The sequence below is a fragment of the Mixophyes fleayi genome, chromosome 6, assembly GCF_038048845.1.
Source record: "Mixophyes fleayi isolate aMixFle1 chromosome 6, aMixFle1.hap1, whole genome shotgun sequence".
NCBI classification, from domain to species: Eukaryota; Metazoa; Chordata; class Amphibia; order Anura; family Limnodynastidae; genus Mixophyes; species Mixophyes fleayi.
Window position 1 is genome coordinate 84,391,934 of NC_134407.1, and position 288,358 is coordinate 84,680,291.

At 40.4% G+C, this 288,358-nt stretch overlaps 4 protein-coding genes across 6 annotated transcripts; 2 read left to right on the forward strand and 2 right to left on the reverse strand.

Moving 5' to 3' along the window:
- The first annotated feature begins 27,131 nt into the window (after positions 1–27,131).
- CDHR1 (cadherin related family member 1) lies at positions 27,132–178,210 on the forward strand. Of its 3 annotated transcripts, none has more exons than XM_075216989.1 (17): positions 27,132–27,286; positions 28,777–28,872; positions 48,036–48,181; positions 49,446–49,496; positions 61,398–61,487; positions 61,706–61,792; positions 86,122–86,238; positions 87,537–87,680; positions 88,244–88,322; positions 106,703–106,803; positions 109,690–109,893; positions 110,021–110,173; positions 112,205–112,369; positions 121,523–121,590; positions 169,693–169,921; positions 171,653–171,907; positions 176,833–178,210. In XM_075216989.1, exons 1-17 carry the CDS (start codon positions 27,223–27,225, stop codon positions 177,385–177,387), a joined length of 2,604 nt encoding a protein of 867 aa, XP_075073090.1. In that variant the 5' UTR covers positions 27,132–27,222; the 3' UTR covers positions 177,388–178,210. The 3 variants fall into 3 exon arrangements, with proteins under 3 accessions (XP_075073090.1, XP_075073093.1, XP_075073091.1); XM_075216992.1 differs by lacking the exon at positions 176,833–178,210 and adding an exon at positions 176,039–176,379; XM_075216990.1 differs by lacking the exon at positions 171,653–171,907.
- A 4,247-nt stretch (positions 178,211–182,457) lies between these two features.
- Positions 182,458–188,091, reverse strand: LRIT2 (leucine rich repeat, Ig-like and transmembrane domains 2). Its single transcript, XM_075216993.1, has 3 exons — positions 187,976–188,091; positions 185,022–185,803; positions 182,458–184,003 (listed from the first exon to the last, which is right to left on the reverse strand). The coding sequence occupies exons 1-3, from the start codon at positions 188,083–188,085 to the stop codon at positions 183,183–183,185; spliced, it is 1,713 nt and encodes a 570-aa protein (XP_075073094.1). The 5' UTR covers positions 188,086–188,091; the 3' UTR covers positions 182,458–183,182.
- Positions 188,092–188,171: 80 nt separating this feature from the next.
- Positions 188,172–230,721, forward strand: LOC142160315 (meteorin-like protein). The gene is made up of 6 exons (XM_075215242.1): positions 188,172–188,202; positions 188,356–188,408; positions 223,188–223,312; positions 224,554–224,954; positions 226,862–226,921; positions 229,430–230,721. The coding sequence occupies exons 3-6, from the start codon at positions 223,212–223,214 to the stop codon at positions 229,741–229,743; spliced, it is 876 nt and encodes a 291-aa protein (XP_075071343.1). The 5' UTR covers positions 188,172–188,202; positions 188,356–188,408; positions 223,188–223,211; the 3' UTR covers positions 229,744–230,721.
- A 15,672-nt stretch (positions 230,722–246,393) lies between these two features.
- LRIT1 (leucine rich repeat, Ig-like and transmembrane domains 1) lies at positions 246,394–270,906 on the reverse strand. Its single transcript, XM_075216994.1, has 5 exons — positions 270,663–270,906; positions 253,554–254,020; positions 250,397–250,702; positions 249,901–250,077; positions 246,394–247,477 (listed from the first exon to the last, which is right to left on the reverse strand). The coding sequence occupies exons 1-5, from the start codon at positions 270,782–270,784 to the stop codon at positions 246,708–246,710; spliced, it is 1,842 nt and encodes a 613-aa protein (XP_075073095.1). The 5' UTR covers positions 270,785–270,906; the 3' UTR covers positions 246,394–246,707.
- Positions 270,907–288,358: the final 17,452 nt, after the last annotated feature.

Here is a 288,358-nt window from a genome sequence, read left to right on the forward strand (position 1 = left end):
TTTCCCAAAAATGTGGAAAAAATGATGTTTATATAAATGTACTACCTCTTCCACGAGGAAGGCCTTTACCATCCAAGACATCCAAACACTGACTGTTCTCTAATGGCGGATTCAAGTGCCGATGAATTGATAGTCTGTGATGATGACGTACACACTGATGAGGGTGAGGATGAAGCTGAAGATGATGATGATAACATCTTTTTAAAACTTTCTATGTAAGTGTAGGGTGCAATCTACCCCCAAAGAGGAAAGGGACTTGTGGCATTTCCATATCACATACCGTCTTGAAAGGCTGCTGCTGCAATTTATCCTAAAGGGTAGGGTGTCATAGACAGAGTGACCCCAATCTTGCTTTGTCCATTTCTCTTAATATTGTACAGTCTATAACGGCTGAATTTTTTTGTGTTTTCGACAAGTGGAGGGGGGCCTAGAGAGACAGAAACCAAACTGGCTTTGTCCATTTAAATTAATATTGTACAGTCTATAACGGCTGAATTTATTTGTATTTTCGACAAGTGGAGGGGGGCCTAGAGAGTCAGAAACCAAACTGGCTTTGTCCATTTCAATTAATATTGTACAGTCTATAACGGCTGAATTTTTTGGTTTTTTCAACAAGTGGAGGGGGGCCTATAGAGACAGAAAGCAAACTGCCTTTTTCCATTTCTTTACATATTTAACTATAAGTGTAGTGTGTAATATACATCCAAAGACGATGGCTGCATTGCCAATATGCATAGATGGAGAGGAAGACAATCTGTTTTGTGTGTAGAATAAATGAAGGCCTACCTACCAGGAATTAAACTGTTTTTTGGAAGATTTATTACCTCTACAATTAGATTACTTATCTATGAAACAGTTGGAGCACTAAATTTGGTTATTTTAGGCCCAAAAACATTGATTTTCCAACAAAATAGCAAAACAAAACCAAACCAAACCAAAACCAAAACCAAAACACGCAATGGCGGTTTTGCAAAACCAAAACCAAAACACGACGGTAATCCAGATCCAAAACCGAATACAAAACCAAAACACGGGGGTCAGTGACCATCTCTAATTCCTTCCCACTTAGATAAAAATGTAGCTTGAAATGTGATGAAAATAATGTTTTTTATCCCAGATTTATATTGATTTTCTGAGCTGAGATATTGCATTTACCCCAAACATCAGCAACAGTGAAAAATGTCATACGTCATAATACAAAATTGGCCGCCATCTTGGTACAATATATTTTTGAATGAACACATCTATTTTTAAATGTATTTTGTTTGAATATACTGTTTTATGGTGATAATATTGTTTGCAGCTCGTTTTCTGGCATCTGTGTTTAATGTATTTAATTATAACTGTTAGGCTTTAGAACGCTGTTTAGTTTTTGTTTAATTATCCTCTTTATTTGAAAGGCACTTCTGGCAGTCTCTTTTTAACAGCAGCCTGAGTCTTTTCTTTTTGTGTATTTACATTTTTAGTATTTTTATATATATATTTTGTATTTTAATTTCTTATCTAGCTCCACTGCGACTGAAAATAATTGTTTTTGTCCGTATTTAATATACCATAGATGTCTTACAAGTAATGAAAAAAAAAAAAAAAAAGCTGAGCATGTCATTCCAGTAAATGAACTATAGAGGGTGCTGAAGTCAAGTATATAAGAAGATCATGTTTCAATGCTTGGGAAGCCTGCCTTACAAGCACAGACTTGTTCTTTAATTTATTTTAGCTGATCTAGTTACATTATGCAGTACAGATAAGCATGCCCACACAGCTCAGACCCTCTGATATGACCTGACCTCCGCTTCTCTTTGCTGACTTTGGTCCTCCTTCACCATGTGGCACAAAATGTTTTGCTGCCAACTTCCCACTTAATTTGGTATTGTCCTTGAGCAACAGAAATTAATTGATCAGGTTATGTTAACCATCAGATAGCAGAGTATTTTGTACGTGACATAAGTGGATCTGGTTGGAGGGTCCTGTAGTTCCTGCATCTTTATTTTTAAGATTGTAAGCATACCAGGGCAATGATTTTTTTTTTTACAGTGATTACTTTAGAATGCAGTGTATGTAGCTAATAAATATGTAAGAATAGCGGCTATGTGAACTTAACTTAACCTTGCCAAAACTGAGCTCATTGTTTTTCCTCCCTCTCATACCTCATCCCCTTCTGACCTCTCCATCACTGTCGGCAACACCTCTATCTCCCCTGTCCCCCAACTTCGCTGCCTTGGTGTCATCCTCGACTCCTCTCTCTCCTTTGGCCCCCACATCCTCTCTCTTGCTAAATCCTGCCGCTTCCAGCTGCGTAACATCGCTCGCATCCGGCCCTTTCTCTCCCAAGATGCCACCAAATGCCTTATCCCCTCTCTGATCATCTCCCGCCTGGACTACTGCAACCTCCTCCTCACTGGCCTCCCCCACTCTCATCTCAATACCCTTTGATCTGTTCTTAACGATGCCGCTAGGCTTATTTTCCTTTCTCGCCGCTCCTCTTCTGTCTCCCCCCTCTACCTAGCCCTTCACTGGCTCCCATTCCCCTTCAGAATCCTCTTTAAGCTTCTCACACTCACCTACAAGGCCCTCGCCAACTCCACTGCGCCCTACATCTCCACCCTCCTCTCTATTCATGCTCCATCCCGCCCTCTCCGTTCTGCCTCTGACCATCGCCTCTTTTCCCCCCCTTATAACCTCCTCCCACGCGCGTATCCAAGACTTCGCCTGCGCTGCCCCCCTCCACTGGAACAAGCTCCCTCCCTCCATCAGAACTTCCCCTAATCTGTCCAGTTTCAAACGGGCCCTAAAAACCCACTTTTTGCTTAAAGCCTTTCTGTCTCCCACTTAACTTCCTACCTTATCTTCTGCCTCCATCTCCCTACTCTCCCTCTCTCCCCTGCGTCTCTCTGTCTGTCCACCCCTCCCCTTAGATTGTACGCTTCTCTGAGCAGGGCCATCTCTCCTCCTGTTTCCACCACTTCTAACTCTGCTCTCCAGCTACTTAGCCCTCCTCCTCGAGGGTCCTCCACCCCACATCCACTCTCGCTCCCTCCTCCCCCGTAGGGGTCTCTCTGTCTTCCACGCCCTCCTTCTTGGGCCTCGTCGTTTGCGGATCCTCCCTCCCCCTTCCCCGCCCTCTCTAGCTGTGCATTGAGCTTACTGAGTTACTGTGCTTACTGTTTACTATACTGTGCTGTCTCCCATTGTATTGTAATTTGTTTGTCTCTGTACGGCGCTGCGGACGCCTTGTGGTGCCTTATAAATAAAAATTAATAATAATAATAATAATATGTGTGCATATTGTTATTTCATGTACTACATTTTATGTGCATATAGTTTATTTCATGTACTACATTTCATGTGCATATAGTTTATTTCATGTACTACATTTCATGTGCATATAGTTTATTTCATGTACTACATAATACTATAGTATTATGGTTCATTGAAATCTACATTTGTTGTCATGATATAATGTGCTTGTAAAAGGTGTTGTTTATGTTCGCGTTTTAAGTCATTATGCAGTTAACAATATTAAATACTGGTTTTCATGACAATGAGCCCTATTTATGCAAGTTTAAATCTTTAATGCCACAAGAGGACACTACAAAAGTGCACTTTTTTGCTTTCTATCCAATCTTTCACACTTTCCAGAAATGAATAAATTAACAGTTTTGTAGACATCTAATTAAATTGGTATAAAGAGCAATTATAAATGACTGCTGAGTAATCTACTTCATTGCTTAATAAATGCACATTCTGTCACTTTGTGACTCTGTCATGCTAGCATTAAATAAGTCTATTTCTTAAAATATTAAAGTCAGGTTTTTCTAGCAAAAACATAAGAAACATAAATGAGTTATTGGTATTCTAAAAGTGCAGTGTTTTAGCTTAGCAATGCAAATATTGCGCATCACTTGGTCTCAAGACTGTTCAGTTGTCTCCACATTAATAAGTGCTTTGTGGATCTCCTCATGAGAGCAAAGGTAGAATTCTTAGTGTGTCAGTAATCGGACTATAGGGTTGTGAGCATGGCAGAGTTTCGGGACAGCTCAGAAATGTTGCTGTTGCCTCATTTGCATATTCAGAATGCAAGAGGCAACAGCAAAACCGCAGCCATTCTTGTTGCCTCTACTACTCACAGCAATTTCCTCTATTTCTGTAGAGGCAGCATTTGACACTGCTTAACTAAGGAGTGTATCCTAATGTGCAGAGTGTACATACACGACACCTGACCTCTGCTTCTCCTTGCTGACTTTGCTCCTCCTTCACCTGTTGCTTGGCTCCTGAGCACCTCTGTTCCTCCCTGTTTTTCACATTGGTCTACATTCCTCACCACCCAGTATGGGTATATCTCTATCACTCCCATGTCTTTTCCTCCCCTGTGTGTTTTCCTCTCTGTCTTCATATTTTTATGTGTACCTATCCCGCCCCCTCCCTTACCCCTTTGGTCGTAGTGGGGACAAAGAATGAGGTCCGCTGCCATCAAAAAACCTACCAAGGCTAATCAATGCAGGGCACCTTGCTGATATACTCATAATAAAAACTTGGCATATCCCCGCAAATCACTTATGACAGGTCAAAAGTGTGTGTGTATCTGATGTGGATGGGAGAGTATGTGCGCATGCCACCTCTACAGGTCAATTGGCCACCCATAAATATATCCCACTAGCAGGCAGAGGAGGAGATTGCAGCTTTCCTGACCTTTTTACACCAAACAGGGATAAGACATGGTCGCATCCGTGTGCTTTAAAGTGGGAATAGTGGAGAATGACACAGCCCATAGATGGCTCCAACTATAGCCCGGAGAGCAGTGGAGATGAGTATGCCACTGACACATCGGATGAGAGTGGTTTAGACACCAGTGGTGATGGCCCATTGCCCGGCAGTGTAACAAAGTGCAGGTATCCAGAGATGTACTCTATGCACGACCATTCTTGACCTGATAGCAGCTGTGTATTAAACTAGTGATGCTCACTGACCCCCGTGTTTTGGTTTTGGTTTTGGATCTGGATTACCGTCGTGTTTTGGTTTTGGTTTTGTTTGTTTTTGTTTTGCTGTTTTGTTTAAAAATCAATGTTTTTGGGCATACAATAACCAAATTTAGTGTTCCACCTGTTTCTTGGATAAGTAATGTAATTGTAAAGCTAATAAATTATCAAAAAAACTGTTTAATTCCTGGTAGGCCTTCATTAATTCTACACACAAACCAGATTGTCTTCCTCTCCATCTATGCATATTGGCAATGCAGCATTCGTCTTTGCATGTATATTACACCCTATACTTATACTTAAATATGTAAAGAAATGGACAAAGGCAGTTTGGTTTCTGTCTCTATAGGCCCCCCTCCACTTGTAGAAAATACCCAAAAATTCAGCCGTCATAGACTGTACAATATTAATTGAAATGGACAAAGGCAGTTTGGTTTCTGTCTCTATAGGCCCCCCTCCACTTCTAGAAAATACAAAAAAATTCAGCCGTTATAGACTGTACAATATTAATTGAAATGGACAAAAGCAGTTTGGTTTCTGTCTCTCTAGGCCCCCCTCCACTTGTCGACAATACCAAAAAATTCAGCCGTTATAGACTGTACAATATTAATTGAAAAAGACAGTTTGGGGTCAGTCTGTGTATGACACCTCACCCTTAATGAGAAATTGCCCAAACAGCAGATTTTCAAGACGGTACGTGATATAGAAATGCCCCAAGTCCCTTTCCTCTTTGGGGGTAGATTGCACCCTACACTTACATAGAAAGTTTTAAAAAGATGTTATCATCATCATCTTCAGCTTCATCCTCACCCTCATCTGTGTGTACGTCATCATCACAGACTATCAATTCATCACCGCTTGAATCCGCCATTAGAGAACAGTCAGTGCTTGGATGTCTTGGATGGTGAAGGCCTTCCTCGTGGAAGATGTAGTTCATTTTTATAAACATCATTTTCTCCACATTTTTGGGAAGTAACCTTCTACGGCGATCACTGACTAAGTTCCCGGCTGTGCTGAACACTCTTTCAGAGTACACACTGGAGGGTGGGCAGCTTAGGTATTGCAAAGCAAGTTTGTACATGGGTTTCCAAATGACCTGCTTTTCTTCCCAGTAACGAAAGGGACTGTCTGACATTTCCATATCAATTACCTCTTGAAAATAATCCGCCACCATCCTTTGCATGTTAATACTCATATTGGATGGAGTTATGGGCAAGGTCACACATTTTTTTGAAAAATCCTTCAAACCAGCCCAGATGTTAAACTGTTCTGGTCTGCCCCCTGCGTCTTCCCTGCTTCTTTTTTGAAAATTTAATTTTTTACAAGCAGCAGCTGCTTGAGAAACTAAAGGAGGACACGTCGTCAAGCCAAGGCCCAGTTCAGCAGACAACTTGCTGAGCAATAGCTCCTTGCAAAAGTTCACATCTCGTTCATTTTTTTTTTTTTTAACTCAAAATTTTATTGTATAATAAAGTATGAATGACATAGACTTTAGATAACAAGCATATTGATTGGAATAGTCATAAAGCATAGTGGATATCCAGCAATGTCACTCATAAAACAGTAAAGTATATTGCACTATAACAGAATGGTAATGGGTGAGGGGCGGGAGGGAGAGGGAATGGGTATTGGAGGAGGAGGAGGAGGTGTATGGTGGGTAAGGGGGGGGGGGGAGATGGTCGAATCATGGGATATACTTGAGAGGAGCATGTTCACCTTCAGAAGGGGGTGCTGTCATATCTGCATGGGAGTGTTTTTTAAAGGAGTAAAGGGGTCAATGTTCTCTGGAGTTGTGGAGGGAGAGACTATTTGGAGGAAGATAAAGCTACGGGGATCTTAGGCATAAAGCCAGGGGGCCCAGATTTGATGAAATTTGTCTTCTTTGTCTCGCAGCAGCGACGTGATTTTTTCCATGTTGGCAATAAACCATATATAAGATTTAAGAGAAGAGATGCGGGGGGGGTTCGCCTGCTTCCAGAGCTTAGCAATCAAACATCTGGCGGCTGCCAGAACATGCGAGGCAAGTTTTGCGGAATGGGTGTCTAGGTCTTGTATAGGGTAACAGAGGAGGAAGGACCATGGATCCTTTCTGATAGGGCATTGGAGGAGGGAGGAAAGAAGTCTCGAGACCCTGTCCCAGAAGGAGGAGATAACCGGGCATGACCACCAAATATGCACGAAGGTGCCTCGATGGCCACAATTCCTCCAGCAATCGGGAGAGGCTGACTGGTACATTTTTGCGAGCTTGTCAGGTGTGAGATACCACCTGTAGTAGACTTTGTACGCATTTTCCTTAATTAATGTGGAGATGGAACTAGAAGCCACGTTTAGCCTGATGGTCTCCCAGCAGTCCTCCTCCGGGGGAGGGCCCAGATCCCTCTCCCACTCCCTCTCATGTGGGTTCCCGGAGGGAATCAGTTTTCCTAGTAGTAGACTATACAAGGATGAGATCATACCCCTTCGCAGAGGGGAAGAGAGGCAGAGAGATTCAAATTGGGAGGGGGAGTGAGGTGAGTTGTCCGACAGGAGTGACAGGAGGAAGTGCCGAACCTGCAGGTATTGGTAGAACGGCGGGTGAAAGTTAGGGACCCTGGAGCAGAGGGCGTCATAGGATATGGGCCTTCCTCGCTCAAGAAGGCTCCCGGCAAAACGGAATCCTGCCCTAGTCCATAGCCGAGAGAAAGATCGGGACTTTCCCGGAGGGAAGGTGGGGTTATGCCACAGGGGTATGATGTGCAGAGGGTTAGGAAAGATAGAGAGATGACCCTTGCAGGTCTCCCAGATCCGAGCTGCAAATTCCAGAGTTGGAAAACGTTTGGTTAGGACCTTCCGAATATCAGAAGGGACTCCCCAAAGGCCTGACAAGTCGGGTACGGAGAGGTAGGCAGCCTCCAGGTCTGCCCATGCATGAGATGCCGGTGGAGCAAATGAGGAGGCTATTGAGCTAAGCTGAGCTGCCCAGTAGTAGGCCTTGAGGTCGGGGAAGCCCCTGCCTCCGCAGCCCTTAGGTTTTTTAAGTAGTGCCAATCGGAGCCTGGGAGACCTGCCTCGCCAAACAAATTTAGAAAGGTGTTGTTGCATAGAGTAAATTTCAGTTAGGGGTATTCTCACAGGCAGTGTCTGGAAAAGGTAAAGAAGTTGAGGGAGAACAGTCATTTTTACCGCAATGATCCTGCCCAGCCACGAGATGATTAGGGTTCGCCAGGAGAAGATGTCTGACTTGAGTTTGTGGAAGAGGGCTGGATAGTTCTCCTGGTATAGGGTTTCATATGAGGTGGTTATATATACTCCCAGGTATTTTAATTTTTTCTTCTGCCATCTAAAGTGAAAATGGGAGGTGAGATCATAGCAGTCCTGTGAGGGCACATTAAGAAATAGGGCTTCGGATTTTGTTATGTTGATTTTATACCCGGATAGGTCACCATATCTCGAGAGGAGGCAGAACAGGTTGGGCAGAGATATTCTTGGTTGCTGGAGCGTGAGGAGTATATCGTCAGCAAAGAGTGAGAGCTTACTCTCCAGGGACCCTGTCTCCACTCCTCTGATATCTGGGGAGGCTCGGATAGTGGCTGCCAGAGGCTCAATGACCAAGGCAAAAATTAGAGGGGAGAGTGGGCATCCTTGGCGGGTGCCATTACTTATTGGGACGGGATCAGAAGGAGAACCATTGACCATAACCTTAGCAGAGGGGTGAGAATACAGGGCCTGGACCCCCGACAAGAAATCCCCAGACAGACCGAAATGCTTGAGGGTATGAGTCATGAACTGCCAGGAGATCCTGTCGAAGGCCTTTTCGGCATCCAAGGATAAAATGATGGATGGAGTTTTCCTAGTGTTAATTATATGAATGAGATCGATAGTTCTCCTTGTGTTATCCCTGGCCTGCCTACCAGGGACAAACCCCACCTGATCATAGTGAACTAGCCCGGGGAGTACAGTGTTTAGGCGATTGGCCAGGATCTTAGCGTAAAGTTTCAAGTCATTATTAAGGAGGGATATTGGGCGATAACTAGCACAATTATGAACTTCTTTGCCTTCCTTGTGGATCAGGGTTATCCGAGCCTCCAGAGATTCTTTAGGCCAGGGTTTGCCCTTTAGGATAGAGTTAAAAAGAGTGGAGAGTTGGGGGGCCAGAAGAGCAGCGAATTTCTTATAGTAGGCTGCTGAAAACCCATCAGGACCAGGTGCCTTTCCTGTTTTCTGAGCCTTAATAACCTGCACTACCTCCTCCAAGGAGATGGGTTCACTAAGGCGGTCTGCAGCCTGGGGAGTAAGCTTCGGAAGGCGAGCGTCCTCCAGGAACTTATCTATACGCTCTGACTGTTCCCTGTGGGCCGAAGTGTTGGGGGGCTGAGGGAGGTTGTACAATTTTAAATAGTAATTTTGGAATTCTGAGCGGATTAATTTTGGGTCATAGACCAGAGTCCCGGAGGGATCCCTAATAGCCATAAGATTACGGGCCGAGACTTTGGTCCGCAGCCGAGTGGCCAAGAGCTTGTCCGCCTTATCACCTTTTTCGTAAAAGCGCTGGTTCAGCCATTTCAGCTTGTTGGCCACTCGGTGGGAGAGAAGTAGGTTAAGTTCACCTCTCACGGAGGCCATTTGTTCAAATAAAGCAGGGTCAGGGTTAGATTTATGTTGTTCTTCCAACTGGTGGAGGGTCGTGGAGAGACGCATGGTCTCGGCCACCCTAATCCTCTTAGCATTTGCTGCCGAAGCCATTAGATGGCCTCTAATGACCGCCTTATGAGCATTCCAGAGAGTAGAAGGGGAAATATCAGGAGATTCATTTGTTTCAAAATATTCGGATATTAGGGATTTAATATGAGCTACTGTGTTTTTGTCGTGGAGAAGGGACTCGTTGAGTCTCCAGGAGAATGTGGAGGAGCGAGATACTAGGGAGGAGAGGTCCGCCGAAATTGGGGCATGGTCAGACCATGTAATTGAATGGATAGTGGAATTAGTGAGTTTGAAGGTCAGGTCGTGGCTGAGCAGGATCATGTCGATTCGGGAATAAGTGTTATGGACTGAGGAGTAGAAAGAATAATCCCGGGCCAAGGGGTCAGAGATTCTCCAAGTATCATACAGATTGTGCAGTTTCATGAAATCCTGCAGGGCTCTAGAGTTCCTCCTGTCCCTCCCGTCGGAAGGAGCAGTTGAAGGGGCAGACCTATCCAAATGGGGGGTGAGGACCGCGTTAAAGTCTCCTCCCACTATCAATTCTCCCTTGCGAACCTGAGAGAGTGTAGCTCCCAGGCGCCTAAAGAATTTGTGCTGGTCTTGGTTTGGGGCATAGATGTTCACTAGTGTGCACGGGAGGTTGTTCAATTTACCTACTAGGATAATGTATCTACCTTCTTTATCCCTGTGTGAGTCTGCGAGATCAAAGACAAGATTACGTGAGAAGAGGATTGCCACCCCGCATCTCTTCTTGGCAGAGTCACAAGCATGATAAGAAAGGGGGAATCTCTTGGATTTAAGTTCCGGGTGCAAGTGTTTGATAAAGTGGGTCTCCTGTAGGAATACTAGGTCGCCTTTAAGGGCCTGTAAAGAAGCGTAGAGTTTGCCTCTTTTTTGGGGAGAGTTAAGACCTTTAACATTGAAAGAAATCAGACGGAGTGTCATGAGAAAGTCAAAGTGGGAGAGTCAGGAGGTGAAAATATATGTAGTGAATTGTAGTTTTGTCTTGCTGAAGGGATAGATGCCAGAGACGACCATGGTTGGGGAGACATTGTAGGTGTGGTGGGAGAGTGGGGAAAGGAGGACGGGAGTGGTGCAGGGAACCCGTCCAGGATGCTGGTGGGGCAGAAGGAACGGTACTTTAGGTACCCGGGGACCAGCTGAGAGCAGTCAAGCTCTATGGGGGAGGTGGCTAGGGCTTACCAATCGGGAAGGCGAAAGGTAGATGGCTGACAGGGGTGGGGGGGGGGAGGCGGGTATCTGCTACCCAGTGGGCCCATGTGTGTGGGTGTGGGGGAAGAGGGGATGACAGAGAGGGCTGTATCAGTAAGGTGGGGCCACATCATGTAAACATATAAACATATGGATTAACTATGTAACATTGTCGAACCAGAGGGTACAGAGATAACAAACATATGTTTACAAATGCCAATTTGAACCACTGTGAGCGTATAGAGAATTTCAACAGTTAAACAAAAAGCAATTACATAACGGGACCAAATGGACCCCAAAAAAACAGATAAACATGCCTGCCGATGGTCATGGGGGAGATGCCGCTTTTCCGAGGGAGGTCCATAGCGGCATTCCGCTGTAGCTCCTAGAAGGCCATGGGTATGGAAATCCACCTGTATACGAAGCAAAACAAACAACAAGCAAAAAACAAGGCAGGGCAAACAGGAACCCCAGACCTCAGGCGTGTGAACAATATATTGAGAAGTTAGGTAACATATGGACATTTCGGAGGGCACGTCTCCGGGTAAGTATAGTTCCTCAAATGTCCTTCGGTAGAATTGGCCATTAGGCGGTCAGGAACGGCTTACAATAGCCCTGGATCGGATCGGATTGACCTTCCCTGGGTGGGGAGTTTCTGATCCCTAAAAGACAGTCAGGGATATAAATTACTAGGTCTTGCGAGGAGTGGAGGACTTTTGTACTGTAGACCATTCGCCTCGCGGAGCTCTTTGGGGCCGCGGGTTTAGATCCTGGTTGCTCGAGGTAGATGAATGAGAGGCGCCCGTGGGGGGCTCAGGAGCAAGACCTAAGCGGTGTAGGAGGGCCTGGGCCTCCGGTAGTGTGCGGGCGGAAATCTGTCTCTCCTGGTGCCAGAGGAACAGGCGGAAGGGGAAGCCCCAGCGATAACGGACATTATGATCTCGTAGAACTTGCGTTACCGGGGCAAGCTCCCGACGTCTGGCCAGGGTGGTTGGTGACAAGTCCTGGAAGATCTGTATGTTGTGACCCTCGAATGTTAAGGTATGTAATTTTCTGGCTCCGCGCAAGACCATCTCTTTGGTAGTATAAAAGTGAAGTCGTAAGATGACATCTCTAGGCTGGTTCTGGTCGGTAGATCTGGGCTTTAGGGCCCTATGGGCTCTGTCCAGCAATAAGTGGTCCTCCGGGACCTCAGGGGCCAATTGGGAGAAAAGCTTCTTCAAGTATTGGTCCAGATGCGAAGGTTCGACCGTTTCTGGAATGCCTTTCAGGCGCAGATTGTTCCGCCTCGCCCGATTGTCCATATCCTCTTGATGTTCCTGGACAGATGTCAAGTCACTTCGTAGGCGTACAATGTCTTCCTCCATGCCTGTCTGAGAGGACACCACCGTCTCTAATCTTTGTTCAACTTGGTCAGTGCGGGTTCCTATTGAAGTCACCTCTGTCCGCAGTGAGTGGAGGGCAGCTTGTACTTCTGAGTGCACGGAAGATTTCAGTTCTTTCATTTCTTTAATTAACGTTAGGAAGTCCCGTCTGGTTATCGGGGACGTATCATCTTCCTCTGAGTCAGATTCAGCAGAAGTGTGGGGGGAGCCCGTCCTCGACCGATGCGGGGTTGAGGTTGATTGCTTCGAGAAATATTGAGGGAGGCTTTTGGGGTGGGATTTCTTACTGCCTTTAGGCATTGTGAAGGATCCTCAAAGGCAGGGCTGTCAGGCAGTAAGAGGGGCTGTGTGAGCAAACCGGATAGTAGAATAAATTACAATGGGAGGGCCCACATAGGGAAGAGAATTCACATGGGTCTGAGTGTAAATAGCATGGAAAAGACTTCCCGCCCCTGTCAGCACTTTAGGGGGTTACAGGGTCATTGCGCACCCCTGGAGCTCTGGGGTCGGCTCCAATAATAGGTAAAATACAATATGGGTTAGGACTATAGTGATTCAGGAGGTGTGAAGCCTGAAGTCTTAGAAGAATCTCAGAATACTTGAAGGAGGCAGGCAGAATGGGCAGCGGTAGTGTAATTGCCCCGTGTGTAGCAGGTTTTTTTTTTTTTTTTTTTTGGGTTTTTTCACACTGACCTGGCTCCTGTGGTTGGGCGCTGGCAGTGGGTGGTTTCTCCAGTCTCCTCGCCAGTCCAGGTGCTTTTTCAGCTTCAGGCTTGGCCCGTGTCCTCTGGTCCAGCGCTGCTGGGGGATATATCTGCGCCACTAATTGTCAGGCCGAGAGTGCGCCTGGTGGTTAGCTGCTGGCGGACCCCTAATGGTGGGAACCTCCGAGCCCAGTCCTGAGCTCTAAGCTGAGCTGAAGGCCCAGCGCAGGAATCCCTGGGACGAGTCGCCCGACCGGAAGTCCCCGCGGTAAAACCGGAAGTGGAGATGTCCGCCGGGTAGGTCTGAAATTGAGCCCCAGGCCTTCTCCGGAAGTAGGCCTCCGGGTCCCGCTCACCTATTCCCGTCAGATGGCGGCGTCTGTGGCTCCGAGCGCCGTGGGGGCTCTATAGGAAGCGGAGCTCCGCTTGAAGAAGCCCCAGGGAGTTGTATGGGCGGTCAGGAGCTGAGAGCTGAGAGGCCCAGCGTGGCGGGGACCAGTTGCGGTGCCGTCGGGAGGAGGAGGTGAGTGACCAGCTGCAGCTGGGGTATCCAGGGCAGTGCCCCAATCCTCTGGTGCCAGATTCAGGGAGAATGGGCCACGAGTTTGCAGGTAATTCCCCAAGTACCTGATTTGAGTGCAGGAGCTGATGTGAAAAGCGACCACCTGAAATGGCTGCCTAGCCACGCCCCCATCTCGTTCATTTTGAAGCAAAGACTTAATGTAGGTCTTAAACCTTGGATCAAGCACAGTGGCCAAAACGTACTGATCCGAGTTCAAGATCTTAATAACTCGAGGATTATTGTGAAGCAAATTAAGTACTTGATCTACAAGGCCAACATACTTTGCGGAATTGCTTGCTTTCATCTCCTCCTTCAGTTTCTCAAGCTGCTTTTCCAATAGTCTAATTAAAGGAATGACTTGGCTCAAACTAGCAGAATCTGCACTCACTTCATACGTCACAACTTCAAATGGTTTCAGCACCTTGCACAGCACTGAAAGGATTCCCCACTGTGCAAGAGTGAAATACATCCCCCCTCCTTTCCCAATGTCATGGCTTGTGCAATATGCTTGGATGGCTTTGCGCTGTTCCTCCATCCTCTGAATCATGTACAGGGTGGAATTCCACCTAGTTACCACCTCTTGCTTAAGTTGGTGGCAGGGCAAGTTAAACTACTCTTGGAGCTGCTGCAATCCCCTACATGCTGTGGCAGAATGCCTGAAATGGCCTGAAATTTTACGGGCCACCGAAAGCATCTCCTGCACCTCACGGTTATTTTGTAGGAAGCTCTGCACCACTAAGTTGATGGTGTGAGCAAAACACGAAATGTGATAGAATTCACCCAGCTGTAATGCTTGCACTATATTGTTGGCGTTATCAGAAATGACATATCCTGGGGAGAGTCCAAGTGGTATAAGCCATGTATCAATCACATCTCTTAGTTTGCGTAAGAAATTGTCAGCTGTATGCCTGTTAGTGAAGCCAGTGATACAAAGAGTGGCCTGCCTGTGACAAATGTTACGTAGTGGTGTACATGCTGCTCCTCTTCCTGCTGGTGAATGTGAATGACCAACCCAGTGGGCTGTCACAGTCATATAGTCTTTGGTTTAACCACTTCCACTTGTCCACATATCTGTGGTTAAGGGGACAGTGGGCAGAATGGCATTTTTCAGCGCAATCTCTACATTTGTACACACTTTTTGGTATAGTTGTGAAATAGCTTTACGGGAAAAATGGTGTCGTAATGGAATTCTGTAATGCGGACACAAAACCTCAATTAATTGTGAAAAACCAGCTGTGTTTATTGTGGATATTGGTCGCAGATCTAACACTAACATGGCAGTCATGCCGTCTTTGATTCGCTTGGCGACTGGGTGACTGCTGTCATATTTGCTTCCCCTAGCAAATGATTAATTGTTGAAATGTAGGACTGCTCTTTTTCTTGGCCTTCCTCTGGGCTGACGATTCACCCCCAGCAGCAGCAACAGCAGCAGCAGCAGTGGGACTAGCGCTTTCTTCAGAGGAATCAATAATAGTGCAGGAGTCATCCAGCCTTAATAAGTTGGATGCAGGGCTAACTCTGAGCGCTACTGAGGATATTGATGAGGATGGTGTGGTTGTGTATTTTTTAGCCGTCGGGATGTCAGTGACCAGAGGGTCCTAGCTGATGATGGAGTGTTTGTAATTTTTTTGGAAGAACTTTCAGCTTTTCCCAACACTTTGCCATGAACTCTCGTTAAATGGTGTAACATAGACAAGGTTCCAAGATGGTTAAGGTCCCTCCCTCGACTGACTGTGGCTTGACATACACTAGAAATGGCTATATAGTTGTTGTCTGGATTTGGATATAAATAATTCCACACATAAGAAGTGGATTTTTTTTGTTTTATGCCCAGACAGGACAATGGCCTTTTTCTTGTCACATGCCAGAACTGCTGCCACTGGTGCAGGACTTACACAAGCAACCTCATCCTCATCAACATCCTCATTAGTGCCCTCGTCGCCTACACAAATCTCCCCCTCATCCTCTTCTAATTCCAAAGTGGCATCCTCAATTTGTGTATCACCGGCTACACTCGGGCTGTTAAGGCACACATCAGCAGAACTGCTGAATGGGTCCTTCTTTATGGGTACATTAACAGAATGCTCACGATTAGACATACCACTGTTGGATGGACTCTCCACAGGGATTGTTGTCATTTCTGATTCAGAGCATACATTATTCTGTAATGCCTTACTGTTTTCTTGCAGATCGGCTTTGACGCGTAACAGCAGTTGTGCACCACTTTTAGACTCCAAATTACTTGGTCACGAGTGACCTTACAAGAAGAAGGCTCGGTAACATTTTTTGATCTGCCACTAATAGAGAAAAGTGAAGGCCTCATTCTTTCTTTGCCACTGCGTGTGTAGAATGGCATGTTGGAATTTTTTTTTTTATCGGCAGTTAACTTTTCCTCAGTTACACTTCTTTTTCGCTTCAACACTGTAAATTATTTTTGGTGTGTGTTTTTTTCCCTGATTTAAAAAGACTATGTACTTTTACATCGCCTTTCCCAGATGACGTACTGGGAAAACTACCATCAGGACTGGTGACAGAACCTGGTTGCTGATTCTGCTCATATGTGGAGTGCTTTGAATCCATTTTAATGAGCCCAAAGCACTTGTAGTGCCAAAAATTGTATTAGATAGATACTGCTGACAAATATGACTTTTTTTGGACAGCCATAAAAATTAGTGTAAAATACTGGGGAATATGGGAGATCTCAAAGCACTTGTAGTGCAAACAAATTTTAGAAATACTGCTAACAAATATCACTTTTGACAGCCAGAAAAATTATTGTTTCTAACTGGGGAATATGGGAGACCCCAGAGCACTTGTAGTGCAAACAAATTTTAGAAATACTGCTGACAAATATCACTTTTGACAGCCAGAAAAATTATTGTTTCACACTGGGGAATATGGGAGACCCCAAAGCACTTGTAGTGCAAACAAATTTTAGAAATACTGGTGACAAATATCACTTATGACTGCCAGAAAAATTAGTGTAAAACACTGGGGAATATTGGACACCCCAAATCACTTGTGGTGCAAAATATTGTCTTATGTAGATACTGCTGACAAATATGACTTTTTTTGAAAATTTGTGTTAAACACTGGGGAATATGGGAGTGTCAGGCCCCGTCCACGCTGTTCTTCCACTCGGCGGGGACGGACGTCTGTCTCTTCCGCTCAGCCCGGTCTGTTGCTTGGCAACAGGAATGCCGCGCCCCCCAGCTCCGCCGGGCGCATGCGCCCAGCTCAGTCGACGCTAGTAACGGCACACGAGGGCCTGATTCCCCCAATCAATGCCACTTCCTGCCTCCTATTTAAACCTGGCTCTGGCGCCATTAGGGTGCCAGAGTAACAGGTTATCTGCCTCTAGCTCCCCTGTGTTTTGCTCCTCCATTTGTGACCCGGCTTCCTCGACCATTCCTCGGATTCTGCCTCCCTGTTGTGACCCGGCTTGCTGACCATCCTCCTTTCTGTGTGCCCCACTGTGTTCCTGTGACCTTGACTAGCTTTGACGATTCTCCTGGATTTTCCCTTTGTACCACGCATACCGATTGGCTTGACCCGGACCGTCTGACCCTTCTTTCACTACAACGGCAACTGACTAATAGGAACGCGACCGGCGTACCCATTGCAGCGAAGTCCAAACCTCCTTGCGGGGGTCCCTGGTGAAAACCAGGGGTACTTTAGACTCCGCACCTATTAGCTCAGTAGCGCTAATTCCGGTTAGTGTTCCTCACTATTCGGGCCTGACAGGGAGACCCCAAAGCACTTGTAGTGCAAAAAAAATTGAAAAATAAGCCTCCTCTATCCTCCTGTCTTGCTGCTCAAACAATTGCAAATAGAATTTGATTTAATAATAGAATTGAATAGATTGCAAATAAAAGAATAATAGAAAGAATAAGGTGTACAATTATTGCTCTGTCCCTGCGCTAATACAGCCTGTGACCTAACCCTGCTCTCTCCCTCTGTCAAATGGCGATGGATTGCTGTGGAGGCAGGTATATATGCTTCTCAGATCTCGCGAGAACCAAGCTCAGAAATACGAATACTTCACGATGACGTTTTGCCTCGATTTCGATTCCAAATGGGCGGGAAAGTACCGAGCCTGCTGAGCTCGATACTCGGATAGGCGAAATTCGGATGGATTCGGATCTCGGGGAACCGAGCCCGCCCATCTCTATATTAAACACAGAAGTTTGGAAAGTCGGCACAGTTTCCGTCCAAATGCTGTCGGCACAGTGTCTGTCCAAATGTCATCCAAAAACAGTGATGGCTCCAGGGCGTATAACAAAAAGCAGTACTGCCTGTAATGTTAGAAGACCCTCTCAAAAATAGCCCGGCACATGCAGCATGTTCACAGTAAAGAGACTGTAGTAGCATCGGCCATGAAGTTCCCCAAGCGCTCGTAAGAAAGGTGCATGCAATTGGTACATCTTCGCAATAGAGGGTACATTGCGAACAACACCGAGACAATAAGGACAAGACGCAGCCTTCTGGTCCCATGTAAACTTTCAGACAAAGAGATGGATGTCAAAGGCTTCAATGACTGTGTAGCCTGCCAAGGCTTGATTGCAAGAAAATACCTGTGGTGACACATGAAGAGATGTAAGCTAAACCAGAACAGAGTCCAGTCTCTGTGCGCCTTTGCTCAGCCTGTTCCACCTGATATCAGTGGTGGTTCATAGAAGCTCTTGAGTGACATTACCCCAGATGAAATCTTACTCACAGTCAAAAATAACCAATGTATCATGCAGATGAGGCAACATCTCTTCAACTGGGTTGGTTCAGATGCTGGCAGGCACGAGTATATCTGTCAGAAGCTTAGAAAAATGGGCAGGCTATTGCTACAGGCTAGAAAAGCTACCCCTTTGGAGAGGACGGAAGTCTTTACCACCCCAAACTTTCTGCATGTAGTACACACTGTGAAGCTGGTAGCTCGCTATGATGAGGAGACAGGTACATTTAAGACACCCTCGCTGGCACTTAAGGTCGGGCATAGCATGCAAAAGACTTCCTGGGGCACAACATATTGAGCATGGTGGAGTGCTCTGTACTGCTGCAGTTGAAAATTCACGCTATGTCAGGAAGACCTATGAGGTAAGATGGAATAAGTTGATCTCATTGGTGGCCTTGAAAACTCTTAAAGAGTCCAAGTGGAACATGTCTCAGCTTTTACCTTCCACTAAAAATGTGAAAAAGCAATTGTATCTCGATGAAAAGCAGCAAGCCTACCAAAGCGGTTTATTCACCGAGCCTATGTTTAACAACTGGGCACTACTTGCAAAAGTGACGCTGGTACAAGTGATCTTGGTCAATCGAAGAAGGGAAGCAGACGTTTCCAAAATGTCGCTCAATACCTTCTTCTCAAGAGATTCTTCGGATCTCCATGATAATGTGACCCTAGTGCATTCTGAGGTTGAGAGGAAGTTCTGTCGGCACTTTACTCTGATTGAAATTTGGGAAAAACGAGGGAGAAAATTCCCCATCCTGCTGACACAAGCCATACAAAATCATGAAAATGTGGAGTGTCTACCCAAAATCTCTATATGTTTTTCAGACCAGCTGCCTTGTCACACTTAAGGGGCTCTGATTGCATACACTTGTTTGCCTAAGAGTGTGGGGCCAAAAGCACTTTGTCACTCTTTCAAAGGTCCTCAACCCAAACATCATGGAACTGGATCAGTTGGCAGACTTCCTGGGGCACAACATCAGGGTGCACCAACAGTATTACCGCCTCCCAGAAGGTACCTTCCAACTTGCCAAGATCAGCAAACTTTTAATGGCTCTTAAAAGAGTGGCAGACTGTTGGAATTATTGTGTCATTTACATATCTGTTTCTTTTCAGAACCTGTGCAGCTACAGAATGACAGGTCATATGATGAGCTATCATCTGTGACAGAAGGGACAAGTGGTCAATGTCACGATCTGCCTCCTGCAGCTCCTGTTTGCCAGGAGCTATGTTGGTCTTTCGGGATATAAATAGCCTGCAGTACCACCATGCCACCAAAGGGGCCACTGTGGTGCTTGAACTGTTTTCCTTCCTGCTGAGCTAAGCTCGATTTCTTAGCATGATTTACACCTGCTACTACTCCTTAAAAGACAGCCTCGCCCAACAGTCTGGGTCAGATCATCAGGTCACTCTACCTGATAGGAAGCAATCCTTTGACTCCTGTTCCTGGTTATTCTTACCTGTGTACCTGACTTGTGATTGCTGTTCAACTTCAGTGCTGCAGACACAGCTCATCATCCATCCAGTTCCTGAGTTATAAACCTGTGTGGATCTCTGTGCTTCTGCTCTCTGCAGCTCATTGCTTCTCAGTGTAACCTGTTCAGCTTACTTCCACCTTTACTTGCTTTCTGCTCTCAAGTGTTTCAGCATTATCAGGCTACTTATCTCACCACCTTTCCAGAGGTATCCAATGCTGCAACCCACAGGCTACTCATCTCACCACCTTTCCAGAGGTATCCATCCTGCAACCCGCTGGCTACTGCATCTCACCATCACTTTACAGTATTGCCTATTCCGCTGGTAAGATCTGTGGTTATATTACTGCCTTACCAGTTATTGCATCCTGAACCTTTATTACCTGTGTTTCTAATAAACCCACTTTGTTCACCTACTTTCTCTCCGTGGTCTTACCATGGGAAACCTGATAGTCAAGCATTTGGTCGACACATGATCAAATTTTTCAAACCATGCCAGGTGCCCAAAATGCGTGACTGCACTGCATGCCTCATGGTTGAACCATCAGCACTGAAAGATCGGAACTGGTCGTGGGTGAAATTCTACATAAAGAATATAAACATAATTCTACATAACAGCTATAAACAGAGATCATCTACTTGAAATTATATTAACTGGCAAGAACACGGCTAACAGGGGGGTCTCATGGGGGGGAATGGAGGCCCCCTTAGCCCAGGGGCCTCCATTCCCTTAATCCGGCCCTGCGTCTCCTGTTTCTGTGTGAGCTATATCTCTGTAGAATGTTACTGGAAACTTTGAAAAACACTGCCAACCCTTCTCTTTAACTTTCATTAATGACACTGCCCAACTGCACTGGAGACTGCCAAGAACCCTACTACCCCTTCTAGGTCTCTCTGTGAAATGGTGCAAGATCTCAGTGGAGGGCGGTACTTATAGAATCCAAATCATGTGAAATCAGATGCGACAATGGCGTTTTCAGTTTCGAGAGCGCGCGAAAGTACTGAGCCGAGCCGGCACAGTACTTTCATGCGCCCTAGGATCGCCAATTTTTTGCACGCCCTCGGATCGGTGATGTTTGCGTGGGCTTGGTTTTAAAAAAATCGAGCCCAGGCATCTCTAGTAAGGATGGTATTGGAATAGTCAATGCGGGAGATGACGAGTTCATGAATTAAAGTTTTTGCAGCTTCTTGTGTGAGATATGTGTGTATTCTATAAATGTTTCATACTTTTATGTAACATTATTTTGATATTGATTGGATGTGGGGAACAAAAATTAGTAAAGGATTACATCTAGGCAGCGAGCTTGTAGGGTAGTATTTATTGTCATGTTGTCAACAAAAATAGAAATGTCAGGTAGGTGACTTCTGTTGACTAGTGGTAATATTATTAGCTCTGTTTTTGAAAGTTTGAATTTGAGGTGGTGAGAGGACATCCAACATGAAATTGCAGAAATTCACTCTGTAATAAATTGTAAGAGATATGGAAGCTTATGAGTTTTCAAAGAGAAATGGCTTAGATAGAGAAGCACAGAGGACCTATGACTGAGCCTTGTGGTAATCCAACTGATAACAGAAGCGGAGAGGAGGTGGATGAGGGAAACCAACACTGAAAAAGCGATTAGATAGGTAGGATGAGATCCAGGATAGGAAATGTACAGAAAACCGGGGGATTGTAGCATTTGTGTGAGAAGACAGTAGTCAGCAGTGTCAAGTGTAGCAAAGAGAACCAGGAGAATTAGAATAGAGTATTGTCCTTTAGATTTACCAGTGATCAAAGCATTGACAAAATTAATTAGTGCAGTCTCTGTGGAGTGTTGGGACGAAAGTCTGAGTTAAGAGGGCCCAAAAGGTTGTGTGAGGAAATAATGTCTGTGAGGCGAGGGTATGCAATTCTCTCACTAAGCTTGGAGGGTCATGCTGAGAGATGAGGAGCTGAGAGATGGGACAGTCATTTGAGAGAAAGCTTCATTCATCTAGGAACACAATTTAATTTTTTTAAATGCTCGTAACCCATGCATACATACGTATTTATAGACAAATGTACATAAGGAATATGTTCGTAGATAAATACTGTAGTTTCTCACTTATTCTCACAAATTTCATTGTGGTTTTTTTGCTCTTCTATGTGATTTGATAGCAATTGCACCTTATATTACTTTATGCTTCTTTACTCCTAATTCACTTATGAATGCACATGTGTGCATTGCCTTAATTACCATAACTACCATATTCACCTTAATACTCCTAAACACTCATGTTTCATGACAATTATTGCATTTGAACACTTTATATGCATTTACTCATCAACCTGCACTGTTCCATGATAACAAACCCCCCTTTATAAGATACTTTACTAACAAATATGTCTCATTATTTCAGATTTACTTAAAAAAAATAAAATGCACACAGATTTTTTCTTAAATAGCAAACTTTTTTTTATCAGTCATCAGCTAAGAAATAAACATTTCAAACATGTTAATAAATAATAAAAATGAATTAGTTCTAAATATTTTGTAGGTGCAAACCTTACTTCTGAAAACAAGCGTACTTCTATATGCGGCTGAGCTTGAATTTCCTCAATATGTTTGGGAACACCTTTACTGTGCCTGGGCTACGCTCAACCGTCCCTTCTCTCCCTCGTTGCGCCCTTCAACACATAGGAAGTGGTAAGTGTGATTTCATAAATTATCTGTATGAACCTCATTAATTGTTGAGTTCAGAGATCATCATTTGATTAGAAATACTTCTGTATCGTAAGGAGTAATGCCCACTGAATAAAGACCCACTGGTAGCTTAAACCTATTAGAAAAACCTCACTAAACAAAAAATACAAAAAGTAAAAAAACAAATAAAACACAAACGCAACTTTTCCTTTTCAGGAACCCCACATTAAAGGCTTAATCCTTAGTCAGCTAAGTAGAGACAGAAAAAAAATCAACCACCAAAAGGTATATAGTGTGAATCCTACTTTCCTTCCTTGTCTCTTTCTTGTCTCTTCAGCTCTAACACTTTGTTCTTGGGGAGGATTCGGAAGATCCAGATGTCGCTTCCAGATGGATTGACCCACTGAGACAAGGGTTGGGCAGCTCTCTACTACTTAAGGTAGCAGATGCACTAAGGTTGGCATTTAACTTTATAAAGCATGCACCAAAACGTGTAAGTAGAGAGTGTTGACGTCATATCCAGATCAGTGCTCAAGGAGGAAGGAATCTGCATGCTGCATCGCTGAGCCCTGCACGCAACCAGCACTATGCAACCAGAACCTGCCCCCCAAAATATTCGAAAGACAGGCTTCTGGGTAAGCCCTAATTAAGGGTGTTTGAGTATTTTAGATTTTGCAAGCCCCCAGAACAGTATAAGGAATTAATTAGTTTACTGATGATATAGTTTGTGTAATTTTATTAAAGGCAAAACTCAACAAAAATCAGTGATTTGGACAAAACCACAGTTTATTACATTTACCACTAGATGTCATGACTTCTGGGGATACCCCATTTGGAAAAGAAATATCTTCAAGCTGTTAGTGCATGAATCGATTAGTGATTGATGAATTTCTTTCTGCATGACCACCCCCATATTTAAATGCTTGGCTACATCCCATTCATGTGGACTGCCATGGAGTCTAAAAAGGAAATAAGCAAATTATATTACCAGATACTTTAATTTCCTTGAGGAACTCACTGGCCAATATTTCCCTCCTATGTTTCTGTTAATTTATTTTTCAGACAGCTTGAGAACTCAAAGAAAAAGGAAAGGAGCAGTCACACTATATACCTTATAAGGGTGTCAACTTTTTTTCATCTCTACTCCACTAATTTAGAATTAACTCATTTGTGTGAGCTACCATGGAGTTCCTTAAAGAAAATGTAAACCTAATTTGCTTATTTAGTCTTGATCCTTTGTACTCCAATGTGTCATGGATATACACAGAAATATAAGATTCTAGCAATCTGCCTGATTTGAGGAGTCCAGTGTAGAGTAGATCTTGCCAGGGAACCACGCAAAGAGATTTGGTCTTAGCTGCGAGCACCATGCAGGTCCTGGTTCTCTGGGTGGGTACCAGGCGTGACTGGCATGTGTAAGTAGCGTTCACAGGAAAAGCATATACATTGAATAAACTGAAGAACACTGGGCGCTGGTCACCAGAATTAGCTGAGAAGCACAAGACACAGAATAGCAGGATTTGCAGAGAAGCACAAGATGCTGGATACCAGGATTACCTGAGAAGCACAGGGCGCTAGATACCAGGATTTGCAGAGAAGCACTGGATACTGGATACCAGGAATAGATGTGAAGCACAGGGCGCTAGATACCAGGATTTGCAGAGAAGCACTGGACAATAGACACAAGGACTAGCTAAGAAGCACAGGATATAGGACACTAGGATTCACTGAGAAGCACAGGAAACAGGAGACCAGGATAGCAGTTAGAGTTACCTGCACATTAGTTCAGCTTTATGCCCTATCTCCAACTTTTCTTATTCTCACAAATATAAATAATTGAATAATTGTGGATACTGTTGGTAAATGACAGAGTAGTGCTGATGGCTGATGATTGATACCATACCAAAAACAAGGCAGGTAGACCCACAGTTCTCAACTGTCATTGCTGTTACCATATCTGTTTATCTGCTTGTCCCACTGAGCCCAACTGTCAGCATCCTGGAACATAAGTGCAAGTTGCTGAGAATGCCTACTTTATTAATCCCAGCCAAGGGGTGTTAAAGTAGCCTCCGCATTGTCCATTGCCCTGCACAACTTGGATCAATTGGTCCTCCACACTTTCTCATTAACTACCATAGTTGATCCACATCTCACATCACTCTACCATTACTCAGCTTACCTTCTCAGTTTACTTCCTCTCTCCTACTCACTTTTACCACACTTCTCTCTTCAGCATCCTATTTCTCCCTCCCCTAATATTATTTTCCTATCAATACTGCTAGCTTTTGCCTTCACAAACTGTTTTGATTTCTGCACCCACCACATTCAGCAGTCTACCTCAGCAGACACAAACCTCACACCCATAAATCAACCACCCATTTTCTCTTTCTCGCCCTGCTCCTTCTCACGGCTGTTGGAGACATCTCACCCAACCCTAGGCCCCATGCAATCATCACTATTTGCTCACGCTTCTTGTTCCACCCCAAAACTATCCATCAACCTTGTACATCCAATCCCCTTCTCCTGGCACTTTAGAATGAGAGATCTGTTTGTACCAAACTACCATCCATCCATGATCTATTCATTTAAAAATCCCTCAACCTTTTTACCATTGCAGAAACATGGCTTACCTCCTCTGATGCTGCATCCCCTCCAACTCTCTCCTATGCACTCTCCCTCAACCACACTCTCAGACCTGGAAACACTACCTTTAAAGTCCACTCAATCCATCTATTCTCTTCAGCTTAATTTTGCCCCCCCTTCTCCAGATCCAGTTTCCCAAATTCCTTGACTTAATTCCTGTCCTTTGATATGCCTCCTCTTGCACGAGATGATTAATGCTGACAAACCCACTGCCACTAAACTTTTTTCACTTAGTTCCTCTTTTCCTTCCCATTCTCTCACCACAACCTTCATTCCTTCAGGCTCATCTGACGTCATACTTCTTGCCCACTGTGCCAAAACCACACTCACACAGAGACACCTAAATACTCTTGACCAAATCCACTTCTTTTTTCACTAACACAACTCCAATTACTACCCTGTCCTGCCTTTATCAGGATGCCTATTTCTACAGGAAAACACTCACATAGGCCTAGACAATTCATTTCAAGCCAGCACATATCGTATCAGACAATCCAAACCTCAACCATGACACTCCACACAGACTCAATACCTGCAAAAGTGCTCTCACCATTTGCATCTTTGCCACCTTGCATGTCTGAATAAAGAAACTTACATTTGGATCTTTGGCTTATGAATTTCAACTTCATACTGATTGGTAATGTCGAAGTCGTATAATTGGATGAAAGAAAGTATTCTGATTAATATTGTTTTACCGTGCGATTGCATTTCATGACGCAATCGCACGATAAATAACGCACGCATACACTCGCACGTACACATTCACTTATATATATATTTCATATTTATTAAGGTTCTAATCCACATTCATTTATTAGTAAAATGTATTAGATTGTATATTTATGCATATATAATACTGTAGAAAATGTATTTATGGTTCAGGTGTTTTAAAAGATAAAGAGTTTGATCTCATATTAAAGCTTATTTCACCAGCATTAACCCGGTGTGGACGGAATAGCGATCGCAAGATACAAGCAATATGAGATTAGTACTCAAAAATACTTTTGTGTGGGTCAGTTTGAACTGGTCATTCAGCGTCAAATCATGGGAATAATAGGATGGGGGAAGTTTCCCCTCACCCTTTGTAAGGATCAAATGAACTGACCTATAACTTGCAAGGAACTGGAATACCATTAACCCTGGACCAATGAAGACCTCACTAAGTGTTATCTGGACAAGTATGTACAAGCATGCTGGCTTTTGTTCTAGCTTTCTTTGATGCTGGAAACGTGAGGGCATGGCTGCATTCATTGAACCTGGGTGAACCCTATAAGGAAGATGTAATGTATTCCGTGTTTTTGTACTTTCCTGCTTTAATGTAACATCTTTAATAGGTATCATGTATCGGCTATATTGTACTGTATTGTACTTATTTATTGAACTGCTAAACAAATTGCTTTAGCTAAATAAATTGCTTGTGCTTCGGAACCACACAAATCGCTTAGACAATGCTTATTGGAAAATGATTAAATTACTTTAATAGGTAATATCCTAGCTATAACACCAATTTGTAGTCTGAAACAATAAGACATTGTATCAAGGTTCAACCTTGATGAGAGCTTGCGCTCAAGTTTGAATCTTTGTTTTACTTAACTCTTACACACATTAATGTACCACAAGTTGTATATCAAGGATAATGTTCGTAGTGTTTGTATTTAAATAATTGAAGGATATTCTCAAACATAGCAGGATGTTAAAGTAGCATTTTTTGCCATAAGCCTATTTACGCCTTATTTAAAAATATAAGCGTGTTTTGTCTGGAAAATTGCATTTAAAACATTACATTCTATAAAATGCACCATTTTTTTAAAACAGGATAAAAAAAATAAATGACCTTTCTTGATTCTCAATATACATAAAACATAAATGACTGCTTGGCTTACAATTACCATAGGTATTAATTTTAAAGCAGGTTATAAAAGTTGTCATGTCTAAATAGGCAAACTTTGAATAGGGCAGTTTGCTTATTAGAAGGAAAAAAAAATTCCCTCAGCTCCTCGCAAGTTAATTGGTCTAATTAGATAGTAGGAAGGAGAAAATAAGATGTGTCATCGGATTAGCATCTCAACATCTGTTACCTCCCCTAGCATAGAGAGTCCTTACATTATCCTGAATGGCACCAGCCATCACAGATCTTTAAAGTAAAATTATACCACAGCTCAAGGAAAAAAAAACAAAAGAGTGACCATTCTGAACTTTGCGATGAAGTATGTCTGGCACTTTATTCAATCAATCCTCTTGTCTCTGCTTCATATTTGCCTTGCAGGTAAGTGAAATTAATTTATTTCTAGCATGTGAATGAGAGGCAAAGAAGCTTACAGAACAGGAAAGCTAATCCATCTTTAGTGACCCTGCACATTGTAAGGGATTTTAAAAAGGGGCCTATTCTACAGTCTAGTATATAGGCAACTATTGCCGTGAGATTGCCCTATACTGCAGGGCAACAAACATTTGTGGGAGATCTGGTGTTTACAAATTATTTTGTACCAATGTATACATTTAGCTATTGTTTATACAATATTAAAAACTTAAATTTGTGACCAAACCATTAGCAGAAAGCAAAGTCTATCCTGGCTATACATGCTGATGCATGTATGCTATTGAAAATCAACTATATTTTCGGTCAGTCTATTTTACGCTGCTTTTAGTCATTTTGGTACTGGCTGTGCCTTCTTATTAAGGAACTATTTCAGCATGGCATGCAAGAGGTTAAACCAGTGTATATACAGATTCAGAAGACAACGATATTTGTGATCAATACGAATATTCAAATGTGGCACAGAATGAGTTTTCACAAATGTATTTCTGGTAGACAGATATGTGCAGCTTGACCTAATGATGGAGAAAAGTCAAATTAGACAGTGTCATTGCACTATATTTTAAACAAAAAAACATGTCATACACAGCTTTTTGTCACAGCATTTATTTGGTCATGTTTTTGAACCAGTTAGGTAATGCTATTTAATTCCGTTTCTGCATTGTATTGTCCCTAGTCTGATAAATACCCCACCTTAAAATAAAAAAATAAAATAAAAAAGCTATGCTAACAAACCTCTTTATAATTTATTATTTATATTTAGTAATAATTACAAAGCTAGATACAGTAACACAACCATAATCTCACAAATGACACAGTGTTGAAGAATGCAATTATTTTCCAAGTGTTAAATATGCGGTTACTATTCTCCGTTTTTTTTTTTTTTTGCTTAAGCCACAATACGATGTGGTTTAAGCAAAAAGCCACTATACAATTTATTTTACATTTTATGATCATTATATAATAAATAATGGTGGTAACATTATAATAAAAATACTAGAAACAGCCAATACATTTTAGTCGTACAGCCTTTTTTGTGGGTAGAGGTATGTGCAGAGGTGGAGATGCAAATGCAAAATGATGGCAACTATTAATATACAAGCAAAACCCTTTTATCATTGACGCATACACACTGGGTACTAGTTGTGACTTAGTCCCTTTTCTTAATTCATTAAAAGGAGTTTGACATATGTATTACTCTATCCATAATTGCACTATTTAAAAGTTTTTCATAATAGAAGGTGGCACAGGATTGTCAACACACACATTACCATGGAACTCTTTGGTAAGCAGTATTTTGCCATTAGCAATTGCACACTTTTATTACTACTACCTTAAAATTAAGCCGTTGCTAAGCTTTCTTATTCTTGTACAGTATTTTCTGTACAGCAGTTTTGTGATTTAAAAGATACAAACTTTACCTTTCCTACGTTTTGCAGTGCAAACCAATTATGCTCCATATTTTTTTGACAATGGATCTGGAAGCACCAATGGGAACATGGCCCTTTTGAGCCTGTCTGAAGACACTCCAATAGGTTAGTGCAATAGTCGAGATTTTTCTTGTTCTCTGCAATTAATCAGCCAAGGTGAAACTAGTTATGAATGGTATAGAACTGTAACTGTCATTGCTATGTATCGTTTTAGAATCTGAATCATCCTTAAGATGTGTGGAACATATTGATATTTGTGGTTATTGACAAGCATAAAACTAATTTTCAAGGATCTGCTGCAAATAGTTTTCAAAGACATATCTATTGTGGTCTGATGTTTAAAGCCATTTATTAATATAAACATTATTCTGATTTACTATAGACATTCATTATAAATATGCTTTCTTTACATAACATTAAGGCAGGTTTTCAAGCTTTGATCAGTGATGAAACTTTATGCACAGTCCATTTGTGCCCCAAGGATGTGACCCAGGGCAAACATTTTCCATTTTTAATATTTTTCCAAAAGTGAAGAATCTCATTTTCTGCAAGACAAGTACTATTTTTTTTCTTTTTACAAATATGCTATAAGGATCTCTTTTATATTTGTTTTTTATTTAAGGAGTTTCACTGGTTAAACTTATGCTATGAGTAGACTTGAGCGAATTGAATGTTAAAGTTTTGGTATAGGTTGAGAATTATGGCTTTACCAAATATTAGAGCTATGTATTTGGTTGGAATAAAGACGTAAGACTCAGGTACGTATGCACGTATATGTGTGAGGGGGCTACCAGAAAATGTGAGAATTCCGTACTTGAAACAAGTGGTGTCCTCTCTTATCTAGACTCCATTACTGGTCCACTGGTAGGCCCAGGGCCACTTCCCTTTTTGCCCCTTTTATTAAAATCGCACTTCTCAACTAGCTTACATGCAATGATGATGCATGCAACTTCTAGAAATATTTGCAGTATTTTTTTTATATGGTTTGTGGCCGGTTTTACCAAATAAATGTAACACCCATTACTCTGTGTGTTGGGGTGCATGGGTTATACAGTGTATATCTTTCTCTACCCCTGACTAGCACTTGGGTAAGTGTGCAAATAACCAGAGGGTACTTGTACATGCAGGTTTTTCAACATTGGGGTAGATTTGCTACAAATTGTGTTTAGTGGTTGTTTTAATTCGCTGCTCACCACCAGTTGTTTACTGCTCCAAACCATCACATTTACTGTAGGGCAGTTAAATGGCTGGCGATGTGTGGTGGATTGAAAACAGTTAAACCATATGAGGTTTAGTAAAAGTCACCATAAGAAAATAGACAGGTATTTTTCATTCCTGCTTCTGATTGACTTGATAGCTCAAACATACTGACATGAATTATGGGGGCAATCATTAATTATTAATTGAGGAACAAAATTAATCTATAATTTATGGGTGAAATTTTATTTTTCAATATTGTAAACGACCAATATTATTGTGTTACGTTATGAGGGCAATATGAATATATCAATTATATGAAGAGGGCAATACTATTTGATTGCTAATTTGGGCAATAATTATTTATGATGTACACATGTCACACTACATATTGCCCCCTTAATATAAGTAAAAATAAATTATTTGCCCACATAAGTTAATTATAAATGAATATTGTTCCTTACTAAATAATAATTGGCTCCATAATTCATAAGTCAATTGTGCTTCCTCTTATGTGCAACATAACTTAAAGAGCATACATCCGGTAGTTTAAGCAAACCGCCCTTTAGTAGATATACCCCAAAGTCTCATTTAAGGTGTTGGGACACAGATGTGGTAACTTTGGGTGCAATACAAACAGAGGCCTCAATAATTTGGGCACCAGACCATCTTCTCTCTACAGCACAATTCTTGATTGCAAAGAAAAAGGAAAATATATAACTCCTTTCTCACTTTAGCACAGTTGTTAATCGATTAGCAAAAATATAGTTGCATCACATACATTTCTCCATTATCTCCACTGAAACATTTTTCCAGATGTTATTAGGACAGTTTACATATGTTTACAACATTAGCACTGTCAAGCTGGGTATCCACCGATGCAATCTTCCTTGAGATGCATTTTCTGTAACGATATCACCAATGTTTGCAACTCCCTATGAGCATGCTGTTTCATGTGTACAAACTTACACAACTTACTTTCAGATGTGTGATCTTCAGCTCTTATAACCATTTGCTGAAAATATCGAGACTCTGTACACACTCTACCAATATCTGCCTACGCTGTTGGTCTCGAGTGCTTCCACACTTCCACATCTTTCCATTGTTAATCGTAATTTTTAGGAAAAATAAAAAACCAAATCAAATGATGCAATGATTTGGTACGATAGAACATGATCATAGGAGCTCACACACCCTTGCAATATCTGACCAAATGGTTGTGAATTATGTGATCTGCACAATAATTGAATAGGTGTGTACCCATCTTTGCTCCATTTCTGACAGTTAAACATTTCCTATATCTGGGGACAGCTACTGCCACATATGCTGTGTTCTCTCACTTCCAACACAGGCAAGCTCACGTTGGCTCTAAGGACCACCATTACTCCTCCACTGGAGGGACATTATCCCTTGGACTATAGCACATGCTTGTTTCCCCTTTCTGCAATGTGTCCACCCTGCCTGCATGCAGTGACCCCCTGCTTTCTTTTGGGTCTCTCTTCTAATATGGTGTCACTCAAATTCTTTATTGGGGTCTTGTTCTCTTGGGGGGTGGCTTCTTCTCTCCCTCATTCCGGCCATACATAGAATTTTGGCCTCAAGGCATGAGTGGTTCAAACCCCTTGCTGGCAATGCCTAGGGAGCCCACTGTCCCAGGTCCCCAGCTATTACATCACTTCCCCAGCCACAGGAAATCAGAGTCTTTTATAGACTTGGGTCCCACGTGATGCTGCAAGAGTAGCGCTGGGTGCTTTCATGCCCTTGCAACACCCCTTTAGCGAAGCTTATGCCTTGAAACCTGACTTGCCCTCCTGTTGACTGAAGGTGGGGGTGGATGGGATACATGGACTAGCATAACGGTACATGGGGCTGCCTTAAAAACAAAAACAAGCAAACATTTATTTAAGCTATAAAAGGTTGTATAGATTTACATAGGGAGCCTGAGAAATATATCTATAAATGTGTTTGTTCATTTAGAAAACTATAAAACTCAAGATTTTGAAATGTTGAGGTATTGTAGTAAGTTTAAGTAAGTTATGTTAAATTTTAGCAAGTTCTGTATTAGAATGTTGCATCCACTCAACTCTTATAGTTCTTTCTTTTTCTTTTTTATAAGTACATTGTCCTTTTATATTGTACATTGTTGTGAGTGGACAGGTTCTCTGCTAAACTAGTTTCTTAGTACTAGATATACAAGTGAAGTGTTTTTTGATCTGGTGTTTCATGACTGTTTGAGGTAACCAACTCTCCATTAGCTAGCACTAAAAGAGTTAAATGTACAATACTTTTAAATATAATCTGTGTTGTATATCACATTTGCTTCTGGCTCAGCAACAACAAGCAGCCAATTCATGGTATAAACAGGAAATGATAAGCTTACACACTGCTTGAATATCTGAATCACTTTCCTTCAATGCTTACTAACCGTCTATCACAGATCATCTTTACACCTCCTGACTCAGAATGGAAATGTAAGACATGTATACAGCTGTTAGATTAGCATTTACATTGTGAGGAGGTAGCTTCAATTTTATTCTTGCCAGCTAGTTCTGGAGTAGAAGCCAAAATATTGCATTGCAAATTCTGATTTAGCTAGCAAAGTTATTTGAATGATGTGAAGGTTCTAATCTGCATCACTACCAGAGGGAGGGGGGGAGGATTTCCCCGGGCCTCCAACTGGTTTTTGTTTTTCATTTTTTTTAAAACATGTTAATTGGTTAAACTGCTATAATGGGTAGCGGCGCATGCGCTTATTGCTCTCTCTCTGCATGATGCATCTATAGACAAAGACATATGAGAACGTCACTTGTCCTTGAAATTTGCCGGGGTGAGTAACTCGCACGTTCGCAAGGGAAAAGTTTGTTTATAATTTGGAAACTGGACTGGACTGTTTGATGTTCAACGTTTACGAGAGGAATTGCAGAATCGGAGTGTTAGGTCATTTAATTCCATCAATTTTTATTAAAGCAATGCTCATGCTAGTATACATTTGAGAGGTTTTGTTTTTATTAACACAGTTTAAAATATCACCTTTTTACGTGAACAACTGAACACTTTTAAAGGTAAATAGCATAAATTTGGTAACAGGGCCATAACTAGGGCGGTGCAGCAATGTCCATTTGCCGGCCACCCACCACAATGTTTTTATTAGAGATGCTCACTGACCCCTGTGTTTTGTTTTTGCTTTTGGTTTTGGATCTGGATTACCTTCGTGTTTTGGTTTTGCAAAACCGCCCTTGCGTGTTTTGGTTTTGGTTTTGTTTGGATTTGTTTTGCTATTTTCATTAAAAATCAATGTTTTTGGCCCTAAAATAACCAAATTTAGTGCTCCACCTGTTTCTAGGATAAGTAATGTAATTGTAAAGCTAATAAATTATCCAAAAAACAGTTTAATTCCTGGTAGGCCTTCATTAATTCTACACACAAACCAGATTGTCTTCCTCTCCATCTATGTATATTGGCAATGCAGCCATCGTCTTTGGATGTATATTACATCCTACACTTATACTTAAATATGTAAAGAAATGGACAAAGCCAGTTTGGTTTTGGTCTCTCTAGGCCCCCCTCCACTTGTATAAAATACCAAAAAATTCAGCCGTTATAGACTGTACAATATTAATTGAATTGGAGAAAGACAGTTTGGTTTCGGTCTCTCTAGGACCCCCTCCACTTGTATAAAATACAAAAAAATTCAGCCGTTATAGACTGTACAATATTAATTGAAATGGGCAAAGCCAGTTTGGGGTCACTCTGTCTATGACACCCTACCCTTAAGGAGAAATTGCCCAAACAGCAGCCTTTCAAGACGGTATGTGATATGGAAATGCCCCAAGTCCCTTTCCTCTTTGGGGGTAGATTGCACCCTACACTTACATAGAAAGTTTTAAAAAGATGTTATCTTCATCATCTCACCCTCATCAGTGTGTACGTCATCATCACAGACTATCAATTCATTGCCGCTTGAATCCGCCATTAGAGAACAGTCAGTGCTTGGATGGTGAAGGCCTTCCTCGTGGAAGATGTAGTTCATTTTTATAAACATCATTTTCTCCACATTTTTGGGAAGTAACCTTCTACGGCGATCACTGGCTAAATTCCCTGCTGTGCTGAACACTCGTTCAGAGTACACACTGGAGGGTGGGCAGCTTAAGTATTGCAAAGCAAATTTGTACATGGGTTTCCAAATGGCCTGCTTTTCTTCCCAGTAAGGAAAGGGACTGTCTGACATTTCCATATCAACTACCTCTTGAAAGTAATCCTCCACCATCCTTTGCATGTTAATACTCATATTGAATGGAGTTATGGGCAAGGTCACACATTTTTTAGAAAAATCCTTCAAACCAGCCCAGATGTTAAACTGTTCTGGTCTGCCCTCTGCGTCTTCCCTGCTTCTTTTTTGAAAATTCAATTTTTTACGAGCAGCGGCTGCTTGAGAAACTGAAGGAGGACACGTCGGCATGCCAAGGCCCAGTTCAGCGGACAACTTTCTGAGCAATAGCTCCTTGCAAAAGTTCACATCTCGTTCATTTTGAAGCAAAGACTCAATGTAGGTCTTTAACCTTGGATCAAGCACAGTGGCCAAAACGTACTGATCCAAGCTCAAGATCTTAATAACTCGAGGATCATTGTGAAGCGAATTAAGTACTTGATCGACAAGGCCAACATACTTTGCAGAATTGCTTGCTTTCATCTCCTCCCTCAGTTTCTCAAGCTGCTTTTCCAATAGTCTAATTAAAGGAATGACTTGGCTCAAACTAGCAGAATCTGAACTCACTTCACACGTCACAACTTCAAATGGTTTCAGCACCTTGCACAGCACTGAAAGGATTCCCCACTGTGCAAGACTGAAATACAATTCCCCTCCTTTCCCAATGTCATGGCTTGTGCAATATGCTTGGATGGCTTTGCGCTGTTCCTCCATCCTCTGCAGCATGTACAGGGTGGAATTCCACCTAGTTACCACCTCCTGCCTAAGTTGGTGGCAGGGCAAGTTAAACTGCTCTTGGAACTGCTACAATCTCCTACATGCTGTGGCCGAATGCCTGAAATGGCCTGAAATCTTACGGGCCACCGAAAGCATCTCCTGCACCTCACGGTTACTTCGTAGGAAGCTCTGCACCACCAAGTTGATGGTGTGAGCAAAACAGGGAATGTGCTGGAAATCACCCAGCTGTAATGCTCGCACTATATTGTTGGCGTTATCAGAAATGACATATCCTGAGGAGAGTCCAAGTGGTATAAGCCATGTATCAATCACATCTCTTAGTTTGCGTAACAAATTGTCAGCTGTATGCCTGTTAGTGAAGCCGGTGATACAAATAATGCCTGTGACAAATGTTACGTAGTGGTGTACATGCTGCTGCTGTTCCTGCTGGTGAAGGTGAATGACCAACCCAGTGGGCTGTCACAGTCATATAGTCTTTGGTTTGACCACTTCCACTTGTCCACATATCTGTGGTTAAGTGGACAGTGGGCAGAATGGCATTTTTCAGCGCTATCTCTACATTTGTACACACTTTTTGGTATAGTTGTGGAATAGCTTTATGGGAAAAATGGTGTCGCGATGGAATTTTGTAACGCGAACGCAAAACCTCAATTAACTGTGAAAAACCAGCTGAGTTTATTGGGAAGATTGGACGCAGATCTAACACTAACATGGCAGTCATGGCGTCTGTGATTCGCTTGGCGACTGGGTGACTGCTGTCATATATGATTCCCCTAGCAAATGATTGTTTCACAGTTAATTGTTGAAATGTAGGACTGCTCTTTTTCTTGGCCTTCCTTTGGGCTGACGATTCACCCGCAACAGCAGCAGCAGTGTGACTAACGCTTTCTTCAGAGGAATCGATAATAGTGTGGGAGTCATCCAGCCTTAATAATTGGGATGCAGGGCTAACTCCGAGCACTACTGAGGATATTGATGAGGATGGTGTGGTGGGTGTATTTTGTAGCTATTGGGATGTCGGTGAGCGGAGGGTCCTAGCTGATGATGGAGTGCTTGTAATTTTTTTGGAAGAACTTTCAGCTTTTCCCAACACTTTGCCATGAACTCTCGTCAAATGGCGTAACATAGGCGAGGTTCCAAGATGGTTAAGGTCCCTCCCTCGACTGACTGTGGCTTGACATACACTACACTAGAAATGGCTATACAGTTGTTGTCTGGATTGGGGTAGAAATAATTCCACACATAAGAAGTGGATTTTTTTGTTTTATGCCCAGGCATGACAATGGCCTTTTTCTTGTCACGTGCCAGAACTGCTGCCACTGGTGCAGGACTGACAGAAACAACCTCATCCTCATCAACATCCTCATTAGCACCCTCGTCACCTCCACAAGTCTCCCCCTCATCCTCTTCTATTTCCAAAATGGCATCCTCAATTTGTGTATCACCGGCTACACTCGGGCTGTTCAGGCACACATCAGCAGAACTGCTGAAAGGGTCCCTCTTTATGGGTACACTAACAGAATGCTCACGATTAGACATCCTACTGTTGGATGGACTCTCCACAGGGATTGGTGTCATTTGTGATTCAGAGCAAACATTATCCTCTAATGCCTTACTGTTATCTTGCAGCTCGGCTTTGACCCGTAACAGTAGTTTTGCACCACTTGTAGGCTCGGTAACATTTTTTGATCTGCCACTAATAGACAAAGGTGAAGGCCTCATTCTCTCTTTGCCACTACGTGTATAGAATGGCAATTTTTTTTTATCGGCACTTAACTTTTCCTCAGTTACACTTTATTTGCGCTTCAACACGGTAAATTTTTTTTTGGTGTGTGCTTTTTTGACTGATTTCAAAAGACTGTGTAGTTTGACATCGCCTTTCCCAGATGATGTACTGGGAACACTACCATCAGGAATGGTGACAGTACCTGGTTGCTGATTCTGCTCATATGTGGACTGCTTAGAATCCATTATGAGACCAACGCACTTGTAATGCTACAAAATGTTTTAGATACTGCTGACAAATATGACTTTTGACAGCCAGAAATATTAATTTAGAAGAATGGGGGACACCCCAAAAGAACTTGGGAGTGCAGAAAAATTATTTTTTAAATCTGTTGACAGATTGTACTTTTGACAGCCAGAAATATTAATGCAAAAGAATGGGGGACACCTCAAAAGCACTTGGGATTGCTAAAAATTATTTTTTAAATCTGCTGACAGATAGTACTTTTGACAGCCAGAAATATTAATGCAAAAGAATGGGGGACACCCCAAAAGCACTTGAGAGTGCTAAAAATAATTTTTTTAATCTGCTGACAGATAGTACTTTTGACAGCCAGAAATATTAATGCAAATCCTCTATCCTCCTCTCTTCTCTATCGATTGTTAGCAGAATTGGAATCAGAATTGTATTGTCTGTCCCTGCTCTAATCAGCCTGTGACTACACCCTGCTCTCTCCCTCTGTCAAATGGCGATGGATTGCTGTGGAGGCAGGTATTTATAATTTTCAAGTATCGCGAGAACCGAGCCCCGAGATCCGACGACATCACAATGACGTTCGGCCTCGTTTTGGAATCCAAGCGGGCGGGAGAGTACCGAGCCTGCTCGGCTCGGTATTCGGATAGCCTAAGTTCGGGTGGGTTCGCTTCTCGGGGAACCGAGCCCGCCCATCTCTAGTTATAATAAGCGGTGCGCACAGCTTATTCTCGGCAGTCTCCATATGGCTCAAGCAGGGCTGTCAGAACTTCAGGTTAGGAGAGGAAGGGAGGAAAGGGATGGAAAATGGTTGGAAAATACAATGCAGTACTAGCATGAGCAAAGCTCATACTGTATCTTCTCCAGCTGTAGAAACCAAACACTAAACCTTGTGAGTGAGTAGGTTAATTGGCTACTATCAAAATTGACCCTAGTCTCTACCTGTCTGTCTGTGTGTGTGTGTGTCTATATTAGGGAATTTAGACTGTGAGCTCCAGTGGGGCAGGGACAGATGTGAATGAGTTCTCTGTACAGTGCTGCGGAATCAGTGGCGCTATATAAATAAATGGTGATGATGATGATGATGAGTGTTGACTGTACGGAATCATGTAACAAGACAATTACTTACTTTGGAACTCTGCAACAAATGTACAATATCTTCAGTTACTCTCCACAAAGGTGGGAAATCTGAAAGAGCATCTCCCTGCTTCACTTCATAATACTAGATGGTATGCACCTATTGATTCTGTTAAACCAGTTGCACATCATTTGCATTCTTGGGGAATGGCTTTATCATATATTGAAATTCTCAATCTCACTGCTCACACTCAATCAGAAATTCAGTCCATTAAGAAGATGAAATTTAAATTAGTTCTAATGTCATCTTTGTGGATAAAGCTATTTACAGTGATCGACCAAATTACCCTCCTTTTCCAGTGTAGCATGCATGCTACACTGGACGTTGAGCTGGACAACATCGAAATGTCTTATCAAAGGTATTCAACAGATGTGCAAAATAATGGGATGAGATAGTCATAGAGGCCAAATTGTAGCAAAAAACGTTGAGATTCTAACAAAGTTCTCCACCAGGCACCACCTACCTACTGAATTCGATGTTGAAAAGCACTATAGGGTCAACGTTTTCTATGTAGTTGCAGGCTCCATTCTGTCTGTCTTCATCGTCGATTTATTTCACTTGATGTAATTTGTAACTTAAGTTTCTTTGGGAGTTCAACAAAATAAGTAATGAAGACCTCTGCTCCGCAGATGAAAACTTTCAGCAACAATACAAGGAAGATATTACCTAAGATTTTAGTGACAAACTAATTTTCCTAAAGAGAATTTATAGCAATTCTTTAAGTTGGAAAGCAAGCCAAAGCAATTTTTTACAGAAATCCTTGAACTAGGATTTTCTGGTGTGTTTCCCAACATCACAATTGCTTTGAGCATTTTTCTCACTTTGCCAGCATCTGTTGCTTCTGGTGAATAAACGTTCAATTTGCTGAAAAACGTAAAAAACTATTATCGTTTTATCCCGCAAGAGTGATTGAATGGGCTGGCCATGCTCAATTTTAACTGTGACGTGGCACGAAAATTAGATTTTTCCAAACTGATTGATGTATTTGCTGAAAAGAAGCTAGAAAAGCACTTCTACTTTGAAATCTCCAATAATCTCCAATAATCATCAGTATATGTATACAGTATTTTGTTTGTAAATTTTAATAAAGTTAAGTATTAAAATCAATTTAAAATACATTTTTAATGAATTTTTAATGGGGGGGGGGGTTTAAAGAAAGAGGGGCTGGAGGCCTCTTAATTTGGGTTTCCTTGGCTTCTATGAACCTCTGAAAGGGCCTGAGTGCAATCTTAAGGTTTAAATTAATTGAAGTTAAAATGTAATATTTACACTTAATGGGAAATGTATCAAGTTGCGTTTTCTGAAAATCGCATGTTTTCAGCAATTTTTTTGTGCAATTTGAAAACCGCAGATGTATGAAAGGGTAAACTGATAGAACCAACGGAATTGCATAGTTTTCAAAAGCAGCACATTACAAATTGCCTTCCCGACTTTTATCCTTGTTAAGAATACAAATCGTGACATGTTTCATGCACACGCAGCAGTTTTTCAAAACACCATCTGTTTAGGATGCAAGTGTCCATGGTAGTTTCAGAGCATCTATTTCAGTTGTCGAAGTGGGGATATATACATTGGTATGCCATATCATTGCTTATCTTGCTGCCTTCATTGTAAAACTATAAACTTCCATTCACTTACATTCCAAATACATTTTTCATACCACCACTTTTAACTTTTCACTTCGACCACTGATCTATTCCTTCTATCCCTGTGCTCTGTACCAAGAGAAGACTCCAGGAATTGTGGCGTTTCTACTTGTCGCTATGATGTCCCTTTGAGGAAGCCTGAATCTTATTAACAGTAACTGGAACACCTCATGGAGAAGACCATTACCCTGGATAAATCTGTTCTCGGCTGATGTAATCAGTTTTTCCATTCACTTCGCTACATGCAATGTTGAGACACCCTTCAGGTGTTACTCAGGGCATGATTTTTTAGGTCTGTTTGGATGTAGTAGGCATATCTGCCTGATGTACTATCTCCCTGGCTTATAGCTTTTCATCTCGTGGAGTGCTGACAGGCCAAAGAAGAGTACTTAGGCCTTCTAGCTTGTCACAAGCAGTTAGTTTTTCCCATCCCCACAAAGTTTCTGTATGACGGTGTCCAATTTGTTTCTAAAGAGCAGGGACCCTTGAAATGGGAGTTTGGCTAGACTGTTCTTTGACTCTGCATCTACTGCCCAAACGACGTTGCTAAAGCCATTTTCCTTGCTGAGAAAGAAAGAGTGCATTAAGATTCTTCACAAAGAATTTATATGCCACTCTGCATAACTGCAACGCTTTTTAACATGTATTGTCTGCTCACTTTCTTTTGGACATCTGTATAAAGAGTTTCTTTCCCCAATCACAATGCCCTGGCCACAGCCACACCAGATTTCAAGGTGGTTCAACAGTTCTAGATGAAAGGTGAAACTTTTGTTTTTTTAAAAATACCCCATCTTCCTATCCATGGAATATTTTACAGGACCCCTCCCTTTCATCTTCAATATGTATATTTGCTCTTTATGACATACTTGTTACAAGTGCATACACTTTTGGGATCCAGCCCCACTTCTGAATCTCTTCATCACTGAGTGGATACATATGTTGCAATAGTTTCAATTAGACTGACTCTTCCACTGATCTCCATAAACAAGCTCTTTCAATACTTGATGAACAATGAAAACTCTGCCCTTTCTATCGTGATCTTATAACAGATATTTAGGAGTTTCAGTTGTAGTTTGTTTCTCATCCATACCCACAGAACTGTATATATCCTTATATAAAATATCCACATTGTACCTTCTTTGAAAGGGATATTAAAGCAGATACACTACTGGCAAATAGACTCAGAGTGAAAATGGGCTGCCAGGTAATCTCCTTCCTCAGAGACACCACAGGAAATTTGTCCTATGACCCCAGGGGCATTAACACTACGTTCCGCTCTTATTACGAGAAACTGTACAATTTACGTAAGGAACAACAAACCCAGAAACAGACTCTGAGGCTATTCACACCTACTTAGATAAATGTTCGTTGGCCAAACTGTCCACCCCTCTTCTTTGAACCCTGACATCACTGATGAAGAAGTCACTTTAGCTCTTAAATATCAGAAAAGTTCTAAAGCCCCTGGCCCAGACGGTTTCATGATGTCATATTACAAGACCTTCTCAGACGTACTGGTGCCCCACTTGACCCATATATACAATACTATATTACAAGGGGGTAAGTTCCATGACTAATCCACCCGTTCTACTGTAGTGGTCATCCCCAAACCAAATAAAGACCTGACCTGCTGTTCCAGCTGCCACCCCATCTCATTAATCAACGCAGATGTTAAACTATTTGCCAAAATCCTAGCAACCCGCTCAACACGCCTATATGACGACTCTTAATTTTCACAAACAAGTAGGCTTCGTCCTCACCAGACAGTCCCTAGACAATACGCAGTGGACGTTCCTGGCTAGTCTACAGTCAATCTACGGTAAATTTATCTGGCAAGGGAAGAAATCGCGTCTTAAACGCTCTTGCTTAGTCAAGTCTACTCAATCTAGAGGATACGGACTCCTGCTCTTTGAACACTATTATCAGGCGGTCAACCTTAGCCACATCATTTCCTGGCAATCCACCCTGGGAACAAAAAGATGGGTTGACCTGGAAAACACACTCACACCAGCCAATACACTAAAATTCCTTGCCTGGCTCCCCCGAAATCAAAGACTAGCCTTGGTCTACTCTTTTCCTACTATACAATTCACACTTGACATGTGGGACAGACTCCTAAAGCTTTGAAAGCTTACAACATTCCCTCCCACACCACTATGGCTCCACCCATACTTCCCAGCAGGGAACTCTACCTCATATGCCTCACCATGGTAGAAAGCCGGCATCACTAAGTTCACCCATATTCTAGGTGAATTTGCCCCATGAATCTTCTCCGACTTGAGAGAGAAAATGGGTCTCTCCTCATCACTACACTTTGCCTACATCCAAATTCGAGGCTTTATCCAAGCACAATGTTGAACGATTAAGTTACGCAAACCCACAGCCTTTGAGGGGAGTTGTATGTACCGAGTAGGATCCTCAGGATTGGTTTCCTTCCATTACCACTCTACTCTGTCACCTGAACCTGTTTCCAAGGAGCCGGTTGATACTCAGAAATCACTGGATTTGGAGGGATGGTCCTGGCTCAGGCTTCGGATTTCCAAGATCTCCATCAACACCTCTATTAGAGAGAATGCATATAAAGTGTACACCAGGTGGTACATGGTTCCCACAAAACTAATTTATCCGGGCACGTCGGAACTCTGCTGGTTATGGGGCTATGCTCCAACATCTCAAATTTATGGCTCCGGGTGTCTGGCTCCTGTTGAAGTATCCCCAGACCCATTGACTATGCTGTTATGTTCACCAGTGAAATCTTTCACCAATATAGTGACAATTTGGTTCAACATGGATGCGCGTCAGCACGCATGCAGATAGCAAAGGAGTGGAAGTTCCCCCCCATCCCCCGGGTCTCCAGGAAGTGATTTTACGAGTCTGGTATGTGGATTTCATGGAGTACCTTACAAGCCTACTCCATGACAAGGTCTCCAATTTCCATAGAGTATGGCTTCCATCACTCCCCAGCACCTGCTTCTCAGTAAAACACCTTGCTTATTCCTATCATGAGACTCCACCCTCTACTGCTTACTGATGACCCCACGGGGCTGCCCAACCCTCCTCTTTTCCCTGGTGGGACCCACTTATCTTTTCTATCCTCCAGCGACCCCGATTAGCAGATGCGCAGGACGCGGCACCAGCCGGAGTCATTCACAACTTTTTCTCTTCCCCCTCCTCCCCCCTATCATCATCATCATCATCTATTTACATAGCGCCACTGATTCCGAAGCGCTGTACAGAGATCTCATTCACATCAGAACTTACAGTGTAAATTCCCTAACATACACAGACAGACAGAGATACTAGGGTCAATTTTGATAGCAATTAACCTACCAATATGTTTTTGGAGTGTGGGAGGAAACCGGAGCACCAGGAGGAAGCCCTCGCAAACACGGGGAGAACATACAAACTCCACACAGATAAGGCCATGGTCGGGAATTGAACTCATGACTTCAGCGCTGTGAGGCAGAAGTGCTAACCACTTAGCCACCGTGCTGTCCTATCCCCCCTCCCTCTTCCACCCTACCCTCAGCCTGTATCTTACCCCCCCATAAACAAAAAAAGCCCAATAACATGTAACCCTGTATAATGGTCTCTCCATGATGCACCATTAGCCACAGAACATGGGAAAATCAGGAAGTTCATAATGTTTGTATTTTGACTGTTTTGGAAGACCTGGATTACCCCGCCTCAGTTTAGACCTAAGGTTTTGTATCCCATCTTTCGGAGAACCACAACACATTTGTATTGCTTATCGATTGCCTTATTCTCCTATTTTTGTCTGTATCCAAACTATTGTACATGTTGTTGTTGAAAATAAAGAGATTAAAAAAAAAATATTCACATTGTATAAACATCCTCTAACCTCATTCTAATTAAGAATATCTTTCACCTAAATCCATGCTTGTCTGATGCCTTGGTCTCTTAAACCCTAGCACACAACTTTTCCTTAGTCACAAAGACTCCCTTGGGATTAGTCCTGACAAAAGTTCAAATGATAAAGCATATCATGCCAGCTATGTTTGTTATTATATAAGCATTCACATATTATATAAGCATTCACATATACTCTGGTTATTACCTTGCTACCATGTGATAGAGGTAACTACTGTTTGATCAAGGAGTTCTCTTTACTCCTTGATAGAGCTCCTTTTTATAAATCGGAGGCTATTATATTATGTTGTCCATTTTACTGTATGTGGTGGAAATGGGAAAGTGCTGTATATGATGGCCAGTGGTGCACAATCTTTAGTTGTTCGCCACACTCTTTTACCGCAGAGCACATGCTAAACATTCATTTTTAAAGTGCAAGTAACTTTTATTAACAGCAAAAACATCCTTTTTCTTATAATAATACACATATTAAATTAATTAATTATTCACCCTACCATTTACTATGTCATGAGTTTTACACTAAACTAGGTTGGATTTTCTTGCTATGCTGCATCAGGGCTGCCATCAACTGTGGAGCCCAGTACTTATTAATCTGGCAGGGCCCCCCACCCCGTACATGTGTCCCCCTCCCTCTTTGCCATAGATGCGCCCCCTATCCTTCATCACAGTACATTGCCCCTATCCCTCATCACAGTACATGCCTCCCCCCACTCCCTCACCACAGTAAATGTTCCCCTTCCCCACCCCCAATCACAGCAAATGTACACCTCTTCCCTCCCCCCAAAGTGAATGTTCCCCACTCCCAAACCCACAATTACAGCAAATGTTCCCCTCTAAACTCCCCCCAAAGTAAATGCACCCCTCCCGCCAAAGTAAATGTTCCCCTCTCCCCCCCAATCACAGAAATTTACCCATCCCCTCTCCCCCCTCACAATCACAGTAAATGTGCCACTCTCCCCCTTAATCACAGTTAATGTTCCCCTTTCTCCCTCCCCGATCACAGTGAATGTGCTCCTCTCTCCCCTCCCCAATCACAGTTAATGTGTCCCTCTCCCCCACTCACCACCAATCACAGTTAATGTGCCCCTCTCACCCACCCCCCCAGCACAGGGCCACCATCTGGGGGTACAGCCAGTACAGCTGTGAGGGGCCCAGACAGACTAGGGGTCCTAGACAGACCTCTCCGTCTGTATGGGCTCCCTGGACTGTCCGGGACCCCTAGTCTGTCCGGGCCCCTCACAGCTGTACTGGCTGTACCCCCTGATGGCGGCCCTGTGCTGCATGAACACCCGCAGGCAAAACCATACTTGCCATAGCACTGGTCTATAATGACTAGAGATGCTCACTGACCCCCGTGTTTTGGTTTTGGTTTTGGATCTGGATTACCATTGTGTTTTGGTTTTGCCAAACCCCCCTTGCATGTTTCGGTTTTGGTTTTATTTGGTTTTGTTTTGCAATTTTGTTTAAACAATCAATGTTTTTGGGCATAAAATAACCTAATTTAGTGCTCCACCTGTTTCTTGAATAAGTAAGGTAATTCTAAAGCTAATAAATTAGGAAGAAAACAGTTTAATCCCTGGTAGGCCGTCCTTAATTCCGCACACAAACCTGATTGTCTTCCTCTCCATCTTAGCCTATTGGCAATGCAGCCATTGTCTTTGGGTGTATATTACACCCTACACTTTTAGTTAAATATATAAAGAAATGGACAAAGGCAGTTTGGTTTCTGTCTCTCTAGGCCCCCCTCCACTTGTAGAAAATACTAAAAAATTCAGCCGTTATAGACTGTACAATATAAATAGAAATGGACAAAGGCAGTTTGGTTTCAGTCTCTATAGCCCCCCTCCACTTGTAGTTAAATAGAAAAAAAGAAGCCTGTATAGACTGAACAATATAAAAAAAAATGGACCAAGGTAGTTTGGTGGCTGTCCATGGGCGCCCCCTCCCCCGCCCTCCACTTGTAGTTGAATAGAAAGAAAGCAGCCTGCATAGACTGTAGAATTAAAATATAAAAAGAAATGGACAAAGGCAGTTTGGTATCTGTCTGCATCAGACCCCCTCTCCACTAGGAGTAAAATAGAAAACTATTCAGCCGTTATAGAGTCTAGAATATAAATAGAAATTGAGAAAGGCAATTTGGTATCTGGCTGCATCATCCTCATCAACATCATCATTAGCGCCCTAGTCACCTACTCAAATCTCCCCCTCATCCTCTTCTAATTCCAAAGTGGCATCCTCAATTGGTGTATTACCGGCTACACTCGGGCTGTTAAGGCACACATCAGCAGAACTGCTGAAAGGACCCTTCTTTATGGGTATACTAACAGAATGCTCACGATTACACATACCACTGGTGGATGGACTCTCCACAGGGATTGGTGTCATTTCTGATTCTGAGCATACATTATCCTCTAATGCCTTACTGTTTTCTTGCAGCTCGGCTTTCACGCGTAACAGTAGTTGTGCACCACTTTTAGACTTCAAATTACTTGGTCTTGCTTGCTCATGAGTGACCTTACAAGAAGAAGGCTCAGAAACATTTTTAGATCTGGCAGTAATAGAGAAAGGCGAAGGCATCATTCTTTCTTTGCCACTGCGTGTGTAGAATGGCATGTTGGCAATTTTGTTTTTATCGGCAGTTAGCTTTTCCTCAGTTACACTTCTTTTTCGCTTCAATACGGTAACTTTTTTTTTGGTGTGTGTTTTTTTCCCTGATTTCAAAAGACTATGTACATTTACATAGGCTTTACCAGATGACGTACTGGGAACAATACCATCAGGACTGGTGCCAGCACCTGCTTGCTGATTCTGCTCATATGTGGACTGCTTTGAATCCATTTTAATGAGCCCAAAGCACTTGTAGTGCAAAGTATTGTATTAGATAGGTACTGCTGACAAATATGACTTTTGACAGCCAGAAAAATTTATCTAAAACACTGGGGAATATGGGAGACCCCAAAGCACTTGTAGTGCAAAAAATTGAAAAATAATCCTCCTCTCTTCCTGCTCTAACAATTGCTAATAGAATTTGAATTAATAATTGAATTGAATAGATTCGAAATGAAAGAATAATAGAAAGAATAAGGTGTACAATCATTGCTCTGTCCCTGCGCTAATACAGCCTGTGACCTAACCCTGCTCTCTCCCTCTGTCAAATGGCGATGGATTGCTGTGGAGGTGGGTGTATATGCTTTTCAAATCTCACGAGAACCGAGCTCAAAAATACGAATACGTCACAATGACGTTTTGCCTCAATTTCGATTCCGAATGGGCGGGAGAGGATAGGCGAAATTCGGATCTTGGGGAACCGAACCCGCCCATCTCTAATAATGACACAGGCTTGCAGAACACCACAAAACAATTTTGGCGCTCTGTTCTCAGCCCACAGTTACTAAACAACATTTCCCAGATCAGGAGTATTTTTGCCATGATGCCTCCAGTGGCAGAATTCAAGGGGACATTTTAGTATATCTTAACTTTACACAAACATTAATAATTATTCTGCTAGGTCACTTCTTTTTGAAAAATACTTACCATGGAAGCTGCAGTCTTAGGGCTACATTTACTAAACTGCGGGTTTGAAAAAGTGGAGATGTTGCCTATAGCAACCAATCAGATTTTATCTGTCATTTTGTAGAATGTACTAAATATATAATAACTACAGTCTGATTGATTGCTTAGGATTCCTTAGGTATTTGTTAAGGAGGAAACTAAGAGGTATATTTACTAAATTGTGGGTTTGAAAAAGTAGAGATGTTGCCTATAGCAATCAATCAGATTGTAATTATTATTTATTTAGTACATTCTACAAAATGACAGCTAGAATGTGATTGGTTGCTATAAGCAATATCTCCACTTTTTCAAACCCACAGTTTAGTAAATATCCCCCATAGTCTCCTCCTTAACAAATACCTACTCTACTGCCCATAGACTGCCGGAGCACAGAAAGGAGACCACACTAATCACTATGTTTGTGACATGACACAGTCTGTGTATGAGGAGCGTGGTGTCTGCCTGCATACTTCTCATCTTCTGCTGACTGTCAGCAAACAAGAAAAGTTTTGGTTGCATATACTCAAAACACAATAATTATTGTTGTTTATGTTAAAATATTTTTGAAATAAATTGTAGGATAGACGCTATATGTGAAGGATGCACAGGATTCCAGGTAAGTTGGGGCTACAGAGAGTTAGGAATACCCCAGACTAGTATCATGTGCTGCTCCCAGAACAGATACTTACAAGTAATAAGTAATAATACTATTCCATTCTCATTTCTGCTTGTGTGAACTTTCCGGTGTTAGACACCTGTCTGACCATACCAATTTGGTTTATTCCTTTATTTCATGTCAACAGCTAGTATGTTTATCAATTATAGCTGTACAGTGTTCTCTCTCTCTTCCTTTTTGCTTGCATGATATCTTAATGGTTTTTCTGGTGATACAGTGTATTTTTTTGTTCTATTGCTCCACTAAAGGTACCTATATCTATACATTAAATGGCAGCGATCCAGAAGGACTTCCAGTAACTTATGGCCTGACCTTTGAACCTGGATCAAAGTCTTATTTTTCTGTTGACTCGGTACATGGAAATGTTACATTAATTGAGGAGCTGGACAGAGAGGTAATTTTCTAAGATAGAAGATATCTCAATGAATGAATGTGGTCTTACACAGTAACCAACCTAGAATATAAGTTCCTAGGACCCATTACAGCAGGGCAGGTGTATTTTAACACACAATACAATATAATAGGAGGCCCTCGGGGCCAGAGCTGGATTTTGGCTACATAGTGGTTCAGGCAGGGTAAATGTTTTCGGACCCCATTTCCAATCTCATCAGTCCACTGAACGGTTGTATAAGCAGCAGTGTGCCCTAAAATCCACTAACAGCCACTTTACACAGACGCCTCAATGCACAGAACCCACACTGCCAGGACATTTGATCATAGCAAGTTGTACAGATACCCCCACCTTGTCCAAATAAGTGAAATAAACCTCCTCTTTGTCCTTCTAAAAAAGAGTAGCATTGTCAGCCTTTGATGTGGATCTCACTGCTACGGTTAATGACAAGATAAAATTATAATTTTTCCTGGCACATCCACTGATCACAATTTGGGTCGTAGTAAGGCAACTGGTGCACCCTAGGTCCTCTCAGACCTTAGGTGGACTACTATGTTCCTTTGCTGTTAAAATGGCTCACTTTGACCACTACAACCCCCAGTATCATTACAGAACATGGTCATAATCCTTTTAAATTTTAAATACAAGTAGTACGTATTAACTTATACAAAGCCTGCAGTTAAAATGGTTAACAATTATCAAATCCAATAAGCAGAACAATGTTTGCCTTTCAAGTACATAATTAGCAGTTGAAAAATATTAACCTTGTGTTGCTTCCTTAAACCTAAATTGAGTTGCAGCATTGTATTGGCACACTGAACATTGAGATACGAGGTAGAATCTACAAGCAAAATAGTAATATATGTATATAAACGCTATGTTCACTCCTTACTAAACACTATTATTACAATACAAATATGCAGAATTTTGTCTTTTGTTTTTTATTTTTGGACAACCCTGCTACAAATACTTCTCTGATGAATTAATTGGTGTAATGGACTGACTACTTCAGTGATGTGTAAATATACACAAATATCATTTGGGGGGAGTTAAGGACAGTGGATACCCTTGTTGGGTGCACATTTGCTTATTTTTTTCCCCTTATTTTACTTTCCTACTTATTTTCCTCTGTGTTTTTGTTTTTATACAATTATTCACAAAATCAGTGAATATCAACCCATTCAATTCAAAATTTTCTTGATTTCATTTGCTATGGTTTTGTATTTAATCATCTATATAAATATTTTACATTTTGTTTCATTTACAGAAACAGGATGAGATTGAGGCAATTGTCAGTATATCGGATGGATTAAACAAGGTAAATGTGGAATATAATAAATTCATTTAGGTTAGTGGACACAGGAATGTCACCAGAAAAAGCAAGACATGATGCACATCTGTGCATATTAGCCACAAAATGCTTCTTATGTAAACCATAGTAAGTGCACCTGACGTAAAGCATCCTTTGCAACACAGTCCTTATAAAAAAGAAGGGAAAAAAACTCCAAAAACTCCCCCACATTTCAATTACAAAGCACTTATTGGTTGCAGGGTGTAGCTCTGTGTGATACCTGCAGTTGGAGCAAGAGCAGACAGGGTGGAGATTGATTTAAGCACATAGGGCTTGATTTTGAGTTAAGAGCAAAGCAAAAAAAAAAGGAGCACATTTTCACCTTGGTAAAACAATGTTATATTAGAGGGGGAGGTAAATTTAAAATGTAGGGACAGATTTATAGTTGGTGTATGGAATGTCAAAGATCAACTTTAATTTCAATGTAAAAATAAAGCTATCAAGTATTTGTGTGCTATAGCCAGTATTTTCCTTGTGTGCAAAAAAATAAGCCAATTTGTAGCCCTTGCATTGTAACATGATTTGTCCAAGTGCAAATTTGCTCCTTTTCTTTGCTTTGCTCCTAACTCAAAATTAGGCCCATAGCAGTTATCTGCAGCACAACCTCCCAGAAGTATAACATGGAGACAACAAACTTGGTAATAAAAAGTCACTCACAATTAGTTATCCAAAGGTCAAAGAAGCAATGGTGTTGCCAGGGGTTGAAGTCAGTAAACCAGGTCCAAATACCATATTAACAGTGGAGCAGCAAGCACATAGTGTGATCAATCCAAATATCATGTTCAGTAAATTGGCATGCATGTAACATTGTCTTAGTCCAAACTCAGTGTTAAGTAAAGCAACTGGCATAAATATCGTGGATAAGTCCAAACTCAGTGTTAAGTAAAGCAAGTGGCATATAGTATGCTTAAGGCCAAACAGAGTGTTGTCATACTTGCCAACCTATTTTTTCTCCTATGAGATCCAGGAGGGAAGTTGAAGTACAAGTACAAAGGGGGGCAGGACATGGCAAATTGCGTCATTTCTCCAGTGGGGTGGGGCAAAATGACACAATTCATGTCACGGAGGCTCCCATCCTGCCCACTTCACTAGGTCGTGGGAAGGATGCAGGAGAAAGTCCTGCTCTGCCGGGTCTGGGAGACCTACCCGGAATTCTGTATTCTCATGAAAATTCTAGAAGAGTGGGCAAGTATGTGTTAAGTATGCAGTGGGCATATAGCATGGTTAAGTCTAAACACAAAGTTAAATTTCAAAGGCTAAACTTATCATATCAGGAACAAAACCTATAACAAGCAGTGCTGATTGTGAGAAGCAGACTTGTAAGCTCAGGTGCACTGTTACTGCTGGAGAATTATGTTAACGTTGGCATTACTGGAATGGCAACAGAACACAGCCGCAAATCAGAGGCCAGGATTCTGACAAATATATTGGACATTGTGATATGAGCATTTGGAATTGGAGCAGACAATTATTGTTATGATTGCACTTGTTTTACAAATAAAGGCTGCTCAGAGAATGGAGAGGTGAACATAGGAGTACACAGATATAGTATTTAGCATATCATATTTTTTCTATGGATTACAGAGTTCAATCTATCGAAAAAGGAAATAGTTAACTGTGCTGTGGCAACTAAGTATTGGTTCCAGTAGAAACATAAATATAGTAATACTTAATATTTTTAGGATGATGATGATGCTGAACTGCGGGTCACTTACCTGCCTCCTCTGCTAGGTCAGGATAATCTCTAAAAAAAAGCCATTAGAGAATTGCATTAACTTGTATTCATTATCCTAGGTTCAAGTCAAATCAATTGAGACCTGTAATAGTATACTTTCAAGGAGTTGAGTGTAGTGCTTCAAAAGCTCATGTGGATTTGAAATGTTTTTTTTAAGGATCTTTTGAATTGCTTTTCAGGACTCCATTAATGTTTTACTGCTTTGAATCTTTCACATAGAATTTAAATCAGGATTTATGTAATAAATCTTATCAAGTCAATTGCCCATTTTTAAATACTCTAGATTATGACCTCTAATGATGGCCAGCAATGTTCTAGGAATATTTCAGAATGGACATCTCCTTCTTGGGTCTCTTGATTGTGGTGAGCACATGCTAAAGCTGAAGATAAAGGCTGCACTAGGCATCTTTGAGCTTCTGGATCTGACTACAGGTTGTAGCAGCTGTTAAAAGAAATAAAGCACATCACAATTCTAAATGTTTTACTGTACAATTATGTGTTAGATGTAGAGTCCTCAGATTACCTTAAACACAATGATATGTAAAACCAGGTGACAGCAATCAGTTGTAATTGTACTCCAAAAAGGGCACATAATAGTAACTATTGCTGAGAAATTTATTCTAGTTTAAGCAAAGGATGATCATTAAAGCAGTCTCAAAGCTAGTGTGGATGATGACCTGACTCTCACCATGAAGCACCACACTTAACAGGTTACAGAGAAAAGAGAACTATGAGCTCTGCACACAAGACTTTATATTCAGTCTAGCTAAATCAAATCCCTAACACTAAAGGGCTGGATGAAATAAGCAAACCAGCTTACATAAACATAAATAAACCTCACACCCACAAATCATCCTTGCATGTCCTCTTTCTCACCCTGCTTCTTCTCATGGCTGCTGGTGATATCTTACCTAATCCTGGGCCCCGCACAATCTCCATTATCTGCTCACGCGCCTTACTGCACCCCAAACTTTTTCAACCATCCCATACTTCCAATCCCGCCAACCTTATCCACATATCTCCACTACCCTCTCTTCCCTTCTCCTGTGCATTATGAAACGAAAGATCTGTTTGTTACAAACTTACATCTATCCATTATCTAATTATTTAGAAATCCCTCAACCTCCTTGCGATTACAGAATCTTGGCTCACCTCCTCTGACACTACATCCCCTGCAGCTCTCTCCTATGGGGGACTCTCCCTCAGCCATACTCCCAGCCCCGGAAACAGACAAGGTGGTGGAGTAGGCATTCTGCTCTCTCCAAGCTGCACCTTCCAAGTCATACTCTCTGAACCCTCCCTCTCATTCTCTTCCTTTGAAGTCCACACTATCCGTATATTTTATCCTCTCCACCTTCGTGTTGCTTTCATTTATCGCTCCAAGGTCTAGCTTCCTAATCCCTTGACAACTTTGCGGCCTGGCTAATTTATTTCAAATCCTTTGACCTGCCTACACTCATACTAAGTGATTTCAATATTCCTATTGATAATCCCACTGTCTCTTCTGCCACTAAACCTCTTTCACTTACTTCCTCCTTTGGTCTCTCCCAATGGACCTCATCTCCCACCCACTGTGATGGGCACTCCCTTGACCTTGTCTTCTCCTGATACTGTTCCATCTCTAATTTCTCCAATTTAACCTTCCTACTCTGCAACCACAACCTCCTTTTCTGCAGCCTCCCCTTACCTCATGCCCTTCCCCCTGCACCCAAATACACACGTACACAGCGAAACCTAAGTACTCCTAACCCAATCCACTTCTCATTTTCACTAAAACAACTATTTTCTCCAATGACTGCATTGTCCTGTCCTAATCAGGCTGTCTCCTTCTATAACAAAACACTCACTTCAGCCGTAGACAATGCAGCTCCAGCTACTACATATAGTCTCCGACAATCCAAACCCGCTACCCTAAAAGTGTTTCCACACTGTAAAGTGGCACTGGAGGAAATCTTGTTCCTATCCCAATTTCTTTGACTATAAATGTATCCTTTTATCTTACAGCACTGCCCTTTCAATTGCCAAATATTCTTCATGTAACACCCTCTTCGGTATTATGCGTTGTGAGGCTGTATATACATTGAGTGATATAGGTGCTTCTCAGCTCTGTACATGGTTTTCAGTGCCTCCACCCGAATCACCACTTTCTTCTTCTCGGGGGTGTTCATGAAATACACCAGGGGGAAATTCGGGAAACCCCCTGTCCAGTACTAACACACTGTGACACACTGTGTGTTGCAGAAACCAATCCGGCACATTTATTGAACTGAAACCACTAAATGCAGATTTTGTGATTTTATAGAAAAATATACTTTGGTATAATTTTAAATAAAAGTGTGAGTAATACAATACAATACAGTACAATAAAGTGTGGATGAAAGTAGAGCACCAACTCTTACTATGAACAGCAGGTTAACACAATAACTTTCAATAAAGCAAAATTTATCAACAGTATAAGACATAAACATTAATTGTCGCAACCTTATATATCAGATCAATATATCATATATTAACCTCACTGGTTCTTGATACTGGAATTATTTCAAAGGGTAAATGCATATATATTTACTTATATTTTTACCATATACTGCCAAACACACACACTGGCAGCACTCCAACACACCACACAGATGGAGCAGTGCACTACAAGTGCAAGTTGGGGCCCTTTTGTATTGATGCTAGCATGGCATGGAAGCAACATGTGTCCAGTTTGCAGTTTTTAGAGGTCTTTAGGTCACTTGCAGTAAAGTACAGCAGTCACAGTATGTAAACCCTCCTGTAGCAACAACTGTAAAATCCTCAACTTTTATCCTTTCTTATTTGTATTCTGGGACTTGTAGTTCCACAAATGCTGATTAGACAAACACTTGGTGCACATTTACCTGCCCACCCATCTATCCCTGACTCTTCAGCCCTTGTGGCTAGATATAGTCCAAACCCCACTTGAATTATAACAGATAGGTAAATTAACCAGTTACTTATCTGCACCAGTGTGTGTCACAGGTCTGAACTTATCTCCAAAATGGCTGACTTGCAAAATGTCCTTCTTTAGAGGTGCATGCAAACCTTCTCCTATAGCTTCAAACTGACTTCCCAGAAGGTTCTGTTCACCAATCCACTCTGCTCTGATATCTCTCAAGACTGTCTGTTCTCTCTGCTCAGACCACCAATCCAGTGCCCTTCTGCCTAGGGTCACCTATCTGAGCTTGTCACACAGCTCAGTCTCTTTCATGGTGCTCTTCTCTCCCCCACCTCCCCGCTCTCTGTTTTCTCAGTCTTGTAAGGTTCCGTCCCCATTTCACAGTAGCTTGCAGGAGATGTAGTTTCTCTTCCTGGACTGGTAAATGTCAATATCCATCTCTTTTCTTACTGATGCAATTGTGATTAGTAGCTCCTGGGTGCTCAAGTCCAACTGCAGCATCCTCAGGTGTTACATTCAAATCTCTAATATCCACCCAGTCTTCTAACCCATATCGTCTCTTTGCCACCTCTAACTCACTTCTTTGTCCACCTGCACCTCCTCCTTCCTCCCTTACTGTACATGATTTTGCCATCTATTTAAAATACAAAATTGACACCATTCGACAAGATATTTCCTCATGCCAAATTCCACTCACTCCACTCAGTCTACTCACATTTACCTACACTCCCAATCCACCCTTATTTCATTCTCTCCAGTAACTGAAGACATCTTATCATCTCACCCTAAAACCTGTCCACTTGACCCTATTCCATCCCAACTACTCCGCTCCTTCTCCTCCACTGCATGCCCACCTCTAATTCACCTCACCAACCTGTCTCTCTCCACTGGCACATTTACATCCTCCTTTAAACATGCACTCATCTCACTTATTCTAAAGAAACCATCTGTCGATACAGCCTCTCTCTCCAACTACCGCCCTATTTCTCTTCTCCCCTTTCCCTCCAAACTACTTGAGCAATTAGTGTACAAACACCTGTCTCACTTTCTCTCCTCTCATTCCATTCTCAACTTTCTGCAATTAGGCTTCCAGCCCCAACATTCCACTGAAACTGCTCTCACAAAAGTGACCAATGATTTACTTTCATCCCTGCAATCTGTGTTTAAGTATGTTATAGGAAACTGTTATCTGTTTAAACTTAGGTTGGCACAGTCTTTTATTGCTGCCTAATTTATGATAGGTATCTGGCCTCTATCCTTTCCCACAAATGTTTTCTTTTCCTTTGATTAGCTGACCAATTAGCACATCTGTAGTGTATTCCTAAATTAGACTGACTACATCTTAGCTTCATTCTATGGGGAGACGTATGTGGGGTTAGACGTGTGTGATTTCTGCACTAAGTGGGATTTTCTCACAAAGTGGACGAAAATGCACAGTTAGACAACACAGTTGGCCAAACATTGGACTACATTTGACTTGCTTTTACTCCCATCAATAAGCAACATCTGCCACAGCCTATTTCAGCACTACTTGTCTATTTATATGGAATACTCCTAAGAGGTAATTCTTAAAATACCCTTGCTTTTTGCTTTTACCCCTTTTATCACAATGTTTCACAAATTGCTTTTCTTAGTCTCTTTTCATGGCATGATCTTTAGGACTGTGTCATCTTTCACCCCTCCACCAACACACAAATTTGTTCATATTGCACCTGCATTACTCCACTCACCTCTATTTAACACCCATGAACTGTTGTCCTATTTATTATCTCTAACAAGTACAGCCTCCACCTGTCGCCAGAAAATAAAAGGCCACACATCTTACAATCCCCTTGCCTATCTTTCGCTCACTCTGCTTCTATTAGCTGGTGATATATCACCTAATCCAGGTCCCCCACACTCCTCACACACACATACATCAGAACACTACCGTTCTATAGCAAACCTCAAACACATCACCTGTCTCCTCTCTCTTCCCAAGTCCTTTAAATGTGCCCTTTGGAATGCACGCTCTGTTTGTAACAAACTTACCTCCGTTCATGATCTCTTCCTCTCAAAAAACCTCAACCTTCTGGCAATAACAGAAACATGGCTTATGCAATCAGACACTGCCTCACCTGCAGCACTTTCACATGGTGGCCTCCATCTCACCCACACCTCCAGACCTGAAGGCAGACAAGGAGGTGGGGTTGGACTACTTCTCTCCCCACAGTGCACATACACAGTTCTACCAAATGTCCCATCACTCACGTTCACATCTTTTGAAGTACATGCTATTCGCATTTTTAATCCATTCTCCCTACGTGTTGCGGTGATCTATCGTCCCCCTGGAGCACACCAACAATTTATTGAGGATTTCTCTGCATGGCTCCCTCACTTCTTATCTTCAGACATCCCCACCATCATCATGGGTGACTTCAACATCCCCATTGATAACCCACCTTCCAAAGCTGCTTCCAAACTACTCTCTCTAACATCCTCACTTGACCTCTCCCAGTGGATTGAATCATCTACTCATAAGGATGGCCACTGCCTTGATCTTGTTTTCTCTAGACTATGCTCAGTTTCTAATTTTATTAATACACCCTTCCCCCTCTCGGATCATCACCTTATCAGCTACACTCTCACCCCCACTGCTCTAACCTCTCTACTGTCTGACTCAACCAAGCCTCCTCATACTCTTAGAAATCTGAATTCTATTAATCTTCAACAATTTTCCACCTCTCTCCAACACCTTCTCTCCCCTATCTCTACATTCTCATCCCCTGAGATGGCAGTACCTCATTTTCACCTAACCTTAGCAACGGCCCTTGATCAAGTGGCTCCAGCGACACTTCATACTACACGTCGACTTCGATGTCAACCGTGGCACACCAAAGCAACACGAAATCTTCAAAAACTGTCCCGTAAAGCAGAACGTCACTGGCGTAAATCTCGAAGCTCTAATGACTTCTTCACATATACTTCTGTCTACCACTCCTATCGAAATGCTCTGGACACTGCAAAACAAACATACTTTCAATCTCTTATCTATGCTCAGGCTTCTAACCCCAAACGCCTTTTCAATACATTTAATCATCTTCTCAATCCTCCCACCCCGAACCCTCCATCTACTATCAGTGCTCAGGATCTTGCTTCCTACTTCAAGGACAAGATTGACAAGATCAGACTAGAAATGGTATCCTCTTCCTCAACAAGCCATCAGCTCATTTCCTTCCCACTACCCTCTGACACCCTTTCTTCATTTGACCCCACAAATGAAGAGGAAATTTCTACGCTCTTCTTATCTTCCTACTCTACCTCCTGTCCTCTTGATCCTATTCCCTCGCAAATTGGTAGATCCCTGTCTTCTGTGCTCATTTAACCTCTAACTCAAATCTGTAATCTCTCACTCTCTACTGGCATCTTTCCATCACTATACAAGCATGCAGTGATTACTCCTATTCTAAAAAAACAAAACTCCGACCCAAACTCTCTCTCAAATTACCGTCCCATCTCTCAGCTCCCTTGCCCCTCCAAGCTTCTAGAGAGACTTGCCTACACTCGCCTCACACGCTTTCTTTCCGCAAACAACCTGTTGGATCCTCTTCAGTCTGGCTTTCGTTCTCAACACTCCACAGAGACTGCGCTGACCAAGGTTGTTAATGATCTGATCACTGCTAAGACTGAACGCCATTACTCTCTCCTAATTCTCCTTGATCTCTCGGCTGCATTTGACACCGTTGACCACTCTCTTCTCATACAAACACTGCAATCCCTAGGTCTTCAAGACACAGTTCTATCCTGGTTCTCATCTTACCTCTCTAATCGCTCTTTCACTGTTAATTTCTCTGGAGCCACCTCTGCTCCGCTTCCCCTATCAGTTGGAGTACCACAAGGCTCGGTGCTAGGTCCTCTGCTGTTCTCTATCTATACCGCTTCTCTTGGAAATCTAATAAGTTCCTTTGGCTTTCAGTATCATCTCTATGCGGATGATACCCAAATCTATCTATCCTCTCCTGATATCTCGACATCTGTGTTGTCCCGTGTAACTGACTGTCTTTCTGCCATTTCATCTTGGATGGCCTCTCGTCAACTCAAACTTAATCTTTCTAAAACAGAGTTAATAATATTCCCACCCGCCAACAAGAGCATACCTGACATTTCTATCTCTGTTGATAACATGACCATAAATCCCACCCCACAAGCTCGCTGCCTAGGTGTAATCCTTGATTCACGCCTATCCTTTGTTCCCCACATTGACTCTATATCTAAATCATGTTACATACATCTAAAGAACATTTCCAGAATCCGCACATATCTCACACAAGACACTGCTAAAACCTTAATTCATGCACTAATCATCTCCCGCATTGACTATTGCAATTCCCTCCTTACTGGTCTTCCCAAAAACAGACTCAAACCCCTAAAATCTATTTTACATGCTTCGGCAAGACTGATTTTCCTTGCAAATAGCTATTCCTCTGTTGAATCACTCTGTATGTCTCTACACTGGCTGCCTGTCTTCTACTGAATCCAATATAAAATACTTTTACTAACCTACAAGGCCATCAACAAAGCTGCACCAACATACATCTCCTCTCTTGTCTCAAAATATCTCCCAACTCGGCAACTCCGTTCTGCAAAGATCTGCGTCTCTCATCCACCCTCATTACATCCTCCCATTCCCGGTTACAGGACTTTTTTCGGGCTGCACCCACTCTATGGAACTCTCTCCCTCGCACAATAAGACTCTCCTCTGTTCTACAAACTTTCAAGCGTTCTCTGAAAACCTACCTATTCAGACAAGCTTATAATATTCCTCAACCACCATCTTAACCTCACTACCTTTAGCCTGTTACACAATTTCACACAAGACCACTACCCCCGGAATAACATTGTTGTGTGACAGGATCATTTAGCTTATGAGTCACCCTACCTTTGCAGTCTGGCTGGGCCAAGATGCAAAATGTATACTTAACCTCATGTGTCAATCTCCCATTGTCCCATAGATTGTAAGCTTGCGAGCAGGGCCTTCTCACCTCTTTGTCTGTTTTACCCAGTTTGTTTATTAGTTTATTACGTTTGTCCCCAATTGTAAAGCGCTACGGAATATGTTGGCGCTATATAAATAAATGATGATGATGATGATGATGATACTTTGGTAATTTCTCCATACTCATTCTCCTAGACCTCTCTGCTGCTTTTGATACTGTTGATCACCATCTTCTCCTACACACCCTTCGCTCCATTGGCTTTCGTGACACAGTCCTGGTTCACTTCCTACCTATCGAACCATTCCTTTAGTGTATCTACCACTAGAACATCCTCCCCTCCACTCCCACTATCTGTTGGGGTCCCACAAGGCTCTGTTCTTGGCCCTTTACTTTTTTCATTGTACACCTCTTCTCTTGAGGCACTAATTCGCTCATTCGGCTTCCAGTACAACCTCTACGCTGATGACACCCAAATCTATATCTCTTCCCCTGACCTCTCTCCTTCTATACTATGTTGTGTAACCAACTGTCTTTCTGCTATCTCCACATGCATGTCCCAACTCTATCTAAAGCTCAACATGTCCAAAACATAACTTATTGTTTTCCCTCCTGCCAGAGTCACCACCTGCCCTCAAATCTCCCTCACTTTCAATATCATCACAATTTCATCAGTCTCCCAAGCACGCTGTCTTGGTGTCACACTTGACTCGCACCCTCTGCTTTATTCCTCACATCCAGACTCTTTCCCAGTCCTGTCCACTCCACCTTAAAAACATTGCCAGAATATCCCCTTTTCTTACTCAACTTGCTACCCTAACTCTTATCATCTCCTGACACCTATATATCCACACTTCAATCCATCCTAAATGCTGCTGCAAGACTGATCTTCCTCTCTCACCGCTCCACATCTGCTGCACCACATTCCAAATCCCTACACTGGCTCCCTGTGTCCTCCAGAATCAAATTCAAATTATTCACCTTTACCTACAAAGCCCTAAACACCTACACCCCTGCATACATCTCAAATCTCATATCAAAATACTCTCCCTCCCCAATAAATCTACCTCAGACCTGCGCCTTGTCTCGTCTCTGATAACCACCTCTCACTCCCGCCTACAAGACTTCTCCAGTACGGCTCCCCACTTATGGAATTCCCTACCACGCTCAATCAGACTTTCCCACAGCCTTCAAATCTTTATAAGCTCTTTGAAAACCCATTTCTTTTTTAGAGGTGACCTTATCCTCGATAACACTATTTACACTAATGCACCCTCACAACTATTCCAATCTCCACTCTGAGCCACACTCGCTCCTCTTGTTTCAGCTGTGCCCTCTTCCCTTTAGAATGTAAGCTCTCTAATGAGCAGGGTCCTCCATACCCTTTGTATCCATGTCTCCATTCATTTTGTCTGCCTTATCTGTTCTTGTTTTATGTATGTCCTTGTCTTTCCTACTGTGGCGCCTTACTTAAACTTAAATCTACGATAATAATAATAATAATAATAATAATAATAATAATAATAATAAACTATCACTGAAAACCAGGATCAAGCATGCTATAACCAACTCACTTCCATAAGAACCCTGGATGTAAAGGTATCAACCTGCGAGTTTCTGGCAGGTTTGAAAGTGGAGATGTTGCCTATAGCAACCAATCAGATTCTAGCTATCATCTTGTACTAAATATTTGATAACTAGAATATGATTGGTTGCTATAGGCAACATATCCACTTTTCAAACCTGCTAGGAACTCGAAGCTCGATACATTTATCCCTAGACATTCTTATGTGGTTGTAGTACAAAAGTTAATTTCTCCTGTGCTCGAATGCTGTGCTGGACTGTTTGAGCAATTCTAACCATTCATAATGGCTGCTGACCAAGTCTTTGGAGTCACTGACAACCTGTCTGCATTTCTTTGTGCCATGTTTTTACACAGAGTAAGTTTAAGGCCCATGTCTGTCCAATGTAATAAAGCGTTGAGTAGGCATTATTGGGTTAAGGAAGTGTCTGTACACAAAAACACTGTAAGACATGTTCACCTGGTAGGGTGATTTAGAATAATACAAAAAGGTTCATCTTATGTTAACTTTTAGCCCCTCAAACAAAACCTTTGGATGGAGATTCCTGCAAAAAGTGTCCTCCAATCCAGTATCTTCAAACTTTAAAACAAATATATAACCCTAACAACAAGATTTCTATGTTTGTAAACAATTAACATGCTCCCATACCAATTACAGGTTTCCGAGAGAGTCCGAGTTCTGGTAACAGATGCCAATGATGAGAGCCCGGAGTTCCTGAATACGCCTTATGTTGTGAACGTGCCCGAGGTATATTTATAAACTATCTCCAATGCTTTTCTTGCTTCGGGACAACTTTTCTCTTCACATAATATAGAACATGCCACAGAAGGGTAAAGTTGCGATATGAGGCCCCTTTCTGCTTTTATACCACTCCATTACCCTATAATTCAGTTAAGAACCATAAGAATGAATACATAGATTACATATGAAAGGTTTGGTAAACAGTAATGTTTTGTATTTTTCAGAACACTCCTCCTGGAAGCAGTATTTTTCAGGTAGAGGCAGTAGACAGAGACACGGGTTCCGGTGGAAGCATCACATTTTTAATACAGGTAAATCTGACTTAATGTTTCCCATTTATAGCTTGACCTAAGGCTGATGTCCAGGAAGTGTTTTTATTCTTATTTTGCATCCCTCTTTTTCTAGCAAAATAATAATAAACATCAAAAATAGGCTAGGACTACACTAGTGACTCTGCCGTTTATGGTGTCTCATATAACAAGACACTAATTTCATATAACATTTACATCTGACATTCATATTAATATCAGTTAGTTGGAGCTGCAGCACAAATGTTGTGAGAACAGCACCTGATTGGATGGTGCCTCAGCAGTCTTGCAGGCAACAATTGTCACAACTGTGAAAAGCTTCAAACACCATCACTGGATAACACAATTTTACTGTTGTATTTGTATACCTATGCTTGACTAAGCCAATAAAGTGTTCTAATCACTTTATTTATGTAACCCATGATAGCATGCCAATAATGTACCAAACCTTGTAAATAATGCTTAATTTAGATAAATATCTAATGACTGTCATAATACGTCTTATAGATACTAGTTAATATTAAATCCTGCCCATTCATCCATGGTAAATGTTTTACTTTTATACGTGTTTCTCAAAAACCAGAAAGGTTCTTTTTAGTCTGTCCAAATTTTTCAGTTGCACATCAGAAGGCCTAATACAGTGTTTAATGACCTGTGACACTCCAGGTGTTGTGAAACTACAAGTCCCAGCATACCACTCCAGCAATAAGCTGCTATATATTGGCGAAGCATGCTGGGACTTGTAGTTTCACAACACCTGAAGTGTCACAGGTTAGCCAACACTGGCCTAATACATATCTGTTCATCAACCCAATGCGAGTAAAAACGATGTCACCAAGCAGTCAATTTACACCTGTCGAATCTGTGAAGTTTTAAGCCTTATTGTTATTTTATAGCTAGATCAAGATCTATGAACGTGTTGATAGTACAGATAAATTGGGCTCTTGCTATTAAATAAATATAACTCTTTTCTCTTCTAGATATTAGCATGCTTGTAGTTTACTAGCAAAACCATCAAAAGCATAGTACCTTTCTTGTGGGAACTATCCTGGGTGTAAGACTGTGGAGCTCTCAATCCTGCAGGGTTCTCCAATTGGAATCCAAACAATATATACCGCATCGGGTAAACATTATATCCATTACAGTATCTTCCTTCTTTATTTTAATTTTGATTCCAGTAATCAATATAATTGATCATAACTCGATTTGTCAAAGAGAAGGTGCACCCACACATGTAAATACCATAATCCAATGAGAGAGAAGACAGCCTTCTGAAGCCTCTGAAAAGCTATAAACTACAGACTGCTGATTCCCTCAGCATTACACTATACCATAACAATGTTAATCTTATCACTATACATTCTTATCTACAAATAAAGACACAGACAACTTTGTAGTGGCAAATAACGTAAACTTTTTATTTATTTATTGTTTTATTTATTTATTTGTTTACTACTATTAACCTATGAAAGGGTGGCGGCGAGAGCAATACAATCAGCTAACAACTAATAGCGAAACCGAACAGTGTATGGCCCACAGGCACTAACCACTGGTCCCAGGCACCACAGTCCTTTACGATCGGCCGGTGCTAAATCTGGCGTCATCATGATCACTCCCCTCTGGGCTCCCCAAAACGTACGCGCACAGTGCAGGTCAAGGGGTCCTCGCACAGAGGTACCAAGAGCCAGGGTGCTTCGAAAGGAGCAGTGACGTGCGGCCAATCAGCGATAGCACCGTATGAATTAGTCGCTGATTGTAAAATCTCTCCTGCCTGCCAACCTTTCCCATTTCTTCTTCTACTAAGCCCTAACTTAATGCAAACAGGGGGGGGGGGGGGGCGGGAAATCCCGATGCAAGAGGAAGTAGCTCTGCCTAGCCAGTGGTATATATCAAAAGTCTCCTCCTACCTTCTCCCTAACATCCGGGAACCAAACACCTCCCACATTTAACCCTGTAATGTTCTTGCTTGCTTCGTGACAAGCAGCTGTGTTTATCGGCTTCATTTTTAATAAACTACAGACTGCTGAGCACCGTATGAATTAGTCGCTGATTGTAAAAGCTCTCCTGCCACGCTGGAGTCCTTTAACGGACACCCAGCCCGCCACCCAAAGCCCTCACTAACTTGCCTACTCTCCAAAAAAGCTGCTCTACAAAAAGCCAATTACCCTTTTCAGACAGGTGAACCCCATCGTTCCTATATAGGTGTCTATGCTCAGATCTTATCAATGGGTGATCGACCACTATTCCCCCAATTTCCAATATTATTTTCCTAGTTGCTCTGTTTAACTCGGAAACAATGGCTTTTATTTTATTGAAAGCTATCTCTGGTCGCCAGTTAATTCGGGGTATTATATTGGACCAGCATACTGATATTGAAGGCCATCTATTTTTAATCCTTCTGAGATCCTCTCGGATGGCAATAATTAAGTCCAAAGACTTTCCTATGCCCACATCATTTCCCCCTAAATGTATCACCAACACATCTGGTGGGCCTGCTTTAGCAATCTCAGCAGTCAAAAGTGGCATCAAACCTTGCCATCTCAAACCTCTTACACCAATCTACCGAATATCCACAGGCCTACCAAAGGCTTCTTTGTTGTTGGCAAATTTAAGTCTGGATGCCCAGAACACGAATGAATGCCCAACAAACCATATTTTTAGACAACGAGTTGAACCACCTGCAACACAGATAATAGGAGTCATCACCAACAGGTTGCTCACATACACCTCCACCGATACACCTTGACCCATTCTTGATATTCATATCACAGCTCCATGTATCGTAGAACAGTTAGTTAATTTCTAAGTGGCTTCAGGTGACTTTAATTGATTTTACTTTACTTTACAAATATTAACAAGGGGGTAGTGTTAACCCAGATGAAGGTAAAAACCATAACCCCGGAGGCACACCACTAATCAGGCCTTATTCAAGGAAAAAATGGCAAAATCCCTTCATGCCCCCGTATAAAATCAATGGCGAGCAGCAAAACCCAAGGTTAACACGGGAGGGGAATGACCTACTGCGTACTGACTATTTGTTCGGTCTAATATACGTTTTGTACGCATCTGATCTCCAACGACCCAAAGATTTAATGGCGCTAACTGAAGAGCCCTCCTTAGCCGCAGCTGTAGCTGCTCCAATTCTGAAGGAGTGAGTACCAAAGCGCGACGGGTCTAAACCCACGTGCATTAACGCACGTTTAAATATGGCTGTGAACTGAAACTTTGACAGTGGAGATTTGTCAGCATGAATCAACCAGGGCTCAGCCCCACGTGGTCTAATTTTCTCAAACTTATTGCACCAGGACACGGGACAGATCTCACTATCCTCCTGAGCAGAGATGGAAATCCACTGACCACGAGCCGATTGATCTGTTTTGGATCTAAGGACTTGACATCCAAAAACATTTGCCTGGCCGACAGAGCATTCCCCAAGTCATGCTTAGATTGCGCCACTAACTCACTCACCCTGAATACGCAAAAGAAAGCCAGCGAGAAAGCTGAGCGAAACAGCAGCACTTCATAAGCATTATCAGCTATGTATGCCAGCGCAGACATAATTTTCCTTAGAATACTCTTATCAACAGGCCTCCTCACATCCTCCTTCCCTGGCTGAAGCTTTGACCAGCCTTTCAGAGCTTCGGATATTAAAAACCCCTTTGTAAAATCCGTCCACCCATGAAGTTTAGCCATAAATGAAATGCCCGCCAGCATGGCTGCCATTAAATTTTTAGTAATTCCTTCCTGATATTTAGCCCAAATGAAATCCAGCATGTCAGCGCTCTGACCTGAGTCGCACCGACCGCGCGACTGTAAAAACTTCCGCCACTGCAGCCACGAAGCCCGATATGCCCTCCTGGTGGAAGGAGCCAGCGTAGTTTCCGCCAGTGTTATAATGCCTGTTCGACTACCTGCCAAACCAAAGAGGGACATGGCTGTGTGTCAGCCTGTGGAGCCAATTCTCTAAAGCGTCCCCACTGCCCTCGAGATAAAGCGTCAGCCACCTCGTTCTCAGCACCAGGGACATGTCTCGCCTTGAATGTAATGTCATGTTCCAAACAGCGCAGAACTAAGTGTCTTAACAATTCTATGGCTGGAATAGAAGACGCGCTCTGTTTGTTAATGCACTGTACTACACCAAGGTTGTCACACCAGAATATCACCTGCTGGCCCTTTAACACCGACGCCCAAAGTTCTACTGCCACTACTATGGGGAACAATTCAAGCACCAGCAGGTTGCTTAGCAACCCTTTAGAACGCCATGACTCCGGCCATCGATCCGCGCACCACCTACCCTTAAAATAGGCTCCAAAACCCACGGACCCCCAAGCGTCCGTTACTAGTTCAAGCTGGCTACTGGCAACCGGTGGAGCCGGCCAAATACGAATGCCATTAAAGTTCTCTAAGAACTTCAACCACATACGCAAATCTCACTTTACCTCCTTAGACAGGGTAATCCGTGCGTGTGGCCGCGACACTCCTGCTGTAGCTAACTGCATCTTTCTACAGAACACTTTTCCCATTGGAATAATTCTGCACGAAAAATTAAAGGAGCCTAACAATGACTGTGCCTGGCGCAGCGAAATAGACCTAGAAGCAAAGGTAAGTCCAATAGCTCTCACCAGCTCCGTAACCTTTTCCTGGGGCAATCTACAACACCCTTCCACCGTGTCAATCTTGATTCCCAAGAATGACAAACAATGCAAGGGGCCCTCTGTCTTGTCATGTGCCACCGGCACTCCCAAGACAGCAAATAAAGCCTGAGCCGAAAACAGAATGTCTGCACATTCTGATAATTCGGCCTTTCCTATGATCAAGAAGTCGTCCAAATAGTGAGCTATTCCCACGTGACCCGTTCCTGCCTGTATACACCAGTGCAGGAAGGAACTGAATGCTTCAAAATACGCACAGGACACTGCACAACCCATCGGCAGACACTTGTCTACGTAGTAACCGTCTGGCAGACGAAAACCCATGAACCTAAATGACTCCGGATGCAAGGGAAGCAAGCGAAAAGCCGATTCAATATCCAGCTTTGCCAACAATGCCCCTGTCCCGAAGGTTCTAACTAGATCTAAGGCTTCCTCAAATGACTGGTAACTCACTGAGCTGTCCTCTATGGCTATGGCATCGTTAACCGATCGCCCGTGGGGATGTGACAGGTGCTGTATAAGCCTAAACTTCCCCGCTGCTTTTTTGGGTACTACTCCCACTGGGGATATCACCAAATCTTGCATTGGCGGGGATCGAAAAGGGCCTGCCATGCGACCCAAATCCACTTCTTTCCTAACTTTCTCGGCTACAATCTCCGGATAAACATAGGCTGACTGCAAATTATTTTTGGCTACAGCCTTGACTGTACCAAATATGGGAAGGGGAAAACCATAAGTAAAACCTGAACCCAAAAACTCCGCGAGTTTCCTGTCCGGAAACCAGCGAAGCCACCTGTCCAGCTGCTGCGTCTGGACCGGCGAAACTGCCTTATTGATTGGGCAGTAGCTCCCCCCTGCCTCTACCTGCCCCCGGCACGGCTCTCGTGCAATCTCTGGCTGGATGAGGTCCCCTACATTTGGCACATGAGTGCCGGTATCTACATGCATTCCCTCGGGCGCATGTGCCACTGTTAAAGGCGAAACACCTGTTTCTATTTTGCGCAGGGGGAGAGCTACGTCTCCCCTGCATCCGAAACCTCTGCGGCCTGACCTCCTGCCCCTCACTTTCCTTAGGTCGCATCATCTCCATCCATGTCTCTACGTCCTTGCAGTCAAAAGGGATTATGTGTTTCCCTTTGACCTTCTCCCGAAAGCTCTCATCATACCTACGCCAGATGGACCCCCCATCTTTTTTATAAATTCCCGTAATTAAATGTAGGTATCGCCATACGTCCACCGATGCCTCCGGCCTAGTTTCCAGGTACACCGAGGCAAAGACACTAAACGCCGTTACCCAATTAGGGAATGACTTATATGCCCCTTCACCTATCCCCCCTTTTTCCCTTGCCTTCGCCAAATCCTTCTTCCCTACCTACGTAATGCTAAAAACATCCACATACGCACCTTTCCTAATCCTCTCCCTCGAGCTCTTCCTAATTCCTGCCGTCAGGGCTGTATAAGAACAATGTACAACTGGCCCTCTGCCTGCGTTATCACTGTCAGCTGCACGCGCTATCTTCCTGCGGCTCTTTGACCCACTAAAATGATCATTCAATATTTTCAGTATCTTACGAGAACCGCTTTCACGGTCTGTTGAAGAACCACTGCTAGCATATGAGGACATTGCACTACTTGAACATGTATCAGACAAACTTTGGTGACCCTCACCTTGAGATCGTCCTCCCGGACTTGCCGCTCCTTCCCTGCTAGACGCCTCACGACCCGATGGTGCCATCCTCATATCCGATAGACCACGTCTCTGTGATGTCCTCGGGGCTTTAGACAAAACACCAACCTCCTCTCCTCTGGTCCTCTGTTGTACTGGGAGACAAGGAACATTAGTATGCGCCTCACCCCTCCTGAGTCCCGCATCCGCGTACTCAAGTGAACCAGCTCTAGGAGTCTGTCCCATATTGTCCCTTTGCCCCTCATTGCCTGTGTGAGCGCGCCTGCGTTGATGACCCAAGTTCCTTGGATGGGGATACCCCTGTGGTACCGACTCACCTGCCGGCCTATACTGATGTGACCACTCTACATCTTGCGGGTAACCTGACCCTTCATAAAGGCAACACGTATGCGCTGTACCTTGACCACCCCACCTACTCTGCTGGTGGCTCCTTTTCCATCCACCTCTTTGCCTGCGCTGCCCCCGAAATCCTCCGGAGGGAAAGGGAAGGCTACCTCCGTATACGCCGCATGCCCTAATTGTGGATGAAACGCCGGCCATCCCCTGCCCCGTCCTTGCTCTAATACCGGGGGAGGGTAAACTCGCTGATAACCCGCTGCTGCGCCCGGACCGTGTACATCGCTCTTTTCATAAGCACAAAACCTACTTCTGTTCTGTTCATAGCCAGCTTGCCTATTCAAGAAATCACAAAACTGCTGGCTATCATCCACCAGATGGCGCTCCTCACCTGCCAGATCCTCACTGTCCTGAGTATCTGGGTCATGGCAAGCATCCATGCCGTACTCCTGCCTTGCCTCTTCCTGATACCCATAGTCTCTCTCCCGCGGGCTGGGGGAGGAATGCAGACCCCTTACGGCACGCATGTCCTTTCTGTAGCCTGCGCAATCCCGAATTGCGGGACATCTGGTGCCCCCCCCTCCACCCCTATTGCTCCCCGCCCTGGCCCTGACTTGCTGCCCCGCTGACCCGGGAGACCCAGACCTAGCCCCGACTAGGCTATCGCCGCCTGCTGGGATGTCCAACTTAGAAGGGGAAGGAGTCTCTCTCCTAGGCCGAGCGCTCCTGACCTTGCCCCTAGAGCTTTTTTCCGCATGCTTCCGTCCCCTGGATCTGCTTGGTGCCCGCCCGCACGAGCGCACAGCCCGCGTGGAAGGGATAGATGACCCCACCACTGCCTCCGGCCATCCCCGCTTCACAGCCTCCTGCTCACTAACCAGGCCCTCTACTCCCGCGGCTTCTCGCTCGCTAGCGGGGCCCTGCCCCACAGACCCCTCCGCTTGCTTGGCGGCCGCCATTACCCGGGGACTGAGGGAAACATACATTTCAGCGGGGAGTTCAGCAAGGTCGCTGAAACGTGCCGGGTGACCCGCACTACGCCTGGGGCGAGACATATTACCAGCAAAGATGAATATTAATAGCCCCAACAGAGGTAAATTAAAGTACAAATCACACCCTACTACTTAAGCAATACAGTCAGCGATAAAACTATCTGAAAGATAATAAACTATTGCAGACTAATGAAAGCACACAGATATCGAAATTAAGCTAAAAAACTTAAGATAAACAAATATGTTTCACTCAGCCTGACAGTGATCCGATCAGCAGAAATCCCGATGCAAGAGGAAGTAGCTCTGCCTAGCCAGTGGTATATATCAAAAGTCTCCTCCTACCTTCCCCCTAACATCCGGGAACCAAACACCTCCCACATTTAACCCTGTAATGTTCGTGCTTGCTTCGTAACAAGCAGCTGTGTTTATCGGCATTCAGCTTAAGGGCTTCATTTTTAATTAGCGAAACGCGCGTCGGTGTTCAGCCATGCAAACTGCTTGCTTTCTCTAAGATTAGAGATATTCTCCACAGAGTGGTTTTTAGGTTGCAAAATGGAAAATAGATTTTCAGGGCCAGTGTAGCTTTCAGTGAACTACCGCTTGGTGCATCCAGCAGTATTGAAGCCTGTAGGAGTTTATCAAAGTCTACAGCAAGGATATAGCAAACGCTGGCAACACATCAGAGACTTACAGGGCAGTCCAAGCAGTGTTTAAAGTAGCTGCTGCCAGATGTATGTAATATATTAAAGCAGCTCAAAGAATTGTAGGAGTACACAGAGGTTAAAGGCAACCACCGGGTTAAAGCTTTATTTGTTGCATATGGTTATACTCCGTTATTAGCGTTACTAGCGTTAGATCACAGGAGAATTAGAAGGACGCTATAATACAGGGCTTATTTTAGCTCTAATAAAGCATTATCAGGCCTTAACACTGTTTAAAGAAACAACTAGATCCTGCTACTGTGTGCCCTAATGAATAAGTTATAAGATGGGAGGATAAGGTAGTAATTCCTCCAGCTACATGAAATTAGAAGCTGGGATGGGTACTTATTAAAGCATGAAATATGAATAGTTTATATTACTAACTCGGACCAACACTGATTGGAGCAAAAAGATACCATCACTGTAGGAACATTATATTCATGAAAGTCAAGAGATATATAATATACAGCAGTTGCGTGGAACATCAGTGTCACTGATTGTTTTAACAGTGAAATTATTTTTCTCTCTCATTCATTTTACATCTGTTTTTAAATATTTCGCTAATAAAAGTAAGAAAATTTAAAATATGCAATTTTTACTCCTTAGTTCCATATAGATAATACACAATGGGCCTGATTGATTAAGGATCATAACTTCAGAAACTTCTTATTTCAGTCTCCTGGACAAAACCATGTTACAATGCAAGGGGTGCAAATTAGTATTCTGTTTTGCACATAAGTTAAATACGTACTGTTGTTTCATGTAGCACACAAATACTTGATAGCTTATTTGTACACTGAAATTTAAAGTTGATATTTGTGTGCTACATGAAAAAACAGTCAGTATTTAACTTATGTGCAAAACAGAATACTAATTTGCACCCCTTGCATTGTACCATGGTTTTGTCCAGGAGACTGAAATAAGAAGTTTCTGAAGTTAAGATCCTTAATGAATCAGGCCCAATGTTTTTAAAGTCTTTTAATAAAGTTTTTCAATGAAAGTCTTCTAATTAAGTTTTCAATTAAGTTTATGAACAGAAATTAACTAATGGCCATTTGAGTGCCCTAATACACACATTTCTGTCTGTCTTCTGTCTCATTGGATTAGGGTTGTCCAATTCTCAGATGCAGGAAGCAGAAGTCTTCATATGCTGCTGTGTTTGGATGAATGCTGTCCAGTAGCGATTGTGCTGCCAGAACAGTTGTTAGGGTTGGGAAACTTAAGTATTAGTACCAATAATTAAATAGACCCCTGGAAATAATACAGAGGGAGAACAATATCAAATCTTTATTTTGACTAGTTAGAAGTTGCAGATGTCAGATTAAATTATTATGGTGTAGGGATGAGCAAAGTTGCTGTAAATTTTTACAGACCATTTCATAGGGGCGCAAAGCTGTGTCAATATACTCTTTGCATTCAACTTTTGTTTCGCTATTCTGCCAAAAACCTTTTGTAAATGTATGTTTACATTTCATATTCTATGAATAAAGCTAAGGTGGTGTGAGGTGTGTTTGGGGTATGATTTGGAATGCTTAAGGCTAAATTCAGCCAGTTAAACATGCAAAATTTTGTGGGTGAGGTGAATATTTGACGAAACAATTATGATAATTATGATCATCTCAACATTTCAAACATTAACTATATCCCCACTATTATTATTTTGAACAGGGCCGCCAAGAGGATTTTAGGGCTCCGGTAAAGTAACTTTGTGGGCCCCTTATTGGTTATACCTTTGACGTTGTGAAAGGTGTCAGCGGTGTTAAGTGGATGTAAAGCCACAAACTCTTTTAACTTAAACAGGTTACTGTTTATTGAACTTGGTAACAACACTTTATGCAGTTGTAGATGCAGCAGCAGGTTCATATACAGTATATACAGTGTTATATTTATGCAAGTATCTCATACACTTTTATATAGCAGTATATAATAATGCAGGCAGGTTGTCACACTGCACGTCCGTGCAGGTTAATATTGTGGTGGTCAGACTCCCTAAATTATCATGGGAGCCTTCGGTCACTGTAGTTAAATCTTTGGGGACTTATACTAGTATTTGGAACGCAGCTATCTGAGCTGTGACTACTCCGTGCTAAGCCGAACTTCTGGTTTGTGTATTTCGCACATACTCAGTAGCGAATTCAGGACCTGAAGCGTCCTGCCCCTTTTGACCGCCTGTTACCACTAGACCACTGGGGCAACTGGCTGACAGGTAAATAAGGAGACAGAGCGTAGTGCTCCACTTCTAACACCCCCTTAAACAGATGGCCAGGAAAAAGGGTTGTGTGCTGCTGCTCAGAAGGAGCTGTGGTCATGTGATGTTGGGGGGTGGCCTCTTTAGATATGAAATATTATGTATTAAAACTGTTGAGCAATAAGTGAGCAAAGTACATAACACACATCACGCATTATATAATACATGCATTATAATACATTACATTTATCACGCCATTCCCCAGACACATCACGCCATCCCCCAGACACATCATGCCACCCCCTAGACACATTACGACACATCACAACATCCTCAGGAGCATCACAACACATTATGCTACCCCCCAGACACATCTCGGCCCCCCAGCCACATCATGCTGCCCCCAGTCACATTACAACACCCCTTAGACACATAATGCCCCACACAGATCATGCCACTCCCAGCCAAATCATGCCACATCACACCACCCCCCAGCCAGATCACGCCACTCCCTTAGCCACATAATGCCACATCAAGTCACCCCCAGCCACATCATGCAACATGAGGCAACCCCCCAGTCAAATGACGTCCCCCCTAGACATATTATGCTACCACCCATACATATTCTGACACCCTCCCAGAAACTTTATGACACCCCCAGTCCACTTGCATATACTGTGCTGGTGCTGCTGACATCAGAGTGGAAACATCCTGCAAAGTGAGCAGGGAAGCTCTTAGTCTCGTGAGATTATCAAACCTCTCGAGATTTAGAGCTCCTCAGTTTGCTCTGCAGGCTGTCGAACATTGTGGTGTCACACTGTCCGGAGACTGGAAGCAGCTATGGGCTCCCTCTATCTCCCTCCACCCCCAACTGCACGAGTGCGCACATGCACACGTCACCCACTGGAAGAAAATAATAATTACCTGACTCCTTGCTTTCAGTGGTGGCTGGGCCCCCCAGGGCAAACACGGGCCCCGGTACTTTGTACTCAGCCCCCCCTCTCGGTGCCCCTGCTTTTGAGTAATCCCCAAAACTTAATGTCATTTTTAGGAGATAAAACTCTAAAATGCTGATTTTCCCTAGCAAACTAAGGGAATGCTCAGGGACCAGACTGAATACACAGACCAACTTATAAGTTGCCTTGAGATGGAGCTTTAGATGTATATTTCAAGAGATATAAATGTTGCAATATGATATTCCACCCTCAGTCACCTTTTAAATCTAATGTAACAGGTAAGCATGTAACCTGTCACAAACTGGACTTGCCAGGGTCCAGAGCGTATCCTCTTTTCCCCTTTGTGGCACCGCCAGGGCTTCTTCTCCCTTGTGGCGAGTGCTCCAGGCTTCCATGTTGGACATGCACGCATAGGCACTCTTGGATGCTGTCCTCATACATGACGTGCCTCCTCCCCGCCCCCTGCACATCCAGGCGTAGTATTTAAACTCACTTTGTGCACCTTAAGGTGCCAGAGCATACATCTCTGTCAGTGTATTCTTAAGTGATTTTATGGGTCCCCTGTGGTGCATATTCCCTATGAATCCTCTGCTCCTGATTATTCCATTTGGCTCTCCTGTGCTGTATATTCATTCCACTGTGCCTGCATTTTTGTCTTGATTTGTCTTTCCTGTACTCAGCACCTCCAGTCTCCATTGCGCTACATATTGCTCTGTGCTGGTATACACCAATCAGCCACAACATTTAAACCACTGACAAGTAAAGTGAATAACGTTGGTGATTTTGTTACAATGGCACCTGTCAAGGTGTGGTATATATTAGGCAGCAAGTGAACAGTCAATTCTAGAAGTTGATGTGTTAGTAGCAGGAATAATGGGCAAGCATAAGGATCTGATCGACTTTGACAAGTGTGAAATTGTGATGGCTAGACAGCTGGGTCAGAGCCTCTCCAAAACAGCAGGTCTTGTGGGGTGTCTCGTTATCCACTGGTTAGTACCTACCAGAAGTTGTCCAAAAAATATCAAATGGTGAACCGGTGACAGGGTCATGGGCACCCAAGGCTCATTGATGCATATGGAAAGAGAAAGCTAGCTGTCTGGTCCCATACCACAGAAGAGCTGCTGTAGTATAAATTGTTTAAAAAGTCAATGCTGTCTATGATAGAAAGGTGTCAGAACACACAGTACATGGCAGCTTACTGTGTATCGGACTGCATATCCGCAGACATGTCACAGTGCCCATGCTGACCATTGTCCACCACCGAAAACACCTGCAATGGGCACATGAGTGTCAGAACTGGACCATAAAGCAATGGAAGAAAGTGGTCTCGTCTGATGAATCACGTTTTCTTTTACATAATGTGGATGGCCATGTGCGGGTGCGTCATTTACCGTGGGAAGGGATGGCACCAGGATGCACTATGGGAAGAAGGCAAGCCGGCAGTGTGATATTCTAGGCCAGTGTTGGCTAATCTGTGGCACTCCAGATGTTGTGAAACTGCAAGTCCCAGCATACCCTTCCAGCAATAAGCTGCTATATATTGGCAAAGCATGCCCGGGCTTGCAGTTTCACAACACCTGGAGTGCCACAGGTTAGTCAACACTGCTCTAGGCAATGTTCTGCTGGGAAACCTTAAGTCCTGGCATTTATGTGGATGTTATTTTGACACGTACCACCAACCTAAACATTGTTGCAGACCAAATAAACCCCTTCATGGCAACAGTGTTCCCAGATGGCAGTGGCCTCTTCAGCAGCTCCATCTTTTCCATTGGGCACGATGGGCAGCTGCCCAGGGGCCCCACAGGCAAGGGGGCCCTATAGGCACAGCTCTTAATGAGAATAAATAATCCTGCAAAAGAAAAAAACCTGCAAAAAAAACCTTCAAGGGTCACTGAGCAAGTACATCTATCTATCTCTATCTCTATATATCTATATCTATATCTGTATCTGTATATATCTATATATTTATATCTATATATATATCTATATCTAGGGGTCCCGGTGCACTGCTTTGCCAGGGGGCCCATAATGTTGTTAAGATTGCCCTGCTCTTCAGCAGGATAATGCACCCCGCCACAATGCAAAAATTGTTCAGGAATGATTTGAGGAACATGACAAAGAGTTAAAGGTGTTGACTTGGTCTCCAAATTCCCCACATCTCAATCCATCAAGCATCTGTGGAATGTGCTGGAAAAACAATTCAGAGCCATTGAGGCCCCACCTTGCAAGTTACAGGACTTAAAGGATCTGCTGCTAATGTCCTGGTGACAGATCGAAAGTAATTTAAAAAAAATGTACTTACATCGGGTATACGCATGTATGTATTCAGCGAGAAGCTATCTGAACATACACCTGTGGATTAACATGGATCTAGGTCTGCTATGCTGTAAAAGACAGAATTCACTTCCTGGTGAAGTGGGCAGAATTAAATCCAAAATGCTGCGATTCCCTGAGAATTGTGGCATTTGGCCCGCCCCCTGCTGTAAAATGACGTATTACATCACGGGAGCGGGGCCACCATGACAGAATTTTCTGAGCCACGCCCCCTGCACACCCACCTCCCACCGCACCTCCCGGACGCCGACTGCCACAAGTTGGCAAGTATGAAATAAACACCGGCTGCAAAAAGAACTCAGTTCCATCCTGTGTAAAAACATGATGGGAAGGGGTTAAGAGTAGAGATGAGCGCACTCGGATTTCCTGAATCCGAGCCCACCCGAACGTTTCCGATCCGAGTCGGATCCGAGACAGATCCGGGTATTGGCGCCAAATGAAAACCTGAAACCGAGGCTCGGAGTCATAATCCCGATGTCGGATCTCGCGATACTCGGATCCTATAAATTCCCCGCTAGTCGCCGCCATCTTCACTCGGGCATTGATCAGGGTAGAGGGAGGGTGTGTTAGGTGGTCCTCTGTTCTGGTAGATCTCGTGCTGTGCTGTTTAGTTCTGTGCTGTGCTGTGCTGTGTTCTGCAGTATCAGTCCACTGGTGCTGTGTGCTGTGCTCTGTCAATTTTGAGTTCAGTGGTGCTGCTGGGTCCTGTGCTGTGTCCTGTTCAGTCCAGTGGTGCTGTGTCCTGTGCTCTGTGCTTCTAAGGGCATAGTTCTTTATTTCCCCATTATTCCCAAGTGTTTAAAAAATAAAAAAAAAGTTATAAAAAAAAAATACAAAAAAATAATGTAAAAAAAAATTAATTACAACAAAATTTGCAAAACCAATCCTGCAGTATAAGCCCATTGGTACTGCAATATTACCAAGTTCACTGATTCAGCAGTATAAGTCCAGTGGTACTGATATATTACAAAGTTCACTGATTCAGCAGTATAAGTCCAGTGGTACTGATATATTACAAAGTTCACTGATTCAGCAGTATAAGTCCAGTGGTACTGCTATTACAAAGTTCACTGATTCAGCAGTATAAGTCCAGTGGTACTGATATATTACAAAGTTCACTGATTCAGCAGTATAAGTCCAGTGGTACTGATATACAAAGTTCACTGATTCAGCAGTATAAGTCCAGTGGTACTCTCCTGTGCCGCATATAATTTTTAAAGGCTTTGCCGAGTGTGTGTGGCTTAGGGGTACGCTCTCTTGTGCTACATATAATGGAAAACCAAAATTTGGAGGATAAAGTAGGGAAAGATCAAGACCCACTTCCTCCTAATGCTAAAGCTGCTGCCACTAGTCATGACATAGACGATGAAATGCCATCAACGTCGTCTGGCAAGCCCGATGCCCAATCTCCTAGTACAGGGCATGTAAAATCCAAAAAGCCCAAGTTCTCAAAAAATAGCAAAAAGAGAAACTTAAAATCATCTGAGGAGAAACATAAAGTTTGCAATATGCCATTTACGACACGTAGTGGCAAGGAACGGCTTAGGCCCTGGCCCGTGTTCATGAATAGTGGTCCAGCTTCACCCAATGATCTAAGCCCTCCTCCTCCCCCCCCCCTACAAAAAATTTAAGAGAGTTATGCTGTCAGCAACAACAACAAAACAGCAAAGAACTCTGCCTTCTAAACAGATGACATCACAAATCCTCAAGGCGAGTCCAAGGGTGTTGGTGGTTATGAAGCCTGACCTTCCCATCACTGTACGGGAAGAGGTGACTCCATCCAGCATTTGCAGCACGCCCTCTGCATATGCTGGAAGGATCACCCACAGTCCAGTTACATATTTGGCTAATGAAGGTGTGAATGTTGTACACCGGGAGGAGGATATTGATGTAGCTGGCGCTGAGGAGGATGTTGATGATTATGATGCAGACAGATACCAAATTGCCTTTCTCAATTTCTATTTATATTCTAGATTATATAACGGCTGAATAGTTTTCTATTTTACTCCTAGTGGAGAGGGGATCTGATGCAGACAGATACCAAACTGCCTTTGTCCATTTCTTTGTATATTTGAATTTTTAGTTCTACAGTCTATGCAGGCTGCTTTTTTTATTTTCAACTACAAGTGTAGGGTGGGGGGGGGGGGGGGGGGGGCATAGATAGCCACCAAAGTAACGTGGTCCATTTAATTTCACTTTCTAGCTCCACAGTCTGTGCAGACTGCTTTTTTTATCTTCAAAGTATTTACAAGCCTTGCAATCTAAATTAACTAGAGGTAGTGACGTGCTAGAACTCCACCTTCTATATGCTGCAGAGGATGGAGGAGCATCAAAAGGCCATTCAAGCCTACACAGCCACCTACAACATAGGCAAAGGAGTGGGGATGCGCCTGGGTCAAGCGCACTGGAGAATGATTTCCATGTTGTGCAAGGTTCTGCAGCCATTTGAACTTGCCACACGAGAAGTCAGTTCCGACACTGCCAGCTTGAGTCAGGTGATTCCCCTGATCAGGCTTTTGCAGAAGCAGCTGGAGAAAGTGAGGGAGGAGCTGGTACACCATTGCGATTCCACCAATCATGTAGCTCTTGTGGATGAAGCCCTTCGTACGCTTTGCCAGGATCCGAGTGTGGTCAGTCTTTTAAAGTCAGAGGAATACATTCTGCCCACCGTTCTCGATCCTCGGTTTAAAGCGTATGTTGTGTCTCTGTTTCCGGCAGACACAAGTCTACAGCGGTGCAAAGACCTGCTGGTCAGGAGATTGTCCTCTGAAGAGGACCGTGACATGCCAACAGCTCCACCCTCATTTTCTTCCACATCTATGGCTGCGAGGAAAAAGCTCAGTTTTCCTAAAAGAGCCGCTGGCGGGGATGCTGATAACATCTGGTCCGGACTGAAGGACCTGCCAACCATTGCAGACATGTCTACTGTCGCTGCATTGGATGCTGTCACAATTGAAAAAATGGTGGAGGATTATTTTGCTGACACCATCCAAATAGACATGTCAGACAGTCCATATTGTTACTGGCAGGAAAAAAAGGCAGTTTGGAAGCCCCTGTACAAACTGGCTCTATTTTACCTGAGTTGTCCCCCCTCCAGTGTGTACTCGGAAAGAGTTTTTAGTGCAGCGGGGAACCTGGTCAGTGAGCGATGAAGGAGGTTGCTTCCTCACAAAGTTGAAAAAATGATGTTTATAAAAATGAATAATCAATTCCTCAATGAAGTACAGCACTGCCCTCCAGATAGTACAGAGGGACCTGTGGTTGTGGAGTCCAGCGGGGACGAATTGATAATGTGTGAGGAGGAGGAAGTACACACTGTAGGGGGAGAGGAATCAGAGGTTGAGGATGAGGACGACATCTTGCCTCAGTAGAGCCTGTTTATTTTGTACAGGGAGAGATGAATAGCTTTTTTGGTGTGGGGGCCCAAACAAACCAATCATTTCAGCCACAGTTGTTTGGTAGGCCCTGTCGCTGAAATGATTGGTTTGTTAAAGTGTGCATGTCCTATTTCAACAACATAAGAGTGGGTGGGAGGGCCCAAGGACAATTCCATCTTGCAACTCTTTTTTTGGCATTATGTGACCATTCAACAGTCGTTTGCCATGTTCAAAAAGTAAAACAAAATGTCAACAAATTTAAAAAATTAAACCAAAAGTAAAATGCCCTGTCATTATTTAAAACAAGAGGTATTGAAATGCTAGAATTACTGTAGTGTTATATGTTATAAACAGTACACTTGGAAATGGGGGAGGTATTGTGGCCCCGGTACCAAATTTAGTACCGGGGCCACTCCACTATGCAGTCCAGATAGAGGTGTATCAGATATTAAACAACGTTGACTGTTGCTGCAAAATTTTTAAATAATATTGTGGGGAACACTACACTATGCAGTCCATAAACTTTTTTGGTGGAATTCAGACCCGTGGAGGGTTTTTTAATTATATTGTGGCCCCGTTAAAAAATTGTCTACCGGGGCCACCCCACTACGCAGTCAAGAAACTTTTTTTTTGGAATTCAGACCCGTGGAGGGTTTTTTAATTATATTGTAGGGACCACTCCTCTACGCAGTCCAGGTACATTTTTTGGTGCGATTCAGACCAGTTCAGGGTTTTTAAATTATATTGTGGTGACCACTCCTCTACGCAGTCCAGGTACATTTTATGTTGCGATTCAGACCAGTTGAGGGTTGTTAAATTATATTGTGGTGACCACTCCTCTACGCATTCCAGGTACATTTTTTGGTACGATTCAGACCAGTTCAGGGTTTTTAAATTATATTGTGGTGACCACTCCTTTACGCAGTCCAGGTACATTTTTTGGTGCGATTCAGACCAGTTGATAGTTTTCTTATTATATTGTGGGGACCACTCCACTACGCAGTCCAGAAAGATACCTCGTTGCAACATTTTGGACTAATAACAATATTGTGAGGTGTTCAGAATACACTGTAAATTAGTGGAAATGATTGTTATTGAATGTTATTGAGGTTAATAATAGCGTAGGAGTGAAAATAAGCCCAAACACTTGATTTTTGAACTTTTTATGCTTTTTTCAAAAAAAATCCGAATCCAAAACCTTAAATCCGAACCAAAACCTTTCGGCAGGTGTTTTGCGAAACAAATCCGAACCCAAAACCTCAAGAAAATCCGAATCCAAAACACAAAACACGAGACACCAAAAGTCGCCGGTGCACATCCCTAGTTAAAAGCAGATCTCAAGAAATGCTTCCATTTGAATATGGGTATAAGTACGCTCTGGCTGTACTTAACTTGCTGTATGCAGACAGACAAAACACACTGCAGGATATGCACAATGCATATGTGCAATATAGTCCTAATAGAATGCACGAATTTAAAAACCATTGAATACATTTATACCTGTTAATAATATAATCATTAATAATAATTTGTTTGTACATATTTTACATAAAATACATTTATCAGGATGTTATTAATGCCTACTCTAGATGTACATAAAATGCATTTTTACAGTTGCTCTTAGTTGTAAACACAGGTTCTGGCATGCATACGTGTCCGTCATCACTATCACTCGGCGCACACACCTGCCCTGTAGCTGGTGCAAGTTCTATGGCTAAAAGACACATACCTCAGAGATGCCCAGAGCTTGAATAGGATGAATGTGCATGCACGTGACCTTGGCACACCCATACTGTACATTGCCTATGTGCAGGGCTGCCAAGAGGAATTCAGGGCCCGGGTACAACAAACTCATGGGGCCCCCCCATAGTTGAGTAAGCCCTAAAAATTTTTTGCACCGCCTAACGGCGGCGCAAAAAACACGACGCGGGTTTGGTCATACATTCAGGGGCGTGTCAATGCGCCATTGGGGCGTGGCTAGCCTAACGACGGTGCAAAAATTTTCGGGAATGTGGTCATACATTTGGGGCCGTGGCAATGCACCGTTGGGCGCATAGCTAGCACATCAAAATCACTAGGTCCTGAATTCACCACAGCGTCACATATGTCCAAGCACTCCTGACTTTTAAGACATCCAGCACCACAGTGTAGTATACAAAGAATGCAGTGTGTACACAAACAGTTCAGTCTTGGCCTGCGCCCACTGGGCTCACCAAACATTGGCATTGTCCCTACTAGAATCACAACATTTCACACACTATGCTGCTCTGTCCTACCTGTTCTTCTCACTTTCTCCACCCGAGGATGCTGGTTTCTTTAGTTGTGGCTTGCCTGGATCTTGGAATGTAGAAGGACCTATTTGGGAAAAAAATGGCTACATTTAGAAAATTTCAGTCAGACGCAGCGTTAAATCAATAGCACCCACGATTAATAATTAGGCCTTCCTCCAGCCCCAACATTAAAATAATAGAATTCACATGTAATAAATAAACCTATTTCCCGTCATGCAAACAGCCTAGCAATACCTATTTCCCGCAACCATCACTGCCATTAAATAATTCATAGTCACATTTAATAAATAGACCTCATCCTCCCCAAACTCACCTCCACATTCAATAGGCCCCAAATCACCCCATCTTAAATTAATAATCCCCACTATTAAATTGCCTCACCATCACCCTACAAACAAAATAGCGCCCATTAATTAGCCACCACCTACCGCACACAAACTACATTGCAACAAGCCCCATCACAACTACACTGCGCCCTCCATGCTGCTTTCCCCCCTTTTTATTCACTCTGTGCCTCTTTGCCCCTTTTTTTTATAACTCTGTGCCTCTCTGCCGCTGTTTTCCTCCTCTGTGCCTCTCTGCCCCTGTTTTCCTCCTCTGTGCCTCTCTGCCCCTCTTTTCCTCCTCTGTGCCTCTCTGCCCCTCTTTTCCTCCTCTGTGCCTCTCTGCCCCTCTTTTCCTCCTCTGTGCCCCTCTTTTCCTCCTCTGTGCCTCTCTTTTCCTCCTCTGTGCCTCTCTTTTCCTCCTCTGTGCCTCTCTTTTCCTCCTCTGTGCCCCCTTTTCCTCCTCTGTGCCTCTCTTTTCCTCCTCTGTGCCCCTCTTTTCCTCCTCTGTGCCCCTCTTTTCCTCCTCTGTGCCCCTCTTTTCCTCCTCTGTGCCTCTCTTTTCCTCCTCTGTGCCCCTCTTTTCCTCCTCTGTGCCTCTCTTTTCCTCCTCTGTGCCTCTCTTTTCCTCCCCTGTGCCTCTCTTTTCCTCCTCTGTGCCTCTCTTTTCCTCCTCTGTGCCTCTCTTTTCCTCCTCTGTGCCTCTCTTTTCCTCCTCTGTCCCTCTCTTTTCCTCCTCTGTGCCTCTCAGTTTCTTTCCTTACCTTTTGTCAGCTTCTTTCTTTTCTTCTCTTCTCTTCTGTCTTCTCTTCTTTCTTCTTCTTTGGTCTTGTCAGGCTGCGGCGCTCCTCACTGACTGACTGCCGGGCGTGACTTGATGACGTCACGCCCGACAGTCAGTGTGAATGGAGAAGACAGGAGAGGAGGGACGCGGCGCCGCGGTCACGTGAGTATTGATTTTTTTTTTTTTTTTTTATTTCTTATAGCTCCCCCCACCAACGCCCCCCCCCCCTCCCCCTACCCCGCGGGAATTTTTTTTTTAAAAAAATAAAAATACGCAAAATACAAAAAAAAAAAATAAAAAAAAAAAATGACAAAAAATAGCAGCAAGGGCCCGGCCCGGGCCCCCTGGCATGGCCGGGCCCGGGTAAAATGTACCCGCTCCCCCCCCCTCTCGGCGGCCCTGCCTATGTGTATACGCCCCATCCCTCCCATGTTTCGCCCATACTTGCCAACTCTCCCGGAATGTCCGGGAGACTCCCGCATTTTGCGAGAGTCTCCCGGACTCCCTGGCAAGTGTGGCAATCTCCCGAATTCTGTGATGCACTTCCTAGTGAAGTGGGCAGAATTAGATCCCAAACGCCACGATTCCCGGTGAATCGCGGCATTTGGCCCCGCCCCTGCTGTCAAATGACGCGTTTGTGTCATGACGTCACAGGGGGTGGGGCCAAAATGCCGCGATTTTGGCCATCCTGCCCCCTTCACGCCCTCTCCACTGGCTGGCTCCCGGAAGGGAGCTGAAGAAAGTCGGCAAGTATCGTTTCGCCCTTCAAATCGTAAGCAGTCGGAAGTGTAAGTTGTGTTTAAACTTCAATTACATGCACTTGCGTTCACTGGCGCAATTTCTGAGCAATTTCATGCAAAATACGGCACACAACAGGACTTATGTTCCTTGACGAATCAGGCCAACAGAGTTCTTTTAACCTCAGTAGCAATCAAAACTGTTTGATAGTGAATAACTCAATAAGATAGGCTGCAGCAAATTATTTTACACACAACTTAAACGTACTGTGTAACTGGCTGAAATTAATATTACCTGTGTCTCTTTTCTTCTTTTTTTTCAACCATGCAAAATATATATGTTGTCATTTTATTTGTAATACATGGCACTGCTTGAGATGTTGAAGCATAATTTGCCTGGTACATTTATTATTTCAAAGATGGGGTAAAAGCATGCAATAATACAATAAATAACTCCTAACCTTTTCATTCTCCTTTTCATTTTATTCTATAGTGAGCTGGTAATAAAATATTCAGCTTTCTCTGGTCCAGAGAATAGCATCTGTCTCTGTGGTACTTCCTTAGTGAGTGTTTAGGCCCTGGGGTTTTATCAGCCGATATAAGCTCACACCATTTTTTCACACTTAACATTACACTGTAGCCGCATCGTATGTTGTCATAGCAACAACACCCATCCTTGGAATAAAATATGAACGATGCATTACTGTGACTAACAAGAGGTTTTGAACTGCACTGCATTTAAAACATTTCCATATGAGCTGGTGAAATGAAAAGTAGTTTTCTACAGCTTATCAGGGGCAAGCACACTCAGAATAAAAGTAAAGATCTTGCAGCGGCAAACAGACATTTATTTACAGAAAAACACGCATGGTTGAGTCACAAAGTGTTGCATATTAATAACATAAGACATTTTTAACATCAAAATTGAGACTAATGTATAAATACCAATTGTCTTGACTTAGGTGGGACAGTGCCAACTTGAGAGGTCCTTTTAGGACAGGGTAGGGAAGAGGGGTTCAGTAGCACTAGGAATGTCCCCACACTACTCTGTCATGTTTGTCCTGATTTACACCAGGACAATGTTGGGACATGTATAACAATATATTTATTTTAAGGAAATGTTAAAAACCTTTTCAGGGAATTTCAAGTGATTAACATTACTTTGAAAAAACGAGACTCCAATGTTACCCGACGTTTGCTCAGGCAATAAAATCCAGTCCATATTTCCTTTCAGCTCCCCTTATACTGTTAATACTAGTGCATTAGCAGTCTGAATTATGTGAAACTGCCCTGTTAAATCCTGAATATATAGGAGCCCCACCAAATACCCATCATGACACATTTAAAGAATTTTTTAAAATTGAACAAAAAATCATATTGTAACCATTTCTCTTCAATAAAGATTTATTTCTAAATCCCAGAAAAAAGGTATAGATGGTGATAACTGTAACCAAAATTATAGAATAATAGGAATCTGTGCATATATAGTGTTATGCAGTAATACTGATCATTACTGCACAATGGGCATAATTATAATTTATATGTTAATATTCTTTGTGTATTAACAGCTGAACAGTATTCCTTCTGTTGTGCTTTATGTCTGGTACTTACAAAAATCTGCATTTATTCTGCAGACTTTCTAAATTGGGCCATTTGACAGTATGTGGTTATCAGCCAATTGCAGATTGGTGCACCTAAAATTAAAATTAAATACAGAGGATAACCATGTGTGATGTTGTATAACCAACCAACCTATTTTTTAATCTTTTTTAATTAATCACCAGTTAACTAACACAACTGATAGGTCCATTAAGAGAACTTTTGTGTGCCTTGCAACACTATGCTAGGCCTTAATACTGCTCATAACCAGGCAAATCCGGCTGCTCAATTGGAGTAACAAGTGCCCAAATATATGCCAATTTTGGCTATTCTGCATTGAATGCTCAGTACACCCAACATTGTCCTGGGTCTTACACCAGCAGAAGTTAGGTGAAGAAGGAGGCGGGGTTTATCAACTGAATGTGGGAGATACACAGATAAAGCAGATATAATTTAATCATTGTGATGAGACTTTCTCACACTGATATATTGGTTTTACCTATCTGTCTAGCAAATTAATCAGATATTTCATAGCTGCTACCCTTTAAAATAGATTTAGGGAAACTGCCGCTGAGCTGTTACCGCCTATCAAACATGATGGTGTTTGTTTCACATGCGATATGTAACCAAAACTTATTCCTGCGGTGCAGCTGGTGGAGTGTCAGTGGAGGACACTCTATTGACACCCTTAATTTCACTTCAGTGAATGCCGAAAAATATAGCCTAGAATCTTGAAGACATTGCAGTGCTGCTTCTACTGACCAGGCCAAAGTGGGTATGGGCTCATTGAAATCAATAGGTTCCACCCCATACTTATTTTACTAATGTTAAAAAAGCACCAGCTACAGTATACTTTTTAACATCAGTGGATAACTGACCTAATACTGTCTGGGTGGACTTTTGAGCAATAGAGACCCCAGGATGTCACAATAATATCATAATTGTTTTGCCTTTCAAATACTACTTTTTAATATATAAAAACTTAGTAAGTCCCGTCAAATAAGAATTGTATAATTATATTCTTATTACCAAATAAGAATATATGGTAATAATTTCTTGGCAATTGAAAAATAAGTTGAAAATAAGTACATTTCCTGGAACAACTGATGTCCCTGGAAATGAGAAGCATTTGACAGCTGTGGATATTTTGATGTAGGGCCAAGCCACGGGAGCCTTTTTGTTTTTTTGTTTTTTCAAATTGCATATATTTGCTTTGAAATATAGAACTTCAGTTATTGTGGTTGCAACAAGGAAATTAGAAGTATTTCAGCAAAGCAGTGAGGAATGTTGGCTTATTTTGAGCACTGGTGTCCTAAGCAAATAGAACATACTAAAAAAAGATTCCTTATGACACTTCTGACACCTTTATTTTCAGAACTCACATAGCGCCAAATTCACAGTAGATCGTCACAGTGGAGTTTTTCGTATAAAAGCTGGGATGTCATTAGACTTTGAAAAATCAAGAACTCATTTTGTCACAGTACTAGCCAAGGTATGTACTTTTACCATTACTTTAAGAAACAAAATTGTGTTCCATCGTGCTTGAAAGCTGGAGCTGTCATAGGTTATCATGTACAGATGCATTTTCTGCCTATGTATAGTATTTACTGGCTGCAAACAGACATAAGCCAGAGCATTATTGTCGTAGCAAAGAAGGACTTTTATAGGGTAAGCAAAACAAAAAAACACAAGTGAGGTATCCTCCAAACACATACAGCAGTCTGATTGGTTCTTCAAGGTTACTCATGAGAGAAAATGTCAGAAGATGGCGAGGGCCACTGGACCAATGGCAGATATAAAGTTTAAGTACTATGTAGCAGAATTGGGATGAGTGAGAGCCATGGCTTCATAATGTCATAGAAGTGATTAGGTTCAATGAACTTAAGGCTTCTGCAGAGGTGGATGAACTTTAGAGCTGGATACATGGTAACAAGTGTTCTAATGAGAGAAAATAATAAAGACAATATCAAGCCAATGACCATGTATGTGGGCATTAATCCACTTGTTTTGTCCTATGCTCTACTGCATTGTTAGTTTAATGCACTTTGTTCATGTAATGCCCTGTAGGCCTTGTCTTGTTTTTGTTATTGTTTGTTTTTCCCCATGCTCAATGTACAGCACTGCAGAGACTTTGTGATGCCTTATAAATAAATGACAATAATAATAATTAAATGTTAAAGTCACCTATTAGAAGATTGGGTATTTCTCAAGATAAAAGATGTAGAAGCCAAGTATCCAAATGGCCAAGGTAAAAGCGTAATTCAACTATTGTATCACCAGAAATTTACACCTCTGCTAAACAGCCAGTCCCGTCATGAAACTCAATTTGTATTCCAAGCTTTGCTCGTCTTTAAGACATTGTGTTGTGCTGAGCAGGAGGATGGTAGATGATTATAACAGATATAGAAAAAGGGTGTCTGACTGTTAACTTGAAAGAATGGAAGTAAGAGGTGGTTGGCATATAGCCAGTCATGAATGCACAGTACAGTGAGATGACAGAAGGATGCATGCGCCAGCTCCCTACCTATTCCCAGATCTAGGAGTATGACTAAAATGTAAACCACCATAGTACAAGGTAGGTAGATAGTCAGTTATTATATTCAATTTAGGATAAAGACAGACAGCTTTGAGCACCAGTGTTTATATCAATAAAGTTAAGATGAGGGACTTTAGATCCAAAGGAGTAGATTTTCCAAAAGAGGGATCTTTTTGTAATGTCATGGTGAACATGTAATGGAATTGAAATGATTATACGTGAGCATGTATTAGTTTTTTCTTTGTGGTTTAAAGGATGGAGGAGGAAAACTTGGTGGGAAATATCAGGTATTTACCTCATCTACCACAGTGACCATTAATGTTGAGGATGTGCAAGACTCCCCTCCTGTGTTTGTAGGAACACCTTACTATGGCTACGTCTATGAGGACAACATACTGGTAAGCTGTTTGTGTTTTGTAATGTGATCAGGGCCGGATTAACCCTAGGGCTAACTGGGCTACAGCCCAGGGGCCCCGGGCATCCAGGGGGCCCTTGAAAGTGCTCAGCAGCAGTATTGATCGGTCGGGGGCGCCCGCGCCGCGATCAATGCTGCTGAGCACTTTAAATGCGGTCCTTCCCCGGCACGCTGTAGACTCCTTACTGAGGAGAGCTCGTGAGTCTCACTCTCATGAGATCTCCTCAGTAAAGAGCGTACAGTGCGCCGGGGAAGGACTGCAATGCCAGGAGAAGGAGGTAAGTGCCTTGGGGGCGGCACAGCTCACCGGGGGGGGGGCTCAGATAACGGGGAGGGGGGCCCTCACGGGGGAATGGAGGTCCCCTTAACCCAGGGGCCTCCATTCCCTTAATCCGGCCCTGAACGTGATGTGTTAGTTTATATAACCTTAGCTTTAGATCCTCATGTATTCTGAATATTCTAAAGTCCTGTATACCCCATGAAAATGGAAAATGGCAATTTCTGCACAAACTCATGTAACTGAACCAATATTCATTATTATACCAGGGATCTGAAATACTTACTGTGGTGGCATTTGATGGAGACAGAGGTAATCCTAACACTATATGGTATTCTCTTTTGGATGGTGAGTAGACAATTGCTGAGCTGATCCAACACCTTTTCAGTGCTTTATTTTCTACAGGAAAAGCATAGTTTTCTTTTTAAAGGGACTAAATAACACCGCACTTCATTTATTTAGGAGTAAATCCAGCTAGAAAAGTGATGGGCAACAGATAGCCCTCCGAGCCTTTGCCTAAGGCCCACAGCTCCTTCCTGCTTTATTGGCAGATTTGTTTGTTATAGCTTGTAAAACTTGTTTAAAAGGTCTGCTTATCCATTGGTGTTTATTTCATAATTAAATGTATTGTTTTAACTTATTACTGAGGATAATGATAATATGTGGCCCTTTTGAAGGGTTTTTATGTTGCAGTGTGGGGGGGGGGCAAAATTATAATGTATGGACAGATTTACAGTTGAGAAGGTGGCATGACCTATCTACATTGTAAAACACGGTGTAAAATAAAGCTGCCCAGTTTGTACTGTCCCCCTACAGTTATGTCTCTAGCTTTTTTAACTTAATTAACTAATTCTTGAATTGTTACTGTTCTGTAATGTAATTACCGTATATACTCGTGTATAAGCCGAGTTTTTCAGCATACTTTTGTATGCTGAAAAAACTCGGCTTATACACGGGTGAACTTACCTGGTGTCCGGTCCCTCGGCTTCAACTTCTGCATATACGTTCCAACACAGGAAGTTCGGCATTTGGAATGCAAACTTGCGTTCCAAATGCCAAACTTCCTGTTGTTGGAACGCATATGCGTTCCACTGCCGGATAAGTGAAAAATATCTCTCTCTCTCTCTCTCTCTCTCTCCTTTTTTTTTAATTTACAGTGCAATTACATAATGAACAAACAATACAGCCACCATGTTCATACATTTATATCCCTACCCCTTATATACCCCTTTATTTAGGTTAGGTTGTACCCAATGCCAATGATTTTATAATTATTTATGAATGTTCCTTGTCATCTACTGTTATTTATGGTTTAGCTAAAAATGATTTCATAGATTGAACCTATCATTTTTATTTAGGTTTTTAAATTAGCGCTCTTTTCCACCCTAGGCTTATACTCGAGTCAATAAGTTTTCCCAGTTTTATGTAGTAAAATTAGGTGCCTCGGCTTATATTCGGGTCCACTTATACTCGAGTATTGTTACGAGCCGCGGCGGTGCCCAGCCGCCGCGACTCACTCACCTGCGTCCCGGCCGTCGCTATGGCGACCAGGACGTCACTTCCTCTCATGTCCCGGCTGTTGCCGGGGCAACGACTAGACGCTCCAGCGCTGCGTCCCGGCATTGAGAAGCCGGGCGCATGCGCTCTACGAAATTACTAACCTGCAGGTTAATGAAGTCAGGGGGCTGGTTCCTATCTGAGCCAGACCCTGATTGGCTGTTTCAAGTATTTAAGGCAATGAGGTCTGCCACCTCATTGCCGGTTATAGCTCTGTGCTCCAGTCTGCTTACCTGCTTGTTCCAGTTCCTGTTCCTGTTCCTGTATCTACGTTTGACTTCCCGTGTATGACCCTTGGCTTCGTATTTGACTTCGCTTGTGTTTCCTGTGACCCTGATCCTTGGCTCGTTTACCCGGTCTGCTACTTTGCCTGTGACCTCTGACCTCAGCTTGTTCATCGTTACTGTTACCTGCTGCCGACCTTCTGACCTCTGCGTGGACCTGACTCTTCTTGCCTGGGTTCTCCCCAGCCGGTACACACTTCACGACCCTCTGTCAGTCTGCAGCCCAGTCTGTCCCCACCATCAGGGGCTCCAGTGAACACCTGACTGGCAGAGTAGACTCCGGGTTGTGTTGTGCCGGCTGGAGGGGTTCCTAACATTATAACCCGCCCACTCACGGAGACAAGATTAGGATGGATGCAAGTGGATCCACACCGTCTCCGGCACAAACCCTAGCAGGCCACGTTGAGTCCTTGTATCAGATGATGCAGGGATTGGCTGAGCGTATGTCCATTCAAGAAGAAGCCACAAAAGCTTCACAACCAACTCCAGGTCCCATCTGTGAACCCAAAATGAACTTACCAGATCGGTTCTCCGGAAATAGAACATTGTTTCGGAACTTCAGGGAGAGCTGCAAGCTCTATTTTCGGATGAGACCCCGCTCCTCCGGTTCAGAGCAGCAAAGAGTTGGGATTATTATTTCCCTTCTACAGGGTGACCCCCAGTCCTGAGCGTTTTCTTTGCCGCAGACCAGTCCGGCCATGCAGTCCGTAGACTCCTTCTTCGAGGCACTGGGTCTACTGTATGATGACCCGGATCGAGTGGCCTCTGCGGAAGCTCATCTACGGTCCTTGAAACAAGGCCGACGGTCGGCAGAAGAATACTGCGCTGAATTCCGTAGATGGTCACCTGATAGTGGATGGAACGACCCTGCCTTACGAAGTCAGTTCCGTCTCGGCCTATCTGAACAGATTAAAGATTCTTTGGTGCAATACCCGTCTCCTAGTTCTCTGGAGGATCTGATGCACCTCTCCATTAAAATTGACAGGAGATATAAGGAGCGGAAAGCTGAAAAGGAAACATCATCACCTCCATCCGCCTTCGTTCCTGTTTCCCAGGATGGTGAGGAGCCTATGCAATTAGGAGCATATCGTCTCTCTTCTGAAGAGAGAGACAGGAGACGTTCGCAGGGTCTATGTCTATACTGTGGCATAAAAGGCCACTTCTCCCGTTCTTGCCCAAATAAGTCGGGAAAAGACCATGCCTAGGGAATGAGGGGAAAGTTCACCTAGGTCTGCAAATTATCTCCCCGAAAAATGCTGTATTAATCCCTGCACAGCTCACCTTCCGGGCTCGCTCTGTGGACCTGTCGGCCTTCATTGATAGCGGAGCTGCAGGCAACTTCCTTGATATTGGGTTTGCCCGCTCTGCCGGAATTCCGATGGTAAAACTCAACTCTGCCATTACTGTCTGTGGCTTAGACGGAGGTCCGTTGCCTGGTGGCAAGATTTCCTGGGAGACCCCGCCACTACAGTTGAAGATCGGAGCTCTCCATTCTGAGTCAATCACCTTCTTCCTGATCGATTGTTCGTCGGTTCCTATGATCTTGGGCCACCCATGGCTTTCCTGTCATAACCCTGTCATAGACTGGGTAAAAGGAGAGATTGTCAAGTGGAGTACTTATTGTACACAGTCTTGTTTGTCACTGTCTCTGCGTATGATTCAGCCTATTCCGGAGCGGCTTCCCTCACAGTATCATGAATTCTGGGACGTGTTCTCCAAGAAGGCTGCTGATACCTTACCGCCACATCGTGACTTTGACTGTGCCATTGAACTTATTCCTGGTTCCAAGTTACCTAAGGGGCGTTTGTATTCCCTTTCTGCTCCAGAAACAAAATCCATGCAGGAGTATATCGACGAAAACCTGGAGAGAGGCTTCATCAGGCCATCTAAGTCTCCCGTAGGAGCAGGATGCTTCTTTGTATCAAAAAAAGACGGAGGCTTGAGACCTTGTATTGACTACCGGGGATTGAATCATATCACAGTCAAGAACACCTATCCCCTTCCGCTTATCTCGGTATTGTTTGATCAGCTAAGAGGGGCCACTGTCTTCACTAAAATTGACCTTCGCGGAGCATATAATCTCATCCGTATCAAAGAAGGAGATGAGTGGAAGACGGCATTCAATTCGCACTCTGGCCACTACGAGTATCTGGTCATGCCGTTTGGCCTTAGTAATGCACCTGCAGTGTTCCAGGACTTGATCAATGAAGTTCTTCGGGAATTCCTTGGTTGTTTCGTGGTCGTCTATTTAGATGATATCCTCATCTATTCCAGATCTTTGCCCGCCCATCAGACTCACGTCAAACAAGTTCTACAGAAATTACGAGAGAACCACCTGTACGCTAAGCTGGAAAAGTGTGAGTTCGAGGTACAGAGAGTATCCTTTTTAGGCTATGTAATCTCTTCTGAGGGATTCTCCATGGACCCAGCTAAGGTCCAGGCTATTCTGGATTGGGTGCAACCCAACAATCTTAAGGCGGTGCAGAGGTTCCTGGGCTTCTCCAATTATTATAGGAGATTCATTCACAACTTTGCCGACATTGTGGCTCCCATTGTCGCTCTGACCCGTAAAGGAATGGATCTAACTAATTGGTCGTCTCAAGCAGTAGCCTCATTCGAAAGCCTGAAAAAGGCCTTTGTCTCCGCTCAGGTCCTCAGACATCCGGATCCAGCTAGGACATTTATTCTTGAGGTCGACGCCTCTGACATCGGTGCCGGTGCCATCCTATCACAGAAGGATCCTCATACTAATCGTCTGCACCCATGTGCTTATTTCTCCCGTCAGTTCTCTTCAGCGGAGGCCAACTATGATGTCGGTAATAGAGAACTATTGGCAATCAAATGGGCCTTCGAGGAGTGGCGGCATTGGTTGGAGGGTGCTTCACATCAGATCTCTGTCATTACCGATCACAAGAATTTACAATATATACAGTCAGCCAAACGTTTAAATCCCAGACAGGCCCGGTGGGCGTTATTCTTTACCCGGTTTAACTTCCTGATCACTGTCACTCACCGGACTGTGAGTGCTTCTTCCCGGACATTTAGGAACCGTGGCCGTCCTCCATCCTGAGGGACTGCGCATGCGCAGCCCTTTCTAAACCTTCAGTGTATGTTCCTTTAACTTAATTGGCAGATCAGGCAACCTCCCTATATTAAGCACCTGTGGTCAACACCACGTTGCCTGATCTTGGAGTCTCATTCCCCATGAGTCTCTGAAGGTGTTCCTGTGTTTCCTCGTTTATTCAGCCCAGCTGATTCCTGTGGTTTCCAAACCACTTCTACCTCTGTGGTTTCCAAACCACTTCTACTACTGTGGTTCCCATACCACTTCTACCATCTACTGTATCATCGTGACTGTGAGCTGATTCCTATCCGCTGCCTCCGTGCACTACAGTCTTCTAACCACTTCAACTCTACCATGTATCATTGGGACTGTTAGCTGATGCCTATCCGCTGCCTCCGTGCACTACAGTCTTTCATTCACATCCACTCACCTGTTCATGATTGTGACTGCCAGCTGATTCCTATCCGCTGCCTCCGTGCACTACAGTCTTCAACCTGCAACTCGTCTGTGTTTCATCATCGTGACTGCTAGCTGATCCCTATCCGCTGCCTCCGTGCACTACAGTCTTCAACCTGCAACCCGTCTGTGTTTCATCGTGACTGTTTAGCTGATTCCTATCCGCTGCCTCTGTGCGCTTCAGTCTTCAGTCCTTGTCAACTCTCCCGTGTTTCCTTGAGTCTGCTGCCACTATTGCTACCCGCTACTCTCCGTGATCAACTGTTCCAGTTCAACTCTGATCCGGTGTCCCATCGTTACTGCACCTGCTGGTTGCTATTGGCTACCTCCGTGTTCCCGCAGAGACCCGCTGCTGTTACTTCTCAGCGCTACTCATCCATCTACTGCTGATCCGCTCTCCACGCCTTCCTGTGTTCCCTGCTGGTCTACCTACCTGTGCGCTGCACCTGCTAGACCACCGCTTCACCCATCCAGGGACTTTGCATCCTGCCGGCCTCCTGCCGTTCAGGTATCTCTGCACTCCTGTCTGACTGCCTTCTCCTGAACCACGGTATGCATACTTCCCATTGACTGTGCTGTGTATTGCATACCTTGCTGGACTGTGTTGGTTCTCCTCTGGAGTGTACTATCCGCTGAGTCTATTGCCATCATTGACTGTGTTATCTCATGCTGGATTACTTCAAGAGACTTTCTATATTGGCAGTGTTGTTCAGTCATTTATACATTTATATTGTGCATATTACTGTGGATCAAAGTCAAGGTGCCCGTGTATATATTGTGTTGCAGTCTCTCCCCGTGCACCTCCTCACATATATATTCAGTGGTACAACTTGCTAGTGACAGACCACTGACCCCTGTTTACAGTTTCACCTGTTCCAGTATCCTCTCACATAGCAGTGGTACAACTTGCTAACGCAGACCACTGACTCCCCGGATACCTCCACTTGGATTCCATTCCTTCACTTAGACAGCGGTACAACTTGCTATCCGCAGACCGCTGACTCTCATCACCTCCTCGTTTCTGTTGGACATTCCTCCTCACTATAGCAGTGGTACAACTTGCTACCGCAGACCACTGACTACCTTCACGTGTCCTTTGTCCATACAGTTCCTCGTGTATTACTACCTCCATATTGCCAGTGCTGCTAGTCATAGACTTTCCTGAGCATCTCATCATCTGCTATTTCCTGTTCCGTGATCACCCTGCTACCAGAGTACCATATTACCACCTATACTGCTCTGGTAAGCCTATCACCTGGTGATCCCTGGGTAAAGACTCCTAGTGCCCGTGACAGTAAGATCAGGCCATGACAGACCCAGATACGGAACCTACCGCTAAAGAGATGCTGCAGCATCTGGTCAGCCGTGTGGAGCAACAGGATGCTCGCCAACAGCTGTTACTTCAATGTTACCAATCATTAACCTCCCAAGGAACATCTGGACAGACTGTTACAGCTAATATTGAAGCTCCTGTGCTTTCCTCCGTTTCCCCAGTGCCATCCCAGGTGTCTACAGTTCCTACGCTTCACCTGCCTACTCCGTCAAAATATGACGGGGACCCCAAAACTTGTAGAGGTTTCCTTAACCAATGTTCAGTCCATTTTGAACTTCAACCTCAAAATTTTTCTACCCATCGTTCCAGAGTGGCCTATCTTATCTCATTGTTTTCTGGACAAGCCCTGGCTTGGGCCTCCCCTCTGTGGGAGAGAAACGATCCAATTCTACAAGATAGTGCCAAATTCATTTCCACGTTCCGAAGTGTGTTCGATGAACCAGGTCGTGTGACCTCCGCTGCTTCCAGCATTCTTCGTTTGCGACAAGGCTCCCATACAGTAGGACAGTATGTCATTCAATTTAGGATCTTAGCCTCTGAACTTCAGTGGAACTCTGAAGCATTAGTTGCCGCCTTCTGGCAGGGGCTCTCCGATAAAATTAAGGATGCACTGACTACCCAAGAGCTTCCTTCGTCACTAGAAGATTTGATCTCTCTTTGCCATCGTGTAGATATGAGGTTTCGTGAAAGAGAGTCTGAGAAAACAACGGCTGTCAAAGCACCTCTTCGTTCAAACCCTCAATTTCGTCCAGCTCCATCCTCTGCGATTCCCATGGAGATAGGACGTTCCAAATTATCTTCAGAGGAGAGGAAACGAAGAGTAAAGAATAGACTCTGTATCTATTGTGCTGATTCCACGCATATGCTCAGCTCTTGCCCTAAGAGATCGGGAAATGCCAGGCCCTAACTAGTTCTGGAGAGGTGAAGTTAGGGTCCCTGGAGTCCTCTCCATTGTTTATGAAATCTAAAGTCTGCGCTTTCGATGTTACGATTTCCTTTGCTACCAAATCCTTTGAGTCACAGGCATTGATTGATTCCGGAGCAGCAGGAAATTTCATTTCTAAATCACTAGTGAATCAATGGTCCCTACCAGTGATCACTTTAAAAACACCCATTACTGTGACGGCTATAGATGGATCACGTCTCATCAATGGTCTCATCACCCAGAGTACGTCTCCAGTAACCCTTCAGATTGGTGTACTACACCATGAAGAAATTTCGTTTTTAATTCTTCCAGTTACGACAAGTCCGATTGTCTTAGGCCTTCCATGGCTTCAGTGTCACTCTCCCCAGATTGACTGGCGCACCCCTCAAGTTACGTCTTGGGGGTCTGAATGTCACCATCGTTGTCTCTCTCAAGTTATTCCTCTTAAAGTACAGCAATCTTCCATCTCATCTTCCTCCCCGGGACTCCCTCCTCAGTATGCTTCATTTGCCGATGTGTTTGATAAAGCTCAGTCTGAACGTCTTCCTCCTCATCGTTCTTGGGATTGTCCGATCGACCTTCTACCTGGCAAGACTCCTCCCAGGGGTCGGGTCTATCCTCTCTCGTTACCTGAAACTCAAGCCACATCTGAGTACATACAGGAGAATCTCCAGCGTGGGTTCATTCGACCTTCCACCTCTCCCGCTGGAGCTGGATTCTTCTTCGTCAAAAAGAAGGATGGATCATTACGCCCTTGTATAGATTTTCGTGGCCTCAACGCCATTACTATCAAGAATCGGTATCCCATTCCGCTGATCACTGAGCTATTTGATCGCATCAAGGGAGCTCGGATATTTACTAAGTTGGATCTTCGTGGTGCCTACAATTTAATTAGAATCCGTTCCGGTGACGAATGGAAGACCGCGTTTAACACCAGAGATGGGCATTACGAATATTTAGTAATGCCCTTTGGGCTGTGTAATGCCCCCGCTGTTTTCCAGGGTTTCATCAATGAGATCTTTCGGGACTTATTATATGTATGTGTCGTTGTCTACCTGGACGACATATTGATCTTCTCACAGGTCCTGCCTTCTCATCACCAACATGTGGCAGAGGTCCTCTCCAGACTACGGAAAAACTCGTTGTTCTGTAAATTGGAGAAATGTTCATTCGAGTTACCCCAGATTCCATTCTTGGGGTATATAGTTTCCGGAGTTGGCCTGAAGATGGATCCAGACAAAGTAAATGCTGTACTACATTGGCCTCAGCCAACTACTCTTCGTGCCATCCAGCGTTTTTTAGGTTTTGCCAATTACTATAGACGCTTCATTCAAGACTTTTCATCCATTGCATCTCCCATTGTGGCCCTAACTCGGAAAGGGGCTAATACTAAGCAATGGTCATCTGAGGCTCTCCAAGCCTTTCAAATCCTCAAAGAGTCCTTCTCGTCGGCTCCCATTCTGCGACAGCCTGATGTGACACTCCCCTTCTTCCTAGAAGTAGATGCCTCTAATGTGGGCTTAGGAGCTATTCTCTCCCAACGCTCGGAACAACAAAAATTACATCCTTGTGCCTTCTACTCTCGGGGTCTTCTGCTCGCAGAGAAAAATTATACTATCGGGGACAAGGAGTTGCTGGCCATCAAAGCTGAATTAGAGGAATGGAGATACTTGTTGGAAGGAGCTCGCCATCCGGTGACGATCTTCACGGATCATAAGAACTTGTCATATTTACAATCTGCTCAATGCTTGAACCCTCGTCAAGCAAGATGGTCTCTTTTCTTTTCCCGTTTTGAATTAATTATAACCTTCAAACCAGCCGCTAAGAACAAGAAAGCTGACGCTCTATCTCGAGCTTTTGTGACGTCCTCTGATGTAGAAGAGGTTCCCAACCATGCTATTCTAGACCCCAAATGTATTTCTCTGGCTGCTTCATCCACCAAAATGCTACCATTTGGGAAGACCCTTGTGCCTCCTACTCTGAGGAGGAAAATCCTTTCGTGGTTCCATGCCTCTCGTTTTTCTGGACACGCCGGTGAACACAAGACCTTTGAGATTCTCTCTCGTAGTTACTGGTGGCCTTCAATGAGGAGAGACGTCAAAGAGTTTATTGCTTCCTGTGATTTATGTTCTCAGTTCAAATCCTCCCGCAGAACTCCAGCAGGGTTGCTGCGACCACTACCCATTCCGTCCAAGCCTTGGACCCATATTAGTATGGATTTCGTTACTGATTTGCCACCAAGTAAGAATCACAATACTATTTGGGTAGTGGTAGACAGATTTTCGAAGATGGCCCATTTCGTCCCTCTGTCCGGTTTACCTTCCTCGTCTACTCTGGCTGAACATTTCATTAAAGAAATCTTCCGCATCCATGGATGTCCGTCTGAGATTGTGTCGGATAGAGGAGTACAATTCGTTTCCAGATTCTGGCGGGCCCTTTGTAAAACCTTGGGCATACGATTAGCACTCTCATCGTCTTACCATCCGCAATCTAACGGACAAACGGAACGAGTCAATCAAGATCTTGAGACTTTTATTAGGATGTTCTCTTCAGCCAACCAAGACAACTGGGTAGAATTGCTCCCTTGGGCTGAATTCGCCCATAACAACATGTACCATGAGTCATCATCCAAAACTCCATTCTTTGTGGTCTACGGTCACCATCCGTCTTTTCCGGAATTTCCTGCCCTCCCGCCCACCCAAGTTCCTGCTGTGGAGACTGCTTGTCAGACCTTCAAAAATATCTGGTCTCAGGTCAAAACCTGTTTAAAGAAGACATCTAACAAATATAAGTCTTTCGCAGATAAGAAGAGGCGGGCTATTCCACCACTAAAAATTGGAGATCGTGTCTGGTTATCTACCAAAAATATTCGTTTGAAGGTTCCATCTATGAAATTCGCCCCTCGTTTTATTGGTCCATATAGGATCATTCAAGTTATCAATCCAGTATGTGTTAAACTTCTTCTTCCTAAGAATCTTCGGATTTCCAATGCCTTCCATGTGTCCTTGCTCAAACCTCTCATCATCAACCGTTTCTCGACTCCTCCCTCAGCACCGCAGCCAGTTCAAGTTCATCAGGAGGAGGATTTCGAGATTACTGAGTTATTGGATGCAAAAATTTCGCGAGGAGTCCTCCGTTTCCTCGTTCATTGGAAGGGCTTTGGTCCTGAAGAGCGTTCATGGATCAAAGCTGAAGATCTTAATGCTCCTGCCCTTCTGAAGAAGTTTTATTCCAAAAATCCGGACAAGCCCGGTTCCAGGCGTTCTGTGCCCACCTTTAAAAGGGGGGGTACTGTCACTCACCAGACTGTGAGTGCTTCTTCCCGGACATTTAGGAACCGTGGCCGTCCTCCATCCTGAGGGACTGCGCATGCGCAGCCCTTTCTAAACCTTCAGTGTATGTTCCTTTAACTTAATTGGCAGATCAGGCAACCTCCCTATATTAAGCACCTGTGGTCAACACCACGTTGCCTGATCTTGGAGTCTCATTCCCCATGAGTCTCTGAAGGTGTTCCTGTGTTTCCTCGTTTATTCAGCCCAGCTGATTCCTGTGGTTTCCAAACCACTTCTACCTCTGTGGTTTCCAAACCACTTCTACTACTGTGGTTCCCATACCACTTCTACCATCTACTGTATCATCGTGACTGTGAGCTGATTCCTATCCGCTGCCTCCGTGCACTACAGTCTTCTAACCACTTCAACTCTACCATGTATCATTGGGACTGTTAGCTGATGCCTATCCGCTGCCTCCGTGCACTACAGTCTTTCATTCACATCCACTCACCTGTTCATGATTGTGACTGCCAGCTGATTCCTATCCGCTGCCTCCGTGCACTACAGTCTTCAACCTGCAACTCGTCTGTGTTTCATCATCGTGACTGCTAGCTGATCCCTATCCGCTGCCTCCGTGCACTACAGTCTTCAACCTGCAACCCGTCTGTGTTTCATCGTGACTGTTTAGCTGATTCCTATCCGCTGCCTCTGTGCGCTTCAGTCTTCAGTCCTTGTCAACTCTCCCGTGTTTCCTTGAGTCTGCTGCCACTATTGCTACCCGCTACTCTCCGTGATCAACTGTTCCAGTTCAACTCTGCTCCGGTGTCCCATCGTTACTGCACCTGCTGGTTGCTATTGGCTACCTCCGTGTTCCCGCAGAGACCCGCTGCTGTTACTTCTCAGCGCTACTCATCCATCTACTGCTGATCCGCTCTCCACGCCTTCCTGTGTTCCCTGCTGGTCTACCTACCTGTGCGCTGCACCTGCTAGACCACCGCTTCACCCATCCAGGGACTTTGCATCCTGCCGGCCTCCTGCCGTTCAGGTATCTCTGCACTCCTGTCTGACTGCCTTCTCCTGAACCACGGTATGCATACTTCCCATTGACTGTGCTGTGTATTGCATACCTTGCTGGACTGTGTTGGTTCTCCTCTGGAGTGTACTATCCGCTGAGTCTATTGCCATCATTGACTGTGTTATCTCATGCTGGATTACTTCAAGAGACTTTCTATATTGGCAGTGTTGTTCAGTCATTTATACATTTATATTGTGCATATTACTGTGGATCAAAGTCAAGGTGCCCGTGTATATATTGTGTTGCAGTCTCTCCCCGTGCACCTCCTCACATATATATTCAGTGGTACAACTTGCTAGTGACAGACCACTGACCCCTGTTTACAGTTTCACCTGTTCCAGTATCCTCTCACATAGCAGTGGTACAACTTGCTAACGCAGACCACTGACTCCCCGGATACCTCCACTTGGATTCCATTCCTTCACTTAGACAGCGGTACAACTTGCTATCCGCAGACCGCTGACTCTCATCACCTCCTCGTTTCTGTTGGACATTCCTCCTCACTATAGCAGTGGTACAACTTGCTACCGCAGACCACTGACTACCTTCACGTGTCCTTTGTCCATACAGTTCCTCGTGTATTACTACCTCCATATTGCCAGTGCTGCTAGTCATAGACTTTCCTGAGCATCTCATCATCTGCTATTTCCTGTTCCGTGATCACCCTGCTACCAGAGTACCATATTACCACCTATACTGCTCTGGTAAGCCTATCACCTGGTGATCCCTGGGTAAAGACTCCTAGTGCCCGTGACAATCACCTACCGACCAGGCTCCAAAAATGTCCGGGCAGATGCCCTTTCCAGAAGTTTCTCGGCACACCACATTCCAGTCACTATCCCAGAGCCGATTATTCCCCCTTCTGTAATCCATGCCGGGTTGACCCAAGATCTGAGTATCACACTTCAGAGATTCCAGAAATTAGCCCCTGATACTACTCCAGAGCGACGTCTCTTTGTTCCAGTCCATCTAAGGAAGGCGGTTATTGCAGAGGCGCATAACAGTAGGGTTGCAGGGCATCCTGGAATTTTCAAGACGTTAGAAATCCTTTCCCGTACAGTCTGGTGGCCATCTATGTCTGCTGACGTCAGGAGTCATATCCACTCATGTGAGGTTTGTGCCAGAAACAAAGTTCCTAGGATCCGCCCAATAGGCCAGTTAGTTCCTTTGGCACCACCGGCAAAACCATGGACCCACTTGTCCATGGACTTTATAGTGGATCTACCACCTTCTGCAGGACACAATACCATTTGGGTCGTGGTAGACCGGTTCAGTAAGATGTCCCATTTCGTTCCCTTACCCAGACTGCCTACAGCTCGGGATTTGGCCGTCTTATTCATTCAACATATTTTCCGGCTCCATGGACTCCCTACTGACATAGTTTCCGATCGGGGTTCCCAGTTCATAGCGCAATTCTGGAGATCTTTCTGTACCCTCCTCGGAATCAAGGTTAGTTTATCATCCGCATATCACCCTCAGTCCAATGGACAGACCGAAAGAGTTAACCAGTCCTTGGAAAAAATTTTGCGATGCTACACGTCAGAGTTCCATGATAATTGGTCTTCCTTGTTACCCTGGGCAGAATTCGCCTGTAACAATTCCTGTCATTCATCTACTAAAACTTCTCCGTTTTTCTGCAATTATGGTTTTCACCCCAGATCTAACTCCCTGTATTCGCTTAACCCAGTTGGTATCCAGGAGATCCGTTCCACTGCAAGAGATCTCAGAGTTATCTGGAGGAAAGTACAGGCATCTCTGAAACAGGCTTCAGTTATCGCAAATTTTTTTTCGGATCGCCACCGTACCATCTGCTCCTTCAAGGTGGGCCAGAGAGTGTGGCTGTCTACAAAAAACATTAAACTCAGACAGCCTTGCAAAAAGTTGGGTCCCAAGTTCATCGGCCCGTTCCTTATCATCAAGCAGGTTAATTCTGTTGCATTTAGGTTAAGAATTCCGGGCTCGTTGAGGATTCCCAACACATTTCACTGTTCTCTGTTGAAGCCGGTATTATATCCTACTCAAAACCAGTCTTCAAATTTGCCTGAGAGAAAATCAAACAGATCACCAAGATACGTTGTTCAGAAGATCTTGGATTCCAAAAAAGTGCAAGGTCAGGTGCACTTCCTAGTGCAGTGGAGGAATCGTGGGTTAGAAGAACGGTCTTGGATCCCACGGAGACAACTCGATGCTCCTAAACAGTTGAAGGAGTTCTTTAAAAAATTTCCAAGAAAACCTGGATGTCGGGGTCCTTCGACCCCTCCTCAAGGGGGGGGTACTGTTACGAGCCGCGGCGGTGCCCAGCCGCCGCGACTCACTCACCTGCGTCCCGGCCGTCGCTATGGCGACCGGGACGTCACTTCCTCTCATGTCCCGGCTGTTGCCGGGGCAACGACTAGACGCTCCAGCGCGGCATCCCGGCATTGAGAAGCCGGGCGCATGCGCTCTACGAAATTACTAACCTGCAGGTTAATGAAGTCAGGGGGCTGGTTCCTATCTGAGCCAGACCCTGATTGGCTGTTTCAAGTATTTAAGGCAATGAGGTCTGCCACCTCATTGCCGGTTATAGCTCTGTGCTCCAGTCTGCTTACCTGCTTGTTCCAGTTCCTGTTCCTGTTCCTGTATCTACGTTTGACTTCCCGTGTATGACCCTTGGCTTCGTATTTGACTTCGCTTGTGTTTCCTGTGACCCTGATCCTTGGCTCGTTTACCCGGTCTGCTACTTTGCCTGTGACCTCTGACCTCAGCTTGTTCATCGTTACTGTTACCTGCTGCCGACCTTCTGACCTCTGCGTGGACCTGACTCTTCTTGCCTGGGTTCTCCCCAGCCGGTACACACTTCACGACCCTCTGTCAGTCTGCAGCCCAGTCTGTCCCCACCATCAGGGGCTCCAGTGAACACCTGACTGGCAGAGTAGACTCCGGGTTGTGTTGTGCCGGCTGGAGGGGTTCCTAACAAGTATATACGGTAATAGCTGCATTGTTTAAAATTTTGTCTATAGCATTTGCTGCATGAACACTTACTGTGAGCCAAATTGTTCTGATCTGGTTGTTCTATGATCTAGATGCATAATCAGATCACTAGGGACCCAAGCATTTTTGTTAAACAGATGTCCATATGCACATTGTTCATTAGCCTATTTGGATTTTGTTCAGATTAACTGGTGTTTTAGGCCCTAAAAAAAATTACAAAAATGTCTCACCTGAGCTCATCAGCTTAGATGCTCTGGGTAAGTATAACTGAGGGAATGCATACAAGGTGGTTCCAAATAAAAAATGTTATTCGTAATTGTCAGAAACTTAAGAAAGTTTCACTATAATTCCAACAGGTCCTTGACAAAAACAGCAAATACCTTGAAGCAGTAAACTTCAGGTAATATATAGTGAGGAGTTTCAATATCACCAGTGGTCACTGCAGAGAGCTCAGCCACATCTAAAAAATAGTTTCTGCAATTTAATAATGAATTTTTCTTTGCCACAAACCAAGTACAAAGCAATCTGTGCCATGTGTATACTTTTGGAAAGGACTGAGAGAATTACAGTACACTCACATTCAGAGGTTAACACCAGGTTGCATGTACAAAGGAAATATTAAACAAGCAAGTCAAGATGGAAAAACTCAGAGGATTGGAATGAGGTGACCACAAGGGGTGACAATCACAAAATCTTATTAGAGCAAGATGCACTCTGGTTACACAGACTTCAAACCATGGTGTCTCCAGGACACATTTGTCACTTTTTCTTTTTTATTAAGGATACTGCTGAGTAGAAGGGTGGTAGCAGTGTTTTGGGGCAAAGCAGTGTCTTAAAGTTGCCTAGATGGGCTGATATATTCAGTATTGGTACTCTACGCTCCATAATGGACTTTCATCCTGGCCACATCTTTTTCTTTTACTTTCTACTTCTTATCTGAGGTTCCACTGTATTTGTTGTTTGAAAAATAAATCTGTTTCCCACCTATATGCTATGACTTTGCTGGGTTTCCCTTAGTCCAAAATCCAGGTTCCTTGTGGCCATTCTTTAACTTTCCCATGGGACCCTTTAATAGACATCCATCTGCACCTTACCTCCTCCTCCCTTGTTCTGTTTCCCTTCCTCATAGCATTTTGTTACGTCTTATTTCAGCAGTGTTATGTCTGTTGGTCACATGTCATCTGCCTTTTATTGTAATGTTCCTTCTATAACATGATCATGACACAGTTATAATTGACACCTTAGGATGCTAGGCAATAGTTTGGCACTTTTTTTTAAATGCTGGACAATTATAAATAGAATGTGTGTGTGTGCTATATTGTACAGTTAGTTTGACAAAGGTAATTAAATTCTGTTAATCACAAATTTCTAATTTCACCTCCTCCAAGTCCTTTGGGAGTTCAATAATGAATTTTAGTCTATATAAAAAAATGGTATGGCAGGTTATACTTATGTATGCAGGGCTGCGATCAGGGGGGGACATGGAGTACTAACTTAAAGGGCCCGAACTCACCAGGGGGCTCATCGTTGAGCTTCTTTTCACCATCCCGGAGGGAAAAGCCACTCTAGCCACGACAATGGCAGTCACCCCACCCACACCACAGTGAGTGACAGTTGCAGCCAAGTGATGGTGTCACAGGCATCTTCCCATGGCTGCTGTACAGAGGAAGGCAAGGAGCGGTCTGGCTGCATTGCATCTGAACTCTTATTTTCACCAGAGATAGTGTGAAGAAATCTCAATCTGTAAATTTAAAGGGGCATGCAGAGAGGACTGATGACATATGGGGAGGTCTGTGGGTCATTTTGGGAGGTCTGAGGGGCATGTGAAGGGTCTGAGGGCATGTGAGGCAGGTTTGTGGGGCATGTGGGGAGATCTGAATGGTATGTAAGGGGCATATGGAAAGGTCTGACATGCATTTGGGGAGATCTGATGGGCATGTAAAGGGCATGTGGGGAGATCTAATGGGCATTTAGGAGGCATGAGGATAGGTCTGATAATGTTATGTCAGAAGGTGTGATGCGGGTATAAGGGGCATGTTGAGAGGTCTGAGAAGCATGAGAGGTCATATGCAAGTAAGGGGTAATGTGATTGTTCTGGGTATGGCTCCATGGTACACTTCTGTTTCCATCGTGCCCGGGGAAAGGGAGATGGGTCAAGAGTGCGGGGGCCCAGATGGTTTAATTTGCAGTGGGCCCTACAATTTCTGATGGCAGCTCTGTATGTATGGTCCCAAAAAGATCTCTTTTAGTAAGCAAGATTATAAGAGGTGGGACACAAAAATGTGCTTGCTTGTTGTGATGGAGACATCAATATTTTTATGAACCCCTGCTAACACGTTTAGTAGTGGGATTATGCAGTTAATCCAGGGATCTTTAAATACATTTCTTAAATTGAGTATGTTTGCAGTAACTCTCATTTAAAACAAATGTAGACATGTTATTAAAAGATGGCTTTTTATGGACACACAAATTTTTAATTCAAATTATTTTGACTACTGTCTGGTGACCTATTTAACTAGTGATATATAATGCAGCAAATATGATATGGCATTATACCACTGATTATAAAAGTGTTGGTCTTTACATGTTTTCCTGTTTTTTACTGTTACCCTCAATGTAGTTTTGTTATAAACTTAATTATCATGCAACTGTCAACATATATTGGATTAAGTACGGAATCTTTTTCCTTTTTGATTTTTGGTTGCATATAAGTGTATTGTGATGACAGTCACTACAGGTGTTTCAGTGTTACTAATAATTTTGACAGTTGAAAGACGAGTTTCATTTGGCATAGTTAAGTGTTTAATGGCTGTGTGTATGCTTATAGGCATTAAAAAGAATTAGTTGTCAAATAATAAAATAGGCATGCTTTGTGTCAAAACAATGGCAGTCCCAAGATAAAGGTGAAGGATGAGTCAGCAAACATTAGCCGACTCATGTCAAAATACTAGATACAGAAATTCTATATAAAAACACTGTATTCTATTTTGCTATTTTACATGGTTCTTTTACACATAGTTAGAACTAGATATCGCAAATCGTTTTATAAGATTAAGATGGCTCAGGGTAGCACAAACTCTTTTGGGATAAGCAGTACTCTATCTGCACTTGCAAAAGAGAAAAATCCTACTAGGATACAGACGTTGTTTCTCTTCAGGATGTGTACTATAGGTAGACCAGGCCTGGCCATCCTGTGGCTCTCCAGATGTTGTGAAACTACAAGTCCCAGCATGCCCTGCCAGCTATTGACTGGCTATCTACTGACAAATCATGCTGGGTCTTGTAGTTTCACAACACCTGAAGAGCCACAGGTTGGCCAGGCCTGTTCTAGACAATCAGTGGGCTTTCCCACAGGTAATGACAGCTAGCTATGGAAGGCATATTATACACTATAATATAGGGTTGCCAAAGTTAATGACAGTCTGCTACCTGTATAAAAATAACATTATGTGTTTTGATCATCGGAAAAGCGTAGCCCTCAAATCTGACATGGTAACTTGTCATTTAATCATGGTTACTTGTCATGTCACATAATCTACCATACATCATAATGAGAGTTAACCAAAATAATGTTAGAGTTATGCATTTGTTTTTGTTCCAAACAAATAAATTGAAATAGTGCTCTCTTCGATTAACACTATTCTGACTACATTAACTGTTTATGTCATGGAAACTGGAATCCTATATTGTACACTGTGAATTTGGACAACAATTTGCATTTACATTGATTGAATGCTTGTTTTAAACTTAATCCTACTATGCAGTGATCAGATTTTCTCCCATTAATGGCAGGAGGTGATGGAGCTTTTGATATAAACAATGTTACTGGTGCTGTTACAGTCATTAAAAATCCCAATGAACTCAAGAAAGAGGTTTACGAGCTGAAGATCCAGGTACAGTATTTCTTAAAACTACTAAACAAAATGTAATTATCAGAACAATTCTTTAGTCATGCAGTGTCAGTCATTGACCTAAAATTGTCTGATTTTTATGGTATATGGTAGGGCATGTCCAACTTTCACATTCAGAAAAACACTATTAGAACTGAATGCGTAAACCTCTGGAAACCACTAGAATTAATTAATATGGGATAAAAAAAAAGACTGTTTACAGAGTATTATTATCAGTGGTGGAAGTAGGGGTGTAAACAGTGGTATGCCATACTGCCACTTCTCCTACAGCTTTCAATGTAAAACAATCAAATTCCATTCACTTACATTCCTATTATATTTTTCATACTGCCACTTCTAAATGTCCACTTCGACCACTGATTATTGTTAATAACATTTATGTTGCACCCACATAATCTGTAGCACTTTACAATTGGGAACAAATACAGTAACACAAGACTGGGTATTAACAGACAAATAAAGAGGTAAGATGATCTGCTAGCAAGCTTAGAAACTATAGAACAATATTGGAGTTTAATACATCAGGATAAGTGCCACACCTTGTATATTAGTCCAGCCAGGTAGCAATGGTAAAGTACTTTGTGGGGCTACGTGATAAAACCACACAGCAGTGATGGTCTGAAAGTCAGAGGGCTGTTTGAGCATAGTAAGAGAACAGATGTTAGTTTTGCGTGACCTATGTAGAGGGGTGGTATTTGGGCAGAGTAGCCAAAGGAGGGTAGGGGAGAAGTTTGGGAATTTGATAAGATTGTCTTTAGAAGTACATTTTCAGGGAACACTTAAAGGTTTGGAGGCTAGAGGAAAGTCTTGTTGTGTAAGGGAGTGTATCCCACTGAGTGGTTGCAGCCCTAAAGAGTCCTGTAATTGGGAATGGGAGCAGGTGATGAGTTTGGGTAAAATACACAGATCTTGAACAGAGTAGAGGGGTTGAGTTTGGAAATATTTTGAAGCAAGTGAAGAGATGCATGTTGGTGCAGTTTTGTTTATGGCCTTGTATGTTAGTATAAGTATTTTATATATAGGGAGTGAAAGTGTGAAGCTGCAGTAGAAGAATGCTTAATGAGGTAAACTAGTCTAGTTGCAGCAGTCAAAAGAGATTATAGGGGTGACAGTCTGGCAAGATGGAGACCAGCAAGGAGGGAATTGCAGTAGTCAAGTTGGAGATAATCAGTGCATGAAATAAAGTTTTTGCAGTGTCTTGTGGCAGATCCATGCATATTCTTGAAATGTATGTAACTCAGTTTTGGGACAGATTGGAAATGAGGTACAAAGGACAGTTCTGCGATGAGTAGGGTTTATCGTAGTGTTGTCGTCAGAAATAGAGATGTCAGGTAGTAGTTTCTGTTGGCTGGCGGGACTATTATTAGTTGTTGGGTAACATTGACAGTACAATTCTCGTTTGATTCTGCAACACACTTTAAATCTACCTATACATTTTATTTCGCTAGAGAATGTAAATAAGGAAAAACATGATATGTGATCTTATTATGGAGCACATAAAAATATAAAATTAATATTACAGTAAAATTATTGAAATCTGAGTCTAAATTAAGTATATTGGCAATAAACATAAATAGCATAATGTTTTTTAGTTTTATGCTAAGATGTGCTCATATCTATTGCCACTATTTACATCATTAATATGAAGCACCCAGAGGAAACCCACACAAACATAGGAATAACATACAAACTCAGTACGGGTATCTGTGCTTGAATATAAGTGATTTAATTAGTATCTCAATCAGTTTGATCTAACCAGATGTTCTACAAGCATGGATGTTCCATGGATGTCCTCAAAACCTTAAATGTTACGGGGGCTTGAGGACTGGATTTGGGAACTCCTGTTATAAAGAATCTGCAACACCTGAATGAGTGTACTCTACAGTTATTGAGTTCTTCAGTTTGTTGTATAGTTATACATTGGTTTTTGACTTATACAACACTATGAAGACATGCAGTAAATGTATGCTTTCTCTTCTGTTCTTTAAATCATATATTTTTAGTCCATATTTTTATGCTGACAAATATATTTGCAAATTTTACTTTTTTGCATATGTTTGTAGAAATTTAAAAAGGACTGCAAAATGCTTAAACCCGTTGATAATTTATTAAACAGTGTTTGTTGTTACGTATATTTTACTCAGAAATGTGTTCCATGAAAATATCAGACTCAACAGTACAATTTATGTGCCTCCCCCAGATATTAGTCAGTATACCTTCAATACATGTAAATACCTTAAAAATGTATTTTTCTTAAAGATGGACATCATAATGTGCAATATTAATGTTCTATACTATAGAGTGTTCCTTACGCACCTCCAGTAGAATTTGCATCTCACTTTTATCAATATCTCTTTTCCCAGATTCTGTCCTTTGCATGGTTGCTTAGTACATTAGTTATATTATGCTCCACAATTATGAGCTAGACCACACTCATTGTTTCAAAGCTTATGTGTTTATTAAATAAACAGACAGATATAACATGAGCAATTTACTGCTTTATGCCCTCTCACGTCCCCATCTATAAGGTATTTCTATTGCATAAACAATATGTGTGTTGTTTTATGCAATAGTGTGTTCATATTGAAAAGAAATGCCTACACAAGTGTTGACATAATTATTAATTCCCAAGACAGTGTATTCATCACATTATAACAAATACAAGCTTATTTGCCTTCTTCTCTCAATGGATACCAATTTGCTGCAAGACACCCACAATGATGTAATTAAATTGTGTACCAATTAAGTTGTTGAATTATTTTTTGAATATGCATTACATGCTCAGAAAAAAATAGATATTTTTTGTTTAAATTTCAGCCCCATAGAACACTGCATCTCTATTACAACACTTATATTTTTCTTTGGCAGGTATCAGAACTAACCCCTGAGGGGCAGGTGGCAGGTCATGCATTAACAGTGGTGACCATAAGAGTCGTTGACCTAAATAACCATCCGCCTACCTTCTATGGGGAAAGTGGACCCCAGAACAGGTTTGAACTTACCATGTATGAGCATCCCCCAGAGGGAGAAATACTACGAGGACTTAAAATCACTGTCAATGATTCAGACCAGGTCAGTTAACTTATGACAATACTGTATCCTTTCCATGAATTTTGTTTTATATTGCACACAATTCTATATAGTGGTGTGCAAATATTTCAAAATATAACAGTAATACTGTTGCCTATTAACTTTACAGGGAGCAAATGCCAAATTCAACCTGCGTTTGGTTGGACATGGTGGAATGTTTCGTGTAGTGCCACAAACAGTATTAAATGAGGCTCAAGTGACAATAATTGTGGAGAACTCTGCAGGAATAGACTATGAAAAATTTCATTTGCTAACTTTTAAGGTATGTATAATTGTTGATATTATTAATAATTATCATTTATTTATATAGCACCAGTGATATTACACAGTGCTCTACACAGTATATGTAGTCATTCACATCAGTCCCTGCCCCACTGGAGCTTACAATCTAAATGTCCTAATACACACATATGGGCGGATTGGGAACTTAAAGTGTCCCTGAAAAAAATTCTTAAAGTGACACAAAAGTAGGAAGGTTGTTGCTAGACACATTGACTAATGCAAAACACAATGGTTTGAGTAGTCACAATAGCACAGCAAGTACAACTTCAAAAACATAAATAAAACAACTGTTATGATATAGACAGACTGTGCTGTTTTCTCTTGACTGTTCTTGCAGCTTTGACTACTTGCTCCTGGTTTTTTGTCTGGACCCTGTAATGTTGGGATTGTTTGGGAAATATATATGTACATGAAATATGTGCATATATAATAAAGGCTAACCACTGTGCCACCATGATGTCCAGTTAGTCAGTATTTATAAATTGCCAACAAATTCCATAGCACTATACAATAAATGATATTTTAATTGCAACAAATTACAAGCTATAAACATCCACAGAAACCTGAGAATAGATGTTTTCACCCTAGTATTTCAAGCTTACACACTAAAGATGAAAGTAAAATTCCAGTGCTGCTAAGCCTTGATGTGGTTTTTTCTTACGTATAAGATTGTTGTGAGTCTTTTAGGTGCTGTTGTTGAGTTTTTTTTTAAACTCTGCTGGTCCCTCTTTAGTACATTTACACATTATATATCAAACGGAGACATTTTTATAATATTTAAAGTCTTAATCCACCATATTACAATATTTGTAAATCCCTCACCCTTCTACTTACTTGAATTGTGTGGGCACCTCCCCTAAGACCTGCATTAATACTCTGTTGCGGTCATTGATTAAGTCAGGCATCCATATAGAATGGCGAGTAGGCTGCAGTAGAGCACTGGTAGCTCCATTTCCTACCGTGTCATTACGCCAGCGTTCAAAGGGACCCCACAACTTGGGGCTGCGGGATTATGTTGTAAATAGGTGGAATAATCCTTAATCTACTATATAAATGCCTAGTGACGTGTGTGAAAAAAAAACAAAAAACAAGCTGCAGCGCCACCTGCTGGGCAGAGTTATATACTGACTTATATATTTCTTGAAGGAGAAGTGACAGTTGGGAGTAGTTGGTGGTTGCCGGGGGTGACAGTGGGGAGTTTTTAACACACTAAGTAGCTTGATGAAGGATGTGGCGATGAAGATGAAGGATGAGGTAATGGAGAAAAATGATGAGGTGGTGACATGTGGACAAAACCACGTTAAAAAAGGGCGCTTGCGTCGGGAAGTAACGCTCTTCCCCTGAGGAGGCCTGGGCTAGGCCCAAATGCATGACAAGAACCTTTTTAACACCTTAAGTAGCTTGATTTGACTAGAATGCATGAGTATCATGCACGTGTTAACTTGTAATTAATAAATGTGGATTAAACAGATTCATAATGTATAAAGGTATAAACGTTGTCCATAGACATGTAATATTATGATTAAAGTGTTATTAAAATTCCCCTTAATCCACCCTGTCTCAATAGGTTCCAATTGTAAAGATCATATCTGATTTCTCCATTCTAGATCCTAATTTTCAAAACTCAGTAACTTATTATTCCCTTTATATAATCTAAACATTAAAAGAGGATAAGAAGAGCAGATCATATTTATGTTATAGCTGACCATTAGTATTATAACTTCCAATGTTGGCTGCTGTGTACTTTGTTGTGGATGCTGACAACAAACAATAAGACTGTAGATTGACATAAATTGGTGTTCAGTACCCCTTTATCACATTTTCTTTTGTATTTAGTTGTATAATGTAGTGCTCTCACCATTTAAATCTTTAAATTGAACAACTCATTACATGCTTATATACATATATAACTGAAATCTAGGCATATTGTTAATATTTTATACTCATATTATCTTAAAAAATGTTTTTCATTCTGTAAATTAATTTATTAAGTCTATTCACCTGTCTTTAGCTTCTTGCTATTGAGGTCAACACACCTGAAAAATTCAGCTCCACGGCCGATATAACCATACACCTTCTGGATATCAATGACAATGTCCCAAAGTTCTCTTCTGAGTATTATGTTGCCAGAATCCCAGAAAACTCACCTGGTGGATCCAATGTCGTGGCTGCAACTGTAAGTTCTCTTTAATAATTCTCCTAAATGTATGCCTGTTTCACCATACTAATCCTACTATGAAGTCACCATTTACTGAATTATTTTATTAAACATATCTGAATCATATTTAGATCCCAAACAAATTGATGTGCCACCTTCAGTACATTTTGATATTTACTTCAAACACCAGGGGCGCATGCAGGGGGGGTTTCTGGGTCTCCAGAAATCTCTCCCCTCCGCTAAAGACGTGCCCCTACATAGCGGCACTGTACTATATAGCAGCTGTCAAAGAAGCATTTGCGGCGGTGCTGTATTGTATACAGCACCGCCGCGGACTCTTCTTTGACAGTGCCGCGGCTGCTGTATAGTACAGTGCTGCCGAAACGGAGCTGCTGCGCCCCTGAAACGCAAATATGTCTCTGTCATAAGCTGTGATTATTTTAACTTTATTTCTCTGTTAAAAGGGAAGGCACACATTTACTTATGTATTTCTGTGTGTGTGTTTGTTTAAATACTACCAAAGAAAAGTATGTGATACAGCGCACAACTGAGATAAATATTTGTGAATGTACCAACATTTTTATTTAATCAAACACAAGTCAGATATAAATATACAGTAATATAACATAATAAAATGGGGGAGGGAGGGACATACAAACACACACCAGCATTTGAATTGCAATTGGTTATGCTGGCCATAAGCTTTGTGATATTGCCATGTCTGTAACTCCACAGCGAGTGTGATAGGCATTCAAGCAGCCCTGATACTGAAGGTGAATGACTTCAGAGGGTCATGTAATAAAATGTTGGCGCAAAACGTGTCTTCCCTATTTCAGTTGGGAGGTATGCTATGGAACCTGGTGGAATAACTCCACAAGTACTAGATAAACTAAGCCATAGTTGAGGCATTGTACCCCCCTAATAAACTATTTTTGTATAGTAGCATGGCTTAGATTTTCGTAGCATTATTTATTGAATTTATTGTTGCACTGTCAGTGACATAAAGCTAATACGTTTATTAGATATGTCTGCAAAACCTCTGATGTATTTCCTAAAATCCCATTTTTATCCAAAAGAAAAAAATGATGCACTATTGTATTCCATCAAACCTGCTGTTAGGTTTAATAATCAGCTAAAATGCAGTTCTATAATAACTCAGCATTTCAGCTTACTTACCATACGACCTACTTTCCATTCACTCCTGTCACCTGACGACAACAAGCTGTACATGTTCTGTTAAATTACACAATTTAAATGCATTACACACTGGTAACAGCGTCTCTGCTGTGGTCTGTGTGCATCTGTTCTGCCTCAGCTATTTCTATTCTTCAACCTGGTTTATTGAACAAGCATGCTGGAAAAGAAATGTTCATCTTCTAATTTTAAAATAACTATGTTTACATTGGGCGATAATTATTTAAGCTTGAATGAGCTGCAGGCAATGTTTTTATCTGAGATTAGAGGATATACTGCTTGATCCTTGAAGCATAAGGCAATAATCCTTTTAGTGCCAATGTCTGGAGAAGGGAGCTAGCTCTGACAGTGTACTACTAGTCAAGCACTACTTGGTAGATTGCTCTTTCAGTCTGTTTCCATTGAATCATTCTACTAAGTATTTAAAATATCTACTGTACTTGTCACTCCTCCAAACTGACCTGGTCAAGAACCCCCTAAAGTAAAGTTTATTTGAAAATTGTGTGCTTTTAATATTTTTTTAGTATAATCTGCAGATGCTTTTTGGATCCCTGTCAATTATACCCCAAGGAGGGCAAATATGCTAATATTTGTAATTACCCTGCCTTCTGTCTGAGTTGGGGGTTGTAAAGAATCATAGCACATTTCAGTGCTGATAGCTTCTGTTTTTTGTGCCTCCTCTCCCCATAGAGGCACCAAACCTATTTTGAACCAATCCCATATCAGTGAGATCCCATGCTCCATGTTACAGTGTAAGTCGGCCCAAGCTGTGTAACACTAGGACTGTTTGAGAATTGGGGAGAGGCGTACTTTATGTTTGTTTTTAATGTTTTCTTTATCACACAATACACTGCGTATGGAATATGTTTTGTGTCATTAGAAGTATAGGACCAGATCTAATCCTTACCAGCTCTAAACCACACTTTTGGACCTCCTCCCAATGAGATTTGCATTATCATTGTTCACTCCCAGCTGCACAATTCTGCAAATCACGTTATTGCGCAGCAGGTAGAGTGGTCATGATTCACATTAGGCCCCGCCTATCACTGCACGATGACGCAAATTGCGTCTTTGCACAGCAGAGATGAGGCATGATTCCACAAATCGCATTATCAAGGACAAACGTCATAAGAAAGAGAAGCAGGATATGGAAGGGATGAAGCATTCTGCAGTGCTTGGCCACCATTAACTTCCATCCCCTTCCCAAAAACACCCTTGTATTGCCATGGGGTGTGGAGACATACTTCTCAACCATGCTGGCTTGTGGGAAGGTGGGATAGACCCTTCATATTCAGACAGTTGGGAGCTAAGCACTTTTTACAAAATGCATACAGTAAACACACATTTATGTCATTACAACATACACAATGTCTTCGTGTAATTATCGATATTTACTATTTACCATATTTACTGGGTTTATTTCTTGTATTAGTTAATTGTATGCTTCCTTCTATAAACTATTTGTTAAGAAATTGTTGGTGTCTTTGCAGTGAGGGTTAGGGGGGTTAACTCCAGATACTGATCACTTGACCTTGTTAAACTTAATGATTAAATCTGTATAGGCTACTTAAGACTTGTTACGCCAGTTAGTTAGTATTTTTGTGTAGGTTTCTTCTAAATGTGGGTTTATTACAAGTATGTATACAGATTTATAATTTATAGAAAGAGTTACACAAGACTTAAACAGTAGGTAAACAAGATATAGGAATATGATATGTTACCTGAAAAGACTGCCACAGGACACAACATCTAACAATCTCCTGTGAGTTCCTGGTACCTGCTCTGATCACAGCCTGGACACTCCTTGCTGAGTTGTTTGGAGCCCATGCTTCTTACAACTGTATTCTTACTATATATTTTTAGACCTCTTACTTTTGCTGCTGTCTGTTTTCTCACTTTTGGCAGTCATCTACCATTCCCCTGGTCCTGTCTCTCAATTCTTCTATAATTCTGCCTCTTGGCTCCCTCACTTCCTCTTCTCCCCTTAGGAGACTTTAACATTTTTATTGATAATACTTTTGACCCCAACACCTTCAAGCTTCTCTCCCTATCCTCCTGCCTTGGTCTCTCTAAATGAACTTCTTCTCCCTCAGACAACAGGGACTTCCCTTGATTTGGTCTTTTCCTAACTCTGTGCTGTCTTCAACTTCAACAACTCCACTTTCTCTATATCTGACCAGTATCTCATATGCTTTAGCATCTCCAAACCACTCTCACCTCCCTCCTGCTCAAAGCTACTATCACCTGGCACAACCTTGATGCCATTGAACCTACCACATTCTCCTCCTCTGTTGACTAAGTTATTTACCCCATTATCCCCCTTTCTTGCCTTGAACAGGCTGCCTTGATCTACAATCGCACCCTTACCTCTCCCCTTGACTCTACCCCAGCCATTGACTCTCCCCACCTTAACCTTGGCTCTCCAGACTTACCCATTACCTACAAAAATACGCCTGAATCATTGACCATCTCTGGAGGAAGTTGCTCTCTCGTGCTGATTTCCTCCACTTTAAGTTCATTCTCTCATCTTACAGTTCTGCACTATCACTCTCTAAATGGTCCTACTTTAAGGTTCTCATTTCCCTCCAGTCCTCCAATGTCTGTTGCCCTTTTACCACCTTCAACTTCTTCTTCTACAATCTCCCCTCACATTCTGTGCTTGCCATCCATTTTATCTCCAAAATCTAGACCATACGATGTGACATCAGTCCACTCTTGCATCACCCTCTCCCTCCACTGTACCCATCTTGTTCCCCCTCTTTCTACCACTGCAAAAAATGTCTTCACACTCCTTCACTGACCTACTCACCCTCTCCTTCACCCTGATATTTGCGGACAAATTTTGCACCGTTCACTTCTCTCTCCCTACTCAAAAAACTCTCCCTAGACCCTTCTACTCTCTCAAAACTACATCCCTAGCTCTCTCCATACCTTTGTTTCCAAATGTCTTGAGTGTGTTGTTTATAATCACCTTACCCTTTTCTTCTCCTTTCACTGCCCACTTGACCCACTTCTTCTTTTCACTTCCTCCAGCCCTCGTCAAAGTAACTAATGATCTTCTCACTGCTAACTCTAAGGGTCACTTCTCACTGCTTATCCTTCTTGACCTCTCTTCAATACTGTGGACCACCCTCTGCTCTTTCCCTTTCACACCATGGAAGTCACCAAAACACTCATTCACTTGCCTAGATTACTGTTACATCCTCCTCTCTGGCCTACCTTACTCCCACCTTGCCTCTCTTCAGTCAATCCTCAACGTCGCTGAAGCCTGACACTACCAGTCATTTCAAAGGCTCCCCGCCACTTACAGAAACCAATTCACTCCTCATCCTCACTATTAAAGTAATTCTATCATTTTCAAATAAGCAATGCATAGGCGATTGTATTGTGTTTCCAACGCACAAAGTGATTTATTTTAGCAGATGTAAAAAGTTAACAGTTCAATACAAGATTATAATATAATACATTACAGTACAGTCAATACCAAAAGATACATACATACCGCTGAAAATGACTGACAGTTACCTCTGCTCAGTCCACAGATGCTGTTAATATAATTAATGTAAAATTAGATAAAGTTTTTTTTCTTATTTATTATCTGCATCATCTATAATTTAGTGAAAATTGTGTACTGCAACCATCATGCAGTTAGCCATGATATTGCAAGTACAAGTAAAAATCCTGTGAAAAATGAGGTGTATTGTTTTAACAGAAATAGCTGTGTTGAGCTATAAGAAGAATGTTGGTATTTGCCATTTTCCTTGGGCTCATTTTAATGATTTATAATTCTGCACAGTGGCATGAATTACCATGGCAACCACAGTCACATGATGTAGTGATCAGAGTGACTGTTGAACTCTCCCCAGAGCTATGTCTTTTCTGTTTACTGTAAAATCCTCCCCTTCCTCTTACCCCCTCTGCCTTCACATGTCATGCTGATAGTCTGTGTGTATGGCAGTCATTTTGGATGCTGCTCTAGAGAAATTTTGAAAAGGAAATAATGATTTGTAGAATGACAGCCAAGAAAAATACATGTTTAAAAGGTACCTCACTTGCTATTTAAAGAAAGAAATAAACCTATGGGGGATTGCTGCTTTAACATTATGCTTTGAGAAATCATACTGTACTTGTTATGCGATGGCAGCAGATAAGGTAAATTCCATAGTGCACAACACCAGCTACTCTACAATTTAATAATAAGTTGTCATTCGGTACTGATAATAAGCAATAGAAGAGGAAAATAGAGAATAAAGTAAAAAGTTACATGGAAGCAAATTCCTTGTGGTTCATGGGCAATGCCACAATACACACATTGCTTTATATATATGTATATATATATATATATATATATATATATATATATATATATATAAAGCTATTATTAATAAAGATGCATGAGTAGGGAAGTTTGATGGTACATAACTGAATGTGAGTCCACAACTATAGAAAGCTTTGTTGTATTCATTCCCGGGAAATACATTTGTTCAGGATAGGGCATATGTCACTTAATTGTAATTTGATTGAAAGTGTTAGCTAATGACCACCTGGTGCATAAGGGGAGAGTCACTAATTTATTGCCTATATTGATACCTTATGGATTAAGCTAGGTAAAGTTTGTTTGTTGCATATCTGAAGATGTGGTCTGCAGAGATTCCAGGAAATACCATATGCCCACAGTGGTGTACACTGTTATTGCACATAACCAATCATAGGTCAGTTTGCTAAACAATGGAAAGCTCCGATGAACTCAGTTGTTAAGGAAAATATAGCCCCTGTAGTAATTACTGCAGCATGCCCCTCATATTATGTTAAACAGTTAAAAGGCCTGTCTGGTCAGTAGAGAACTTTTATCAATTGGCCTTATAAAAGGCAGTTTGTCTATGTTTACCTTTAATTATTCAGTTATATGGAATATTTTCCTTGGCGTAGATTGGTGTTATTTTGGGGCCATCCTAAAAACTATTGATTACATTTTTCCCATATCGCATGTCAACAGATATGTATGTGACAGAGGTTTCCATGATTATTTGCAATACTGTGGGCCAGGTGTGGCTCTCTAAGGGTTATATTTACTACACTACAGGTGTGAAAAAGTGGAGATGTTGCCTATAGCAACCAATCAGATTCTAGTTATTATTTGTTTAGTACATTCTACAAAATGACAGCTAGAATCTGACTGGTTGCTATAGGCAACATCTCCACGTGTTCAAACCCGCAGTCTAGTAAATATACCCTATAATCTTTCCAAATGTTCCTTACATTCTCCAAATAGTAGAATGGAGAATCTTACAGAATTCAGGAACAGTAAATAGACTATCCATTATAAAATAAAAAAAAAATAAAAAAAAGTGAAGACATTTATCTTTACCTCCATAAGAAGGATTTGCTAGATGACAAACAAGGAGTTGATTTGTTGTGGAGGCTAATATAACTATATTTTAAAAGTACTTTATTTGTTTTTCTAAAACAATGAATGAAACCACTTCAAAAGAGCACAGTTGGGCCTAAAATGATCACAACACATAAAAGCAACAGGTAAAGAAAATGTAGGGCAGTAACCAATAGTAAAAATATATCAACATTTACTTTATGGTATTATAAGTAGTGTAGTTATGAATGCCAAATCTATTTTTCTTGTCTGGATAACCCCAGTATAGGCATGCACATATAATAAAGATTTCACTTTTATACCATCGGTATATCAAGGCATTTTCAGATCAACTGTGGACTTTTCAGCATAATGCGGTAGTTGTAGTATAACTAATGTATGGGACATAGTATGAGATATTTGAACAACATGGTGTAGTACAGGTACATCTGCTCCCCTACTATAGAGAAGATGTTTCTAATTTGCTTAGCTCCATAGTAAGCCCATATAGCTGGTAACTGTGATAGGTAGGCTCCACAAGCTCAGAGTTTTCCCATAGGATGGCATAATTTGGCAGAGTAGAGATATATTATAAATATATATCAGATGTTAGGTGATAACAATTAACTGATTAGGCACTATTTACCATTTACCATTGATCATTGGTACATTATTATTGTGGATTCCAGGTTCATAGTTAGGTTGACAAAACTTGAATCAAGAGGTCTCAGTTTTATCATTATATGTGTACCTAAATTAGAAAAAACTAGAGATGCTCACTGACCCCCATGTTTTGTTTTTGTTTTTGGATCTGGATTACCATCGGGTTTTGGTTTTGCCAAAACCGCACCTGTGTGTTTTGGTTTTGTTTTGCTATTTTTTTCAAAATTCTATTTTTTTGCCTAAAATCACATAATTTAGGTATTATGTTGTACCTACATTATTATTAACCTCACTAACACTAATTTCCAGTCATTTCCATTAAATTTTTAACATCTCACAGGTTACAATATGCTTTTCATACACTCTCAGCCAAATACTACAGCGATCTGGCTGGATGTTAAGCGACAGAGGAACGACACAAACATACTGCAGTTTATATCACATCTAGAAAACATTGCCACACACCACTGTCACAACTCACCGGTACAGGACTTACACAAAGAACATCATCGTCATCAACATCCTCATTAGCGCCGTCATCAGCTACAGAAATATCCCCCTCATGCTCTTGCAATTCCAAAATAGCATCCTCAATTTGGGTATCACCGACTACACTTGGCCTGCTCATGCACACATCAGAACATATGCTGCCAGGGAGCTTCTTTGTGAGTACTGTATCAAAAAGGTCAAGATTCTCCTCAGGTATTTGTGTAATATCTGGATCAGAAACAACATTTTATTGTAAGGCCTTGCTACTTTCTTCCAGCTCTGCTTTGACACTTACAAGTATTTGGGCACCACTTTTGTAGTCAGGATGACAAGGTCTTCCATTGTCATCACTGACCTTACAAGAAGATGTTTCAAGTACATTTGCAGATCTAACACTCCTAAAGTAAGGTGAAGGCCTGAATCTTTCCTTGCCACTGCGTGTGTAGAATGGCAGGTTGGCAATTTTTTTTTTTTGGCACTTAACTTGGCCTTGAGTAAAGGTGATTTTTTCTTTAGTGAGGTAATAGGTGTTTTCTTATATTTTTGTTTCCCTGACTTACAAACACTATGCACTTTAAGAAAGGCTTTAGCAGATGATGTATTGATAGAGGGATTATTATTATCATAGTCATGACTGGTGCCAGCAGCTGCTTGGTGCTCCAGGTCTTCTGGGGACTGATGGGAATCCATAGCTCTGGCACAATGCAATTTGAGTGTATAGAACAATAGTCGGCTATTAAATTTTTATAAAAAAAATGCAAAATGCCACCTATCCGAATTGTGGGTGAATTGTGGCACAATACAATTTGAGTGTAAAGAACAATAGTCGGCTATTACATTTTTATAAAGAAAATGCAAAATGCCAACTCTCCTAATTGTAAGCGAACTCTGGCATGTGAATGGAGACTGGAAAGAACAATAAAAGCCTATTGAACAAAGCCCACTAACACCTCTCCTAATTGTTGGTGAGCTTTGGCACTGACAATGTGACTTGAGACTATCACTATACTAACCCTGCCTAACTACACTAGACCCTATCAAAGACGCTGCTATCCCTTCTTTGTCTCTCTGTGAAATGGCGACGGAGCTCTGTTTCGGGCATTATTTAAAGAATCAACATCTCGCGAAATCCGACGAGACAATGATGACGTTTTTCCCTAAGTTCGGGTGGGCCCGGTTTTTGGGAAACGGAGTGCCCCATCTCTAAAAAAACATCTATTAAATTCATAAGACTGATATGAAGAATGCAACAATGTGAGGCTTAAAGATACTTAATTTTAAATGGTGTGTGTGTCAGCTATAGAAGAATAACATATTGTTTTATCATAGCCTTTCTTATGTATTGTTTTATAGAGGAAACATTAATAATTCAGTAATGTCAGATTTTGGCGACATGGCTGTTATATATGTGATTAAAATAAGAATGCCACTTGATTCCGATAAATTATTTATTATAGGCAACTGATCTGGATTCAGGACTTTGGGGTGAAATCAAGTATTCTATATATGGAGCTGGATCTGATCCGTAAGTAAAAACATCAATTCATGCACACAATTTGTGTAATAATGTGAGACATCAGCGTATAAAGTTTATCCAATTATGTGTTATCTACCTCTTTTTTTCATAATGGTTATTTTGTAGCATTCGTACACATGCCTTTTGCTAAGATCATGAATAAACCTTGTACTTTGCCCTTGCTTCAACAGTGTTAGAAGATCTTTTATTACCATGTCTCCCTGCAGCATAATGTTAATATATACCTAATAAACGTTCCCATAGAGTGCCATTGTATTTTACTTAGTGTTTAAGTCCTAAGTAACGAAGGCAACATTGGAATGAATGAAATGCAAACATGTTTTGTGTTTATACAACTTGCAATTCATTTTTGTGCATATCCATTCACTTACATAAATTTTTGGACTGTCAGAGTTACATGTGAAATGCTTATAATTAACGTCTGTGGGGTTGATGCAGAGTGGGATGTATGCCAGTTTGCCATTGTATCTTGGTTTAAATTGCTCTGCACATGAATGAAAATTGGGTGCACGCATATGCGCCTATAGAAACCTGCAAAATTCTAGCACATACAGCTGTCTGGGCATGGAGAGATGGAATGGGGGAGGTATGGTGCATTCTAACATAAAGCGATTTATGCAAATGCAGCTCATGCAGCCCTATAGAAACACACATATATGCTACAAGGTAGGTGCAAATACAATCCGATGATGGTGACTTCTCCTAATCCAAATGCATATGCTGCATGTGTGTACACATCTTGAGATGTGTACAGCTCTGCATATGGGAAAAAATGCTCTATTTCTCTGTACTCTTCTTTTCAGAGAAATTTATACCCATTTTGCCAACAACTCTGCACCAGCCAAATTTGTAGCTATTGTGAATGGTTCTGGGAGTTGTCAATTGTCGTACAAGCTTCTTAATTCAGTAGATAAGGTAGATTTAATTTAGCACCCAGTGAAAAGGGGCCAAGCTCCACCACTTTTATCTAGTGACTTACTAGATTCCACTAGTACCCAGGGCTGAACTCTAACTCTGGCCTCTGTTCAACGTTCTACGCATGTTTTCTACTGCCATCACTGACACACAACTAACACATCTATTCAATCACATAGGAGTAGGCAGCTGTAGTAATTCTTGCAGTTTATTCTGTAAGATCACACCCAGGGTGAAATGACAATGATCTGGTTCTCTTGGGAAGTTTGTTGAATTTAGAAGCCTTGTTTGCCACAGTGTTGCAGGTGCCACTGTTATTTGCAGACTTACTGTTGTGGGGCATATATTTGTGTGATTTGGCAGTCTGGGCTTGGGTTATTTTTCATTTTAGTCCAATTATTATTATTATTATCATTTATTTGTTAGGCGCCACAAGGTTTCCGCAGCGCCGTACATAATACAAACAGGAGACCATACAGGGTGACATAGTACACAGCAATAAACACAAAGTACCAATACTTCAGGGCAGACATATGAGTGAAGATGGAGTAGAAGAACAGGTATGGAGACAGGAGGGGAGAGGGGCCCTGCTGTCTCCATACCTTGCTCTTTTCATTCTCTACATAATGCAAAGTAATATGAACTCAATAATATTGCACTGCTTTGTTTTCATGTGATCCTGAATGCATAAAACAAATTGGAGGTTAAATACTATGTACAATACATCACAATGGAAAATGTATATATTTATTTATTTATTTATTTATTTTAGCAGAGCTATTAAAGAATAGTAGAAGTAGGCTGAAAAATTAAAAAAGTAGGTTCTGACCATCTGAAGAGGTGTGCATAAAGAAAACAATATATAAACAGTGAAGAATTTTTAATAATTTGGGTGTACACTTTCCTTTTATCTTCCATTTATAATTGAAGACAATGGAAAAATATTAATAAAATAAACTAATATTAATTTCTCTTTAGACTGTTTAGAGTTACTGAGATTGGAGAACATATTTTGTTCTTTAATGTTTCTTTTGATATCTAATTTTATTAATATATAAACATTTTTGCATAGTAAGATCATATAAATGTATATAATATTTGTGTGTATACATGTACATTGTGAACATGGTCCCATATCTTTAATGACTCTTTGATCTCATAACCAATTCCTCTGTTACATTGTTATTTGAATTTCTCTGTTTTATGATTGAATGCAACAATATTATCCACTCACCTACAGGAGATGCCTTGACATTGGCAGATGAACTTAATCCCAACATAGATACATTGTGCACAAAATTCTCCTTTATGTATATGCTGACACATAGTGATTTTTATATATTGTTTGTTTCTGAGCGCCGGAAAACATTTTTCTTTTGTTTGCACAAGCAATATTTTCAAACCACTTTGAACAAATTCAATGTTTTCTTTATGCCCTGATAACCACATTATGAGCATAATCTCATATTTTATTACCACATGTAACCACTATTAGACATTTATGCTAACAATAAAATATCTGGCATTCATTGCATCTTCTTTTTCCGATTTAGTTCTTTATTTTCCTGAAGGATTATCATTTATTGTTGTTGCTGTAATCATGACCATGAACAGTAACAAGTGGTCAAACTTTAAATCAATTTGCTTCGTTTAGGCATGTCAATCAAAATTTATCTCCTTTATAATAACGTATCAATGAAATAAAGCTTTCTACTTCTGATTATTAAGTTTTCTTTGAAAAACAGATCAGGGGGTAAATGTATCATGGTCCGATTTTTTCAACTCGCCGGAAATCGGCGAGTTTACAGCTGAAATTGAAAGTGGCGCTGGCTTGTAAAGGCAAACTTGCCTTTACAAGCCAGCGCCGCTTTAAATTTGGCTATAAACTCGCAGATTTCCGGCGAGTTGAAAAAACCGGAACATGATACATTTACCCCCAGGTGTGTCTTGAAACGCATCATAGCACAAACACAAGATTATAAGCACCTCAGATTTAAACAATACTATCTATTCTAAATGCACTGTGCTATTTGCTAGTGGTAACAGGAGCTCACTTCACTTTTCCACCAACTGACATCAGGAAGAGAAGAGCACCAGCATGTGCATTCATCTAGCTATGTCAAGAACTGCATGTATAACCAACTTCCATCCTCCAGTGCCGTAGCATACAGTCGTTTACTAAGATTTATCGCAGAAACAATCTGCTTTAATTGCACCACAGTGTGCTTCAACCTCTCTACAGTTTTTCTTGAAACAGCCTTGTATGCATAACAGTATTACAATTAAGTGCATGAGTGGTTTAACGCAAACTTATTACAAGCAATGGTGTGTTAAAGTATTGATAAGGTATGGGTGAAGAAAAAGTTTTGAGGGGAAAATTAAGCCTCTCCACAGACATAGAGGCATTTTGAAACTGGAACACACTCTTATTATGCACAATAAAGCTCCATTTGCGTGCTAGACTCTTACATGCTCGAGAGAGACCCCCACTCTGCTCTTTAAAGCGGTCTCAGGAGGGTGGACTGGCATTAATTTGCCCCGTAGCAGCCATGTACAAATGTGGCTGCTCTAATATACCAGTTCTATAAGTAATATTAAATATATATCAATGGTAGTCACATTCCATTATCTATAAAAACACAATATGTATTACAATTTATACAAAAGTATCCACATAAATGAATTGCAATCACAATAAACAGATAATATAGTAATTGAGTATATGCACGTAGCAGCCATATCCACTGCAGTTCTACAACTGAACATAAACCTTTGCTGTTGGAAACAAGCAGTTATGGCTGTAGTCTTTTTTTTAATTTGGCACCATTTCATCTGTTTGTCAAGCAAATAGTAAAGAATAATTCATCTGGGCATATTCCTTTCTCTACTGCTTGGCAAAACATTTCCTTTGCTCTTTGCATCATTGAACTTTCAAGCATGCATTGCTGGGTGCGATGAGTGTTTCATGCAATGCAGCATCGGACCGTTTTTGATTAAATTGCATGCTCACACCACTGGCAAACCATTTTTTAGTCAGGTAATTTGCAATTGCTCACATGCTTTGCTTTGCTCTTTGAATTAATGTCTGGATATAATAATCCTGGAATATGAAATTCTGCCCACTGTTGCTCTATGCTGACATCACAGAGGTTTATAGACATTTGTAAATGTGTGACTGGATCACTTATAAGTAACTTATGGTATAAATTTATTTAAAGGAAATAGTGCAGGGCGCTTATTTATATAATTGCAAATGCACTTATTTTTGATATTGTGTATATTTTGGTATAGGAAATCTTTATTTCTGAGACCAGGGAAAAAACTTGTTTGTTTTAACCTTGCTAGAAGAAATACATTATTTCTGATGTATGTATCTTATACAATAAGCCCTTCTTTAGGAAGTCTTTGTGTATCTTAGTGTAAGGAAATGCCTTATTTGGGGTTTTACAACTTTTCTTGGGGCATTCTTATCTTTAGAGGAAATGTGTATTCTGCAACTGTTGGAAGAAAGAACCCATGCTAATTAGACCTTTTGATGTGTGAGGGTCTAGCACCTGAAGGCATAGGAAGGTTAATTAGACTGCTGTTAGATTTTCTCTATGTCTGAAACAAGATCCAGGAAATCACAGCAAAGTTTTAGGATATCACAGTAGTGTAAATATTGTTAGCTTTGCATTGCATGTAACTCCATGTTTGGTAAACAAATTGCATCCTGTTTCTAAAAAGAGCTCAGACCTCAAGGGGGCTAGCTTACACTTAGAGGCTGTGTTCAAATCTGTATAAAAAGCACTGTCGTGTATTGAAAGTTGTTCTTCTGATTCCATCTGACCTGAGCACTGATACCTTCAATCAGTGTGACTGCAAATAAACATCACTTGCTTCAAAGACCTGCTTGAAAACATCTTCCATGCTGAAAACCCTGTGACTTACTGATTAGACCCAAAATCTAATCCATTCCCGTCTGTTTCTGAGGTTTGGACCCAGCATCCAGTACCACCGCTCTGACGCTACCCAGCAGCTCTGGCCAGTGTGATAGGCCAGGGGGGATCCATCCACAGCTACCCTGATCCATAGGAAGAGGTCAGGAGTACCAGCCCAGGTACACCAGTAATGGGGTACACTCGCAGCGTCAGTTACCGAGAAGAAACCCAGTACTGGATGCCGGTAAGGAGTCCAGTGGTGGCAGCATTTGTAAGCCCCTCCTACTGCGGTGAGAGGGCGCATATGGGATAACAAAAGGAACGGTGGCAAATTAAGCCCAGCCAGTTCTCAGCAACAACAGACAGGGTGGCATAGTCAGTCTATCCTGTCACAGAATGCTTGTTTGTTACCTTATTATGATTATTATTATTAGCATTTATTTATAGGGTTCCAAAAGTTCTGCAGTGCTATACAGAGCAGGGTGCCAAAGGAAGGTAGCAAACCAGATAGGATAGGAAACTGTTTCTCATGAAACATTGGCAGACATTTCATTGACCATGTCAACTCATTGCTATCCGTGCCCCAACAACCATCATTCTACAAATCTCTGATCATACTTGGATTTTATTGCTGTCTTCTGAGCAATTAAAGAGAGACCTGGCCAAATAAGTTCACAATTTTGCAGTGGGTTTCAGAGTAGAGCAATTTGTTGTTTTTTTTTTAAAGTCCAGTAGATTACAGGTTTTTCTTGAGTTTTTGTTTGAATAAAATTTAATTTACTAGTTTTTTTATGTACAATTTATTACTAATTTAGTATAATGGAATGGAAGATTATAGGCCTGTTACCATTATACTTTGACCACAGTGGTGGCAAAGTTGCCACTCCAGGTATCCTAACCCAAGGATGCCGGCATGAGCCTAAACGCTTTTTTTCTTTGGGAGGGGGAGTTCATGTTGGTTTTTGCACCAACTTCCATAGAGGCTACAGCCGCACTCTATGCAGCTGATTCTCTTTATGGGAGGGGGACCCCGTGCTGTAGGATTCCCTGTTAATAGTGGGAATCAAACCATATTCTCTAGCCTGGCGATTGTTTTCAATATAGCAGGGGACCCAACCTTTATTTATTGTCTGTGTTAGCGGGAACCGGTCCAGGATGTCTAGAGCTGAAGCTGGTTGAGAAATTTTTGGAATGTCAACGCTGCCTGGTTTTATTTACTTAATCTATGGAGTTTCTCTTAATCATTTTAATAGCCCATTCATTTTAAGGGGTTGAAGTGACTAGAAAAATCTCTGTGCCGTTTTTATTCTGGACTTATTCGCAAAAGCGTCCAGTGCACAGGAACCTCAGGTATACTGCATGTGAACAACATATCAAATGCAGGCGCAAATGCATAGTGTTTATATGATTTTTTTTATGCCGACGCATTGCCAGTGGGACCCTAAATGATTGATTTTAAACCAAACCCATTCTGATTTATTCTTGCAATTTGCCAAATACAAAGCAAGGCTTTTGGACACCACTGTATAGTGCTTCCGCATATACACTACGGGCCTGCTTCATTAAGGAAAGTAAAGCAAAAAATTAAGAGTAACTTTGCACCTTGGCAAAACCATGTTGCATTGGAGGGGGAAGTAAATTTAAAATGTGGGAACAGATTTATAGTTGGGGTAGAGTTTGTCCTACATCAATGTTGGCTAACCTGTGACACTCCAGGTATTGTGAAACTACTAGTCCCAGCATGCTTTGCAAATATATAGCACCTTATTGCTGGAAGGGTATGCTGGGACTTGTAGTTTCACAACACCTGGAGTGTCACAGGTTAGTCAACACTGTCCTAGATCAACTTTATATTTCAGTGTACAAATAAGCTATAAAGTATTTGTGTGTTACATGAAAAAACAGACAGTATTTAAGTTATGTGCAAAATAAAAATCTAATTTGCACCCCTTGCATTGTAACATGGTTTTGTTCAGGAGAAAACTATTTTTTTTGCCTTACTTTCCTTAATGAATAAGGCCCTACATGTCGTCTTAATCATTTAAACTTACATGGCCAAAAAAACAGTCCCATGCCCATGATATACTGTCTCAGAGTTCTTTTGCAGTCAGTAGTGTACCATAGAACAGAAGAAAATGCAGTTAGTCCAAATATAGCAAGCTAAATAAAGCTAAGCTGCTTACAGATCTGTAACAAGATAACGTTGGTTCTCTGCAATCCTTAACTATGTGTCAACGTCTCCATCTGTAGCCACATTATAGCCTCCTATTAACACCATACAGCTTCAAAATGCCCAAGAAGGTTGACAAATGTTTCTAGGTGTTTTCTTTTTGTTTTTGTCTGATAAGCTATTTGAGAAACATAAGAGGATATGCTAATGAAGCGTTTGATGTAATCTTCTCCAAAAAGTATCAATGGACAAGTAGAGGTGACACGTGTAGAACCTTCTTCAAAAATTCTTGTCTTACCAACTCCATATAAAAGAAGACAGTCCGAAAGCAGTCATTATCAGCCTGGAAGTTCAAGATGAGGCCTTGTCTCAGAAGATAGCTGTGGCATCTGAACAACGTGAGGACAGTTGTAGTTGATGAAGAGCATATAAATACTCTATTATTTTATATATCAACATAACATATAACAGATTGAGCCACAATTGAATTAGAATGTGACTAGGCAAAAAGCTCTCCTTCCCCCACCTGTCACTATAGAACTTGAATACCAGAGAAACAAGTTTTGAGCAGTTGGTCAAATTAGCATATGAATGCTGTGAGCAGTACCTGTGGAAGGGTAAACTCCGCCCTGGAGAAAGGTATCAGGTTATGCAGCAAAGAGCACAAAGGTCTCTTCGTGCTCTGCTCCCAACCTGACCAGACATGCGGCCTTAGCTTCTAGCCGGACATGCAGGAAAGTAAGTGGGCCCTGGCTAGCAGGATAATAAACATTGGTTATATAGAAGTTTGTATACAGATGGTAAATGTGAATGGAAGTGTCTGAGTTTACAAGAGTTATTTGGAGCTTGTGTTGGTTTTTAAAGTGAAGGAAAGTAAGTTGGGCCCTGGTTAGCAGGATAAATGCTGTAATGGAGTTTTTGAATGGAAGGAATGAAAGGTGAGTGAATCTGAAAATATATAGTTTGTAATGTGTTTTTGAATGGAAGGTGGTCAAATCTGGATGCCTATCATCATCATCATCACCATTTATTTATATAGCGCCACTGATTCTGCAGCGCTGTATAGAGAACTCATTCACATCAGTCCCTGCCCCATTGGAGCTTACAGTCTAAATTCCCTAACACACACACACACACACACACACACACACAGAGACAGAAAGAGAGAGACTAGGGTCAATTTTTGATAGCAGCCAATTAAATTACTAGTATGTTTTTGGAGTGTGGGGGGAAACCGGAGCACCCGGAGGAAACCCACTCAAACACAGAGAGAATATACAAACTCCACACAGATAAGGCCATGGTGGGGAATTGAACTCATGACCCCACTTTGCCGTGCTGACCACGTGCATATATGGTAGAGTATATGAGAATGAATGAAAATTTGTCATTGGTTATATAGAAGTTTGTATACAGATGGTAAATGTGAATGGAAGTGTCTGAGTTTACAAGAGTTATTTGGAGCTTGTGTTGGTTTTAAAAGGGAAGACTTTGGTTTGGTATGGATAGTGTTACCTAAATGCATGCTTTGTAATAATGTTGCAATGCTGTGTAGATATAACATAGGTAATGGCATGGTGTTAGTCTGATTTGTATGTGATTGTGTATTCTAATAAGAACTGGGCCCTGTTGCTATGAAAGTTGCATTGGTAGTAAATTAGACCATTGCAAGCACATGTGCTTAAGATGGCTGACAATGTGTTGATTCCTGTAATACTATACAATTCCTGGAGTTCCTGTTATTTTTAGGATGGATTGTTGGTTTCACATGGAAGCTTTTGTGGTTTTGGCAAAGGTTATTCTTGGAAGGCTAATGGAAAGTGCAAATGTTGTGTAATAGTAAGTGTATGGAAATGGTTGTGCATAGTCTGTTTGTTAGATAGAATGGTGGTGTTAGATAGAATGGTGGTGTTGGAAAAAAAAATCATGGAAAAGTGAAGAAACCGTGTAGATGGTATTGGAAAGTCTGTTATACTGCTGTTGAATAGATGCATAGTAAGTGATTGGAATGTTCAGGAAGTGGTCAGATTGTTTAATATAACGGTTTGTTATACTGTTGGTTTAAAGCAGTGATGGGCAACACTACGGCCCACGGGCCAGATCCGGCCCACTTAAAGGTTCTATCCGGCCCGCCAATATTTTAACATTTTTTTATTACAATATGCATAAAATTATTAGGGCCGGCCCTGTGTGTCAGAACCTTCATTTTTATGCCTTTCCAGCTATTTCCTCCATTACACTTCATCCTCCTTCCTAAAAGAACACTTCGTATGTCAATCACTCAAACACCTGCCCGCCCCCTAATGGCTGAAAGTCATGTGAGAAGAGATGGGCTGGGCCATATACTAAGGCGGATTTCGATTGGCTGCTGTGTTGTCAGTTAGTGGCTCACCAGAAAGACGGATCTGCAACAACCTGCTGAAATAAGTGCTGTGTCTGTACGATCGCTGCACTTATAGAGGTAACACTGCTATATAACACCCTCCCGTCCCATTCAAAAAATTTGTATTATATATTTCGATATTTGAGTTTTTTAATAAATTATATTGGCCCGCCTAAAGTTTTTCTTTTTTATTTGGCCCGCTCCTAAAAAAGTTTGCCCATCACTGGTTTAAAGGGTAGTTTGTAACTCTGAATCTCTGAAATAATATGGTTCATTGCTGAAAATGCTGATGCACTTAATATGGTAGTAAGGTTAAATACCATGTGTTTAGAGCTGGCAAGCCTGTAAAATGGCTGCCATCTAGAAAATCTCATGTGAAGGGAATGTGGATAGTGAACGATGGCTGTTGGACTTTGACTGAGATAAGTGAAATGAAATTAAAGAGGGACAAATGTGGTAAATTGTGTGAGAATATTTGGTAGGTTAAAAATGTATGCTTGGGTGTGTGTGTCTCTCTCTCCCCCACAGGTCTTCCCCCCTCCTCCCCTTGCACACACACACTGTACATTCACACACCTAGAACAATATACACACACATTCACACACCTTTAGACAATAGTTAGTCAAAATTGTTACGCTGTTTACTGTTTTATAATATACACATAAGTTTTACAATTAGTATGTTAATAATACAACACATTTTAAATGAAACTATATTTTGTGCGTAGTCTTTCTTGAAGATATGAGCATAAGCTATTATATAAATATTGGTCCTGTGGATTTAAAGGAAAATAAGAATGATATTTCTTAGGGTAAATCACAATTACCTTTGCGAGGAATCGGTTGACGGTAATAGTCATATATTACGGTATTAAATGGTCATTCATACATTTGCCAGATTATTAAGGAGTATAAAACCCAATATTCACCCTAGAAATCCGTTAACAGTAGTAAAGTCAAGATCCTAGGACTGAAATGTTTAACGCTTTGTGGACACATTTTCATAAGTGTGAATATTCATATTCTACCATGAGAGGTTTTTCTTTTATGTCTGCTTAAACTGCTAACTGATCTGGATGCACTGTTGTTGTGCTGGACAGTTATAGCAATATGTTCGTTACTCTTACTCTTGTGTGAGATATACTGTATTGGTTACTCTGTGGATTTAAATTTGTTAACCTGTGGATTGTAGACTGTCTAATTTACCCTGCAGACTATAAATGACCTCTCTTGGCTCAGTGCCTTCCACCTTAGACCTATGTCTGACAATAAATAAAGTGAACTTGTGGCTTCTGCCACTGCATCCATTATGTCTGTTTGTTTTTATTTATTTATGTTGTTGGTGTGTTAAGCTGTTTTATGTTATTTTTTTAGCACCAAATGTAAAAAGTTGTATATTTCTGTCTACAAATGCAGGCAAAGTGTATAACTATCCCACTGAAATTGAAATGTCTGATTAAAGGCAGGATTTAGTAGTAGCAAAAGATGAGACACCTCTTTCAGAGTACAATGCCTATGTTCAAATGTTACTATTTATTGGCGGGGCCATTGAGCTTTCGGGTGTGACTGTGTTGGTCATTAGGAATGTATTTGTCATTCTCTCCCACCCATAATATGGCTCTGATGGGGCTGAAGCCCCATCCTCCTCATCTAATCATCATGAAAAAGTAATATATATATATATATATATATATATATGTTTTAAATCTTTGTTTATCTATTCACGATTATTAGTTTACCTGCTAAATCACTAATATATGAATATGTTCACCATCTGTGGCCTGGAAAGGTATTAATTGTCCTCATGAAGTTGTTAAACTACAAATTTATGTCGGCTTCTTTCATCATATCTTATTGGAGGTGTAATGTCTCATGTCTGCCTAGAGGCCAATACATGTGGTATGTGCACCACATGGACAAAATTATTTGGAGACACCTGTTAATTATTGAATTGAGATTTCTCAATCAGACCCATTGCCAGCGGTGTATAAAATCAAGCACCTAGCCATGCAGTCTCCATTTTGCAAACATTTGTGATACAAAATGAGTCGTTCTGAAGAGTTCAGTGAATTCAAGAGTTGTATTGTGATGGGATGCCTCCTTTGCAATAAGATGGTTCACGAAATTTCATCCCTGCTTGATATTCCATGGTCAACTGTAAATGTAAATTTTTAGAAAGTGGAAGCGTTTAGGAACAATATCAACTCAGCCATGAATCGGAAGACCGCATAAACTCACAGAGCGGTGTCAACGACTGCTAAGGAACATGGTGTGTAAAAGTCGCCAACTCCCTGCTGATTCCATAGCTGAGTTCTGAACTTCCACTGACATTAATGTAAGCACAAAAACTGTGCAGCGGGAGCTTAATAGAATGAGTTTCCATGGCTGAGCAGCTGCATGCAAGCCTCACATCACCAAGACCAATGCCAAGCAACGGATGAAGTGGTGTAAAGCACACCAACACTGGACTGTGGAGTAGTGGAAACGTGTTCTGTGGAGTGATAATTCACGCTCCTCTGTTTGGCAGTCAGATGGGTGAGTCTGGGTTTGGTGGATGCCGGGAGAACGTTACGTGCCTGACTGCATTGTGCCAACTGTGAAGATTGGTGGAGGAGGGATAATGGTATAGCGCTGTTTTTCAAGGTATGGGCTAGGCCCCTTATCTGCAGTGAATGGTAATCTTAATACTTCAGCATACCATACAAGTTATTCTGTACAAATCTACAGTTCCAACTTTGTGGCAACAGTTTGGGGAAGGCCCATTTCTATTCCAACATGACTGTGCCCCAGTGCACAAAGCAAGGACTACAAACACATGGTTTGATGAGTTCTGTGTGGAAGAACTTGACTGGCCCACATGTAGCACTGACCTCAACCCCATCAAGCACCTTTGGGATGAATTGGAATGGAGATTGTGAGACAGGCCTTCCCATCCAACATCTTTGTCTGACCTCATAAATGCTCTACAGAATGAATGGGCACAAATTCCCAAAGAAAGATTCCAACATCTCATGGAAAGCCTTCCAAGAAGATTAGAAGCTGTTATCGTTGCAAAAGGGGGACCAACTCCAAGTTAAAGTATATGTATTTGAATACAATGTCATTACAGTCCCTGTTGACGTAATGGTCCTTTTGTCCATACAGCGAACGTGCCTCAATGTGTCAGAAGATTCCTCGGAAATTGAATTTTAGCTAGTCCTCTCTTATATTATGAAATATGCTTCGACATGATATTTTAAATTTAAAAATATGTTATTATACTATATCTCATGTAGCTTGTAATACTCGCTGCATGCAATATATTTCAGTGGATATCCCTCTTACCTTTGGCTTGCACAATGGACCAAAACTGGTGTTCTGTTAACGGTAGCATTATTCAGATGGTGAAATATAAGTGAATTGATCTTTGTTACTTAGTGTAAGCATGAACATCTTAAAATATAGTATTATGCATCAAATTAATTTTTTAAGTAAAACAGAAATTGAGTGTCTATTAGCTTGGAAATATTTCTGACCTAGGGAATGCTCTGCTTCCACTTTACATATGGCCATGCTTGTCTTCTCACATAGCTATGTGCTTTCTTTGCAGCACAATGTTGTTGATCTTGGAAAATGCCAAGGAAGAATAAAAGCAATGCTGCAAACACCAAATACCTTTTTTCGTGGCTGATCATACACTACATACACTACAACATTCAGAATTTTTATAATTCCCCTAAAGACATTTCTTGTAGTTATGGATGCTTATTGCATTTGGATACAGACATTGATATGCTAATTTCATTTGGAGAAGGACTTGATTTCAGCTAGCTACATAACGTGAAATATAACCTAATCATACTCAAAAAACATCTCCTAGCACGCTGCTGTGAACTTATAAAAGAACTGCTATTTTACATGTACATAAAATGCAGTAGTCTCAGTTGCACACATTTGCAAATATACCATTCACCCCATCAAGGCACTTCTGCTAATAGTGTGGTCATATTTCTGAACAATGAGAGTCCCTATCTTAGATCATACCTACATGTGTTTTTAAATTGAGGGGTACCTCCAAAATGGAAATAGAGGGCCAGCATTCCCTGTCAGCTACTGATACCAAACATGGCTAGTAAACAACAATACAGAAATGGAAATTGCTCAATCAATTTATACGTTCACAGCAGGTGCTTGAAAGGGTAGGGTAAGAACCGAAACTAAGGCATTGCCACATGTGCCACCACCTAGAGGGCATAGCTGAGGGGGCGCCGCCACAGACAAACAGTGTGTGCTGTATAATAAACTAATGAGAATTTGTGAAAGTCTGTGCAGTCAATATTAAGGGAGATGCCGATATCACCATGCACTGATGCGAAACACTCTAAGAGAAGGAATACAATATTTTTTGGAGTCAAACACGGCAAATTCAGCATGTTTTACTACATATAAGATCGCTGACCTGCTCACTCCCTGGCAGGGATTGCAATAGCCAATATAGTATTCTTTATGCAGGGTAGAGCGACAGGCAGTAAGCAAGGGAGGAATTGGGATATACTATGGAGTAAATGAGTCTGAGGATATCTGCGCGTTATTACTGTGGTGTGTTAGGCTGTGCAGCACAGCAGTCACTGTGTATGTTGGGGGCTGGAGCTTTGCTCTGCCTGTGGAAAATCACACCAATAAAAAAATTAATACAATTAATTATTCTTCGTCCAAGTCGAGCATTAAACCGTGAGAATTGCTCACTCACTGACTTCATTTATTTTAATGCAGACGGTGCTGATGGCTGACCAGGTGGGCATAACATTTACAAGCAGCCTCCTTTCCCATGAACTGTTTGTTAGCTCTTGAGGACAGAGTTTGCGCACCTCTGATACAGCCTGTAACATGGTAGCAATATCTGCACACTTAGAAAATCTTGCAAATATGAGAAAGGATGAAGAGTTACTAGTTATTTTCTCTGTTGTGGTAAAAAAGATTCCTATATGACTGTATTGGCTGTCATGTTGAAAAGGGTCACGTACTGTGACATACACTGCCTTTATATTTTTGTTACCTATTTCAGGGCTAAAATTACATCCTTATCTCCATCTGTGCAGTTAAGAATTTCAATAGAATGTCTGCCCTATAAGAGTAAATTAAGAATAATTAAAACACGCTCTCTGTTTTTGTTACAAGAACATGTACCACACTGCTATTCATTGGTGACTTAAATTTGGTTTCTCACTTAAGCCTTGGAACAAGCTGTTAATTGGATTAGAGTGGGTGAGGGCTGTCTACGCAGCTGGAACGCTGATAACCGAATTTGACAGCTGCTCCAATTGCCTACGTAGAGCTTGAGCAAATGATTGTGGCAATTTATTCTGATTTTTCTCACTTTTTAAAGGTGGCAAGACTAAATATAGACATGCTGTGTTTTTTTTCCTTTTTTTTACCTTTAGCATTGAACCTTGTGTTAATGTAAATTAGTGTGCTTAAGAAATCAGCAGGAGGGTGAAGCAGTTGCAAATCCTGTACTTGATCTGAATTTACCAAAAGCCACATTTAACTTCTTCATTTATCAGTCCATTCTGTAAACTGCAATTGTCTGGATACACACCTTTTTGTCTCTCTAGTGTTAAAAAACAATTACCTAGGGTTCGACTTTAAGGATATCCAGCATGCCCCTGAATAACTCCTGACTCTTCCAGTGTGTGGACAACATTTTGCCTATCTGAAAGAAGATCTAATCCGCAGAAGGGAAAATGCAGCAGACATTGCCAGAATATCCTTGCTTCTGCTGACTTAGGGCTAGATTTACTAAGCTGCGGGTTTGAAAAAGTGGGGTTGTTGCCTATAGCAACCAATCAGATTCTAGCTTTCATTTATTTAGTACATTCTACAAAATGACAGCTAGAATCTGATTGGTTGCTATCGGCAACATCCCCACTTTTTCAAACCCGCAGCTTAGTAAATCTAGCCCTTAGTCTTGTTGAAGACAGGCAAGACATTTTTCACTGACAAGCTTCCTTTAGGAAATAAAGTCAGATGATTGACCTACTGGCAGGGTCTGATTAAAGTCATAGTTACCTACTTTCCAGAATCTTTTTCCGGGAGAGGGGCATGACTGGAGGGCTGGAGGACGCGATTTGCGGTGAATCGCGTCATTTTGGCCACGCCCCCTGCGACGGAAATGTCATTTTGTCGCGGTGGACGGGGCCAAAATGTGGTGGCTGTAGCAGGATCGGGGAGATTTACCAACTCTCCCGGGAATCCGGGAGACTGACCCGAATTTCGGGAGTCTCCCGGACATTCCGGGAGAGTTGGCAAGTATGATTAAGGTTTCCGGCCTCCATAGGCTAATACACCCGTATCTCCCCTCCCCAATGTGTACATTGTATTCAGCAACAAACAAAACACCATACTGCAAATGCACAACAACCAATCAATGCACATAGGAAGCTATATATTGACATTCCGTACATCAGTTCAGGCATATATGTGGAACTCATTAATGAATATTACGGTGTTTAGGAATGCTCCTGAATATGAATATTCAGGAGTATTCTACGGCATTCAAATTTAGACAAACTGCTTCTAGAAAGTTGGGGTCCTGTTTGGAAAATATGCAAAGTTTGTATTATAATTAGAGATGGTCACTGACCCCCGTGTTTTGGTTTTGGATTCGGTTTTGGATCTGGATTACCGTCGTGTTTTGGTTTTGGTTTTGGTTTTGCAAAACCTCCATTGCGTGTTTTGGTTTTGGTTTTGGTTTTGTTTGGTTTTGTTTTGCTATTTTTTGGGAAAATCCATGTTTTTGGGCCTAAATTAACCCAATTTAGTGCTCCAACTGTTTTAGAGACAAGTAATCTAATTGTTGAGGTAATAAATCATCCCAAAAAACAGTTTAATTCTTCGTTGGTAGGCCTATTCTACACACAAAACAGATTGTCTTCCTCTCCATCTATGCATATTGGCAATGCAGCCATCGTCTTTGAATGTATATTACACCCTACACTTATAGTTAAATATGTAAAGAAATGGAAAAAGCCAGTTTGGTTTCTGTCTCTCAAGGCCCCCCTCCACTTGTATAAAATACCAAAAAATTCAGCCATTATAGACTGTACAATATTAATTGACATGGAGAAAGCCAGTTTGGTTTCTGTCTCTCAAGGCCCCCCTCCACTTGTATAAAATACCCAAAAATTCAGCCATTATAGACTGTACAATATTAATTGACATGGAGAAAGCCAGTTTGGTTTCTGTCTCTCTAGGCCCCCCTCCACTTGTATAAAATACTAAAAAATTCAGCCATTATAGACTGTACAATATTAATTGACATGGAGAAAGCCAGTTTGGTTTCTGTCTCTCTAGGCCCCCCTCCACTTGTATAAAATACTAAAAAATTCAGCCATTATAGACTGTACAATATTAATTGACATGGAGAAAGCCAGTTTGGTTTCTGTCTCTCTAGGCCCCCCTCCACTTGTATAAAATACTAAAAAATTCAGCCATTATAGACTGTACAATATTAATTGACATGGAGAAAGCCAGTTTGGTTTCTGTCTCTCTAGGCCCCCCTCCACTTGTATAAAATACTAAAAAATTCAGCCATTATAGACTGTACAATATTATGAAAAATGGACAAAGCCAGTTTAGGGTCACTCTGTCTATGACACCCTACCCTTAAGGATAAATTGCCCTAACAGCAGCCTTTCAAGATGGTATGTGATATGGAAATGCCACAAGTCCCTTTCCTCTTTGGGGGTAGATTGCACCCTACACTTACATAGAAAGTTTTAAAAAGATGTTATCGGCATCATCTTCAGCTTCATCCTCACCCTCATCAGTGTTATCGTCATCATCACAGACTATCAATTCATCGCCGCTTGAATCCGCCATTAGAGAACAGTCAGTGCTTGCATGTCTTGGATGGTGAAGGCCTTCCTCGTGGAAGATGTAGTTCATTTTTATAAACATCATTTTCTCCACATTTTTGGGAAGTAACCTTCTACGGCGATCACTGACTAAGTTCCCTGCTGTGCTGAACACTCGTTCAGAGTACACACTGGAGGGTGGGCAGCTTAGGTATTGCAAAGCAAGTTTGTACATGGGTTTCCAAATAGCTTGCTTTTCTTCCCAGTAAGGAAAGGGACTGTCTGACATTTCCATATCAACTACCTCTTGAAAGTAATCCTCCACCATCCTTTGCATGTTTATACTCATATTGGATGGACTTATGGGCAAAGTGACACTTTTTTTTGAAAAATCCTTCAAACCAGCCCAGATGTTAAATTGTTCTCGTCTGCCCCCTGTGTCTTCCCTGCTTCTTTTTTGGAAATTTAATTTTTTACGAGCAACAGCTTGAGAAAGTGAAGGAGGACACGTCGTCAAGCCGAGGCCCAGTTCAGCGGCCAACTTGCTGAGCAATAGCTCCTTGCAAAAGTTCACATCTCGCTCATTTACAAGTAAAGACTCAATGTAGGTTTTAAACCTTGGATCAAGCACAGTGGCCAAAACGTACTGATCCGAGTTCAAGATCTTAATAACTCGAGGATCATTGTGAAGCGAATTAAGTACTTGATCGACAAGGCCAACATACTTTGCTGAATTGCTTGCTTTCAGCTCCTCCTTCATTTTCTCAAGCTGCTTTTCCAATAGTCTAATTAAAGGAATGACTTGGCTCAAACTAGCAGAGTCTGCACTGACCTCACATGTCACATCTTCAAATGGTTTCAGCACCTTGCACAGCACTGAAAGGATTCCCCACTGTGCAAGAGTGAAATACATCCCCCCTCCTTTCCCAATGTCATGACTTGTGCAATATGCTTGGATGGCTTTGCGCTGTTCCTCCATCCTCTGAAGCATGTACAGGGTGGAATTCCACCGAGTTACCACCTCTTGCTTAAGTTGGTGGCAGGGCAAGTTAAACTGCTCTTGGAGCTGCTGTAATCTCCTACATGCTGTGGCTGAATGCCTGAAATGGCCTGAAATTTTACGGGCCACCGAAAGCATCTCCTGCACCTCACGGTTGTTTCGTAGGAAGCTCTGCACCACCAAGTTGATGGTGTGAGCAAAACAGGGAATATGTTGGAAATCACCCAGCTGTAATGCTCGCACTATATTGTTGGCGTTATCTGAAATGACATACCCTGGGGAGAGTCCGAGTGGTATAAGCCATGCATCAATCACATCTCTCAGTTTGCGTAACAAATTGTCAGCCGTATGCCTGTTAGTGAAGCCGGTGATACAAAGAGTGGCCTGCCTGTGACAAATGTTACGTAGTGGTGTACATGCTGCTGCTGTTCCTGCTGGTGAAGGTGAATGACCAACCCAGTGGGCTGTCACAGTCATATAGTCTTTGGTTTGGCCACTTCCACTTGTCCACATATCTGTGGTTAAGTGAACAGTGGGCAGAATGGCATTTTTCAGCGCAATCTCTACATTTTTACACACTTTTTGGTATAGTTGTGGAATAGCTTTACGGGAGAAATGGTGTCGCGATGGAATTCTGTAACGCGGACACAAAACCTCAATTAACTGTGAAAAACCAGCTGCGTTTATGGTGGAGATTGGACGCAGATCTAACACTAACATTGCAGCCATGGCGTCTGTGATTCGCTTGGCGACTGGGTGACTGCTGTCATATTTGCTTCCCCTCGCAAAGGATTGTTTCACAGTTAATTGCTGAAATGTAGGACTGCTCATTTTATTCACCTGCCTCTGGGATGACGATTCACCCCCAGCAGCAGCAACAGCAGCAGCAGGACTAACGCTTTCTTCAGAGGAATCAATAATAGTGCCGGAGTCATCCAGCCTTAAGTGGGATGCCGGGCTAACTCCGAGCGCTACTGAGGATATTGATGAGGATGGTGTGGTGGGTGTATTTTGTGGCCGTCGGTATGTCGGTGAGCGGAGGGTCTTAGCTGATGAGGGAGTGCTTGTATTCTTTTGGGAAGAACTTTCAGCTTTTCCCAACACTTTGCCATGAACTCTCGTTAAATGGCGTAACATAGACGAGGTTCCAAGATGGTTAAGGTCCCTCCCTCGACTGACTGTGGCTTCACATACACTACAAATGGCTATACAATTGTTGTCTGGATTTGGGTAGAAATAATTCCACACATAAGAAGTGGATTTTTTTGTTTTATGCCCAGGCATGACAATGGCCTTTTTCTTGTCACGTGCCAGAACTGCTGCCACTGGTGCAGGACTTACACAAACAACCTCATCCTCATCAACATCCTCATTAGCGCCCTCGTCGCCTACACAAATCTCCCCCTCATCCTCTTCTAATTCCAAAGTGGCATCCTCAATTTGGGTATCACCGGCTACACTCGGGCTATTAAGGCACACATCAGCAGAATGCTCACGATTAGACATCCCACTGTTGGATGGACTCTCCACAGGGATTGTTGTCATTTGTGAATCAGAGCAAATATTCTCCTGTAATGCCTCACTGGTATCTTGCAGCTCAGCTTTGACGCGTAACAGTAGTTGTGCACCAATTGTAGGCTGGGTAACTTTTTGGGATCTGCCACTAATAGCCAAAGGTGAAGGCCTCATTCTCTCTTTGCCACTGCGTGTGTAGAATGGCATGCTTGCAATTTTTTTTTTATCGTCACTTAACTTTTGCTCAGTTACACTTCGTTTTCGCTTCAATACAGTAAATTTTTTTTTGGTTTTTGTTTTTTGCACTAATTTGAAAACACTCTGTTGTTTGACATCGCCTTGGCCAGATGACGTACTGGGAACACTAACATCAGGACTGGTGACAGAACCTGGTTGCTCATTTAGATCATATGTGGACTGCTTTGAATCCATTGCGTAGATACTGCTGACAGATATGACTTTTGACAGCCAGAAATATTAATGCACAATTAGGGAGGACACCCCAAAAACACTGAGGAGTGCTAAAATTTATTGAGTAGATACTGCTGACAGATATGACTTTTGACAGCCAGAAATATTAATGCACAATTAGAGAGGACACCCCAAAAACACTGAGGAGTGCTTAAAATTATTGAGTAGATACTGCTGACAGATATGACTTTTGACAGCCAGAAATATTAATGCACAATTAGAGAGGACACCCCAAAAACACTGAGGAGTGCTTAAAATTATTGAGTAGATACTGCTGACAGATATGACTTTTGACAGCCAGAAATATTAATGCACAATTAGAGAGGACACCCCAAAAACACTGAGGAGTGCTAACATTTATTGAGTAGATACTGCTGACAGATATGACTTTTGACAGCCAGAAGTATTAATGCACAATTAGGGAGGACACCCCAAAAACACAGAGGAGTGCTAAAATTTATTGAGTAGATACTGCTGACAGATATGACTTTTGACAGCCAGAAATATTAATGCACAATTAGAGAGGACACCCCAAAAACACTGAGGAGTGCTTAAAATTATTGAGTAGATACTGCTGACAGATATGACTTTTGACAGCCAGAAATATTAATGCACAATTAGAGAGGACACCCCAAAAACACTGAGGAGTGCTTAAAATTATTGAGTAGATACTGCTGACAGATATGACTTTTGACAGCCAGAAATATTAATGCACAATTAGAGAGGACACCCCAAAAACACTGAGGAGTGCTAACATTTATTGAGTAGATACTGCTGACAGATATGACTTTTGACAGCCAGAAATATTAATGCACAATTATGGGGGACAACCCAAAAGCGCTGGGGAGTGCCAAATATGAAGAAAAAATAATAAACCTCTATCCTCCTCTCTGCACTAGCGATTTTGGTTAGAGCAATTGCAAGAACAATATTGTATTCTTTCTCTGTCCCTGCTCTAATTAGCCTATGACTACACCCTGCTCTCTCCCTCTGTCAAATGGCGATGGATTGCTGTGGAGGCGTGTATTTATAAAGTTGAAGTATCGCGAGAACCGAGTCCCGAGATCCGACGACGTCACAATGACGTTCGGCCTCGATTTGGATTCGGAATTGGCGGGAGAGTACCGAGCTGCTCAGCTCGGTACTCGGATACCCAAAGTTCGGGTGGGTTCGGTTCTCGGAGAACCGGACCCGCCCATCTCTAATTATAATGCAAAATGTTAACACATTCAGAATGATTAGGCTCTTTAGTTCAAACATAGTTCAATTATGGGGAAATCAATCTGTCCCATAGATCAGATAAGAGGCGAGAAATGGGGAGAGAGAGAGAGAGGAGAGAAGTCCTTGGGACATGTCTTAGCTTAGAAACTCCAATCACTACGCTGGGACAGAGGTGTGATGCAAGTTCGCACTAGGGGAATATCAATTTACAATTAGGGAGCTATATGAAGTGGAGTCCTTAAACTCCAATCATTGAAACTAAGTCTCTGCAAATTTAATATAGCGATCCTGGCTTAATATGAAAATAGATCCATAGACATGTAGAAATCAATCTTGTTCAGCCACTCACTCAGAGTAGGAGGTGACAGTGATCTCCAGGGTACAGGGATGATTGCTTTCACAGCATTGATTAAGTGTCTAAGTAGGGAATTTTGTACTGAGAAATTGGGAGGTCTTATAGGTAAAAAAAACCATAAATAAGGGTCATATGGTACTATTCCACCTATTATCTCCATTGTGAGCTCTCTTAAGTCAGAAGGAGGGATAATCGGGGCCAGCTCCGCCAGATGTGTAATGGATATCCAATGGCTGAGCCACATCTCCAGTAGGAACTGGAAAAACCTAGATGCATCTTGCACAGTTTGGAGGGACACCTGTACCACCTGGAAAGTATCTTAGACTGTGTTTCAATTACGGAGAGGCTTGATGAACAGGCAATGCTTAATAGGAAAACTTTGTGCCAAATTTGTTCAGCATCTGATTCTAGACTCCCCAATTCACAGTCACAAGATTTTGCATAAATTGGTAATGAGCCATATAACTTTGCATTAAACAAATGGTAAATAGTGAAGATCGTGTGTAAGGATTCCCGAGAATTACATCAAAGGTCCTCAAAGATGGTCAGCTCCTTACTATCCTTATCTCAGATATAGTCTCTAGCCTGTACCAAGAGTTTCGAGGGGGGGTTTAGTTTCTCCTGCAGTTCAGTGAAATCGAAAATATTTCCAATCTCAACCAGACGGCCACACTAGATCAAACAATATATAAAATTATGGTGATGTCTGCGCTGACTAGTATTCAGCTGCCACTATAAACTTGCATACAGCCTATGTATGTATGTATGTATGTTAAATCCGATGTATATGTACAGTAAATAGTTATGGCGCTTATACTTTAAACAAACAGGTACATTATATGTAATTTCTATACAGAATGTCCCATATGCACAAACTGATGATATGTAGTCCAGAAAAAAGGTTTCCAATGCTCATATGTCCAAAGTTTTTAAATCCACAAGCCGTTGATATAGATCCAAATATCAAATTTCCACCGATGTCCATATATACTAGAGATGGGCGGGTCCGGTTCTCCGAGAACCGAACCCACCCGAACTTTGGGTATCCGAGTACCGAGCTGAGCAGCTCGGTACTCTCCCGCCCATTCCGAATCCAAATCGAGGCCGAACGTCATTGTGACGTCGTCGGATCTCGGGACTCGGTTCTCGCGATACTTCAACTTTATAAATACACGCCTCCACAGCAATCCATCGCCATTTGACAGAGGGAGAGAGCAGGGTGTAGTCATAGGCTAATTAGAGCAGGGACAGAGAATACCATATTGTTCTTGCAATTGCTCTAACCAAAATCGCTAGTGCAGAGAGGAGGATAGAGGTTTATTATTTTTTCTTCATATTTGGCACTCCCCAGCGCTTTTGGGGTGTCCCCCATAATTGTGCATTAATATTTCTGGCTGTCAAAAGTCATATCTGTCAGCAGTATCTACTAAATAATTTGTAGCACACCTCAGTGTTTTTGGGGTGTCCTCCCTAATTGTGCATTAATATTTCTGGCTGTCAAAAGTCATATCTGTCAGCAGTATCTACTCAATAATTTTTAGCACTCCTCAGTGTTTTTGGGGTGTCCTCCCTAATTGTGCATTAATATTTCTGGCTGTCAAAAGTCATATCTGTCAGCAGTATCTACTCAATAATTTGTAGCACTCCTCAGTGTTTTTGGGGTGTCCTCCCTAATTGTGCATTAATATTTCTGGCTGTCAAAAGTCATATCTGTCAGCAGTATCTACTCAATAATTTTTAGCACTCCTCAGTGTTTTTGGGGTGTCCTCCCTAATTGTGCATTAATATTTCTGGCTGTCAAAAGTCATATCTGTCAGCAGTATCTACTCAATAATTTGTAGCACTCCTCAGTGTTTTTGGGGTGTCCTCCCTAATTGTGCATTAATATTTCTGGCTGTCAAAAGTCATATCTGTCAGCAGTATCTACTCAATAATTTTTAGCACTCCTCAGTGTTTTTGGGGTGTCCTCCCTAATTGTGCATTAATATTTCTGGCTGTCAAAAGTCATATCTGTCAGCAGTATCTACTCAATAATTTTTAGCACTCCTCAGTGTTTTTGGGGTGTCCTCCCTAATTGTGCATTAATATTTCTGGCTGTCAAAAGTCATATCTGTCAGCAGTATCTACTCAATAATTTGTAGCACTCCTCAGTGTTTTTGGGGTGTCCTCCCTAATTGTGCATTAATATTTCTGGCTGTCAAAAGTCATATCTGTCAGCAGTATCTACTCAATAATTTTTAGCACTCCTCAGTGTTTTTGGGGTGTCCTCCCTAATTGTGCATTAATATTTCTGGCTGTCAAAAGTCATATCTGTCAGCAGTATCTACTCAATAATTTTTAGCACTCCTCAGTGTTTTTGGGGTGTCCTCCCTAATTGTGCATTAATATTTCTGGCTGTCAAAAGTCATATCTGTCAGCAGTATCTACTCAATAATTTTTAGCACTCCTCAGTGTTTTTGGGGTGTCCTCCCTAATTGTGCATTAATATTTCTGGCTGTCAAAAGTCATATCTGTCAGCAGTATCTACTCAATAATTTTTAGCACTCCTCAGTGTTTTTGGGGTGTCCTCCCTAATTGTGCATTAATATTTCTGGCTGTCAAAAGTCATATCTGTCAGCAGTATCTACTCAATAATTTTTAGCACTCCTCAGTGTTTTTGGGGTGTCCTCCCTAATTGTGCATTAATATTTCTGGCTGTCAAAAGTCATATCTGTCAGCAGTATCTACTCAATAATTTGTAGCACTCCTCAGTGTTTTTGGGGTGTCCTCCCTAATTGTGCATTAATATTTCTGGCTGTCAAAAGTCATATCTGTCAGCAGTATCTACTCAATAATTTTTAGCACTCCTCAGTGTTTTTGGGGTGTCCTCCCTAATTGTGCATTAATATTTCTGGCTGTCAAAAGTCATATCTGTCAGCAGTATCTACTCAATAATTTTTAGCACTCCTCAGTGTTTTTGGGGTGTCCTCCCTAATTGTGCATTAATATTTCTGGCTGTCAAAAGTCATATCTGTCAGCAGTATCTACTCAATAATTTTTAGCACTCCTCAGTGTTTTTGGGGTGTCCTCCCTAATTGTGCATTAATATTTCTGGCTGTCAAAAGTCATATCTGTCAGCAGTATCTACTCAATAATTTGTAGCACTCCTCAGTGTTTTTGGGGTGTCCTCCCTAATTGTGCATTAATATTTCTGGCTGTCAAAAGTCATATCTGTCAGCAGTATCTACTCAATAATTTTTAGCACTCCTCAGTGTTTTTGGGGTGTCCTCCCTAATTGTGCATTAATATTTCTGGCTGTCAAAAGTCATATCTGTCAGCAGTATCTACTCAATAATTTGTAGCACTCCTCAGTGTTTTTGGGGTGTCCTCCCTAATTGTGCATTAATATTTCTGGCTGTCAAAAGTCATATCTGTCAGCAGTATCTACTCAATAATTTTTAGCACTCCTCAGTGTTTTTGGGGTGTCCTCCCTAATTGTGCATTAATATTTCTGGCTGTCAAAAGTCATATCTGTCAGCAGTATCTACTCAATAATTTGTAGCACTCCTCAGTGTTTTTGGGGTGTCCTCCCTAATTGTGCATTAATATTTCTGGCTGTCAAAAGTCATATCTGTCAGCAGTATCTACTCAATAATTTTTAGCACTCCTCAGTGGTTTGCGCTCAGAATGGATTCAAAGCAGTCCACATATGATCTAAATGAGCAACCAGGTTCTGTCACCAGTCCTGATGTTAGTGTTCCCAGTACGTCATCTGGCCAAGGCGATGTCAAACAACAGAGTGTTTTCAAATTAGTGCAAAAAACAAAAACCAAAAAAAAATTTACTGTATTGAAGCGAAAAAGAAGTGTAACTGAGCAAAAGTTAAGTGACGATAAAAAAAAAATTGCAAGCATGCCATTCTACACACGCAGTGGCAAAGAGAGAATGAGGCCTTCACCTTTGGCTATTAGTGGCAGATCCCAAAAAGTTACCCAGGCTACAATTGGTGCACAACTACTGTTACGCGTCAAAGCTGAGCTGCAAGATACCAGTGAGGCATTACAGGAGAATATTTGCTCTGATTCACAAATGACAACAATCCCTGTGGAGAGTCCATCCAACAGTGGGATGTCTAATCGTGAGCATTCTGCTGATGTGTGCCTTAATAGCCCGAGTGTAGCCGGTGATACCCAAATTGAGGATGCCACTTTGGAATTAGAAGAGGATGAGGGGGAGATTTGTGTAGGCGACGAGGGCGCTAATGAGGATGTTGATGAGGATGAGGTTGTTTGTGTAAGTCCTGCACCAGTGGCAGCAGTTCTGGCACGTGACAAGAAAAAGGCCATTGTCATGCCTGGGCATAAAACAAAAAAATCCACTTCTTATGTGTGGAATTATTTCTACCCAAATCCAGACAACAATTGTATAGCCATTTGTAGTGTATGTGAAGCCACAGTCAGTCGAGGGAGGGACCTTAACCATCTTGGAACCTCGTCTATGTTACGCCATTTAACGAGAGTTCATGGCAAAGTGTTGGGAAAAGCTGAAAGTTCTTCCCAAAAGAATACAAGCACTCCCTCATCAGCTAAGACCCTCCGCTCACCGACATACCGACGGCTACAAAATACACCCACCACACCATCCTCATCAATATCCTCAGTAGCGCTCGGAGTTAGCCCGGCATCCCACTTAAGGCTGGATGACTCCGGCACTATTATTGATTCCTCTGAAGAAAGCGTTAGTCCTGCTGCTGCTGTTGCTGCTGCTGGGGGTGAATCGTCATCCCAGAGGCAGGTGAATAAAATGAGCAGTCCTACATTTCAGCAATTAACTGTGAAACAATCATTTGCGAGGGGAAGCAAATATGACAGCAGTCACCCAGTCGCCAAGCGAATCACAGACGCCATGGCTGCAATGTTAGTGTTAGATCTGCATCCAATCTCCACAATAAACACAGCTGGTTTTTCACAGTTAATTGAGGTTTTGTGTCCGCGTTACAGAATTCCATCGCGACACCATTTCTCCCGTAAAGCTATTCCACAACTATACCAAAAAGTGTGTAAAAATGTAGAGATTGCGCTGAAAAATGCCATTCTGCCCACTGTTCACTTAACCACAGATATGTGGACAAGTGGAAGTGGCCAAACCAAAGACTATATGACTGTGACAGCCCACTGGGTTGGTCATTCACCTTCACCAGCAGGAACAGCAGCAGCATGTACACCACTACGTAACATTTGTCACAGGCAGGCCACTCTTTGTATCACCGGCTTCACTAACAGGCATACGGCTGACAATTTGTTACGCAAACTGAGAGATGTGATTGATGCATGGCTTATACCACTCGGACTCTCCCCAGGGTATGTCATTTCAGATAACGCCAACAATATAGTGCGAGCATTACAGCTGGGTGATTTCCAACATATTCCCTGTTTTGCTCACACCATCAACTTGGTGGTGCAGAGCTTCCTACGAAATAACCGTGAGGTGCAGGAGATGCTTTCGGTGGCCCGTAAAATTTCAGGCCATTTCAGGCATTCAGCCACAGCATGTAGGAGATTACAGCAGCTCCAAGAGCAGTTTAACTTGCCCTGCCACCAACTTAAGCAAGAGGTGGTAACTCGGTGGAATTCCACCCTGTACATGCTTCAGAGGATGGAGGAACAGCGCAAAGCCATCCAAGCATATTGCACAAGTCATGACATTGGGAAAGGAGGGGGGATGTATTTCACTCTTGCACAGTGGGGAATCCTTTCAGTGCTGTGCAAGGTGCTGAAACCATTTGAAGTTGTGACATGTGAGGTCAGTGCAGACTCTGCTAGTTTGAGCCAAGTCATTCCTTTAATTAGACTATTGGAAAAGCAGCTTGAGAAAATGAAGGAGGAGCTGAAAGCAAGCAATTCAGCAAAGTATGTTGGCCTTGTCGATCAAGTACTTAATTCGCTTCACAATGATCCTCGAGTTATTAAGATCTTGAACTCGGATCAGTACGTTTTGGCCACTGTGCTTGATCCAAGGTTTAAAACCTACATTGAGTCTTTACTTGTAAATGAGCGAGATGTGAACTTTTGCAAGGAGCTATTGCTCAGCAAGTTGGCCGCTGAACTGGGCCTCGGCTTGACGACGTGTCCTCCTTCACTTTCTCAAGCTGTTGCTCGTAAAAAATTAAATTTCCAAAAAAGAAGCAGGGAAGACACAGGGGGCAGACGAGAACAATTTAACATCTGGGCTGGTTTGAAGGATTTTTCAAAAAAAAGTGTCACTTTGCCCATAAGTCCATCCAATATGAGTATAAACATGCAAAGGATGGTGGAGGATTACTTTCAAGAGGTAGTTGATATGGAAATGTCAGACAGTCCCTTTCCTTACTGGGAAGAAAAGCAAGCCATTTGGAAACCCATGTACAAACTTGCTTTGCAATACCTAAGCTGCCCACCCTCCAGTGTGTACTCTGAACGAGTGTTCAGCACAGCAGGGAACTTAGTCAGTGATCGCCGTAGAAGGTTACTTCCCAAAAATGTGGAGAAAATGATGTTTATAAAAATGAACTACATCTTCCACGAGGAAGGCCTTCACCATCCAAGACATCCAAGCACTGACTGTTCTCTAATGGCGGATTCAAGCGGCGATGAATTGATAGTCTGTGATGATGACGTACACACTGATGAGGGTGAGGATGAAGCTGAAGATGATGCCGATAACATCTTTTTAAAACTTTCTATGTAAGTGTAGGGTGCAATCTACCCCCAAAGAGAAAAGGGACTTGTGGCATTTCCATATCACATACCATCTTGAAAGGCTGCTGTTAGGGCAATTTATCCTTAAGGGTAGGGTGTCATAGACAGAGTGACCCTAAACTGGCTTTGTCCATTTTTCATAATATTGTACAGTCTATAATGGCTGAATTTTTTAGTATTTTATACAAGTGGAGGGGGGCCTAGAGAGACAGAAACCAAACTGGCTTTCTCCATGTCAATTAATATTGTACAGTCTATAATGGCTGAATTTTTTGGTATTTTATACAAGTGGAGGGGGGCCTAGAGAGACAGAGTGACCCCAAACTGTCTTTCTCCATGTCAATTAATATTGTACAGTCTATAATGGCTGAATTTTTAAGTATTTTATACAAGTGGAGGGGGGCCTAGAGAGACAGAAACCAAACTGGCTTTCTCCATGTCAATTAATATTGTACAGTCTATAATGGCTGAATTTTTTAGTATTTTATACAAGTGGAGGGGGGCCTAGAGAGACAGAAACCAAACTGGCTTTCTCCATGTCAATTAATATTGTACAGTCTATAATGGCTGAATTTTTTGGTATTTTATACAAGTGGAGGGGGGCCTAGAGAGACAGAGTGACCCCAAACTGTCTTTCTCCATGTCAATTAATATTGTACAGTCTATAATGGCTGAATTTTTTAGTATTTTATACAAGTGGAGGGGGGCCTAGAGAGACAGAGTGACCCCAAACTGTCTTTCTCCATGTCAATTAATATTGTACAGTCTATAATGGCTGAATTTTTTAGTATTTTATACAAGTGGAGGGGGGGCTAGAGAGACAGAAACCAAACTGGCTTTCTCCATGTCAATTAATATTGTACAGTCTATAATGGCTGAATTTTTTGGTATTTTATACAAGTGGAGGGGGGCCTAGAGAGACAGAGTGACCCCAAACTGTCTTTCTCCATGTCAATTAATATTGTACAGTCTATAATGGCTGAATTTTTTAGTATTTTATACAAGTGGAGGGGGGCCTAGAGAGACAGAAACCAAACTGGCTTTCTCCATGTCAATTAATATTGTACAGTCTATAATGGCTGAATTTTTTGCTATTTTATACAAGTGGAGGGGGGCCTTGAGAGACAGAAAGCAAACTGGCTTTTTCCATTTCTTTACATATTTAACTATAAGTGTAGGGTGTAATATACATTCAAAGACGATGGCTGCATTGCCAATATGCATAGATGGAGAGGAAGACAATCTGTTTTGTGTGTAGAATAGGCCTACCAACGAAGAATTAAACTGTTTTTTTGGATGATTTATTACCTCAACAATTAGATTACTTGTCTCTAAAACAGTTGGAGCACTAAATTGGGTTAATTTAGGCCCAAAAACATGGATTTTCCCAAAAAATAGCAAAACAAAACCAAACAAAACCAAAACCAAAACCAAAACACGCAATGGCGGTTTTGCAAAACCAAAACCAAAACCAAAACACGACGGTAATCCAGATCCAAAACCGAATCCAAAACCAAAACACGGGGGTCAGTGACCATCTCTAATATATACAAATAAATGGAAAAGATCATATTACCATAGGTGGTAGTAATCAATGCAAAAGTTCAAACTCTATTACCATCTATCACCCGTGTGGTCAAACACTGAATAAATCACCACCACGTGTAACAGATAAATCCCCTTAGGGTATTACACTTACATAAGGGGGTCTTTAACGCCCACAGGTACACGTAGAATAATATAGAAATCTTCAAATCATTCACCCTGATATCTGGGCGTTCTCTCAAAAAAGAAGAAGTTGCTCCAGATAGTGCATTACTTCCAACAACACTTTAATATGCATAAAATCACATAAAACAATTTTACAACGATGTTAATTGGAGAACAGTCGCTGATAATCCCGGTAGAATGGGACTCTTACCCTAAGCGGGATGGTATTAAACGTGTAGGGAAACTTTTTATCCCTCTCCGTCGATCAGGCAGCCGGCTGGTTAACACTGCATGTTATACACCACTCAGGGATCGATTCCTCATACTCCGGTCAGCGTGGCTCTTCTCAAGGTCACCTGGATTGCCTACCAACGCGTTTCAATTTGTAAAAATCTTTATCAAGGCAGATGGTGACCAATACAACCATGGAGTCTTTAAATCGCTTCCGTCCAATCACAAAGGTCCGAATTTGCATATAGTAACCTTAGCAACCCGTCTATATTCAAGTTACGATATGTTGAAAGCCAGAAACTTATCATATACTAAGGTGTTTCAAACAGTATTTTGGCAATATTACAACATATCATATGTAGTGCAACATGAATATAAATATAAACACTTCCATCAGACTTTATACCCACCATTGCCATGGTAACCCCTTCAAATGGGTGACAGCCTACGGAGAGTGCTCCAAATATAAGTGTTCACTCTGATCGAATGTATGAATGGTAGGCAAAGGTGCATAAATGCAAATATACATACATGATATACAAGATGCGACCAGGGGGTCTCTAAGTCACTCCCATCTAAACGTCGCAATCCAAATTAACATAAGGTAACCATAGCAACCCGTCTATATTCGGGTGGTAGTAGATTAAAAACCATAAACTTTTCTTCATTATGATGTTGTCAGATCTGCATACTAACAATATGAGGCATATTGTATATAATAAACAACTTAGATAGTAAAGTAAAGTTGAACACTTCTATGAAAATTTCTTTTCCCACGGTTACCATGGTAACCCCTTATAATGGGTATTCACTTTTATAGAGTACTCCAAATGCAGGTATAGACTCTAATAAGATGCATAAATAACATATACAAATACAGACATGAATATATCTTACAAAGGTGAGTATGAATCACCAATTTTAAGCCTCTTAACCCTCTTCAAAAAACCAACAAAGCTAGATGAAATATGATAATTTACAAAAACCACTTGACCTCAAAATCCGAATTAAGGCCCTTCGGTATTAATGTATCCATACGGAAAATGAATTTCATCTCCGTTCTAGCTAACTCTTCCTTTGATTCTTTTTTCCTCCAGTCCCCCCAGATCTTTTTGAGGCCACAAAAATATTTTATAGATGAAATACTGCAATTATGTTCCTTCTTACAGTGTAATGACAGAGAATGTAACTCATACCCTATTTTAATATTCCTTATGTGTTCTGCCCAACGTTCTTTTAGTTTGCGACTTGTTCTGCCTATCTACTCTTTTTTACATTTGCATTCTACCAAATAAATACAATTATTGGTGTTGCATGTGATGCATTCTTCAATCTTATAGATTCCACCAGTGGTGTTAGATTTAACCTCCATCCATTTCGTGGTTTCAGATTTTATACTCCTGCATACTATGCATGAGCCGCACCTAAAAAACCATTAGACTTATTCGTTGTTCTCTGGGGCTTAGAAATTACACTCTTTACTAAAATATCTTTCAATGTTGGTGTTTTTCTATAAATAAAACCAGGACGTTCTTTTATGTAATCCTCCAACTCCTTATCCTTTCTCAAAATAGACCAGTGTTTTTTAAATATTTTCTCAACTTGTCTATAATGGGGGTTAAATTTGGTGATGAATGGTATACTTGATCCCTTTGAATCAGCCCTCTTATTGGTACCTTGATTAAATTTGGATATGACAAGTTTATCTCGCTCCATATTTTGAATGTATGTATATTTGCATTTATGCACCTTTGCCTACCATTCATACATTCGATCAGAGTGAACACTTATATTTGGAGCACTCTCCGTAGGCTGTCACCCGTTTGAAGGGGTTATCATGGCAATGGTGGGTATAAAGTCTGATGGAAGTGTTTATATTTATATTCATGTTGCACTACATATGATATGTTGTAATATTGCCAAAATACTGTTTGAAACACCTTAGTATATGATAAGTTTCTGGCTTTCAACATATCGTAACTTGAATATAGACGGGTTGCTAAGGTTACTATATGCAAATTCGGACCTTTGTGATTGGACGAAAGCGATTTAAAGACTCCATGGTTGTATTGGTCACCATCTGCCTTGATAAAGATTTTTACAAATTGAAACGCGTTGGTAGGCAATCCAGGTGACCTTGAGAAGAGCCACGCTGACTGGAGTATGAGGAATCGATCCCTGAGTGGTGTATAACGTGCAGTGTTAACCAGCCGGCTGCCTGATCGACGGAGAGGGATAAAAAGTTTTCCCTACACGTTTAATACCATCCCGCTTAGGGTAAGAGTCCCATTCTACCAGGATTATCAGCGACTGTTCTCCAATTAACATCATTTTAAAATTGTTTTATGTGATTTTATGCATATTAAAGTGTTGTTGGAAGTAATGCACTATCTGGAGCAACTTCTTCTTTTTTGAGAGAACGCCCAGATATCAGGGTGAATGATTTGAAGATTTCTATATTATTCTACGTGTACCTGTGGGCGTTAAAGACCCCCTTATGTAAGTGTAATACCCTAAGGGGATTTATCTGTTACACATGGTGGTGATTTATTCAGTGTTTGACCACACGGGTGATAGATGGTAATAGAGTTTGAACTTTTGCATTGATTACTACCACCTATGGTAATATGATCTTTTCCATTTATTTGTATATATGGACATCGGTGGAAATTTGATATTTGGATCTATGTCAACGGCTTGTGGATTTAAAAACTTTGGACATATGAGCATTGGAAACCTTTTTTCTGGACTACATATCATCAGTTTGTGCATATGGGACATTCTGTATAGAAATTACATATAATGTACCTGTTTGTTTAAAGTATAAGCGCCATAGCTATTTACTGTACATATACATCGGCCACACTAGATCGCCTTCCCATAAACCACAGTTGAAAGGCTCACAAATTTAGTTCTAGGGGGAAATCTGGATTGTGGGTCTATGCAGTGAGAGGAGACAATGGGGAAGAAATATATGTATGCATCTTCAACCTAGATTGGCATTAGACAGTAGGGCCAATAGTGGGGTAAGATATGCAGGGTCATTTTGGGAGTCAATGAAGGAGACTAGGAGGGACCCTCAGAGCATGACCCTAAATCGTGATTGATTGTTTGGATTCTATGGGACAGGTCCACTACAGAATTCTAGTAAACACCAGTTCCTGGTGATATTTATAAAACTGCAGGAGTTGAAGTCCCCCTTGGATTTTACTCTGATAGAGAACATCTTGAGAAAATCCTAGGATATTTTACTGTCAAATTGCAAATCAATGATTGTAAGTCAGTGAGGTATCTGCAAGGGATATGAAGTGGGAGTGTTTGGAGAAGATATAAGACTTTTGGTAGTGTATTCATCTTAACAATATTAACTTTCCCCAGCCAGGAGAAGCCTTGGGAGCACCATTTCTTAGTCAGAGCATTACTTGGAAAGATCTTTAGTGATCAATACCCCTATTTGATATGACTTAGGTGCCAGACAAAGGGTAAAGCATGTTTGATCCCGGCTAATGATTTTGGTGCCACTGAACGATTAAAGGCGACTGATTTAGTATAATTTATTTTGAAATTTGCCAAGTGCCAAATTCTGAAATAAAAAGCGTGGGAAAATCACCTAATACTATAAATAGACTTGGTATCGGATCTTTTACTATGTAATAGCTGTTTGCGTTGGTCCTGCATTTTTTTTATTTTTCTTCAATCAAGCAAGAAGATTCGGGGATGTTACAAATATGGGGCCCCCCTGGCCAAAGAACAGAAGACTGCAAGCAACAATGGGCCCCCCTTGGACAGAAGAACAGAAGACTGCAATCAACAATGGCCTTCCCCTGGGCAGTAGAACAGAAGACATTGCAAGAAGGGATATTTGGGACATGGTCAAGCATAGACTTTGGATACAATTTTATTTTGGACTTTGGTGACATTCAATTTTGGATTGAAAGCTGCTCACAACAGAAGAAAACTTCTTTAGTGAGTATATTGGGGATTTATTATTTTAAAAAAAAATATGTGATGTAAATGAGGGTGTTCACTGTCATTTTTGTTGGTTTATTATTTTTAATAAACGTTAGTGGCTTTAACCAGGGTGTTGTCATTTTGTTAACATTTAATTTTGTGGAACTACAGGTCCCAACCAGCCGTGGGTGTCAGGGCATGTTGGCACTTGTGGTTCTCCAAGTGCCAACATGCCCTGGCTGTCGTGGGTATGCTGGTGTTTGTAGTTATAAAAGTAGCAGCATGCACACACTATTTAGGGCAACCTGGCTGGCTGGGACTTGTAGTTCCACTAAACAAAATGGCGTCCATTTGTTTTCTATCACTTACATTGCCGTTATTACCCTACACCCACCACCCAGGGGTGTAGGAAGAGCCCTAGTGCTATCAGCACTGGGCTGGGTGTCCCTAGGGGGGCCCGCTCTTTTTTTTCAGCGGACCCCACTCCCTAGGGAATCCAGCCCAGCGCTGAACAGCCTGGGGTTGGTTAGTCATTATGGCAGGGGGACCCCTGCCGCGTGTCCCCCTGCTATAGTGCATCCAACCCCGGCTGCTTTGCCTAGTGCTGGTTCCATGAAAATAGGGGGGCCCCACGAAAAATTTTCCCCCGATTTTCACGGAACCAGCAGTAGTCTGGCAGCACTAGGGTTAAGACTGAATAGAGGGGGGACCCCAAGCTTTTTTTTTTTTTTAACTTTTATCTATTTTTAACACTTTTGACAGCTGCCGGAGCTCCGGCAGCTGTATGACAGGCAGTGTGACAGTGATGTGTTTATACAACACACTGCTAGAATGCAGCATGTTGTATCTGGCGTGTTTGAAAGCAAACTCTCCTGAGTTTGCTTAATCGCAGCTTCATACATTTGAGACTTTTATAGCTGGAGTGGCAAACAGTCCGGTGTTTGATCTCTATCGATTTTGCAAATAGCGATTTTGACAGAAGCACAACTCTGGCGATTTTGCATAAAGTCTCAGCTTAATACATTTGCGAGTTTCAACTCTCCCGAGAAAATCGCTGATTCTGCAAAATCGCCCCTTGATACATTTACACCTAGATTGGGTCTACTCTGCAGTTCACAGGAATTACAGCAGGTAAGTAAGCATCAAAGCAGGTCCCTTAAGCAGTGATGTTTATTAGCACACTAAGTCCTAAAAAGGACAGTTACACACTAGTGATATCCAAAAAGTACAGATGATATAAAATATTTCAGTGTAAAACAGGTTATCCAGCCTCCTGCCGCTTTAACCAATCCAAATTGATTCATCAAGCCTCCACGTGAATCAGCCTGGAGTGGCTAACACCTTTTTACATTGAAGCTAGTGGCAGTGGGGAGTCTACTCCTCCCCCCTCTGTTCATGAGCTGCCAGGGAGAAGAGGGCTCAGCCCACTCTCCTTCCTGGTATCAGTCTGTCTAAGGCGGGAGATATATCTTTTATTTCTCCCGCCTAAAACCACTTCCAGGAACCCAAAACTGGGGTCAAGCTCTCCCGCCCCCTGGCCGAAAACAGTACCAGTGGGAAAGCAGCCATATCTCGGAGCAGTAGTTCCTGCCCTGCCACTACATGAAAGTTTTTCAGCTACAGTATACGGCTGTTAGGAACCCCTCCAGCCGGTACAGCAAAACCCGGAGTCTGCTCTGAAGTCTGGTGTTCACTGTTGCCCCTAGTGGTGGGGACAGACTTTGCTGCAGACAAACAGAGGGTCGAGAGATGTGTACCGGCTAAGGAGAACCCAGGAATAGAGTGTTCTGCCAGACAGCAGCGTGGGGTCCAGGCCAGAATCGGGGCCGACAGTAGACAACGTATCCAGAGGACAACCAAGGTCAGGGGTCACAGGCACAGGTTCAGAATCCAGGGACAGGCATACGATCAGGGTCAGAAGCACAGGTTCAGTGTTCAGGAACAGGCAATGGTCATACACGGGAAGTCAATCTTCGGTTAAACACCAAACACAGGGACAAAGTAGCAGGCAGCAGTACTGAAACAGGACGCTATAACCGGCAGCGAGGCTCAGTCCTCACTGCCTTAAATAGTACAGATATCCAATCAGGACACAGTCCAGAATTTGTCCTCAGCTGCAGAATGATTAATATGCAGAGCTGCAGCCAATGGAAATAGGCAGAGTGCCAGCGGTAACTTGATTCCCTAATCAGCCTTGATTGGCTGACTGAACCCAGGCTTGGACGGCTGGCTCTGTAATCCCCTGTACGCCAGGAGCTCCCCAGCGTCCCAGTTGTTGCCCAGGCAACCGGAACGAAGATGCAGGAAGTGACGTCCCGGGACGCCCGGAAGAGCGCTCAGAGAGTTGCGGCGGAGTGAAGGATCCAGGGCTCCTCCTGCAGCCCCCACTGGACCACCAGTGACTGGTAACTGCACATTTTATTCTACACATATAGATCATACACTTTAACATTTAATTTTAAAGTACACATTTTGCAAAGACATTGGTTACACTCATATAGTTACACTCTCGGGGCTGCATGCCAGTTAAGTACCTGTGCTACAGCGCCTCTACCTTAGATATATTCATTTAAGAGACTATACATTTACACAATATATAGTTATACACTCCTGGGAATTAACCCTTGCAGCAAATTTTCCTTTACCCCTGAATTGAATAGAGTAATTGGCTGGACTGGTTATGCAACTAACTTCTTCCTCCCCAATACCTCCTTATCATTACCTGAACCAGTCTCTGTCACCTGCTAATAATCAGAAGAATTAACCGCCCTGAGAAGAGAATAAAAATGAGAGAACACAAAACAGGAAAAACTACAACTTCATGCTTGACAACAGTCTTAGCCTTTGGCTCAGGTGCTACTAACTGCATTCGAGGCCTTCCAGTACAGACTCATGAGTGCCCTTGGACCCTTCTCTAAGTGTTGGCCCCTCTGCAGTGGGTGGAATGAGCACCAGTGTGTCTCTGCTACCCTTGAAGCCGTGATGCTGGTAGCCTACACTTGGTATCTGTCTGTCAAATAACCTAAGCTTAAGAAATTTCTGCTCCACAACTTACTCTCCCGATCCAACATCCTGACAGTTAGTGTGACCTTTCAGGAAACAGTGTTTTGGACGTTCTTGGTTGCTGGTTCACTATTTACCTTCTCTCAAGATCTAACCTAGCCTCCCAGTTACAATCTCATCTCACGAGGGGTCAAGAACATTTCAAAAACTGACAGGTTAGGAGTCTGCCCAGGAGTGATCTTTTGGTAGCGGGAAAGGACTAGTGGCCGAAGCTATCAGTCACTTCAATCAAGTTCTAACTCTTATTCTATTCAATTCGTTCTACCGAGTACCACTATTTTATGTTCACACTGGTTTATGGTTAATTGAAAGTATGTGATTTGTTACCACTACTTATACATTATACCTCTATAATCAATAACATGAATACCCCTATCATCTATTATAACTCTAGGACTATCACATTGAATAACAAAAGCTTTGAGTATGATACAGTAATACATTAGACACATTTCAATACACCTCTACCCAGACATATTTCATTGGTACACCAGTGTATACTTGAGGATCCTGCATGGTGGTAATTGGATGACGTGTATTTGTTTTACCTGGAGGAAAACCCATCAGCAGGAGGGATATGGGATGGCTCCATTGGTCTACCTTGTCCATCTCTCCACCAGACTCCTCACCACATCTCTTCACCTTCCAGACAGTTTATTCCTCAGTTAACACAAATCTTTATATATTAACCAATATGTGTATGCGTGCATGTGTGTGTGTGTGTTCACATTTCAGAACTAAAACAATACAACGAAGAACAAAACAAAACATAGATTTGTTAACTGTCACATAAAACCCTGCTGTCTATTTGACAGCTATGTTCGCCCTGGTGTGACAGCCTTGTATGGTCGTGTGTGTAAGTGTGGACCTTACTAGCAGCTACTTCAGTTGGTAACTGTGTCACTGTATAAAGTCCTCTATGTAGTGTCCTAATCATGTGCTGGTATTGCTATAAAACGATTTCTCAGTCACCTCAACATCGCCCCCTTGACTAGAAAAATGCTGAAGACCAATGTATATCAATCGATTTTCCCTCTGCCAACTCACATGTCATTCTCACTACCTCACATTCAGCTACTTGACTAAGTGGGAAAGGCAAAGGGGTCTATTTCTATAACACTTTCTTCAAATATAACAGTAACCAGTACATGCCTGTCTAACAGTGAAAAAAATATAAAACATGAAAATTCTACATTTTCTAGGGTTTCACATTATGTCGTATCTTGTGGTATAAATCCTACTCCAATGTTCTATACAGAGATGCATATCTGTATGCCTAACCTCCAGCAATCTCCTATCCACCCTTTGTGCATCCATATAAAGGCACAATTTTGTACAGGAGGCACGAACCAAAACAAAAAAAACAAAAAAAACAGATATGCAATCTATAAAACATGAATCGTATTTCCACAACAGAACCTTTCTGCTTAAAATCAGCAGTTTCTATACACATGAAAACAAAACCCCTGACTGTTTCTGTAACTCATGTCAATCTAGTGTGTTTATCTCTGAATTTGTCTTATGTAACAAAATTAAAATATGTTTTAGCCCCATTGTTGAGACTGTGTCTGATTTTATCTCTACCAGAGCAGAGAGAGAGAGAGAGAGAGAGAGAGAGAGGGAGAGAGAGAGGGAGAGAGAGAGGGAGAGAGAGGGAGAGAGAGAGACTAGCGTTTGTGTAAAAAAATGAGAAATAGGAAAGCAATGAATGATGAGAATATAAAGATTTGAATACAAACATACATGCAGAAAGGGAGATTTTTTTTACAACAAAATGACAGCTGGATTGGACTCTGACTCTATGGGGAAATGGCTGTATTCATTCCACTGCTCCCCTTAGCTATTTGCTAACTATGACCCCTCCCCATACTTGACTAGGGGGTCTTAACAGTGCAATCCAGCGTCGTCCGTCATTTGTTCATTAAGAACTCGGTATCTCATTGACTACATACCTTTTCAACGGACTTTCCTAACTTATAATAGAGAAATGTAAAAATTAACTGTTGATGACTCATCTGAGATACATAAACGATATTTTGGAGCAAAGTATGTATATACTTCATTGTTGGATAATGATTCTCAGCCAAACAAATTATCATGAGACACTGCAGCCTAACAAAGAGTGTTCCATTTGTCTATTGTTAGTCTTTCAAGAGTAATTCTTCTATTTCTCTATCTCACCCCTTTTAAACACTAGTCTATACTTCTTTTGTCTGCCTTTATCTGTGAAGAAAAGACAAGATAGTTATCTTTAAACAACAAACAAACCAAACATTCTCATTCTTTACCATCAGCCAGTGATTAGGAAAACAAGTATTTGACAACATAAAACAAACAAACAAAATCAGCAAAGATTACCTTTTAAACTCAGTTTCTTCCTAAAAGTACACACTAATACTTACCATAGATTAAACCTAGAGGCGGCTATATTTCTCCCCCAAAATATTAGTTGTTACAGAGTGTGCAATCAATCGTAGGGGAACCTCTGAGAGAAGTGTACGCCTCTTTTGTGGATGTCTATGTGATTTCCAACCCAGGTATCCGTTCTTCTCTCTACACAGTTCTTACTCATGTGTCCCTTCTTACTGCAGTAGAAACACGTCCCTGTCATGTCTGCACAATATTTTGCTAGGTGTCCTATTTTATTGCATTGAAAACACTTCCTCAACTCATGTTGTTTCTCTTCCTTTTTACAATCTCTCCTAATGTGTCCTTCTTCTCTGCAATTGTAACATCTCACTATTCTGGGTTTCCTGTTATGTGGGTTGTATGCTGGTGGTCGTGTGTGCAGTCCCTCTAGTGCTGGGATACTTACCATCAATACCCTATCACTTAGTGTCTCTTTCTGTTTATTCATACTTCTATCATGTTCTATAGCTGACTCCCTGAGAGCACTTACAGTGGTTCCTTTCCAGTATGGTAATGAAGTTTGCACCCTTCTTTTCAAGTTTTCCCTGAGGCCATCCATTAGAACTTTAACAGCAACCTCTCTGTAGCGTACATTATCTTTTATGTCTGGTACCCCAGTATATTTGCCCATTGCTATCAGAGCTCTGCAAAAATAGTCTGTTGCATTTTCACTATCTTTTTGCTGGATAGTAAAAATTTTACTCCAGTCCACTGGGAAATATATGGCCAACTGTGTGATTATATGTCTAATATTGTCCTGATTATCATCCTCGGTTAAGGATTCATCCTCCTCCAACATACAATCCTTAATGAACTTTTGTATATCAGTATTGAGAGGAAGACAGGTCTTCAATAATACTCGCCAATCGTTATTGGTTGGCTCATACATATTACCATAATATCTAATAAACTGCTGACATTTGGTCAAATCTTTCCTAGGATCAAGGAAATCAAACAAAATTGAAAATGTTTCAGACCTAGTGCATGTATCATGCTTTGCTACATGTTTTAAGGGAATGTCACCATCTCTGTCCGCTTTCCCATTGGGAACTGTTGTAGTGCAGACAGGATGTAAGTCTACCAAATGACTATGTTCTGAACTAGTTGCTGAAATTGCTGCTGCAGTACAATGGATGTCTCCCCCTGTGTTAACCTTTTCATTTTTCTCACCACTTTCAGCCACTGCCCCTGCTGGTGGGACCGTCCCTCTTCTTTGTCCTGAAACATTACTTTTAACATTACTTAAAACAACATACAAGTTACTAGTTACAGTTTTTACATTTTTTGTATTGTCTGTACTTCCCGCCCCGACCGAATTTTGTCGGGGGCGTGTTTGCGCTCAGTTCGCCACGCTTAGCAACGCACACTTCCGGAATGCTTGTTTCCGGTAAGCTTACTTCCGCTGAACACGTGTTTTTCGCTACACTCACTTCCGCTGTGCGTTCGCTGCTCTGCCATGTGTTACCTTCCATTTGCCACGATTTTAAACAATGATTATGTGCATTTCTCACTTCCGTTGACTTAATCAACCGTACTTTATCTTTTACCGTATTTAGTACCTCTGCATTAAAACTCCCTATTGTTTGGAAAGGCCTATCACAATCTTTGGTCATTTCGACCCACGTGTCACAATACACAGTTGCGTATGCACCATATTTTTCACACATGAGAAATCTCACTGACTCAATAGGACCTTCCTTAGGCAGTACAATGACCATCTCTAGCGTATGCTTAGCACCCATGTTGAACAATATACCTTCTACCCGGAACACAGACACACCGCAATGCTTTGTTCCTTCCGGCCAACAATACCCTTTTATGTGGAATACAGACACACCGCAATGCTCTGTTCTTTCCACCCAACAATTTCAACTCTGTTGCTATAGTCACCGCTAGAGATCTATAATGCTCGGTGAACGTATTTCCTTTAGCCGCGTTCACTCGCTTTTCTCGCACCAGGCAAGGATCCCTAATACAGAAATATCACTGTGGGCCACAAGGGCTATCAGCTCCTCGATACCCTGGCTCAACCACAAAAATCTGCTGAGTTTATTATAACTGGTAGCACAAAGTCGATACAATCAACCAGCCTTTCCAACATAATTCCTCCTAGCTGCTTCACCAATTCGCACTAATCGGTGCGGTTAGATCGCACTGCCTACCAATACTAATTATTAGCAAACCTTGCGATCTATTGGTAGTGCTTTGCGAAAACACGGTTTTCGCATTCGGTATACCTGCCCTGTATACCGTCCTTCAGTTGGGCAATCCGCCTTGTCAGACAGCAACTGAGTACAATGAATAATAACAGTGTATCTACACTATACACCTTTTCTGCGCAGAAAATTAAAAGTTCCCAACAATAGTAATAATGTCTCAGAGGCTTTCACAAGTAATTATACTATGCATATAATAACTATCAAAACGATTGTTCAACCACGTGGCAAATCTACCGGAAGTTCGCGTACGCACAGCAGGAAATACACATACGTTTAGCAATGCAATACACTTTAAAACGTAAAACGACAATAGAAAGAAACATTTTTCTTTCTTGTCCCTAGATTCCAATTAGCGTTCCTTCAGTCTATGCAACAACGGACATTCGGTTTCGCAACACACAGTGAACCACAGGTCTTAAACGCATTACGTTCTTTCCTGCTTATGCGACGCGTCCGTCAATCCACCCTTTGTTGAGGAACCGAATATCGTAAGCATTGCATACCTGCCGATAACGTAACTTACCTTCGAGCCCCCAAATTATTAAAGTAATTCTATCGATTTAAAATAAGCATTGCTCAATCAATTGTATGTGTGTCCAAAGCACATGGTGGTTTATTTTAGCAGATGTAAATAGTCAACAATTCAATACATATTATATTATGATAAAGTACAGTACAGCACAGCCAATACCAAAAGATAAATACATACATACCGCTGCAATCGCTGCGCTTCCATGGGTCCCAATGGAACAGTGTATCTGTTAGATAACTGTGGTCAGAGTAGACTGAGAGCCAAAGGAAGCGCAGCTATATTATATTACAGTACAGTGTTACACTTGAACAATAGAGATGACGTAGATTGTTTCTATAGGTCCAGGCACAGGGTGGCTTCAGGGTAAACAGTTCATAGGCTGATTCAGTCTAAGGAATCCAAAGGAGGGGGTCGTCTCTCCAGGGGGTCTGCTCCTTTCATAGCCAGCATCATACAAAGGATTATTCCCTAATATCAATAACTAAAGTATGCAATGTGCAATCTCTTCGCCGACTGCACCGGACAGCTGCTGATGATTAGGGGATCAATATGATATCAGGCATGACACCTTTCCTATAACCTAAACCTTTAATAACACTACAATGTACATATAATCACTATATATATATATATATATATATATATATATATATATATATAGACTAATAATAAACCAAATACTATCTGCTCCTGAATTACAGTGTAACAGAACCAATATGAAATTATATAAATAACTAAATGTTGTAATGCGAGTGTGTGCGTGCGTATTTTACAGTGTGAAGGCACCACGCCACGTAACACGTGGCGTACGGATCGCATTTGCATGGCTAAACAATATTAAACCAATATACTTTCGTTCATCCAATTATACGACTTCAACAGTGTGAGGTGTAAAATGGATCATGTAATACATGAAAGGTATAAGTAGCACAAGATAAGTGGAAACATAGTAATAAACTGCACCTAGAATCCATAGCAAGGTATTTCCATGCCATGGCTAGCTATAGAGAAATTGCGGTGATAGCATCAACAGGGTTAGGGTGGTGACAGCCCCTACAAGTAGAATGAAGTGAAAACTTATCCTAACTAAAAACTGATCTATCTATGAAGAAGTAGGAATTACATAATGAATAATGCAATATGCAATGGAACAAAGGCAAGGGGTGCAAATTAGTTTATTATTTTGCACATAAGTTAAATACTGGCTGTTTTTTCATGTAACGCACAAATATTTGATAGCTTTATTTGTACACTGAAATATAAAGTTGATCTAGGACATGCTTTACCCCAACCATAAATCTGCCATCACATTTTAAATTTACCTTCCCCTTCAATGCAACATGGTTTTGCCAGGGACAAAGTTACTCATTATTTTTGCTTCACTTTTTTAATGAATCAGACCCACAGTCTCTTGTAGTTTCTTCTCTAGAGCAAGGATATCCTGTTTAGTAGAAAACCATTTGCTATGCTGTAGAATTTTGTTAATCCCTGCTTTATCACCCAAGTAAACAGATATTTCAGATAAGCCACGGGATGTTAATTCCCAACAGAAGAAGTTGTAGGTGATGTGACAGTGCGACTGGTTGGGGGGTTTAAGGTATTGATGGAAATCAGGTTGTCGAGAAGGCTGCTTACCACAAATTGTCTTCCTCCTTTGTGTTGCTTTATTATCTTTGCCCATAGAGATGAGTTAAAGCTATCTGTAATAGGTTATCTCATGAACCAGAAAACTTTTGCTAGATATGAGAGTGTATACGGTTGTTGTTGAGCTTTGTCGTGGAACTAAATTTGTCAACAAGAGTTAGCAAAATGAAAAGAAGAAAGCTGTCACCAAGATTTGGGAGAATTTGTTATACCACATTTATCTGCAGTGAAGTCGGGCTCTGTTAGGAGAGTCTTTCAGGATATTGGAGTGTGCAGTTTGAAAGCTGAGAATTTATTTTACAGGTGGCCACCTGACATATTTCCACTAAAGAGTCAGTATTTTTTGTTTACTGTTCAGTAATGTAATACCCTGTACTGTCTACTGTTTGTGAATTGTACGGCGCTGCGGAACTCTTGTGGCGCCTAACAAATAAAGGATAATAATAATAATAATAATAATAATAATAATAATAATAAAGAGAGTATTTCACTACTACACTGTTTTGAGCTACCATCCCAGCATATGGGTTATTGGAACATTGTTTATTCTCTAAATAAGTTTGTGCATGTTACAATTTGATAGTTTGTTTCCCTCTAACAATGCTTAAGTGAGCAGATAGCTACATAGTTTTATGTACAAAATTCCTAATTACAGGTTATCCTTACAAAGTATTACAAGGTACTTTGTTATGAAACTTTTATCTGAAGCTAAAATGGTACTATTCAATTAAAATCTTCCCTTACTAACAGATGTTCCACTGCTATGAGAAATTAAATTCTGTTATAAGAAAATTTAAATGGTTACTGTTCCTTACCGTCTGTTTAAAATACACATACAGTATATGGTTTTATATGTTTGTTGATGTTTTTTATTCATTCTTTTTTTATAGTGTATTATAAGTGAACACATTGTTTTATGATATTTGTACCATTTGCAGCTTCCTTTCTCTTTTTTCTACCATCTGTGTTTTACTAATTAGTTTTTAGTTGATAGGCTTATTTAGAGCGCTGTTTCAAGTTTTTCTATATGTGTATCTGTTTTTAGGAGGCATTTGGCAGTCTCTAGGAAAACAGCAGCCTAAGCCTTACTTTGTCTTCATACTTATTGTTGTGACTTTATTTATATATCCTCATAATGTGTGTGTGTGTGTATGTGTGTGTGTGTGTATGTGTGTGTGCAGGGCTGCCGAGAGGGGGGGGGAGCGGGTACAGTTTACCCGGGCCCGGCCATGCCAGGGGGCCCGGGCCGGGCCCTCGCTGCTAATTAAATTTATTTATTTTTTTATTTTATTTTTCTCTCTTGCGCTTTTTTTTTTTTAAGTTTTTTTATTTTTTTTCCCGCGGGGGGGGGGGGGGGGGGGGTGGTCTTGGGTTTCTTGGGAGCTGTAAGAAGAAATTAATTAAAAAAAAAAAAAATACTCACGTGATCGCGCGGCGCCGTGTCCCTCCTCTCCTCCATTCACACTGACTGCCGGGCGTGACGTCATCAAGTCACGCCTGTCAGTCAGTGAGGAGCGCCGCAGCCAGCAGGAAGAAAGAAGACAGAAGAGGAGACAGAAGAGCAGAAAAGAAAAGAAAGAAGTTGACAAAAGGTAAGTAAAGAAACGGAGAGGCTAGGGGAGGAAAACAGGGAGGGACAGTACTATAAAGAAAGGGGACAGAGAAACAGAGGAGGAAAAAAAGGAGAGAGCCACAGAGTAATAAAAAAAAAGTGGGAGAGAGGAACAGAGGAGGAAAAAAAGGAGAGAGCCACAGGGGAATAAAAAAAAATTGGGGAGAGAGGAACAGAGGAGGGAAAAAAAGTGGGAGAGAGGAACAGAGGAGGAAAAAAAGGAGAGAGCCACAGAGGAATAAAAAAAAATTGGGGAGAGAGGAACAGAGGAGGGAAAAAAAGTGGGAGAGAGGAACAGAGGAGGAAAAAAAAGTGGGAGAGAGGAACAGAGGAGAAAAAAAAAGTGGGAGAGAGGAACAGAGGAGGAAAAAAAGTGGGAGAGAGGAACAGAGGAATAAAAAAAGTGGGAGAAAGGCACAAAGTAAAAAAGAAGGGGGAAAAGCAGCATGGAGGTCGCAGTGTGAGCATAAGGGGGTACAGTGTAGTTGTGATGAAGGGGCACAGTAATGTGTGTGATGGCACAGGGGGCTTGTTGCAATGTAGTGTGTGTGAGGTAGGTGGCGGCTAATTAATGGGCGCTATTTTGTTTGTAGGGTGATGGTGAGGCAATTTAATAGTAGGGACTATTAATTTAAGATGGGGTGGTTTGGGGGCTATTGAATCTTGGGATGAGTTTAGGGAGAATGAGGTCTATTTATTAAATGTGACTATGAATTATTTAATGGCAGTGATGGTTGCGGGAAATAGGTATTGCTGGGGCTGTTTGCAGGAAGTGAAATAGGTTTATTTATTAAATGTGAATACTATTATTTTAATGTTGGGGCTGGAGGAAGGCCTAATTATTAATCGTGAGTGCTATTGATTTAAGGCCGGGGCTGGCTGTAATTTTCTAAATGTAGCCATTTTTTTTTCAAAATAGGTCCTTCAACATTCCTGGATCCGGACAAGCCACAACTAAAGAAACCAGCAGCCACAGGTGGAGAAAGTGAGAAGAACAGGTAGGAGAGAGCAGCACAGTGTGTGAAATGTTGTGATTCTAGTAGGGACAATACCAATTTTTGGTGAATGTTGTGCCCAATGTAAGGTGTAGGCCAAGACTGAACTGTTTGTGTACACACTGCATTGTTTGTATACTACACTGTGGTGGTAGATGTCCTGAAAGTCAGGAGTGCTTGAACATATGTGACGCTCCGGCGAATTGAGAGCCTAGTGGTTTTTATGTTAGCCACGCCCCAATGGCACGTTTGCCACGCCCCAAATGCATGACCACACCTCCCAAAATTTTTGCACCGCCGTTTGGCTAGCCACGCCCCTGAATGTATGACCATACACCTAAATTGTTTTGCGCCGCCGTAAGGCGTCGCAAAAAAATTTTGGGGCTTACTTGAATATGAGGGGGGCCCCATGAATTTGTTGTACCCGGGCCCTGAATTCTTCTTGGCAGCCCTGTGTGTGTGTATATATATATATATACACACACACACATGATACTCATGCATTCTAGTCAAATCAAGCTACTTAAGGTGTTAAAAAGGCTCTTGTCATGCATTTGGGCCTAGCCCAGGCCTCCTCAGGGGAAGAGCGTTACTTCCCGATGCAAGCGCCCTTTTTTAACGTGGTTTTGTCCACATGTCACCACCTCATCATTTTTCTCCATCACCTCATCCTTCATCTTCATCGCGACATCCATCATCAAGCTACTTAAGGTGTTAAAAACTCCCCACTGTCACCCCTGGCAACCACCAACCACTCCCAACTGTCACTTCTCCTTCAAGAAATATATAGGTCAGTGTATAACTCTGCCCAGCAGGTGGCGCTGCAGCTTGGTTTTTTTTTTCACACACGCCACTAGGCATTTATATAGTAGATATATATATATATATATATATATATACACACATATATATATATATATATATATATATATATATATATATATATATGTGTGTATGTATATGTGTGTGTGTATTCAGAATTTTAACTATTTCTTCTTATCCTTTCTGTGCCTGAAATATTTGTTTTTGTATACAGGTCAGTTTGTCTATAGGTTCATAATTTTGTTGTCAATCATCTAACATTTGTGTTGCAGATACTGCTTTTTTAAGCTGAATTTCTGAATAGCCTCTGGCAATCCTCCATATACCAATAGCAAAATTATCATGTTTATTGTTGAAATATGTGAATGGAGCAAGTGTATTTTGTGTGTTTTGTCTCGCAGCTTTCTAATTCATCCCTCAACTGGTATAATTTATACACAACCTTGGGCCACTCTGGATGCTGAAGAGACCTCCAAGTATAACTTTTATGTCAAAGCCGAGGACACTGAAGGGAAGTATAGCTTAGCCGAAGTATTTGTTACTGTATTGGACGTCAATGACCACTGCCCGGAGTTCAATGAGAACATTCAGGAGAGGACCATGGTCATTGGTACCCCAGTAAAAATAGAGGTATGCCTTTCTCTATTAATTAACTTCATCTTTACTACAGTTAGTATCAGATTTACATTATTGTATATTCTGATCAACACGATGTGTTACATTAAAAAAGCAATAATGCAGATCAGAAACAAAAACATGGATGTTTCATGACTTATGAATGCCATTGCATTTTTCCATCACAAAGTGACCTTGCAAGCAGGACCAGTGCTAGCGTGTCAGACGCCTCCCTGTAAAAAATAAATTTGCGCCCTCCTCTTTTATAAATTTTTTGTTCATTCAATAATTCTTTTTCTTTTAATACAAATCATATAATACATTTTAATAAAGAGAGTAATATAAATAAATACATTAAACAGCAAACATGATTTGCTATATGAATAATATAAATGGAGAATATGTATTCTTTGTAATAACATTTTATATTTTTTGCAAATTAGGTTTGTTGTGCCCCCTTCTTCATCACACGGTGACCCCTACTTCATTACATGGTGCCCCCTTATCACATGCAAGCCCAGTCTCCTCCATTACATGCTGCCCCCCTCTACTCCATCGCATGCTGCCCCCTCTCCTCCATCACACGCTGCCCTCCTCTCCTCCATCACACGCTGCCCCCCTCTCCTCCCTCACATGCTGCCCCCCTCTCCTCCGCCACACGCTGCCCCCTCTCCTCCGTCACACGCTGCTCACTTCTCCACCGTCACACGCTGCCCTCCTCTCCTCCATCACACGCTGCCCCCTTCTCCTCCATCAAATGTGCCCCCCTCTTCTCCATCACATGCTGCCCCTTTCTCCTCCATCACATGCTGCCCCCTTCTCCTCCATCACATGCTGCCCCCTTCTCCTCCATCACATGCTGCCGCCTTCTCCTCCATCACATGCTGCCCCCCTCTTCTCCATCACATGCTGTCCGTTTCTCCTCCATCAAATGTGCCCCCCTCTCCTCCATCACATGCTGCCCCTCTCTCCTCCATCACATGCTGCCCCCATCTCCTCCATCACATGCTGCCTCCTTCTCCTCCATCATATGCTGCCTCCTTCTCCTCCATCACATGCTGCCGCCCTCTCCTCATCCACATTGCTGCCTCCTTCTTCTTTTTCAACATTGGTGTCCCCTTGTTTATTTACTTACTTTTCTATGACCTTCTTTCCTTCTCTTCTCTTCTTCTGTCTTTTTTTCTTTTTGTTGTCTCAGTGAGCAGTTCCTCTCTGCGTCGCTCCTCACTAACAGTGTTGGGACGTGGCAACGTCATGCCTGACAAGGTCAGTGAGAAGGAAGCAGAGGGGAGGAGGAGCAGGACGCCGGCGGATTTTTTCCCAATTTTTTTTCTTGTGCTGGCTGACAAGCTGGATGGCAGGTGGTGGGGAGTGCCCCTCAGCCTTGCTTACCACGCTTACCGCGTTTTGTCGGCCCTGCTTGCAAGACTGAAAAACAGAAATAGTCAGCAAAAGCCTAGAGGGTTTTTTTTTTTATTTCTACGCTAACCTCTAGTAAAAGAAGATTACAGTAGTACTGTTATTATTTCTTAATATCTATATATTACTGGCTGAAAGACTCATAAGCATCTTAGATTAGTACAAGTCTACTATAGTTGATTTCTCGTACCATTCTGCAGTTGGAAGCTGAAAAGGGGAAATAAAAAAGAAATATCAAAAACAAAATTGTGATTGTTCAATATAAATATAGATAAAGACTGATCAGCACATCTAAAATACTGTGTTTAAAAAAATTCACTTTTTTAGGCAACAGACCAGGATGCAGAAGAACCAAACAATATTGTAAACTATTCCATTATGCAAGCTGATCCAGATAACGTTTTTGAAATAGACCAAGCCACTGGAGAGATAAAACTTAAATCTTATATCAGATCGCTGGATGTAATTCAAAACATTACCCGCAACCAAAACTGCAAATGGTCTGTAGTTGTACAGGCAAAAGACAGAGGCTCTCCATCATTCAGTACCACTGCAGTGGTCAAGATTGATGTTACTGAAGAGGTAAGAGTATGATATCTCAGTTTGTTTAGTAGAGCATCAATGTTTTCTATTATTTAACCCTAGCTAATATCTGTTTAGCCATTTAATATGGTAAAGTAATTCACGGCTTTCTGTAAAATACATACATATTAAATACATATATTAGCATCCCTGGTAACTTTTTAGGTGTAGCACAATATCCAGGGATTCTGATCTTACTGATTTTATCCCAGACTATTGCATCCTACTGCAAGATCTGACAGCAGCTATTCTCTAATGTGCCCCTGCTATTGGTGGGCCCACACTTACAGCAAGTACATACATATGGACATTACTTGTTCCTGAACCTAGATTGACACTTGCTTGTCTCCTGTCTCAGCATGTCAGTCCAGCATGAAGTGTAATCCCAGGCATTCCCACACTCCATAACTCTGTGTTGCCCCTGCATTGAACATTGCCCTGCGTTATCAGGCTGCCCAGGAAAGGAGTAACGTTGACTGGTCTTATGCAGAGGGAATGGCTATAGGAGAAGGGATCATCTCTCTCTTCAGTAACCTGCTGGGACCAACTCAGCAGTTGTCCCCAGTTGGTCACAGGGGACAATACCAGATAAACATGAGATACAATAGCCAAATAGTACCTGAGAGGGGAGGGCTCACATATTTATGCATGTGTAATCCCTGAACCCAGGTATTGCATTTCAACATATTTCAACACAATTCATCACATTTGATTACTTCCCATATGGGTATCAAGAAAAGTGGGGTCCCCCACATTATGCACAAAGGATTCCGGACAAGCTTAATCTCCATTAAAGGTACCTGGTACCCACACTTTTTTTTTGTCAAAAGACTTCAAGATTTCCGTAGTAATAGTAAACAAAATTATCTTTCTATTAGTGTAAATTTTAGGTGTGATTAGTAAGCTTGATTGAATGTGGTAAGCTTACTTGTAGAGTCGGCACTTTATCTTTTGAGACCCTAGCAAAGCCCCTGATACAAGTTATTCAGTTTCTTTTATTTTAAACACTGCGTTTCCTAAAAGTTTATTGCTTCCGTTAATTGGATTCACACATGTAGTTATATCATGGCACTGTCCACAATAAGCACATAATCTACCAGCTCTGAAATTTCTCTGTTAGCAAATAAAATGCCAAGTTAAACTTACTCTTTCATTATTGATGTGGAACTGTGCTCACGCAGACAGTGTCTCTACAGCACTCTTGCACAGCAGCTAGGTCTCACATAATGATACTTTTTGTTCCATTCATGCAACAGCCATAAGTTATCTAACACTAGTTAGCTTGCAATGCCCTCTGCAAACTAAGAAGAAATTCTACTAATTCTAATAATCACAGCTCAACACCACAATGTCGAGACATTTATTCAAATAATAAAGTATTAAAAATGTATGCGTTTCAAAATATTGATGGTAAAAAAAAAATAACTGTTATGCTAATTATGCTTCTACCCACCTTGGCAAAATCCTTTCAGTGTTAGTGTAACAAACAAGCATTTCATTTCTGGTGGTGAATGGTAAAGAAGCAATATAGCACTGACAGGGATGATTTCTCCTGAAATGAGTCCCTATCAGAAAACTAATGCTAGTTCTGCTAGTTGGGGGAGAATGTATGTTAACTAAATACATTATTTTAGATGGAATTGAACAGTGGCAGAACTACCATACTGCACGGGATGGTTGCATGGCCCAGAGGGGAGGGGAGCCCAGCGGTGCTAATTTTTTTCCATAAGAACCAGCAATGTTATGTTCTGCTCCTGGAATTAAAACTATGTTACATTATATGCCATTGATTATGGATCCTCTTTAATGCATGTACAGTTTAGATCATCAAATGTCTATTGTATTACTTTTTGTACTTATTTTGTTTGCTTTTACTGTCTTGTGTTTCCTGTACTCGCCTGCAATTGTTTGTCCTTTCTACACGTGTCCTCCCCTGTGCTCTAGACTATCCATCTGTTATATGCTTATGCACAATTTTGTGATATTGTGTGTGGTCAAGGCTTACAGTGACACCATGCAATATAAAGTGTAACAAGGAAGTAATAGCTCTCATGCTGTTCAAAGAGGCCACTGTTCATCTTCTTATACTGAAAGTGTATCTTTATTAGCATAGGTAGAAAAAGAAAGTATAAAGAAATAAAAAGCCCAGCTGGTTTAGTGCCTGCAATAGCACTTCCTCTGATGTATAAACCATTCTGCATCAAGCCTCTGAGGAAATGCCATAGCAGGAATGAAACTTTAGGACTCTAGCTATCTTGCTAATAATGATAATGCAGTAACAGGACGAAATTGGTATGGTTCAGCAGGGGGCGGGGCCTAATGATGCTATCCACGGGGCCACGCCCCCATGATGCAGCAATGAGATCTCCCCTCCCAGTTGGAAGATCTCTAAAATAGTAAGCATGATGTAAATCATGTTGCGTTGCAAGGAGTACAAATGCATTTTTTTTCTAGACAGGAAAGATATTGCCTGCTTTTGCGTCTATCACACAAATGATAGGCAGTTTTATTTTAACTCTGTGATTTAAAGATAAGCAAGGATGTGCCCTCATGCCAACTCTAAAACTGCCCGCACATTTTAATTTGCCTCTCCCCTGCTGCATCACAATATGGCTTTGTCGATGTGCAAAATTTCACCATCTAGCTGAATTTATTTCTAAATCTAAATCAAATAAAAATATAAACAGCAGCTTCCTTTGAAAGATGTGAGTGTGGTCATTTATTTTTTACATTTTACATTGTTGGCACTAGAGAAGCCAGGGTAGCATCCTGCACCACAAACCAGGTGGAGCTGAGCTTGGCTCACTTTTACAGAGGCACAGAAGGAGCTATATTATATATAGCAGTCTCGTGCTTCCATACATTCTAAAATACTGTTACAGTCAGGGCCGCCATCAGGGGGCTCACCAGGGGGCCCGGTACAACAGCGCAGCACAGACTTACCTGGGGCCCCGCTGGTCTCTGCTACTCTGTCTTCAGCCTGGCTCAAGTGCAATGCATTTTTCCTGGCTCATACTGCCTTTTTTTTTTATTAGATTCTGCTAGTATACCACTTTATTTCAGTAAGGTTTTTCTGGTTGTCAGAAAACAAAGTTTACAGTGGCAATTCTGTTATTTTAGATGCCATAAAAATTCCAAATGAAAATTCAGGTGCCCATCCATGCATAGAACTGATGTTTTACACAAATAATTTGCTTACCCAACAAATCAAATTTAGTGTACACAGAGGCGGAACTAGAGAGCTGTGAGCCCCAGTGCAGTGGGGAGGAGGGTCCCGGGGCCCACAACTCACTAATTCCTCGTGTTGTGGGCCCCATAATCTCCATGGGCCCCGATGCACCGCACCTGCTGCACCAATTGTAGTTACACAAGATAACACAATGACCAGTCTCCCCACAATAGAAACAATTTCCATATAAAAACACACTAGCATGATGCTAGCTCGTAAAAAAAATTCCACAGTGGATAATCAATTTTTTGAATTATTTGGTTGGTCAAATTGTTGATCATTTTCAGTCAATTGTTATAAATACACAATTTTATTTAATGATTTTAATGAAAATGACAAAGTTGGTATGTGTGTTGGCAAGTTTACATAAAGCCAAGCAAGATTTTACCAACCGTGAACTTCTAGGCAATTTGTGAAAAATGCCTTCTATAGGATTTTTCTGTCACCTCATGCAAAAACTTAGAATCATATTAAAATAGTTATTTATTATTAGTGGTCTTTAATTGGACAGCACTATAAAGGCTTCTCTCCTTCACCATTGAAATAGGAGTAATGTGTAATATGCAACATAAAAACAAGAGAAAACAGTTTTCTGTTTTGGTCTTGCCTGGACACATTGGAATTGATAGAGAGAAGGTTTCAACAACTGAATAGTATTAGGCCCACTGAGCCCTGAGCAAACAATGCAGGAGGTATGATTAGGACATGTTTAGTCCCTGTTACTCACAACACTTCCTATTCCTCCATGGTCTATGATTTTAACTGTTAGGTTTGTGTTTGCATGTTGTAGCTTGAACCAAGTAAATCACAGTTAAACCTGTCAAATCTGTTACTTTTTGTTGTCTTTCCTCATCCAATTTTCTGTTCCCCACATTACATCTTCTTATGTTTGCCATTTCCAGATCAGAGCAAGGGTAAAATCCTATGTTTTGAGTCTCAGGACACGCCCATGGATGATAGTTGGAATTTGCATGAGTACAGTCCTCTCCAGCATTTCTATAACTATGGTGATTTCCACCATCATGTACTGGAAAAGTGTGAAAAGATCCAAAGTCCATCCTAGAGGCAGGGTCAAAAAAATTATAAGGGGGCCACCAATGAAGGCCTTTCATTAACTTAACCAGTGCTTATAAATGTGCCCTCGCTATGCAAAGTGACCACAACTTATGTTAACTTCCATTTCTGCATCAAAATTAGAAGCCCTTTGTCTGTAAAAGAGTACAAGGAAAATAATTGTAAAGTTAGTGACATTGTAAATGAAATCCATGCATGCATTAATTGTTCAGTTACATTCATGAATGGCTTTAAGCTTCTTACCTTATTCTGGAAATGCAATGGTGCTTTCACGATTGTGATGATTATGTGTATAGCTATTATAAAATGATAGTCTTGAATAGCGGTTTCCACAATCTGAAGACATAATCATATACAGTTCCAGGTCATTGTACTCAAGGACAAAAAACACATCCAAAATTACAAAAAAAGGAATGGTTGTTGTCAATGGTATAATAGATACAAGGTATTCTAGAACTGCTAAACTATGTAATAACTGCAAACAATGAGATATCCTATTGGTACTTAAAAAAATAAAATAAACTTCAGTAGGTGGGCACATTAAAATTGCCTAGTTATAAATATAAGGCACCTTATATTTGGCAGAATCTAAGTCACATGTTATCTTTGTACTCTTTTACAGACTCTTCTTCACAAGGGGCCTGTAGCTGCCTTTTTGATGCAAAGTAAAGATAACCCCATGAAAGCCTTAGGGGTGCTAGCTGGTGTCATGGCAATTATGGTGGTCATTACAATCTTAATATCTACTGCGATGTTCTGGCGCAACAAAAAGTCTAATAAAGTTATGCCATTGAGGAGAATAATTAGAAGGAGAAGAACGGATCACCCTCCCAGAATGATTAGGACAGAATGGTTGAAGTTCAAGAAGTCAACAGGTTCTGCAGATAGGTTCTCCATGCAAGATATGGAAGCTGGTCCTCAAAATGAAAATGGCAATAACAACAGTCAGTGTATCCCTGTTCCACCAAATGCTCCATCTCCACCTCCACCTCCACACCTAATACCAAGAGCCAATAAGACTGAATGGAGTCTGCGCACAGTTTCTGGATCCCTGACACCCAGGATTATTGATCAACAAATGAAGGAGAACGTTCCAAGTGCTAGTGCTGCACTTGTATCTGAACTGAAACAGATGCTGGAGAAGAAAAATGCCAGAAGTTCAATATCTTATTATTAGTTTGTCCACGGAAAGTGGAGGAAATCTCTTTGCACATCTATTCATTAAGCTACACCATAGTATGTAAATCGTGCAATGTCTGAAATCAAGCAGTTTTCATAATGACAATACAAACATGTAAAGATGTTTTTTTTTAAGATCCAGAAAGGAAGGATATGTTTAACATACTAGAACATGCACAGTATTTTATAGGCATCCATCACACTCAGTACTTAGCTTTATTCTTCTCTGTGTTTCAATTCTAGATATATTATAGCAATATCTCCTTAATTAACCACAAACTGCCAATAGTGCAAATGCTTGATTCTGCACAGAGCATTTTGGTCAAATGACAGTATAACTTTTTAATGTAAAGAGATAAAAACTGGGCTGTCTGCTAGGAGTAAGATTTTGAAAGTACTTACATTGGTTTTTTTTATAAGTTAAAAGGCACAAGCTGAGTGTATATAGAAGATGGAAATCTAAGGTATTTCCTAAATACCTTACTACGCACATTATACATATGATTTTGCTGATGATACCTGTTCCACATAATAACTAATATACTAATATAACTGCACATAGTTTGTGCAGATATTAGACAGGAGCATGGGCATTTTTACTCAAAACTTCGCTTGAGCTCTGCAATAAATAGCTGCATCATGCAATGTCCCTCTCAACACCACTGACCATATGAGAAATGCACCATTGATTGCTTTTGGCAGCAGAAGATTAAATGTTTCCTCTCACTACCCCATACTCTTCTATTGCAACTGTCAAGCTAAAGTACACTTCTCATCCAGTTACTGCAGGAAGAAGTGCAGAATAATTAGTCCCTTTCTGGTTAGAATCTCCTGCCTACCTCACTTATAGTGACTATGGGCCTGATTCATTAAGAAAAGTTAAGTTTTCTTTCTCAAGTTTTCTGGACAAAACCATGTTGCAATGCAAGGGATGCAAATGAGATTATTATTTTGCACATGAGATAAATACTGCCTGTTTTTTCATGTAGAACACAAATACGTGATAGCTTATTTGTGCACTGAAATTTAAAGTTGATCTAGGATAGTGTTGGGTAACCTGTGACACTGTTGTGAAACTACAAGTCCCAGCATACCGTTCCAGCAATAAGCTGCTATATATTGGCAAAGCATGCTGGGACTTGTAGTTTCAGAACATCTGGAGTGTCACAGGTTAGCCAACACTGATCTAGGACATGTCCTACCACAACTATAAATCTGCAATCACATTTCCAATTTACCTCCCCCTCGAAAGCAACAGTTTTGCCCTACTTGCCTACTTTTGTTTAACTTTCCTTAATGAATCAGGCCCTATGTTGGGTACACAGGGGTAGGAGTATTGGCAATAGAAGGGAAAGCTGTTTGTTGGCCAGGAACTTTCCTTGTGGTAAAATCCTTTAAAGTGGCAAAACAACAAGCAATAATTTGATATATTTAAATCAATAGCTGCCTGTACTGCGATGTACATTTGTATATATCAATAATGTCATACAATAAAGCTATGCTGGATTTTTATTGATGCTGTAAGATATATTGGAGTCTCAGAGAGCCAACAGTATTGCAAATAATCATGGAAACCTCTGTTACATACATATTTGTTGGCATGCAATGTGGGAACAATGTAATCAGTAGCTTTTAGGATGGCCCCAAATAGTACCAGTCTACGCCAAGGATAATATTCCATAGAACTGAATAATTAAAGATAAACATAGGCAAACTGCAGAACTGAGTTAGAAATTATGTCTTATTACATTCTAGGGTAATATTTACTAAACTGCGTGTTTAAAAAAATGGAGATGTTGTATATAGCAACCAATTAGATTCTAGCTATCCTTTTTTTTAGCACATTCTACAAAATGACAGCTAGAATCTGATTGGTTGCTATAGGCAACATCTCCATTTTTTCAAACCCGCAGTTTAGTAAATATACTCTCTAGAGTCAGACCTCTGTTCAGCTCAAAATTCTTTTTAAAGTTGACCTGTCATCCCAATTTAAAAATTGTATTCCACTTTTACCATCAGTCCACATTTCTGATGTTTTACACCACTGGCTATACAGAGGAGATGGTAGCATCATGTTTAAAGGATAAGCAGATCAATTTTATGCTATATAAGTTTTTATCTTTTTAGCACACCATTCAGGGTAACAACTCCAGTTTATTGTATTCTCTATTGAAACAGAGAATATACAGAGAAACCTGGATATGAATTGTAGTTATATAAGAGAAGTGTTACAGATGTGTTAATGAAAACTTTGTCATGTATCATTGTTTTTTTTTTTTACCAAGAACACTCAATAAAGATTATGAAACCAATTAAGAAGCATGTTTTGTGTTTCCAAACTGACAAGCTGAAATAGTGACTTGTGACTTAGAAGTGTAAATAATTTTGTAAACCCCCAGTTCCGTTTTTTAAGCTTGTTATTTTATAGCAAAATGTGTTCACTGGAATATTGTCATGAAATAATGAAGTGCATTTGTGCAAATACTGTATAATGATTGGAATGTGAAACTTATTGCTAAACAAAATGTAAATGAAACATACTTCCAAAATCACATCAGTCACAGCTTAAAACTTCTGTATAATGTATATGATTTGTAAGCTGTGGGCAATTGAGCTTTTGTGCCAAATCATCATTTTGTTGTATATAATTATTTTAGATGCTTGATCGTACCCCTGAATATTTAAATACTCAGATTTACATTTTGCTTGACATACGAGTTGACTCATTGGGTTGTAGTAAATATGTTTATATAGTTGTTTTCTTGGTAATTTACAAGAAATACATATTTTGGCACAATGAGTTAGTCAGACTAGCAAAGGGTGCAGTATAGCAAATACCTGGAGTACCATGAATTATTTTGCTGGTAAGGGACAGCACCCTGAGAGATGGCCAGGTCTTCATTTAGTTCTGAAGCTTGCAAAATGTCATTGCAGGTACAGGACACATTGTCAGCCACATAGCACAACACATTGTCAACCACATAGTACAAGGGTCACTCCATAGTCGACCATATTTCAAATGCCTCATAGTCTGGGTCCGGTTCGTGTGGCAGTGGTGAAATAAGATCCACAGATGAACTGGTATGAATGAGATGGTGTGATGTGTGTCAGGAGTACAACCAAACGCGTTTCACCCTGCTGGCTTCCTCAGGGATTGTACGATCCCTGAGGAAGCCAGCAGGGCGAAACGCGTTGGGTTTTCCCCACTGCCACACGAACCGGACCCAGCCGCCGCATGCGCATGCGCTATACTACCCGGAAGCACAGAGACACTGGTTCGGCAGAAGCACGCTCTGCGTCCCCACGGTAACCAGCCAGATACTTTTTGGAGCGTTACTAGGAAAACGGCAATTGATCTGCAGCTGAGCTGTAACCCTACCAGGTTTAAGGGTAAGTCCGTTTACCAGCTCCCATCTCTGGCGATTCCAATGGACCTATTTGCCCAGGAATTAGAGCATTGACTTTTTATTCCTCAGCACTTGTTTTGGACTGATTCAATTTAGCATTACAAGGATTGGCGACATTTGATCCTATTTACATAGACTTTGGATTTGGTGTATCACTTTTTAGAGCATGCTGATATTTACAGTGTATTTTATTTAACAACCATAGTTGTTCTCTATGGTACCCACCAACAATGTGTATTTCATTGAGTTGCTACTCGCATATTTATGTTTATTAATAAATGCACCCACTTATGATTTTGCCTAATATCCATTTCTAATCCATAGCGCCCAGGGAACCACCATTTGAATTGTCCCCAGGGTTGAGCTACCCTTCATCCTTCACTTTCCCCTGCCCCCTCTGCCTCCTATCCTGTCCCCTCCCCCTCCCGAGTGGCAGCTGTAACATTACCACTACATAGGGAGCGCTGATCCTACCCCAACCTCTATAATTTTTGTCAAGTGACAAGGACACTGCTACCCCTGTTTCTGTGTGAGCAATGGCAGTGAGCAATATCACTGGAGAATAGAGAGTGACAAGAACACTGCTACACCTGTTTCTGTGTGAGCAATGGCACTGAGCAATATCACTGGAGAATAGAGAGTGACAAGAACACTGCTACCCCTGTTTCTGTGTGAGCAATGATGCTGGATTTCCTGGGGAGGGAGGTACTTATGTAATCCAAAACCTGCGAGATCCGACATAGCAACGACAACATTTTGCCTCGATTGAGATCCGAGGACGCGTGGAGATACTGAGCCGGCTCGCAAGCCTACTCGGATCCCCTAAGTTCGGGTGGGCTCTGTTTTCTGAGCATCTCTATTTATAAGCATATTTTCTACAGATAAATTCTACTTGAGCTGAAAATAATGCAGAAAACTCAACAGCTAAACATTCAGTCTCCTGTATGTTTTTTTACAGGTTCTTGCTTATAACACAGCCACCGTATTGCAAATATTAGAGAGAATATTTCCTATCAGGAACTTTCAACATAGCGAATATACAGTATGGGACTGATTCATTAAGGAAAGGAGAGCAAAAAAAAGAGTAACTTTGCACCTTGACAAAACCATGTTGCTTTGGAGGGAGAGCTAATTTTAAAATGTGGGGACAGATTTATAGTTGGGTAAGGGCATATCCTAGATCAACTTTAAATTTCAGTGTACCAATAAAGTTATCAAGTATTTGTGTGCTACATGAAAAAACAGACAGTATTTAACTTATGTGCAAAATAATAAACTAATTTGCACTCCTTGCATTATAGCATAGTTTTGTCCAGAAGAAAACTTACTCATTTTTGTGCCTTACTTTCCTTAATGAACCAGGCCCTATATGTTTAGAATTAAGGAAATTATTTTCTTCTTTTTAATCACTGTAACCTATGTAATTTCATGTTCAGGGAGTATACATGCTATTTATTTATTTGTAATAAATATATATATAAATATTATAGCAAAAACACATTTAAAAAATCAAAGGGGTACATTAACAGACATATTTATGTACAAATCAAAGATAAATAATACACAGGATCGTGGCTTATTTTCAATAAATGGATGACATAAAGGATAATTCTGGTCCCTAGGCTCCCCTCATAGAAGGAGCAATTTGCAGGCCAATACAATGATAGTATCAATTCTGCCCACTAAACTTTTCAAGACAGTGTTTTCCCACAGACTATTATTGTGCATGTATTCACTACAGTTCCAACTTTCTGACCTCCTTCTGTGATGGCTGAGGCTTTTACGGGAGAACCCTACGTTGATTGTCCTCCTGCATTAATGGTAACCAAACAACTTTTAATTGGGGGGGTGACATTTTACTGGTAACTCCACTGACAACAGTGCTTATTACCACTGTCTTGGTGTTTTGTTTTCATTTCAAATATGTTATTTGATAGGTTGTAATAGCTTTATATGTTGTGTGTACTAGCTGTGTATATGGTGCAGTCTATAGGAAACTTTTGGAAAAGCATTGGTGTGATGCAGTGAGCAAAAATGAAGATGGCTTAGGGAATAAGTTTTAATATAATATACGTAGAAGGAAATAAATCATGAAAAATTAAAACTGCAAATATGAAGTAAATCCTATCAACCAATCACTGGTTACTTTTGATCCATCACATGCTATTTAGGCAATGAAAGCAAATGTTTGCTAGTAAATAAGCCCCTCAATGTCACTAAAGGATTGTAGGTGGACCACCCTTTTTTAGCCTACTACAAAAATTTAGCAGTTCAACACTGTTTAGAGCATGACATATTGACATTGTCTCTTCTGTATGAATGATATAATATTACAAAGCTGTGTTGCATATCAGTAAGATCCATTAGGCATTGAGGAAGCAGTGTTCTAGTACAATTCTGCTGGGTTTTTGTTCTCTTGCTTAGCCTTATTAAGCTTGTCCTCAGAACATCTCCTCCGTCTATTCTCTTCAGTGCATTCTCTCTGACACAGTCCTTCCTCACTGCTGGCCTGCAAGCTGTCAAAAGTGCTCTCTTTGGCATTATCCTTCTTCAGGTTTTTCTGTGCTTTATGCTTTCGCCGACAAAGGCCTAAACATTTTTCAATACAGTTAAACCTGGTCTCTGTGGTGAATGCATACATCCCAGCCGGCACCGCAAGCACCATTGCGCACACAATAACAATAATGTGGATGAGTTTTTCTCTCTGTTCTAATTCACTGATATCACTCCCGGTCATAAACACAATGCATTGTCCCTTCCGGGGTGGCTGACTTTTTAATGTGACACACACCTCATATTTGGTGGCTGGAAGCAAATCATTAACAGAATAGGTATAAATCCCAGGTCCAATATTTATGACATCCTTCTCTTTCTCATCATATTTGCCAAAATAAATAGTATACCATGTTTCACCAGGGTTCTCTGTCACTGCAAACCATTCTAAGGAGATTCCATAAACCGTCTGCTTGGCAATTCTTACATCTATGTAGACATTCTCCTCTGACGATGACGATGGACTAAGAGAGTATGAAGAATACATAGAAGGATCTCCCATTCTTGGAGACAGAACATTTACAATAATTGATGACGTAGAGTTGCCCAAGAAATTTGTGGCCAAACAGTTGTAAATTCCAGCATCTGCGAGATGTACCGCTGGGATCACTAATTCTGATTTTATGGTCTCTTCATCAGTCGAAAGTGTGGATACTGTGGACAGAAGGAAAGCAATTAATTAGCTGTTTATTAGTATGTTTACAAGCCCTATATATTGCATGGCTGTACAGCTTGAGTAGACTATATTACATACTGTGTGCTGTAGCTTGCCTATCTCATATTTCACACAATCCCACATGTAACAGTAAAAACACTGTTCTTTGATGGAAAAGTGTGATATCAATTGGTGAGCCACTGTACCTAATGTCAGCCAGATGTTGAAATAAACCATACACCTTCTGATCCTGCTAGAAAACTAGGCCTGATTTAGATATAGACATAAAGATGCTTAATTTGCAAATCATGAAGATGCATTGCACACTTGTATTTTCACATTTGTACGTTGTGTGTTATTGCTTAAGATTCAGGCAACTTTAAGTCTAGCGTATAGATACATCCAGAGCAAAAATACAGCAATCATCATCAGCCGCAAACTTTGCAAAAGGTTAGCATAGGTGTGACATTGACACTTTACATATTTTAAAATTAGTGTAACTCAAACTAAGAAACATCTCAAAGGAGCATGTTTAATTTGCATCTGTATGCCCTAAATGTCACATCAACACTTTTAATCAGTTTGTCCAAAAGCAAGTGAAGATCCATGCAGCTCTAAGTATGGATGTATGTTATGCAAACATGAATATGCTTATAGTAATATATTTACATTAGAAAACTACAAAGGAAAAACAGAAAATAAGGACGGATCCCTTGAATGTCAAAAATATCTACACATAAATTTGCTTTCAATCTAATTGCTTTATACAGTGTTCTAAACACTGTTTGATTGACACACTTGTTGAAGGGCTTGTCAAGGAGAGGCATGTGATGATTAATCACATAGCTCTCCTGCAATGGGAAAATATGTGACAGGTTTCCTGTCCTTGTGTTTAATATTCCAATAAATTGTGTAAAACATGAGTATATATATGTCACAAAATAATCTTTAACTTTACAATTCCACAACAAATATTGAATAATCTGTTCTTTTAGAACTCACAACGGTTCAACTTACCATTATAGGCTTTAATTATCTTTGATCTATAGGTCCACAGTATTGAAGGCGTAGGGCTTGCTGTTATAATACATATCAACGTGACATTTAACCCCACCTGTACAGTAACATTGGACAACAATGTGGTAGTAGTTGGTTTTATGCAACTAATTAACTCCAACTCATGAAAAAACTTGCCAATTCTAGAATCTGGGCTTGCACAAGTCAAATAGGAATTCATCAGTATGACAGGAGGACTGACTGTCTTAACAAAATGAACAAAACCTCTGAGACGACAGTCACAAATCCATGGATTGTCATGTAAGGCCAGGACTGCATTGGAAATCAATTCTGTTTTTCCCTCTGATACTTGTCCTCTTTGGTATAGGGGCCAGTTTGAAAAAACGTCTTTAGAGATGATGGTAAGCTGATTAAAGGATAAGTCCAAGTAGGTCAGGCTGGACAGAAACTTCAAGGCATGTTCTGGAAGAACGTCTAGTCTGTTATATTTGAGGTCCAATATCCTTAAAGCAGGTGTGTCTTGAAATGCTGTCCATGGTACCGAGCGTAGTTTGTTTCCTTGTAGTCTTAATTCTTTAAGGCTCTTTAAGTCTTCCAAGCTTTTCAGGTGCATTAGTGTAATATTGTTAAAATTAAGCCATAGATATTCTAAAGATCTAACTCCACCAAATGATCCTCGAGACAATTCAGTCAGGTGACATTTTTCTATTCTAACTTTGTGAATGTCTGAAGGGATGTCATCGGGTATTCTTGTGAGAGATGAAGACATACAAAGTAGACTCCTTCAAAGAAGAGAACACAAGAAAAGATAAGTTTACTGGAAATCGTGCTCTTAGATTGTGTGTATACATATTTATACATATCTGCATTACGTTTCCTTTTTTTCCAATGTAGTAATATATACCCCATAGGCTCCCATCCTACATACGAGTCTCGACAACTTGTCAAATGTAAAGTACATTATTGGTCACACCATGCACCACTCTCTGAGTAGTGCTGCATAAGTGATAAGTGATGAAGTGGTGTCTGCTACACAGAATGGGCCTCATTTAGAGGTAGGAGCAAAAAGAGGAGCACATTTAGAAGGTGGCCAAGCCATGTTGCACTACAGGGGTGGGAGTGACAAATTAAAAAAATGCTGCAGTACTAATGTGTCAGATTTACCTGTCAGCTGTCTCAGCTAGCACCTGGAACTTGTGGTCCCACAAAAGATAGTAACAGTTGGTGAAGACATCCCACTTTCATGCTCCTAGTGGTGCACAAGACTGCTAATGCAACAGTTTCCCACCACCACCACCACCACCTCCACCACCACACATGGTACAGCATGTGCAGCCTGACCAACCAATAAGAAGACATAAGGTCCATGCTATTGGGCCGTGCAGCCAACCTGCCTTTAACAATCTACTTTTCACCTAATGGTGCAGTTAGTTTATTGGGGTCTCAGGGCTAGCACTCTCATTAATCAACCTACAGTTCAGCTCTATAAAACTCTATTGATCTGGACATCAACGGTCACTCCATTCTGTCCTATTATATACCGACACACATATCATTTCAAGTTAAGGTGGAAACTCATGTCATGACTTTTTATGCTTTAATAAATAATACTGTCACACAGGTAGGATGCGGTGTTTAGTAACAATATGATTGGCTTACTAACAGCTGCATCAAGAAAAGTCTAATTATTGTTCTTGGTGGCTTTACATCTGCTTGGTGGAGTCTGTTACCTTGCGTATAGGTGGTTTCATTGCTATTTCTGTTAAATGTACCTCCTCACACATATGCATAGGCTACATGTGGACAGGGGTTTTACTGTTGCAAGTAGCAACCACAGTGCACAGATTTTCTTGCTGCAGTAAATATTTAATTCTAATTTCACAATTCACCATGTTATACTCCAGGTCACACATGATCTGGTTACGATTTCATTGTATATAATGTTATAGGATACTGGATCCACGTCTAAGTCAAAAACATGCCAAAAAAAGTACATTAAAAACTGACTGCTACTGAATATTTTACTGCATAACTACAATTACTCATAAACATGAAACTGTGAAAGTTTAATTCAAACACTAAAGTGAAATATTAAAAACAACAGAAAATGGTACATTACAAAATTGACTTGAACAAGATGTTCATAACATTTTCTATAAATAATGCTCACATTTGTGCAGACATTTGTAAAAGCAATATCAACATAAGTGCTGAGAGGCAAAGTATTACCTATATGAGGTATATGAATCTAATATAAATACAAGCAGATACATTTTACTACGGGACACAAGTGCCCATTACTCCTGGGCATAAAGGCATACAAACAAACATAAATAAACATACACACAAACATACCTGAAGTACAGTAATCATAAGCAGAGTTGCTGTTTTTAGTTGTGTCCTAGATTATACAAAATTGCACACAATATTTTTCATAATGATATCTAGCTCCTGCTCTTGCCACTTTTAGCACTTGTTGTGTTTGTTAAGTTAAAATATGTTTTACATTTATGAGCATAATAAAAAATCTTTCCTGTTTGGCAATGTAAAGAATGGGAGTTAGATTTCCTTCTAGTGGTCAATGTACTATTCATTTCTCCTATGGGGATGGTTATGATGATAATTCTGTGAGTTAGCTGTTAATACATTGAGGCTTTTTATTCCACAAAATGTGTTGTTGTTACTTATTTATCGACTTATGTCACAAGAACTGTAGAGTATCACAAATCCCATTCATTATCTTTTAAAAATTGAATTAATTAATTCAGTTAGTTTTCTTTATTTGATGAACTACATTGCTCTTAAAATGTATTCACACCTTCACTATGACAAATTGATCATTTTGAAAGCCCTTGATTAAGCAGAAAAATGACAATGCATTATCATAATTTAGTGCCAGATACAAATAAACTGGCAGGCAAATCAGACTAATAATTGAGATGTTGATCACTTACCGTCCAAAAGTATTATTTGAACAAGAGCATCCCGTGACACAAGACGGAGACACCAAGCCAAGTTTCGAGAAGAGGAGCAACAAGTGAATAAGGTGCCAAGCAGCATCCATATTCTTTCTTTAGTAAGTACTCTTCTTTTATTCTGAGAGACATGCAGACAGGTTCCAAACAGCAAATCCTATTACTAGTAATCCTCCGTCAATCAGTGCTGAGGGTTGTTGAAGAAAGTAAGACAAATGATTTGCATCTTACTGTAAAATTGTGTGAGAGGTCATGAAGTTTTTATTTTTTATTTTTGCCTGTGTGTGTGTGTGGGGGGGGGGGATGGGGAGAGGTGTAACTGTGCACAAAGGTATATAATACGTTGTATTTTGTTTCAGGTTTGGGAAATTGTCCTTGGTGCTGGTGGGAGCAGCTATAGTTCTATGACTGGGTAAGTCTGACTCTTTTACCTCATCTTTACTTATCACTGCAATTTATTTTGTGGATCTCTTTTTACCTCAGAATTACATGGCTATGGCCCTCCGCTGCCACGTTGACACACACGTATGTTCATTCTGTATATGTACAAATATATATATATAAATATATATATATATATATATATATATATATGTGTGTGTGTGTATATATACACACACATATATATATATATATATATATATATATATATATATATATATATTTATATTTATATATATATATATATATATATATATATATATATATATATATATATTATATATAAGAAAACAGGGATACTCTGCACTCGCCAAACACATAATTAATGCTATATCAAGTACTGTTCTATATTAAAAACAGGGAATGTTAGTTCCACATATTGCAATATATGTTTAAGCTGACCAACTGACGTCAAAGTCTTCCCATTCTGGTCAGTTGGTCAGCTTAAACATATATTGCAATATGTGGAACTAACATTCCCTGTTTTTAATATAGAACAGTACTTGATATAGCATTAATTATGTGTTTGGCGAGTGCAGAGTATCCCTGTTTTCTTGTCTATACAATGTGGGCAACCCCCTCTTGCACCCCAGTCTGTACATAGTGAGTGCAGAGGACCTATGTCTGTTTTTGTTTATATATATATATATATATATATATATATATATATATATATATATACATATATATATAAATATATATATCTTTGTATATATGTATATATATATATATATATATATATATATATATATATATATAGCATATATATAATCAAGTTTGGTAATTATCAGTACTCAGTTAAGTGAAAGTGCAGACAATAATTTGGATTTAAAATTTTGGTTTTTTTTTGTGGAGACCTCACAGTCTCTTTAATTGGCAGCTGATCATGCTCAATAAATATTATTCTGATAAATTAGCACCAAAGAGTTTAAAAAGTTCATATTTATTTACCCCTAACTTCCCTGCTCCATTGAGAGCCCCATTTAGAATTCTGTGTCCTTTATGCAAGTAATACATAAGACCATGGGCCTGATTCATTAGTGATCTTATCTTGTGCAAAAGTTAAGATGCTTATTTTTAAGAAGAAACGGGGAGATAAGAGTGAATTTAAGATGGTTTTTCATCTTAACTTAAGAAATTCTTCACTTACGCAGTGGATTTTGCTTCTTATCTCCCTTTTCTGAGCATGCACAGAGTGGATTTGCTTAAGATAAGCAAAAAATGTCAGATAAGATCACTAATGAATCAGGCCCCATGTTCTTGTGTCCTACACACAGGAGTAGACTGAGAATCCGACCTTACCACATTGGTAGAGTGCCAGGTCGCTAAACAGTTGTTATCGTCAATAATCAGAGGACAAAAATGCATCATTACTCCAGTAACTGCATCAGGGCTGGTACCTTTGGTAACAGATTAGCAGGGGAGTGTGCAGCAGTTTGGTCGAGTTTCACTGACTGATTGGCCAGACTTCATTAATAGTGTGGCCTCAACAACAGCTTTTACAGTGTACATATGCTCTCAGCATGTGGTACAGAGCAACTTAGCCTAGAGATCTACTAATTGCTTGGCCGGAGATTCACTGACAACTTGTCTGGAGATTGGAGTTTTTTCATTGCTACAGTGGAACTATATATTATTTTTTAGTTGTCCCAGCAATTGTCTTAGCACCCTAGATGGTCCAGCATAACATTAATAGCAAGAATTTGGCCCGAAGTATGAGACGCTCTCAGCCTACTGATATTCCACAGTTGCGGTTGCCACAGCAATTGCCTTAGGACCAATTTACAGCTACAGCTTGAATGTAGCGAACAGTAAATACATGAATTTTGGACTGATGTTGGGATTCTAGGTATTCAGTGACCTACTTAACTGATTGTTAATCAGTCTTTTATGCATCGTGTTAAAGTTTAATAATTGTTTGAAGGTGGTAATCAGCTATTTCTGTACGCTAATATCGTTTGCAATGCAATTAATACTCAATTAAATAACTATCTTAGCAAATAACAAAAAGGCAATAAGATGAATCCATTTCTTTCAGTTTATATAAAATGTACACCTGGCCAAACATGGAATGATGATCCCCAGCTCAAGGGAGAATGGCCAGAGGAATCAGCCAATGGAGCGTCGAGTTCTTGAGTGCATATATGTGATGTGAATAAAATTCCTCTCTTGAAAAAAGTTTCCAGTTGAGCAGAGAGATATACCTTATTAGAAAAAGTCTCCAGTCGAGAGGAGTGAGGGGACGTTGCTTTAGAAATGTCTGGACCGACAGACGTGCAGTCGTGGGCAAGTGCCTGTATTAGTTATACCAAAGGAGTCTGCGGCTCCTATAGATAGGACTTGTTATTCTCTTGACCTACCTTCGTGTTATGAAGGATCACAGACCACGGGAGCCAGGCAGACACGACATGTGGCCACATTAAAACAGGATAAGTATATGGTAGAACCTCAAGGTTCTGCAATATAGATTAGGAGTAGGAAATATGGTCTGAAAGATTGTAAGGAGTAGACAATAATAACTGCTAAATGTGTGCAACCTTTTCCTAGTATTGGCAGCTTTGATCCTGACATATTGAGTACAGTAAAAGACTAAATGTATATGTTAAATTCACGAAAATTTCAACTTAAACATATCACATGTTTACATTTATGGCAGTTTGAGGGCAAATTCTGGCATGAAGAATTAGTGCAAGCGCAGGAGGGTAATGGGAATTGTTTATAGTCAGAGCGCACAACCATACCATTTCCACCGCATGCATGAAGAGCAAGATGATGAGCCTGCTTTAATTTCTGCATTAGCCCATACATTACAATTACAAGAAGGTCCACAGAAAGAAGGAAAGGTGGGAGGTACTGTCCAACCCTCATTTTCTGTTACAGACCTATAAGACTGACAGACTAATAAAACCCTTTCACATGCTAGTAAGCACAGGAATATCCATTGTGCTGAGATAATAGTTCCAACTATTGAAACTGTGGTAATACTGTAGAATTACACCCAGTGCGAATAATATCTGTTCCCAGTGGTAAGGCAGATAAGATTGGGGTTCTAGTCAGACATGTTGCCATGGAATGCCCTTGGAGTAGATCTGAATTGCATTCTATTATCTCTGATTTCCCTGATCCTGGGAAAGATTTAGCCAAATGTAAAAAAAAAAATAAAACATTTTAAGAATCTGGGTAATGCACATGAACCAACTAATATAGATTGTCAGGTATTGTTGAGGGTTTGTCTCCCTCCTAATACTGATATTCAAATTTTTTATCAAAAGTAGTCAACTTGCAGGAGATATAACATTAATTGATGAAGATAATAAGACAGATATAAAGAACATTAATGTCCAACTAACTGTATAATTTTCTGTGGTAATTAATTGGCACAAAATATTTACCATTAAACAAAAGGATAGTGAAAGTTCTGCAGATTACTTTGCAAAGGCAGTGTCAGATATGGCTATGTATACTGGAATCCAAAGATAATGTTCACAAAGAGGAAGTAGTGGTGTCAGTTTTAATGGATGGGCTTAGAGAAAATGTTAAAACTAAGGAACACAGCCATTCCAAATTGGTGAGGTATAACAGTGGATCCCCTCCAAGAGTCTGCTATTATTCCTTACAAAACTATTACTAGAAAAAAGGAAACGCAGAGTGATAAGCTAATGACAGTAAGTATACTTGTCTGCAAGAACAGCATTCATTACTGTCAACACAGGAGTGCAAAGTAACTTGTTATAACTGTAGGAAAAAAGGCGATCTTGGTAGAAATTGCAGAAAGGGTAAGAGACCCTTTCATTCCCATGAGGATAACAGGAGACAAGGCAATTGGCAAAGAACTGATTCTAGATTAGAGACAGGACAACAACAGGGGCAAACTCACTCAATCGCAGCAAGTGCCATGTCTACACATGCTAATCTCTGAAGTTTAGGCCACACTTATAAACTACAGATGGTTAAGTTAACTAATAGTCAAAATAAGGTAGGTAAATAGTCAGAATAGTAACCAAAGTTAAAAAAAGAAATATATCTGGCACTAATCAAACTTTTCTTGTAGACACAGGGGCGCCCAGATCCGTATTAACTTCTCATCTAAACTTTTCAATCATCAGAGAAACCTTTCCAGCTGGGGGAATAATAGGAGAAGTGCATCATTATCTTTTGACTTCACTGGCGGAAGTTACTATTGGGCCATTGCACACTAAACATTCTTATCTTCTAGTTGTAGTGGTTACTACTAACTTCCTTGGCTGAGATTTGTTATGCAAAATGGATGGTGTAATTTACTGTATCTCTAATGGTGTGTTTTTAGATATTCCAGGAAACCACACACAAGAAATACAGGATATACTGGGCACCCCACAAAGTCTAATGTTGCACTCCTCTGTTATAGAGACAAGTCTATCACAAGTAGAAGAAATGTTGTCACAGTTACCAGTTTTTTATTTTTTTATCTTGGCTTCACCATTGCAGGAGTTAATCTCATCCTCTAAATCTGAGCATGTTTCACATACTGAGGAGTCAGAGCAATCATTCCTCAACCTTAAAGAAAGTCTGACTAAACCACCTGCTCTGGGAATACCTATGAACCTTTTGAATTATACTGTACTGAAGCTGCTGGTTGTGCTGCAGGAGTCTTGACGCAAATACATGGTGATGCTAGCCGACCGATAGCATACTGTAGTACACAATTGTGCATTGTGGCAAGATCTCTCCCTACATGTTTAAGAAATACAGCAGCAATAGCTCTTCTGGTAAGTAAAACCGAGAATGTAGTACTGGAACATGATTCAACTGTCCATACAAAACATGCAGTGTCTACCCTTCTAATTTGTGCCCAAAATAGACATGTCTCCTCAGCAAGATTTATGAAATGGGAGTTGGCACTAATAGCACCTGCAAACATCACAATTAATAAGTGTACTATGCTAAATCCATCTATATGTTATACACAGATTACTATAAAGCAAGTTTCTTAATAATGAACATAGCTAATTGCATTCTCCTGTATATCAATTTGTGGCTTAGTAGGACATAACAGCTAATTTCCTTTGTATGCAATTCAACTAAAGTTAGTTATATATATTTGAAAGAAATTGAAGACATTATAGGGGATTGTATAATCTTTATTGAAGAATGAATACAATTTACATAAGGACCTAATAAACCTGCATTGTTTATACAAATTTGTTACAACAATTTATCATATTGAAAACATGGCAGCAACTTCTGCCAATTTTAATCCCCTTATCTAGCACTATGTATCACTTTCACTTTTGTTTTTAATATTTCGCTACTGGTGACATGACATACAGGTTATTAGGGAAACGTTTTTAGCTTATCTAATAAAGTATTTTGTTTTAAATGATAACAAATAAACAATCATGGAGTGCCCCAATTTTTCATGTTTCCTTTTCTTCTTCCTCTAAGCATTTACTAATTATACATGGTAAGGGAGCACCACCCATAAATAGCTGTATATCAATCAATCAGCTACATAGTACATTGTGTTTATGATTGCCTGGTGCAGTGGATAATCTTCTTTTGTTAAATCCATCTATGTACCTACCATATGTGCCTCAAGATGCTCAAAGGGTGGAGGAAGACGAAACTCTAGCTGAAGGTGAATTTGGCAGGAATACAGATACACATGATTGTATGGGATATCTGAATCAGACCTCATGGGTTTTGATAGTAAGTTAAACACTTCTTAAAGGTTGCAAGCCAGTGGGAAAGTAGAGAGGGTAGATGACGCTATCAAGAACAAAGTGAGTAAAGTGATGGCTGAAGCTTGATTAGTGTGGCCGAAGACATTTCCACTAGTACTTCACAGCATTAGAACCACTCCTAGACCACATCTTAACCTGTGACCTTTTGAGATAGTCTTTGGCAGACAATCTCACTTGATAGTAGATCCCCAAGATGATTTAAAATGTTATGATGAAGTGACTGTTCAATATCTTATAAAGATGAGCAAACAATTTGAGACAACAACAAAATAATCTCAACATAGTCTCTCCTGATATGCCAGACACTAACTGTCATGATGTTGAACCTGCAGAATATGTTATGATCCACATTTTCCTACGCTTAGGTTGTTTAATAGACAGGTGGAAAGGCCCATACAAAGTGCTGATGGCCAGCACCAAATCCTTGAAAGTAGCAGAAAGAGACCTTTGAATCCACCTACTGCAGATAAGGCGACAGTCCGGACAAGGTTCAAGACAAGGCCGAGACCAATACTACAACCTCATGACTCGTAAATCTGTTCCGTGAGACTTAAAATTGCAGTCAATAAATTTATGAGCCAAGGATTCCTCAAAGTCTACTCTTACATCATAGAGCAGCAATTTTTCTATTTTTCTTTTTCTATTGTTTGTTTTGTCACGGTTGTGGGTGGCGAACTTTTGGATCCCTCAGGTCTGACTAGTTGGATGCTACTCTACTCAATATCCCTGAGGTTCTCAAATTTACAAGGAGGAGAGACCAATAGAAGGAAGATATAATATTACAAGATCCCCTAGTTTAACACTTAGTCAATACTTGGTAGACAGGCCTTTGCTGTGCCTAAATTTTATGCATGCTAAGACATTCGAGCATTGGAAAGTTGAACAGAACGCTCAGACGGGTTAGGTATAGTAACCCAATGCTTGGGATACCGACACCAAGTATACCTAAATAAAAGCTACCCCTTCAATAACGACATAATTAAAATGTACACTTACCTTTACAGCGACGGCAGAGATTAGCGAAAGTACTGGTATGTGACTGCTGGTAATGCAGTAGATGCTGGATGCCAGCGCTTGATTTTGACAGGATGTAAGTTCCTGACGTTTGGCGCACCCTAACCCTAACCTCTAACCCCTAACCTTAACATACTCTTTAAACAGATGTCGCCATCTTCGGTGACGTAAAAATTAAGTGCTGGCATCCAACATGTTCGGATTTAGCAGCAGTCGGATAGTACTTTTGCTAATCTCCACTGTCGCTGTAAAGGTAAGTGAACATTTTAATTATGTCATTATTGAAGTGTTCGTGTTTCTTTTGTAGGTATACTGGGTGTCGGTATCCCAAGCATCCGCATACTGATTACCAACGAGTCAGACAATAGCCCTCTCCACAAATTCTGATGAAAAACAAAGACACTGTTAAAGTACAGTTAACCAAGAAGACAGAGAGGTATCATAAGCAAGACTATGTTAATAGGCCTACAAAAAGTGTTGGTTGAAAAAGTTCCTCTGGGTTACTGTTTAAATGTTATCCAAGCTGAGACTTGCTTTAAACAGATTAAAATGATAGGTATGGGTAACTTTACTAAGACATTGTGTAACACTATAATGGACTGTCTTGTATTTTATATCCTTCCAGATGATGTATATTATATTTGTGGACAACCGGATTACAAGTGGTTAAGTCCGAACTCCAAAGGAATATGTTTTCTAGGAAGAGTAGTTCCTGAAATATCGACTGTTTCTCATGAAAAATGACTGATATTCACAGATCAATCCCACCTCCTTATGTACATACACAGTATGAACACAAAGTCAAAAGAAATATGACACCAGGGGAAAAACCTTTAGCTGCAAATTTAATCCCAAAATCTACAGGGTTTCAGTTCTTGCTTGCAAGACTGCTCTGGGAACTCTAAATTATAAATATATATACAAGCCCTGGCTAAACTAATTGATAATATTTCCAAAGTGTACGATGACACATTCAGGTATATGGGTAAGGAGCTATAAGCTAACAAGAAGGAATTATTGGTATAGGTATATCTTATAGTTGGAGCTTTGATAGTAATTAGCTTATGTTTCAGATGTGTTCCTGCTGTGTTGAAGAGTGGTAAACAAGTGACTTAGGTGACCCCAGAAAATGACAATTATAATCCTGCAACAGAATCTTAAAAGTGTGTGAGCATTGGATAAACTCTCAAAGGGTGGACTGTTCAAGTTTAATAATTGGATGAAGGTGGTTATCAGCAATTTCTGTACGCTAATATTGTTTGCGGTGCGATTAATATGCAATAGAATAAGTATCATAGCAAACAACAACATGAAAATAAGTTTAATCCATTTCTTTCTGTTTATATAAAATATAATGTGGTAAATAAGGTATTTCATGTTTCCAACATGATTGTCACGGGCACTAGGAGTCTTGCCCAGGATTTCACCAGTTGACTATGCTTACCAGAGGGGCGGAGTTTGCACAGCGGTCCTCTGGCAGCAGGGTGAATAGTGGAACGTATATAACAGCAGATGGAGATAGGATGCCAATGGAATTGATGATAGTTAGTCACTTGCAGCTATACTGGTAAATGAGTCAGCGACTTGCAGCTATATTGGTAGATGAGTCAGCGACTTGCATCTATAGTGGAAAGGCAGGTTTAAACCACGAAGACCAGGGTGGACGTGAGCAGGTGAAGGAAGGTAACAGGAGAGTCAGTGGTCTGCGGATAGCAAGTTGTACCACTGCTGTGAAGGGAAGACTTGTCCAGGTGCAGGTAGGTAGCGGGGAAGTCAGTGGTCTGCGTACAGCAAGTTGTACCACTGCTGTGATGAGAAAACTTGTCCAGGTGCAGGTAGGTAGCAGGGAAGTCAGTGGTCTGCGTACAGCAAGTTGTACCACTGCTGTGATGAGAAGACTTGTCCAGGTGCAGGTAGGTAGCGGGGAAGTCAGTGGTCTGCGTATAGCAAGTTGTACCACTGCTAGTAAGTGAGGAGTAGTTCAGCTGCGGATGAGTGGAGGCATGAAAAGAGTCAATAACGGTATGAAGACACTGAGAGCACAGAGGAACTTGTTCCAAACAGGTATGCAGTGTTTACAGCTAATAGTCTATAACGGTATGTATACCGCTGCTGAGTAGAGAGGCTTGCACAAAGCGGATATGCGGGATAATAACTGAAAGTCAATCACAAGTATGCATATATCTGCTGAGTAGAGAAGCTTGTTCCAAACTGATATGCAGCGTAAGAACAAATAGTCTATAGCGGGTATGGATACCGCTGCTGAGTAGAGAAGCTTGTCCTAAGCGGATATGCAAAGTAACAGTTGATAGTCAATAACAAGTAAGCATACCGCTGATGAGTAGAGAAGCTTGTCCACGAGGATATGCAGGTACAGCGGGAGCGCTGAACGGCTGTAGCGGGTATGGGAACCGCAGGTGAGCAGAGCAGGTAATCCAGCAGACAGCTGAAGACACGAGCAGGATACAGGAGTCCTGTTACCACCAGTCCCATCGTACTTGGCCTTCCATGGCTTCAACTTCATTCCCCTCAGATTGACTGGAACACTCCTCAAGTCACTTCCTGGGGTTCCGATTGTTGTCATAGATGTCCCTCTCAAGTTGTTCCACTCAAAATACATCAGTCTTCCATTTCGCCTTGCCCGCCGGGTCTTCCTCCACAGTATGCTTCCTTCGTGGATGTATTCGATAAGGTTCAGTCTGAACGCCTTCCTCCCCATCGGGCGTGGGATTGTCCGATTGACCTACAACCTGGCAAGAACCCTCCTAGGGGTCGTGTGTATCCACTTTCGCTACCAGAAACTCAAGCAACATCTGAGTATATCTATAAGGCGTATGCATGCAATACTTTGTCCTGTAATCTATTTTGCGAATAAAACTCTTGTGCTTTGGAACCACAACGATCACATCAGAAAATCTTTAATTTCATATGATACAATAGGCATATCGATAGTTGAGCTATTGTATCGCAATTTATCATTATCCTGTAATAAAGATATTGTTGTATCCTTCTACTCCCCTTGCCTATGTGATCTGTAAAACCCTAGATACCGAAATTACTTTGTGACTCCCAAATCTGAGATACCGGTATCCTGTGTTATCGCAAAAAAGTCCTATCAATAACAATCACCATCTAATTAGAACTATTGGAATGACCTGATGCCAACACAAAATATAAAATGAAAGTGGCAAGTTACACAATTAATAAATAAAAGTATCCAAAATACCACGCTGGACCGCAAACTGGAATTCACATATATATTAACTGAAAAATCCATTACAACCAAAGAACAAAAGTCAAAATTAAAATTAATGAATGCAAGAGTTAGATAAAATAAAAATAAAAAAGGTACATGTATAAATGTAAGGATGATATGGTGTCAACTGATGACATTACACAATATACAATATAAAGAGCAAAACATTATATGCATTATTTTACCATTAATATTGAATTAATATCAAATCATTATTATAAGTTAGAATATAGAGCAAACATAAATCATAATACTATTGGTACAGAAACAATGCTATAAATTATCAAGCACCAACCCAGATTCCTATATATCATACTTTAGTAAAAACAATGGAAACCCAACCTGAACAAAACATAAATAGATAGTATAGTGAAATCAATATCTTTTATCTAATTTAGATAAGTACAATAGAATTAAATCTAAAGTGAAAATTCAAATGAACAGCAAATATAATATTTGAACCATAATATTTCTTATTGTAGCAATATAGTCCATATGTAAAAAATATTTTCTTCAAAATTATGACAAATTCCATTTAGTCTAAAAAATACCTCCAAAATATGAGCCATAGCCAGACTGAGTGCACCCCTAGATTCAAATAAAAAGTTCAATAGATGAAAGGTAAAAAGCAAGCCTCTCAATAAAAAAAAATCCCAATTTGTACAGGTTCATTTAAAACTGTTTCCGATCTATTGATCTAATATGCTTCGCTATGAAGGAGAGTTCTAGCTTGATCACCTCCTCAAATATTAGCCTGCATCTCAAAGCAGTTAGAGGATGTTTGACTTCAAGAAACTGTTGTGCTACAGGTTTATCACTGCAGCCTGTATTTATAGCAGAATGCATGGAAGATCTATGGTTGGCCATTCTGTCACAGAAGCACCTGGTTGTCTTGCTAACATACATGAGTGAACAAAATGTAAATTCAGAAGTACATGTCATATGATATTTAATAGAAAATGTCAGTCCTTTTTGTGACCAACCATCATAACACTACAATTGGGGCAAGGAAAATACCCTTGAAAGGTCAACCAACTCTCATTCATCATCTTAATAGCGATGTCAGGTCTCATTAAGATAATCTTACTGTAATGCCCCTTTTCTATTGCTTAACAGGGGAAAACATTTTGTAAGAGCAGGACAGTCGCAAGAACATGACAAAGTTTCTTACTGGCATAGCTTCCAGTATCATATGTAGTAGAGATAGTAAATTGTGAGTCCATCGTAAAGTTATCATGTTTCTTATATGTTGATGGATCAATAGTGATTAAGATAAGCAGAGGCTAATAATATTGATATTATATCCCCTCTCTTGGAAACTAGAGCTCATTTCACAAAGTTGCAATTCAGCAATTTATAGATTAGAGATGCTCGGTCACAGTTTTCAGAAAACCGATTCCACCCGAACGTACCCAATCTGAGTACCGAGCCGTCTTGGCTCGGTACTTTTGCATGGTCTCGGAACTGAAAACGAGGCAAAGCGTCATTGTTGCATCATCGGATCTCACAAGTTTTGGATTCTATAAGTACCACCCTCCATGAAGATCCGGCGCCATTTCACAGAGAGACACAGAAGGGTTGTTAGCAGTCTCCAGTGCAGTTGGGCAGTGTCATAGCTAGAACAGAAAGAGGAGGGGTGGCAGTGTTCTTCAAAGTCTCCTGTGACATTCTACAGATATATTACCCACACAGAAACAGGAGAGGTGACAGTTTTCAGTGATGAAAGACAATTTATAGGGCTGGTAGTCTTATTAAAAGGCTACAGTCACATTCTACAACGATGTAGCTCACATAGAAACAGGAGTGGTGACAGTGTTCAGTAATAATAAATGACTGGCTGCCATCGAATCTGGTGGATTTAGAGGTTTAAAGTTGCTGACTTTATGTATCGCACCACAAACTGCAATACATCCCATACCTGTCTGTATATCATTGTCGCTGGATATTTGTTAAATTTATATGTTCATTTGGCTGATAATAAACAGTATTTTAAAAAATAGAAAAAAAAATAAATTTTTAATAAAACAGATTATTAATTCTAACACGTACTATGTTATATATTGGACGTATTGCTCGCAAGCTTAAGTTTTGTTTTATGGAACATCACCTTAAAATCTTAAAAAGAAAGGGTATCATAGTATCCCACGTTATATTGCAGAAATCCATGGCAGTGTTAAATTGAGGTGGTGATACAGTCAATAGACTCCTTCTCAAAGAGGCTTATTGGATCTAAACTTTGATTAAACACCCCATTTATTTATACAGCCAGAGCATGGACCTCACTGGGAATATTTTCCAGTACTAAGTGTCAGGCGCCGTCTCCGCATGAGCACTAGGTTCAGCAGATGGACGCCTATGTTTTGCCAACAGCCGCTTTTTTTTGCCTAGCATTGGGATGCTCCTTTGTTTCTCCATGCATGCTGGATTTCCTGGATTGTTGACTACGCCTGTCTACTACTGTCGCTACACTTGTGACTGCCTTGGAGAACCGCGACCTGCGTACTCTCTGCAGCTAAGCCCAAACTCCCTTGCGGGGGTGACTGGTGAATACCAGGGTTACATTAGACTCCATGCCTCCATGTTCAGTTGCGCTAATACCGGTTAGCAGCCATCTCTGCCTATTCCGTGACACTAAGAATATGATGCTGTGGTTTTTTTTATCTGTGAAGCAGGTATATAGGCACAAAACTCAGGAGAACTGCAGAAGTGTGTCTTTACTAGCTGCAGTCATACTGAAAAAGGACATGGCTGCAGGGGCATTTCCTGTATAACAAACACTTCATGTGTAACACAATACTTTCTGCAACAAAGAGATGACAATTATAAAACTTCTACCATACATATACATCCCTTCTTTTTTCAATAACAACAATAAACTAGTGTGTGGGTGTGAGGAGTGTGATAGGAGTTGAATGCGGGAACAGTGTGCAACAAGGAACCCATATGAACTGAGAAATGGGAGGCCCACACACCCTTGCGGAGGTCACTGGTGAACACCTTCTGTTCCTTTAGACTCTGCGCCTCCCTGTAGGTGGTGCTAAACCAAACAGGCCCTGAGGGTCCAACTTCACCGTTGATCTGTCACAAGAGCATTGTTCAGATACACAAGGTCAATGCAGATGTGTACCTAACCATTTATTTTATTGCAGCAACCATAACTGACATGCATGCGGTGGCTTCTACCACTGTAGTAATGATGCCCAATGCTGTCATGCAATTTAATTCCGCTATCACTTTATCCTTTATGGCCAGAGGTACACATCTATGAGCACATATTGTGGGAGAATAAGTATTGTCTATAAGCATGTGATAGATGACTGGGCGTTTCCCAATGGTATTGCAATTGAACAGATCAGCAAAGTCTTTTAACTCTGGAACATCAGCAATTAAAGTTATTAACCCCAGTTCTATGCTGTTTGACAAACCTAGGAGTGGTTTGACATTACTGTCCACTATGTGAAACTGCAGTAGGACATTTGTGTAGTGCCGCATGACCACACCCATGGACTTGATTACCACGCCACCATAAGCAATTAGATTCACAGTGTAAGAACAGTCAATAGGTGTTTTGGGGTTTGCGCGCTGGAGGAGTTCACTTGACACAATGTTACATTTTTTGCCAGTATCACTTTTTATTTTGATGGTGTAATTTGTCTCCTTATCTATTATGGTGGTAAATATTTCGCCCTTTTCGGCTCTTGTACTCTTGGATTGGAGACTGGTGTCTGGGGTGTTTTTTGGTGGTTCATACACAAAGTGAACTTGGTGAGGTGGGCTGCCGGAACGTGCAGTGTAAGGTTGTCTGTCATCAGCATTAGGCTTGAAATGATTTTGTTTGCCACAATCATTACAGCGTTTATTGAAAGCAGGAAATTTGTGGCGTTCATGGGAAAGGCGGTCGCCACAAATCACACAGCGTGTTTGTTGCTGCACGTGTTTCCGGAAGTCATATATATCAGACTTTTTTTTAACTCCATTGCACTTTTGTGGGACTACTCATGTAGCATGCATATGTGTATAGCCGTGTCCAGTGTTAATGTCTTCTCGCTTGTTAATGTACCATAATCACATTTTATTGCTAGTAGTTACAATCTGGCAGAATATGATATGATACTCTCAGAGGGACTTTGCACTGCAGTGTTAAAATCATGTCTGTTCTTTATAACAATTTTCCACTTGTAAGCATATGTCATCAAACTTTTTTATTAGTCCGCCTGGATCTTGCTGATCCTCCCCTTCCAAATAAAATATGTCTGCTTTATCAACAGCTTCAGCACCAGCTAGGTTGAGCAGGGTTTATGGCTGTACTTTTTCAGTTTGAATGAGGGCCCAGCACAGTAGTATATGCGCCATTCCTTCTTAAATTTAAGCTATGAGGATCTACGCGTCAGAGACTTTGTGCCATCACAGCCAGACTTCTGACACCATGTAAAGTGGTCTGTGTGCAAATCACTATAGAGCTGCAGAAGTGTGTCTTTTTCTAGCTGTTGTCATTCTGAAATAGAACATAGCTGCAGAGGCATTTCCTGTATAACTCTTGGCTGAACAGAGTATCTGTCCCCCAGCACGCTTCAAAGCCATCTTGCCTTGGTCACTCCCATCACATCGGCCACCACCTTCATCCCCACTGAGTCCTTTGGTAGGCATCAGAGGCTCCTCGTCCCTCCCTACCTTCTGTTGACTTGCAGCATGGTCCGGCGCTGGATTCATGGTTACACTGTAAAGATCTTGGAAGTAACCTACCTTTTAATGAAGTATCAGAGGTGGCCCATCATCAGGAGGTTGCCCAATCGCCTGACCCCCGGTGAGATCGAGAGAAGAGAGCCTCACTCCCAGGAGCTCAGTGGCATTGAAGGAAAATCGCTGTCCTACTTGATGAAAGAGCTATGACACTCCCTGCCAGTGAGTACAGCCAACCCTACACACTTGCAACACATACATATAGCCCACCACTGTCAAGCACTTAGATCAGGATAGTGGCCCGCGCAAGCTTTTGATGTTGTTGCATTTGCATTTCAGGGGTACTAAGACTTCTGGTGTGGCTACTCCGGCGGCCACATGTCGTCCAGAACCTTGTGGTGATGTAGTTCTTTGTTCTAATACAGTGCTGCTGAGCAGCATTAGGGCCAACACTAGATACAATATTCACAAAGGTTTATACGTGGACAGGTTCACCCTTATGCACATGGCCAAGAGGGACCTCTTTGCTTCTGTGGGTAAAGTGGGCAATGGGGAAGATGGATACAGGTTATTCTCTAACTGGTTTCTTGTTTTCTGTGTTTTCGCAGCTGCTTACCATCAAACTAGGCCAGCTGCCCTCATCGATATCTGGCGTTATCTCCATTTGATTAACAGGATGCACATCAATGATGGGGCCTCGATCTGGCACACGTATGATGAGTGCTTCAGGCAGCAAGTCAGTGGGCAAAATACAGGTCAGTTTCAAACATGTGTAGATATGGATGGACATGGTATGCACGGTGGGCTCTGGTTGGAGGTCAAGCGAGGTTTCCATAGCACTCCCCTGCCTTGCACCGTCAATGAAGGGGCATGGACTTGAGGGACGGCGTGCAAGAATCAACATGCCTGTACAAATAGCTGAGGTCCACACCCAATCATTCCTCAGGAACTGGGTAAATGGCTTTGGCTCATTCCTGACACGGAGCAGGCCTCCTTCTAAGAGTACGCCTTTTGTCTTGGTTTTAGGCTCCCTATTTGCGGTACAATTCGGTCAGTAGCTGGGAGGAATTTGCATTTGGCACAACTCTTCCCCGAGGTGCTGGCTGAGTAGATTTGCAAGAGGTCTGTTTAGGGCGCATGGTAGGCCCCCGTCCCCTCATCCCAAGTTTAGTGATTTCTCCAGTCAGGTTTGTTCTATAGAAAATGACCAGCAAGTTTAGGCCGATTCAACATCTGTCGCACTCCCATGGGGCATTGGTTATTGATGCCATAGCCCCAATACACAGTTCGGTTAGCTATCAGTCCTGTGTGTCTGCGCTACAGTTAGTTTGGGAGTGTGGTGTGAGAGCGCTATTGGTTAAACTAGATATTGAATCCACCTTTAGCTTTCTTCCCTTGGAACCTGACTACTTTTGCTATATGGGTTTCTGGCTGTCAGAGAGTTTTTAGGTCAATAAGTGCCTTCCTATCGGTTGTTCCATTTCTTATGTGCATTTCAAGAAGATTCTGCATTGGTGTGTACAAGTAGGAAAGGGTCACGCCAGTATCGTCCATTATCTGGATGATTTCTTGTTCATTGGCCCTGCAGACTCCTCAGTTTGCTTGGATACACTTTTCGCAGCTCAGGCCCTATATGCAGTGCTTGACATTCCATTACCGTGCTACAAAACAGAAGGCCCCTCTACCCCCCTTTCCTTCCTGGGCATTGAGATTGACACCATTGCTGGATGCTGTAGTCTGGCCAGGAATAAGGTGGCCAAGCTAGTCATTGATTCTGCTTACACAGGGTTAACACAAGGTCCCACTGCAGAAAGTTCAGTCCATTCTCAGTTTTTTCAATTTCGACTGCTGCATTATACCCATGGGGAAGGTTTTCTGCTGGAAACTCCAGATAGCCACAGCTGGTTTTACATGACCCCACTCTTGGCTGCTGTTGTCCGATGAGATAAAAGGGGATCTTCAAGTTTGGCTGACATTCTTGAGGAACTTCAATGGCCACATGTGGTCTGAACTCACGTTTTCCAGATGGTTTGGGACTTACTTTAGCAGTGAATGGTGTGCCACGCCTCGGCCTGATACCAGACAACATGCGGGCTTAGTTTGTAACCTTCTCGTTTTAGAACTGTTCCCTGCTGCAATAAATTTCTGCCCTTTCCGCAATCACTACGGATGTATACTGATGCTATAACATGTGTTTGCAATCAGGAACAACTGTAAAAATGTATTTTATGTTCAGTAGACATGAAAACCACCCTAATAACTGTTTTGTCATTAATGCCTATATTATTAACAGGTAACATTAATTCAATAGGTTTTCTTTTTCTGTGCGTTCTTTGCATTCTTTTGTGAATGTGTATTCTGCATAGGCATTGGACATATACTTTAGTGTCTTGTGTAGTAGAGCAGAGCAGATCTACAACCGAATTCATCTGCGCATATATCTACAGATCCATTACTTGCTACTAATTCGGGAGTACACAAGCCGATTTATGTACATTTTAAAACAAACGCACGTTGCACTCATTATATGTGCTTTGATGAATCAGGCCCTACATGTCTGCCTGCACACTTATTTTATTTTGTTTGTTATTTCTATTCTTGCTTCTGTGTTCCTCCACCTTTTTCACTCTCTTTTCTAGATTTCTTTCTCTTTAATTTGCTCTCGCTTTCACTCCCTTTCACTTGTCTTTTTACCATGTCTCTCGCTCTCCTTTATGTGTGTTTAATTTTCTTGAGAATAGACAACGGCAATGTATACAGGAAACACAGTGATCTTTGTCCCCCTCTTGTGTATGCTTATGAGAATACATATTGATGTGTAATATACAGCAGTTGAAATATTTCCTATACAGCTTATTTTCTTAATTTTAGAATCACACATGAAAATATAACAGTGGGAACAATAGTTTCTAATGTTAGATCCATTTGTATGCTTTTTACATGAACTTTTAACGCCTGTAAAATACATAGTTTAAACCAGTGCTTTTTTTGTAAAAAAAAAAGGTGGTGGAACTCACATCTTGTTAATATTTTATGATTTTTTTTTTATATTTATGTCTTAACATACCTTTAATGTATTATATGTATTGTATTTTCATCCTGTACCAGTGCCAGTGCCCCTAATAATTTTTATGTCCCCCTTCAGTTTTAATCCTGTGCCAGTGCCCCTAATAATTTTTTGGTCCCCCTTGAGTTTTTATGCTGTGCCCCGGGCCCGCCCCTCTCATGCTGGCCTTTTTCTTTTTTTTTGTCACCATTTATTTTTCTGACCACTTTCTTTTAAACGGCGCCCCATTTTCCCTCTAACTTACCTTGCTTTCTGTTGCCTCGTCACTTCTTTTCAGCTTTTCTGTCGCGGCGCTCCTCTTCTTGTTGATTGCTCCTCACAGCTCCGTGAATGACTGTCGGGCGCGACGTGCGTGATGACGTCACGCCCAACAGCCATTGGAAATAGAGAAGGGAGGAGGGCGCGGCCGCGCTGGACAGACTGTATTGTTTACTTTTTTTTTTTCATTGTGTGTGTTAAAGGCCGGCTGAGAAGCTGCCGCAAAGCCCAAAAAAAAAAGGTCCCGGAACGCCGTTCCCAGCGTTCAATGGGAAAAAAAGCACTGGTTTAAACACATGTACCCTAACCTGATAAATATGTGCTGCTGTAATTGTGATCGTTATAGGATATTTTATCATGTTACACTAGAGAAAAAATTTAGTTTAAGCACTGAAAACGTAATAGTAGTGAAATAACGTGTATACATTTATCGCCTAATGAGGGCCTGTATGGGCTATAAAGACTTTTTACTTTACCAAGATGGTCTGATATCTCTGTCCAGTATTATTTAGCTCTTCCTAGAGTTTCTGCAAGCCTGAAATCATAACACTCTCGCACTCAAATGGGGACAATTAAGGAATGTGCTGAGAAAACGACAAAAAATATTGTGTTTTTTTTCAATAAAATCATGCTATACACAATAAAAATGATCCCAAATAACATTTTTTAAAAAATATATTCAGTATAAAAGTGTTACAGTTTTATTAAACAGACTATTCCGACGGCCCACACAACGTATTATCATTATGGTTCATAAGATCCAGGGGCGCACGCAGGGGGGGTTTCTGGGTCTCCAGAAACCCCTCCCCTCCGCTAAAAAAGTGCCCTATATAGCGGCACTGTACTACACAGCAGCCGCGGCGCTGTCCAAGAAGCCGCGGACGCTTCTTGGAGTTTTTTTTTTTATCTCGTGCGCCCCTGAGATCATAATGAAAATGTCTTCTTACAGGAGTTTTCACTATTGTGCTATTTAGAGGAATTATACTTTAGCAAGTGCCATTAAAACAGACTGATAATTATGAAAAATTTGCTCTTAGTAAGCAACACCCATTTTTACAGCACAACAAGCTGCTATATTCATACTGCACACTCTAGTGAGTCATCCATTTAGCATTTGTTTTGTGTGTTTCTGTTATAACAGATTTTTAATAAAAGTTATTACAGGTACTCCTCACTTAACGACCGAGTTCCGTTCCTACGACTAGGTCGTTAAGAGAATTGGTCGCTAAGTGAGTACAGTACTGTTATATGCACCTACATATATTGTAATCATTTTTATTGATTCTGAATGAAGAAATAGACTAAAGAAAACTGTATTTTGTTAGTTTGCTTTACATTACATAACACTGCATAACAGAAAATAAACATGTGTACAGTAAAGCTCTACAAACAGCAGCAATTATAACAATGAGGACCCAGGGAGAACCTGGTCGTAGCTCTGAGTGGTCATTAAATGGGTAGGTTGTTAAGTGAGGAGTACCTGTATTTATTTAAAAAACAAAGGGTATAGTTCTGAAGTTTACCTCTATGGGCCGTTTTTTATGCCAAAGCGAAAGATAACACAAAAAATCTAAAAAGGCATAAGTCTGACCATAGTTTTACAAAGAAAAAGGACCTGTGATTGCAAAGTGACAACACTGTTGAAATTCTCTGCTTGGCTGAACAATCATGGAAATAACAAAGGCCTGAGTACTTTTCATAAAAGAAAATAAAGTGTATTATTTCATAAATTAAAACACATTTGGCCTGATTCATCAAGGTACGCAAACGCACATGCATCTGCGTTGCATACTTTGAGTGACGCAAACCGTTTTGCGAGTGAAATAAGCACCTCAAACAGCAAAAACACACCCCCTTGTGGTCCATTACAACTAAGTGATGCAAATAAACAGTGCAATCGTTAGAAAACACACCCACCTGCGGATCTTTAAACATGCTACACGCATAAGCGACGGCTCTCAACTGATTGACGGCAAGCTACACAATGCATACTTCACGCCCACTGTGGGGGGCCAACAGTTTATTTATATACAACACAACAAACATGCCTGGGGCTTATTTTTACAAGATAGCTCTTTACTCATTAATCACTGTCAATTAACGATAATCTGGAACACTCTCAACCTTGTTTTTCCTTTGCTAATAATTAGTGTAATACATACTGTTAACAAACACATTCTTCACGATCTTTCTGTGTTTAGGATTTCAAGTCGCCGTATAGTGCGCAAAATGCATGGACAATGGCTACATTAAAAACACATGAATAACGAATGTATCAAAATGTATGTGGTGTAAATAAATCTTGGCTTTTCAGCAAAATGCACAGCATACTCTTCCATAAAGGATACACACAAGAGTGTATACAACCTCCACACAGAGGAAGGGTTTCTGTCTGGATCAGAACTCAGGAATGACTGTATGCAAAGTGGGACAGCTACCCACTAGGCCAACCTCAGATGTGAAAAAATACACACAACACCATCCATACAGCATGCGTGCTACACAGGCAACTAACACTTAATACTACTCTTCATTATTCACACTAATTACTCTCAAAATACTCATCTCACAGTTAGCTCACTGGTTTGCACTTTGGACTCACAACACAGCAGACATGAGTTCAAATACCAAGCATACCCACAACTATTGTGTGGACTGGAATCATTACGCTAACAAGAAACACATGAACTTGACATAATGGTTTCATTTTTAAAATGGGTTTTGTTTTAAGTGCTCACCCACATTGTAAAATAAGGCCTCATATTGTTCCTGTATGGTAAGATTTACGTTTTTGGTGGTGTACTTTATACAAGCCGCAGGGCTAACACTTCACACATGCACATTATTATGTCCATGCTTACATTTTTTTACTACAAATGGACTAAGATGGGGAGGGGGGGGGATTGTAGGGGTTTCCATGTTCTCTTCAATGTGTGACTGGCTTTTCTCTGACACTTGAACGTAACTTTGGACTATTACTACAATGACACATGATTTTTGAAAATTGAAAACTAGCTAGGGCATTTGACCATTGGGAATTTATCTTGCACACAGGGCCTACAGATACCATACCTCTTACAGGGGTGGCTTGTTGGTGGAGGGCACATGTTCCTTTTGGATGAAATGCACACAGAAATGAAAAATCTTTTCTGCTAGAGAAATTATTTTAGCCCAAAACCATCTTGCTGAAATGTTACTCTTTATATATATATATATATATATATATATATATATATATATATATATATATATATATATATAAATATATATATATTTATTTATTTTTTAATTATATATTTATGTATTTGTTTATTTATTATTTATTTATTATATATATATTTTTTAGATATATATATTTCGGGTTATATATATTCTCTTTTATCCGTACAACCACAAGTAGGATAAATAGATGAATAAACACACACACACACACACCAATGTTTTTTAACTTAAACTTATATTTTTTTTTACATATTTACAATCCGAAACATCTTTGTTTATTTTTAATTTTAAACTATTTACATGACAAGAAAAAAAAATAAAATAAAAATAATATTGATATAAAGCAACACAATAGGCCAGTTTGGCCTCAATGTCCTCCATGTGTTGCTCCTGTTCTTTTTGGAGGTCCTTAATACGTTGCCACGAGGCAAGAATGTCGGCCCTCAACTCTGACAAGGTTGGTGGGGGGGAGGCCAATGGTCAGCTTGCTCCATGTGTGCTGCAAAAAAACATAAAATAAACATTACATACATGTATACCTATTTGATCAAACAGACAGGATTTACTAGAGATGTGTAGTGTTACATTACTTTAAAATGTTAGGCTTGTGGTAACCAAACCATTTGGACGCACATTAGACATTGATAATGCATTTGGATCAATGTACTACATTCTGGTGAGCCAGGGGGAGAGGGCCATGGACAGTGTTGTCTTATCCAGCATTATAGGCCCCAGGGCAAAGCACTACCATGGGCCACTACCTACACAATCACTCACAGGAATTAAAAAGAATTGGGTTGATGTTTGAATTTAAAAACAAGTCATTAATATACTGGCAAGTTGACCAGGCTAGTGGACACATTTTTTACGGCCCTGCACTGCGTGCCCATGTGTAGCTAGGAAAACTAGCATTTAACAATAATCTGTTCAGTAGCTGATTTGACTGAACAGGACACATTGATATATATATAAATTGATATATATAAATATGGCTCTGGCTGTGGTTTGAGTGTTTCATGTATATCAAAATTATAGGCAGATATTATGTGTTAAACCGGTGGCATTTATGTCACCATTTAATCAACATCATGTGTCACAGCAGGGATTATGTACAAGTATAATGGACATCTCAATCGTATCTAATTAGGTCCCTCACTTTTGCCAAATACTTACTATCATCAAAGGCCACTGCCTCTTGGCTGCCCGATGCTGCCTCCTCCAATTGTTGGTCCTCCGGGTCAGCCTCCTCCTGCACTCCAACCGGCTGGACCACCTCCTCCTCCTCCTCCACCTCTGCCACTGCCACTGGCACCGGCTGGTCCACCTCCTCCTCCGATGACAGTGACACTGCCACCGCCACTGGCTCCTCCTCCGAGGACAGTTCCACTGCCACTGCCACTGGCTCCTCCTCCTCCGAGGACAGTGCCACTGCCATCGCCACTGGCTGCTCCTCCTCCTCCTCCTCCTCCGCTGCCTGCGCCTCCACCACTGCCCGGCGGTGTTGCCTGCGTTCCCAGCTTGCCCGGTCTGTTTGAAACAAGGAAATATAAACAAATGGACATGTTAACACAATCACCATTTGAAATAACTGATAGTACTATGACAATCAGGTGATCATACATATTTAATAAACTTTACATTGTCAGCAGACAGAAATATTAGCTACTAACAATGCAAGGAGCTAAACATGATGAACACAAAGCATTTCACATGACTTGTTGGGCCAGCACAGTGGTCTAGTGGTTAGCATGTCTACCTCACACCACTGGGGTCATAAGTTCAACCCCCTGATTTTTGTTTCATATGTTTGGAGGCTTGCTCCATATTTGCATGTGTTGTCTAACACACTCCCCAAACATACTACTGGCCGCCTAATTTGGTTTTGTACAAATTTGGCCCTAGTATGTTTTTTCATGTCGGTGAATTTAAGTCTGCAAACTCCCATGGCCCTGGTAATGATGTCAATTAGTTCTCTCTTTACATGACCACAGAATTAGTGGATGGAGCTCCAAATCTTAGAATGTTGAGTATACATTGGAAATCACCCTTTGTTGGGACTACCTCACAGTCTACAATAGTCAAAATAGGCAGTTAAGTAATGATTGATTAGCTATATCTAGTACACTCTGTAATCTGTTTGCATCTTATGGGAGTTTTTAAAAATTAGTCTATACACTAAGGTGTTTGGAATTTGAAACCTGGCTTTTACATCTTTGCCAAATAATGACAACACATCTGCCACTACAAAATGTTTTTAAGGTTAGACCAGCAAGCTACAGCACACGGGTCAAGAGTTACAATGGCTGATTCCAAAACCCACCCTTAATGGTCAGATTTTTCACAATAAAATATTTAGGTCATTAAATTGTCAGCAGACAAATGTAGGAGACAGGAGGCAATGCATTTTGGGTGCACTGGAAGGGGTATGTCCTTTAGAGTGTGCTTGCACATTGTTATGTAAGCCATGTCAGGTGATTAAGGTGAACTTATTTACAAACATATAGCAAATATATATGTACACATGTGATGCTTTTTGCGATTAATACAGAACTAACTTCTTACAATCTCCTGCCGGAGGTCATCAAGGAGCCTGGGCTGACGGCACCGGAGATCGCTCCAGCGCCTCTAACATAGCGCAAGATACGCAACTTTTTTTCTTTTTTTCAATTATTAACATGGTCAAGTCTTTCAAGGTCCTGATGCGTTGGGCAAGCATTTTTTATTTTATGTGTGTGTATGTAGGGTTATGTTTTTTATAGCACCTTATCCGTCATTCCGTTAACAATAAATGCAATCTGCCAGATTTGTCAGACCTAAGACAGCGATTCAGCTGGCCGAAAAAAGTTATTGTGCAGTTTGGTGTGTGTTCTTCTATCTGAAGTATACCTTAGTGGATAAAGAACTAACCTTGCAATGATAAGGTAATGAGTTTGACCCCCGATTCATGCGTGTATGTAGCTTACCTTTGTTTATGTAAATGTTTGAGTGCATTTATTCCACTCTGTGACTTATGTAAGAGTGCTTTTGTATATGGTTTGGTGTTTAATCTGCCTATCTGTCATGTTGAACATTGTGATCACTTACAACAGATGAAAGGAGTTGTAGCAAAAGACTTTATTGCAAAGACATAGTAAATCTATACTCTCAGAAGTAGAAAAAGAGAACACAAAAATGGTAGCAATATTAATATACTTTTGATTTGTATTAATGAACATGGATATAATTCAATATGTATACATTTTTACTCACCATATACCAGTTCCTACCGTGTATAATATGTGAAAATATTTGGAGTTTTCAACATCTTTTAAGGACACCAACTTATTATATACGTTGGTGCTCATCTTTCATTGTTATTCTATTCTGTTCTCGTCACTACTTGTACAGTGGCGTAGCAGATAGCCAAGGCACCTTTGAAGCTTGCAAACATGTGTTCAAGACCTCACTAATTCACTTGTGTCTTAGAGATCCTTCATTAAGGATTAAGGATATTTCCTTACAATATTTGTATTGGTGTCCAAACTTACCCTGTGGTAATCGAACACTTCGTTTACAATAGCTAATAAAATGTGTGTAAATTCCTTTAAAAAGTGTACAGTTATTCTATGTGTATTTTTCTTTTATTATATTGAAAAGGCACCATCAACAAGTGTCAAATCATCCATGTTGCATATTGAGACTAATGTTAATTGTTAGTTGCTGAGAATCAAAAGAGATTTGTAATCAATATTTATGATAAAGCAGAATGTTTGCCTAACAGTTTAACACAATTTATCAAATTAGCCATGCATTGTGCACTCGATTCCAGCAGCCGACATGAATGGGGAATGGAGTGTGCACTCCATTCTGGAAGCCACAATGAATGGGGAATGGAGTGTGCACTCCATTTTGAAAACTGTCATGAATGGGGAATGGAGTGTGCACTCCATTTTGGAAACTTTAATGAATGGGGAATGAGTGTGCACTCCATTTTGGAAACTGTCATGAATGGGGAATGGATTGTGCACTCCATTTTGCCAGCCGGAATGGATAGGGAGTGATAGTAGAAAATATATCTGCCTAGCATACCAAACTGCAGTGTAGAGGCCCATAAAAGCCAGGCCTCTTTACTGAAGAGGCAGCAAGCAGCATAGTGCACTATTCTTTTTTTTTATTTTTTATAACAAAACAAATATTAATATGTGTGTTTGTTTAGCATATTTTTTAAATTTTTTATTTGTTTTTTCATACGTAGAGTATGCTTCTAAAGGCTTTTAACAGTTGTTTGCGCTAGGTGTTTGGGATTTAAACATAACCCTGGCCGTTATTAACTTTTGTAAAGAATTTGAGACAGGAGTGACGTCAGTTTCACTCAACTGGAAAGAGGGAACGCCTACTTTTCTCAAGTAAAAATGTATAACGCCTACTTTACTGTCTCATCTCCGCCCAGTCCGCGCCTACTCTCCGCCCATTCTCACCCCTTTGTTCTCAAGTGGTCGGCAGCCATCTCAAATCTATTTGCATTGTCCTTTGAGATTGCGTTGACTTTGAGAGTAGTATCTGCCGTGATTGCGTAGCGCAAGTGTCATTTTGCGCATCTCAAGTGTCGTTTTGCGCATCTCAAGTGTCGTTTCGCACATGCGCAGAACAAATTAGCAGATGCGTATGCGTTTGAATACCTTGATGAATCGGGCCCATAATCTAACATTAACTAAGCACTGTCAAAAGCAAATTAAATTGAGTGATGGGGAGTAGGGGTTCGAACTGCCATTCTGCTTTCCATTATGTGAGAATGGATATCATGTTTTAAACAATTGATTACTAATAAAGATTACAGAGAAAGTACCAAAAGTGCCAAAAAGCTAGATATACCTCTTGCATCATCATCATCATCAACATTTATTTATATAGCGCCAGCAGATTCCGTAGTGCTTTACAATTGGGAACAAACAGTAATAAAACAATACTGGGTAATACATACAGACAAAGAAGTCCCTACTTGTAAGCTTACAATCTATGGGACAATGGTTTGATACACAAGGGTAAGTGCTGCATCAAATTAAATATTTGTCCAGCTAGAATGCAAAGGTTACAAAGTATTTAGTGGGCTGTATGCTCAGTCACACAACTATGTTGGTCATAGGGTTGTTGTCTTGTGTTAGCTGTGTAGAGGATGGTAATAGGGTAACCTACGGAGATTAAGAGGGTGCTTGTGTAATATTATAAGCTTGTCTGATGGGTTTTCAGAGACTGCTTGAAGGTTTGAAGACTAGAGGAAAGCCTTGTGGTGTGAGGGAGTGAATTCCATAAAGTGGGTGCAGCCCGAAAAAAGTCCTATAACCTAGAATGAGAGGAAGTGATGGGAGTGGAAGAGATGCAGACAAGAGGTGTCGAGTTGGGAGATATTTTGAGACAAGTGAGGAGATGTATGTCAGTGCAATGTTGTTGACAGCTTTTTATGTTAGAATTTTATATTGGATTCATTGAAAAACAGGCAACCAATGTAGAGACTGTCAGAGTGACTCAGCAGAGGAAAAATTATTTGCAAGGGAAATTAATCTAGCTGCTGCGTGCAAAATAGATTGTAGGCGCTCGCGTCTAATTTTGGGAAGACCAGTAAGGAGGGAATTGCAATAGTGGATGCCGGAGATGATGAGTGCATGAATTAATGTTTTTGCAGTGTCTTGTGTGAGATATGTAAGCATACTAGAAATGTTTTGTTAGATGTGTGCAGCATGACGTAAATATAGAGTTGATGTGGGAAACAAAGGATAGTTGTGAGTCAAGAATTATACCTAGCAGCGAGCTTGCGGGGTGGGATTTATGGTCATGTTGTCAACAGAAATAGAAAGGAAGACAGGAAGCTTCTATTGTTGTGTGGAAATATTATTAATTCTGTTTTTGAAAGATTGAGTTTGAGTTGGCAAGAGGACATCCAAGATGAAATGGCAGAAAGACAGTCAGTAATGCAAGACAACAAAGATTGCAAACAATCAGGAGAGGATAGATAAATTTGTGTATTATCCGTATCCGCATTGTCACGAACAGCACTCAACTGAGCCTACGTGATGTATGTGTGACAAAGGGTTAATCAAAAACAACCACCTGGTTTGTCGAAAATGATTAAATCCTTCCTTATCTATGCAACACACTAACTTTGCCGTACCAACTATGCCACCACCAAGGTTTTTTTTATAAAGAGCTGACATTTTTATTTAGGAAGCCTTTGGTTCTCCCTTAGAACTAATATAGCACAATTTACTTTAATCAGAGTTAACATAGACCACAATGTTCTCCCCGGTGTTCAATTATGTAGCATTTTGACCAAACTGTTGCATGAATTCGTAAGAACACAGAGACTTAAACTTTTTAAGTGTAATTTAATATGGACAATATATCCACAATGCTTAAGATAAAACAATTAGCAAAACTGCCAAACAAAGAAATAAGGCAATGGTTCTTGTAAAATAAAAGGATAAAACACAGAATTGGTAACTCATGAATGATCAAGATTCTGTTGCTGGGATAAGCAAATGGGACACTCTTCAATATCAGATTGACTCCCAAAAGTGAACTTGGCAACACAGGTTTCATCCAAATTAATTTCCCATTTAACAAAATGTTGGATCTTCTATATGATCTGACATATATCAAATTTAATGGTGAGGGGCTGTCACTATTGCAACCCTCCTATAGGATATGTGGCCAATAGGTTTCACACAACGAGTACATTTACGTTTCTCTAACAATTACTGCAACTGGTGCAACTGAACCTGATTTGGGCTTGAGAGATGGCTATTCTATGATCATCTAATTTGTCCTGGAAATAACTTGTTCTACAGAATGCAACAATACCAAATGGATAGTTAACTCTAGGGGCCCAAAAGTCACTTCCTAAGCCTTTCAATATTAATTCAAATAGAAGCTTCAGTTTCAAAAGGAAAAAACCCTGTAAAACAAGATTGCAGTACTGGAGCATTCAAATTTAAATTAATATATTTTTTAAAATCTACAATAGCCTTCATTGTACTGAAAGTAACAACTCTTCTCCTGCTAAAACGGTAGTGCTGATAGACCGGATCTCCCAGCTACCCCATGAAATTGTTGTCCAACAATTTTTACATGGGACATAGACAACATCCATAGACCAATAATCTTCACAATCCTTATGTGCTGCAATAATGTTGTACCATAATACCAAAATACCATACAAATGTGTTATGACAAATAACATTCCCGGGCTGACTGGGATCTGCAGTTCCACAGAACTGACCAGTATCTAATAGGCAAAAAGTTTTTGTTAAAGATATTACCGCTTTGGTAGGAAGCATTATATAAATGCCGGTCTCTCTTTTGGTTGTAGGGTTCAGGACATATACCATGAAGGCACATTACCACTGCTTGGTGTTTAAATGGTACATCAAAGCAGACTGAGTCCTGTAATTCTACTAATCACAATACAGTTCTGACAAATAGTTCAGTCTCTGCACCAAACAAAATCGTTGATGCTGCATTCACTTGTCTCAAAATGGTGGTGTTTAACACTGCTGCTGTTTAGAGCTGTTCTTCTGTTTCTCAATACTGTTATGCTTTGAATAGTACAAAGTCCCACTTTTATAGTGTATAGTACACACAATAACCCTAATCACCACAGTGCTTTTGATGTCTCAGTTGCTGCCTTGTCCCCAAAGGTAAAACTTGTCAGTCATGCTGCTGTTATCTCCAACCAGCATCCTGCTTGTCTCTTGCACTGCTTCTGCTCTCTGCAAACAGCACCTCACACCACACTTTCTTCATTTTTAATTTCAGCCCAAATTTTCTTTCTTGACACACCAGATCTCACTTGACACTCACTCTACCCCGTTTGTCCACACCTCGTTTTTGCTCTGGGCCAAAACAACCCTGTGCTACGAATACTAGGGACTAGGCACAATCCCGCCCGATCACTCTTCTCACCAGTAGGTGAGGGCCCGCTCAGAAGAAAGCAAACCTAGTTACTAACTCACTGAGTAGCTCCAACTTCCGACTCCTACTCCCTTGCTTTCCTCTGTCACCTGCAGCAACAACACACAGCCTCCCACCTACACTAACCAGGAAACTATAGTGTACCACTCACAAAATTCTACTAGCTAAACAACAGGCGCCCTGATTCTACAACAACTAATGAACAGTCAGCGCAACTCTGCTAGAAGCTGTATGTGGTGTACTGCCTAAGTCCCCCGCCCCCTTCCTGGGGAAGCACCAGTACTTACCCTCTACTCCGAGATATAAGCTAAACCCAAACCCTAGGACTTAAGAAAGAGACTCACTAAGGGCACTTACACAGTACCAAAGACCAGTTGCAGACGTTGAGGTTTTTGCTTTATATATGCTGGAAATCCTTTTGTTTGAATGCCTCAGCAAAGATCCCTGTTGATCGAAACAGCAGCTGTCGGTATTGTTTTAGCCTGTTGGTATGTAACTAACACATTTTCTATTTCTCTATTTGAAGTTCTGGCTGCTTGTTTTATAAGCATTCACATATATATACACCACACATTTGTTACCTCAGATCATCGCTCCATTAATCTCTATGATTAAATCTCTTGATTTCCCCATGCGTCTAATTCACTATTTTCACTTGTCTTGTCTAACTCTATTCTAAATATATATTACAGTACATTGCTAACTGCCCTGATTGATGTGTCATTATTTTGGGTATTGGCTGTTCTGAAAACTCTTACTGGTGATATCACAGTCACTCTGCACAGAGTTCATCCCACATGGAGCAACAGAGGTGACAGCTGCTGTGAAGACCATAGTCATCTTCCACTAGACACTGCAGTAGGTAGGGTTAGGAACAGGTTGGGGTTGGGGTTTGGGGCATACATTACAAGGTTAAAATTTTGTGGGAGCATATGAGAAGGGGGAGGGCATATCTCACATACAGTCGTGGACAAAAATATTAGCGCCCTTTCACTTTAAAAAAAAAAATCAGCTTCCTCTAGACAAGGTAAAATTGACAACAGTATTTGTTCTCCACAATTTTTTATCTGTTAATATTATAGAACCGTTGTTTTTTTATTCTCAATTTAATTTGGTGTATCCTTTTAAATCCTAAAATGAAAAGAAATGGCATTGACAAAAGTATTGACATCCTTTAGATGTCTTCAGGCCACTTAACTTTGCTTCTGCACATATTTTGGAAACATTTTCTTTTGTTCTTCATTTAGTTTTTTTTACTTGTGGAAGTTCCTATATATACAGTTGTGGCCAAAAACGTTGGCACCCTTACAGTTTTTATCAAATAACAAATTTCTCTAGACCTGTTGGAATTAACAACAGTATATAGTCCGTATTTTTATCTCTATTAATATTACAGAACCATTGTTTTTTTTATTCTGAATGTAATACTGTATATTCTTTTATAAAAAAAAAAAAAAATGGAATTGACATAATTATTGACCCCCTAGACTTAATAATTGGTAGCAGAGCCTATTGTCAACATAACTGCAATCACCCTCTTCCTGTAGCCTTGGATTAGCTTCCTGACCCTTTATACTAGCAGTTTGGTCAACTCTTCCTTTGCAAACTACACCAGTTCTCTCAGATCAGAAACTGCTTCTCCCAAATGCTGCTGTTAGATCTCTTGACAAACACCCAGAGACAGATGCAGCACAGCATTTGAAAACATCACTGAACCTCCTTCATGTTTGACTTTAGGGAAGTTGTTCTTTTCACCACTTGTCCAGGACGGTTGGATTAAGCTTCTATAATAACATTATATACAGTGGAAACAGGAACATTAAAGTCTCTGAAAATTGATTTGTAGCCTCGAGATTGTAGGCTCAATACAGTTTAAAAATAAATAGTTACATTTTAAAAATAGCATGGGATCTCCCCCACCCATTGATATTAACCCATGTGCTGCAGCCTAGTGCTTGTATTTGCAAAATCGGGGGAACAAAGCATGAGGTCCCCCCGATTTTACGATAACCCACACTAGGCAAGCAAGCCTGAATTCCCTAGGGAGTTGGGGTTTCCAAAAAACTTGCGCCCTCCCCACCAGAGGGTCCAACCCCGTGCTAACATGCTGGCTGGCATCATGGAAGGGGGACCCCCCTGCTGCGGGTTCACCTGCTATAGTGCCACCAGCCCTGGCTGGCTTGCCTAGTGCTGGTTATTGTAAACTCAACTGGATACCAAAATATTTTTTAATTTAAACAATTTTCTGAAAAAAATGGGACATTATTATATAAAATAAAACTGTTAAGATGCCAACATTTTGTCTACAACTGTATGGATGGGGGCAAACACAAGCTAAATTTTAAACAAAATGTCCATGCCAATAAACCTGCCCATTTTTTTTTCTTTTGGTAACTAATACATTTTCTGCAGTAATAATATGAATAAGAATAGAGCAGAACAAACCTTTTTGTTCAGTTTACCATGTGACACTCTTTTTATATGTTCTTTATGGTGTTCCATCTTTTTGATTTGACTGGCTTACTAGTGGCTTCATAAAGAATAGAAATTAATCTAAATATTTCATCTACTCTGCATTATCAATTATTTTTATGATTACTATAATTACTAACCAGTAGTCATAAGAGATTACCCAATTAGTAATATTTGCACAAACATAATATATGAGTACAAACTGAATAAAAATGAAATAGCATAGTTTGATATTATTTTTAGTCTCATCCTAACTTTTTTTTACCTATATGCTTCTCAACTTCAGTTTACTGCACTGCTTAAAATTGTAATTTAGACTATTTGCCAGCAAAGTTGTACTTACCAAATACACGTGCAAAAAATATATCACTGCTAAACTTTTTTTTTTTTTAATACAAAAAGTGCAAACTTGTGTGTTGATCTTTGTCACCATCCTTTAATAATATTCTTTCCAACTCAGAACTGTGCAGCTACATCCACAAGTATTTTTTGTGTTTTATTATAAAATTCTGGGCAAGTAAAACTCCTCTGTGACTAGGTAACAGATGGCTCATTACATTTGATTTCCATTGCTCAACTAGCTGCAACAGGCAATACAGTCTCTCTGGCAGGCATGGCCTGTGGAGCAGATACAAAACTCAATTCCACACTGGGAAATTGAATGGGTTGCTCCGCCTTCTTTTGCCCATGAAGTTCATCACATTTAGAAACAGATGCATAGAAGGGAGCTAATTATTTAAGTGGGAGTTACCAGTCCATTCATTTTCGAAAGAGGATGTTTATACTAAATGCATGTATTACTGCTGCTCTTTTAAAGTGGTATTTGTTTGTGTATTGCACACATTGGAGGCTTACAGCTATGTAGTCATGTCTAAGCACTGCACACTTGTATCTTTTTGACCAAACTTCATTATTACAGCAACTTTCCAGAGTTATTAACGTTGAATTGGTATATGCTTCAAACCATGTTGATACTTGCATTTAAAAAAAATGGACACTTCCTCCTATACAGTTGTTGTTAAATGTAAGTCTGTTCACAAAATGTCTCCAAGATCATGATTTCAACTCCTTTGTGGGTGGTTTTGCGCAGCATTGATTACATAGCTGTATAAGGAATTTGACTACATCACCGCTTCATAGAACTTGGACTATCAGAATGCCTATGAAAATTAGGAATCCATATGTTTAGATGTCTTATGAACACGCCTTTTGTGTCAGATTGTCTGTATTAACTGAGAACAGATGTTTTCATATCAGTTTGGTCTTTACTATTAAGTACACGGATATAACAACATGTAACAGAAAAATGGTAGCGATGAAGGAATCACATCCCAAAACATGCTGTATATGACGGTAAACTATTACCAACTTTGATAATGCTGAATGCTTCTTTGTGTTCATTACAGCATAATGGGATCCAACAGTATTACCAAGATGTATTACAGAAATATCAAAAAGTGTACCTCATGTTTGCTTGCATTAGTGTACCTGTAGCAAACAATATGTGCATTAGGTTATACAGCTGCAAGCTCCACTTGCCCTGTTTGGAGGGGAAGAATAGCAGAAAGAAAGTTTCACTTGATTTGTTTCATCTTGCTATTCAGTTTGCTTTTTTTTACCTTCCCAAGTCATCATATGAAGAACAGGCGTCATAGTCATATAAAGAGGTTGCAGGTAGGTTTTAGTACATACCCTGTCTACAGCACGCTAGACAATGAAATTAAATGTCTGGTTGGTTGCTACAGTTTAGTGTAAATGTGCACCTTTGAAATGACTAAGTTTGAGAAGGACAGACATTGTATTGATAAAATATTTGGGTTTTGTATATACAACAGTATCCCTAATAGGAGTCATTTCAGACCCCCAAACCTAGCTCCTCATGTTCTTTAAAATTATCTGGCCCAATTCCCTGAAAAATTCTCAAGCAACCCAGCTATTGGTCACCAGCTCTAAAACATGACAGATGAGTGGGTGTGACTATAATTGTGTAACATGGAAGAGCGGTGATTAATTTTAAATGCTGCTGTAACATCAGCATCTATTTTTGGATTTAGAGGAAATGCAGTGATGGTGGAGTACAATTATATATATATATATATATACACAAGTTAACCCGTGCATGATACTCATGCATTCTAGTCAAATCAAGCTACTTAAGGTGTTCAAAAGGTTCTTGTCATGCATTTGGGCCATATCCCAGGCCTCAACCACCAACCACTCCCCACTATCAGCCCCGGCAACCACCAACCACTCCCAACTGTCACTTCTCCTTCAAGAAATATATATATATATATTTTAAATCTTTATAAACACTTTTAACAATTAACAAATTAAATTAACAAATTAAAAACATCTTAGTATACCAAATTTCAGCCCTTCTGAATTTTCTTTTCCACACACACTAAGAATTTAGTAGGTCAGTGTATAACTCCGCCCAGCAGGTGGCGCTGCAGCTTGGTTTTATTTTTTCCACACACACACAGACAGACTAACACACGCCAATAGACATTTATATTATAGATACATATATATATTGTAATATCTGCAGCAGTAGTCTAGCTATTGGCTTTGCTAATCATTCCATCGTTTCATGCTGGTGCCTAATTCCACATTACAACCAATTTGCTGGACTTATGACAGATAAATCTATCTTAGTTAAGAAATAGTCACAGCCCTTTTTTTAGGGGGCGATGAAATGAGTAGATGTTCTAAGCAACCAAAACATGCAGAAAAATGACAGAGTATACCGAATATTGAGTTATTTGTGCTATTATTTTTATCATTAGAATTTAGAAATAGTAGCTTAAATATATACTTATTGATTAGGGACACAAAATCCATTAACATACTCTTTAAATACATTTAAGTAAAATAACAAGCTTAGTTAGGTATGCAGTAATACAGCATCAATTTATTTAACTCTGCAAAACCTAATGTAATTAAAGATTTTATCTAGCAACATATAAAAGAGGTCTGCCCAGTTCTTTACAGAGTTCATGGCATTCTCTTTGAATAAAGTTCTATGAATGGAGAGTGATTTTGAAAGAGGATGCTGATAGGGCAGTTTGTCTGCAGACAGATGTATTCACACTCAGCTGTATCTTGTGTATTCAGCAGACTGCAGAGTGGGATCATAACATGTACAAGCCAAGACTGCAGGACCTGCTCCTACTATATGCATTACTAACAAACAGAGGAAAGCTGTGCATTGCTGGGGATTTCTGCAGCTGGAAAGGAAGGTATTGTATAGTGCTGGACATACGCATATTGTTCTGGTTTCTCATCTTACATTAATAATTACCTATATATCAATATAAACCAAATTACATGCAATAGATATGCGTATGTTTGTCTCCAAACATTATATTTGAATTCTGGCTAGACTAGTACTTTTGTTTGAATGTCACCAAGTTCTGTGTTTTATTGTTTGCAGCTTTTTTAAGTGTGTGTAAATATGTGCGTGAATATCTAATTATCTATCTATCCATCTATCTATCTATCTATCTATCTATACATTTATAGTGGTTGAAGTTGAAATTTAAAATTGACAGTATGGAGAATGCAAGTGATTGGAATTTGATAGGCAATAGGAGATGTGTATACCAGCCCACTTCAACTAATACAGATAGATAGATAGATAGATAGATAGATAGATAGATAGATAGATAGATAGATAGATAGAATTTTTTACATATATTTGGTCCTGTTGCTGTACATATTAGTACTTAATGCTTGTCTTATGGTGGCCTGTTTTGAAATGGTTTCTATTATGAGCCATTGAAAGTGTTTTATGTAAAATGTTGATCGAAACGTTTAATACTTAAATTAGTCAATAGTGCACTAAATAGTAAATGAAGTATTTAGCATTGCATGCTATAACCCCAGATTATGTTTCAAACATATGCAAAATAACATTTCTCTCACAATTTTCAGACATATAGATTTAGATTTATTACGTTTTTTGTTTCATAAGCCCCAGACATGTTCCTACTAACAACAAACGTTATCTTTTGTTTCCTGTAATGACAATATTCAATTTGGTCTGTGCTCTGGTGATAAGAGCCACCTTTAAACCAAGATAAAGTTTGTGCTGACTGGCTAAATGTTATCACTATCAATGAAGACCTTGAGTTAGCCCCTGGATTCATATCTAGTATAATGAATTGCTATATTGTTAATTTAGCTGGATATGTTAAAAATTATTTTTGGTAATTGCCAATATGGAGTGCTTGCTCATATGACAAAAGCAAGTAGATTATTTATTTTATAAAAATGAGAAGACCTTTAGTCATCAAACAAGTTATCTTTATGTTGTTCTTAAATGTAGTTTTCTAAAGTGGTCCAATAGGTCTGAATCTTCTGGTTGTGCAGTAATTGTCATAAGACAGATGATATATGTCTTAGGGTAAGTTATTCCTTCTAAACTTTTTAATATATTGTTACCCACTAATAAATCTCTTATTATTTATTTTACCTGCAGTGGTCTAAGTTGGGACTCTAGTTCCCGTTCTGTGGAACAAGTAAATCTCCGTTGCACAGTGGGTTCATTAGAATGGATGTATCCAACTCGAGCCTTGCGTGTTATCCTTGAGCCCAACCTGGTCAACAGCAAGCATACCACCATCTGCATCAAGCCATATGCACAATTTCAAGGTGCCAATATCTACGTGGAAAAAAGTCGAGAGCTGCACCTCCTGGTTGCAGAGGGGAATCCAGTACAGAAGGTGTATTGCTTTGGTATAGACAGTTTTCAAAAAGCAGCTCTGTTCCTACAAGCCAGTCCCCAGAAAGACTTAAGCAGGAGAACGGCAGGATTTCAATATGAGCTTCTGAACAATCACAATTACGGATTTGCATTCCAAAAATTTGGACTAGTGGAAGGTAAGATAATTATAAGTTTGTGTCAATTAAAAACATAATATATGTGCAATATACAATGAGTGATATCAATACTCTTAAAGAGGACAATACATATAAAATAGTTGTTTATGCACCAATCTTATTTTTATTTAAAAAAATTATGTCAGAAGCCTTTCAACATCCTGCTGGCAAACAAGTTCCTCCAAATAGTAGTTCTCTACTGTCTAATTTAACAACACTCTTTTGCTATGGTTTTACTTTAGTGTTTAACCCAGTTTAAGCTGGCTTTGCTAATACTAATTGCACAGGAGGTCATTTACAAATTCCAAAATAGTTGAGATGTAGCACAGAATCATCCCTGGTCAGTCATGCACCTTCTGTCATGACTCATGTATTTAGAGAAAGATGCTTGCATTTGTGGAGGAGCATAAATTTGCTTAGACCAAGGGGAGAATTGGACAAAGTGAGGCATCCCTTGTCGTTATACATTATTTGCGTAAAAGGACTGATGTGTGCACCGGAGCTAGCTTCCTTTATGTCTAATTATATAATGTTTAATGGAGATCCCAGAAGGAAAGTCTAAGGGGCAAATGTGGAAGACGTGATGATGTGGTTTGTGTCACCAAGCCCCCCCCCTCCCCTCCGCACGTGCTGCACAGTTCTGCGAGTTGCGTTGTCAAGGCCCCACCCATTTCACATAAAAGATAATTGGGGTGGGAGCAGTGCCTATACTCATGGGAATCTGGAGGACTCACTGTATTTCAGAGTGTCCCTGACATTCCAGGAGAGTGGGCAAGTATGAATAAAAATCCATCTGTTATCCTCTTACTGTCATGAATTTAAACCATGAACGAGGCTAAACAGAGTAGTATTTTAGGGGAAAATTTCCAAAGTTTCATTTAATGAAAGTATTAGGAGGTTGAACTTTATAGAAAACTCTACCTGTCACATTATTGCTCCTCTTTCTGCTCAGCAGAGCAAAACTAAGGCAATTGTGGTGATCATCCTGTTAGTTTCGTAAATCACGATCATGGTGTTTCTGCACTGACAGCTTTCAACTTAACTTGAATTGTACTGCCAATTAGTCAATGGTTCCTGAACATCTCAACATAGCTGTGCTTCTTGCATTTTGGCTGGCCATGTACAAATATAGCTTTTGCACTGTAATTGCTTGTGTTTAGTTCAAGTTGCATTGTCATATGGAGAGATAGACATACTGTACCTTATTTCTGCTGCTTATTCCACATGAGCTAGGAAGATACAATCCTTGCTAATTTTCTGCAGAGGAGCCCAGGATCTTCTAGATACTCCAGTGCTTCAGTGGTGTCATTGTGGCATATCCCTGCTTGAGAAGTTACTCAATATATATGTCTACAATTATGTGTTATACTATATATATATATATATATATATATATATATATATATATATATACATACCGGTATATCTATAGTGGTCAAAGTGGAAATTTAGAAGCGGTGGTACAGAGAATGCATGTGAATGGAATTTGACAGTTTTACAAAGCAGCAGTAGATGTTACAGCATGGCTTACCACCGTATTCCAGACCACTTTGTCAACTTTACAAATGTGTATATTCTAAGACGCACCTTTTCCCCATATAAACATCTGGGTCATCTTAGAATGGCGGGTGCATCTTTAGCATTTCATTTTATTCATAGGACTCATTCTTACAATTGATGACATCTTAGAATCGATTATATATATATATATATATATATATATATATATATATATATATATATATTAATTAAAAAAAGCTGTTAAAAGTGAAGGGCTATATGGATTTCACATTCCTTTTTTATTATATATATATTAGCACAATAGAAGAGAGTTCATACACACCAAAATGTCATTAGTTTTTGTTTAACCAATACTATTGATTTCAATAATATGTGTCTATGTCTAGATGCGTGTCGACCATGTGACAACAAAGATCTCCTTATGGCCATTTGCAGAAGTGATTTTGGTAAGAGACCTCACTCATCTATGTTTAAATATTGAAATAAAATAGGAAAAAGAGAATTGCTTTATTACTCAGGTAACTGCTTAGGGCATGGAATTATCTCAAACTCCTGGGACCAAACTGTTTATATACCTCAACAATCCAAGATAAAATCATGATGTAATAGGCGCTGCCCAAGATCCACCAAAGTCACTTCCCTGATCCATCCACACTATTGATTCACCAGGTGTACGCCGTTTATTTTGGTCATGCCCCTTTGCCCATAGAGAAATCTGTGTCTTACTGTGAGTGATTTAGATGCCTTACAATGATGTGCTACTTTGTAATTTTGTCATTATTTCTGTTTTCTATGACATTAAAAGGCTGGTGCAGATATTTGGTTTGATTATAGTAAAAAGTACATAAAATTTTATGTCTTCAGATAAAATGTGGAGGATCCATAAATTGTGCTGTGGTTATTTCCTTGAAGCTGTGACAAACACTAGAAAGTATGTTGTCCCCTCAGCAAAATAGTGTCACATTGCAACTCACTGACATTGTCCTTCTTTAAATCTCTATATTAATACTGTTTTACAGTGCCCATTAAAGGTTACAAACCAGCTCCTAAATAAAATATTATTGTTTTTACCTTGTACTTTTACAGATGTTTACTGCATTGGTGTATATAGGATTGTTGCAATGTCTTTTAGCAATATATTATGACAGATGTGCATCTGTCCACAGCAGCTTCGGGGTCCATTTGTAGAGGCTATTTCATTCTGTTAATGACCCAAATAGTAGGATAAATATAAATTAAATATATTATTATTATTATTATTATTATTATTATTATTATTATTATTATTTATAGAAGCTGATTGGAGTTTGCTTTGTTCTGAAGCAAAATGTTTATAGGAGCTTATTAAAAACACTCATCTCAGGCTGTGTTTTGAGATTGTATGCATGATAGGACAACATAAAACACTAAATGATTGTCTCCAGCACTAAATATTAATATTTAGTAACATCCATCCATGGAGTGTTTGTTTTCTCTGGACCTTGGATTTTTCCTAAATTGATACATACACAGAAACATTATACATATAAACATATAAAAAGAACTGGCTTGTTTGTGTTGTTGATTGTGTCCATTTATATAGTTGTTTATTTGTTGCTGAAATACTAAATGTGAATGAAGTTTGAAGGCAAAATTTACTTTTAAAAGGGTGTATGAGACCTTAAATTGAAAACTAATATAAAACTAATATAAATTAAGAACTTAAATTTCAAACAAGGACGCAATAAACGTAGAACATTAGTTATACCAAATCATGTTACAGCACAGAAATGACATTAGCCTCAACAAGCCCCACAGTGTTCAAACATAAGTTCTTTGTTGAGAAATGGAGATTAATTCATGGCAGGAAATTAGAGTATAATACTGGATTGATTAGATGAGGTTAAACCTATCAAAACTAAGATTTTTTTCCTGGAGTCCGGGAAATGCCATTGTTATTTGAGTTATGCATCATTATGTAGGAATTGTGAACACTACCATATCTTCCATCAGCCAAAAATATAAAAGGTCATGTAGACGGCAATAATAGAGCCACCAAAACAAAAGCAAGATAAAGGCACAAACTGAAATCGCTTTTTTCATGATTCCTTTAAAAATTGCTATACTTATTGGAGCTTTTTATGCATGAAAATGTAGATAGTAAGAATCTAGAGTTTGTTTAATGAAGGTACAATAATATTATACTAAGTATATTCTAGAATTATGGTAGAAGCCATGCCTGTTCTTAATGGGAGAGCAAGCCTATTTATAGCCACTGCAGACAAGAACTTAAGGCAAAGATGAGAAAAGGCTAAAAGAAAGTCTGCTGAGCATGCATGTTTATCCACTCAACATTCTTATTTTATTTATTATTAGAGGTGGGATCTATTGTCTATAGCAAACATTGTTTATGTTTTGAAAACAGTTATAATAGCTACATGAAAGCTAGAAAGACAGGATGTTTATATTCTAAAGACATTAACAGCCATAAACACATATTTTAAACTTATGTTTTGTTTCCTTTCATACAGTGAGTGGGTAACAGCACACCCAGCTTAAACATACATTTTCTATTTCAATTAAACTATAATAACCAAGGTCCTGATGCTGAGTTAGGAGCAAAGCAAAAACAAAGAGCAAATTTGAACTTGAACAAACCATATTACTATGCAAGAGGTGCAAATTGATTTCTTTTTTATGAATGCAAGGAAAATACTGGTTGTTTTTTCATGTCACACACATATACTTGATAGTTTGATTTCTAACTGACATTATGGCTCATCTACGACATGTCCTACCCCAACTATAAATCTGCCCTACTCTCGCAACATGATTTCGCCAAGGTGCAAATTTACTCCTTTTCTTTTCTTTGCTGGTAAATCAGCATCAGACCCCTATTATTCGATTTTTGTTTCCTAATGTAAAATAGCTATCTTCACTAAATAACTCTGTGTTTTTCTATTTAATATACCAAGTGGTAAAAGGCTCAATCAAGAGAATCAGCCATGACAGGGAATCCAAAATATCCTGGGTGGACATCAACGCTATAAGAGTTTACAGGCAGAGAAACAGCATTTTCCAGCCAGACAGCTCCACTGGTACATGGAATGGACCCATTAGAACTTTACTGCAGTGTGGAGTCAAGAAAGGGGAGGGTCATTTTCTGTTCACTGGCAGCGAACACTTTGGAGATGCATGGCTGGGATGTGCCCCTCGATATAAAGACTTCCTAGAAATCTACCAGAAAGCCAAAAAGCTGAGAATTAACCCTTGTGATTTCCAGGCATGAACATATACTGACTGGTACATTTGAACTGGCCTTTTTATTTAGTAATTCACTAATAGGATGTATTTTGCTCATAATCTGGACAGTAGAAAAGGTCTACAGCTGAAGGACCAAATAAAGAGAGGTTTGTTTTTGAATGTTAGTTTTCATTGTTTACACTTTTGTTTACTACTCTTACACATGTTAAAGGGATATTGATTCACAATTTCCAGTTAAATTTGTGCTTTATTCTCATATTTTACCCCCAGCATCCTTTCCGAAGGGAACTGTATAGTAGAGTACTTCAGTAAACAACACATTCCAGGTTTAGGACCTTCTCAGATATAAATATATTTGAGATTCTGAGAAAATATTTTTATAACAATTGAGTATTAGGACTACTAGTTTCGAATTATAAGTATATTGAATGACACTGCTGACATCCGGTTGAACTCTAAGTGGTTTCTCAGTAGCTGACTGACTTTTTATTATAAACCATTTTACTAATAAAAAGTAATAAGTTCTATCAAGATATAAGAATGTCAAGAAAGGGTTGGTACGGATCGACGATGACGAGAAATCTGACACAGAGAAGACCTGCAAGAAACAAACGATTTAATGAAAAAACGACAGCAATATTGACAGACTTACCTGAAAAACGACTCTGCAGATATCCGATGGCAGCAGAAGGCTGACAGAACCTCTTTCCGAATGGACAGCTCTCCGGCAGTAGTGCGACCTGAATGAATTTAAATTTAAAGCGGCAATGTCAGGACCACGCAGGTTAACTTTTTAAACAGTTAATCTGCGGGGTTATTAGTTTATAATAAAGTTGTGTTTATTGTTTTTTTTTTATGTACATAAAACTGGGACTGGATTTAGCAAGTTGTATATCGATTTTGTATTTGTTACAAGTCCAATATAAAAGAAGCATTGAGAACAGAGTTTAGAAAAGTAACCAGGATTATTAAAACACTGACTTGTGCCTGTAGCATATTACAATATGACAAATATTTTAATTGAAGTGTACATTAAATTATGCATCTTTTTTCCGTAGTGTTTATTGATTTATTGTTTGACACATATCGCATAACATTTAGTTGTGGACTAAAACCTCTTCACAATCAAAACAGTAAAGAAAAGTAAAATGGAAAAACAGTAAATATAATCAAAACGTTTAGTCTTTATAAATAAATATATGGCATATGTTGAAATATTGATACATATTTCTTCTCTAAAAACATGTAACTGGTGATATTGTATTCAAGCACAACCATTACATTACTTGTTCAGGTATCAGTCCTCAGAAAATGTTGAAACTGGATTGGCTGCATCATGGCACGGTGACAACCGATTGTGCTTGCTCGCATCTTTCAAAAATTTCCCATGCTACACCTGGGCAATATCAAAATAAAGGTTTTCATGCACACACTTGCATCAACTTGTGTTCTATATATATGTGTTCTCAGATATTTTTTTCTGTTGCCAACAAAGGGTCTGTTTTAGAGTCAGGTGCAATTTACACTTAATTCGTAAGTGTAAATTGCACCTTGTAATTTATACAGTATTCCAAATCACACGGATCTTTAGATCTGTGCAACTCAGAATACTATTCAAATTGCACATACAGACCTATTTATATTACTTATAGGTCGGTGTGCATGATACACTTAAATTTATCAGTCAGCGCGGTCCTGTAAAGCAGACATATGAATAAATAAATGTAAAAAATAAAATAAAAAAAATAATTATATTTTTACGTTTTTTAATACACCAAGGTCTTGCACCAGCTGAAAGCTCCCGCAAAAGATATCTCTCCTAGAGACCTATCTGCGGCTGCTTTCAGCTCAGCATAGCATGTAAAGTGCGTGAACACGCCTTTACATTGCTAGGCTTCCCCACTAAAGTAAACTTAAAACAAGGTCAAACTGGTTAATGACATTATATTTTTTCTTTAAATTATTATTATTATTATCATTTATTTGTTAGGCGCCACAAGGTATCCGCAGCGCCGCACACAGTACTAACAGTAGACTATACAGGGTGAAACCATACAGAACAATGAACAAAAAGTACCAATACTTCAGAAACTCCGGCCAGTCATATGCAGTAAAGACGGAGCGGAAGAACAGGTATGGAGACAGGAGGGGAGGGGGCCCTGCTCATACGAGCTTACATCCTAAGAGAGGGTAAACAGACCAGGCACAAGAGGAGCCAGTTGAGGCAAGAGAAGAGAAGGGAGGATGAGCTAAAGGGAGGAGATGGGGGTTAAGTAGATGGTTGGTAGGCTTTGAGGAAGAGGTGAGTTTTGAGTGCACATTTGAAGGAGCACAGAGTAGGAGAGAGACGGATGACAGAGTAGGAGAGAGATGGATGGAACGAGGGAGGTCGTTCCAGAGAAGGGGGGCTGGACGGGAAAAGTCTTGGATTCTGGAGTGGGAAGAGGTGATTAGAGTGGAGAGGCGGCGGTCGTTGGCTGAGCGCAGGGAGAGGCAGGAGTGTGAATGGTGAGGAGGTTAGAGATATAAGGGGCAGTACAGTTGGAGAGAGCCTTGTAAGTGGTGGTAAGGAGTTTGAAAAGGATTCTGTAGGGGAAGGGGAGCCAGTGTAAGGCAAGGCAGAGAGGGGAGGCAGAGGAGGAGTGGCGTGAGAGGAAGATGAGACTTGCAGCCGCATTGAGTATAGAGCGGAGGGGGGAGAGACGGGAGTGGGGGATGCCAATGAGGAGGAGGTTACAATAATCGAGGCGGGAGATGATGAGTGCGTTTCTTTTTCTTCATTCATTACAATGTTATTGTGAACAATTGCACTATTTGGGTAATTGAAAGGGTACAAAAAGAGCACTTGCCCTTGTAAATAACTTTAGAATTAGCATACAGTCAAAGATACATTAATGTACAGGTAACAAGTTTTTACTAATAAAGATCTGAGGGAGAATTTTTGTTAATGGTTCACTGAAGTGTGAATGTTGGTATAATAGCTTACTGTATTTTTATATTATATATTAGTTTAAATATAAAGCACAAAATGGGCAAAAAACTACCAGTATCATTGTATTATGTATTTAATGGTAATTTGTGTATCACCTTATCTTCTAGTTTGTATCAGGTTTCCAAGTTAGTAGCCATTGTCTTAACTGTTCAATCCTATTTAGATACACATTGTTCATTGTTCTGAGTGAACTATTGGATTCTTTGAGAAAATTATATTAACAAAAATGCTACTTTTTAGGCTGCTCTAATCACTATGTTTACAATGGTTAGATCAATGGCCAGAAAGAAATATGTACCATAAATAATTGCTATACCTACATACATTGAAATTTAAGGGTACTATAAAGGTAAGGCAAAGCTGTCGAAATCTTTACTTCCAGTAAGTAAAAAATAATATTCGTATGTTTTTCTTAGATGCATTTAATGTTTATTACAGATAGTATTCTTCAGGTTTTTGTTTAGCAATGTTTTAACTGACAGATGTAAAATGTTTTGGTAGAAAATATCCAGGAAAATGCAATCAAGTTATACATTAATATAGTACATTAGATTAAAATACAGAGAAATTGAAAATAATGATTCTGAACTGGAAACGATTGATATACAGAGAAAGTTAAATTCTTGTTCCAATCTAAAGATAAATTGCAATAAATAAGGAAGATAAATATAACACTATTTTTAGCATTTTGATTGTTTTATATCTGGATAAAGACATTTTTTTCAAGCTCTTCCAATTATTGCAACAGTGTGTCTATAGAAACCTGTGTAGAGAAACAGATTTTACTGTTTAATCTAACTCTTATGCCTAATTGATAACCACTTTCTCATTTCCAATGTGGCAATTACTTCTATTTAGGTCATTTATTAGCTAAGGCTATTGATTGCAGACGGCCGAGAGTGACACAGACGGCCATAATGTCACTGTGACAGTCCACTTTGGAATGCAATAAAAAGGTAAAATTTGCATATCTACATGGCTTTGTGTTGTGCTTGCTTGTGCAGGTCACCCTGGGGATAATTGATATCCATGGCTAATTAGCCATGCATTGACTACTATTGTCATGGAAGAAGATAAATGCCTCATGCAGTGATTGGAGTTTCTAGAGAGCATTGGGTACGAGTTGTGACTCTCTTGCCAGTTACTTTCTCAGTATCAGTCTATTTTCTTATTGAATCATCTACCCTAGCAGTAGAGCGAAACTGGTGCCCTGAGAGTAATTATGTCCTCCTACATCTGAATGGTATCTGTAATCTTAATACTCCTCCCCATCTGTTTCCACTCTGCCTCCATAGGAGTTTCCTCTTCTCATACCATAGAATTCTTTAGAAGAGAGTTTTCTACTTCATTGATCTCACAAGAAAATAATTAGAAAAATTGAAATCACTGCTTAATTTAAAGTTATGGGTTAAGGGGATTTCCTACTGCTATTTGTGACATAGCTGGTATGAAATCTGATGTTGTAGGGTCTTTAAATAAAATTAGGATGTTAATGAACATGTAAGCGCATATTTCTAGAAGCTGTATAATCTTATGCTTGATGTTTGTACCTCTGTGTGTGGGCGATATGAACACTAATGTAACCAACATCCTTAATGAGACTAAAACCCTGTTCTTTCACACCTTAGTTTGTTATGTGCAGCAGTTGACTGATGTCCAGGTAAAAAAAAAGGGTTAAGTTAGGCTTTGGAAAGTTATAGCTACACCAGTACCAAAAAATTACAACTACTTTAGTGCCTTAAAAGCATCACAGTTTGTTCATCATTTGACGAGAGGTAGTTAACAAAAAAAAATTATGGCCATTATGTTGCAGTGTTGGCTTCACAGAGATTCACATTTTTACTGTGGAGTTTGATTGGGCAAATTTAGTATTTTTTCTGCAGAGATAGAGCCTTCATTTGGTTGTGTATTAGATTAAATCCTATGGCCATAAGATAGTGAAAAACTAGGCATAATCAAAATGATATTTACATTTTATTGCCTTGTTCTCCCAAGTATATAGCAAACACATATACATTTTACAAAGTAAGTTAATAAAAATAAAAAACATATCATTACTTCTGGATCCATAAATACACAAAAGTTAATCTAACAATTATGCTAACCTCTACAGAAATCACAAAATTCACTACCTTAAGGGGATAGAAGTTAATTAATTTTGGACAAGGATAATATTAAAACAACTGATATATTTTTTTAGTTTCACTCTCTTACAACTAGCACAGTCCTCTTTTTCTGACAGCTGAAATGGCAATGATGAAGGAGAAAGGAAGACATGCTAGTAAAGGTTTGTTACTGGAAAAAAAGAATTGTGTTTTGTCACGTGACTAGAAACAATGGTAGTCACATGGCCACATGGTCATAGCTCTGCGACTTGAAGTTGTCACACAGGTGAGCCAAGCTGCTATACTAGGCATTAATGTACAGTTGCACCCGCTGCATATCTTCCAGGGTCAGCAAAAAGGGATTCAAAAATAATTTCTTGTTATTGTATTTTCCAAAAAATGCTGTAGGCAATGATCTACTAAAACTATTGGAATGCTGATCATTCAGTCTGATGATGAAAATTTTATCAGAAAAAGGCTTGTCATTTTTTGTCATTTTTTTCTCTCAACATTGTTTTGGCTGTTTCTTATGCTAAATGGGCATGCTTTTGTTAGCCCCACAATAAAATATAACTTTTATGTAATAATTTATTACCTATAATTTAACCCGATTGAATCAGTACCCACAGTAAAACTGGATTTATCTTCATTAGTTTAAGTTAAAAACAACACACAATGCACAGCCCCATGCAGATTTTCTAAATATTTGTATTGTTCTGATTATTTTTTACTAATATGCAGTGATTTTTACTGCTGTGCACAATTTTCATTTACGTGGACACATTTACCTTAATTTTTTTACATTTTAAAATAACTGACATAATTAAATAACTACTAAACGTATCTGTGTACATCCACTTAATACATGTAGCATAGCCCAGGATCAATAAAGGTATTATTGATCCTGTTGAAGTTTAATAATTAGACAAAGGTGATAATCATTTCTGTACACTACAATCAGTAGTGATGTAATTAATATGCAACATAGTTATTATCATAAGAACATGTAAATAAGTTTAACATATTTTTCATCTTGTAACATATAATATAAAGTGGTGAAGAAGCTAATTAATGTTTCCAACATTTTAATTAGTTTTGTATCATTCTGTTCACAATTGCATAAGAAAGCTTCCGTTATTATTTATGTAGCGTTCGCAATATGCGAACACTATTTATAAAGATTATCATTTTTCATACACCAAATAGAATATCCAGAAATGTAAATAAAGAACCGGATTATACAGGTTTAGAGGCGGGAGCCTGAGGAAGGACACCTGGCCACTTCAAGGAACAATGACCAGTTGAATTAATCAATGGCATGTGGAGTCCTTGGGAGGTCATGACCCATTGACCTATGAATGTGGACCTTAATACTGTAACTGTGCTCCTTTGTGATGTCATTGCATTTTACAACTGTCCAGTGTATAAATTGTTCACCTTTCACTTTTAACTTTTAGAAACCAGAGTGTTCTGATAGAAGCTTGTGTTAGTGCTAACAGAGCAAGCGTATGCATGACTAACATTGTCTTATACTTTGTGAATAAAACCCTTTGTGCTTTGGAACCACAGCGATTGCATCGGAGAATCTTTATTGCAAATAATAGATAAAGACATAGCAATGCTTAGATATGCACTCAAACGTCACTTAAAGCAGCAATGCATAAAAAAAAATCGGGTGTGTTTTTTTAACATAATTAACTTTGGCAACCTATAACAAGTATGTTGCTATTTACCATTTCCCATTTATTTATTTGTCTTCTACAGGCTGCTTTTAATGATTTATGGTTCTGGATTACCATGGCAACCACAGTCATGTGACACATGATGTAATGAGCAGAGAGGCTTTGGAACTCCACTCTGAGCTCAATCTGTGTGTGTGTGTGTATGTGTGTGTGTGTGTGTGTGTGTGTGTGTGTGTGTATGTGTGTGTGTGTGTGTGTGTGTGTGCCTGTTGCAGACTGGCTGTATCTGGCAGCAATATTTTTTTGCCAACCAGAGTACTATTACAAATAAATCTTAATGGTCCTTACTAGATCTAAATTATGGGATCTCCATTGCTCTCCCCTCTTTAATTTAAGGAATAGTGATAATAATATTATCTCCTGATTTAAATGAACATTTGATAGCACCTTTGGCAAAACCCTTTTTGCTGATGTAGTTGCCAACAAGTTCAGCCCGTTCCATGCGAGAAGTCTCATATTTATCTTTCCCAAAGGTTCAATGGAGCTCTTGTTAGAGCCTGTAGGGCAAAATTTAGATTGCTTGGTGCCAGTGGTTGTTTGAATACAGAGTGCAATTTTTTTGCCGCTGCTACAATCCTTGCTATATACTTGTCAGTAGCGACATTCATTTTTAATAATGCTACTATGCTACTGTCAAGACCATTTCTGAAGTGTGGATTTCAATTATCAGCCAGAATTAGTGCTAATAGGATGGAGGCATGGAGTCTAACAAGCACCCTGGTTTTCACCAATAGCCGCATGGTGGTACGTATTTTGCGTATTTCGCTGATAAACCTTGCTGTTTCAACAATTCCCACTCAGTAGCCATGACGGCAAATTTAAAGCTTGTGGATTTGGATAAAACACTTGTGTCAATAGTCAGACCCGCTGATCAGATGGGCGGTTACTTACCTCTCTCTCCCCGACTGCTCCACCCCAGAACAACCCCGCGGTCTCCAATGCGGCAGCCATCTTGCCGGGTTCTGCGCATGCGCGGACCCGGCATTTTGATTCATTCATGTTCCAGACACCAATCAGCTGCAGATCCACTATAAAAGGCACATCTTGCAATAGAAGGGTGCCAGATCTCCAGGCCTTGTAATTGTGCATTATCCTCTGTCTGTCTTCCTGGTTGATTTTGGTTGTTCCTGATGTTCCTCCTGGATTCTCCCCCGGTTCTACTACATTGATCCAGTATTGACCGTCACCTGTCTGACTACTCTTTTGGATTCTCCTGGTGTACTGCATTGGCCACAAAGCTAAACCTCGGCATTCCTGACCATCCAATTATCCTTCATCTCTCTCCATACTGGAGAAATGCGACCTACGCATCTCTTGCAGCTATACCCAAACTTCCTTGCAGGGATACCTGGAGAAGACCAGAGGTGCATTAGACTCTGTGCCTCCAGATAGGATAGTGCCAAAATCAGCAGATAGCCACAGATGCAGACAATCGCCTTCCATAATATTAATACATTATAATAATACATGGCTATATAATCTGGCCTCTCTAAATTCAGTTTGTGATCTTCCACTCACTGGCCTTGTATTGTATTGTCTCTTAGTTGGTCTGTTTTGTGGCAACCAACTTGACCTTCCCACAGGCATTGTTTGGTTCATGGCTTCAAGCTTTTGTCCAAACAAATATTCACATTCAAACCGTAAATAAATAAATAAATGTATTCTTTGTTTGTTCATCAGCCATCCAGGGTCCTAGCCATAGAGCTCCTCTCAGTGCCACCACAACTTGCATGTTTCTTGCTGTAAATCTTATCCCATCCAATGACGCCTCAAATATGGACTCAACAAGTATATCTTGCACTTCACTTCAACATTTCACTTCTCTTTACTCAATCTTGGATGCACCTCTCCAATTAATTTACCTATAATCTCAGTGAACTTGAAGATACCTTAGCAGCCACTACTGGTCTTAAAGCTACTCTTGCTATCATTGGCACCCTTTTTGCTCCAAACTCAATCTTTTTATCCATAAGATCTATGAAAGTGTTCACATGTACTAGTTGAATAGTAGTCTGTTTTGATATCCTGGCCACTGCTCCATCAATCTTAAGTGATTCATTCAAACTTCTTGAATCCTCTATTACAAACACATAAGTGCACCCCAATTTCTTAGTGTACTTATATGTGTGCTTCCATTCCTCTGCAATCACACTTCTAGTTATCCAATTGAATGGAAAACACCTGCTTTGTTTCCAGAAACAAAACTTCTTGCAATCGCCATATTTCTTCAGTATCTTCAATGTCCATAACCTTATAGATAGATTTAAGCAGACTATCCACTAAATTCATGCTAAAATTGTACTCTTCTGTTCTGAGAACACAGCTCCAGATCTGACTTGTCTGATACTTTTGAGTAAACATCCTGTGTATCCTCCTCTCAGACAACAGACCTTTTTCTTTTAGGTCTCAGCTGTTTTAAATCCGCTATCAAACGTATCTGCAGCCCAACTTCCATTAATTTTAACATATCTATTGTACATGGAGGGGGTTGTTACCAGGGCCATCTTAACAACATTATGGGCCCCCGGGCAAAGCAGTGCACCGGGGCCCCTAGATATAGATATATAGATGTATACAGATATAGATATAGATATATAGAGATAGAGATAGAGATAGATAGATTTACTTGCTTAGTGACCCTTGTAGGCTTTTTTTGCAGGTTTTTTTTCTTTTGCAGGATTATTTATTCTCATTAAAAGCCATGCCTATGGGACCCCCTTGCCCGTGGGGCCCCCGGGCAGCTGCCCATCGTGCCCAATGGAAAAGATGGCCCTGGTTGTTACTGCTCATGCTCTTCCCATGACATCCTTCAGGGAGACCCTTGTCACAATGAAGTACTTTTACTTTTACTTTTAACAGTTCTGTCCATAGCGTTTGCAACAGCTTTATCTTTACATTCAACAGACCTAACCTAAGAGCCAAACACTAAATAAGTATAACCTTAACCATGGTAAAATATAAAAACTAACATAAACTTTGGGCTTACCCTGTCTTCTTGGACTGAGAAAATTTTTCCTTCATGGTGCCTATTGCAGAATGCTTCTTTATCCAGGAACGTGCTGCCCGCACTGCCTTCTTCTGTGCAGATGCAATCTATACTTTTTTTCTCTACAGCAAACTTTGAAAATGCTCTTTGAACATTGTGCTTCCTGTGGGCTTCCCAACATGCTTTAAAAGGAACAATAATCCAATATGTCTACTTATGAAAAACAGACACTGAAACAATTTCCAGCAGGCAGGGAGACTGCAGCCATAGAGCAGCATGTCTTGAACCTGAGGTCAGTCCTCACCACCATCTCCCCACTAGTACTCCCGAAGGTACAGCCACTGTAGACTTCAGGGTGAAAACTGATTTATTCCTTGATCCTTCTGGTAAATTCAGCAATGTGTAAGCCCCTCCACTATATATATAGGACAACAAGACACAGAAAAAGGGGAGAAAAACAATATTTGAGTGGGATTTCTGCTTCACAATTTGCTATATGCAAAAGTTTTTAGGCAGGGTCAGATTGTCAAAAGGAAGGTCAGTGTATGCAGCTACTCCACTGTTGTGTGTCCTGCCTTAGACAATCCTAGACCACCCTCCAGACCCTTCTTTTTCTATTCAAATATAATGTTGATTGCATCACTGTGCACACATCTCTCTCTCCATGAGTAGAACAGTAAAAAGTAGGTCATATCTCCCAACTGTCCCATGAAAATCAGGACTGATCTACCAGAGTTGGCACAGTTAGCAGACCGTGTTACTCTCTCCTACCTCTTCTTGCAGCTTTAACTACATGCTACAGCAGCTGTCTTAATCTCAGTCGCTGGAATGTTGAATATAACAACCAAAGTGTGCGGTGGTATATCCGAGTCTGCCACAAAAACACTCATGCACAAAGTATATAATTTAAAAATAGTTTATTCTAACATATAAAAAAAAATCTCTGAGGAAATCGCCTATATGGGGATGAAACGCGTCAGATGAACAGCAAACAATTTTAAATCATTCTTGTGGACTTTGGATCAGTGCCTATACCAGTGCATCTTTTTATCTACCGTTCACCTTTATACTTCTGATGAGTCCCGGAGGAGACGGGAACGCACTCCTATGACGTCAGTCACCAGCGGGACCGCGCGCTAGTGGTTGAAGTTGATGTGGTGAGGTTAAGAGCTATACACGGAGCTCCGTATAATATCTACATCTAGAAGAGGAGGATCCATTTCAGGTACACAGTACACAGTACATATCAAGGTACCGGTCTTGTAATACATCGCCATAATTGGTAAGAGACTTTTTGTTACCTTTGACATTCCGTATTGGATCTCACCAGTTATTCCGGAGCTGGACCTCCCAAATACATCACTGTATTCTCCATACTATTATCCCTAATATTAGGGTTTGGATATCCCGTGAAAATCATATCACAATCTTTACATTAATAGAGTGGAACGGCTCTTATACAGTTGCTGGACTGGTACACATATTATCTGGTTGGCGGGTAGGTGCACCTACCTCGCTATTAATTGGTTTGGCACCGATAACAGCCCACATTGGTTGTACCTATTATGGTTTTTTTTTTATATGTTAGAATAAACTATTTTTAAATTATATACTTTGTGCATGAGTGTTTTTGTGGCAGACTCGGACATACCACCGCACACTTTGGTTGTTATATTTATCTATTTTTGGGGTGCAGATCCCCAGCATTGGTACCGAGTCTGAGCAGTCATTTCAGTACCGGACTAAGTTATATATTTTGCTGGAATGTTGGAGCCCTGTTGGGAAAAGGAATAGGTGAAATACAGTAAGTTAAGCCACAACGAAACACTCTAGGCTTCCCTTCCCCCAACCAGCCCTGACATTACATTAATAGTACTCACTCAATAATTCTTTTTAAATGACACTTACATTTCCCATTTGATAGCCATACATTGCAAAGATAGCACCCACAATTACAGCTATTCCCATCTCTAGATATAGAAATAACCACTGTTAGCTATATAACTCTAAAATTGCCAGCCATATATTGAACAGGGTATAGTCGCTATAGTCCCCCAACTGCACACCACATATCTACTGCATTACTCACCCAGACCACTTTCCAGGAAGCAGGTCCTCTTCAGATATTCCTAGAGATTACACTTGCTGTTCTGTAGATTTTCTGAAGTCATTCATTGACCCAAAATGAATTTGGAATTTGTATGCCAGTGACGTTTAGATCTCCTCTACTTGGATTCCTTACAACTAATGTGAACTATTTTTTATTTTCATTTTTATGTATTGATTTTCATTAACACTTTTCATTTATTCGAAATCAGTTTCATCGACAGATTCCTTTGCACTAATATGCACCAATTTATTCCAAATTGCACACATTTTTGTACATTTTCAATAATTTCTAAATAAATGCATGAACCTGGATTCCTTTTCATTGATGTCCACCAGTTGTCAATTTTGCTACTTCCACGTCTCTCCAGGTAAATGCATAAAACAAAATATATATAAAAATATTATTGTTTAAGTTGACACATAATCAGCAAATGACACCTTTTGCGACATTCAACCAGTTATATTCTGATGTTTTGAGTCTTTTGTTTACAGAATAAAAATAAGTTTTCCAGTGTCTCAGAAATCCGCCATTAAAAAAGTAAGCTTTATAGTTAGGATATTTTCCAGAGACCAAGGAAACAGCTTCACATTGATATCAAAATTTAATTATACTGTAGAAACAGTAAACTGTACACATAAGTACACACAAAGCAAAGAATAAACAATCTTTATACACAACACAGATACAGATAAAGTATAAATTATTTTAAAAAACAGTCTACATTTTTCAAAATAAAACCATCATCCTATGAAATCAAAATTTTATAGCAATGCAGAAATGAAAAGCTTGGCTTTTATTATTTGTTCGCCATTATGGACAGCTGCAAGTTACAGTACTTTGTGCAAGTTTAAATAATACATTTTGAAAACCATGGAACAGTTAATTTTAAAAAAACGGAATTTTATATATTATTGCCCCATATTTTAAATCTATACCTGAGAGTTTAACTTTTCTGGGTGCATCAGATGTTTAATTGTTTATGATAAATAAATAAGTTGGATAATTAGAACAAAGAATCATGTCTGATAAACTCTGAAACACATCGTAACTGAAAAGAAATATGCTTGAGAACATCGGAATTAAGATGGAGGGAAACCGACACTGGGTGGTGATCTAGTTGAGTATATTTACTTATATGGGAACAATCATGAAACTATTTTGATATAAAGCAACATTAGACCCCCTAAAAAGAAGTGTTAGTTTAAAGTAGAGATGTTCACTGACCCCAGTGTTTTGGTTTTGGATCTGGATTAACTTCGTGTTTTGGTTTTGGCAAAACCGCCCTCGCGTGTTTTGGTTTTGGATCCCGATTTATTTCTAAAATCCCTATTTTTTTTGCTAAAATTATAAATAAATTTGGCTCTTTTTTTATCCCTACGTTATTATTAACTTCAATAACATTAATTTCCAATCATTTCCAGTCTATTTTTGTCAAGTGACAAGAACACTGCTACCCCTCCTGTTTCTGTATGAACAATGGCACTGGAAACTGGAGAGTGACAAGAACACTGCTACCCCTGTTTCTGTGTGAGCAATGTCACTGGAGAATGGAGAATGATAAGAACACTGTTACCTCTCCTGTTTCTGTATGAGCAATGGCACTGGAAACTGGAGAGTGACAAGAATACTGCTACCCCTGTTTCTGTGTGAGCAATGTCACTGGAGAATGGAGAATGACAAGAACACTGCTACTCCTGTTTGTGTGTGAGCAATGGTGCTGGATCTCCAGGGGAGGGAGGTACTTATGGAATCAAAAACCCGCAAGATCCGACAACGCAACAATGACGTTTTGCCTCTATTCAGATCCGAGGACGTGTGGAGATACCGAGCCAGCTCACGAGTCTACTCGGATCCCATAAGTTCGGGTGGGCTCGGTATTCAGTAAACCGAGCCTGAGCATCTCTAGTTTAAAGTGAAAAACCTCTTTAATATCTTGCACTATACTAAATCCTCTCTCTGACCAATAATAGTACTGAGGATTCTGTATAAATCCATGCAGTCCATTTCTGCAAACCTATAATTTGCAATCTACTGGTTCAGTTATATAAGCATAAGGGATTAATATGTCGCATAAGGGAGGAATAGCATGATGGACATAATAAATTAAGCATAAACAAAGCTATGTCAGGTTTATTATTGCGGTCACTAATAAACAGCAGTTGGTGGCTTTAAGAAGTCTAGATATGACTTTCTAAATTCCAACAGCAACTTTTCTCATGCCTCTTACAAAGCAATTTTATATAACAGAATAGCAGCATATTCCAGTAGATTTTGCTTTTTGCGCACAGAAATGGCATAATTAAATGGCACTCATCTGAAGGATATATATATAAATTAACACCTCCTTTAATAATTATTTTCAGTATTTGTTTTACCATGAAACTTGTTTTCAGACATATGTTTTTTTATGCATTTAAATAAATTAAGAATTTATCTTTTTACTACAATCTGTTGCTGGAGATACAACTATCTATTGAATTAGGTATAAAAAAATATATGTATATAGAATTCCGATAAGTCAATATACAGGATATTTTAATTGTAACTACACTATTTATTGTGAGGAAAGTCTACATGTTTTATTGCTATAAACCTATATAATGAATTTTGAAGCTATACTATGTGTGAGCTTACAAGGAGTAGCTGGAAGAAAACGTAGATACAAAATGAAGGGCTCTAACCATACATATTGAGGGAATTACTTGTGGCCTACGACTTGGATCCAAGGATCAGCTTTTTGTGGCGCCAAAAACTAGATTTTAGCTTGACTGGCTAGCTAGGCCTGGAATAAATAGAAAAAAAATATTATATTGCATGCATATATCTAAAATATGCTGTAAATTACAGCCTTATATTGTTAGAATATTGAAGTCACTCCCATCAAATAAAATGTATATATTACATTAAAGTGGCAATGTCACATGGCTCATTTTAAAAGTGTTCCATAATGGAATGCATTATTTTCACTGAAGGTAAACATATACCTGTGTATGATGATCACTTCATTCAAGTATTGCTAATGTAACACCCCCCTAGTGGTGTTTTAGTTAAACCTTTACCTCAGTGAATAGAGGAGGGGTCACCTAGAGGGTAAGATAGAAGTTTCTGAAAAGTTACATAAACTGGTTACCATGGTGATAACCCAGCCCAGCCTGTGAGACTAAGTGAGAGGAAGGAGGGGCTGTCATTAAGGGGGGATAGGAACTGAGAGAGAGGAGACATCAAGAGGAGAGTTGTAGCTGGGGACCTGGGGTGGAAGCTCCCAGGCTCCCCCAGCATTCCCTGGAAGTCTGAGCATGGTGACTGAGCCAGGGCAAGGAATGTGTGCCCTGGATGAGGGGGAGAACTCCATGCCACTATAGAGAACCCAAGAGAGAGGGGGACACTTTGCATGGAAGAGGCCCTGGAGTGAGGGCTGCTACAAGAGGCCTGGTAGCTGTAGTGTCAGATCCTGAGGCTGAGAGTACACAGAGTGACGTGTCAGAGCACAGGAGACATCATCCCCGCAGAGGAGGGATGAGCTGCAGTTGAGAGGTACACAGAGTGTGTCAGAGCTGCATGGAGGAGAGGCTGCCTGCCTATTAGCATCCATGCATGTGCCCCTGCAGAAAGGGTATCTGCAGTGAGTATGGAGTGTAAGAGAGACCAATGATTTATGTTACATAACATCTGGATAACATTAAGAACTGTGCAGGAGGAGTAATGAGATATATTTGCAACCATTATGATTATCGTGCTGGAGGAAGAGTGTAAATAAAGAGTTGAGTTTGTTATAGAGATGGTCTGGCGCCCAAATTATTGTGACTTTTACACTGCACCAAAGTGACATTACCTGTGTCCCACTAACTACAAAGAAACACCTGCATGTGCAGGGACCCCCTGATCATTTACACCCATGCCCATCAGCTAGCCAGGGCTTGAGAAGGAGGTGCACTGTGTACCCTTTGCACCCCACACTACACACAGTGACAGGGGGTTACACTAAGTTGAAACTTGTGCATTCTAATGAATAATGTTCTTTACTGTATATGGTCCCAGAACTCCTGTACCTTATATTATACAGTACTAGAAACACTAGTTTAAAAAATACATAAATATATAATATCTATCTGTTGAGAAATATATATGTATATGTATCACTGGCTGGAAAACAATGTACATCAATCCATTGTATTTAGAGAATCAGCATATTTACTATACAGCGGTTCCGTAGAACCATCGATTCCCAAGTAATTTTTTAAAAATGGCACTTTTATTAAAGACAACGCCCATTAGGTTTTGTCTTTAGTAAAATTGCCGTTTGAAGAAAATGACTTCAAAGCACCGGGAATTGTCGGTTCTACGGAACCGCCGTATAGTAATTATACCCCTATGACTCTGAAGGATAGGACATATAATCCAGCAGGGCAGCAGTGAGAATAAAGCACAATATCAAGTGAGAATATTAGAATCAGACATGAACTAGGGACATACACATGACAGTGATTGTGAATGGGATTGACCTAATGTGAAATGGTATTTGATGACGGGTTGATTAATTTGGTAGAAGAAATAAGATGAGTAAAGTTGCGTGGTAATGTATAAGATGACAGAAGAGGCTAAAACACTATATTTTGATGTGAAGATAACACCCTTCTGACTCACAACTCTCTGTGACTCAGATATAGGTAGCTATATTTCTGTTGAAGAAATGTTTTAAAATGAAACAATTGTTTTCTACTTCTTTAAATGATGTACATGTTTGAAAAATTAACAAGGAGACATTTATTAGATAAATTAAACAATACAATTAAACAGGAATGTTTTCACTGCTAATACCCAACATTGTGATCTCTCACATTTCACATTTTTGTTTCTTTCAAATCAGCTACAATTATGACATTACTGCAAGTCATTATTTGAACCTACTAGTGTTTATATCCAAAAGTTACGGCACATGGTGGATTTACTTTGTTCACATTAATTGTTAACAAGCTTTTCTCTATTTACATAGTTAATGTCAGATTAACCTGGCTCCAGAATGTGTTGTATATTTTGTATATTGTTCATTTTCATTAGCAAAAAAACTCATTGGGCTGGCCCTCTGGTTTTGGTATTGCTTCAGAATCTACACTGGACCGTGCAGACAGTAGCCTATTTGATTCATCAGGATTATGTCTAGTCAAATATTCCCCTTCTGCTGCCTTTGTTTTGTTGCTGGTGGAAAGACTTTCAAAAGTCACATAGGAGTCCTGTATAGCTTTAGACTTCCGGACCAATCCTTTTTTGCATCGCCTTTTCAAAGCTCCGCAGCAGACCACCAAAGTTAGAGGGACAGCGATTACACAAGCTACACTGATCACCACAACATTTATTAGTTTCTGTGTGCCACCAGCAGAAACAGCTTCGTCAGTGGAGAAGATAATGCATTGTTCTTTCTTGGGTATTACTCCTTTCTCACAAACACAGGCAATGTATTTTGTTTGGGGGATTAGACCATCTATAGTAATTTTGGTTTTGCCAGGCTCCACATTGATCCTCCGCATGTCCCTTTCTCCAAAGATTGCATAAAGAACACTGAATACTGTGATATTTTTGGCAAGAGGAGCTTTCCAAGCAAGAGACACACTGTGGTCAGTATCCCCAATAACTTTAACACCTCTAACCAAACGCTCGCTCTGTGGCTGCTTTGTTGGTGAAGTTAATAAAATATTGCCTAGATCTTTGATGTCTGGTTTCATGACAGAGTTGGGATTGATATTCTGCACTTCACTGTCCTGCACCCGATTGCCATTAACTTTGTATCTTTGCATGCCAATGTTGTCTTCTGTGGACAGATATTTTTCTGAAAAAATGAAAAAAAATACAAGATGGAGAATTTCAAAAAGTTTAAATTACAAATGGATTTAGTCAAAAGTTGCAGGCATTATGTGTTTGGCATTTGGGACACATATATGGTTCATGTGGGGGCCCAGTCAATGACTGGGTAGCCTGAAAAATGCAGTTTTTAGCTGACAATAGTCCAGTTTAAAATCTGGAATATCCCGATTTGAACAATGGTATAGTCATCATCATGACACGCTGTGGAGGGACCCTGGAAAATTGCATATAGACACCAAGCCTTTAACATTGAAGTGTTCATAATTTACTTGTGTTGGTTATATATAAAAAAAGACAGGAAATATACCTGTGCTGTTATAACACATAAGTATTTATTAGGCAGAATAAAAATGTATGTGGTATTTAAAAAATGAGTTGTCCGAGCCATGATCAGAGGGACAGGACACTAAACTGTAGTTCAAACTTTCTGTACTTGGCGATTAACAGAACACTGCAATGAGAAAACAGGCACCAGGAATGAAACAGAGGCGCTGGAGTTGCAATATACTGTTTTGCTTTTCTTTGTTTTTTTGTTTTTTTGTATTGTGCTAAATTCAGACTGTCACTAAAAGACCTACCTGGTGACATTTGGGTGCAAAAGATTTAGTCAAAATAAAACCACTTGGTCTGTCTCAAAATCATTAAAATTCCCCAAAGTATATATCTCACACTCACTGTTAACCACAAAGAGCTGCCATATTAGGAAGTCTTCAGTTACTCGCCGACTTATCTCAAAATATAATCACAATCTAAATTAATCAGAGTTAAGCTGGGTAAACACTAATGCATTTATTGTTCAGATCACACAATAAAGAACCGTTTGGCCAGATATTGCAAGAGTGTGTACGCTACCTTGATCCTTTTATCCTACCAAATTCGCATCTGCTGATTTGCTTTTATACACTTCCTAAAAATCATGATAAATGATGGAAAGATGTCGGACAAATGTTAAAGTGTGTATGAGTTAATGACCAGCAGTGCAGGCAAATATCTGTAGAGTTTACAGAGTCACGATCTTTTCAGCAGATGGTTATAAGAGATGAAGGTAAATTGTGTAGATATGTACCCATGAATCTCCATGATCATCGAGACTTTCAGTCGGTGGTAAAATCGTTTCAGAAATCTGAAGTAAGATGCAAGTGTGTACCCAGCTTAACTGTGAACCAAACATCTTCCTGCTTAAATGTAGGGATATAAAAATCAAACCTATCTAGCACATGAATTCTTTAAGATTATAAAGACAGAAGATTGTTAAATGGGAATGTGACAATAAGTCACAACTCTATTTGAATAAAAGTGATGATAACAAATTAACATACATAAATTACAATTTTAAATTTAAATTTTATTTATGTCTTATTTTAAAATTTTAAAATAAAACATAAATAAAATCCAAAAGCAGAAAAATTACATTCACATATTCTTTTGTATAATCTGCCATTCGGGGAAGGCTAGAAGGTGTGGATAATTCATCAGCAGAACCTCAGAAACTGTCAATTTCTAAAATCATGTCACTAGTTTTTAAACTTTCTTCCTTGCCCAACCCCACTCCTCTGTCACATCACACCAAGTTCAGACCTAAAAATAACATTTCTACAAATACATAATAACTCTGTACTGGAACATAACAGAGATATGGCAGAAATTCTACCAAACATGGAATGATTTTTCTCCCATATACATATGAAATATGCTTACACTATACTGACTCCTTCGAGAGATGCATTAAACCTGTAGGTTCCTTATGGGTCCTATATCTGTCATTAATTGATATTATCTGGCTAGTTTCTTCTTTATAAAGAAGTCTTCCCAAACATGGATTATGGAAAGTATTACTTTGATCCTTTATGTTTGCCATAAGGATTATACACTGAACTTGAAGTTACCCAAATATGGTCCTGTCTAGCTAAAGGAACTTAAAACAAATATTTGTGGTCCATGAGACACTAAACTGGGCAATACAAATGGTTGATTAACCAGAGATGCCCTGTTGTCGCAGAAGAGCAAACAATCAAAGCAAGGTGACAGAAAACAGGCCCTCTGTAGCAGGTCTCCATCATAATACAAGAAGCCCTTGTTTGCTTACACAAAGTGATTTGCTGTAATCAATGTTAGCTTAAGTAACTTCAGATTTTATAATATACAATGATGTGGTCATATATATATATTATTGCCCTAATTATCATGATTAAGTTAACATCATGGCACAAATATATTACAGTTTTAGATAGAGAATCCTGCTTAACTAAGCGTAAAAACTTTATATTGGTGTACATTTCACAGGTATTTTGGATGTTCTTTGAATAGTATAAATCTGCATATGAAAGCATCAAATCATTGCTAATGTAATACAGCATTAAGTCTTATCTGTACCTTCTTGATACATACCACTGTCATTTGGTTCATCAGTTGTGTTGGAGTCAGTGACTAGAACTGAAATGAAGGCCTCAGTCATTCCTAAAATGTTTTTAGCTTTACATATATATTCCCCTGATTCCTTATAAGTCACAGTAGGCAAGTTTAGCATGGACCAGCTAAGACCATCGCTTGATATTTCCTGGTGCACTGCAAACCAAAACAATAAAAATAACTTTAGTTTAACAGATAATTAAAGCTAATGTTGCCGGTTTAAAAACATAAAACACTGTGCAGCATTTCTTGCAATAACACATATGTTGCTGGAAAACAATTGTCTGGATTAAGTAATGTTCATGCTTTGGTTATGTTTTTTTTTTACAAACTGATCAAGTGTAAGCTTTTGAAAAGGACGCTTAATAAGATTTTAGAAACACACACTAGCTTTACAAAGCAGAGTTGGTAATTGGTCACTAAATTGGTTATAGAGCAATAAATTAAAAGTCTATTGCAAAGTTATTGTTCCTACCAGATCCATTAATATTATTCCCATCAGCTCTTCTCCAGCTCAGTTCAGGGATTGGTATACCCATAGTACCACATCGCAATAAGACTGTGCTTCCAATCATTGTCTTGAGTTTTGCCACAGAAGTGTGAATGACTGGACTCTGACACTTCCTCAGCTCCACTTGGTTAAATTGTACTCCTGCAAGGCTGCGTGGTGAATAGCACTTCAGGCGCGGCTCTATGAATGCTACTAAGGGAGACGGGAAGTTGAGGAAATGAACCATTTCATAAAGGCTGCAATCACATAACCAGGGATTATCCTGCAGACCTGCAAGTTAAACAACATATTTTTATGATTATTTTATTATTATAAAGATGCAGTTTCTAAAAGGTTGAATTTGATGGATTTCTGCAGTTCTCCGTAGCACTGCAACTAAATTTCATCTGAGGCTAATCAGAATCCTAGAGCCACCACTCTCCTTCTCTATCTGCTCAAAAAATGAGTTGTATGTATTTTGTTACACACTATACTTTGTGCTGTTGTTGGCAGCTATGCAAACCCAATTTATAAAATCAAATTCACATTATGTACTTTGACATAAAAATAATTGTAACAACTTTCAATTGGAGAAAACCCCATTCATACATGACAGCCCTCTGAGCTCTCTTTACCTACTTTTGCTACTACAGAAAGCATGTTCACATTTTTTACAGCCCAACCTACATGTCTACCTGTGACATTATGCTAAATTCTCATTATTTTGGTAATGGTGTTTATATAGTGCTTCACATATTGACCAGAACATCCTGTCTGCATCATTACTGTGCCGAGCCGAACTGTGCAGCTGCAGAGGCAGCAAACGACCTGGCTGCTTATTAGATGAATTTAATAAAAAAAATATGTCAGGTGGCTTAATGTCCCAGACTGGTCCATAAGAGAGGGGTCCAGGACCACGTACCCCTTGTGCCCCTCTTTAATTCTGCTCTGCTTATATCTATTATTCATTCTTACCAAGTATCCGGAGATATTGAATGTTCAGGACATTACACTATTACCTGCGTATTGTTACTGACCTCTATGGCCGCAGTCTACCCATTTTCTAATAGCTACTTGCATGTCATGTTACAAAGCACACATCACCTGAAACATTACAATGAGTTCAGTGTGCTCCAATAGATTTAACATTCACCTGCACTCAATCCAACAGAGCACCTTTGGGATGGGGTGGAACAGGAAATTCTCAGCATGAATGTACATTCTCAATGGAATGTTTCCAGCATCTTGCTAAATTCATGTCAAAAGTAGATCCTACCCAGTATTAGAAAAATGTACTTAATAAAGTGATTGTATGCTTTTAATCCTTTGGTTTTACTTTTTTCAACAAGATAACGCTGCTATCATGTTCACTAGTTCACTGCTAGTCTCACACTTCTCGTTACACATGTTAATTAATATAGCTGGGGAAAATGATTGGCACACAGACAGCTTTTATATTCATTTTACCCCAGATGAAGCTGTTTGATATGCAAAACTGATAGTGTTGTTTTTTTTATCTGATATTGTATCTGATAATACTACAATACTACCAATACTACTTGTTAACAGATTTGGTGGTGTCAACAATCTGAACTAGTGATGCTCCAGAGTGGATAAATTATTTTGCAACAGTCATGCTGAAAAAAGTTTTGTAATTCAGAACAAATTGTTCCGTCATGAAAACTGTAAAAGTAAATATAAATTGAGGACATCATAAATGTAAGGTACAACATTTAAGTCAACATGCAGAAAATGGAGTCAATATTAAATATAAACAAACCTACACATCTGAATAATTGATGTGAGAAGAATGGGCGCTCAGGAGTAAAAAAGGTTAATTTAAGCTGCTGCCTTTAACCCAGAAATTAGCAAGGGTATCCTTCCTTTTTCAGTAAGTATTTTATCACATAGGTGTGGGTTCTGGCGCTGCTCAAGTTGTTAGACTCTCAAAATCGCTCTAAATGCTGGTCACTGCAACGTTAGTGGAATGTTTTAAAAAGGTGATCCAATACTATTATTGGTTAGTTCTAAAGCAGTGGTGCCTATTTTAAAACAACAGAAGCATGAACATGAACATAAGACTATAGCCAATAGCGTGTGTCTTACAGTTCAGTGAGTTCAGTAATGCACTTACATAAATGTGTGATTAACAGGCGTATATGAAGTGGAGACTTCATCGCTTTATTCAGCGCACACTTTTATGCTTCATACAGGGTCTATGCATCATAAGATGCAGTGCTGCTAAATATGCATCGCTGCACATCACAGTGATGCATATTTATGCACCGCTAAGATGCACTATGCCAGGGCTACTCTGGGAGCCCCTGCGAAGTGACCAGGTTGATGCAAAAACTTTTTCCTATTTACTAGCAGCACTTTCACTGTATCGGTTACTGCAAAGCCAGAGAGGCTTCAGCAGAATCCCATAGGAAATGACAGGTAACGCCATCCTGAGATGGCTGCACAATGCATAGTTTATCGAAGCTTGATGCATTGCAGAACATTGTAGTCCCCATAGTAATTTATGGGCATGGTGTTAGCCTAAACGGAGGATATTTCTGTGAAGTCTCCTCCGTTAGGCATGTAGTGCATAGCAAACATACTTAAAAGATGCGGAAACAGCCGTCTAAGCATCTTTCCAGTGGAAAATTAGCTTCATGCATAGACCCCATAGCATGTTGCAGTAGGAGTAGGTAAGCAGAGAGAGAAATTGTGCATATGGTGAAGAACTTTCCACACTCTATTTCTAGGCTGTAAAAAAATGCACTTACATTGGGTTAAAAGGATGGTCAAATGTAGTTAGTAGGAGGTGCACTCTTACTGCAACATGCTATATGAGGAATAAATATGTGCACTCAATAAAGAGAGGAAGTCTCCACTTCTGAGAAAAGAACATGTTTGACAGTCTAACAACTTGAGCAGCGCCAGAACCCACACCTATGTGATAAAAAAAAAACCTACACATTTATCTCATAAATGCATTTCAAACGATATTAAACATATCAAATAAAAAATCTGCACTTTGATCAGATATTTTCTTGAAGATTTCTTTCAAAGACTTTCTTGTAACAAGTATATCGGACATAAATTAAGTATGTGCCAGTTTGCAAAATAAAATGTTCAACATCATGACAGTACTTACCTAGGATTAGAGTAGAATGGTCACTTGAAAAATATGAAGCAGAATGCAGATTTAGCCAGGATGCAATGAGTTCCTGAGGAAGTGTAAGGAGTTTATTGCTGGACAGATCCAGGTACGTAATGTTTTTCATGTAACGAGCCGCATCTTTAGGTATTGAGGATAGTTCATTATTGTGCAAGTCAAGTAACCTCAGACGGGGTGTGCTGACAAGGGCTTCCCAAGGAAAGGATATGAGGTCATTGCCATCCAATCTAAGTTCTTGAAGTTTCCTCAGGCCCCGTAATGTAACCACACTTAGACTCACAATTGAATTATAGGGCATCCAGAGAAACTCTAGGTTTGACAGTAGATGGAAAGCTTCCCCTTGTACACGTCTAATAGCGGTCTTTTCTATGCGAAGTTTAAAGGTGTCTGCTGGAATGTTAACTGGTGTTAAGGTCATCTCTGGGTCATTACAAAGTACTTCCCTAATTAGATAATAAAAAACACAGAATATAATATAAATGATATACAATGTAAAAGAGAACAAAATACTTAGTTAATAATGCATAAATGCATAAAACTTAATAAGTAAAAAAAAAATTATGCCAAACAATGATGTCTATGACGGTTGTCAGAAGAGATGGGAGTCATAATGTTTTGAAAGGTTGACTCTGGTTGCTGAACGCCAGTTGAACATCCCTGACTGTATATATTAAATATTATCCTGGTTTATTAAAACTTATAAATGCTTTTCATTTTTTAAAAGACTGTTTTCTGCTGCAGATGACGCAGCTATTGGTTTATTCACCACTGATGAGCACATCCTGATTGTTATAAAGCTTGGACACATCACTACCCATTTACATGGCGAACCTTTTAGGAGATGTTTAATTCAATTAGCATATCTAGGTGGTATAGCAAAACTGATCACATTATACTTAGAAAAGATATATCCTGCAAAACCTATGTAAAAAATAAGGAAATTGATTTTTATATCTATTTTGATGCTTAATATCTAAAATCATAAATTATATGTTAACAATTGTATTAGAGGCCTTGTATGAGATAGAAATATTATCTAAAATGGTGATTACAACAAGTGGTTGTAATTGCATTAGCTAGCTCTAAATTCATTTGCAAAGTTATACAACTTGCAACTGTAACAATATAAAGATGAGGGTAATATTCTTTTTCTTTTCATTTTTGTATGACTCAGGAGTACCAATATTACTTTGTTCAATAACTCACTCAATAAGAAACATTCTTTTTGCATTCCGTACGATATTAGCATTGTTTGGGGAGGTCCTTAAAAAAAGACAAAAGCACAAAACCCCAAACAAAACAAACAAAAAGCAACTTCTAATGGACCCCTGGAAAATACCCAATTTGCTTCTTTATTAAAACTGCTCTTCTTTAAGGCATTGCAAAATGATTTTGTATAATAATGATTTGAAATATTATCATGAACTGTAGCACAATATATACTAAAGTCACACAAAATAAACTTGCCCCCAAACTCGCAAAAATGTCACCAACGACCTAACCTTTGCCCATGCATGTGTGATCATATACTCCCTAGGGTGAGGTACCCATTTAATTGATTTTTTTTTAAAAAACTAGTAAAAGCAAATGTCAAACACATAGAGCTCTTCCTAGGATTTCACAATGTGTTTACCCAGTGCGTTACAGTTTTCAGATATAGTATGCAAGGCTAGCAAATGGTAACAGCGGTAATGGCTTATTTATATACAACTCACATACAGCTCATTTACATATAATGGCCAATTTACATACATTTTAATAAAATAAAAAATCCTAGTAAATCACATGGATTTAATTACATCAAATGAGTCAGTCATTAAGAACAAATTCAGATTTCTTGGCTTTAAATTTAAAGAACAATTCATTTTTACAGATTGTTAGGATTGACTGGATTTTACATGGCAAATAGAGGTCTATACTTGAAACATGGGTACTCAGACCAAAGGCATCTCTGTGATTTATTAGTAACGTTCCCTGGCAATCTTATTAATACATTTGTTGTTTAGAGGCCTTATTTTAATTAAACAGTTGAACTGTGGTTACAATATTAGTCCGTACTATTCTACTAGCTCCTAAATTTACAGTAAGTTTGCTTTTTGCCTGTAGATAGGTTTGACTAATTCTGTAGAGACCAGTTTTAGAATAAACATAACCAACTTGCTTAGCATGTCCTGCAACCAATTAAAAATTAAAATCCCATGATGTTTCTCTGTCCCCACATACCTCACAGACCTGGTCAGAGTAGTACAGCCACTTTAAGCCACCAAAACTTGTCCTAGAGGCAGTAAAGCAGTCTGTCTTGCAACATAATGCAAATGACCACCTAATATGGGACTCTTTTTATTCAGTCAAAATAAATCTAAAACAATTGGAAATAATCATTAAAAATTTATTTCAACCATGTCAGTAAAAAGAATAAGAAAAATTAGCATGTATACTTCTGTTCTTGAACCCTATATATATATATATATATATATATATATATATATATATATATATATATTGTATGTAAAATCATCATTGAGAGAGGTGGATACTGACCTGGGTGATCAGAGTCATAAGTATAATGGAATTACTTTAAGTTTTCACTTATGTTTTGCCTATTTATTTTACGTTACCTGAAAAATGTTTCAATATATCTATGAGGAGGTTTGACTAATTTTATACAATATTTTCTGCTAACTATATGTCAGAGATTAAGTTTCCTTATAACTGGTAGGCATTTTACCTATGCAGTACCTCAAATGATGTCACTATGTCCCTGCCTACCTCACAAAGGATTGTTCAGGGTAAATAACTGCCCCAGCCTAAGTTGCTCAGTCTGAAGTGTACCTGCTTGGCCAAAAGCAACAAATTATGTCCAACAAGGTAAAATAAAGTTAGACAGTTGTTTCAGATGAAAAGGCATTATATTAAAAAAAAAGCTAGTTGACCCACACAAAGGCAAACAGACTGTATAAAAGTAATAATCTTAAGGGCAGGGGGGACCTTCCTACCCCCACTGTCTGGTATGAATCTGGAAGCCAAGAGCAGAGTACTGGCCTGTCAAGATCGGTGGTTGAAAACGCACACACCCTCAATCCTCATTTCTTTCTGCAGCTGCAGGTTTGCTTAGACATCCCATAAGCAACCAGACAAGCATGGCAAAGTGATCCCATGAGTGCACTGCAGTTAATCACGATGAAAGAAGGCTCAACTCTATAGGTGCTTATCAATTGGCTCCCTGCTTATTATACTGCAGGGTGCCTCTGTCTCTCTCATACAGTTGATAGTTATAGCCAAGCTGTATGTTACTGTAGCCTGAATTCTTATTTTTCTGCCTTCTGGTGTGAATCTGCCAGGATACTGAACTTATGGGTTGGGTTGGGTACAAATTTAAAGCGGCAATGTGGGGTTAAGTGTTTAAGCACTTAACTTTAGGGGTGTCCATATTGCCGCTTGAAATTTTTATTGACAGACGTTGCAATGACGTCACCCCGCACTGCCGAAGACTTTTTCAATCGGAATGGCTTGCTTTCAGCATTGTGCTTCCATCGGTCATCTTCAGCATCGGGTTCAACAGAAGTCTCTTTATTTTACAGTCGGATTTTAATTCTTTCACATTTTCTTTGGGGAGGAATTGCCCATGTCGGAATTCTTAGCATAGATAAATCGTACCCAACCCACAGAAATAGAAATAGCGCAAAGCTTGAGATCTTATATAAAACAATTTAATAGCTAATATATAGCTTGTTAGTGCATAAATAAAAATTGAGACTGCAATATAATATTGTAAAAAGACCAGAAATAACAATATTATTGACACAATCCTCAATTAGAGTGCCAATTATATAATGGAAAATATCGAATCCAATAAAAATATGATCCAGCACAATATGATGTAGTGGTAGAATGCCAGTTAATCAAGCTGGCTATGATGACCGTTCGCACAATAAAATGTGCATAACCACTTGTAATTGCAAATACAAGGTATGTGAAGAAAGATAAACACTTGTACCATAGTTGTAAATGGCTAGTTCATAGCTATCTCACTAATATGATAGTCCGCACAATTTGAAGTGCATAACCGTATAGATTTGTATAAAAGGTATATGTAGAAGAGCAACTTGCTCAATGTTAGGTTTGAGAAAATGTTCCAACCTGTGAATGACTCGGCGTTCACCGCCGTTTCATCAGAGGTAATGATGAAACGGTTTAGTTTATTTTAATATATTTCGCTTATTTTAATCATATATAAAATAAAAGTTATATTTTCACAACAGTATGCCCTCACCACTCTCGGCAGAATCACGCTTTTGCATCATTGCATTATAGGAGGGGGCAAAATGATGCAAATTGCAGCGCCCTGCCCTGCTCCATCCTCACACTTCATCCCCCTTCCGGGATCTCCTGTACGACATACCTCCATACTGCGACATGTTAAAATCTGGGTACAACTGAATAGCAGTGAGAGCATATTATGCTCTATGGAAAAGGGGGCTGCTAAACGTGAAAGCCACCTGTATCACTCAGCCAATCACAGATAAAAGACCACTCCTCATTTGCAGTTTGGTTACTAAGTAGACGGGCTAACTGGAGATTAACTCATTTCATGTTAGTTGCTCCTCAGAAGTTACCCTTTCCTTCCATAAGGTTTTTTCTTAATTTGCATATGGGTTACCCATCTTCACTTTGCGATATGCCAGATTAATAAAAGAAGATGATTTTAGGTAAGTATTTATTAGAGAAAAACATTATTGCTAATTAATGGGGGTACAACTAATTTATTTATTAAGGTGACCCTAATAATTTTTCTCCAATACCCATAGCACTACTAATTTTATTCAGACAGGGCTATTACTACGTATTTTTATTAATAATGGGGCACAAAAATTGATTTATTACTAACAGGGTCACAATTACCCTGGTACCCACCACCAAGGGGTACAAGAAAGGGCCTAGTGCTACTCAGCATTGGGCCAGTAATCTCTAGGTCCCAGGGCCCATTGGTGATGAGGATTTTAACCCATTTCTTTGATGGATCTAAATTCTACTAAAGACAATTCAAGATCTCTTTTGAAGTGGGACCTTTTTGTTTTTTTGGGTCCTGATTAGATTTTGAGGGTACTACACAAACTAAGTAGTGGTTTGAGCTTTATAATCTATGAATTATATATCCACAATTGTGGGACTATTGTTGTTTTTTTATTGATTAGTTTTAAGCTCTTTGAATATGGCCATGTACATGAAATAAATAAGAAGTATATTATTAAGAAACCTTTTGGTAATGCAAGACATATTTAATTTTTTGGGGGTACCAGTTTTGTTCAACTTTCATAATTGATATATATATATAAAAATATTTTTTGGGAATTGGTCTTACTCTTTTTGGTAAACTGCATTTCATTCTCTCCTTTAGTCAATCTGACATTTTGTAACGTTTGTTGCATTCCTTGTATCTCACAGCAGATTCTGTCCTTTCTGACATAGTTTAAATGCCTTCTTATCTTAGGTTTTTAACTTTGTGGTAAGCCAGATTGTTTTTTATTTTATTTTGTACTTGTTCCCCACCGGAATCATTTGGTAAGTATATGAATATAAATCACAATAAAATATTTACATTTGTGTTTTATATTTTTCCCTTAAGAAAACTTAACTCCAGTTTGTGTGTTGAACTGATGACATCAGCATGTGGAAATTCCCCTTTTAAAGTGGTTTTTGCAACAACATGCTCTTCTTTTTTATAGCTAAATCAAAGTATTGATTATAATCACTATTCACCAGTTTTTCCTTAATTTGAACATTTGTAACAAGAGATGTATTGTTTGAGATAACTAGATCCAGCAATGCATCTATTGTAGCCTATTAACCCATGAAATTGTCCGGCAGCAAATTTAAAAAGCTGTGACCCTTTGCTACGTACTCAGTCCTGTTGCACCAGTCAGCATTAGGGTAATTACAATGTCAAAATTGCTCAATTGTGCAGCCTTTTTCTGTCTGTGACAGTTACAGTCTCTCTTTCTCACTATTTACACAAGGGATTAGTAATATACTCCGACAAAAAACTCTTCAGCTTTTAAACCTGCATTAAGCAATACCCATAATGTTTCTGCATCATCATATGTTCATTCAGTATATGATCCTTTATACTCATTTTCTGATCAATTTTGACATACTTTCAATTCCTCGATCACCTGATCTCAGATCTCTCACATGATCTGTGGCCCAGTGGGCCACTTTTGGTAAGCAGAACTGGCGCTGCGGGAATTACCCTCCTGGTAAATAATTATTGCCACTAACAGCCTGTAAGACACTAGAGAGCCCAAAGCACACATCTCACCAAACATGACAGTGAACGGACATCTGTATCCCAAATGTAGAACACATTATTTTTATTGTAAAGAAGGGTCTAGTGAACAGATAGGAATTACAGTAACAAGCATTAACCAATAACATAATTGTGGGGAATAAAGCCTTATCATAACTACACTGTAAATATGTTATATCAAATGAAATCATGTATAAATTGGGCTACTATGGTGTAAAATGTGAAGTCAGCGGATCTGGTGTGTGTTTACCTGATGCTTCTGCCCACCTATATATTAAAAGATTACAGCAACACTTTCAGGAAAAGCTGAGCAGCTTCAAAGGCCCATTGGGTTGAGCAGCATCCTGACATGGAAGAGTTTTTTGACACTGAGAGAGACTCTAAGGAACCGCTCATAGCTTGAGATCTTATGTATACAAAGGCTTTCTATGCAGGTATATAGAAATGTGAACTTCAAAGAAAATGCCTTCATATTTTGGGAAATCCGTGTGGTACTCCATACTGAGGAACAGAAACCACACCAGGATTGTGAATTACAGGTACTAGTGGTACAGTGAACAGCTCTAGTCACGTGTCTTTGGGAAAGGTATGTCATATTGTTATAATCCCATCATGTTTGGTATTTAAATATGCAGGAGATTATGACCGGTTTATTGAAGGGGGAGTTATGTTTCTTGGATAATTCTGAAAAACATTAAGACAGGTCAAAACTTAAGAATAGTTTTAAACAAGTCTTAGGTGACACCCAAGGGGCATTTCCGCGCCCATATTAGCATCCACATTACCCCTGTGAATGCCGTCCCCTTTGAGTTTGCTTAAAAACTTGTGTTGTGAAGGGACAAACTGTCAGTCTTTCGGGAAATCAATCATCATTGATAAGCAGTCCATCTTCAAACCAATTTCCCTTGGTGCAGATTATACCAACTTGTTTGTAAGTCTGAATTTTACCCCTTTATTTTACCTGTTTTGCAACTTTTTATTTGTATGTCAATTGTTTATTAATTGTTTTTTTTATACATAACCTGTAAGCATTGTACTTTTTGTATATTAAATTGATAATTTAATTAGTGATGTCCTTATTACTCTAAATTAATTCACTGCCGGTCTAGTAGAGATAGATTGCTTGACCATGTTAAACCTTTCATGGCTGAGGTGTGAATTTGTGAATACATTTGCATACCAAGTTGAGTGTGTGCCTGCATGTACATTTGTGTGATAAAGCCTTGAGAGGGTTAAGTGTTAAACCTTTGATTGCTGGTATGTGCCTTGCTAACTGTGTGTAACAGTGAGTGCTCATTGTGTGCCAGTGTGAGGCGGTATATTGGGGTCCTATTGCCCTTATTCAATAGGTGGTGGCAAACCAAAGTGGGTGTGGTTGTGTGAGTGCTGTTTCGGGGGTGATTCAGCATATCTGTAACCTGTGTGATAAGTGAGAGGAAGATTGAGTGCTGGAATTGTGAGTAACCTCATAAAGTAAACACTTCCAAGTAACAAGTTCAGGTTGTGACTGGTAAAGGCAGTTAGGAGAGGTTACTTGACAAAATAGAGATGATATATTGTTTGACTGTGTGAATATATGATAAGATATTAAATCAGGGAGTAGCAAGACTATTCGTGACAAAGGAGACAAGTGAAAATAACAATTACATTTCTAGTGCAATAAATCATGCCATTTAAAAGTTTATTGTGGTGACAAGATCAGACCCATGTTAAGCCTAGCTTGGGCTAGGTGTTCTATTCGGACTTGGATTGGATTATTAGTTGTGCTAATTTTAGGTCTACAGTTTAGAGTAAGGCTAGATAAGATTTAGGATTATGACTAATATGCTATGGGTAAAGTTTATATGTCTAAAGTTTTTTATTTAACCCAGGAGAACCAGGATTAACTTGGTCAACAACATACTTGAAAGGGGAGATAATGTATTTTAAGTAAGGGTTCTCCTATCTTCCTAGAACACCAGCAATTGAGATTTAAGTTCCTTTATGACCTTCCTTTTCTAGGCACCATTAGGGTCTCATAATGAGTACCTGGCCCTGGTGGCCCTAGTGCCCTTTTATTAAAATGGTCCTAGCATGGCGATATGATGATGCGTAGATATAGTGAGCACTGTACAGACAATGAACCTTTGGAGACCTCAATGGGTCATAGTTTAAAGGAACTTGTTGATAGCTACCGACACAGTCACATAGATTGATTCACCTATATATGATTATGGACATTTCTCAAAAACATTATTCACTGGTTCCCACCGTTACCCAGTAGCGGGTCCAGCAAGTTCCACTATTACATATTATGAAACCTGTCTACTATGTTAATCATTCAGCTCTGTCTCTCCTCAGCGACAGCCATAATCAACCTCAGTGCTGAAGAACATTAAGGAGAGCTGAGAGATCCACACAATTAGAAGTGTGCAGGCAGAGCACTTTTCAGCTCAACTATTTTTGCATACCAGGCATGCTACTTCCCAGATCCTCTCTTAGGTGATTAGGGGGAATGGATGTTACACTTAAGTCTTGACATAATAATCCCCCTTGTTTACCAGTCCAGCCTCTTTAAACATTGTGGACCTAATATAGAACTGGATACAATTTACATAAAAAAATACAGACATAAAATGCAATAAAAAAAATGTGCATTTTACATAGTATAGAGAGCTGCAGATATCTGAATAGCCCTGCAAATCTGCATACTACATAAAATATTTATGCTGGAGTAAGCATATAATGCTGTAGGGAGATGGTAGTCATCGTCATCAACTTGATGATAATGACTGGTGTGGCAATACATTTTTTTTGTCTTTTTTAAAGAAATAATAATTGTAAAAAAAACATGTTGTGTCCACCCACCCCCACTCAACACATACCAAAGGAAAATAATTCCCTAGAAGAAAACAGTCCCATGCTGAAAGTACTAGGGATCATTCCACATCCCTGGTGCCATGAGTGGGGCGTAATAAATGGCAAAACAAATAGTGCACTACTGGTCCCAACAAGTTATAGCATATCTAAACTGTTTGGGTATGCTGGATCTTGTAGAACTACAAAAGCCAGCATCAGGGGTGGATTGAGAGCCTACCATGACTTTTCCCGGTAGGCCGGTTGGCTCAGGATGGAATAGAATAATCTTAAAATTATTTATTTGCATTTGACTCCGGCAGTGGAGATGACTAGTCAGGCCAGTCCATGGCCTCCTGGATTATTGATTAATAAAGCTGGGACCTACCTTAATCCCACCACCTTGCCTCATTTTCAAAGTAGGGTCCGTGCAGTCAATGCTACAGTGCACGGCCTCTACCCCTCTTTGATGGCCCCTCCCACTGACTTGCTGCAGTGGGACCCCCTTTTTCCGAACTGAGGAGTCCTTGATATCTTTTGTTAAGTAATTTTTCATAAACTACAGGCACTAGACACGCATACACAGGTACAGACAATGGGCACACATATACTGGTGCAGATACACGGGGTACACATATATAAAGACAGACACACATACAGGGACAGACACATTGGGCACACACACACAGGGACACAGACACACGGGGCATACAGATATACAGGGAAAGACATATTGGGCACACATATACAGGGAGAAACACACTGGGCACACATATACAGGGACAAACTGGGCACATATATATAGGGACAGACACACGGGCAGTCTGCCCATGGGTGCCAGATCATGTTGTCACTTGTAGAACTATAAGAGCCAGCATTAAGAGAGGATTGGCAATAGAACCTACCGGGACTTATCCCTCCCGGTAGGCTGGCAGCCTGAGGAGGCCATCTAATGTCTTTCTTGGAGTGAACGGGGATAAAAGAAAATAAAAAGTATTTATTTACATTTGACTCCGGCAGTGGAGATGACTAGTAGGGCCAGTCCACAGCCTCCTTAAATATTGATTGATAAAGCTGGGCATTGCCTTAATCCTTCCCCCTTGCCTTATTTTCAAAGTTTTGTCAGTGCAGTTTAATTGCTATAGTGCATGGCCTCTACCTCCTCTCTGATGGCCCCTCCTATTCACACACGGCAGCGGGACTCACTTCTTCCGCACTGTGCTGTCACTGACATCATATGGTAGGTAATTTTTCATAAACTACAGGTACACACAGGAGGCACACTTACACAGGGACAGACACTGGGCACACATACCCTGGTACACACACTGGGTACACATACACATGTACAGACAGTGGGTATGCATACATGGTGGAAACACTGGACATGCGTATAATGGTACATACTCTGCAAATGCATACACTGGTACGACACTGGGCATACATATACTGGTAAATACACTGGGCACACATATACTGTTGCAGACACACTAGGCATACACATACAGGGAAAGACACACTGGGCACACATATACAGGGACAGAAACATGGGGCACACATTACAGTCTTTTGATGAGACTGAGGGGTTAAAGAATATGAATGAAATTGGCTTGTATTGTATGATGGTCATTTGGATGCTCTTTTTATTGTATGATGGTCACTAGGATGCTCTTTGTATTGTATATGTATCACTATTACTGCCCAAATTATCATGCAAAACAGTATAAACTTTGCATTACATTTTGTATGTCGTCTCCATGAGAGTATTTTCATGTAATTCGGAATTTTATTTTATTTTTTTACATTTTTCATGCAGTATGTTTTATTTAAAAGTATGTGCTTTTTATATCTTTGAAATACCACCTCTAACCCCCAAGAAGAGTTACAGAGGGCATTGGGAAGAATAGAGGACATTGGGAGGGTGGAACCTCTTCTTGGGGGTAAGGGCACACACCACCATGGTTGGGACACCCTAAAATTTTGCATACAAGTAGGCAGCGGGGAAATTTAATTGCCAGTGATGTGGCGCGCGGACATCACCACGATGTCCGACTGTGCACATTACTGCCAATTACAGTAGGAATCTCTGCTCATTTTTCCTAGCACCTCTGTGGGATGAGAGAAAAAATGAACCAAGATTCAAGCCATAACATCGGCACGAGGTGTCTGCTTGGATTTTCCGGAGACATTGAATCTCCCCAATGTGTTTTTAATTTATACTGTTAAGGAGATGTTTGAACCCATGGGAGACCCATCTACTATTAAATTAATGCTATCCCTGGGAACTACCTGCTGCTGGATTAAGCTGCTCCATTCACATAACCAATGTGGGTACCCCACCCACTGATGTGCTGACTCTGCCTACTTGTGTTTGCACTACCTACCAGCGCAATACTTTGTCTACTTGTGTGTTCGCTCCACCAACTGAGAAGGCGGACTCTTCCTACCATTGCATTATGCATTTCCCTCGCCAAAACCCGATGTGGCTAGAGCTACTGGTGTGCTAACTCTGCCCATTTTTGTACTGGTCCCACCCACCATTTATTTGGGCCGCCTACATGAGGCAACTTTCAGAATATTTTCCAGAACCACTTTAAGTTCCCAATCTGCCTTTGACCAGCATGCCCTGGCATCCAGCGCCCAGTGGGACAATTAGTGCACATGTATAAAACAAAATACAGTAATGAGCGCTAGTGCTGGTAGCACTTTTATGGGGTAGATATGCCTTTTTATTATTATCTTTCTTTTGTTTTTATATACAAGCAATGTCTTGGGGTTAGGCAGCCTCAACAGATACACTTCTTGATAGGCCTATCTGTAGCTACTTCAACCTCTACATGTTATGTAAATTACATGACACAGCCTTACTGTACTTGACCTACGCATACCTGCCCCTTCCTTCCCCCATTCCTCTTCTCTAAGTGTAGGGTAGTAAGTGAAAGGTGTGGCTCAATCTACATACGGACTTACACCTACGTATTTTCGTGTTCAAGCACAGCATGGAAATACAGAAAAATTATTTAAGTCTACATTTGACCCTGTATAAAAATCTCAATAAAAATGCGATCTATAACTGGTGAAGGGAATATTATTGTATCTAGGTAGTGGGATCAAATCTGGTTCTAAGGAAATTAAAATAATAGTGACTATTAGTAAAACTGAATATTTACATAAACATGTCACTTATCTAGTGTTTAAAGTGTCTTCTAAACCCTAGCACCCTAGGCAACCACCTAAGGTTTGCGTAGTGGTGGTTCTGGCCCTGAGATCATTAAGCAAATGTTAAGGTACAGCACATACTACTACTACTGTCACGTGAAAGAACTAAAGGACATAATGAATGGACACCACTATATGTTTGGAAATGAATGGCTACTTTATCAGTATAGAATTTCAGTATAAATCTGAACATCAGATTCAAAAGAGGAACAATTTGAAAGCATTTGGAAAAACATAAGGGGTACAGTAAAAAAAGGATGATGGATAGAATGTATGTTTTTATTCACTGCACCAAAAAATCCCTTTCCTCAGCAGTTACTGAAACAAACAATTATTCAGTTCCAGTCCCTTTCCAAACCTTAACTGCTAAATTGTCCCAGTGTTTGCCCTCCTATGTCACAAAGGTCTCACTCCCAGACATAGTGGAGATGATAACAGAAGAAGCTGGGTAGGCATGTGGCACAGGTTATGCAAGAAAGATTGTGGCACTGTTTGGGTATTTGGTTTCCAACAGAATAGTGCTAACAATGGGCTAGAGAGAGCATGAAGAGTCATAGCTGTGTCATACAGGCAGCGCTTGCTGGAATGAGTCTGCCAAAAAAGCAAAGAGGTGGAAACCCTCAATACATTTGGGCATAAGTACTTGCTGTTCAGGTTCACTGGTCACTCTCTTATGAGTAGTGCCTTGTTTGTCTGATGAGGCTGGTTAAGGCTACTGTTTTATTTGTATAGTTTTTGGTCCCTTACCTCAGCGGAGGTACCAAGGTAACCAATTTTCCCAGCAACTAAGGAGGGGTCTAGAAGGGCTATATGGCCACTCAGTATTATGTACCTGTGACAGTTCTCATGGGTTGGGTACCTTAATCCGATGCAGAGAAACCTGACACCTCATATCCTAACACGGTCACACGGATGGTGTGTTCCCCGACAGACTCTTGAGAACGACTGCTTGTAATACACACTTCAAAAGGATTCCGATGAATGAACATGCCGGGCGTTAATTGAAGGGGGCGCCAGCTCTACAATCTACAAGCCTTTGTATAGCACATTGTACAGTTGGCGCCTCCTTAAATTAACACCTTAAAAGCAAGATTAATAAAGTCGCCATAATGTCTGGGTATGCGGTGTCGGGTTTCTCTGTTTCGATATGAAGACTACCACCGGTTCTGATTCACCTGGCATCTTCGCACAAAGGCATGCACTCTACTTGAACATTGGGTAAATACACACCCCAACCCAACACAATGTGGCCACAGGACATAGACATAATCTAATTGTATTGTGTTTTTACAATCTCCATATGTGGATTATAAAGCATTAGAAAATTTGTTCAGTGTTAGGATGATCCGGGCATGGACAGGGAACATGATTCACTAAGATAAGCCAATCCGTACAACAAAAGCCAGGTCACAAGCATTAATGCATTTTCATGTTGGACGCTTGCGATTAACAGCCAAAGATGGGGAGTCTCGGAACTTTTCATTTTGACTACAACAGACCAAGAAAGAAGAAAATACATTTATCTTTAATTTGTTTTGCATGTGGCTCCCTCCCATGGAGGTATTAGGTGTGCGCTGACTGATATGTCCCTGTTTCTTTTCACTATAGCAGGGGGAAAATGTGCTACAGAGACTGGAAAGTATACTATTATTATCGTAGATTTGTAAGGCACCGCAATGCTACACAGTATCGGGCAGTGTGGAAATCAGGACAGACATAAAAAGACACTTTGCATCTGCCTCCATGGTGCTGCCTGAGATCATTTATAAAACTATATGGTTGTTACATACAATATATGCAACATTTTGTTTATAGGCTGCCTGTTCTATTTAACATTTTTTGTAGTAATCTGTTTAAACTATTTGTCAGAATTTACCATCTGTATGCTGCCAGACAATTCCTAACTAGTACTAACCCTGATGGGCTAAGGGCCAAAACAGCTGTAGACCACAGTGTGGATGTGTTAACAGCAATCAGAATTAATGGCAGTCTAGGCTGTTCTGACCTTCACTCCTGCTCTTCCTGTAGTAATTAAATGAACTCATGGCTGTGTTTTTAATTGCAACAAAGTATATGTTGATTGAATTACTTGCTGCTACATGTGCCACTGATTTGATTCTCACATAAATCCATCAGTCACATGTTCAATTAACACTGGCATACCTGATTAAACATGCATATGTCTTGCTCTTGCTTTCTCAGACATCAATGTACAAGTAGCGTATGCTATTAATTGATAAGGCATAATTAATTAAACAAAAATGTTCTTATAAAATTAGAATAGTATGTGAATGAGTTCTCTGTACAGCGCTGCGGAATTAGTGGCGCTATATAAATAAATGGTAATAGTAAGAATAATAAGAATAATAATAAAGTATCTGTAAATATATGTAACATATATGAGACAGACTTATACAATAGTTTAACTGTGGTTCTCATAAGAACACATGAGTTCTCTATTCTAAGTGTTCTGCCAAGTGGTTGTAATAGGTTAGAAGTACAAAATATACACGTTCTTTGTTGTCTATATATTGGTTTTGTGTTTCTTAACGACTCCACTTGTATTTCCTGTTCAAGCACATTTTATCATGTACCGTGCATGTAATTTATAATGTTCAGTAATGTTTACGAATGCCCTCTGATCAATATTTCTTTGTAAAGGTATATTACACCTGAATTGTAGGCTCTGGGGGAGATGGCATAGCTTCCCTATGTCAGATTGCTCTATGATGAATTAATCTGTACTACTATCTCATGCGACCTATTTTCACAACATCAAAGTGCCTACATATATAGTCTCTTGAAACTGTTTTATTTGAAACTAGAAGTGAATAATATTATACTAATAGCCATACTGCTATTACTGAAAGATGTACATGCTAACCTGTGCATTTTAAGTGGATTTTATAGACACCATTCCTTGAAACCTTTTTTTCAGAGATTTGAAGTTTCACTCTAAAGAAGTATTAAAAAAGCAGTACTGGAGGAACATATTGCTTTATTATGAATTACATACTGTAAAGCTTTATTTCAGTATTTATCTATGGCTTGCTTTTATTAAATAAAACAGTACTGTCCTGTTGTTTCCATGTAGAGGCCCACATTTCTGTCATTTCTATTCAAAAAGTGTGTCATCCAACAGAATAATGGGAGCTTTTAAAAAAATATATATGAGAGAGAGAGAGACCCCTGTACTTCAGTAATGGCCTGGAACTAGAAACAATAAATACAGATTTTTAACATATTGATATTGTGTATATGGAATATAAAAAAACAGCAACTTATGTTTCATCAAATTTGCTTATATGTGTAAAAAATGTTTAGTTTTATTTGCTGAAGTGTGACTTAAAAATCACTTAATATATTTTGTGAGTTTATTTGAAAAATTAAGTGCCAATGCATGATAGGAGTTTAAAATTGAAATGTGAATAACTGGACTGCTATATAATATATATATATATATATATATATATATATATATATATATATATATATATATATACACATATACACACATATATACATATACATACATATATACATACATATATACATACATATATACATACATACATATATATATATACATATATATATACACACATACATATATATATATATATACATATATATATATATATATATATATATATACACATACATATATATATATATATATATATATATATATATATATATATATCGGAACTACCACTTTAGAAATACAAGAGATCACAAATAAGAGCAAATTATACATATTTACAGACCTGATGATAGAATAATGTGTAAGCTTGTGAGCAGGGCATTCTTACCTCACTGTCTGTCTGTATTACCCAGTATTGTTTAATTACTGTGTTTGTAAAGCACTACAGAATTTGCTGGCGCTATACAAATAAATGTGATGAGGATGATGATAATTAAAATAAAATAAATGTAATAGAAGTAATGGAAAAAAAAACATGTAAGAGACTGAAATAAAAACAAACAAAATAAAACCATATTAAGGAAATAATATGTAAAACATTCAAATACTTAGTATTTCACTGGACTAAAGTCAATAAAATTTTTACATTCAATGGTTTTCTCAGATAAGTATATTTAAATTGAAAGTCAAATTATATTCATGTCACTAAGTATAGATCCTGCTATGAATACAATTCTTGGTATCAAATTTAAAATGTTCATCTTTATTTTCCACTGTCACATATTTTCTTAAGGACAATTCTTAATTGAATAGTAAAATGCATGGTATTTAGAAGTTGCTTTGAACAAATTCACAGGAAGATAAATTTATTTCTTGTTAGTTTATATACAAACAAGCAATACAACTATGATTTTAGCTTTGTGCACCTGCAGTTTAAAAAATTAAGGCTTACTTTACTGTGCAAGACAAAATAAAATTTCATGTAGAATTGTTTTTGCAAAATGAAAGAAAATAATGTTCATAGGAAAAGCTACGTATTTTTTGTCACTTTTTTGGCGAAGGGTGCCCTCATTTCTTACTGACACTAGTTATAATTATGCAGTATCTGCAGCGCAGAAGGCATTTAAATGCTTTCGTGAAATCAGATTACAGAAGTTAATCCTTTGCAAACAGGAAGCTGTAGCACAAATTGAACGAAGAAAAATCTATAGAGTATAAAATGCAATTCTAGAATGGGGCACACAGAAGGTGAGGCGGCATGTGATACATGTAGGAGCCTAAGACAAAATTGTGGCCGTACCTGGATTTAGACCCATCGCCGAGTGAGTGGAAGGTGCAGCTGCACTGAGATGGGCAGGAGAAGCAAAATAAAGGAAGGCTTCCAAACACAAGGCAGCCGAAGATGACCAAAGAGACACACATGGTGAACTAACCATGAGTTGCACCTTTGGGGACAGGGAGATATGCACAGGCAGCGCCTGGTTACATCTTGTTAAGTGTTTTCCTCTTCCACTTGCAGAGTGATGCTTTAGCTGCAGCTCAGTCCATCAGATAAAATAGGATAGGGGATTAGTGAAGGGACTTGGTTATTTTCCTGTCGCTGCCTATTGCTTCCTGGAATGTCATAGGAAAGCGTATCTCTAAGCTGCTGCAGAAGGCCACCAAATTACACAAAGGGCTGTGATGCAACATGATCTAAAAAAATAAATTCAAACAAAATGATATATATACGCTGACACAGAAATATTAACTGGCATATTTTACTAACTGAGGTTAGCATATGCAAATCTGCACTTTAATAAAATAGGCCCAAAAAAAAAAAAAGCTATATAATTACGTCTATTAGTCTGTGCAACAAACCAACAAACAGTGGTTATATTGTTCTGAATAAAAGCAAACGAAATAAGAAAAATAAAAAAGAAAACAGTCTTGATTTGTGACAAATGTTTTTATTTATTATATATATATTAGGCAGCAACTGCAATGTAAATTCAGGCTGGTGCTAAAGTCGGTGGGGTCATTTTCTGAATTCTGACGAATTGATGAGACCAATTTTGCGCCTCCATGCTGCAGTTTGGCAGAGGTCACATTCCTATGTGCACACCAAGCAATGTCAGAAAAAGCTTGATATATACACAAAAAGTGATACTTAATTAAACAATACCAATGATCTATTTAAGCCAAAAAATATTAATATTTCTGTACATTCTGTACTCTCACTGCATTTTGTATAAAATGCTTATAGTTGATAACATAACCAACAGACCTTAGTCTTAACCCTTAGGTAATATAATAAAAGACACCTCACCGACTTGTTGGCAAAATAATTCTCATTTATTTAAATAAACCGGAGCTGCCATGGTGGCGGGAGAACACTGTATTCAACCTGGTCCATCCACAAAACGCACAGTTTGTTACCATTAATGTGACAACCGTCCCCAGGCTATCCGGAACACGCACCCCTCTGGGCTAATCGTAATTCACCGCAAGCCAGCTCAGACAAGCTGTACTTGCACCGAACCTAAGTCGACCATCACAGGGTATGGTTTCCACACACCTGACTAACATAAATGTGTGCCTACTAGAGATGCTCAGGCTCGGTTCCTCGGGAACCGAATACACCCTAACTTAGGGGATCCGAGTATCGAGCCGAGTCTGCTCAGTATTTTTGTGCTTTTTCGCGATCGAAAACGAGGCAAAACATCATCGTGACATCGTCGGATCTCGGATCTCGTGAATTTTGGTATCTATAAATACCGCCCTCCATGGCGATCTAGCTAGCGCCATTTGAGAGAAGGACACAGAAGGGGTAGCATAGAGTGTAGAGCAAAGTTTTAGAATTGAAAGAGGAGGGTGGTAGCAGTGTTAAAGAAAGTAATCAGTGACATTCAGGAAAGCTCCAGTGTTAAATCTCATTGCAGAAAAATTCAAATAATAGTGCTTACAGGGTTAATATAATTCTGCAGTCCAATTCTACTGTGTTATATAGGTAACACAAAAAGGAGAGCTGCGTTGCTCCATTGCTAATTGTCGTTGCTGAAATACAAATACTAGTCCTTGCAGGCTTTTCTTCGGAATTTGCACCAAAAAGTGTACAGTGTTATATACACCCAAAGAGAACAGCTCCATTGCTCCAATGCTAAGAGTCATTGCTGAAATACTAATAGGAGAGCTAGCATGCTTGTCTTCTGAATTTGCAGGCAAATTCTACTGTGTTATATAGGTAACAGACAAAGAGGAGAGCTCCATTGCCAAGAGTCAGTGCTGCCATAGACATTTTAGGGCTGGCTGGCTTGCTCTAAATCTGCAGTTACATTTTACTGTATCATAACTCACTCAGAAACAGAGAGAGGTGGCAGGGTTCAGTGCTGAAACAGAAATTGTAATAATAGGGCTGTCAGTGTTCTTAAAAGTCTCCAGTGATATTGTACTGTGCCATAGCTCATACAGAAGCAGGAGGGGTGACATTGTTGTTGTCACTCTCCAGTCTCAGTCATGATTATACTAATCCCTCTTCCTCATGGGCTGAAGCCTATGTTCAAGTGCATAGTGGTTTTAAGTCAGAAGAAAACCAAAATGTAAATAAAAAGCTTGTACCATTTTAAAGAAAAAAAAAACCTCTAAAAAAAGTGAAAGTTTTCTGTAGAAAAACATAAAATTGCCAAGATACCATTCTACCCAAAATATTACCAGGCATACCAGCATCAGGTAGCTCCCTTCTCTTAGCTATATTTCAACACCTGCAATGTACATTGTCATCATATTCACCCTCATCATTGTGTGCATCTTCCTCAAACAATACTAATTCATCCCCGCTGGAATCCACCATCACAGAAGTCTGTGTACTTTGATGTAATTGCCTTCCTCGTGGAATTTGTAGCTCATTTGATGGCAGAGCTGTCACGATTTTTGGCCAATTCTTTTAGAGCAGAGCAAATGTGAAAATGTTGTGCTGACTCATCTGCATCACCACTGGGTGTCTTGGGAAAGCTAATTTTTTTCCAAGAGCCAGTTGCCAGAGAAACTGAAGGAGGAGACATCATTACAAGATGTTGATAGCTCTTTGATCCTGGTGAAGCGAATTAAGTACTTAATTTACAATTACAATATAGTTAGCGGATTTGTTTAGTTTAATTTCCTCCTTCAATTTCTCTAGCTGTTTCTCAAAAAGTATAATTAAGGCAACCACTTGACTCAAGCTAACCGTGTCTGCACTCTCTTCACAATTGACCTCTTTCTGGACTAAAGTACATTCCCCCTCAAATTCTAGTGTTCTTGCAGTTGCTGCATTCTCCTACATGCTGTTGCACAATCCTGAAAATGACCCTAAAGTTTTCGGGACACAGACAGCATCTCCTGCATGTCATTGTAATTTTTTTAAAAAGTTCTGTACCACCAAATTGATTGTGTGCGCAAAACAGGAATGTGATGCTCTAACAATATTGGTGGTGTTTTCAGAAATCAGGAGAGTTGAAGCAGGATAAGCCATGTTGCAATGACATCCCTTAGTTTTTCAAACAGGTTGTCAGCGGTATTACCTCTCACCTGCGCTTTGTCTTGTGTCTGATAACCACCTCTCATTCCCGCCTTCAAGACTTCGCCCGTGCTGCTCCCCACTTATGGAATTCCTTACCACGCTCGTTCCCACAGCCTTCAAATCTTTAGATGCTCTTAGCAAACACATCTCTTTTTTAGAGGTGACCTTATCCCTGATAACACTATTGACGCTAATAATAATATATATATATATATATAATAACAATAATATGCCTCTTAGTGAAGCAGATAATACACAGAGTAGCCTGCCTCAGAAAAATGTGACATACTTGGGTATATGCTGCTGCTGTTCCTGCTGGTTAAGGCGAATCACCGACCCAGTGGGCTGTCACAGTCATATAATCTTTAGTTTGCCCAGTTCCGCTTGTCCACATATCTGTGGTTAAGTGTACAGTGGGTAGAATGGCATTTTGTAGCCCAATAATTACATTTTTACGAACCTTCTGGTAGACCTGAGGAATAGCTTTTCTAGTAAAATGGTGTCATGACAAAATTTGGTAACAGCGACGCAAGACCTCAAGTAATTGTCTAACACCAACTGCATTAATAGTGGATATTGTACGCAGATCTAATACTAGCATAGTCCCCATGGCGTCTGTGATCCGCTTTGCGACTGGGTGACAGTTTTCTTACTTTCTTCCTCTAGCAAAGGATTGTTTAACAGTCAATTGTTGTAAACCACTAGTAGTCTTCTTCTGTGTTGAAGATCCACCAGCAGCAGCAGCAGCGGCACTAACTCTCAATAATTCTTCATAGGAATCATGGTTAGTGGAGGAGTCATCTAGCCTTAGCAACATCGATGCAGGACTAACTCCCATCACTTGTGAGGATAGTAATGATGAAAGTGTTGGGGGTGTAGATTGCAGGTGCTGGGTTCTAGATGAGAGAAGGGAGGTAGATGATGCTGGACTGCTTGTTGTATTTTTTTAACATAAGTTTCTGATTTTCCCAACAGCTTTCCATGAACTTGCCTTAAATGCCATAACATGGATGATGATCCTAGATGGTTAAGATCCCTACCTCTATTGAATGTGACTTTACAAACACTACAAATGGCTAGACAACTGTTGTCAGGATTTGTGTAAAAATAATTGCACACATAAGAGGTGGATTTTTGATCTTATGCCCAGGCATGACAATGGCCTTTTTCTTATCTCTGGCAAGAACTGATGCAATATTTGTTTGAAAGTGTATGAAAATAATATTGTGACCAGTGAGGTGGTCAAAATTGACTGAAAATGACTTGAAATTAGTGTCAGTGAGGTTAATAATAATGTATTATCAAAAAAAGAGCAAAATTATGCGATTTTAGCATATTTTAGCAATTTTTCCAAGAAAATACAGATCCAAAACCAAAACCAAAACACACAAGGGTGATTTTGCCAAAATCAAAACGAAAACCAAAACACAAAGCTAATCCAGATCCAAAACCAAACCAAAACTCCTATATTGATGGTATTTGGTCCCAACCAAACTGCAAAAAATCTTCCCGATTTCGTCCAGCACTTGCTGGAGAGGGTGTATGATGAAGGGTTCCTTCCTCAATATATGGTGGCATTGCCCCAAGCTTGCTCCCGTTCTGGATGGAACTGCAGAACAACTACTGCAAATTGACATCCCCTTCTCCCCAAGGTTTTTCCTCCTCCCTCTTGGGATTCCATCTGCTACCAAACATCAAATGAAGAGGTTTCGTCACATAGTGCTGCCCTATGTCAAATCGCCACTGATTGGGAGCAGCCCCTCACGCCAGCACTGCAGACTATTATTAACAGAATATGGTATACGTATAAAATGGAATACATGATATCTAGATCATGTAATAAAGTGTGGGCACCGCGGGCTTCATACTTCCAAATTCAAATTCCTTTAATAACATAACTCTTCAACATCATTCCACCTGGATCCTCCCCTCTACCCTTTAAATCACCCTTCCCTTCTCTCTCTCTTCTTTTCGGTCTTCTGCCCTGCTGTTTCTTTCCTTTTTCCTTCTGGCGGCCCACCACACTGACCCCTGTCCGGTCTTTACTATCTAACTTCCTTCTTTCATTGCTTCTCCCTTCTGCTTTTTGTAAAATTGGGTCAATGCGTGGACTTTTCAATCTATCTGATGAACGCTTATCGTTTTATTACCCGAATGTTCATATGCCTGTAGTTACCCATTGCATCACTAATTGATGTTTTTTGATGTTTTAGCGTCTATTTAAATTACTATTATCTTTGTTTTGACTTATTCTTTCTATTTTTATTTTGCAACATTGTTTTATGTTTTATTTATTTTTTTACTCGTTTCTATGTTTACTTTTACTTGTATTTATTATTCTCATTTTTACTCTCATTTTTATCCATCACCTTCCTAATGCCAATCACCCTTCTCTGTCTATTATAAACTAGGAGGTGTGTGCGCATCCTCCACCACCAACGTCACAAGCTCTGATGGTCAACCATAAGCCGCTATACCACCAACGACACTGGGAACCAAGATCACAGGCCTTAACGTCCAATATTAGACCAATCATTATACCACCACTAACTTGGAAAGCCAAAAGGAAACCCATGTTTTAGTTGCAAAAACAGTCTGAGGGCATAAATAGTCAGCATCCTGCATGGCCACTAATTCTTGAAGAAAAAAAAACACTGATGAAGTCACACACCAGAGGTGACAGGCATTTGATAACTACTCATACACCTAACACAGTTTATTACAACTTAGTTTTACTCATTTTTATGTACTATCAATCTATATGACACAGTTTTAACTAGATCTATTTTTTTAATGATACCATAATTTTTCATCCCATCTCCACCCTACCCAATTCCTGGTTTCCAATCCTACTTTCTATTTCTTAACCCTCGTACTTTCCCTCTATTTCTCTGCATGTGTTCATATCATTACTTAATCTCTAACTACATATCACCCACAGCCCAAACATTCCCAAACTGCACAAACCTCTCTACCATTTTGTTTCCCAGGAAGATATTATTTATCTGACCTTATGCTCTGCAACCTAAATCCTGCTCCCTGCTACCCCTGCCATTTCCCTATATTATTCTAACACCAACACTCTACATTTCTCTCATCTTTGATCTTCCGATTAGTCATATATACCTATATCCTTTTCCCCTCACCCATACCTTATCAATATTTGACACACCACTGTTCCTAGTAATTAACTGTGCATTACACCAATCATGCTACCCTTTATTGCACCCCTTTACAATTCATAATTGCAACAGCCTATGCCTACTCTGCTCTCCCATCCACCATCTACGGACCCCGGCTGTGTCCTCATCCACAATCAACAAACCCCTGAATCTGTAAAACAATCACCACCCACAAATCATGCTTCATGACTAAGGACTGATAAGGAACAGTGCACTGTGTATAAAAATAAATTAAAAATAGAGTAACGGGGGAGCATGTGTGAGATCGATGCATCATGCTGCTAAGAGCAAGTACTCCTACCACTGGACTTTGCTAGAGCTGCAAACATACCAGAGTTTTGGCTCCTATTTCCCAGACTCCTCCTTAAAGGGTCTGGGAACTCACTACCAGTAGGTCTTAGGGCAAAAAATCATCTCTGCTATGCTTTCCAGCTATTTTATTAAAAAAAAATCTCGTACAAATGTATTAGTCACAAGTCAGAGAGGTGGAATTGACTCAAATAACTACTAAAAGAAATGAAGGATACCAAGGGGCAAATGTATTAACCTCTGGATTGTTGAACTCCCGCGAGTTTGCCGTCTTCAGCGCTTAAATTTAAAGCGGTGCTGCCTTGTAAAGGGAAGTTTCCCTTTACAAGGCAGTGCCGCTTTAAATTTAAGCGCTGATGACGGCGGACTCGCGGGAGTTCAACAATCCGGAGGTTAATACATTTACCCCCAAGTCTTTTGTGGAGTTGTAATCTAAAAAGCAATGTCCTCCCTATGAGCGGATATCACTGCAATTGGTGAGAGAGCCAACGATTTTGATTAAATGGTCACATACAAACATAAATCGTACACTGATATTATGCAAATTTAACGAGATCTTGTCTCCATCCAGGAAAGACAGGAGGATAACGTTAACTGTGCAAGGTGCAACAATCTGAGACTAAGTAATATACCTGATAATATAGATCAGCCCCAATTGGAGCAATAGCTTGTGAATTTATTTGCATATCTGGTCCCAAAGATGATTCTGGTGCACATAGGTGATTGAAATCCGATGCAGTGGGGCCCAGAGATGGGATACTACATTTCATTACTTCAAGACTAAAGAGGCAGTCATTGAAGCTGCCTAAAAGGTCTCTGACCTACATTTTAAAGGGGTCTCTATGCAAATATTTGAATATTAGCTCTGTTACTACATCTTTGAGAGAAATAAGGATTGCTACAGTTGGGGATACTTAATCCAAATTTAGTTTGGAACCAGACTAGCATTCACACAGTGTGCTTCCAATCACAGGCTGTGGAATTACTGCAAAATCTTGGCTTAACTGCACCAAAACCAGTCTCATCAGAAAACCTCTCAACAGCTCCTAATGAAGATTCGCACCCATAAAGACCCCACCCCAGAAGAGGGACTAGGCTATGATCGCACACAAACCAAGACTCAGAGGCCTCAGATGCAGTCATGATTTGGGAACAGGCTCTTTCTCAAACTCCCCAGCTGTCTGTGAAAGGATTAATGAACCCCAGAAACACTGATCGGAGAGGTTCCCCCAGAGCTCAAATAATTTTTAGATTAAGTAGTGGTAGCATGGAAAATGCAAGTGAATGGAATTTGATAGTTTCACAATCAAAGCAGTAGGAGAAGTGGCATTATAGCATAAAACCAAGTATCGTTCCACTTTGTCTGCTATGTATGTGTGTGTTTGTGTGTATATGTATGTATGTCTGGAACATGACCTTTCCTAATGCCCTGTCAACAAGACAATCATATGGGTATGTGTAGGAGCTGTTTTCTTTACCAGAGTTACCACTTGAGATTTGCAGTTTGACAGCTCAAAGTACTGAAACGGACTGCATAGTGGGGAAAGTTTCATGTATTTCGGTCATCTGAGGACATCTCACCAGCATACACCGACACCTAGCCGTGGAGGTTACAGTCATGGTCAACCACTGCGTATAATTTCAACAAGTTTTATTTTTCTTTATAGCTGTTATATGGCTCTTTTGTAGAATTTCACAGCTAACCATTTCCAAACTTTCAGTGCTGATGGGTTCAGCCATGAGGCATGCAACACAATCACACTTTCTGAACACCCGGCATGTTTGGAAAAATTTGATCATGTGCTTCTCCACAGCTCATTTTCCCCAGATTTCAATCTGTGTAAAGTGCCAGCAGAGCTTCCTCTCAAGCTCAGAAAAAGCTGAGGTAAAATCTTTGTTGAGATCAAGAGTATCTCTTGAAGAGAAGGTAGACAACAATGTTCAATTGAACATCACTTGTGACAGGGTAATTTTTGCAATCAATGTCCCGTTGCTAAGGGTAGGTTCAGTTGGATAAACTGCTTTGGTACACTTGATACTTCTCCGTGAGATACAAGTGCATCTTTTTCACATCTCAGTGAAAGGTAAGAGCTGAGGCATATTCCACTTCGACGGGATGGTAGCTCTTCGGACCTGTAACAGTAGCTTGCCCATTTCTCTAAGTTTCTGACAGATGTACTCGTGCCTGCCAACATCTGAACAGATCTGGTTGAAGAGATGCTGCCCCATCTGTATGATGCATTGGTCATTTTTCACTGTAAGTAAGATTTAATGTGGTATCATGTTGCTCAGGAGCTTCCAAAAGCCACCATTGATGTCAGGTGGAACAGGCTCAGCAAATGTGCATAGAGACTGGAAACTTTTTTCACGTGTCGCCACAGGTATTTTCTTGGAAACAAACCTTGGCAGGCTGCACAGTGCATGATGCCTTCAGCATCCATCTCTTTGTCTGGAAGTTTGCATGCTTTCAGAATGTTGTGTCCTGTCTTTATTGCCTTGGTGTTGTGCGCAACAAGTTGCCCCTGTTCCAGAGATGTGCCAATTGCATGCACCTTTCCTTCAAGTGCGTGGGTGATTTCATGGTGCAGAATACATCAGTCTCATTACGGTGAACATGCTTCCTATGCCGGGCTATACAGGCAGTACTGCTTTTTGTTATGCCCCGGAACCATCACTGTTTATGCATAGTGTATGAATGGACACTGTGACGAAACGAGTTTGATAACAACTTAACCAGCCTGTCCTTCGTTTCTCATAATATGAGGATTAAAACATGTACTTTTTATAGCCCTGGTTTTGTTCCCCAACTTACCAGAGTACAACTGTAGTTTCTAATTACATGTGGATAAGGGACCATTTTAGTTCATTGTAAATATATATTTGTTTATTGTATATCGTTGATATTGCAGTGAAGCTGTTATTTATTGTTCTGAAACTGTAGCCAGGTGGGTTATGGGTAAGGAGTGTCACAACTATATAACGTACCTGCTATTGTTGGCGCAACTCGGAAGCAGGTGCGAAGTCTAACGTGCCCCTGGTATTCACCAGAGACCCCTGCAAGGAGGTATGGACTCCGCTGCATGGACACGCAGGTCACGGTCCTTCCACAAGTCAACAGCGAGATACAAGAAGGGGGTGTCAGACAGGCTGGGTCATTCAGGAAATAGAAGTACACAGGGATATCCGGAGGGATGGCGAGGCAAGCCGTGTAGGTAACGTTCAGGTAGCGCAGTACAATAGGGACATCCAAAAGAGGTGGTCAAACGGTTCGGGTCAGAAAGGTCACAGGCAAACGAGGGAAAGTCAGGAACAAATGCTGGAACTAGTAACACAGAAATGCTGGAGGCAGGAAGACCTGATACTCTGGCACTGGTGAGGTAACAGGAAGTGCCTTATAAGGTGTTAGGAGCCAATAGAATATTTTGTAGGCGGCAGCGCTGTTCCTAGCTGCCGCCGAGACTATGAGTAGCGTCTCGTTGCATAGACACAGGTGGCCGTCCCGGGGAGACAGCGGGACAGTGCCTGACAAGGAGCAGGTTTCAGCTCACAGGTGAGGGGCCTGTAGCTACATTAATTCTCCCCTTCCTTTCTCTACAGGAAGCATGGAACAGCTGGGGACACTGTGACATCACAAAGCAGTGTAAGGGGTTGTTATCTGATATTTGGAAGTGGGGAAGGCCAATTAGTAGTAGAGATGCTCAGGTTCGGTTCCTCAGGAACTGAACACACCCGAACTTAGGGGATCCGAGTAAAGAGCCGAGTCGGCTCAGTACTTTTGCGCTTTTTCGGAATCGAAAACGAGGCAAAACGCCCCGGATCTCGGGATTTTTGAAATCTATAAATACCGCCCTCCATGGCGATTTAATGCCATTTGAGAGGGACAAAGAAGGGATAGTACTGAGTGCAGAGCAGTTGGGCAGGCAAAGTTATAGCATTGAAAGAGGAGGGTGGTAGCAGTGTTCAACAAAGTAATCAGTGTCATTCAACAGAGCTCCATTGCTCCAGTGTTAAATCTCATTACAGAAAAATACAAATAATAGTGCTTACAGGGTTGATGAAATTCTACAGTAAAATTCTACTGTGTTATATAGGTAACACACAAAAAGGAGAGCTGCGTTTGTAATTCTCATTGCAGAAAAATACAAATACTAGTCCTTGCAGGTTTTTCTTCTGAATTTGCTCCAAAAGTGTATGGTGTTCTATACACCCAAAGAGAAGAACTCCATTGCTCCATTGCTAATTGTCATTGCTGGAATACACATACTAGTCCTTGCAGGCTTTTCTTCTAAATTTAATTTGCACCAAAAAGTGTACAGTGTTATACACACACAAAGAGAAGAGCTCCATTGCTCCATTGCTAATTGTCATTGCTGAAATACAAATACTAGTCCTTGCAGGCTTTTCTTCTGAATTTGCACCAAAAAGTGTATGGTGTTATATACACCCAAAGAGAAGAGCTCCATTGCTGAAATACAACTACTAGTCCTTGCAGGCTTTCCTTCTAAATTTGCAGTCAAAGTGTATGGTGTTATCAAAATGGATTCACAGCAGTACACAGAAGAGCAGGAGCACCAAGCAGCTGCTGGCACCAGTCATGATGATGGTAATCCCTGTACGTCATCTGGTAAAGCCTATGTAAAAGTACATAGTGTGTTTAAGTCAGGTAAACAAAAATGTAGAAAAACACCTTTTACCTTGGTCAAGAAAAAAAGAGCTGTAATCCAGGCAAAGTTATCTTCCGAAAAAAATAAAATTGCCAACATACCATTCTACACACGCAGTGGCAAAGAAAGAATGAGGCCTTCGCATTTCTCTATGAGTGTGAGATCTGAAACTGTTACTGAGGCATCTTCTTGTAAGCTCAGTCGTGACCAAGCAAGACCTTGTCATTCTGACTCCAAAAGTGGTGCCCAAATACTTTTACGTGTAAAAGCCGAGCTGGAAGAAAACAGTAAGACATTAGAGGAAAATGTATGTTCAGATTTAGAAATGACACCAATCCTGGAGGAGAGTCCATCCACGAGTGCTATGTGTAATTGTGACCATTCTGATAGTGTACCCATAAAGAAGGCCCCTTTCAGCATTTCTGCAGATGTGTGCCTGAACAGCCCAAGTGTAGCCGGTGATACACCAATTGAGGATGCCACTTTGGAATTGCAACAGGATGAGGGGGATATTTGTGAAGCCGATGAGGGCGCTAATGAGGATGTTGATGAGGATGATGTTGTTTGGGTAAGTCGTCCCGCACCGGTGGAAGCAGTTCTGGCACGTGATAAGAAGAATGCCATTGTCATCCCTGGACATAAGACCAAAAAATCCACTTTTTATTGTGTGAAATTATTTTTACGCAAATCCTGACATCAGTTGTCTTGCCATTTGTAGTGTATGTAAAGCCACAGTCAGTCGAGGGAGGGACCTTAACCATCTAGGAACCTCATCCATGTTACGCCATTTGACGCAAGTTCATGGCAAGGTGTTGGGAAAATCAGAAAGTTATGCTAAAAAAAATAACAAGCAGTCCATTATCAGCTTGGACTCTTCTCTCACCTACATCCCGATGCCTGCAATCTATACCCACAACACCGTCCTTGTCAACATCCTCAGTAGTGATCAGAGTTAGTCCTGCATCCAAGTTGCTAAGGCTAGATGAATCCTCCACTATCCTGGATACCTCCGAAGAATTCTTGAGTGTTAGTCCCACTGCTGCTGCTCCTGGGGTGAATCTTTACCCCAGAAACAGACCAAGAAGAAGACTACTAGTAGTTTACAACAATTGTCTTTTAAACAATCGTTTGCAAGAGGAAGCAAGTATGAAAACTGTCACCCAGTTGCAAAGCAGATCACAGACGCCATGGCAACTATGCTAGTATTAGATCTGGGTCCAATATACACTATTAATGCAGCTGGTTTTAGACAGCTACTTGAGGTGTTTTGTCCCCCATTACCAAATTCCATCACAACACCATTTCAGTAGAAAAGCTATTTCTCACCTCTACCAGAAGGTTCGTAAAAATTTTATTATTGGGCTGCAAAATGCCATTCTACCCACTGTACACTTAACCACAGATATGTGGACAAGCGGAAGTGGCCAAACTAAAGATTATATGACTGTGACAGCCCACTGGGTTGGTGATTCGCCATCCACGCTTACTCCACAAGCCATGACATTGGGAAAAGAAGGGGGATGTATTTTAGTCAAGCGCAGTGGAGAATACTTTCTGTGTTGTGCAAGGTGCTGAAACCATTTGAAGTAGTCACCTGTGAAGTGAGTTCAGACACTTCTAGCTTGAGTTAAGTGATTCCCTTAATTAAACTTTTGGAAAAGCAGCTTGAGAAACTGAAGGAGGAGATTAAACAAAGCAATTACTAAGTATGTCGGACTTGTAGATCAAGTACTTTATTGGCTTCGCCAGGATCCAAGAGTTATCAAAATCTTAAAATCGGATCAATACATTTTGGCGACTGTGCTTGATCCTCGGTTTAAGAGCCATGTCTTATCTTTGTTTTCAAATAACCCAGATGCAAGCAGCTCCTGGTGAGCAAGATGACATCTCAAGTGTTACGTGACAAGACGGTATCTCCTTCTTCAGTTTCGCACTCAACTGCTGCTAGGAAAAAACTTAGCATTCCCAAGAGACCCAGGGATGATGCAGATAACTCCGCACCAAATTTTGACATCTGGTCTGGCCTAAAGGAATTGACCAAAAAACGTGACACCTCTGTGATCCTACTATCCAAAGGATGGTGGCAGATTATTTTCACAACAGCATAAAAATAGACACATCAGACAGTCCCTTTACATACTGGGAGGAAAAAAAGGGAATTTGGAGACACATGTACCAAGTTGCTTTGCACTGCCTAAGCTGCCCACCCTCCAGTGTGTACTCAGAAAGATTTTTTAGCACAGCCGAGAACCTTGTCAGCGATCGGTGTAGGAGGCTACTTGCTCAAAATTAAAGATTATGTTCATAAAAATGAACCTCAAGTTCCACGAGAAAGGCCTTTCCTGAAATTTACATAAAATACTGAGACTTCTGTAACGGTGGATTCCAGCGGTGATGAATTAATAATGTGTGAGGATGATGTACACACTGATGAGTGTGAGGATGCTGACAACAACATCTTGCCACAGTAGAGTTCACTAACAGCACTGTTACCTTAGGTGCCTTAAGCCCAATGTTAGCTTGTTTTGTGGGGGCCCAAACAACCAAGCACATCAGCCATAAAAATTAGAGATGAGCGCACTCGGATTTCTGAAATCCGAGCCCACCCGAACGTTGCCGATCCGAGTCGGATCCGAGACAGATCCGGGTATTGGCGCCAAATTCAAATCTGAAACTGAGGCTCTGACTCATAATCCCGTTGTCGGATCTCGCGATACTCGGATCCTATAAATTCCCCGCTAGTCGCCGCCATCTTCACTCGGGCATTGATCAGGGTAGAGGGAGGGTGTGTTAGGTGGTCCTCTGTCCTGGTAGATCTCGTGCTGTGCTGTTTAGTTCTGTGCTGTGTTGTTTAGTTCTGTGCTGTGCTGTGCTGTGCTGTGTTCTGCAGTATCAGTCCAGTGGTGCTGTGTGCTGTGCTCTGTCCTTCTGAGGTCAGTGGTGCTGCTGGGTCCTGTGCTGTGTCCTGTTCAGTCCAGTGGTGCTGTGTCCTGTGCTCTGTGCTTCTAAGGGCATAGTTATTTCCCCAATATTCCCCTGTGTTTAAAAAAATAAAAAAAAGTTATTTAAAAAAATACCAAAAACTAATTTAATTTTTTTTAATTACCACAAAATTTGCACAACCAATCCTGCAGTATAAGCCCATTGGTACTGCAATATTACCAAGTTCACACATTCAGCAGTAAAAGTCCAGTGGTACTGCAATATTACAAAGTTCACACATTCTGCAGTATCAGTCCAGTGGTGCTGTGTCCTGTGCTCTGTCCTGCTGAGTTCCGTAGTGCTGCTGGGTCCTGTGCCGTGTCCTGTTCAGTCCAGTGGTGCTGTGTCCTGTGCTCTGTGCTTCTAAGGGCATAGTTATTTCCCCATTATTCCCAAGTTTTTTAAAAATAAAAAAAAAGTAAAAAAAAATAAAAAATTAAAAAAAAAAAATAAAATATATAATTATAACCAAATTTGCAAAACCAATCCAGCAGTATAAGTCCATTGGTACTGCAATATTACAAAGTTCACACATTCAGCAGTAAAAGTCCAGTGGTTCTGCAATATTACAAAGTTCACACATTCTGCAGTATCAGTCCAGTGGTGCTGTGTCCTGTGCTCTGTCCTGCTGAGTTCAGTAGTGCTGCTGGGTCCTGTTCAGTCCAGTGGTGCTGTGTCCTGTGCTCTGTGCTTCTAAGGGCATAGTTATTTCCCCATTATTCCCAAGTTTTTAAAAACTAAAAAAAAAGTTATAAAAAAATTTAAAATAAAAAAATAAATAAATAAATAATTATAACCAAATTTGCAAAGCCAATCCAGCAGTATATAAGCCCATTGGTACTGCAATATTACCAAGTTCACACATTCAGCAGTAAAAGTCCAGTGGTACTGCTATTACAAAGTTCACTGATTCAGCAGTATAAGTCCAGTGCTACTCTCCTGTGCCGCATATAATTTTTAAAGGCTTTGCCGAGTGTGTGTGGCTTAGGGGTACGCTCTCTTGTGCTACATATAATGGAAAACCAAAATTTGGAGGATAAAGTAGGGAAAGATCAAGACCCACTTCCTCCTAATGCTGAAGCTGCTGCCACTAGTCATGACATAGACGATGAAATGCCATCAACGTCGTCTGGCAAGCCCGATGCCCAATCTCCTAGTACAGGGCATGTAAAATCCAAAAAGCCCAAGTTCTCAAAAAATAGCAAAAAGAGAAACTTAAAATCATCTGAGGAGAAACGTAAAGTTGGCAATATGCCATTTACGACACGTAGTGGCAAGGAACGGCTTAGGCCCTGGCCCGTGTTCATGACTAGTGGTCCAGCTTCACCCAAGGATCTAAGCCCACCTCCCCCCCCCTACAAAAAATTTAAGAGAGTTATGCTGTCAGCAACAACAACAAAACAGCAAAGAACTCTGCCTTCTAAACAGATGACATCACAAATCCCCAAGGCGAGTCAAAGGGTGTTGTTGGTTGTGAACCCTGACCTTCCCATCACTGTACGGGAAGAGGTGACTCCATCCAGCATTTGCAGCACGCCCTCTGCATATGCTGGAAGGATCACCCACAGTCCAGTTACAGATTTGGCTAATGAAGGTGTGAATGTTGTACACTGGGAGGAGGATATTGATGTAGCTGGCGCTGAGGAGGATGTTGATGATTATGATGCAGACAGATACCAAATTGCCTTTCTCAATTTCTATTTATATTCTAGATTATATAACGGCTGAAAAGTTTCCTGTTTTACTCCTAGTGGAGAGGGGATCTGATGCAGACAGATACCAAACTGCCTTTGTCCATTTCTTTGTATATTTGAATTTCTAGTTCTACAGTCTATGCAGGCTGCTTTATTTATATTCAACTACAAGTGTAGGGCGGGGGGGGGGGGGCATAGATAGCCACCAAAGTAACGTGGTCCATTTAATTTCACTTTCTAGCTCAACAGTCTTCAAAGTATTTATATTTACAAGCCTTGCAATCTAAATTAACTAGAGGTAGTGACGTGGTAGAACTCCAAAAGGCAGTTTGGAAGCCCCCGTACAAACTGGCTCTATTTTTTAACTGAGTTGTCCCCCCTCCAGTGTGTACTCGGAAAGAGTTTTTAGTGCAGCGGGGAACCTGGTCAGTGAGCGGCGAAGGAGGTTGCTTCCTCACAACGTAGAAAAAATGATGTTTATAAAAATGAATAATCAATTCCTCAATGAAGTACAGCACTGCCCTCCAGACAGTACAGAGGGACTGTGGTTGTGGAGTCCAGCGGGGATGAATTGATAATGTGTGAGGAGGAGGAAGTACACACTGTAGGGAGAGAGGAATCAGAGGTTGAGGATGAGGACGACATCTTTCCTCAGTAGAGCCTGTTTAGTTTGTACAGGGAGAGATGAATTGTTTTATTGGTGTGGGGGCCCAAACAAACCAATCATTTCAGCCACAGTTGTTTGGTAGGCCCTGTCGCTGAAATGATTGGTTTGTTAAAGTGTGCATGTCCTATTTCAACAACATAACGGTGGGTGGGAGGGCCCAAGGACAATTCCATCTTGCAACTTTTTTTTTGGCATTATGTGACCATTCAACAGTCGTTTGCCATGTTCAAAAAGTAAAAGAAAATGCCAACAAATTCAATAAATTAAATCAAAAGTTAAATGCCCTGTCATTATTTAAAACAAGAGGTTTTGACGTGCTAGAATTAGTGTAGTGTTAAGATGTTATAAACACTACACTTGGAAATTGGAGGAGGTATTGTGGCCCCGGTATCAAATTGGGTACCAGGGCCACCCCACTACGCAGTCCAGATACTTGTTTGGTGGAATTCAGACCAGTTGAGGGTGTATTTATTTTATTGTGGCCCCGGTATCAAATTGGGTACCGGGGCCACCCCACTACGCAGTCCAGATACTTGTTTGGTGGAATTCAGACCAGTTGAGGGTTTTATTATTATATTGTGGGGACCACTCTATCTATACCACACTACAACTCTATACTACTCTATTTAATACTTTAATTCTATTTAATACTTTAATTCTATTACGAATTCCCATAAAGAGGAACTGCTGCGTCTATTTAATACTTTAATTCTATTAGTAGTTACCATAAAGAGGAACAAAATAAACCAATTTTACCAAAAGTATAATATGACTTAGACTTACAAACACTACACTTGAAAGATGGTGCCTTTAAATGAAAAAGTCAGTCTTCATTGCACGACTATGTGCAACAGGGACAGTTTTTTGGTTTACAAAGTCAACCAATAACACTTCGACCCTGTCTGTCTTTAACATACTTGATGGGATCTCAATGACGAATGGTCTGTACCATGTTTGGAGG

What these genes read in the sequence shown, in the direction of transcription:
- CDHR1 (XM_075216989.1), top strand. Translation starts at nt 27,223, where the DNA reads ATGAAGTATGTCTGGCACTTTATTCAATCAATCCTCTTGTCTCTGCTT. An exon ending in TTCATTTGCTAACTTTTAAG is followed by an intron (nt 110,174 to 112,204) that starts GTATGTATAATT and finishes ACCTGTCTTTAG; the next exon opens with CTTCTTGCTATTGAGGTCAA. An exon ending in AGATTGATGTTACTGAAGAG is followed by an intron (nt 171,908 to 176,832) that starts GTAAGAGTATGA and finishes ACTCTTTTACAG; the next exon opens with ACTCTTCTTCACAAGGGGCC.
- LRIT2 (XM_075216993.1), bottom strand. Translation starts at nt 188,085, where the DNA reads ATGGATGCTGCTTGGCACCTTATTCACTTGTTGCTCCTCTTCTCGAAA. An exon ending in TCAAATAATACTTTTGGACG is followed by an intron (nt 185,804 to 187,975) that starts GTAAGTGATCAA and finishes TCTTCTTTGAAG; the next exon opens with GAGTCTACTTTGTATGTCTT. An exon ending in GATAATTAAAGCCTATAATG is followed by an intron (nt 184,004 to 185,021) that starts GTAAGTTGAACC and finishes TTCTGTCCACAG; the next exon opens with TATCCACACTTTCGACTGAT.
- LOC142160315 (XM_075215242.1), top strand. Translation starts at nt 223,212, where the DNA reads ATGTACAAGCCAAGACTGCAGGACCTGCTCCTACTATATGCATTACTA. An exon ending in TTCTGCAGCTGGAAAGGAAG is followed by an intron (nt 223,313 to 224,553) that starts GTATTGTATAGT and finishes TTTTACCTGCAG; the next exon opens with TGGTCTAAGTTGGGACTCTA. An exon ending in CATTTGCAGAAGTGATTTTG is followed by an intron (nt 226,922 to 229,429) that starts GTAAGAGACCTC and finishes TAATATACCAAG; the next exon opens with TGGTAAAAGGCTCAATCAAG.
- LRIT1 (XM_075216994.1), bottom strand. Translation starts at nt 270,784, where the DNA reads ATGTGTGTCTCTTTGGTCATCTTCGGCTGCCTTGTGTTTGGAAGCCTT. An exon ending in GGCGATGGGTCTAAATCCAG is followed by an intron (nt 254,021 to 270,662) that starts GTACGGCCACAA and finishes TTATCTAATTAG; the next exon opens with GGAAGTACTTTGTAATGACC. An exon ending in TGATGAACCAAATGACAGTG is followed by an intron (nt 247,478 to 249,900) that starts GTATGTATCAAG and finishes TCATTTTTTCAG; the next exon opens with AAAAATATCTGTCCACAGAA.